Raw genomic sequence first — 214,888 nt, 5'->3', positions numbered from 1 at the left:
AAGAGAGAACTATTTTAAATGACAACAGTGTCTTTGTAGGCTTTCTTTCCGTTTATGTCTAAGACTCGCTAATTATACCTTAATGGATTTTTTTTCATGTTGAAATTCGTGTGTTGGGATCCCTGGGTGGCGCAGCGGTTTGGCGCCTGCCTTTGGCCCAGGGCGCGATCCTGGAGACCCGGGATCGAATCCCACATCGGGCTCCCGGTGCATGGAGCCTGCTTCTCCCTCTGCCTATGTCTCTGCCTCTCTCTCTTTCTCTCTCTGTGACTATCATAAATAAATAAAAATTTAAAAAAAAAAAAAAAAAAAAAGAAATTCGTGTGTTAAATGTTGAGGCTTCCATTGACATTAGGATTGGACTGAGTCTGTATCATGAGAACATATCTTACTCATTCAGTTAGTTCATTTAAAAATCCTGCATATTGTGTCGACATGATGTCAAGCAGCAGGTTTCACACCAACAGATACATCTTTTGGAAAGCTGAGATACATGCATTGCTTTAGGGAAATGAATAGTCTTTATCCCAATAGTCATTAGAGGCTACAGTCAGAAATCTAAAACTCTTTTTTTTTTTAATTAATAGACTTTATTTTTTAGACTAGTTTTAAGTTCACAGAAAAATGAGCAGAAAACAGAGTTCCCATATAACCCTGCCCATCCTGGCAGCTTCCACTGTTATTACATCTTACATTCCCGTGGTACATTTGTTATAAATGATGAGCCAGTATTGATACATTATTATTAACTAAAGCCATGGTTCACACCAGGGTTCATGCTTTGTGTTGTACATTCTACAGGTTTTGACAAATGTATAATGACATGTAGCCACGATTACAGTATCAGAATAATTCCACTGCCCTAAAAATCCCCTCCCCTTGCCTCCCTGGAAACCACTGATCTTTTCAATGTCTCCATAGTCTTGCCTATTCCAGAACATCACATAGTTGTAATCATAACAGCACACAGCCTTTTCATACCAGCTTCTTTCATTTATTAATATGCATTTAATGTTCCTTCATGCCTTCTTGTGGCTTGATAGCTCATTTATTTTTATCACTGAGTGATATTCCATTGTATGGATGTTCCACAGTTTGTTTATCCATTCTTTTCTTTTTAATTAAATACCACCATGTGCTCTACATTCTACTTAGTTCTATGAGGGATACAAAAAAACAAAACAAAACAACAACAAAAAAAAAACCTAAAATGGCTTTATTTTCCAGGTTTGTCTAATTATGAAGATAAGACATATGTTAGGAAAAATAATATAGAAGTATATTTTAGTGCATTTAAGTGCATAGTTGGCACCCAACTAACGTGATCTAGAAAAGCAATATTTTCAGGGGAATATACATCTCTTGAAATTAGACATGTATTTTTTGCATGCTCAGGGTCCAAGGTATTCATCAAATCTTCAAAGGGATAGAATCCACCTCCTCCCAATATCACGAACCACTGCAAAAATGGGGAGGGGGGCAAATCATCATCAGTTGCATGTATACAGCTGGAAAATAGCTCATGAATGTGGTAGGGCTTGATTTAGAAACTGAAGGATGGAAAAACAACTGAAGGACGGTGGTAGGACATGGTTTGCTGAAGCAAGGGATGAAGAGTAAAGCAGGCTAAGAAAGGGATGTCTTTCAAAGTCAAGGAGATATTTAAGTGGGGCTTATAAACTGCAGAATTTCTTGGTCACCCTCAATAGAAAATGTCCCATGCCAACTGTTAGTGGGCACACAGGTGCACACACATACATGATTTACAGAAGCAACCCTGCCCTTTGGTTCCCTTTGCCAGTTCTGTGTGGACTAAACCCCCCTCTAAAGGGGCTTTGGATTAGCAAGTCGGTACGAAACCATGAAGGCAGAGGGGAGAGGAGGGATGATTACCTCCGATCTGTCAGGTTGATCTCAGCAGTGGGCTCCGAAAAGCTTTGTTCATTTTCACCTCTGTAGCATGGATGAGAAAGTGCCATGCAAACTGTAAAGCACTTTGTGAAAGTTCCCATGATTATGCTGTGCCATCTCATGGGAAATATGTTTCCTTTTCTTTTCTGCTTTTCTCAACCAAATCCATCCTTAAGTGTCTGGCTCAAAATCCAAGATTTCTTCATTTGTTCATTTCTTCTGGTCTCTCTTTACTACAAGGCTGTGAGACAGAGCTGCTCGCTGATGGACACTAGACACTAAAATGATGTCTGACATGTAGTAGGTGTTCGATAAATACTTTTAAAATGTACTACTAATAGAACTCCTCCTGGGATGTTTTTTGTTGTTTTTCTTCCTTATAAACTTTTAATTTGTGCCATTCACATAGTAGATAATCATTCAGTTATGTGTCTAGAAACAAGATCTGGTTTGAGCATCTTACCTACCTCACCATGAATTAGGCAGGGTGCAGACAACCCATGTGGTCCTTCTTTGTATAGGTCAGATAATGTCACACCAAGTATTCATATTGTTCTTCTTTTCCTTTACCATTTGGACTTGTTTCCTATTGATGTTCTCTTGTCTCAGCCTCAAATGATACTAAATGATGTTTACAACTTTAAAAAAATGCATTTTCTGAAACAATTTCATGGGGGAGAGGAGTGAAAGAGACCCTTTCTTCCTCCCTCATTGAACCTCCACAGCAGAGCTGACTTAGCTAAAGCCTTGGGTGAGAGTAAACTTGAGTTCCTGCAATCATCTAAACCCATGAGGCCCCACATCCCCAGTGGCGAAGGGGACTGGCAGCCAATGACCCACCTTCACTTCACAGAGTTCCTGAAAAATAACCACCCATGTCTCTACCACTGTTTTGTTGATTTGTTGGTTTCATTGTCAATAGACTGTAGGCAGGTGCTAGGCCAACTTCTCTGATAAATTTGACTTAGAAGACAGGGTCTTCAACCTCTGGAAACTGCAGGGAGAATAGACAAGTGAGTGATAACACAGGTCGGAAACAAGCCACAAAAAGATCATGGGTGACACTGGTTGGGTCTTTCAGCCTCAGAGGGATTGTATCTCTGTGGCGTCTTCTGGAGCCAGCGGTCTGTGTCTCAGCCTTGCGGTTTTGGTAGTCCATTTTACCAGTTTACCCAAGAGTTATCAGGATCCAATGAGTTGATTCATTCTAACCAAACCACAGACTGGCTTTGTTTTCCCCCCCAATCACAGTATTAATTTAGAGTGAGAGATACATCTTTCCAGGGCCCAAAAATTTGGTGTCAGGGCACTTACCTTCTGATATACGTGAAACTGATAGCGTACATTTCTAAAGAGGGGAGAGCTTGCTAAGCATGGAATCAGAGTCTTGGGTTATACTTCTATGTGGAATAGTGCAGTCTAATATACACACCAGCCTTGCTCTGCTTTGGAAAAGATCTTCCCAGGGAAAAGAATACTACAGTGTGGAGACACATAGACACATTCTTCTTCTTCACTTTTTTCCTGCATTTCATGGGGATTACCACCCATTTACATATGTCATTATAAAATATCCTTTGTTTCGGTATTTTAAAATCATACTTAAAATTCTCTTAATTCTAAAGTATGTGATCATTGCAAGAAATTTTAAAAAATAAGATTTCTCAGATGTGTAAAGAAAAAGTTAATCCTCTCACATCTCTCCCATGATCTCCATTCCCAGCCCAGCAGTAATAGATGTGGACAGACTGGGTGTACACCCTCCTATACCTTTCACCGGGGCCATACTAAGATATACAGCATAATTTGTGGCTTGATAGCTCATTTATTTTTATCACTGAGTGATACATATTCCATTGTATGGATTTTTTTTAATTAGTAGACTTTATTTTTTAGACTAGTTTTTTTTTACCTTCTTTTATAAATATGGGATTATGTAATGCACTTGACTCTGAAACTTAACTCTTCTCACTTGATGCATCACAGTCACTCCCCCTAGGTCAATTGATAGAACTTAAACTCATTGCTTTTAATAATTATGTCATATTCCATGGAATGGGTACATGTACCCGGTGTTTTACTTCCAGTCAATTCTAGTCTTTAGCCACTATACAAATCATCAAGCTTGAAACACTCCTGTCAAAGTGGGTTAATGCCTTTTCAAAAGAAATGATAATTCCAGTTCTATAAGCTGTTTACACAAGTTACAGTGAATTTTATTGACTATTTCCTAATGATAGAAAGATAAGGACCTTATTCTTATCAGAAACATATATTTCCTAATACATGAAGGGGCTGTTAAACCCATGGCATGTGAATTCTTCTAAAACTTCAACCACAGTGGGAGAAGTCCTCTGATTTAACATTTTGCCCTTTTCATAGCAGGTGAGAATTTTTGAGCTGGCCTATCCCGGTGGGCACTTAATAAATACTCGTTGAGTGTTCAATACATGAAGGTCATCTGGTTCAAGTTTCTCATTTCACAGATGGGGAAATTGAAACCCAGAGGGTTAAATGAGGCACAATTAGGATGAGAGGGAAGAAAAAGTCTGAGTGATCTAAGTTGCAAAGCAATTTGGGAGCTCAGAGTAGGGAGGTGAGAATTTGGGCAGGTAGCTAGCTGCCATGTATACAGGATACACACATGCAGAGGCAGACAAGAGAAGAAGACTCGTGAAATTCATGCATTGAGAATATAATTCTTCTTTGAAGCTTCATTGGATGAGGCAGCTGAGGTTCACATTAAATTTCTCATCTTAATTGTTTTTAAGGCTGAACCTCTGTTTCTTTGAATGTGACCCAGTGCAGAAATTGGACTGTTCATGGTTTAGCTTTATGCCACAGGGGCAGGAATGGTGTGATGTTCACCAAAACATTCTTTTTCTCTTGGACACTCAACTAGACCCACTCTCCAACCTCCCTTGGTGGTTAGGTATAGCCACGTGACTGGGTTTTGCCCTTGGACTGTGGACCAAAGACAGGACACCACTCCCTGCCTGGCCCATAAAGAACTCCCATGAGGGCTCCTCTGTTCTCTCCACCTGTCTGTCTGCTGCCTGGAAGTGAAGGACCCCAGGGTCCCACACACAGATGGGGGAAGTTTGGGTCTCTGAGTCACCGTGTGGGAGGCTGACTACTGAACATCCACTCTGGACTGCTGTTAAGAGTGAGAAATCAATTTTCACTGTGTTAGGCTACTGTTAGCGTTTATCTGTTACAGCAGCTTGTGCTACTTAATTAACTACATTAGCGTTCCTGGGTTGTTGGTTTTTTTTTTTTTTTTTTTTTTTTAAGAATAACCAGATATAAAATCCAGAACCTGTATCAATCGGTATTACAGTTACTATTACACATTCTCTTGATATCCACTGATTCATACAAACATAATATGGAGTTCTAACCCACCTACCTTATCCATGAGAATGAATACATAAGGCAAGGGGGAAAAAAGCTCTCACATTAAAATTTTTCCTTATTCCCATGTAACTTATTTCGATTTGTTTTCTCCAAGAGTTTAAGGGATCATTTTTCTTTTGGTGCATTTTTTGTTAATTGTTCTTCCCTAAGCACTCACACTACGTACATTTCGTTGTCTTGAACGGTAGTAGAAAGTTTGTACACAATTATTTCAGTTTTTATTGCTTTAAAGGCAGGATGAAGGATGCATAAAGAACAGTGGGAGGAGTGAAAGAAAGGAGGATTAAAGGAAATTAGCAGGACCCAAATTGTTCCAGTTTCTCAAAGCCATCCCAATACTGTTAGTAGTAGTGGTAGGAGTGGGTAGCAGTAAAAGTTTGAATGTTTCATTCGGACATGAAACCCAAAGGATCCTCATGGTCCCTGCTGGTGTTTTAAATTAAAGCTAAACTGACTTTATAGCTAAGAGGAATTGTTTAGTGAACCTAAGATCTTGGTGCAGCAGTATGGGACAGAAGGATTGCCACTTGGTCCCAGATATGTGAGATAAAGGGATATCATTGTGGAAGAGCTGTGCATGCTTTATGGTGAGGAGGAAATAATGGAATGTATAACAGGTGACTTTGGCATGTCATCCGTGGGCCTCACTAACCATGTTGCTCAGATTACAAGGTTGTGCTCAGTGTGGATTGATGGAAAAGTTGACCTAGAAGTACGTGAAAAGACCTAAAAACAATCTAGAAAAAAGAATAGTACAGGATACCGTGGTTTGAAGACATGGTAAAAGGACCATCAAATCCTAGCCACTGGGTCACACATTTTACTAACAAAGAGATTAAACATACTAAAAGTACAGGCCTTTTCTATAATTTCTAAAATTATTACAAAGCAGTCAAAAAAGGTGAGTATGTGTGACTAGTGGGTGCTACAGTAGGTAGGGATGTTCACGCCAAGCACTCTCATTCAGCAAATAAGCAGGTGTCCCATGTACAGAACTCGAGAGAAAGGTTATATCTTTTTTTGATAAGTAATTTGTAAGGTGGATACTTACCTAGACTTAAAACCTTATAGGTTTTGGTTTCCAATCCTCTCTTCCTATTTCTCACTCTCCACCATATCCAACTCCTGCTCAGAAATATTCAGTACTTCTCCACTGCTTATAGAAATAGGTATCTCTGCTTGGTACTGAATGCCCTCTCCAATCCAGACCCATCTAACTCTACACATACTTTGTATCATCTGTTGCCTAACATCTGTCCCCTTTTGGGGACAGGGCCACCTCCATTCAGTGCACCATGATCACTCATTCATTCCCAGCCCTCTGCCTTTTCTCCTCCCCTGGCCTCCTCCCTCCACACGTCCAGTCCTCCGGTTCTCTGAGTGGAAGTTAGCATTCTGAGATCACAAAGGTCTCTGGCTCCCATCCCAAAAGTAGGGTGGCTTCATGGGCGCAGGTGCACAGGACCAGGACAATGTGCTTGGTTTGATACTCTGCTGTCTTGAAACTCTTCAATTCTGAAGAAGGGGCCCACATTTTCATTTTGTACTGGGCTCTCCAAATTAGGTCGTCAGGCCTGTAGGGCAGAACCATTCATGTGGGCAACTCCAAAGCATGGCCTTGTGTTTTTATTTAATTAAAATGAAGACAAAGCTGAACGTACCTAGAGCACTTTATGTGTGTGAAACGATTTTATGAGCATCGCCTCATCTAAACCACCCGGCCTGCCTTGGGGGCTGAGGATGCCGAATTCCAGCAAGAGCTGTGGGTCTTTAGGCATTTCTGAATTGATTGAAATCATTTTTGGGTTTTCCTTTTAATTTTTTGTTCCTATTGTTTATTCATCCCCAACTCTTCTTGCTCTGTCACGTTTAAAATAATAAGTTGAGCTTAGCCTGAATGTTCACCATACTGGCACGGTTTCCTTGAGCTACTATAACACAGTACCACACACTAAGTGGCTTAAACACCAGAAATTTATTGCCTCATTGTACTGAAGCCTAGAAGTCTGAAATCAAGGAGCCTGCAGAGCCACGCTCCCTCTGAAACCTGTAGAGGAATGCATCCTTGCCCCTTCCTAGCTTCGGGAGGTTCTCTGGCCATCTCTGGCCTTCCTTGGCTTGTAGACACTTCTTGCCAATTCTCTGTCTTCACGTGGCATTCTCCTTGTGTCTCTGTCTTCATGAGCTGTCTTCTTAGATGCTAGTTTTATGGGATTAGTGTCTACTCTACTCCAGCAAGGCTTCACCTTTTTTTTTTTTTAGAAATTATTTATTAGAGAGAGAGAGAGAGAGGAAGGGGAGGGTGGAGGAAGAGGGAGACAAATAGACACCGTACTGAGCATGGAGCCCAACGCGAGATTCAATCCCAGGACCCTGAGATCATGACCTGAGTTGGATGGTTAAATGACTGAGCACCCAAGTATACCTTCATCATAATTTAATGAATTACATCTACAATGGCCCAATTTCCAAATAAAGTTCTTTTGTAGTATGGGGGTTAGGATTTCAACATATCTCCTTTTGGGGGTGTGTGCACAATTTAACTCCTAACATCTCCTCCTCCTCCCCGCTCTGAAGAGTCATTAAATCCTGCAGATTCCAACTCTGGAATGTGTCAGAAAGACAGTCATTCTCCTAACTGTTGCCATCCCCATGCCCAGGTCTCCCTATCTCCCAGTCTTATGGCCTTCCAGCATATTTCCACTCGGTGGCCAACAGGAGCCTCTAAAACCTTGTGGTTTATACTCCACTTTCTTCAAGATGTCCACAATCCTGTGTGCTCCTCTGTCTGGGCAAAATTAGTGCAAAGGGAGTGTGCACAGCCCTGTCTCCTCTACTGTCTACCAAAGAGAATCCTGAAATAATCAGCCCTACCTGATATCCCTGCCCTACCCCTTGCTTCCACTCCAAAGGAAGGTAAGAATTTAAGTCAATCTGCAATGAAATTCTGGGGTGACTGGGAAAAGGAAATGAAGTCTGGGGTGGAATAAGGGAAGATTTAGTAATGCTTGCCATGTACTATGAACTTGAATTCCATTTCATGTTGTTTCATAAATGCAAATACCAATGGAATTTGTTTGAAATTAGGTGGAGCTCATGAACTGTCCTTGACTATGGCAGTGCACTATGGCCACATTTCATGGGGTTCGAGATATGAAGAGTTACCCTCTTCTAGCATTTGTCCCTTTGCCCATCAGAGCACTTGTCATACCACTGTGTGTTTTCTCATCTCTCACCCCGTTAGACCGCAAGGGCCTAGCACAAAGCCAGGCACATTGTAAACCCTCTAACAATCAATTGATGAGTGGCCAAATGGTGTAAAAGAACTAAGTAACAGAGAGGTTAAGAGATTTGCCCATGGCTGAACAGAGGCAGACACTGAACTTGGGTTGGTGTAACTCCAAAGGCCATGTTCTTAGCCATTGCCCAGTGGATGATGAGCTCTAGGAGCCTCAAGTCTGAGTCTCTCTTGTCACAATGTATTCTCGGGAAATCCTTGTCAAATCTTGTCAAAATCCTTGTCAAATTTCTTTCTTTCTTTCTTTCTTTCTTTCTTTCTTTCTTTCTTTCTTTCTTTCTTTCTTTCTTTCTTTCTTCTTTCTTTCTTTCTTTCTTTCTCTTTCTTTCTTTCTTCTTTCTTTCTTTCTTTCTTCTTTAATTAATTAATTAATTAATTAATTAATTTTGAGGAGGGACATAGGAAGAGGGAGAGAGAGAGGATCTCAAGCAGACTCAGTGCTGAGCACAGAGCCTGATGTTGGGGTCAGTCTCACAACTTTGAGATCATGACCTGAACCGAAATCAGGAGTCAGACGCTCGGGGCACCTGGGTGACTCAGTGGTTGAACACCTGCCTTTGGCTCAGGTCGTGATCCCAGAGTCCTGGGATCGAGTCCTACATTACGCTCCCCACAGGGAGCCTGCTTCTCCCTCTGCCTGTGTCTCTGCCTCTCTGTGTGTGTCTCTCATGAATAAATAAAATCTTTAAAAAAAAATTAGAGTCAGACGCTTAACTGACCGAGCCACCCAAGTGCCCCTTTGTTGAATGAATTACTTGAATGAGAGAGAAATGGAAAGAAGCTAATAAGAAAGGGAAGGAAAGAGAGATTACACAGGTGAGAGAAAGAGGATGGAAAACAGAGAAGGAAGAGAGGAGAAAGAGAAATGAGAGACAAGACAAGAGAACTCTCTGCCACCCTGCCCAGACTCAGATGTCAGTGCATTCTGGTCTTATTCATTGACCAGAATTTTATGAAGCTTCTGGTAAGTGTTGGGCACTATTTAAATACTTGGGACACATCAGTGAATAAAATAGACAAAGACTTCTGACTTCGTGGAAACTGCATTTTAATAGAATCAGACAATAAAAAGAAATGAACTTAAAAGATAAGTAAATAATATATGATGTTGAAAGATAAAAATATTATGCAAGAATAGCAGAACAGGAAAAGGACAGGGGTTCTATCCTAGAGCCCAAATCCACCAGGGGCCGGTGGATAGAATTGGGGGGGGGGGGTTCTGTGAACTTGAGTGGGAAAAAAAAAAGACTTTTCTATTCTCATTAACCTTAAACCTTTGAAATCTAACTGTAGGCAACCAAGCCACCTGAGGAAATGCGCAGCTATGATTTTGCTACCAGTGAAAGTCACAGGTATTTTTACATTATATTGACAGTCTTTACAGGTACCTTGAACTATTATTTATACTTATCACTACTCTGTAGCTATTGGACCTGCAGTTACATCTAGTTATTTAATGTATCAATAAAGAAACTTATTTGGTAACTGTATCTCCATGTCATTAGTTTCTTTGGTAACTTTTTGTATTTTTTAAATGCATTTAAGAACAGTGTTGCAGGAAGGGGTCCTCAGGCTCCCCCAGACTACTGAAGGAGTTTACAAACCAGAAAAGGTTAAGACCACCAGGCGAGGGGAAATGAGGTGCAGTGGAGGGCAGTGGGAGTTGGAGGATAGGTTCCCATACTAAATAGAGTGGGCAGGGTCAGTCTCTTACCTAATGCCCTGCTGAATCTCAGCCGTTCTCAGCGGACTTTGCCCTGAGCTCAGGCTCAGGCACCCAGCGATGCCAGCCTATTCGCTGATGAAAGGACTCTGGGCCTTCCCTGCTGCTCACCACCATCCTCTCTCAGTGGTTATTTCACATAGGATTTAACATTCAGAAGTTTGAAATCAACAAAATAATGTCAAAAGAGCACAAGGAAATTCAAAAATAAATATATTTAAATCTTTCTGCCTTCTATTTAAACATCCAACTCAACCAGACAAACTGGCTCAAATCAGCCAGGCACTATATGTCTCCTACAGAAAAGATAAGCAAATCAGCAGTTTCTGAATGTTGATTAAGTGTATCACCTAGGGCAAATGGAATGCGAGCTAAAGATACTGCCATATTTCTAGAGAAATTCTTTAAAAATTCAAATTCCTCTCACATGTACAGTGAAAATCCTCAGAATTGCATACCCAAGATCTTTTGTTTTGTTTGTTTGTTTTTTTTAATTACACTTTGAGGCTGTTGAAATATTTTTAAAAGATCTACACATGGACTATGATAAAACACTATCTGGAAATCACAGAATTAAATCCTTCCTCATATTAATTAAGATGCTGTTAGCTATAAGTAACAGTATGCCCAGCTAAAGGTGGCTTAATAAAGATCTTGCTTCTCTGACTTAACGAAAAGCCTGGGAGTCAGTGGCTCATCTCCAAGATGTCAGGATTCTGGGTTGGCACCTTTACCCCAGAGGAAACCACACAGCTCCTAAATGATTGGGTCTTTCTCTTCCAAGTTTTAGCCTTTTGCATCTTAACTTTTCACACCAGTGGGTGGTCCATACTGGTGGCTGTTGGATACCTCTGTTATAACTGTCTCCCCTAGAGAGTAAATTTCAAATGCAGATTTTCAGGCACCCCTACCAGAGATTCCTGAGTCAGTAGGACTGGGGTTCTTCTGCCTGAGGAATCCACATCTTTAGAGAGTCCCTTCAGGGTTTTGATGCAGGTGACCCAAAGACCACACTTTGAGAACTGACACCAAGTAACTTCTTCCTGTGTGATCTCCTCACTCCTATGGATTAGCCACCCGTGATATACTGATGACTCAAAAACATTTCTCTCTCTTATTAAAAACTCTTGGCTGAGCTCCAGCCTCCCACACTCACTTGGCAAATGAGCATCCCTATGTGAATATCTCATAGGAAGCTTAAACTCAACAGGTTCAAAACTGAACTCATTTTCTCCCCACACCTGGTGTATATAGAATAAAGTACAAGTTCCTTGTCTTGGCAACACAAGACTGCCTTTACTTCCAGCCACATTCCTGGTCACTGCCTGGACCTTGTTCTTGGTGGTTAGCAATATGCTGACTTCTTACAGATCCTGAACACACGTGGCTTTCTACACGCTTTCTCCTCACCAGAATTCATGCTCTTGGACACAGGCCAGCTCTTCCCACCCTGTAAACACCTCTTTTCCATTTGTTCCTCTGTGCTAGCTTTTGACTATGAACATCCTTTTACTGCTGCACCCACTATAATATATTATACTCTACCTGGTGGTTTTGAACTTGAGCTCCTTGAAAGCAGGGACTGTGGCTTACTCCCTTTTATACTCCCAGCTCCTGGGGCACCTGGGTGGCTCAACGGTTGAGCGTCTACCTTTGGCTTAGGTTGTGATCCTGGGGTCCTGGGATCAAGGCCCTCATCAGGCTTCTTGCAGGTAGCCTGCTTTTCCCTCTGCCTATGTCTCTGCCTTTCTGTGTCTCTCATGAGTAAATAAAAATAATAAATAAAAAATAATAAATAAAATCTCTATCTCTATCTCTATCTATCTATCTATCTATCTATTTATCTATCTATCTATCTATCTATTCCCAGCTCCTGCTCTAGAATCTGACACATAGTAAGCAGTCACTGAACATTTGATGATTTGAATTTCTTGGTGGAAAAAAAAAGAGAAAGAGAGAAGGAATGACTAGGGAAATTGAAAAGAAATTTTAAAAGTGCACTATTATGAGAAGTCAAGGGAGGGGATTGATTCAAGAAGGATGAAGGGATTAACAGTGTCTAACTAATGTTTGTTTAGAGATCAAGCAGGGGAGAGGCTGAGAAAGGGCACTGGATTTGGCATGGGAGAGGTCACTGGCAACCTCAGAGCACAGGCAGTCCTAACAGCCCGCTGCCATTATGGCCTTCCCCCCCTTCAGGGGTTGCCACATAAGGGCAAGCTCTTTCATGCCAGTGAGAGGGAACTTCACAATACAAAGTTGACACAGCACAGAAAATGCACGAGTCCACTGATTAATCAGTGAGTTAGGCTTAACTTGGCTTAACAGGATCCTCAGGCTTTTGAAAGAGCTCTCCTGCATCTACCTTCTTTTTTTTTTTTTTTTAAAGATTTTATTTATTTGAAAGAGACCAAGAGAGTGAGAGTAAGATAGAGCATGAGCTGGGGAAGGAGCGGATGGAGAGAGAGAGGCTGACTCCCTGCTGAGCAGAGAGCCTGATGCAGGGCTCGATCCCAGGACACTGAGATCATGACCTGAGCCAGTCAGATGCTTAACTGACTGAGCCACCCAGGTGCCCCTTCCCTCTTTTCTTTTCTTTTTTTAAAAGACTATTTACTTATTCATGAGAGACATAGAGAGAGGCAGAGACACAGGCAGAGGGAGAAGCAGGCTCCATGCAGGGAGCCCAATGTGGGACTCGATCCCAGGACCCCAGGATCATGACCTAAGCCAAAGACAGACGCTCAACCACTGAGCCACCCAGGCACCCCTCCCCTCTATTCTGTCTCCACTCAAGCTAGAGGCTTCTCTGGTGCCATTTCTGCCTAGTTTGTCCATGTTCAGCCTGGACTTGATATCAGGCAAACCGAGCTATTACGCATCTCTCATCATCACGGAAATTTCTCTGCAAGGCGGGATTGCTTCTCTGAACTGCTTCTCAGGTGCAAATCTGTCCTAATCTGCCATTTCTGAGACCTCCAACAGAATCACTCCATCTTCCGTGCTTCTTTTACATTCATAGGCTGATTGCATTTATTCTTCTGGCTGTAACTCCTTTCTGTTGAATGCCATTCGGGCCTCTCCTTGCCTTTCCTTGTATCCGTGATCGGATGTCTGATCATTTTTTCTTCTAGGAGCAGAAGCAGAAAATGAATGATGTTTCTGTATTCCCCTGATTTTGCCAGTGCGATTTCTCCAAGACTGCCATTTCCACAGCTTCCCTTCACCTTGCCAAGCCTTGCTCTATCTACCCTTTGCCCTTAAAGCTGTAGCTCCTATTGTTCCTAATTTGAATGCAAAGTCTACTCTTTCACATCCCCTGTCAGTGTCCCGTCCTGCCACTGAAGCCTTTGTTTGGGGAGTCCTGCAGTTATTAAACACCAGTCTCTTACAAAATGTGTCATTTAAGCCTATCAAAGGTTTAAGGCAGAAATATCAAGTAATTTTCTTTGGAATACCTAAAACAAGTGTAGGTTGATATTATGACTCGTTAGGACATGAATCACAAAAGAGAGGGAAGGAGAGAAAGAAGAAATCGTGTGTGGAAGAGATAGGAAGATGCGTAGGAAAAGAAAACGAGGCAGATACATTCTCGAGAGAGAGAAAAACGGACACACATAGAGCCAGACACCAGAAGAGACGAGGGTGTCAAAAGACAGATCCTGAGAAAGTGAACCGCCTCTCCCCAGGCATATCCTCCAAAGAAAAGACCAGAGGCTTCAACACAGAAAGAAGGACCAAGCAGGAAAATGAGAGCATTGCTCACCAAGTCCGGATAAGATACAACCTGCACAGATATCACTACAAACACCCATAGTGACAACAAGACACGAACGCCTGAATATAGATACCCCCCAAACAAATATCTCCGTCTTGTGGTCTTGGAGATATTGGGATGTTGTGCATTTTCACAACTATAGACATAAATAAGAAAAGGTGGTTTCTCATTTGCCCTATAAGCAAAATGAATTTGAAACCAGGTCAAAACTCCCCCACGTTTGGTCACTCCTGAGAAAGCTATTACTCATACCATTTGTAGAAAGAAAATTGAGAAGAGGTAACTGAGACAAATTGAGACGAGGTAACTGACACAGATGGCTACTAAATCCTCTCCAGTTCTCCTGTGTTGATTATGTTTCTCAAAAGACACTGAAGTTACATGGTCTTATGGCAACCTAGAGTCCCACGTAGTGCAAAAATTTTTTTAAAAGGATTTATTAAATGGTGAATATTTGCAAACTTGTTAGGACACTAAGTGCTAATGTGTTTATTAAGTAAGTGTAACATGGTGCACACTAACCTAGCCAAATGAGATGGCCCCTGGAGCCAGCTCCTTGTCTCACCCTGTGACTTCTTTGGTTGCACTGTCTCTACCCAGAATACTCTCTAGTGCCCTCTTCTGGAGTCTTGACAACCCTCCTCTTCTGGAGTCATCTCAACCCTCTTCATCCTCTCATCTCCTATCATAAACCCTGCACGTTCTATTTCAGGCTAAATTTAAGAACCCTACATTTCCCCCATAAGTAGTCTCCCCAGAGTCACCTTGTTGCTAAATCCAGTGGATGCCTCCCCACTTGTATCTCATGTGACCTCTCATGAGCACACAGCACTGCTGACCACAGCTCCCCTTGCAGTGGTCACTGCCCTACGATGTCAAGGTACCATTCTCTTCAAGTTGTCCTTCTCCTTCCCTGTCCTCTCCTCCAACAGGGAGTTCTTCTTCCTCTTCCCTTACTTCAAGTACTGGTGCTCCCTGGGCCTGTGTCTCAGATTCTGTCCCCTTCCCGCTCTCATGCTCTCCTTCCGTGGCAGTTCACAGTTAGGTTTATATCCTGCTTCCACGTGACTGTAGTCACAGGACGGAAGGGAGACAAATAGGCGTATCAATCTGCCAATTCATGAGAAAAAAACAATCTGAATTCATTTAAATAACACTTCCCCACCTACATGACACCAAGTGTGCTAGCTCAATCGAATGTTCTTTGCTGCAGTTGGGCATCACATAGGTACCGGTTTAGTCCTAGTGGTCTGAAGAGAAGGTGGCTCCATCTTGTTTTCCTTTCATAGGACTCACTTTCCGTGCCCAAGGTGGGCACATGGGAAAGGAGACCACCTTCAAGATGTTTTCAGGTGACACAAGTGACCTTTCTTCATTTTAATTCACCTTCCGTGAGGGTATCTTAGTTTCCTAGGGCTGTCATACCAAAGTACCACGGACCGTGTGCCTTTAACAACCAAAATTTATTTTTCTTGCAATCCTGGAGGATAGATGTCTGAGATTGAAGTGTCAGTGGGATTGGTTTCTTTGAAGGCCTCTGCCCTCGGCTTCCTGATGGCTGCCTTCTCCCCGTGTCTCACATGTCTGCATATTGGATTAGGGCCTACTCGAATGATCTCATTTTAACTGCATTACCTCTTTCAAGACCCTCTCTCTAAATACAGTCAAATTGTGAGGAACCAGGGGTTAGGACTTCAACATATGAATTTTGGGAAGACAGGGGATATTCCAAGGAGTACTACTGCCTAGTACTATCACTCATAGCTTGACACAACTGGGACAAAGTGAGAGGCAGTTACTAAATATGAATGAGGGACATCCAAACAAGTACGCCATGGACTTTGCCCCAAGATGCTCCCAGCCCAGTTGTGGAGACAGGCGACCTCCACAGGAGAGGGGAGTCAGACATCTAGGGTGGGGTACACCATATGACAGCACAGCGTGAGAGTCACTGTTCTGGAAGCCTGGAAGAAGAGATAAAAACCAGTTAGATTAGGGACCTGGGTGAGTCAGTCGGTTAAGCATCAGGCTCTTGATTTCAGCTCAGGTCATGATCTCAGGCGCCAAGGATCAAGCCCCTCACTGGGCTCTGTGCTGGGCTTGGAGCCTGCTTGGGATCCTCTTTTTCCCTCTCTCTCCGCCTCTCCCCCTCTTCCTCTCTAAAAACAAAACAAAACAAAACAAAAAACAACAATCAATTACATAGGTCACATGGAGTTTTTCATAGTAACAACAACCACCTTTTACTGAGCTTCTACTCTCTGCCAATACTCTGTACAAGCTCTATCTCCAATCTAATCCCACCTCAGGGGCTGTGGGGAGCCCCATACAAAATAACTCATACCGTGTTCTTAGTGTTGTGCTTGGTGCACACAATGAGCATACAACAAGTGGTGGCTATCATCACTCCATGGGTATTTGTGCAGTACCTACCCCGTACTCATCGCCGGGGATGTAATGTCAAGCAAGATCAACGTGATTTCTGCCCTTGTTGACCACGCAGCTTAGGGTTGCACCATCCAATATGGTAGCCACCAGCCACACGTGGCTGTGAAAATGAAAAATTCAGCTCCTCAGCCACATTAGTTGCGTTTCATGTGGTCAACAGCCACAAATGGTTACATTTCCATCACTGCAGCAAATTCTAGTAGGTGGCACTGGAGAGGGGAAGAGAGAGAGTACCTGTACAGCAAAGGTCATGAGAGACACAGATACAAGGGAAGAACAGCGTAATCATTGCTACCTCACTGTGATGCAGATGCAGAAACTGAAGCTCAGAGAGGTTAAGCAATTTGATTAAGTTCACACAGCTACGAAGTGGAAGAGCTGGGCTCTCAACCCAGGTCTAGCTTAATCTCACACTGCCTCTGGCTGTTTTGTGGAGGAACCAAGTCGGGCCCAGGTAGAAAATCTGGTTAAAGAGAAAAGATAGAGAAGGCACCCTTGGTGGTAAAGTAGCTGCTTGAGCAAAGGCTCAGATGGGCAAGGCTGGCGGAAGTCCACGGGTAAACCAGTCTCCCTGGAGAGGCAGTGACTTGCTGAACTCATGTACTGGGAATGGTAATTCAGGGCCTGCCTGCGTTGATTAAAAGCCAAGTAGAAAAAAAAAAAAAAAAAAAAAAAGCCAAGGAGCTAGGTACTTCAGCAGACACTGGCTCCTTGGAGCTTAGCACCATCAGAACTGTGTGTTATGGCGGTGATGGTACTTAGGGCTGACTGGACTGAGTCCACTTAAGGACAGCAGGTTAGATAGAAAGGAAGGGGAGACTGAATGGTGCGAAGCAAAGAACCCCAAAGTGGGAGCCACACACACGAAAAAAAATGCAACCTTAAGATTTAATGGTGTGCAATACTGGGCAATCGGCTTCGCTTCGATGGGCCTCACTTTTTCAGTTCTAAAAGGGAAGCTTGGCCCAGATGGCGTCTGAGGCCCTTTTTAGCAAGGGGTGGTCTAGGATTCTGCAAATGTGAATTAACATTAGGCTGGAGTCGGAGTAGGAAGCAGTAGCCCTGGATATAGGGGCGAGGAAGATGGCAGAGTCAAAGGTCACCCTCACAGGAGGGGGGGGGCGGGGAACTATGGGCCACTAACAAAACCAGGTGTGTTTCGAGAAGGGCTTGTCTTTTTTTAGGGGGCTGCGGGGAGTGGGGGGGGAGCGTCACGGGGGTATGGAGGTTGTGAAGGATATAAAGTAGTGAGAAAATCGTGACTTTGTTTTAAGAAAGTTCTACAGTGATCCGTTACTTTACCGCCCCCAAGGTATAGATTCTAAACTTTCTTTTTGACCTTTGACCCACAGTAGAAAATACAATTTACATCATGGTCTGTACGGTTGTCCAGTGTGTATATATATATATATATAACTGAAACAAAAGGATTCTGAAACCATAGTCACCCTCGCTGAGGACAATGGATCCTAATATTGTCTATTCCCTGACATTTCTTTCTTTCTTTCTTTTTTTTTTTTTAAGGTGGTCCCCATCCACTGAACTAATTCTATGCTCAGTTCCTGTGTCGCGACCCGCGGCTTCGAAACCACTGCCTGGGGGTGGACTGGAGTCTTCTTACGGTGGAGGCGACGGCAGGGCATGGGGGGGGTGAGCCGGGGGGGGGGGGGGGGGTGAGCCCGGGGGGGGGGGTGAACCCGAGGGGGGGTGAGCCCGGGGGGGGGGGGTGAGCCCGGGGGGGGGGGGGTGAGCCCGGAGGGGGGTGAGCCCGGGGATGGGGGGTGAACCCGAGGGGGGGGTGAACCCGGGGGGGGGGGGTGAGCCCGGGGGGCGGTGAGCCCGGGGGGGGGGTGAGCCCGGGGGGGGGGTGAGCCCGGGGGGGGTGAACCCGAGGGGGGGTGGACCCGGGGGGGGGTGGACCCGGGGGGGGGCTCCGGGCTGGGAGGCGGGGGAAGGAGAGTCCGGAGGCCGTCTGGTTGGAGCCCCGGGCGGGGCTGCGCGGCGAGAGCGCGGCGGCAGCGCAGGTTCCCGCAGGGCTCCGGCCCCCAGCGGCGCCGCACCTCCGACCTCAAGGGGTCTCCGAAGCTGCTCCGCGGAGGAGGCGGCGAGCGCCCGCTCGCCCCTCGGTTCACCGCACCCCTAGCTGCGGGCGAGGCGGCCGACCCTGCCCGCCGGCCGCGCCCCCCGCCCCGGCGCCCCGCCCGCCCCGCCCCGCCCGCGCGCGCACAAACTTCTGTCCGCGCCCCTGTCCGCGGCCGGGACGGCCCCGCGCGCACCTCGCCCGCGGGCCCCGCCCCCCCCGCCGCGCCTGCCCTGCGCTCGGCCTTCCCCGCCTCGCATCCGTGCCATCGGCGCTCGATTGCGCGCGGACTCCGCGCTCCGCGGCTCGCTCGCTCGCTCGCGCTCGGCCCGCCGCCCCCGCCCCCGCCCCCCGCCCCCGCCCCTCCTCCCGGCTCCGCCCGCCCCTCCTCCGCCTCCCGTGCAACTTTTGCCGAAGCCCCCGCGCACAGCCATGCTGAGCTGAGCTCCGGCCGGGCACTGGCCGCGCGCTGCCCGCCCCGGCTCCCGCCCCCCCGCGGACCCGCTCGGGGGCCGCGGCCGCCCGGCCCCTCGGCCTCGGCCGCTGCGCCCGCCCGGCCGCCCGGAGCCCCCGCGCAGGGCCCGACCGCGGCGGCGGCGGCGGCGGCGGCGGCGGCAGCGGCGGCGGCGGCGGCGGCGGCGGCGCCCGGCCCCCTCCCCCGGCGCCGGCCAAGTGAGGCGGTGATGCGGGCGCTGGCGGCCCCGGCTGCGCCGAGAGCGGAGACACAGGCTCAAGATGGCAGATTCCGACTGAGGCTGGGGGGGCCGAGCTCGCGCGCCGCGTTCCCTTCTCCGTTGCCATGAATCGCGGACACCCCGGCCCCGATGGCCCCCGTGTACGAAGGTAAGGGGCGCCCGGGCCGCCGACCCCGCTCGCCCAGCGCCGCCGGCCGCCGCGGCCCCCGCAGCTTTGTTCTGCCCGCGGCCCCTCGCCGGGCAGCCCCCGGCCCGCAGCCCCCCGGCGCCCCTCCCCGGGCTGCCCCCGGCCGCGGCCGCGGCCCCGGCCCCCGCCCGCCCCTCCCCTCCCCTCCCCTCCCCTCCCCTCCCCGCCGCCCCCGCCGCCCCCGCCGCTGCCCACGGCGCGGCCGCGAGCCGGAATCCGGCAGGATCTTATTTCCAGGCTGGAGGGGAGAGGCGGCGGTGGTGCAGGGGTGGGGGGCTCGAGGGTGGGCTGCTGCCCGAAGAAAAGAAACTGGGAGGGGGCGCCTGGGGGGGCACAGACCCGTGACGGTGCTTTTCATTTATTTGGCATAAATAAAGGTGATGCGGTTTAGCTCTGCTCCTGCTCCCCCTCCTCCCCCTCCTCCCCCTCCCCCCCCAGAAAATTCACCTTTAGGGTGATCCTTCTACCCTGTCCCCGGCTCCCCTCCGGTCCCTCCCCACGCTCCTTTATTCTCCGCGAGCCTCTGATTTTATTTATTTATTTATTTATTTATTTATTTATTTATTTATTTATTTATTTGGGGGTGTCTATGGAATCGGAATGTATGGGGCTAGGTGATGAGAGGAGGGTACGGAGGGAAAAGTCCATCTCAGACCCACAGGCAGAACAATGAAATTGGCTAAAATCTCCCCGCATTAGCGTGTGTAAGGGAAAATGTAGTTTAGGTTTTCGGGTCGGGTTGGGGGGGAGGGAGGGCGCGGGGGGGGGGGCGGCCGAGAGGTTCCCCTCGGTCGGCCTGGGCAGGACCTGCGTGTGGCACCTTCACCTGGCCTGGGGTCATTTTTCGGATCTGTCTTTAGGAAGAAAGAAAAAGAAGGGAGGGCAAAAGCCCTATATACACTTCCCCTTGCCCTCCTCTCTCTCTCTTTCTCTCTCTCTCTCTCTCTCTTTCGTTTCTCTTCAGTCAGTTCTTGTCAGCTTCCAGCCAGAAATCAAACCAGAATCAACTTAAGTTTTTTTTTTTTTTTTTTTTTTTTTTACACTTCGCTGTGTTTTTGTGTGCTTGTAGTAGGAGGAATCTTAAACCAAAGGGTGCCCGAGTTTTTCAGTCATTTCATCGTGAAAATGTTTTTCTTATGAAATCATTGAAAGAGCAGGCTTTACATACTTTTTAGCGTCGGTCCATCTGGCTTTTCTTTCGGTTTTGTTCAGATATTCTGTGGACGAAACAGCAAATGAGAGGGGAAAGGGTTTGTGTGGAGTAGAGAGGAGGGGCGGGGAGAGGAGGGTTTAATCCTTCTATAAATCCCGAGAACAGTGCTGGCGAGTGAGACAGGGAACGCATTAATACTTTTATCTCTGTTACAAGAGGCAGATTAAAAAAAAAAAACTTATCTGAAAAGAAAATCTGTTATTAGTTCCAGGGCTCCAAATGAATTTGGTTTCTGGATGGAATAAAGTTACCAGTCAGGCCCTGGATAATGAGGCTGTAAATAACCTATGGACTGTAAATATTTTTTTTCAGACTCTCTTAGAAACAAAGGGGCTGTTTAGAAGGCAACAGAGCGATGTTATTCCAGGGGCTTTCCTCTTTGATTCTGAAGAACACAAGGTCCATTTAACCATTCGACAAAACAAAACGCAATTTCTGATCACTCCACCACGCAGAATGGAACGAGCCGGTGGCTCTGTGAACCTGCTAGGAGAACCCATGTCGGGCATTCATTGTTCGTCTGTGTCTATGGGAGGGGGCTACAGTCAATGCTCCCACTGTCTATGGAGTGTTAAAATGAAACAATTTTCTCTTTATTAAGTACCTCCTTGAGACTCCCTCTGCTGGACACTCCGGGCGTGCATTAGGGAGGGAACTTGGCATTGAATTCAGAACTATAGTAGACGGCTGCTTTCTCTTTTGCAAGGGGCTGGCTGGGTCCGTGGGTTTGGGATGTGTTTTGTCAACTTTGTAGAAAGCCTGTCTCGGGAACTGTGTTGCTCACCTCCCATTCCTTTCGTTCTAAATCTATACAGAAGGTAGCCATACCCTGGAGGCTAAGACTTGGTTGGCACTCTCGTTCTGACTTCAGTGTTCTTTTAGTGCATTACAACAGATAAAGAATTGTGGGTGTGTAAGATGTTAAGGTTTAAGCATAATCGTGGATCTCAAAGGTCTCAGGAGCTCACTTATTTTTATTTGCAGGCTTCACTCCCTGTTCCAGCTGACCTACCTGGTCACCTCTTTCCACCCTGAGTTTCTCTCAGTCTTGTTTATGCGCTGTCTTAACTGTCCCTACACTTTGTACCCTTTGTCTCTGCTGGAGTTTCTGGGCCTCTTTATCCTTCTTTCCCGAGCACCCCCCCCTTCTCCCCAGCCTCACTGGGCACAAGCTCAGGCCTAGGTCTTTTTGAAGGAGCCTGTTGGTCATGCACTAAAACAGACAGGTGACCTCCATAAAGGATTGTACTCCTGGAACCTACATTCACTTAGCTTGATGAGTGCTTCTAAGACTCCGGTGACCTCCTTTTTCCCTTCTTGGCGATATCCACTGGATTCAGTGAGCCGGATTTTTACCACATCCCAGTCAGAATGCATGGGCCCCCTGTGTGTATCCTGAAGGAGCAGGGCTTTTCCTGGGGAATTTGCCAAGAAGATTTCTAATCGTTTCCAAGCTGCTAAAAAAAAAAAAAAAAAAAAAAAAAAATCGAACATGGGGTTCTTCTCAGGAGCAGTATAATGACAGGTGAGGCATTTCAGCTGGAATTCGGGCACGCGCTCATTCCTTTAAGTGGGGCGCAGTTGCCCCAGGTTAGGCTGTGGGGTGAAAGGCCTGAATGCAACAGTGAGGCATCTGAACTGCCAGCTGTTTAGAGAGAAATTCAGTCTTTGTAAAAGGGTATGTTTGATAATACAAATTAATGGGTAGCAAAGTGTTGGCAGTCTCCCGCTACTTGCTTTTAATGTTAGATTTATAAATAGCGCATTCGTTTTCAGGAACTTGGTACTGATTAAGTTAAACTTCTTTGAAAGGGTTTATTTTCTTTATAAAGTTAAACATTTGCCTTGCAATTGTGTTTACTCCATCAACTTGCTTAGTAAGGCTATTTTCAATATGTAGTGCAAAGGCCAGCGACATAGGTCTATATTGCCATGGGCTCTGAATTAGAGGGCCCTGAATTCCAAGTTAATTATGTTCCACCATCCCTGAGATGTGTCATGTCAATTAGTATTGGCTTACACAGACTTCCCAAAACTCTAATACTGAAATCTCTCATCAGATGGGTCTGAAGACACCTACCGAAATGCCTACCAAGAAATGGATTCTGAATCATCTTCCATTAAAAGAATTTGATGACACATGTTCTAAAATATCTTTTCCTGTGTTTGTGTTTTATATTTTTAAAATGAGTAAGTATAAATATTGTTTTCATTCTCACCGCTTTTGGGTAGTGAATCAAGGCTCATTAATTTTACCCTTGATTCCGGACAGTATGGTAGAATACTGGAATCAGAGAAACCTGGGTTCGACTCTAGCTGTGTGACTTTGGGTGTGTTACTTAACTTCTTGGAGCTTTGTTTCATCTTAAGCCTCACTGGACTGTGTGAGGATTCCATTAGAATTGAGTACGTGTACAGTGCCTGGCTGTAGCGGGCATTTTGTTAGTATGTTTTAAATCCCTCTGTTTTGGGGGGCTGCTTACAGGCATGATGACTCCAGGGAAGGAAGAGCCCGCAAATAGTTTAGAAAACCAATAATAGCAACATTTCAATTATTAATCTCCTGCTATTCCTCTTCCAGTTTGGCACCAGCAACAATAAACCCCCTATGGCCACAGAAGAAAGAGCCTTCTTAACCCCCTCTGTGACCTTTCTAGATGTCTATTCCCACTGAGTTGCTGCTGGTTTCAGGTAGAGAGTTTCTCACATTCTATGCCACTTTAAGAATGAAGAAACAAACCGTTAGAGCCAAGTTTCAGGGGCTGCAGCTGCCTCTGTGAAAGTATCCCGAAGTATGAAAGATAACCTTCACCCCTGACCAGGATACATCCCTACCCCAGGCAGGCCGGGGAAAGGTTGCTGCCAGAGGTGGCTCACCAAGGACCTCCTGGGGGAGGGGGGGGCGTGACGCCCGCTTCACCCCTGGCCAGGGTCTGGCTCATCATGCATTCAACATAGTTTTCCTACAAGAAGGCATTTGGTGCTTTATGCAAGTTACGGCTGCTTCTAGTCTTCACATTTAATTTTTTTAATGTTTCTTCATTTCTCTTCCTCCCATAGAGACTAATCTGGGGGAACTACCTTTGAGGTTTATATGAAACAAAGTCATGATGATCAAGAGGGTATGATATGTAGCCATTTTTTATTGTTCTCTGAACAATGTAATTTGCCAGTGCTTTCTGGTAGTCTTATGATGACAATTCAGGCACTTCGGGTTGCTATCAAAGACCAGATTCAGAATAATGCCAGCCAACTTCATGGAACCATCGATAGAGTGTGAACTTGAAAGGCCCAAACTCGTAATAGTTCCATTTCATACAGCAATCCTCTGTGGGGGGAGGAAAAAAAGGAAAAATGAACAAAAACTGAAAAGCTGGAGTATAGGGAGGTCTTTATTTTTCCTCTAAAAGAAACGGAGATGCCTGAAGTTCATTGGCGCTAAGCGTGACTTAGGTTCTACTTAGTCTGTGTGGTGCACTCCACTCACATGAAGTCACTCACTGTCCTTCCAGCCCCACCAGGGGGACGCTGTCACCCCGCTTTACAGACAGGGCACAGCTTTCATGAACTCATTAACAAGATCTAGGTAGGGTCCCTGTCCTCGAGGAGTCCGGGGGTATGGGAAGTGAAAGTCAGAAGTACACGTGGGCTCACTGGACCGTGGCCTGACTCAAGATAGAATGTGTATGTGTGAGTGTGTGTGCACACGCATGCACGCACCCTTGCAGTTTTTTAATTCTTAACTCACTGATCATTCTCATGGTATAAAGGGAAGACCCTATTTCCCTATTTTCTCTTGAAATATTTGTTTTTATTTGGATCAAACAAGTATTTCAGAATGTAGGAAATTCCTGTTACAAGTTTCCTTAGAAATTACCATCTCTAATTACCAACTCTTCCTCTTTCATTCCTTCTTTCATTACTTACATTTTGTATCCTTGTAAATGTAAATATGTTTTTAATTTGCACAGGTTGCTGGGAGATGTTAGTTTTTTTGTTTTTGTTTTTTTTTTTTTTTTGGTGTTTAGGGTTCTGGGTTCTGTTGTGAATGGACCCCCTGCATCATAGGTGGCTGGAGAATTAACTCCTGGCTTTGCCGCCTGCCTGAGTTCGCATATTCCAGGTGGTTTTGTGGTACCTATTCGTTGGGCTGTAGATGGGCTGGTCGCTCAGCAGATGACTCCAGGAGTCATAGAAGGAGAAAACCCAGCTCTGTCCCTCAGGGGGCTTGGAACCCAGGGCAGGAGAGGACCTTGGGAGATGTGTAGTTCATCCTCCTGTCTTCAGGAACATGAGTGTCCATAACTTGAAATCGTCAGTTCATCAAAACAATTTTTTTTTTTCCAGGAAAAGGCCACACTAGGAACCCCCTCAGTAACCAGTTCCAGGTTACCCGAATGCCAAGAAATTCCTGAGTCCACCTGAAATCTCACCTGCCTTCGTTCAAACCTGTTTTCTTTTGCTCCGTTCTTTTCTCTAAAACCTTCCATATATTTGAAGATAATAACTGGGTCTCTACAGCTCTTTCCTTATAGAGCCTGTTCTGTGTCCTCACCCTCCTCTGAACTCTCTCTAGTTTCTCCACATTAAAAAAAAAAAAAAAGATTGGTGGTGGTCGAAACCGAATACAGTTCTTTAATAATGGTCTCATTAGTACAGTGTACACAAGAAAAATGACTTCAAGGTTCTTGCATCATTGTGAACCCCTGGAGGGCAAGAACCAAATCTGATTCATCTCTGTATCCCCCACAGTAGCTGGGCAGTTCGTTAAACCTAGTAGGCACTTCATAAACAGTTGTTGAATTGACTCTTCCTTTAATATAGCTAAGTAATAACTTACATCACACCAGCCCTGGATTGGTAACTGATAGTTAGCTTGCTTTCACCTGGGTCCTGAGTCCTTATTTGCCTTCTGTGCATATCGAGCCATCCTTTACCCCAACTGTTCCACCTTCTGCTTGACTCTGAATCTGCTTGATCACTTTGAATTCACCCCTCTACTTCCAGCTCTTTAGAACTTTATCTTCCTACAGATCTGACAGACAGTATGCAGGGACCCAAGTGTATAAAGTTGAACTGCTCTTGAAAGAAGAGAAGAGAAGACACAGAAGAATCTGGATGATTCAGTGTAATATCAGTTCATCCAGGTTTAGAAAGGACAGTTTGTCAAATTCTTTACAGATTCTGAGTCAGCTAAAGCCATACCTGTTTTTCCAGGTTCTCTGTGAGGAGTAAGCTAAGTGTTCATGAGAGTGGCTACCAGTCAGCCTGGCAGCCGGGATTCCTTCCTGTCTTTGGTCTCAAGCCAACAGCAGAAAAGGCAAAAGATACTGATGGACAGGGCCATTCAACCTGTGACTTTCTGATGAGCGACTTTACCATTACAAAGTAAGCTAGTAAAATAGTTGCCAGTGAAGAAAGAAAAAAAAAAAGAGCAAACCTTGAAAACGGCAAAATAATTTTGTGGTTTTTATAGCCACTTATTTCTACACATGGCATTGAAGAGATTTGTAGTGTTTTGAAAGCGGTCTGTTTTAGCAATTCTTGCCTAACTTCTTTTGCTCTAGTAGGTTCTGATTAATTAAATGACACTGTGTTTAAGCAGAATTAAGATTGATTGACTCTTGCACGTGCTAATACTGTAGACTTTATAAAACCTTCACTGTCACAAAAAGAATGCAGCCTAATATGTGAGCAAAAGGAGCGTTTCCTCCCAGGTTGTGCTGCCCGTCCTCAGGGAAAGATCACAGCGGAAGCTGCCATAACATTGGGTAGAAAAGTGCGTTTGGTTCACGCAGTTACAGATTGCATCCTGATGCAATAAGGTTTGTTTCTGTATTTTTACCATTTTCCTTCATATCAGTATTCCCTCATTGAGTCAACCAATGGAGTTGCTATTCACAATATAAGACGATTTTTCCAAGAGCTTATCATAAGCAAAGTGATCCATCATGCCAGTTCTGTGTAGAACTTCTAGTTTCAAAAGGTATTAAAGAAAAAATTTTAATGGTATGTGTGCCTGCAGTCCTGTTAAAAGTCTTATGGCAAGGAAATTTGGAAAACCCTGGTTTATTGCTGGTTGTGGAAGTATATGCTCCCTCTCTCTCTCTTTCTCTCTCTCTAATGAAGAATTTATGGAGCACTGACAAAAACCAGCATGTAAATTCTTGAAATTGTGCAGAAAGGCAGCAAGTTACACTTTCCTGAGTTCTATGTGACTGCACCTACTCCCCAGAATCCAGGCTGATCGCAGCTTCTACAGGAAACTAAATTTCAGGGGAGCTCATTACAGTCAAGAGAGAGCAAGCACGCTTGCACATGCATTCAGCGTTATCCCCTGAACCATCTACACTCGCGGCTCCAGCACAGTATGATGACTGTTATTCATTAAGTATGACCTGCCCCATCAGGGAAAGATTAATCGATATTCATTATGTTCCGTTAACTGAGACTGGGAGGTTCTCTAATATATTACAGAAATGTTTCCTTTAGAAAACAGTTAAAATAAAGAAGCTCTCATTTCATTGTACCGTGACTTCAAAAACGGATTTAAGGCTGCCTAAAGGGTTAACTTTCTGGAAGATGGGTAGTTGATTTATGTTGATCAATTTTGTGGATCAGCTGATTTCAAGGATGTCGGATAAATGAGGTATTCCTATACGAAGAGATGACAAAAACAGCCAAAACTCTTGTGCTAGCTTAACAAGGTGAATAAGCAGAGTGCATAATGGAATTCATTTGCAAAGTAATTTTTGCTTGGCTACAGTGGTAAGCACAAAATAGACCAGCAGACGAGAACGGTAAGTGTTTAGGATCAGTTGTTGAAAGGTTTAAAAGGGGTTCTAATTCAAGAGACATTTTATGGTGTGGAGAAGGGGACCAATATAATCAAAATGATACTTGAACAAGGTAATTTTTTCTGGCCTGGATATAATAGTAGAATGAGGCAGCCAGAGGGTGAGCCATACTGGGAGGCCGTGTGCTGCAGGGGAAGGTGTGAGCACCGTGGAGATGCAACTGGGCCTTTTGTTGGGGTCACATAGGAGAACATGTGTAGAGCACTTATCAGCATGCCTGACCCAGGGGTTCAATACGTGTTCCCTTTCGCTTTCCTCCCCACACCTTATGGCCATCAGGAAGGCTTGCAGGGGTTGGCAATACCGTATTTATCCTGATTTTCTGAAGAATCTCTTCTTTATACGGGCTCTCTCACAGTGAGGTCGGTATCTCAAGGATCTTACCGGGCACAGTATAAACCCAGTGGGATCTGCACACAGTAGTATCAACCTTTGACAAGAGGAAACAGGCCGAGAGCAGTGAAGAGGCTGCCCTGGTGTCAACCTAGAGAGAAGGGAGGAGGCAGGGCTAGCGTGTGCACAGAAGGCTCAGAACCCCGAACCCCTGAGGCAGGGAGCTTCCCTGGGCTGCGCTAGCAGGTGGAGCTCCAGGGGTAGTGGTTGCAGCAAGGCTGTCAGAGCCACTAACCTCCCCCAGACCCACCTGTAAGGGAGCTGCTGAGTGGTGGTTCTCCTGGGTCCTGGCAGCCCACAGTGCCTCACTGAGCTCATTGGGAGGGAGTATCTCCCCCTTCCCCAAGGAAAGCAAGGTCCCATGCCTTCAGCTCCAGCGCTTAGTCTTCTCCTAGGAAGGTGTTCATCATGTTTCCCTGAGAAAGTTTGCAGCTTGTCATCATGAGCTACTTATTAACAAAAACAGAGAAGTCACAAAAGAGAAACCAGTACAACCATGGTGAGTTTCAGAGTACTGTCTAGCTATTAAGCAGCTTTTTTTTTTTTAATTCTAATCCTCCAGGTACAGTTCAGAGTCTGAGTCGTGTCGTGCCCCCCCCCCCCCCCGGCACTGACATGACCAGAACTTGCAGCCAGAGGCCCTGGGGAAGGCCTGGCTGGGACCCTTGGCATGAGGCCTCTCGGGCAGGGATTCCATGGGTCCCAGGGACCTGGAGGATGGTCAGAAGAGCATGGGGCCCAGCCCATGAGATGAGCACGATGCGTCCCTCCCCCTGTCTGCGGGCAGTGCCGATAAGGGGACTTCTTGCTGTAAAATCTGAGGCAACGAAAGCAACCTGAAATGTTTCCTGTTTATACAAGCCAGGGCTGGTGATTGCTTCATGGATATTTGGCTTTCCTTTTTCTCCCTCCTCAGCCTGGATCTTACATGCTGGTTGCTCCATAAAGCATAGTGGGTGAAACTGACCCATTTCCTGTTGCTTGCTAAGGTAGCTCAATAACCAGTATGTCCCTCCCACAGTGAAACTTGACAGAGAGCCTAGTAAATCCTACAGCTTTTCTGTTTCGTCTGTCTGAGCCCTTGAGGTGCACAGGCTCTCCTCTCCTTCCTTGATGTCATCTTACCTCTCTGCTTCCACCTACTTATTACTTCCCACTCATCTGTCCACAGCCAGGCTCCTTTACCTACCTACCTGTTTGTTCTTTGTGTACCTTGGCTATGCATTCGCCTTGATATACTTGTTGGTGCGAGGGTCTAAGTGGAGGGACATGTGGAACCCTCCTGGTCCACTTGTGTCGGGCACTGTTGGGAGAAGTGGCTCTCCGACTCTGGCATCCTCAGTCACCTGGAAGGCTTGTTAAAACTCATCAGTAGGCCCCACCCTCAGAGTTTCTGTTTCAGTAGGTCTGGGGTGGGGCTCGAGAATTTGCATTTCTAATTGAGAACCCCTGTTTTAGAATGAATGTATTCAGAATGAAAAATCAGGACCTGTTTAAAATAAGATGGTAGTTGTTTTGATGACAACTTCCCTTGAACAAGTGAGAGTCAGAGACCCGACATTAGCATTATTTTCAGTTCTACTGCTTTTTCGTGGCCGTAACTTCCTGAAGCCATAGGACAACGTACAGATCCAGTCCCTTGGCCTTCCTGCCTCTGACTGCAAGAGAAAAGAGGCCCCATTTTAAAACTCCAGGGTGTGACCTACTGTCTCTTCTTCTACAAGAGTTAGCCAGTCTGTAGTTCATCTAGTTTGGCCCTGGGGTCCCAGAGTAGACTGGGCAGGCGTCATTTGTGGGATGATAATATATTTCCATTCACTAACAGAGCTCTATGATCTTCTTTGTTTGTACAAGAGGACATTGAGGCTTAGAGATGTTAAATAATGTGTCTCAGGTCTCATAAGCAACTGGTAGAGCCAGGGCTTGCACTCCACCTGATAACTAGAGCATGCTCTTGTCTTGACCGGCAGCCCAGCCTGTGCCTCACAGGTGATTTGAAGTGGTCCATGCACCACACAACGAGATACACCACGAGGATCCCTGGAGAAGGGGTAGCCACAGTGGAAGCAGATGGTTCTAGAGTGTTAATGTCACACACACCTTCCCGAGGCTCTGCTGTCCCATTTGCCTCCTCTTCATCAACCAGGATCATGTTGACATGATGATCTAGTGTTTAGTCTGCTGGTTGGCCTATAGGATGGATATAATAAAAGGCAGCCAAGACATGAACCCCCTTTGAGCAGCAAAACAGATAAAACATCTGAGAACAATCTTACTGAGACCTCTAAGAAAAAAGTGTGATGAAAAGATGAAAACAACAGCTAATGCCTGTCAAGCCCTAGCTGTTGCTGGTTCTGTTGTAAGGTTTCACATGTGTTAACTCATTGAATCCTTGAAGCAGTGCTGTAGGGTAGGTTCTGCTGCCACTGTGATATTCAGAAGCACAGAAAGTTTCCATGGCTTGAGAGTCCCACAGCTGACCCTGACCCCAGGCACTGTGGACCCAGAGCTCACACCCCTCACCACAAGGCAGGAAGTCCTTCCCAACCCCTTCCTAGAAGAGGGAGTAAAATTTGGAAATACGGTCTTCTCTGGTTTTTCTCTAAATGTAGATGTTCTTTGTTTCACTCAAAAATCTACATATATGTCTTAAAATTTGAGAAACTGACTTCTACTGGTCTTGAAGGATGAGGTGGTAGGCACAGAGCAGTCAGGCCTGAAAGAGAAGAGGAGCAAAGGGACTAGCTCTCCCATGTGTTAAAACCATAAAGCATCAAATTTGGCACGAAATTTGACAGACCCATCAGTGGGGCAGAATGCATGAGCCAGATTTAAGGCCCTGTTGTCTGTGAACATTTAATAGATGATGAAGGAGGTGCCATGAAGCAGTGGGCGAAAGGAAACCTGATTTAACAAATGGGAGTGGGACCATATGATAGCAATTTGAAAAATCTCAACGGAGATTCTCACCTCACATCATTATACCAACATAAATTCTATGTGATTAAAATGTTAAATTCAACAAAAATCTGTTGAGCACGTTCAACATGCCAGGTACTGTTCTAGATGCTGCTGGGTGTACTGCAATGCAAAAACAGGCCAAAAACCCCTACCTGAAGCAGTGTGCATTTGAGCAAGTAAAGGGAAGTAATCCTTTTTGTTTGTTTGTTTTTGTTTTTTAAAGCTTGAAAGAGCTAGAAGCGGGTATTTATCAAACCTCTGAAGGAGTTGAAATTTCTAAGCTTAGAATGTGTGGAAGAAATTATAGAGGAAAACATCAATAGTTTTATCAGTGTAACATTCCCCAAATGTTAAGGTTATTTCTGGGTTTACTATCACAAGATACTAGAATTAGTAAGTCAAAGGGTATGAACATTTATTGGGCTCTAGATGATGTTCCTCCCAAAGTATTTATATATTAAATAAATCAAACCACCTAAAGCCTTAAGTTTACCTAGACCTTTTCATTCAGGAAGGAAATGTTCCTCACTGCTCTAGGGACTGGGTCCTCTCTCCTCATTTCCAAGGGCTTCGGTGCCATCTACATGTATCAGTAACTCCCAAACTTCTATCTCTACCTATAGTTATATTTTGAGTTCCAAAGTCGTAGAGCCAACAGTCTATTTGCCATCACTATTTGGATGTCCCACAGGTACCACATTTAACGTGTACAAAGAAAAACTCTTGGTCAACCCTCTGAAATACGTGCCTTTTCCACAATTCTTCATTTCCATAAATGGCATCATCTTCCACCCAGTAGTTTACACCAGAAACCTGGGAGTCATTCTTGACTTCATTTTACTTCACATTTAATCCATCACCAAGTTTTATTGATTTTTGCCTCCCAAATATAGCTATTCTTGTTTCTTGCCAGAGTTATGTTCTGTAAAGCTGCCACAAATACTGAATTAGCAAATACTGAACCAGTGCTCCTAAGTTAGCATCCCGCAAGCCTCTGGTCACTTTCGTCAGCCTATCAATACATAACCTTGTCTATGTGTGCTTCTCTAAAGACACCTTCTTTAGTATATATTGTTAATTTATTAACATTGAACTCACAGGGTAGAACATTATTTGCTCATGCTTGAACGAAGCTTACCAGCACAAATAGTTTCTCTGTAAGGTACATCACAGCCTTTTTGCATTAAAAAACCCTAGACAATCCTTTACCACTATGCTTGGGGGCCATTTTTAAATCTCCAATAAAAACCACAAAAAAATGCAAACAACATGGTACTAAAGGGTGAGTGGAAAGTGTACTTGTACAAGAACAGAACCCAGAAGGCAAGCATGGCCTCGTTTGACCTCAGCTGGGAACACATGCATCATGCATGTCTGGGAAAGACTGTGAGAGCACCCTCTGAGTACTGATTTTGGGATTACAAATAAATTCTAGTGAGTTGGTGAATTTGCAGATACGGAGTCCTTGGATAATGAAGAAGACCCACCTGTATATGGTAAACCTATCCATTTCTCCCTATACTGCCATCCCCTGGCCCATTGGTCAGCAAACTCATTCTGAAAAGGGCCAGATAGTAGGTACAGTTGACCCTCGAGCAACATGAGGTTAGGGACATTAAAACACAGAGTAGAAAATCCATGTATAGCTTTTGACTCCCCCCAAACTGTTAATACTTTGCTATTGACTGGAAGCTTACTTATAAACAGTTGATTAACATATTTTGTATATGTGTTATATGTTGTCTACTTACAATAGATAAGCTAGAGAAGAGAAAATTATTAAGATCATAAGGAAGAGGAAATACATTTTCCAGACAATGTAAAAAAACTCGCATACAAGTAAGTATGCGAGTAGGGTTCAAACCTGTGTTGCTCAAGGGTCAACTGTGTCTTAGGCTTTGCCGGCCAGATGGTCTGCATGACAGCTGCTCAGCTCTGCATTTGTGAAAGCAGCTGTAGACACATAAATGGGTGGGTGGGACTGTGTTCCAATAAAACTTTATTTACAAAACAGACTTTGGCTGGGTTGGCCCCCAGACCCTGCCAGCATCATCTAACCCACCACAGTGCCTTATCTGGACTGTCTTCCTGACCTGCCTATCCCCCATGGCCATTCTTGAACCTCTTGCCAATATCCATTTTATGTGTAAGTTGGATCTGATTCCTCTCCCACTTCAGATGTCCAAACACTTCCATCACACTTCAGATAAAATCCAGAATCTTGACTCTCATGGCTATACCAGGGTCCCTTGCTGATTCGCCCAATCTCATTTTATGCCAGGCTTCCCCACTCTGCCCTGTCCAGGCCTCTTCTGGGTCTGTGACTGTTTGCTGCTTGGAATCCTCTCCTGCCTCTTGCCTGACTAACTGCTCCTCACTCTGCAGTCATACCCAAAATGTTGCTTCCTCCTGTGTGAATTAGAGGGGTATCCCTCTTCTGATCTCAAGACACCCTGTTCTTTTCCTTCACAGAACTTAGAATTTTCGGGTACCTGTTTATTCAGGTTTGTCTTCCACCTGTTTCCCCCGTTGGACTGCAGTCTCTGTGAGGGTAAGAACACATCTTGGTGTGTCTGTTCTCTGCTCAAGGGCTCTTCACACCCATTGCACACACTTCCTAAGACTTGCTAAATCAATGAATGATTGTATGTATAGCACAGTTTCTGTTCACACAGACTTTTGTTGAAGCTACAATATAGAGACCTAAAAAAGTCACCCTTTTTAGAGCATACAGTATATCTTCTAAGATTGAGTGATGGTTGAAAAGTCACCCTGAGAAGTGGACTTGTAAATGGGTGTGAATGTGTCATTATTGTCCAAGGGTGTGTTCTGCCAACAGGTATATCCAGTCCCGTGTTTTCTCCCTGGGACTTGAGTGCTGTGTAAAGTCCTGCTGGGCTCCCTTTGCTCCTGGAGAATTTTTGAATTCTGCTGGTAATGTTTTCTCACAGGGAAGTGGGGATCAAGTGTGCTTGAGGAGGCATTTGGCACTTTTTTTAAAGACTGACTATGTGGTATTAGTCTGGGGAAGAAATCTTTGATTTGTCAGAGAATCATTTTAGCAATGAAATTCCGAATTAAAGATTGTTCCCCAGTCATTCCAGGAATCCTGCATGCTAGATAGAGATGGGCAGACAACATATTTTGGAAAGATAAATACATCATTTCTTAGATGGCCTTTTGTAGATTAGCGTGGTGAGATTTCAAGTCTATTTAACTTCTTTTTTTGTCTAAGATTTTATTTATTTGTTTGAGAGAGAGTGAGAGAGAGCGAGAGAAAGCACAAGCAGGGGGAGGGCAGAGGGAGAAGCAGATTCCCCACTGAAGCAGGGAGCGCGAGGCAGAGCTCGATCCCAGAACCCCAAGATCATGACCTGAGCTGAAGAGATGCCCAACTGCCGGAGTGACCCAGGCACCTGTAATTTTTTTTTTTTCAAATGTATTATAGAAATACTACTTGTGGAAAAAGAAAGTATAGGCAAGTAAAACACACACACTGAGATTACCACTGCTGTATCTTGCAGGTTTTTTCCTATGCATATACATGTACAAATACTTTTTTAGAAAAGCCAAGGTTAGTTATATTAACTATTTTTTTCAGTGAATAGTTTCCAGCCTTGTATTTCAGTTAAGTTCATTTTATTTAATTCCTTGTCCATATTCAGATGTCCTTAGCTGGCCCCCAAATGTCCTTTGAAGCTGGTTTGTTGAAATCAGTATCTAATTGGGGCCCATGCAGTATGTCTGGTTATAACTTCCTTTTGGTCTCTGAATCTGGCAAAGTCTCTCCTTGAAGAAATGGGCAGTTACCTTCTTACTTTTCCATCTGTGGGTTGCTGCTGCCTTTTTTTTTTTTTTTTTTAAGATTGATTTATTTGAGATCTCAAGAGAGGGCAGGAGCAGGAGGGCTAGAGGAAGAGAGAATCTAAAGCAGACTCCCCACTGAGCATAGAGCCTGACACAGGGCTCGATCTCACCACCCTGAGATCATGACCTCAGCCAAAACCAAGAGTCGGATGCTTAACCGACTGTGCCACCCAGGTACCCCTGTGGGCTTGTTTCTTTAGGACAGTGCTGGGCTTGCTTCTCCATCTCCCGTATTTGCTTTATCTAAAGGTTTCATGGGTTCAGGTTCACCATTTTATGCTAGAATCCCTGAAGGTGATTCTGTGCACTTTATTTACCTTCCACTGAACTACTATTAGTGAAGCTAAGATTGGCCCCCAGGGTTAGGTTTGTGATAACCCCAAACCCTTCACTGTCCAGTTCCATTTTTCCTTTTGATGCCAAAAGTGATCTGTGGTGTAACTTTGGTATAGAGACTATTTACCAAATGGTTGTAGTACTTGTAGTACCATATGAGTCTTGCCATCATCATACATTCATTAGGTTTTGTGAAATGATGTCTTTGTAGAGCTCTCATCTTTGGGGGCTGTCTGGTTACCCTGAAATAATAGTTCTAATAGGAAAGGCAGGATCTTTGCTAATCTTCTTTCCTTAATTTTCAAGGAAAGGAGTTGTGTAGTAGCTTTTTCAAATGGTGAAGAAATTAGGTTTTTTTTTTTTTTTTCTGTCTTTATCATTGTACAGGCATGGGTTTTTATTGATTTGGTTGTTTTAATTGTTAATCTTTTTGTTATATCTTCAAGCAGTGAGGCCCCTTCTGGTAGCTACTATGTTTTGACAGGCCCTTCATAAGCCTGAAAAGCTTTCTTACTAAATGCAAGATGCCCCAGGCTCATCTTGGACTTTTCAGTGGTCTCAGACAGTGGTTTTAGAGACCACAGTTCAAGCATTAGGAGTGGTATTGCTATAGAGGTGACTTATTTTGAAAATTTAGTTTCAGAAACTAGATTTTTTGGTTTCACAGAACTAAAAGATACATATTGTTAAAAGTTTTGATGGACATTTGCCTGTGCTTTCACTCAATTTTGTCATTGTAAATCCTTTTTGTTCTACAGAAAAATCTTTATTTCTTGTTTACCTTATAAGAATAAAGTTCGGAATACCAATGCCTATATTATTACAAACACCAGAAACTACAAAGGAGAATTTAACACATCTTTGTCATTTTTGTTGTCCTTAGAATGTGTCCACCTAAGGATGTGCAATTAAAAACTGTGTTCTAAAGTACCTAAAAATAAATTCTTCCTCGGGGTGATTGTGTCTTCAGTTTGACATATGTTAGATTCATTTCTTCTCATATCTTTTTGGTTTAAGAAATTTTTTAATTTAGCTTTTTTGGGATAGGGAATGCATTTATATGACTCAGAGGTCAAAACTCTGTAGATATTAAATCTAGATGAAAGGTATATAGGGATTTATTATTTTCTCTATATTTCTTATGTTTGTAAGTTAAAATAATTAAACTACAGTAGTCTCCCCATATCTGCAGGTGATATGTTCCCAGTCCCCCAGTGGATGCCTGAAACTATAAATAGTGCTAAACCCTATATGTGCTACATTTTATGATATATCCCTATCGTAAAGCTTAATTCATAAATTAAGCACAGCAAAAGAGTAACAGCAGTTATGACAGTTATAACAATGTACTGTAATAAAAGTTATGTGAATGTGGTCTCTCTTTCCCAAAATATCTTATGTACTGTACTCACCTTGTGATGTGAGATGATAAAATGCCTGGGTGATGCGATGAAGGTGAGGTAAGTGACGTAGGCATGGCTACATAGCGTCAGGCTGTTTTTGACCTTCTGACATTACGTCAAAAGGAAGATTATCTGCTGCTTTACTGCAGTTGACCTTGGGTAACTAAAACCAGGGAAAGTGAAATCATGGATGGGGGAAGGAGGGGACAACTGTATATAGAAAGATATGCACAGTGAGCCCTTGCTTTGTTCCCTCATATAACCATCGTTGTCAATGTCTTGTTAATTAAGTCTTTCATTTTGTAGATTCAAATTATGTGTGTGTATACATATTCTTATTCTCCTTTGTTTATGCAAAAGGTGATGTACCTTATATATTCTACATCTTAACTTTTTTCTTTTAATAATGTATTCTAGCTTTCTCTCCCTATTAGTATGCAGAGATTATCTTCAGTCTTTTTTATGGTTACAAAGTACTCCATTTTATTGACATACTGTGGTTTATGGAATATTAACATAATCTTGGATTGTAACCACTCCTCTGCTATTGTAATGGATAAGCTTATATATGTGTCATTTGATATTCCTGTAGGTGTATCTCTGGCATATAATCCTATAAGTGGGATTGGATGGCCAACGGGGGAGTATGTCTTGTAATTTTTTTAGAGATATTGATAAATTCCTCCTGTTAAGATTAGTACTATATTTCACTCAAATAAACAATAAAAGAATGTGCCTTTTTCCCTAGAGTTTTTCCTACAGAATCTGTTGTCAGACTTTTGTGGATTTTTGCTGATAGGTGAGAAATGATATTTTGATGTAGTTTTAATTTACATTTCTTTTATAAGTAAGGTGGAGCATTTTTTTCATTTATGTAAATGTCATCATATATATGTTATTTTGAACTGTGTTTTGAACTTTATCCATTTTCCTACTGTGTTGCTCATCTTCTTTATTTCTAAGAGCTCTTTGTATATTATATTGCCTGTGATATGAGTTGCAAATATTTTTTTCCAGTTGGCTGTGTGTGTTTTGATTCCTTATGGTGGTGACTTTACCCTTCAAAAGTCTGTTTAATTTTATGAAATGAAATTTATGTTTTTGTTTACAGCTTTTGTATTTTGAGTCAGAATCAGAAAGACATTTCCTATTTTAGGTTGTTAAGTTCCTTCTGGCACTTTTGTCATTTCATCTTTTCCACTTACATCTTGGTTCATGTTCTCTTTAAAAACTAGAGTATGTTCTGAGGTTTGGAGCCAACTTTGTTTTTTAATACTCAGTTATCCCAATACCATTTACTGAAAAGCTTGTGTTTTTCCCATAGTACCCATAGTATTAAATTCCTGTAGGCATGGGGTCTGTTTCTAGACTATACTTTTCCATTGGTTGGTCTGTTGTCCATTATTGAGGTGTATGCTTTTATTTAATATCTGAAGGATATGGAAGTTCTTCCCCATTACTCTTCCTTTTCAGAATTTTCCTGGCTCTCCTCCCTGATTTCTTTTTTCTTTTTTTTTTTTTCCATATGAATTTGAGAAATCCACAGGTCTTGATTTCAGAAAAACCTGTTGGCATTTCTGTATGGGATCACATACAGATAAATTATAAGATCGAGTCTTCTCATCTAAGATCGGGTTTTCTTTCCATGTGTTCTTTTTGTTTGTACTTTCATAATTTTTTTTTAAAGATTTTATTTATTCATGAGAGACACAGAGAGAGAGAGGCAGAGACATAGGCAGTGGGAGAAGCAGGCTCCCTGCAGGGAGCCCAATGTGGGACTCAATCCCGGGACTCCAGGATCATGCTCTGGGCTGAAGGCAGATGCCACACCACTGAGCCATCCAGGGATCCTCTGTACTTTCATAATGTTTAAAGTTCTTTGTGTAGAGCTTATGTAGAGATCTCAAATTTATACTTATAAACAAAGTCATTGTCTTCTAACTGGTCGTTTGCATCTATGAGGACTGTTGATTTCCATGCATATTTTTAAAGCAGCTTTATTGAGGTATAATTCACTCATTTAAAGGGTAAAATTCAGTAGCTTTTAGGACTTTAACAGAATTGTACAGTCCAACTGTACAGTCCTCCCCACTATCCAATTTTATTTTTTATTTTTATGTTTTTTAAAGATTTCATTTATTCATGATTTCATTTATTCATTTCACAGAGAGAGAAAGGCAGAGAGACATAGGCAGAGGGAGAAGCAGGCTCCATGCAGGGAGCCCAATGTGGGACTCGATCCCAGGACTCCAGGATCCCAGGACTCCAGATGCTGAGCCACCCAGGCATCCCCCCACTATCCAATTTTATAACATTTTCACAACCCAGATGGAAATCCTGCACCCACTGATAATCATTCCCCTGTCCTACCTTCTCTTCATTCCCTGGAAACCACTAATCTCCTTTCTATTCTACAATTTCCTATAAATGGCGTCATGCAACATGTGGTTATTTACAATTGGCAGCTTTTACTTATCGTAATGTTTTCAAGGTTCATCCAGGTTGTGGCAGGTGTCTGTCTTTCTAATCATAGCCCTTCCTTGTGGATGTGAAGCAGTATCTTGTTGTGGCTCTGATTTGCTGGTTTCTTTTCTTTTTTTTTTGCTGGTTTCTTTATATATTTAGTTTCCTTTTGCCAACACCACCCTCCCTTCCCCCACCAGTGAGACATCATGAGGACAGGGAGTAGTAGGCTTTCACTACTAAATCCCCAGTGTCTACCATAATGCCTGGCAAATATTTGAAATTTAGTAAAGTCTTATTTAATGAATGATTGGCTCTATTATATTTCTGGGCCACTTCTACTTTTTAAAGTTAAAATGTGATTTAGCACATATAAATTAAATTTTATTTTACCGTGGGCAAAATATAATTAGAGGGTGGTTTTCCCCCCTCTGGGAAAGTCATGTGTTAATCCAACAGCCCAGTAAAGACAGTTTTGTATGATACATGGTTTGTGATGATGAGCATTAATTTTTCTTGCATTAGAATGAATGAGAGTTGCTGGTACATATGTCTAAGAGGCTCATTATCTTTTCAGGAGGATGATTTTAAGCTGTAGATTCTGTTGTTATTGGAGACTATTTAGCAACATATAAAAAATGAAGATAAGAACTTAGGTAAAGGTGTTCTGGGCCTGGGAACAGGGTATTTTGAATGAGACCAATCAGTTCACATATATTTGAGAAGTCCTAAGTTTACCAAGAGCTGTGTTTTAGAATTTCCTTTAGAAGGTGGCTACATAGACACAGATCACATTTAACAATAGAAAAAAGTGATATTGATTAAGATTAAGGTCTCAAGCTAGCCTTAGAGAATATTTAGCAGCATAGGAACTCTGGGGTAGCTCAGGCTGTTGCGCATCCATCTGACTCCTGGTTTCAGCTCAGGTCATGATCTCAGGGTTTTGGGATCAAGCTCTGCCTTGGGCGCCTCAGTCAGCAGGGAGTCTGCTGGAGATTCTTTCCCTCTTCATCTGCCCATCCCTCCCCTCTCTCAAAATGAATCTTTTAAAAAAAAATAAATACTTAACAGCATAGCTGATGAATGTGTAGGGTAAGGGGTATAAGGGAAATCTCTGTACCTTCTCATTTTTGCTGTGAACCTAATGCCTATATTAAATTTTTTTTAAAAGAGAAGATAACCAAAATAAGTATTTTTTTTACAGGAAAAGGGAAATAATTAAATGACAGAAAAATAATCTTGAATAAGAAATGATTATTTTTTCCTTAATGTCAGTGCGTGAAGAAAGATATTTTAATTATAAAAATAGGTGTGAGAGAGAGTGTGTGTGTGTGTGTGTATGCATATGTGTGTTTGCTGGAGACTTGGGGAGGCTGACAGTCCTGAATTTTTATATCACCATGATTTTGTTCAAAATATGTGACTTTGAGCATGATTGTTACCCTTAAATTAGGCATGTTTGGGTTGGGGGTAAGAGGGAGAGACAGATGGACTAATTCACTGAATCATTCCCTCATTCATTGACTGGGACAGATTGATTTTCCTCAAGTGTCTGGGCCTGAGATGGGGAAGGTAGAACAGGGGTCAGAAGCATGTGCATTTGCTGTAAGGAAACATTTGTCTGAAAGGAACTGAGAATTGAACTGTATGAGACAGAAGCAATATCTGAAGGGCAGATGGATTAAGAAAAAAAAAAAAAAAGGAGCTGTGGATCCAACTTGAACCAGTGATTTGAAAGCCACAGGGAGTAGATTTAATCAGACTGTAAAGAACAACATTATAATGCTGAAATCTCCCCACAAATGGCCAGTACTGGAGAACAGTGATTCCTTGGGAGGAATTCAAGATGAGCATCTCTTGCTGGGCCTGCTGGAGAGTAGGGTCCAGGATAAAATGGATGATTGATGAGATGACCTTTAAAATTCCTTCTGACAGAGAACATGGTTGTCCTGATGGGATAGAATGTGACTGAAGGATGTGGTCCCAGCTCTGTTCCTCATGACCTCCATGCAGAAGGATCTGATACACCCAGTTCTGTGTTCTAGCGATGCAAAATGAAGCTTCAGTCCAGGTGTTTCATTTACCCAAAACCAGATGACAGCATTTCTTGAGCACCTAGAATCTGTGCTCCCTGTATGGTGGGAGAGACTTAGGTAAAAGAACTATTGTTGAAATGGTTCTGAAATTAATAGACCAGGGCCTGATGGGCCCTCTCTTCTCCCAGCCCTTCAGTTGGGGCCTGAGTGTTGAGCAGCTTTTCCCCCCACTTCCTAAGGGTGCCACCCAGGGACAGGCCAGTTCAGATGATGGGCCTCGGAGCTCACTTGGAACAGGTCACAGCCTGAGGCCTGGGCCCGTCCCCTCTTCCCATTTCTGCCTCTGGCTCCCGTCTTTGAAGTCAGGTTGCAGCCCAACGGGCAGTGCTGTCGCCCTCCTGCTCCTTGGTTATTCAGTGCAACCTTTAGTCTAGGAAGAGTGCCAATCTTCATTTCCAAGAATCATATCTCCCTAAATGGGGCAATCTGCTTTAAATGCCTTCTCCACTGGCGCCTTCCCCATCTCACGATTGGCATCATTAAAGGAACAGGCTCACCCTTTAACTGCTTGTACCTTGCTGGATCGGGGCGGGGGCCGGGGCCCGTGTTGGGTGTGTGCATGCACACATGCACAAATACCCCGTCCTTTGGTCCTCCAAGTGATCGTTTGCAGAAGCGCTAGGAGTCATAGACAGGAGTGCCTGGCTGGCTCCGTCAGTAAGACACATGACTCTTGATCTCAGGGTTGTGATTTTGAGCCCCACGTTGGGTGTAGAGATAACTTAAAAATAAAATCTTAAAACAGACATAAGTTTTACTTTTACAACTTTCCCTGTTGTGCTCAACCAGAAAAAAAATGTTTTTTAAAGCAGGCTTGCTACTATATGCACAAGGCTTTTGGTATCTTGCAGGAACAGATGCATGGTGAGCCAAGAGCTCCTCTCTGTGTGTTGCCCCAAGTCGGAATGTGCTTTAGCACTCACGACATTTGGTATCTTTCTCCACTGGTCCTTCCCCTTTTCCTCTCGCACGTCCCAGCCTCAGGTGAGTGCCACGGCTGGGCTCCGAGAACAGTGTGAGATGTGGCAAGTCTGCCCGAAATGGAGTAGAAAACATGACCATGCCCCTGGGTCACTGTAAAGGCGAGCAGAAGATCCCTGAGACACATGCCCCCCTGGGCCCTCCTGCGCGTAGGTAGAGATGCCCCCTTGTGGGACGCGCCCTTGGAGTTAGTTTCCAGGTTGTGAGGACACACCTGTGCTCCTGTCTGCCTCATCTGTCACCCAGGCCCCCTTCGGGACAGAATCCGAGGTGCCGAAGTGCAGGCTTCAAGGGTGGTGTCAGACTAATTGGAAGTGGGGACGTTTGCAGTCCGGCTGGAGGGTTGGCGAGGGGATCCCCCCCATACGTCAGCAGAGCAGGTGCAGCCGCTCCTCCACGCGCGTGGGCACAGTTGGTTGTTTTTGTTTCTGCTGCGAGGACATAGAGGTCAGTGAGAAACAGGCTTTGCTTTATAGGAGGTGACTTTGGAGAATGCTGTCCTCAAAAGCAAAAGAAGCCTACAGATGTGAGGACTGAGGGAATATTGAGTGTAGGGGTCCTAACCTCAAGAAATTAGCTTTGGGTGCTAAATCGGGAAGATTTGGGGTTTTCAGCAGTTCAGAAGTGAGGTGGACGTGATCTGGTGCAGAAGGGAGAGAGGTGAGCGTGGAAGCAAGAGAGCACATGTGCAGAGACCCCGAGGAACGAGGGGGCGCACTGGGAGGCCATGCAGAGCCAGGCCGTCGAGTTACTAGAGGATGAGAGAACATCCTTGTATTTTGCCATGTGCGAGATTTTTCAGAGAGTGGAGGAGAGCTGTGTGAGGGGTTACATTTCAGGTGTCTCCGGGATACCTCGGTGGGTGTCCTGGAGACGGCGAGGGGACCAAGGCTTGCGCGGGACACTGCTGACCTCCGGGTGCAGTGGCAGCAGGGAGGCAGCGAGCAAAGAGACGGAACAGCACTTGGACTTATTCCACCAGAAGAAGATGCGTCCGTGGCGGGGAGGGGGCGGCTGAGCAGGTGGGTCGGAGAACATCTCGAATAGTTTCCATGCGTGTGGGCAGGCCCACGTGTGTCTGGTGTCTCTAAGAGAAAAAGCAGATTGTTGGTGACCCGAGCACGGTTGCATTTTAATGTAGAAGCACCATTACCTGGTCCGGAGAAGACGCAAATGTCCTTTGAAACAGACTAGCAAGCCTTCTTGGGCTTCCTCCTCGCCTCCTTCCCTCGCTCCTCCTTTCTTCTTTTGAGGAAGAACAGGAGCTAGGCCTATGTAGTGGTGGAGAATTTGGTATTTATGGGGAGTCTCTCAAAGCATTTATCTGACATTAACCTCCTGGCCTTCCTGAGGTTCAGGGGAGCCCCTGGAGAGCTGCACTTGGAGGAGCCTTTCGAGGAGTGTTGTTCTTACGGCATCTACCTCCTCCAGCCCTTTGTCATTTCTCGTTTATCCGTGGACCTCCCAAAGTGTGCGGTTTAGTACCTAGCACTTAATGATAGTAAAAATTGGTGTGGTTGGCCCTGCAGAAATCCATGTTTGTCCATCCGTCCATCCTTCCGTCCATCCAGCCATGCAAATAACCCACTCATCAAACAAGGAAGCCTTCCCTAAAGGCCCCCAGCTGTCTCTTCTCCCTTCTCTTGGGTAAAACTGCTAACAGCCCAGCCCAGATCAGTGCCTCTCAGTCACAGGAGTGCTTAAGCTTAGACCAATCAAGATGGGATCTTGAGCCACTAAGGGGGAAGATGGGAGGTGGTTGGCGGTGGCGGTGGTGGGGCTGGGGGTGACATTTGAATCTAATCAGCATTCTGCCAGAGGAGAAAGCAGGAATGGATGTTAGGAAGGCAACTTACAATGTCAGCTTCAACATATTAATAATTTTCCCTGATTGTATCATATTTTTAAACTATGGGCATTCTCTAAATTTGGGTCTATTTGCTATGGTAATTATTTTCATTGAGTTCTATCCAACTAAGTATTTATACCTCACCTTAGTCTATAAATTATGCTTTATTTTATAGTATAAACACATAAAATAACCATTACACTATAAAAAAGGATTTAAGAACAGGAACAGGAAAAATACAAACATGAAAGTTCAAAAGCAGGAGGAAAAAGTATCAGATATTTAGACAGTGAGAGACCTCTACCTTGCTCTAGCTTAGCCTCATGTCTCTGAGCTTCACTGGGTCAAAGAGAAGGAGAAAATGTGGTCAGTTCAGTAATTCTTGCTGCCAGACAAGGAAGACATCCTGAAACTTTAAGAGAAACAAAGCGTGTTTGTTTATTAACTGTCCTTGTACTATGGGGCTCAAACTCATGACTATGAGATCAAGAGTCTTCTCTACCAACTGAGCCAACCAGGAGCACCCCACTACCACTTTTTTTTTTTTTTTTTTTTTTTTTTTGAGAGAGAAAGAGAGAGAATCTTAAGTAGGCTTCATGCCCAGTACAGAGCCCGGCATGGGAGCTCAGTCCCACAACCCTGAGATCATGACCTGAGCTGAAATCAAGAGTGATTTCAAGAAATCAAGAGTGAAATCAAGAGCTGAAATCAAGCATGATCTACCCACGGAGCTACCCAGGTGCCCTAGAGGCACCCCATTTTTAACCTAAATTTTGCATATAGACTTTTTTCATCTAGGAAGAACCAAGTGATATCATGAACAGGGTGTAACATTCCCATAGCAGAGGAACAGCTGGGTTCTTAGAGCTCTTTCTCACAGTTGTCCTGATTGGAAGCTCAAGGCAGAACATCAAAATGCATCCTGGCAAAAGGAATTCTAGCCTCCAAAGGGTGCAGTTTGACGCAATGCTAGAACCCAAAACACCCGGCAGAGCTGCTCGTCTCCATATCCATCAGACAGTCTTCATAAGCGTTATTTCAGGTGTGTGTATATGAATGGATATATGTGTGTATCTGTATATGCTCTCATAATTCTCTCTCTCTATATATATATATATATTTATTTATTTATACTTATATATATGTATATATGTATGTTCAGTGTTATATTCCATTGCTGACCATGCTGTATTCTTTCTTGCTCACTGATTGAGGCTTTAGGAATCGACCTGGTAAGGTTGACATCTTCTGTAGAAATTAAGGACTCTATTTGAAACATTCACAGAGGAGAGTTCTATTTTTGTAAATAGGATAATTGGGTGGAAAACTGTGCTAATATCTATCTTTATTTAACCACTCCCAGGGACAAAGCCTAACTGTTAAAACCATGAGTCCATAACCAAGAAACCACCATCTACCCAGGGACAGTGTCCTCTGTATACAGGCTACCAGTTAAAAAGAGGAGGGGAGTCAAAAGCCAGACCATTCCATTGCATATTATTGTCTCAAGTGTATAAACAGAGAATGAGAATGAGAAGGTAGACTGAGGCAGGGCAGTAGGGAAGAGGGGAGTGTAGTAAGTGACACCACCGACCGCTAGGAATGGTATGTAGTAAAAAGGGTATGAAAGAGGGTTTGGGGAAGTGTCACACGAGACAATAATTGTGTCCTGATAGAGGTGATAATTATTCCAAGTGACTTGTGATGATCTTGTGTCCTTGTGCAGATTTGAATGGCAGTACAACATGCATTGTTACACACTGTGCACGATGCCAGCGAAAGGGGTAGGTGGGAAGCAGAGAGAATGAGCATTTATAGAGCTCTTACTATGTACCAGGCATATCATAAAATGGTTAGGAGTGTGGCTTTGCAATTACGGGATCCAGCTCAGCTCTGGGCTCTAAGACCAAGTTCCTTTATTCAAAAAAATTGGGGCAGATTGTGCTTTACCTCACCGACTGGATTGGGAGGGGTCATGAATACATCACCAACACTCAGTAAAGGTTAGTTATTAGAAGGATGGCCACCACTAGATCTTTCTTTACATAGTAATGTGAGGTGGACCTCATGCTCCCCGTTTTACAGATGGGCAAACAGGCTTAAGGATGCTAGTTAACTACCTCGTCCAAGATTTGTCATCTAGTAAGTGTCAAAGCTAGGATTCAAATCAGGTTTTCTAGCCCTGGAACGTGTTGGTTTTTTTCTCTGTTCCTTGCTACCAGCATAGGTAGCTCTCATATCTCACCCTGAGATGTTTGGGCAGTGAACTCTGGCACATTTCTGGGTGCGCTGTGCTGATGCATGCCTTCCTGCTCTTTATGCTCACGTCTGACCAGCTTGGGCAGGGGTTTTTGTGATGACTATGACGACCAAGCGCTCTGTTAAGGAGTCTGCCTCAGGAGACATTCTCCCACGTGTGTTTGCCGTGCCACCTGGAAAACGTCCTGTATGGTGAGGTAGTGCAGCCAGACGAACACGGCAGAGGTTATTTTGTGACCATGACAGTTGTCATACTTTTCCTTTTGCACTTCTGCCAAAAATCTGTGTTTTTGTCCTTGTGTTTTGGACCTCGTTAAATCGAGTACAGTGGGCTTGAGCTGACTTTATGTATAATGGAAATAGCCTCATGCAGTATAAGCCTCTGCCTGGGGTCACCACCTGCTCCCACCAAGCTGAGTAGCGAGGAACTTCTTATGGATCTTTTCATATTAATAGAATAATGGAAAACAGATGGTGTGCCAGGAGGAGTGCTTTTTCTTGGAGGCTTTGAAGGCCTGTTATGGGTTGAATTGTGTCCCCCATCCCCTCCCCCACCCAAATTTATATTTGAAGTCCTAACCCCCCAGTATCGCAGAATGTGAGCTTATTTGGATATAGGGTCATTGCAGATGTAACTAGTTAGAGATGACTTCATACAGGAATGAACTAATCCTATATGACTGGTATCCTTAGAAACAAAGGGGAGATTTGGACACAGACACACTCATGAGAGCTGCATGAGAGCACAAAGGCAGAGATTGGGGTGATGCCTCTACAATCCAAGGGACACTGAAGATTGCCAGAAACCAGCAGGAGCTAGGGAAGAGGCCCGGAACAGATTCTCCCCCCACAGCCTCAGAAGGAACCAGCCGTGCCGATGTCTTGATCTTGAACTTCTAGCCTGCAGAGCTGTAAGAGACAGATAAACTAGTGTTGGTTAAGCCAGTCAGTCTCTGGTTCTGGGTCCCAGCAGCCCTGGCAAATGAACACAGGGCCAGCCCATGAAGAGGTGGTGACTTCCTGACTCCGGAGAGAAACGAGAGTCACTCACATGCTTTGGTTATACTTTCCATAGGAGTGTGGAGTCAGATGGAAGGCAGAGAGGAAGTAGAAAGAAGACAAGCAGTACAGACAAGCAGACCAATGTCTGAAGAATGTGAGTGCTTGTTATACGAAGGACATTGCTCTGAGGTGAGCTTTTACCTCATGGGGTGTTTTAGATAAAGCAGTTTGCCCATTGGGGTTGGAAATATATTTTCTTCCAGACTACAAGGTGACAGTTTTTTTGAAAACTGCCAGCCTACAAGTGTAAATGTCACTGTCTAGAACAGTTTTGTCTAATAGAAAACTTTCTGCACCGATGATAATGTTCTAGATCCATACTCACTAAAATGGTAGCCATTTGCCACATGTGGCTGTTAAATGCTTGAGACGTGGCTGGTGTGGCTGAGGAACTAAGTTTTAAATTCTATTTAATTTTAATCTAAATTGCCACAGTGACTGGGGCCCCTGTATTGGACAGTGTGGCTCTAGAGCAGAGGCATATATTGGGATAGGACCCAGAGAAGAAAACATTGTTGCCTGGATTTTCACGAGGCTCATAGATCACCTTCACATCCTCAGCTAAAGGGGCTTTGGTGTGAGTGAAAGTGAAGAACACAGGAGAATCTTCTAGAGATTTTACTGAAAGATGCTTAATACAGGGTTGTATTTCACTTCTCAGAACCCAAATTGTCTTACGCTATTTAGTGCTCAGGAGAGAAGCAGGGCAGAGTGAGGAATATGAGGAGGACGTGGGGAAGCTGGGTCTGTGGTCCAGGTCTGTTTTCAGGCTGTGTGTGCTGGCTCTGATGTACCTCGTGGGACCGGTGGTCCAGTGCTAGGACTGCAGAGATGTCCAGATTAGACTACCTTCTCTGAAGGCAGAAGGTTCTCCCTTGGAGTCTTTGGTATTAGGTTGGTTATATGCAGATGCCTGGTAAAGGGTACTGGGGCTCCCTTGCCCACCCTCCCCCCCTTCACTGGCACCATTGCATGTGACATATTCCCAGAGGATGCTGTTTTGGAGAGAGCAGACAAGGGATATTTCGGAATCTAAAACGGAACCCCAACCCCAGCATTATTAGATGAAAAAGAATGCACCCCTGTGAATGTTTTTGGCCAGCCCTGGACAAATGACTTGTCATTGTCTCACCACTGGCTTTGGCTCTGTGCCCAGTATAATTTAAAAATCCCTTCTTTTTCCAACTCTACTTCGTTATCATTTTGATTTCACAGAGAAGTAAAAGGTTTGTCAGTCTTAGGTTTTTCTAGCCCCTGAGACAAATAATAATGGGTGTCATGCGGAGACACTGTATGGAGGAATGATGCCTGCTTCTCCCCGAGCCCCCTTGCGTTCTGGCAGACTGGACTCGAAGCAGTGGAACGGGATCTTGTAGAAGGAAAGGGCAGCATGCTTGATCAAATGGTGAGCGGGTGGATGTTCAGCTGGACTCTCTGGGTCTTGGAGGGCAAGGGTTTCGCTTAAGAAGACGCTGAGAAAAAAGTGCTTGTCAGCCTTCAGCCTGTTTGGTAACTGGTGCCACTTGCCTGGGACCCGGGGGATGCCAGTAAGCAATGAAGGCAAATAGTACTAATGCTCATACAGTGCTACCCCATATTTGCCCACTTGACCACCAGCTCTCTCTTTTCCAAGAACTTCTAAACGCATTGCAGACGGGATTAAAGAAAGCAACTAAAGATACCAAGTGATGCAAGGTAATTTGTGATGAGCGCCATCAAGAGAAAACCCAGAGGGCCCCAAGTGACCAGAGATGCCTTATTTGATCTAGTTTTTGAAGGATGGCCTTGATTTGGATGGGCAGCCAGGCAGCCCGATGTTGCTGCAGGCACGGATGCCCAAGGCATGGCTGGGGGACAGCGAGTGTCAAACCTGGTACGACAGGCAAGTCACAGGTCACAGGTTTTTCCGTTTGAATGTCCTTATTTGACTGTGGTTGCCATCAGCAGATGGAGAGTTCAGAAGGACCACGCTAGAAATCATTAATAATTTGCAGATGCAGTCAGCGGCCCCGGTGTGCTGGTGTGCCGTTCCGTTCCAGCAGAATACATGCAAGGAGCAGCTCACGGCCCCATCTGCTCTGCTCTTCCTGGCTCTATCTTTTATTTAATAACCTCTCTGTGACCTGCTCATGTGAGGTCATCTATCTCTTCTTCTGTGTTTAAATAGTCTTGGCTGCTACTTGCTGTGAAGGACTTACCTAGTTAGTGGGCGGGATCGACCTCAGTGCAGGAAACATATGGCGCCTAGGACAGCGCTTGCCATGAGCGTGCACAGGAGGCAGACTCCAGCCCTGGAGCCCAAGAGGAGTCAGAGCGGGAAGAGGGGAAGGATGGGAAAGGCGAGCTAGGTATTTTGCCCAGGCCGCTGGGGGAACGTAAGGATAGTATAGTCGTGGGAGAAAGGGAAACGAGGGAGGGGTAGCTTTGTGGGATGAGCCTAGGGTAATGACCTTGATTTGGGACATTTTAAGTATGAGACAGGACATCCCCGTGGAGACATTTCGCAGGCATTAAAAACCCCCAGTTGGGGAGTACTCAGGGCCCCATAATACAGTGGGAGTTCATTTGGCTCCAGCTCTCCTCTCCTTTCCTTGGCAAGTGGTTCCCCATAGAGTCACTTCGGATTGGCGGGGGGAATGTTGCTCAAGTCTCCCGAGCCTTTATCCTCACACTTGAATGCTAAATCCAGAACTCCCCGTTCCTGCTAAGTAGTTCAAAAGCTCTGAGGGATCCTTGGAACAGTCGCACCCTGGTGGGACTTTTCAGAGCACTCCTGGGGTTGGGAGAGAAATTTCAGGGTAACTGCAGAATAATGTGAGCTATAACCGGCCTGAGTGATCTTCTAGCTGGGATCTGGATGTGAGACTGGCGTGTTTGAAGGTTGCTGAATACCTGTTGACCTGCATGCCCCAACTGGGTGAACTCCATCTACCTTTTGATTCCTAACTAATCGCAGTGAACAATACACCAGCTTGTCTTCTGTAAAACGAGAGGGGTGAACATTCCCACCAGCCTTGCCGCCTTGGTTGGACAGGTCAGTTGACTGCCTTGAAGCTCTGCTTATTCATCTGTAAATTGAAGGGATTTGGCGAGGTGCCCTTTAACACGACTTCCCACACTAGCATTTTATGTCGGTCAGTGATTCTTTGTCCAGGGAGTGCTATTTTTTCCATAGGAACCGTCCTGCAGTTGCTAGTTAGCTTATCACCTTGACGAGAAGCAGCATGGAGAGGTGGGCAGAACGTGGTCTTTGGTGTCAGTGACCCGAGCTTAAACCCCCTCGGTCTCATGGCGACCTGTGCGACTCTTGGTGATGAGCCATAGCTCACCGATCCTTGAGTTTCCTCACTTGTGAAAAGGGGATGTTAATACCCATTTTGGGTTCATCGGATGATACTATGCATCAAGCATCTTTGTTTGTGCCCTGTTTTAGACAGTTTTATTGAGATATTATTCATATACCATATGGTTACCCCTTTTGAAATGCCTTGATTTGTACCCTGAACTCATTCAGTTTTAGTATATTCTCAGAGTTGTGCGTTGATCACTACTATCTAATTCCAGAACATTCTCACCCCAAAAAGAAAGTCTACACCCATTAGCAGTCTCTCCCCACCCTTCCCCCTACCTAGTCCCTGGCAACCACTAACTACATCCCGTCTCTATAGATTTGCCTGTCCAGGACATATTTCATATAAGCAAAATCCTATAGTATGTGGTCTTTTACGTCTGGCTTCTTTTGCTTGGCATAATGTTTTGCCACTTGTTTCATGTTATCAGCACTTCACTCCTATTCATTGCCAAGTAATACTCCCCTGTATGGACGTACCACATTTTGTTTGTCCATTAGTCACTCGATGGACATTTGGATTGTTTGCACTTTCTGGCTATTATGAATTACGCCATGAACATTTGTGTGCAAGTTTTTGTGTGGGCATATGCTTTCAGTTCTCTTGGTATCTCATTGTAGTTTTGATTGGCATTTTTCTAATGGCTAATAATGAGATTTTTCATGTGCTTGCTGGTATATGTCTTTTGGAGAAAGGTCTATTCAAATTCTTTGCCCATTTCTTAAAAATGGGTATTTGTTTTTCCATTATTGAGTTCTAAGAGTTCTTAATATATTCTGGATACTGTGCCTGGCATGCAGTTTTAAATAGGCATGCAGTCATTGTGCCTTCCTCTCTCCAGGTTTCTCACAGAAGTCTATAGCCTATGAGGTGACATCTGGAACTAATTGCTCAGACGTTGAATCCCCAGTATCCTGAGTCCTAAACCATTATGTCTTGACCAGAGCTCTTCTTAGCACAGAGCCATTCTGATGAGGCACTCTGATCCTGGAACCCAAATCTGGAACCTGGAACAGCAGGGGATAGTTGGCCTGGAAATGAGCTCTGAATGAATCTATGGGGGCAGTAGCTAGTTCTATTTCTAAGTCTTGGGCTTTTTTTCTAGATGGAGAGGACTTAGGGGGTAATTGTGCTGTGTTTTTTGGGTTTTTTGCTGCTACCGCACCAGGGTATCCTCCATTGTATGCTGTGGGCATCTGGAAGTTGGGGCTGAGGACCACATAAGGATATATCTGAGAACATCAGCTTCTTTCTTCGGTACCACTCCCAAGATGAGTAGCATATTTTTCCAAGAGTGATCTGGCAATTTTAAGTCATATATAAAAATGTCCCAAGGAAAATCATGGGTCCGCTTTAAAAAGAAGGGAGTTTTATGGGAAACCTTTGAAGACCTGGAAATTATTCTCTGTTCTGAGAACTGTACTCTGTGTCCTGAGACATGTTTTATACTCTGCTACCCCTTTACCTTTGCCCCCATTATCTTCCTTCTCCATCCCTCCAGCCTGGCATGTATAACCATCCCTCAAGGCCCAGTGGGGTCTCTATAGTTAGGATCCTTTCTTCCTACACACGAGGGGGAAAAGGTGCCTGTGGAGCAGTGGAGGCCTGGGCTGCCCCTTGCAGAGAGCCGTCTCCACCAATTTGCCAAACTGCCAACCCACAGATTTGCCCTGAAGACTAGATGTAGCTTTGAAGGGTCATGGACAGACAATATTGATTCCTCCTCTTAAGTATGTCAGGACAGGTGGAAATCTCTTTAATGCCCAGGAAATTTGCTTTGGGGGAACAAAGCCAGCCCAGTTTGCATTTGGATGTTGCTGACTTATTGTAAAACTAAGGAAAGGATAGAAGGTACCTCTTGGTATGCTAGTCCTTTGTAGGGAACAACCGTCCACAGGGGAGCTATCTCTGGCTCCCTTTGCTCCTCTGAACATTCGGACCTGCCTCTCCCTGGCCATCCTCTCACTGTTTCACAGAGAAGCACACCCTGCCCTCAGAAAGTGTGCCATCTAGTCGGAAGGATAAGATGAATCATAAATTATTCATTGTTAGAGCTGGGAGGTTCCTTGGGGATTCTCCAATCCTGAATTTTCCAATCTCCTTTCTTGACCAAAAATATTTTGTGTGGAGGAGAAAAAAAAAGTTGTTCTCCTCTGGTAAAGAAATTTGGGTCAGAGTATGTTGTGTGACCCTCTTGGATACACACAGTGTTCATCAGTGGATTGAAGGCAAAAGAAGCTCACTTGGATGGGACCCAGCGTTTCTTCAACCATCTGAGTCTCACTTTTTCCCTCCTTTTTCCATAGTAAGTATTAATAGCTCACAGGACACTAAACATGCTTCGGGAAACATTGCATCCTTTACAGAGATGGAAACCTGTGCTCAGAAATACTAAGTGACTTGCTTAAAGTCAACAACAAAGAGTCAGACTTAAAATCAGGTTTTCTCACTCCCAATCCATTGTCCTTTCTACAAATAATAATCCTGTCACGCTTGAATGAGGGTGCGTGGCATTGAAAATGTTGTCATTTATGCTAGTAATGAAAACAACGCAGGTTCCGGAGTCCCGCCGCCGAGCGTGGGAACCCCGGTTCTGCCGTTTGACTGGCGCGTGCCCGTGGGCGGCTAAGCCTGTTCATGTCTCTGTCTCGCTGCTTCTGTAAAGTGAGGATGACAATAATGACCCCACGGGGAAGTCGTGAGAATTATTTGAGATAATATACATAAAGATCAAGTCCGTGTTTCTCTCCCTGTTCTCGTCACATCAGGCCCTGCTGCTTGCCTCGCCCCTGGCCCGCTCCCCCTCCCGCCCCCCGATCTAGGACTTTTGAAAGGCAGAGCGTATTAAAAACCAAGAAGTGAATATCAATAGCAGATTATAACTGCTATTTATTGAATGATGACAGAAAGAATGAATGAGCAGGAGTTAGGAGCAATTACCTGGGAACACTCAGAGCTATACTAAAGCGCTAAACATTCATGACATTGAGGAAGAGATGACAGAGGGATGGCTAGAAGGTGTAGATCGACTGGGGCCCAGGGGACAGGCCGTGGCCAAGGTAGTACACACTTGGCATCTCAGGCCAGCTTCCTTTCCTGCTGCATCCTCACAACATGAAACCGTGGTCGAGGTCTCTTTATTAAAGAAGCAGCAATTCACCTTTGGAATACAATTTATTTTAAAAGATTTTGGGGACGTCTGGGTGGCTCAGCGGTTGAGCATCTGCCTTTGACTCAGGGCATGATCCTGGAGTCCTGGGATCGAGTCCCATAGAGGGCTCCGTGCATGGAGCCTTCTTCCCCGTCTCTGCCTCTCTCTCTGGGTCTTTCTATGTGTCTCATGAATAAATAAATAAAATCTTTAAGATAAATAAATAAAATAAATAAAAGATTTTGGCAACAAGGTCGGTCCTGAGGCGGGAAAGGGGGCAGAAAGGTCGACCCCAGCAAGGGGGTGGGACGGTGCCAAGCATCTGGCTCCGAATGGCAGAGGGATCCCCAGGGGCTCCCCCAGTTGTCGGGGGAGCAGAGCAGAGAGCCGACCATCCCAGGACCTCTCTTTCCCTTCTCTGCCAAGGCCATCCCGCCTCCCAGCCCGTCGTCCAGCCTCAGGACTTGTGTAGCTCTGGAAGCCGCTCCTTCTTCCAAGGGGTCCAGTCCGGTGCCCTAACAGGGAGCCCGTGTGGCATCTGTTCGGCAGCAGCGGGGAGGGCCCGCGGCCCAGTAGGGATCACCAGTTGCATCGGGGCCGGGCTCTGCCCTCATTCGGGAACGTCTCAGGGCTAAGGGGCCACAGGCCCCGCAGGGCCGGCCTCGGCGACGTCTTCCTCGTCTGAGGCCCTCACGCCCTCCCTCCGGCTTTTCTCCTGCCGCTTTCTCGGCCGGCGTTTTCAGGAGCACGATCCGTGGGCCACAGTAAATAACTCTAGCCGAGGCTTTGACCAGTGGCACAGGCGGCTTTGCCACGGCGAGGGGACAGTCAGAGGGTGCCAGGCCGCGTCCTGCCGCAGCGGGGCCGCGCACACGCAGCCTCTTCATCCGGCAGCCGCGCGCGAGGCGCCAGGCCCCGTCTGCCATGCCAGGTGCTGGCTCGTTCTCCGGGACGATGCGAGGCTAAGCACGCTGCTGGCACCGAGCGAGTCACAGCTTCCCCTCATTTATTTACCTCGAGTCAAACAAACCCTGACTCCTGCTTTGAATGCAGGCTGCGGTAGTTCCCAGATGACAGAAGGGCAGCCGTCTCTGGAGAGTTGCCTTCTGCGGGTGCTCACGGGGACCGCTGTGTGGCACAGCTCCTGGGGACGCCAGGAGGCCACTTCAGAGCGCAGGGCAGCAGCTCCTCAGAAGGCTGACCCTGAGTGCCCTCGCGACCCAGCCCGAGAGAGGTGCAAACATTTGTCCACACGGGCTCGTGCACAGGTTCACAGCAGGGTTGTTCAAAACAGGCAGAGAGCAGAAACCGCCCAGACGTCCTTCAGCTCATGGAGGGACAAACTAATGTGCTCTGTCCATTCAGTGGACTATTATTTGGCAAGAAAAAGGAATGAAATGCCGACACAGGCTATGACACAGATGAACCTTGAAAAAATTATGTTAAGTGAGAGAAAGCCGACACCTAAGGCCACTTGTACAGGGCTGTTTGTGCAAAATGTCCCGGATAGGCAAATCCGTAGAGACAGGGAGCAGATTAGAGATTGCTGGGGGCTGAGGAAGGGGAGAACGGGGAGTGGCTGCTGATGGGTGGGGGGGGTTCATGATGAGAATGTTTTGGAATCAGGTAGTGATGGTCCCACAACTGAATGCACTTACAACCACTGAGCTGTGCGTTTTCACAGGGTGACTTTTATGATACGTGAATTATATGTCGGCAAAGCTATTAGGTAAAAACTGCCCTGAACTTGCCACTGTAGTCAAGTCCTCTGTGAACATACATAGGCTAAGGGAAAGAGGTAGGAAGGCCCACAGCAAGAGAGGAGCAGTATGGATCCTGCCTTTGGGAAGAAGCACCAAATGATGGGTTTGAATGAGCAATGCTTTGTGCTTTGTCCCAAATTTTCTGTGGGACCTATTGTGTTTGCTCAAAATTTTAGGATGCCTTGAACCTCCTGGCCCCAAACCCCTACCTAGAAGTAAGTTCCTGTTGGAACCTGTTAGAGTTCATTGATGAATGAATAAATGTTCACCCTCATACATTTAAAAAATATATTTTGTCTGGAAATAATTGTAAGCTTCCTGAAAATTTGCAAAAATAAAAGTAGCTTACAAAGGATAGCCCCATACCTTTTACCCAGATCGACCATTTTCATTTTACTCCATTTGCATGCTCGCAATGATGCACACTCACTTCCTCTTTGTTGTCACATGTGTGCTCACATGTGTATATACACACATATATATTAACATATACATGCACTTTCAGTGAATGATTTGAAGGTAAGTTATAGGTGTCATGGCCCTTTATTTCTGCACCATCAAATCCATGAGTCACAAACCCCACACGGCTACTTAAGTTAGAATGAAACCAAATGTAAAAGTGCGTTCCACAGTCGCACTGGCCACATTTTCCATTGCTCAGTAGCCCCCTGTGGCTAGTGGCTCCCATGCTGGTCCGCAGAGGTTAAAGAGCATTTCTAGTATCACATGGAGTTCAGGTGGACGGTGCTGCTTTGCCAAACCCAGCATGGTCTGTGTGCTTCCTGAGAGTAGGGTACCCGCCCCCCACCCCTGAATCACACAGCACGGTCACCAGCGTTAGAGAACATGACACCAATGCAACAGTTTTATCTGACAGTTCGCATCCCAGTTCTGTCAGTTGACCCAGTAATGTTCTCACTCCTTTTGGAATGAGGTCTTCAGTCTTGTGGTTGTCCCAAATGTGTGTGGTTTGCGCCCAGGGGAGGCGTTGGAGCTGAAGCTGTTGGTCAAGCTTTGATGCCAGGGTGTGCAGGGTCCTTTGCTCCTGCCCTTCTTTCCACCGCCTTGACTCGTGTGCTGGAGGCAGCTTGCATCTCCCCTGCTCAGAATTGTTTTGGTGTCTGTGTCACCAGCTAAAGCAAGGTGCAGTTCCCCTCTCCTCCTGCACTGACATTCGGTCTCTGAGCTGGTGGGGCTCTCTCTTTAATCAGCAGGAAAGGTTTCCTGTGAGTAAAAGGAAACCGGCCTACTAGCTAGCACAGTATTTTTCTTTGTTCTGATACCTTTTCCCAGATTTTAGCCTGCATCTAAAAAGAGGCTCGTCTTGGTCCTCATTTGTTTTCTGTTCTGTGGCTGAGTTGTGATCCCATAGCTCGGAGTCATTTCATGTAGCCCAGGACCCAGGAGCTTCCTGCCCCAAACTCCTCCTGCATGGAGGCCAGGTCTGTAGGCCCGGTGCTGTCCATCGCACATTCCTAAGTGCTCCCCCACCCCAGCCTTGGGCATCGCCGGCTCACTTTTTTCTGGCCTGAGAGAAAGGCTGACTCTTGATGATTTTCAGCTGCACTTTGGTTGAAGAGTGGGAGAAAAGAACAAATTGCAGTTGGTTTCTACTTTTGAACTGACTGGTATTAGAGCTTATCCTCTCAGGGCTTCCTTGCGATTTAATGGGATTCAGTGGCATGAATAAGCATGGAAAACAGGTTCCCAGGCTGCTGACTTCACTTCCATAGAGGTCCCCACATCCCCCCAGTAATTCCTAGCATTTTGTGGGAGTCAGAACTGGGGAACGAGACATCAACAGGTTTATTCTCTTACTTTCTTGTCTTTGCCCCTTAGAATATTCTCATACTCTCTCCCACCTTTTATTTGGATTCAGCATTTCTTAGAAGAAAAGAATACTTAGCAAGGTAAGAGTCACTGAAGAACACGGTGGGAATCCTATATGAGCCATATAGTTTGAGCCAAGAAAGAAAAGGGAAAAGGATTCATGCAGAGAGAGTGGAAATGGAGCTGATGGTTCATTTTCTGCTTAACTAAAAAAGAATGAAAAGGGCTTGGCTGGCAGGGTCAAGACCACAAGGCGAGCAGTTGAGAGCCATGTGGTGCAGGATGGCGGTGTAGTTTCGTCCTTCACCGCCTTTTGAGAACTGACATATGGAGGACTTTGAGCCCTGGGTCCACTTGGCTCCCTTGGTGGGGGACTCGGTGGAGTATATGTATTTGATGCTAGTGAAAGACCAGAGAGCTCTCGCTGCACCTGCCATCAGAAGGAACACAGAAATTTGGATGTTCTCCATTAATATCTTGTGTAACAAGAGGTACCCTCGTTGGCCAGATGGTTTTGATTGACCTGTGTGCTTTTAGAAGTGTTACTGAGTGTTTTCGCTAGAGAGTTGTAGGTCCCTGTCACTCCTGGACCCCTGGCGTAGGGATCATGGTTTCATGTTACCTTCGAGTGCCCTTCCAGCTGTGGCTGGAGAGCAGTGTCACGGGACAGTAACTCAGAGATGCAGTCCGAGAGCAGATTTCATTGTAGGTCAGCTCCGGCCTTAGAGACACGCTCACGGGGAATCTGGGAGGCTGGAGGGGTCATTGCCACAGCCGTACCCCTCATCTTGGGGATTCAGAGAACCCCCAGGCCTGGCCACGAACACCAGGGTGTGCCTCCTTCTGCCGCTCCAAGCCAGCAAGTGCCCCTGGTCTGTCACCTGTCCCCATGGCTCCCCAGTGTGCCGGATTCCTCCCCTGCTTCTCCCTTCCCCGCCAGTCACCATGCTTTAGATTGCTCTTTCCATCTCTTGTCTGTGGCCTTGCCTTACATTTCTACTAACACCTCCCTTTGTTCAGGATGTTACCCCCTCACAGATGCTCCTCCACGGCGGGCTGGGAGCCTCTCGGCCCTGATCACTCAAGGCCATGTTCCATTCAGCCGCCTGACTGGTCCTCTCCTCCCTTGCAAGCACCTCTCAAGGCTCCTCGCTGCCTCCAGGATAAAATTGAAACCACATCTGACTGCAGCTCATCTTTCCAAATGTATGTGCTGCTCCCTATGGGAGCCCTCCGCTACATACAGGCATTCTGATTCTTCCCGAGTTCCCCTCAGAGAGGGCTGTCCCTGTTGTATCTTATCTTATTTTTATATTGTATCTGCAAACTATTCCAGGTCCTGTGGGAAGTAGATGGCTTATAAATCTTAAATAAAAATGGGTTTAGTCTTATTCCCTAGCTGCAGTACATGTCTTCTGATGTGTAGGTCTGTGCACTTCTATACCCCCCTGCTCCCTTTTGGAGTGCTCTGCCCTGTGCTCTGCACACCGTCCTCCCTCCGAACCCTGCAGCACAGTTACAGCAGCCCTGGGTGGTCAGTTATTTGTTCTCATGGCACCTGTGTCTTCGTGTTGTTTTCACAGCCCTCGGGTTGGTGCTCGAACATAGTAGGCTCTCAACAGACATTTCCAGATGCTCACTGTGGCCTCTTGAATCCTCAGCCGGGCAGATCTAGAGATCTGACTCCATAAATTCATTAAGGATTATGAGGTTCTGAAGGTCTGACTTGTAGTAACTCATCTTCTAGAAGACTGATTGATTAATCTGGATCATTACAGAGAGAGGCTGGGCATGCCTAGGCATTTCCTCCTCAATTAGAGATGCCTTTCTGGAACCCCAGCAAGTTATCAGATTGCTTATTGAGCATAGAATTTGAGCAAAAGGTATTATGTGTTTTTGCAGGCAACTATAAATTATGAAAATGCTCTCTAGGGATATTTCTCCCCAAAGAACCTGAATCAGGCATCTAAAATCAAATACCCTCTCTCTCCCTTAACAATGAAAAATCTCAGACTTCACTAAGATCACTAAGATGACTGCCACTTATCACTGTAACATCATCCCTCCTTATTTTGATACATTCAGCATGTTACAGTTCCCAAGTTTGCAGATATTCTCCTTAATTACATTTTAGGATGATGGTGTTTGAGTCACTAACACGACAGCATCTTAAATCCTGGACTTGTAATTTCTGTCTTTGGGGATCTGTAGACCTCTGTTCATAAGTTGGTATAGCATAGCACCTCTACTAGGGTGGGGACAGATGCTGTGTATTAGTTCTAGGAGTCTTAGTCTAAAACTCCATGTAAGTAAGGAGTCCAGAATGGTGTTTGTTCATCCATTAATGAATCAGTGGTACCCTGGGTGTGGGAGCAAATGCTATTTTTAAACCCATTGCTGACTTAAGTGATAAAGAGGGTACAGAATGTGCCTTGCCAGGCTTGTGAGCTTATCGTGAGTAATACCCATGGTTATTATGATGTCAGAACTTGAGGATTCTTTACCAAGAACATAAGCATTGCATCATGCAACTGGGGCAGGGCGTGAAACGACTGTTTTTCCCAGGAAAACAGCCGCAGAGGGCATAAGCTGATGCTCCCGTTAGGCACACAGGCCTGAATGCAGCCATGCCAAACTCCCATGGTCAATTTGAAGAGCACCTTCCCATTTTAGCCACTAGGATGTCATTTGTCTCCAAGCTTCCAAGCCAAATAAGGCATGTGTGACGGAGGATCCTATACCATCCCCATGTTTTGAGACATTATTGGGTGGGGATTAGTGTGTGCACACCTGAAACCCCTAATGGCTCTGAGTATCATAGCTGTTCCATCATTTACACATTGATCTCACAAAGCTTTTTCACAGAGCACAGAAGTGATGCCTAAATGTGGAAGGTAGGGATTGAACCACTTAGAATTTTTAAAGTTGTCTCTAAAAATGTGTGCTCTGCTTTTGATGTGTGAGCATGATGAGCGTCAAAATATAATTACATTCAACCTCATTAATTCAGACTCATTTGGGAGCACGGCATTAAGGAAGATTATAGTGCTAGTGAGGATGGGCTGTTATATGGTGGGTGGCAACAAACAACCCTCACATCTCAGGGACTTCAAATAGCGATGGTTTGTTTCACCACCACGCTGCCTTTGCACCTTGTGGGGACTTAGCTAGGGTCTCTGCTCCTTGTTCTCCATGTTCAGTTCTCAGGCTATGGAGCCTCTGCCCCTGGATCGTCACTGGCAGGTGGATCAAATAGGCACATCACACAGTGGCTCTGCAGAGCTTCTGCCCAGAAACAACGCTTCACACTCAACTTTTTATTGGCTCAAGTTACCCATGTGGCCAAGGCTGACTCTTCAGTTACTTGGTTTGGGATATCTGAGTCATAGCAAGGGATTTCAAAGTGAAGGGCTCAGGACAATTTATGGGGATACAGAAGAAAACATTGGAAATTTGTTTTATCTCATCCTTTTAAATTTTCTATTGTGTTTTTGGTAAACATACTATGCTAGTAAAATAGAATGTATATAATTTATTAAAAACAAATATCACAGTATTAGAAATGTTTAGTTTAACCACATGCTTAATCAAAAAAAGATCATAGCTTATGTAATAGATACAAATCTGCAGTGAGTATGTTGTACTTAGAAACTGGGTTGTATCACCTCACACCTGTCTGAATGGCTAGTATAGTAATAAGTGCTGGCAGAGGATGTGGAGAAATGGTAACCCTTGTGCCCTGTTGGTGAGAATGTACATTTAGGTGTAGCCACTATGGAAACTGTATGGAGGTTCCTCAAAAAATAAAAAATATAGCCACCATATGATCCAGCATGGTGGGTATCTATCCAAAGAAAATGAACACTAATTTGAAAGAATATATGCACCCTGTATTCATTGCAGCATTATTTACAAGAGCCAAGATACGGAAACAACCCAAGTGTCCATCAAATGATTAATGGATTAAAAAAAAAAGATGTCACACATACACACACACACACACACACACTATGGAATACTACTCAGCCATAAAAAGGACAAATCTTGTCATTGTTACAAGATGAATGGACCTTGAAGGTATTATACTAAGTGAAATGAGCCAAACAGAGAAAGATAAATACCACATGAATTCACTTATATTTGGAATCGAAAAAACAAAAACCAACCAACCAAAACAAAACCCAGACTCACAGATAGAGAGAACAGATTGGCATTTGTCAGAGGGGAGGGGGATGAGGAGATTGGTGAAGGGGATTAAGAGCCACAAACTTCTGGTTATAAAACAAGTAAGTCATGGGGATATAATGTACGGCAGGGGCAAGATGGTCAGTACTATTGTATTAACTCTGTGAGGTGACAGATGGTAACTAGACTCACTGTGGTGATCATTTCACAGTGTATACAAATGTTGAGTCGCCACATTGTACACCAGACACTAATATAATACTGCATGTCAGTTATACCTCAATAAATTAAAAAAAGAAAAAGGAACTGGATCCTAGATATGACCAGGGTTGAACTTCTTTTTTTTCTTTTTAAGATTTTATTTATTTATTTGAAAGAGAGACAGTAAGCACAAGACAGTAAGCAAGGCAGAGGGAGAGGGAGAAGCAGACCTCTTGCCGAGCAGGGAGCCTGACACGGGGCTCGATCCCAGGACCTCGGGACCATGACTTGAGCCGAAGGCAGATACTTAACCGACGGAGCCCTCCAGGCACCCCAGGGTAGAACTTCTATAGAAAACATTCCAAGGAAAAGAATGCCTATGTTTTTTAGGTAAAATGGGTAAAATACAGGCTCTGTGTCTGAATCTTCTCAAGCTCTCGAAGTTTCCCAGGCATCCTCTCTGAGTCCTTGGAAGCTGCTTTCTTCTTGATCAAACCTGCCTTTCCTCACGGAATAGCATTTGAGATAAGTAACAAATGAGTCCTATTTCATTGTTCTTCTGTGTCCTTTGTCCATTGGAAGATAGCATACTGGACCCGTTGTATGTGGCAGGCATTGTGCGGAGTAGTGGGAGTGCGAGTGTCCCTGCAGAGAGCCAGTGTGTCGGGCATGCTGTGTGTTAGCCCTTGGCGAGCCAGCCGACCTCACCGTCCTCCCCTTGCACTGAACACATAGTTAGGGCCGACTTCCCACCAGGCACTGCTCTGAGTGCTTTCCAGGGGACCCCCAGGGAAACTAATATTATCTGCATTTTACAGATGAAGACACTGAGGCATAAAGAGGCCATGTAACCTGCTAAGACCACAACCCAGCAAGGGGCAGAGTCCACAATTGCCATGGAGGCAGAGCCGATCTGGAATGAGCTCTCAGAACGGACCATCCAGGGGCCTCCCTGTGTTATAAGGCAGGATGTAGGCACGCTCTCCTGCGTGTTAGCCCCACTGCAAGACCCGGTACAGTCAGAGCAGGCACCTTCCCTCAGTGCTGTATGCGGGTGGCCCAGCGCCGTGGGGTTGTTGGCTAATGACCACACCGGGACTGGTTTGATGACAGTGACTCATAGCATGAAAATGTCCTTGCGGCAGACCAAAGAGCCCACTTTAATCTGTACAGCTTAGAATTGGCTCCTTGCACTGCCAAGGGACCCTTTGACCAACTTTCACCCCCACAACATCCACACACAAATACCTGTTTGAATGTTGCAAAGAAGACAGCGTCGCATCCTTCTGGTGTGTCTATAGCGCACAGGGCACTTTGCCGCACTACTTTATTATTCCGAGTGTGCTTCTAGCACACTTTCACTTGCCAAGCATCTTCTCACTTTTCTCTCACCTTTTATTTTTCCTTTTCCTCCTCCCCTCCCTTCCTCCCAGCATCCCTTGCCTGCTTTCTACCCATTTCTCTGACTTTTCTTTCTTGCTGTCTCCCCACCTGCCTTCTTCTCTTCCCACCACGGGAGCAGCACTTTCTCTGCCTTTGCCAACGTGATCTCTAATTGAGTTTCGTGAGATGTCAGTTAAGGCAAAGGAGAGGAATGAAAAAACTTACTAGGGAACAAAGGCATGGGGACGTAGAGTTACTGTCGTGAACGGCAGTTGAGCCGTTTACATCAAGGAAGAGGGGTGTGTTCCTGTGCCCTAAGAGGAGGGTGGGATGGATCCTGGATTTGAAGAGACTCTAAGAGAGAGGCTTTTGTGCACTTAGCATCATAGGCATCGCTGTGTGACTTCTTTCACAAAGTTTTCTTTGCGTGTAGATGATAGCCTACAAGAGAAATGATCAAAGAAATACATAAACATGAGTCCAAGAGGCAGCAGACAGGTGTTGCAGTGGGAGCAGATTGCAGGGGGTGGGCCTTTGTCCTGGTTGCTTTGTATAACAGCAAAGAGTGGAGGCTTCTACAGGGCAGGCCCCGGACTCCGTCACCACTGAGCACAGAATGAACTTTTCGCAGGCTTTTGATCCACATTCTGTAATTTTAAAGTCAAACGTGGGTCATGATGGACAAACACATTTGCACGCAAAGAGATGTGTTGTACCCTGGCTGGTGAGAATGGTAAGCAAGACAAGGGAGTACAGCTGAGGATACTTCTAGTGCTTTTCAACCAGGAGGCAAAGACAGACTCTAAGGGCAGTCTGCCATTTGGCCAGCGTGACCCCGTGGTTGTGATAGTTACTTTATCACAGCTTGCACACACCCGTATTTTTTCACTGAAATACATCCCAAATTATATTAGAGTATATTAGTTTCCTAGCGCTACTGTCATATTAAAGTACCCTGAAGTGACTTCCTTGCCTCTTCCTAGCTTTGGGTGGCTCCCGGCAGTCCTCAACATGCCTCCGCTTATGGCCGCATCTCTCTGATCTTTGCCTCAGTCACTATGTGGAATTAATTCTCTGTGTGTCTGTGTCTTTCCTCCTCCTCTTGTAAGGACACCAGTCATACTGGATTAGGAGTCACTTAATGGCCTCGCCTTAACCTTGATCACATCCACGAAGACCCTATTTCTAAAGGTTATCCTCGTAGGCTTTGGGGGTTAGGACCCCAGCATATCTTTTGTGGGGACATATGGTAATAGAATTACATAGAGTAATTGAACTTACGTACTTTTTCGGTATAAAGGAGAGATGGCAGTGGCACAGTAGTAGAATACCAGGTGGGAAGGAGTAAAGTAGGTTTCCAGTTCCAATTCTGAGTGTGCCAAGCATTTCTGAAGGTGAACCTAATAAGCTCAAAAAGACAAATCAGTTGTGGGCTGGGCATGAAATGAGTGAGAGTCGAGTAAGGAAAACACTTGATTTTACTTTACAATATGGTACCAAACATTTAAGAATAATTAATTATTTTTTGTGTAAAAGAGTAAAGAACCTACCAGATTTTTAGTCTTGAATTAGAGTTTATAAGACATTTCTAAAAGATAGAGAAATTGATAGGGCACTGGGTGGGTCAGTCAGTTATGTATCCAACTTGGGCTCAGGTCATGATCTCAGAGTCCTTGGATCGAGCCCCAAGTCAGGCTCCATGCTCAGCAGGGAGTCTACTGTCTCTCCCTCTCCCTCTGGCCCCTCTACCCTGCTTGTGCTCTCTCTCTCTCTCCCCCCCCCCCAAATAAAATCTTTTTAAAAAAATATTCTATTTATTATTCATGAGAGACACAGGGAGAGGCAGAGACATAGGCAGAAAGAGAAGCAGGCTCCCTGCAAGGAGCCAGATGTGGGACTCAATCCCGGACCCTGGGATCACACCCTGAGCTAAAGGCAGATGCTCAACTGCTGAGCCACCCAGGCGTCCCATAAAATCTTAAAAAAAAAAATAAAAAATAAATAAAAAAAAATATTGAATCTAAGGCTTACATAGCATTGCCAGACATATACCTGGCCTCCCCAATACCTGTTCTAGTTCTGGTTCACTCATGTCTTGAGGTGGTCAGTCATGATTTTGGTACAGTGAAGGAAGGGGGATGCAGCTGAAAGATTCGGGGACAAGGCTTTTGCAAAGATTTGTGACACAAACACTTGGAAACTAGTACCATTGAAAGTTTAACTGTCTTATTTAGAACGTTTCAGGAGCAAAAGGAGGATCCTTCTAGAGCTTTGAAAAATGTGTATTTGAATGGAATTCATCTATGTTGAAACCAGAAGTATATATAGCTCATTGAGTTTTATGATTTGTGGATGTTTACCCTTTCCATGCTGCCAGGTTTGTTTAGAAGGATTATTTTCTGGTGATCATTGGTTGGAAGGAAAATACAAAGTTGGGAAATGTAATAATAGCCTCTACAGGCTTTGTAGGGAAAGGACAACGTGGGGGCACCTTGGTAGGGTAAGTGTCTAACTCTTGATTTCAGCTCAGGTCATGATCTCAGGATCCTGGGATCAGGCCCCACATTGGGCTCTGTGCTAATTGCAGAGTTTGCTGGTCATTCCCCCTTTGCCCTCCCCCGTGTGCTTGCTTGCGCCATTTATCTCTTTCTCTCTCAAATAAATAAATAAAATTCTTAAAGAAAAATAAAAGGACAGTAGGGATAGCAGAAGAGAATTAGCGCATGTGAGACAAGACTGACCCAAGGAGGAAGTGAAGAAGAAACTTCCATCCCCTGCCCAACCCACAAATGATTTCTCTTTTGTGCTTACTCATGTCCTACTTCAGAAATGTTGGATAAGCCCAGAATTAGAATTATAAACTTAGTTGACTCTGTCCCATTTTGGAGTTATTGATAAATCATTGCCAACTCTCCTTTATACCAAAGTTGACTACAGTTACTCCTCACTATGCATTACAGGTACGTCCCTGCATGGCCTTTCCCAGAAGTGCTGTAACATACACTTCTGCAGAATTTAATTTAAAGTAACCATATTGCTTGTGCTTGTTTCCATATGTAATATTTGACTAATTGAAATACCTTCATAGATTCTTTGAGGCAAGATATAGAGAAATCACAAAATGAGACGTCTTCTCTCCAAGGAGGGAAGAACAGGGAGAGTTCTTTTGGAATATCCTGACTCTATATCCTAGGAAAATTATACTCTACTAGAACGCTTTTGGTTGCTTTAAAACTATTGTTATGGTGGAACTGTGCCTCCTCCCCCCATGCCCAAAAAATTGTCTTATTCCTAACCCCCAGTACTTCAGAAAGTGGCCTTATTTGGAGATAGAATCTTTACAGAGCAAATCAAGTTAGAGTAAGGTCGTTAGGGTAGGTCCTAATCCAACATGATTGGTTTCCTTATAAAGGGGAAATTTGGATCCAGAGACATGCATAGAGAGAAGAGGGAGTGAAGACAGACACCTACAGACCTTGGAGAGCCTTGGTACAGATCCTGTGAACAAGTCCTCAGAGGGAACCAAACCTACCAACACCTTGATCTTGACTTCCAACCTCTAGAACTACAAGAGAACAAATTCTGTTGTGCAAGCCACCCAGTCTGTGGTCCTGTGTTATTGCAGCCCTGGGAAACTAATGACTCTTAGGAGTAGAAGTTTGGGGGTTTTTAAAAATAATTAAGAGTTGGAATTAATGCAACTATTGTTTTGAAAAGGAGTTATTTTGTTTTTCCTTTCATCGATTCTACCGGTTTCCTGGAAAAAGAAACTGAAAAGCATGTGTGTCTTCCCTTCAGCCCAGCAATTGCACTACTAGGTATTTATCCAAAGGATATAAAAATAAAAAAAAATAAAAAAATAAAAAAACAAAGGATATAAAAATAGTGATTTGAAGGGGCACCTGCACCCATGTCTATAGCAGCAATACCCACAATAGCCAAAATATGGAAAGAGCCCAGATGTCCATTGACAGATGAATGGATAAAGAAGATGTGATACACACACACACACACACACACACACACATATGCATGCGCACTCACACACACAAGCGCGCACACACACACACAGGAATATTACTCAGCCATGAAAAAATGAAATCTTGCCATTTGCAACAATATAGATGCAACTAGAGGGTATCATGCTAGGCAAAATAAGTCAGTCAGAGAAAAGACAAATACCATATGATTTCACTCATACGTGGAATTTAAGAAACAAAAGAGATGAACTTTGGGGAAGGGAAGGAAAAATAAAATAAGATAAAAATAAAGAAGGGAAACAAAGAAACTCGTAACTCCAGGGAACAACCTGAGGGTCACTGGAGGGAAGGTCAGTGGGGAGGATGGGGTAACTGGGTCATGGGCATTAGGGAGGGTACTTGATGGACTGAGCACTGGGTGTTATATGCAACTAACTGATGAATTACTAAATTCTGCCCCTGAAACTAATAATACAGTAGATGTTAACTAAATTGAAATTGAATTTAAAATAATTTTAAAAGTGGGATCCCTGGGTGACGCAGCGGTTTGGCGCCTGCCTTTGGACCAGGGCACGATCCTGGAGACCTGGGATCGAATCCCACATCAGGCTCCCGGTGCATGGAGCCTGCTTCTCCCTCTGCCTGTGTCTCTGCCTCTCTCTCTCTCTCTCTCTCTCTGTGACTATCATGAATAAATAAAATCTTAAAAAAAAATTTAAAAGCATGTATATCTTAGTAGTATCATTCTTTTTCTTCACAAGAATTATATTAGACTGGTGATTTTCAGATTGCCTGCCTGAGAAGAACTGGTAACATGGCCTCCATATAATCCATTTGCAGACTACATGTACTTAACCACTTCAGTGAAAGGCTGGTTCATCCATGATGGTTTATGGCTTAGTTCAGGCAATATGGCCAAACCACGGAAAGGTGAATTTGAGAGAGGCTCAAAGCTGTTATAGGTGAGGTTAGCAACTTTCAGAAAGAGTAGAAGAGTTGATATTGACACATAAGGAGCCAGTAGGTAGATAGATACATGGAGAATTTGCAAATGTTGGGAAAAGGGTGTTTTCTCAATTGAAGGATTCCAGCCTGTGGTAGATTTTGTAGATTCAAGGAAGAGAACAAAAGATTTTGAAAGTCGTGAAGAGAATCACATTTCTTGGAAAAGCAAGGAGATAACATGGTGCATTTGGTTCTCTTCCCAGGAGGGCACCCCTTCTTTCTCTCCTCTTGACCCTGTGGAAAAAGAGGACTATTGGCTTATTTCCAGGCAGGCCCAGTAGCTCTTTCTCTGTTTTCATTCTCCAGGATCAATCCTTTAATTGTGTTTATCATCATTTTATCCTTGACTTTTCCCTGTGACTCATACTTTCCTCCTCATACTATTTGACCATGTCTGTGCCCCCAAGGATTTCTTTATTTGCCATCTGCTCTACTTTCCACACCATTTCTCCTGGGAAACAGCTTTACCCACATGGATTCCATTTCCATCTAGGTGTTGATGACAGTCCTTAGGTCAGTATCTCCAGGCACGACCTCTCGTCCATTCTCCTGTCCCAGGTTTTTGGTGGGTCGTTCCCTGGTACATATAGAACATTTCCTCTATGTTGTTTTAAATGCCTACAATGAAATCTATCCAAAATAGATCTCTTCCAGCTGGACTCTCCTCTCAAAATTGGCAACACCATTGCTTTCTTAGTCTCTTTGGGATGTGAACTTTTGATTTCAGTCTTTTCCCCTTTTGGTATATTTGTCACTTTGTCCTGCTGCTCTTTGTTTAGCAATATTTTTGGCTATGTCCCTTTGTCTTTGGCATATGCATAAGCTGATTCAGGGTTACCCTTCCCTCTTCCTCTGATTAACCCTGTGCAAGGTTAGTGCACCCTACTGAAATCATTCTCTTTTCAAAATGGTTTATCCTCATTCAAGATTCAACTCAACAAATGGGAACTAGATGTCAGTGGCCCCTGACATGTTAACTTTGGTAAATTAAGCAATTTCTTGCCTCAGAGTTTCAGTATGAATAGTAGAACATTGAACATTTCAACTTGGATACCTTGTCAGTGCTTGTAATTCAACTTGTGGAAAACCTATTCTGTTATCCCATCACCCCAGATAGACAGCTTTGCTTCCATTTCCCATCTTTCCATCATGGAACCCCACTCCTTTGAGTCCCCCAGATGTATTTGATCCCTCTCTCTCCTTTGCCCTTACATCCCACCTGTCAGTCAGTGTGTCTTGCCTTCTCTTCTCTACCAAGTTTTATGTTTCTGCTCCTTCTTTTGTATTTTCTCAAGCAGTTCCTTAGTCCAGATCCTCACTGCCTCACCCCTGGACTGCTGTGACAGCCCAGATCATTCTTACTCCAGACCAGTGCTCTGTCCGCTGTACCACTGTGCATCGTCTAAGTGAAGTTTACCTCTTTAATGAGGTAAATTGATTTTATTTGCACAATTTTGGTCGTATTTCTTGAATGTCATCAGAAATAGATGATGCAGAAATGGTAGATGATGTAGGATCACTGTTGGGGGTGCCCATCATTTTAGCAGGTGGTGTGCAGTTGGGTGTGCCCCATACTTTACATCTGTTGCACCCCACATGTCAGCTTCTATTTCTCCTTGCCTATTGCTGTACCCTGTCTCCTTGTTTGGTGCTCCTAGTCCAAGAACATAAAAAATGAAGAAGAATGGTTAATAGCATAGATTTGAGAGTCAGGCAGAACTCAGTTCAAATCCCAGCCCTGCTCCTAGTAGCAAAGTGACCTTGGACAAAACTCCATTTACTCATCTGTAAAATAGAATGCACATCACCCTACAGTTGTGGTGTGTAAGCCTCTGGAGTCTGACACAGAGGGCAAAGTCAATGATAGTCCCTCTGCAGTGTGATTGTGTGTTAGAGAACAACCGGTAAGACCAGGTGAAGGCTGAAGGTTTGAAGCGAGTGGCAGCAGTAGTAGTATGGCTTCACCCCAGCTTTACTGAGTTTTCGAAACTTCTAGAAGATTGAAGTTATCAGAAGAGGATAATTCTGGGTAAGTAGGTTATTGGTGCACATGGTTGTTTATTGGTTTAGCATTTGTTCATGTTTTGCTACTGTGTAAAATGTTCTTACATTGTTGTCTCCAAACAAAGTCTAAACTTTCTGAAGGCGTAGACCATAGGGCTAGCTGATCCCTGCAATTTGCTTACACTGGTTAGCAGGATCTGGAACAGAGTCCTTCTGCTTTTCAAAAGATACCCCATTTTTCTAACCTCAGCTCAAGTCTTACTTAGCTCCTCTAAGCTCCTACCATGTTTACTTTGGCAAATTGCTTATGTTGGTTAGAATTGCCGGTTTGTTCTTTTTAATTCGCAATGAACTTGGCAACGCCCATGAGATTTTAACCTCCTTTAGGATGATGCCGATGTGTTAGATTTCTTTGTGTTTCCTTTTGTGCCCAAACCCAGTCTTTTTTATATAGAGAGCTCTTAATGCAATCAGTAGTATTGTTACCATCATTATTGATGGAAGAATTCTGTAGAGCTTTGGTTGATCCTAAACTGTGCTCTGATGGAATACACTATATATTTAACATTACACAACTAGTGGATAAACAGACTTTGATTGAAAACGATATAAAAGCCCCATAGACATTTAATATACACTGTTTTAGAAATGTATCATTGAAAATTGTCTAATCTGAAATTATCTTTGCACTACTTGTGAAATATAAACTTGATAAGCAGGATGACTATCATTAAAATTTTATGTATATAGTTTTGCATGTCCATGAAGATATTTTTTTCTAATACTTTTCAACCCCTGAGGCCTCAAATTACCGTGTTCTACAAGGTAGTCAAGAGGTTTTCAGATTAACTCTTTTCTAGATGTTTAAAAATGTCCATTCCAGTGCATATTCCTAACATTCGTATATTTTTGACATTCTTTTTGACTTATTCTATAACTTTGTAGTATCATATGTGAGTAATGTGATCCCTAAGACAGACACAGCATCCCGTTGGGTATGAGACTCATTCGAGTTCTGATTATTTCTATCAAATACTTATAATTCAGCAGAGGATTTGGGGAAGTAGGGAAGTTTGTACCTCCTACTCTGAGGTGCTCACAATTGTGTTCTCTTTAATAATATAACTAGATTCTGCATGGTAATCTGTTTTACATCTGCCAAACCACAATTAAACTTTATCCACTGCTGAAAATGGTGCCATTATTTTACTTATAATTCCTTCTCTCAAGCTTTGGTAGAATTCAGTGAAGTTGAGTTAAATATAATTTCTTTTTAAATCATAGTTGAACCCTCACTCATCCCCGTGGTTTCACCAGAGTCTGATCTTCCAGTAGATAATTTTGGGGTGGTGAAATGGAAAGGAAATGTACTCAGATGTGAAGCAACTTTTCAGTTCATCTAGTTGTGAAATATAAAATTATGAAAAAACTAAGCAAATAAGTGGGGGAAAAAAGAACTAAATGAGCCAATCCTTTAATAAATGACATCTTAAAAAAATCTTAGGAGTTAAGACTTCAGGAAAATCAAGAAGATTTTTAACTATTCTTATAAGTAACTATTCTTATAACTATTCTTTTAACTATTCTTATAAGATTTTTAACTATTCTTATAACTATTCTTATAATTCTTTTCAGGTGGAAAAAAAATTACCCTTAACCCTAGAAAACGAAATTTTTCGTTAAGCTGTTAAGACAGAGACAAAGAGGTATATAAAATTACCTTGATTTCAACTTCTAGAATCAAGGTCTTATTTTTCCATTTATCCTAGGAGCCTAAACCCATCAGCTGACTTCCTAACTTTCAAAATAGGATTCTTGCAAGATTGAATTGAAAAGGGTAACTCTGAACTGTCCTACAGAGTCTGGCTTGTGCTCACCCTTTCCATAAAACATCCAACTCAGAGCCTAGTACATGCTAGGTGCTCAAGGTTTTAAAATCTGGAGAATTGTGATAACCCTGAGGAATAGTGTTTGAGTCTGAGGCAGCAGGCGTGGTGAAGGGCATTTCTAGCCATGCACATCTCCTCTCTGATTCTGGGCATCCATCACCAGAGGTAGCCAGCGATGATTTCCACAATTTTATGACCCTTGGCTGTCATCCCAATAACAAATAAGTCATAAGCCATCCTCTTTCCGTCTGTAAAATTCCACTTCAGCACCCTGGCCATTCTACCAAAATGTTTTTGAAACAGTGAAAATAGAGAAAAGAGCCACTTCTCCTTTATGTAACATCAGCATATTTCCTCTGCTGCTACCCACTCTTTCCCTCCCCAAGTACTTGAGGATTGAGGAATGAGGAGTCAACTAGGTAGCAAAAGTCCAAGGAGATGCTTATTTGCTTTGCCCCCAGTGGTTAAGTTACTATAAGTCAAGGGATTGGTGATTTCTTTCTTTCTTTTTTTTTGTTGGTTTGGTGATTTCTATATTGTATACAACATCTAAAACAATATGAATATTTAATAATGATAACTACAGGTAAAAACAGTGTTACTACAGAATTTGGGGGAGGTTGCACAAAAAGCAGCTATAGGAAGAAATAGGTAAATTCTTTTTTTTAATTAATTAATTAATTTTTAAAAAGATTTTATTTATTTATTCATGAGAGGCACAAACAAACACACACAGAGGCAGAGACACAGGGAGAGGGAGAAGCAGGCTCCCCAATGGGGAGCCCGATGTGGGACTCGATCCCAGGACCCTGGGATCATGACCTGAGCCAAAGGCAGACACTCAACCACTGAGCCACCCAGGCGTCCCAAAAAAATAGGTAAATTCTGAATAAGCAAACCAAACAGTCTCATCGGGCAGAAGGATGTATATGGAGGTGTAGTCATTTTGCATAGGTAGGTATTGGGGTTTAAGATCCAAGCAAAAAAAAAAGATCCAAGCAAGAAGGCAAGCCTCTGTCAGGTCAATGGGATCCAGGTGAAGGTGGGGTTCAGAGCATGTGTTGAGTGTCAGGCTGAGGCTGCTTATAGGAAGGGCACATGCAGACTGATGTGCTCTTATAGGAAGACCACATCCAGACTGAAGTACAGACAGAATGGAAGCGCTGACACTAGGATAGGAGCTGCCTAGCCCCTGCCCTGTTTTGTTTTGTTTTAAGTCTTGGTTTTTGGTGGAAAAATATTAGCAGGTTTTTCTTTACTCTTCAGAAGAAGGCCAGGTTCCGTAGGTGCCTGTGACTGGTCATTGCTCTATAGCCAAAGAACTAAGCTCTCCAGGAGGCCTGGCCAGTTAGAGTGCTTTATTCCATTAACAGAGTGCCTACCATGGATAACAAACTTAGCTTAATATTGGGGAAAACACAAATATGAGTTATAAAACATATCTCTTGGACTCAGAATATAGCCTGGTTATGGAAACATGACCTAAATGTGTAAAAAGTGAAATAGCACAAAAGGTAAGTAATTCAGTTCAACAAGATGAAAGAGATTTTGCGAGTCAAAAGTGCAATTTGTAGCCAAATGGATAGTATATATGTAAGTGCCATAGGGAAAGAGCTGTGGGAATGATCACTGTGTTTTGGAGAGGTCTGGGAGGAGAAGGGATCTGAATTGTCTTGTCTATGAATACTTTGAGAGAAATTGTGAAGGTATGCCAGATGAGGGAATGGTGTAAGAGTGTGGAGGTAGGACCTGTAAGAGACATTCTAGAAACAGTGAGTAAAACAGCTTAATTCTGTTCTAGTTGAAGTTGGAGAACGGTTACTAGTTGGAGATGAAGCCAACAAGGTAATTGAAATCAAATGTGATGGTTTTAAATGAAAGAGCCCTCCACTTGATCACATAGACACTATAGGGGTCATTGAATGTTTTTGGACAGCTGTACCTGGGTGGTGCAGGTGGTTGAGTATTCAACTCTTGGTTTTGAATCAGGTCATGATCTCAGGGTGGAGAGATCAGTCCCCTCATCGGGCTCTGCACTCCCTGCAGAGTCTGCTTAAGATTCTCTCCCCTTTACTGTCTGTGCTCTGTCTCTGTCTCTCTAAAATAAATAAACCTTAAAAAAAATTTTTTTTTTTTTGGGCAGAGGAGTAACATGCTTAGATATATTCTAGGAAGATTAACCTGGTGGCTGAATATGGACAAATTAAAGGGTAAAAGACTGCTCAGGTAGCCCAGATGTCTATGTTTGGTCTAGTCCTACCAGAAGGTGAGAAATGTTTTAACTATGGAAGTGGCAGCAAGAACACAAATAAAGAGATGGATACAAAAAGACATTTTGACAAGACTTAGCACATTCTTGTGTATGGATAAAAGAAGAATCATCAAAGGTAAATCCACATTTTTGGAACCAAGAGACTAGAAGAGTATTCTGTGAACAGAAAGGGGGATGTTAGAAAGGGGTGTGAGATGGTTAAATTTTTAGGAGAAGATAGGGGAGTTCAGCTTTGGAAGATAGTCTTTGATGTAGCAGGAGGCAGAAATATATTAATGGAAGGAAAGAGGGAGAGCCTGCCCATGATAAAGGCAGGAGTTGCCTGCATAGACATGACAGCTCAAACTGTTTGAATGAATGTCTTCCAGAGAGAACAGAATCAAAATGTTGGAAATGCCAACATTTTGAAGGAGGAAGAGGAAAAGGAACCACTGAGGCACACAGTGTGCAATCACACATTGGAGGAGGAGATTACAGATTCTCATAAGCACAGATAAGAACATCAAGAAGGAAGTTGTGGTCAGCATATCAGATGTTGCAGGAAGGTCAAGGGGAATAGGGGCTGAAAAAGGCCCTTGGGTTAGGCAATTAGGAAGTCGTTTACCTTTAAGAACACAGAACTATAGTGTGTGGATGTGCAGGGGTGGGAGGGAGCATAGATTAAGGAATGAGCCTGAAAGGGAAAGGGAGCATGACCACTGATTATAGGTGAGAAGACGGAAAAAATTAAAGGGGAAGAGGATGGCTGTTACTCCTCTTGGCTTCTAAGTTGGGAGTGTGTGTGTGCACACACACATGAAGGCAGAAGAAAAAGATTAAGTCATTGATTCACTCGGCAAAACTTTATTAAGTACCTAGTCAGGACTGGGATCTAATTAACAGGCAGAAATTGAAAGCTGTAAGAGAAGGAGAGGACAGGGGAGGGAATCCAAAAGGAGGAATCATGAAAATGGGAGGATATCTTGGTGTTGGAAAGGAGAGACACAGCTTCCTCTGAGACCGGAGAGAAGGAAAAAAGGATGGGGGTGGATATAGATTCTGCAATGTTCTGAAATGAAGAGAATAAAGGTGGGAAGCAAGGTTGCTGACATTGGACTCCTGGACAAAGTGGAAGATGTCTGCTGGGAGAGGGAGGGTGGCCAGGGTGACAGGTGACAGAGTGGGAAGGAAAATGTTCAATGACCACTCCAGCTAATGCGAAGGAGTCAGAGACATGAACATAAGGGTGGCTAGATAGTAGTGGTGCTTGACGGAAACCCAGCTGTCCTTGTGCTTCTATGAGAAATGTTTATCAGCTGCAGTTAGATGATGAGCAGTGTTTGTCTTTACTTTCATCTCTAAGAACTTACCTTCCTCATTGTCTTATTTTTTCTTGGTAGTTTTCTTGACTTTTTTGTTGTTGTTGTTTCTAGAATCACCATAATTGTAAATCATACAACTATTCCAGAGTTATGGTTTTATAGATTTCTGAGGTTATCTCAATTGTGGCTGAGGTGTTGGTATGAAATAACAGTACTTTCTAGATAAACATATTAATAGATGAATTTAGCAGGAAAAGTTAGTGAGTGCCCGTGAATGGTGCTACTTACTCCTCCCCCAAAATAAATAAATATTTTAATGTTATAAAACATATAAAATAAATGATCAGATGTTTTGTTTAGGCCACCTAAATGAAAATATCAGACCAAAAAAAAATTAAAAAAAAAAAAATATCAGACCGACTGCTGATCTACTCAGCTCTACAGAATTCATTTAAGATATCTAAGATCCCAGGGGGTACTTATGGTTCATCCAGAAGCTAGCACATCTTGAGTGGCTCCATGATTAGACCTATGTGGGAAGATGTTTCTTCAAATGAGCTAACCTGACAGGGTGTGTGACAAGGCGTAGTAGACCATGCGGGACAACTTCGGATATAACAGTTACCTGGGTCACCTAATACAGTTGGTTTTAGTAGGATTGCAGCCCAGTGAGAATTGAGGAAGAATCTGTTTCTATCATGAACAATATTTATAAAAAGATAAGTAATGAACAAAGTCCTGATACTCTAATTCTGTATCTGAATCTTGATTGTATTCCTGAGTGATTCCACAATTCCCCCATCCCCCTAATTGTGGCAAGGCTGAACACCAGAACTCCTTGGCCCCACCCAAACTTGAGTGGCCAGAATGAGCTTGGCGGAGAGGGGGAATAGATTCTCTTTCCCAACCTTGCTTTGAAGTAGAGTGAAAGTATTCTGTAGGACCCAAGCCATTGGCCAGAACTGAGACAAATCGCTGAATCCATTCATTCAATGGTGACTAAAATATTGATTTTTCCCTTTCTTTTTCTTGTAGGTATGGCCTCACATGTGCAAGTCTTCTCCCCTCACACCCTTCAATCAAGTGCCTTCTGTAGTGTGAAGAAACTGAAAGTAGAGCCGAGTTCCACCTGGGACATGACTGGGTACGGCTCCCACAGCAAAGTGTATAGCCAGAGCAAGAACGTACCACCTTCTCAGCCAGCCACCACAACCGTCAGCACCTCCTTGCCGATCCCAAACCCAAGCCTACCTTACGAGCAGACCATCATCTTCCCAGGAAGCACCGGGCACATAGTTGTAACATCAGCAAGTAGCACTTCTGTCACTGGGCAAGTCCTCGGCGGACCACATAACCTAATGCGTCGAAGCACTGTGAGCCTTCTTGATACCTACCAAAAATGTGGACTCAAGCGTAAGAGTGAGGAGATTGAGAACACAAGCAGCGTGCAGATCATTGAAGAGCATCCACCCATGATTCAGAATAATGCAAGTGGGGCCACCGTAGCCACTGCCACCACATCGACTGCCACCTCCAAAAACAGTGGCTCTAACAGCGAAGGTGATTACCAGCTGGTTCAGCATGAGGTGCTGTGCTCCATGACCAACACTTACGAAGTTTTAGAATTCCTGGGCCGAGGGACATTTGGGCAAGTGGTCAAGTGCTGGAAACGGGGCACCAACGAAATCGTGGCCATCAAGATCCTGAAGAACCACCCGTCATATGCCCGGCAAGGTCAGATCGAGGTGAGCATCCTGGCCCGCTTGAGCACGGAGAGCGCCGACGACTACAACTTTGTCCGCGCCTATGAATGCTTCCAGCACAAGAACCACACGTGCTTGGTCTTTGAGATGTTGGAGCAGAACCTCTATGACTTTCTGAAGCAGAACAAGTTTAGCCCCTTGCCCCTCAAATACATTCGCCCAGTCCTCCAGCAGGTAGCCACAGCCCTGATGAAACTGAAGAGCCTAGGTCTCATCCATGCCGACCTCAAACCAGAAAACATCATGCTGGTAGATCCTTCCCGACAGCCCTACAGAGTAAAGGTCATCGACTTCGGTTCGGCCAGTCATGTGTCCAAGGCTGTGTGTTCCACCTACCTGCAGTCCAGATACTACAGGTAAGAGCGCTTGCTCAGGGACAGGAGATGCCGAGGGCCCACTGGCACTGCGTGGTGGTTGCTGGGGGGTGGGGGGATGTGAATGACACTTCTCCAGGATTGCCCTCAAGGCATCATCATTTAGTCAGACAATTAGGACATGTATATGGAAATGATGGTTAGAAGCCACGTAAGAAGGAAGCCAGTGTGCTCCTTGGCATAGATGTTCAGAGTCCAAAGGGATGCCTAGAGGCCAGGGTGCAGGGCTTGGCAGGGGGGGTTAGGTCCCCCGACACATAGGGAGGATCCAGACCTGGGCAGGCTGGGCCAGAGGGGCATGCATTACTGAAATCACTGCTGTAGGAACACCCAAGACTCTCATGGAAGACAAGGAGGACACCTGCCCCCCGTTAGGCCACAGCAGGGAATCTGTGGGTAGTGGCTGATAGGATTGAAAGAGTAGCTTGGAGCAGGGTGTCGGGGGGATCTTAAATATCACACTAAGGGGTTGCAACCATGGAGCACGCACTGAGGTGCCAGAACAGGTAGCAGGGTGAAAGTGATGCTGGGAAGATGGCTTTTATGTCCCTGGGGAGGCAGGAGGGCGAGCAGAGGCCCAGAGGCCAGTCAGCCCCCGCCTGCAGTAGAGAGCTCCCGATTTGGATTTGGTCAGGACAGAGGGAGGCCTGTGGCCGCCCAGGCAGGGAGTGCAAAACTTACGCTCCTCACTCACTCAGCAAGAACTCCAGCATGTGCTGGGCACCAGCATGCGGCACAACAGCCCCGGCCAGGCCCTCACCATCCTGGAGTCTCCAGTGGACTGGTTCCCCATCTCGGCTGTGCGTCGGATGGGGGATGGGGTGGGGTGAGGGATGGTGTTGAAAACTAACCTGGCTTGGGTCCTAATCCCCACAAACTGAATCAGCCCTTCTGGGTGTGGGGTCCTGCATGGGTGCTTTCTAACAGCTTTTCTGGGGATCCCAGTGCGCAGCTGGGGTTGGGAGCAGCAGCTCTGTGGGGACCCAGATGAGAGAACACTGGCTTTAGAGTCCGAGAGACCCAAGGCTGGCCTGAATCCCCACACTCAGTAAGCTGTGTGGTGTAGCCTTGTTGCCTTGTTTCTCTGTGCCTTCACTTCCTCACCCATAAGCTGGGGAAGTCCGGTCACCAGCCTCAGGGTTGCTGGGACAGTGGACCGCAGTGACGCGGCCGGAGTGCTTTCCTCACTGGCCAGCTCGTGGTCAGTGCGTGAGGAGTGGAGAGAAATGGGAAGCAGAAGAGTCTGTTCTGGGGAGACATTGATGGGCTGTGCTTGAGGGGATGTCGAGCAGTCCAGTGATTGTGGAGGTTAGCAGGAAACATCCTAAAACTCCTGTGAGAAGATAGCACTGGCACGCATTTAAGAGATTGCCACATAGCCATAAAACCAGAGTCCCAAGACTCATGTGCCTGAGCCCCTGTGCCCTGACACTCTGATCGTAGGTGTGCTTTCTCCACCCTTCCCTCTAGGCCACAGAGAAACGCTGCAAAATGGGCTACGTCACGTGGGCCCAGCTGACTGGTCACCTGTCCCCATAGCTGACCCCTTTACCCATCCTCAGCCTGTGAGTCTCGGTGGATAACCTCACGCCCCCTTTCCTGAGAGATCTGAGCCACAGGTCGTGTCCCCCCATCCACGGGGACCCTGTTGTGGCTCTGTGCTGCCTCCCCTCCCAACCCCTACCCCTGCCATCTCCTGAGCTGCAGTGACCCTTCTAGGCTCTACTCCCATCCTTCCCCAGTGTTCCTTTCCCACTTTGTCCACCAGCCGCACCATCACCCCACCCCAGCTGAGGAGGAGCCTCTGCCGGCCTCTGCCTCCCAGCCTCCCTGCCTCCCTACCAGCTCCAGGAGGGAAGGCTCTACTGCTCACCGTTGCTGTCTGTCTCTCAGCTCTGGAAGCACATGGAGAGGGAAGCCAGGAGCCCGGTGCTGTGGCCACAGTGGGGTTGGGGGGAAGGCTTGGACATTGCAGGAGAGGTCCCTGTGTGAACCCTGGGGGAAGGGTTGAAGGAGGAGGATGTGCAGGGGTGAGACAGCCGGCACATGTTCTCTTTAGAAAGTGCCTTTCTTTGAAAGGTAGCTCTGGGCTGCAGCAGCACGGGACATCTTCGTGGGTCACCAGCCCGGCTGCAGAGTAGCTGGTGCTCTGGCTTTTATTACTCAGTTACCCACGGTTGCCATTTAGCAAACAGATACCAGTTTTATTCATCTCTACTAGAAACTAAGCATGGCAACTTGTAAAGAGACTTTCAAAAACTCTTTAAAAGGCAATGCACACTGAGGGCAAAACTTGATGTAAGTTGACTTTGGGAGTCTTTCTGTCCTCGCATCCTCATCTTGTGCCCCAGTGATACTTCCCACCCTTCTCCCCCCAGATGGTCTCTGCCCCTGTGCCTGGGACCCAGCCTTAGGGAGTCCGGTGGGTGTGGAAGGCTTGTTTGCAGATGGTCTCAGGGCACTCCTTAGCTCTCCTCTCCCTGTCTTCTACCTCTGGCCCCTGTACCCCCATTTCCCTCAAAGACCCTCCCTTTGGGTATGATGTCACCTCCTTCTTTAGATGACTGTTGCCTAAAATTCCGGGCAGGCTAACCTCTTCCTCCTCGTGGTCACCTTGGCCAAAAAAAAGAGTGTCCTTTGGATCCCTATGATGGGCCTCCATGCCCAGCTCTGGTCTCAAGGACATGGTCAACATGAACGCCACATTCTGTACCCTCCCCAGGCCTCATCTGAACCCCGGAGCAGTGTGCTACCATAGCAAGCAAGACAGGTGCTTGAGGACGGTCATCAGCTCTGTCTGTGCCAGTCCTAGCTGTCTCTGAGGGACAGCCAACTCCAGAACATGTTTATCATGTTGATTTTCCCAATTGCTTTGCCTCATATGCGGGCAGGGGACAGGACAGGAGAAAACCCTCCAACTGTCCATCGTTTATCTGAGAAGGAAGACATTTTTCAGCCACAACTTGAGACACTGTGCCTGTGTTTGAGCTGCCTGGGGTAGGGAAGTGAACACTCTGTGGATCTAGCTTTCCATGGGGCCTGGCATCCCCAGGGACCCCCTATATCTGTACTGGATGCATCATCCACTGAGGCCTCTCACATTCAAAGGGGAGGAAACTTACATGTCCCTCATTGTAAGTGGGACAGTATTAAATGTCTTACCATGCTCTCTTCCCCAACAAGTGACATGGAAACGGTATGACAGAGAAACGTTCCTGTCCTTGATCTGAGGTACGTGGGAAAAAAGGTGGTGTCACAGGGAGGGAACTCCAGCATTTGGTTGGCCAAGATTGGGGGCATATGCCTATAGACGCAAGCCTGTGTTTTTCAGGAAACAGAGGCTCCTTTTTTTAGTTTTTTACATATGATGCATGAGTATCCTCTTCCTACTTGACCTTCCAATCTGAAGGTCTTTTATGTAGTTAACAGCCAAATCGTGCCATTTCTCAAACTGTATCGTGCATGAGAATCACCAGGAGGGCTTGTTAAGAACACATTTCCACCAAGATCTTGCCCCAGACCCACCAAATCAGAATTTCCAGAAGAGTGCCCCCAGAGAAAGTCTCCACCCTGTGTGTGTACACGTGCACACGCCCACAGAGTTCAACGCAAGGAACTGGAAGTGAGCTTGTGCAGGTGGTCTTAGGCCCTTTCTGAGAAACACTGCTGGGGAGAAAGAGATTTCCTTAATGGTGTCACCTTTCACGTGCTCACACCCCCAGAAATGGAGTTGTAGGTAATCCTTGGTACTCCCGTTACCTCACCTTGGAAGTCCCTGCCATTTCCCTACGTGAGTCTACACTGATGCCAGTTTTTGTGGGGTTTTCTGTTGGTTTTTTTTTCTTTCTTTCTGTTTCGGTGGAGGGACAGCAAGCAATAAATTGATGTGGGGGGTATTTCCACTATTGGCGTGACCAGGAAACTAAAAACAAGACCAAATATTAAGCTCTACTCTCCGAGAAAACAAACAAAAAGACACACCATTCAGGCAAAGGATAGTCAGTGATTAAAATGTGTAGATTTTCTTGTTTCTGCTCTGGACTGTTCAAAATACCCTATCTAGACTTAATTTAGAACACTTAAGACCATTACTGAGACCTCAAAAAAATGGGCATAAGATTTAGAACATCATAAATGTCCACTAGTCTCCATCTTCAGAATACTCTAACCTATTTTTGTCTGATTCTTTTGGTTGCAGAGATTATTTTCAGATTGGATACATGGTTGCTCGAGGGAGAGTGGAGATCTGTTTTAATCCAATTCATTAGTCATTCACTGGGGCCTACTGTGTGTCCTGTGGTATATGTGCTATTCACTGGCACCTACTGTGTGTCCTGTGGTAGATCTGCTAATGGGAAGGAAGTAAAGGAAGATCTCTAATCTTGAGTTTATGGTCTCTCTGAAGTGATCGAGGACACAAACAAATCCCCTAGAGTATAATTCTCATGCTATGATATTGCAAATGTTTGATCACTCTGTAGATATTCATTGAGCCTGTAGGGGACAAATCATGAGAAAAACCAGTTAGAGAAATTCAAAGTCAATGAAAAGACTTTGCCAGAGGGTTAATAGGGAAGATTTATTGAAGGAATCTTGAGGTGGGTCTTACAGGCAGTGAGAGACAGTGGTGAGGGAGCCTGGGAGCCCCCAGGATTGACACAAATAAGGGAAGATGGTGATATCTGGAAAGAGTTGAAGTCTTGGGTCAGAAAGTAAGGGTTAGGGGAGTGAGGTCTAATAGGGGAGAATATTAATATAGGTGTTGGCTTGGATCTAACAAGAGTAATTAAATGAAGTTAAGGATGTTAAGGAAGTTTAAGCAAATGGAATGGGAAAAAAAAACAAGTTGGGGGAACCTAGAGGCTAGGAGACAATAGTAGTTCAGGAATAAAAGGCAGAGGCCTTGGATTATAATGCCCATCCCAACAGTATAAATGTGAACACTTTCAGTGCTTTGAACTTTCCAGGTACTGTGACTGCGTAATTGGCCCAGAGGGGATAGTTTTCTGTGTTTGTTTTGCTCTCTTTTTTTTATTGACTTTGCTTTCTCTAAAGCACAATTCGGAAGCTCTGATCTCTTTGGAACCTGGTGTCAAATTCCACCCCTGCTACTGAGTGATAGGTTCCAGAGGGGGAGTCGGGAGGCTCCACCCCAGTGCTCCCCCTGTGTGTCCCCAGCTGACTGTGTTCCACTGAGTCATTGGTGAACGTCAGAGTGAGCCATCCACACTCCTGCATCTGGACCCCATTATGACCAAGGCCTGTGTTGGGACATATGGTTGGTCAGAGTTGATGGTTTGCCCTGTGGTCACGGGACTGTTTTTTCTCCTATGGGTTTAGCTTGGCCTCCTCAGCCCAAACTGGGAGCCCTCCATAATCTCCTCCCTATCAGTTGGGGACAAGGGGCATGGCACATGCCAAAATGCCATACTCTCACTTCAGAAAAGGGACACAGCTTCATAAAGCCATAAACATCAGTAGTTTCAAAAATTGTGTAACTTGTGCAGATAATAAAGTATAAAGGGAAGGGTGCCTGACTAGAAGATAGGTTTGATTGAAAAAAAGAACCCTGTAAGCAATCGCATTGCAGGCGTTAGCTTTTTCAATTAATTTACTTTTATTGCTAGCTGATAATAACAGGAAAAGGCTCTAGTTTACACTTTGAGGATATTCGGTGAAATATTCAACCCACTGACAATCTCATCCACCCAGGGAGACGGTGATAAACATGTGAAAACTTTTCGGTTGCAGCTTTGCTTTTCCGAGAAGAAGTAACCAGTAAGTCATCTGGCTGTTAGATTATCTTCAGTTTCCCTTTACTTGTCTCTAGGACCTTGAACTGTAAGGTGAAATAATTTGAAATTAAAATTTTCTTTAGCGAGAAGCTAGAGTGGGAAGCTTTGCATGTACTTGAGTATATCTGCCCAGGTGCCCCCTTCCCTCCTGCACACACATGCATGCTCACACCCATATGCAAGTACTCACACTCACAAACACAGTAGCACAGCATAAGCCCATGTATGGCATACGCAGATGTGAGTGTCCACCACAGCATCACATGGAAGGAGACATACAGACATGCAGCAGACATGCGTGTACGTGCAAGGACACACACACACCTTCCATTCAGAGACACGGAAGTAACCTGCACCCTCACAAACCATGTGAGCACACCTGAGCAACCTCACAGAAGCTGTCTCCATGCCCCAGAAAGTTGGCCCAGTTTCCTGCCTTGCAGCAAGGATACCTGCTATACGTCCAGGACACTGGGCAGTGAGCCCAAGGTATAAACCAGTTGTTTCCAAAGTGTAATCCAAGGATCCTCCTACTACAGAACCACGCAGGTACTTCTCAAAAATGCAGAGTCCTTGGTTGCAAAACAAATCTAATGAGGCTCTCTGGCAGTGGGGCCAGGTGCCATGCATTTAAACAAACTCTACGGCTACCTCTGCTATTAAAACTACTGAGGTACGATTGGCATACAGAAGGCTGTAGTGTAGGTAATGTGTGCAACTTGATGGGTTTGAAGATAAGTATATACCATGAAACTATCACTACAGTCTATGCCATAAACCGATCCAGCAACTCCACAAGTTTCTCCCCCCCCTTTTTATCCAACATCATTATCATCATCATCATGATTTTATCCTTTTAGAACTGTGGCTCTAGATGGTGGGGCTTGCAGAATCTGTCACCTTTCCGCCCCTTGGCAGGTGTACCATGTTCCCTGTCGAGATGGGAGAAGCAGAGCCTCCAGTGACACCTGGCTTTGAACCATGGATCATTCACCTGAGTGGCTGACAACCCCTCTCTGGGGCACAGTTGGTACATTGCTTGCAGTCAGACCCCTTTATGCCCCAGCAGTGGTGACAGTGAAGATCCCAAAATAGTTGGTAAGATAGGAGAGGGTGTGTGTGTTGGTGAACTGGGAAGCAGGTGGTTAGGAAGAGGTGGGCTGCTTGGGTGGGGGGAGATAGCAGATGAGCAGCAGAGATGACAACGTATGTCACTCTTTGGGTGATTTCCAGTAGACATAGCACTTACTGCCGGGTGGCAACCAGGCTCTCCCTGTAGCCACAGCTGGGTTTGGAGCTATAATCCCCATTTATGCATCGAACAAGTAATTTTTTGAATTCCGAAGATGTGCCAGACACTGTGCTTTGTGCTGAGGTTTGAAGAAATGAGTAGGAGTGCCTTCAACTATGCAGTTCTGCCCCCAAATCTGTAATGGAATGAGCTGTCCTAGGGGAGTCAGTGGTTGGGTGTGCCAGGCTCTGCTGTCCTTGCCCGCCCAGTGTAGACATCTCTCATTAAACCAAGAGGGGAGAGGGTACAATATAAGCCTGGAGTCTCCTTTCTCCTTTCACCTTCAGCCCTTTGGGCTGCTGGCTGATCTTAAAGCTAGATGGAGGGTCGGGGCTCTTGGTCTTGGGTATTGGCCTGTGACCCTCATTCCCAGGCAGAGACAGAGATGGTGGCTTTGTGGTAATGAAAGTCTTAGGTTGGGGATCCCCAAAGCCAAGATAGAGACAGAGCTTGGGTACAGAGAGTCCTTTCCGGAGAAGATCTCAGAAAACAGGAGCAAGAGAATGGGGAAGTGATACCATAATTAGGGGGCTGCCCCGTTCTACCTCCAAGGAGCCCACTGAAGGCCTTTGGGATTGGGCCCCAGAGGGTAAGAGGCTGGGGCTCTGGTCCCCGAGAGGTTGAGGTCTGTGAACCTTTGTGCGGGCCAAGCTGGTGTGAGGACTGGGTGGGCTAGGGCAGACTGAGAGGAGGCTGAAGCAGAAAAGCAAGGTGACGTGGTACATGACGGCGGCTGAAATCAGAGGGAACGCAATACACGCCCTGGGAGGGCCCAAGGTGTGTGCTGCAGCACTCTGCCCAGACCTCCGGGTCCTCCCCACCAATTACATGTGACCTGTTTTTAAATGGAAAGAGAATAAAAGGGAATACCTTTTCAAGCAAATTTAAGGAATATATAGGCCAAGAATTCAGAGTTGAACTCTAAACTTTGGTTGCTTGGAAGTTGAAGATCTGATAAAAGCTAATTTTTTTTTAAACTAAAATTAATGAATCTTGCCAGCACCCCACCCATTTGTAGCTAGTGAAGTGCCAGCTGGAGATGGAAGATGGGTTGGGCTCTGGAAAAGAATATCCGGGGGCCGGGGCTTGAGGACCTTGACATGGGAGCTTGTCAGAAGCAGGGGAGGGAGGTGGCAGGAGCTGCTTCTCCCTGTGTTCTGCACTCACGGGCAGTAGGTGTGCTGGCACCATTCCCTATGGCTCCTTTGTTGAATGAGTGAATGGCACCAGTGTCCCCGTGTGTCTTAGCCCAGCTCACACTGCCACACGGCAGATGCCCTCATTTGCCCGATTTCTTGCGGTCTTTCACTGGTCACCTAAAACCCGGGCCCCTGGCATCCGGGAGCTCCGAACCCTGGACCATACGGGACCCCAGTAGCAGCCCCCTGGGAGTGTATACATCTCACCAGAAACATTCATTCCCATCTTGCCTTTCCACCTGTGAGATTTCAATTTAAAACCTGAAGACAGCTGACTCGGCTTTTAACAGATTAGTTCCCTGAAATCAGCCAACATCTGTCATGTCCCATTATACCTTTGCAGAAAATTAGAAGTGACTCCCCTAGCATGGAGCAGGGGCTGAGCACAGCACGATCCGACTGGAGAGCCTTGAGGGTGTGAAGATGGTGCCATCCTCTGGGCCTCTAACCTCTTATCAGCCTCTCCATCTGGGGGACTTTACACCCATGCTAGACAGGACTCCCTTAACTTAGTCATCCTACCTGTGAGCTCGTGAACAAAGATTTCCTGCGGAAAACGGGGCTGCTCGTACACTGCTCCACATGTGCTCAGCACATGCGAAGCTCTCAGTAAATGTTAGCGGCTAATATTTTTACTGCTACTACTGTTATCATTGTCATTATTCTTCTCATCGTTACCATATGTGGCAACAGGCCTGGCTTTGAATTCCAGCTCTGCTACATTATAGCTGTGTGACTTTAGGCAAGTTTCCATGCCTCTCTGAGCCTCATTCTCTTCTCCAATAAGGGAAGAATCACAATGGCTGCAGAAGCTGTTATGGAGACTCGATGAGGGAGCAGTCTGTGTCTGACGCACCTGTGTGTACCTTGCCACCCGGCCTGGGGCGCTTCTCATGACCATCATGCTTTCCCCCTTGGGCTCCCTTCACAACGTGCGTCAGGTGTAGCATCTGTTTCATTTGGTCAGTGTGTCTCTAGTGAGCAGCATCCCCAGTATTCCCAAGCTTCCTGGGATCACGCACAATTTCTTTTTCATCTCTGTAGATGTGGAGGCCAAGCACATGCTTTACTTTCAGTCGGTGCCAAATTGAAGGAGGGCCTGCGTGCTGGAGCATGGTTGGTGGGTTTCCTCCAGTGTCAGGAAGGGTCAGTATCCAACTCAACAGTGAAGGGGTCAGCATTTGAGGAGAGGAGTGACATCTCCCCCTCTGAGTTGGGAAGGACAGGTGACAGAACTGTTTTGGCTTGGCAAGAAAGGCGGGGGCACTGTTCCTGACTTGAGGGCACGGGCTGTTGCCATCCTGCTGCCGCCACTGGTGAACATGAGAACAGCCCTAAGGTCCTGCACTCTTCAGGCTGGACACAGAAGCCCCAGAGTGGGGAACGGCACGCTGGAAGCCTCATAAAGTTAGATTGCATCTGACACCTGCTGTGACTTCCTGCATCCTACTCCCCATCTCTGCCCACACCACGAGGGTCAGGGAGCCAAGAATGGAGTGATGTTGAGAGACTGTTCAGAGACCCCCTGCAGGTGTGTGTGTATGTGTGTGTATTGGTATGTATGTACATGTGTTGGATGTAAGTAGTTTTGGTGTGAGTGTTGGATTTGTGAGTGTATGTTGGTGTGTGTTGAATGTGTGTCTAATGTGTGTGCGTTGGATGTGTGTGTGTGTTGAATGTGTGTTTGGTATTGTGAGTACTGGTATCGGTGTTGGTGTGTTGGTATGTATAACTGTATTGTATGTGTCTTACATATGTGTGTGTGGTGTGCTTGTGTGTGGATACTGGATGTGTGAGTGTGTTGCTGTGGGTTTATTGTGTATTGAGTGTGTTTGGTGTATGTATTATATGAGTATTGGTGTGGTGTATGTTGGTGTGGATATGTGTTACTATGAGTGGGGATGTGTATGTGTGTTAGATGTGTGAGCTTGTGTTGGTAGTGGGTATATGTGGGTATTGGATATGTGAGTGTGTTGGTGTGGGTGTTGGGTGTATGAGTATGTTGGTGTGGGTGTGTGTTGTATTGGTGTGGGTATGTGTTGGCCTGTATGAGTATGTGTTGTGTGTGTTGGATGTGTGTGTGTATTGGTGTGTGTGTGTGTGTTCGATGTTTTGGAGTGTGTGCATTGGATATATGAGTATTGATGTGGGTATATATTGGTACAGGTGTGTGTTGGCATGTATGAGTGTGTGTTGGGTGTGTTGGATATGTGAGTGTGTGTTGGGTATGTGTGTGTGTTGGATGTGTGAGTATTGGCATGAGTGTGTGTTGATGTGGGTATGTGTTGGCCTGTATGAGTGTGTGTTGGGTGTCCCTATGTTGGATATGTGAGTGTGTGTGTTGGATGTGTATTGGCATGTGTGTTGGTAGAGGTGCGTGGGGGGTGTGTGCTCAGTGGCAGCAGATAGACTGGTCCGTGGGATCCCCCATATGTGGCGCCCCTTCTGGTCCTGTTCCTTGTGACTGGGGACGTGTACTCTTTAGTCTCACACAACTTCATTTATGTAAACGTGGACCGTAAAATAAAAGTTCTGTGGCCAGAACACCAGGGACGTTGTTCGTCCTCCATTGACCTCCAGTGAAGGAGTTCTAGCTCTCTTTTTTGTCAATTAGAACTTCTATTGGCAAATAAAAATGCACCAAGTAGTGACCCCCTAGAATATAAATAGACTTGGCTCTGAGCTCAGATGTCCTCTCTTGTGGAAGTGGACTATCCACGCTGAACAGCAGCAGGATGGTCTCGAGGCGATGGGAGAGCTCTGTGTCCTGCTCGTGGCAGTGGAGCCGCAAATCCACATGAGGACTAAGAACTCAGGCTACTTACATCAAAAAATTAAATTAAAATGTTAGAAATAAAACCTTTAAATCTGTTTACCCTTCAAGACCTCTTAAGGAAATTGTTGATGCCATTAAACCCTTAAACCTTATCTTGCCTGGTTTTTCTTCCTGTTTTTGTTGTGTTGTGTTGCGTTGGGGCAAAAGAGATAAATTTGTTCATCCTGTCACAGGATGGCCAGCAGGGTAACAGTCATTTCTGGCAATGGCCGGATGGGGGAACCCATGGAAACAGCTCCGGGGAATAAACAGCTGCCGGGGCCGGAAGCACTTCTATCAGGCTGTCTCTTTATTCTGTGCATTGCTTCGTGTATAGGTCATAGACTTGTCCTCTAAAACTTCAGGACAGTGACCGCCAGGAACAGAGAAGTGACACACTGTTCCTTCTGAAGTGTCAAGAGTCCAGAAAGAAGATTAAGTCTCTGTGGAGAGCGGTCATCCAGCTTTATTATGCCTACAGGGTCCTGCCTTTGGCTGTTCCATTATTGTGGCCACGACCAGCACACCCATGTGTGAACCAACCTGATTGTCCCCAAACCAGCTTTTCCGTGTGGTGGGCCTCCTGTTGTGAGGAGATGTTCATGCTTATTACAGGGTAGTAGCTGGTTTTGCAAGGATTTTCTTGTGTCCCCCACAGAGAGGGCGTGCCTGCATGCCATCTTGGATGCAGAGGGTTGTCTCGCCTGTGTCTGAGTGTCAGACCTTGGAGAGGGGCCCCTGTCCCCAGCAGTCATCCCAGGCATGACAAGGCCAGTTCTGGCAGCAGGACCCAGGTCATGCACCCCAATAACTGGGCCATGGCCCAAGGCCACATGCTGGGCACAGAGCCACGTTCCTTCTTCTCCCTCCCCACTGACAAGAGCTTTTCACTTGCTCCTTTGGAAGAAACGAGAGGGTCACCAGCATGTGAACATCGTGTCACTGTGTCCTCTGCAACTCTGGGCGGCCAGTTTAAGACACAGGTCTTCTGCTGTGGCTCTCCTGGCAGTGAGAGGTCCGCTGGTTTGCAGATTTGAGCTCGCGGCCGCACTGCCCCTGTTTGCCTCGTCCCTGTTACACTGCTCAGGCTGCTCTCTCTGCATTAGGTCCAAGGAGCAATGGGCTAGCCTTCCTTGCTCTTGAACATTCTCTTTTAAGATGCTCCCCACATCTCCTTCCGTAATTCCCTGCCCTTCTTCCATTCCCTGCTCTGGCTCCCATGTCCCGGGTCCTAACCTGGAATTCAAAGCCCTGAGTCCCAGGACCCCAACCCTCCCCTCACCCCATGTGGCCTCAGTGTCTGCCAGGCACCTACACTGCCACCTTTGCTTAGACTTTTCCCCTGCCCTCCACGCTACCCGGAGCCCCAAGCCCAGCCCTTGTGAAACTGCCGTGACCGGAAGTGATCTCTCCCCTCCTCAAAACATTTGGATTTAGTGTAATCTGTCTTGTTAGTCATCCGTCCATCTGATCTTCAAGGAAATTGTACACTTCCTGGGGCTAGGGTCTGGCTCTTCAACCCCGTGGAAGAATCAGGGCTGATGTTATCAACTGGTTTTATGGTGAGCTAACACCACTAGCCACCTCTGGCTCAATCTAGGGAGATGACAGGGGGATAGACCTGGGTCCCAGCATCCCACCAAATGCAGAACACAGGGTGAGTCTCTTAGCCATTTCCTCGGCTTCTGGATCCCATGATGTTCTGTGAAGGCGTTGGAACCCATGAAGGTCTCTGTATGTGTGCGGTACTGTGTCGAAGCTTCACACAGCTCCCCTGAGGCTTGTGTGTGTAGGTTATTAATTCTGATGTTCCTGGCTCTTCCTTTTTCTTCTCTTCCCTCTATGTGTGTTCTCCCAAGCTAATCCAAGTGGACATACCAGCAGTGATGGAAGTCTTAGATACCATGTAGGGCGAGAGCGGGGGGAGGACACAGCTAAGCAAGAGCCCAGCTTTCTGAGTGTTGTCCATTGATTGCTTTTCTGTCCTGTGCCAGAGCTGCCCCTATAAGAAACGTCTCCATGGGTGACTCTCGACTTGGGGCCATGCAGATCCAAACAAGGTTTCTGCTGGTGCTAACCAGCTGTGAGATTGAAGATAGATTTTCTTTGAGAAATGGGCCATTTAAAGTTTTTTTTCCCCAACTTTTCATGTTTATATTCCGTGTCATGGTTCAAATGGAAAGGCACCCATTTTCATCTCATTGCTTTTCTTTATAAGCTCCATTCAGCAAGTAATATGGAACACGGACTGCGTGCAAAATACAGTGGACACCAAGGGGACACTGCGCTTGGATCTGGGGAGGGTGCTGTGGCATCCTTGGAAAGAACATCTCTTCTGACCATACACATTTAAATGACAGCCTCAGAAATGGAAGGCACCAAAGAAATTAGCCCAAGGGCCAAGTGGACCAGACTCTCTCTGGGACAGGAAAGTGACAATCTGTATTTGCCCAGGCCTATGGGTATGATGGTCATTCATGTTTTGAGTATTCCAGGAATGTGGCTTTGTGTGACCATTATCCTAACTCTGAAGGTGGTTCAGACAGCATGAGCATCCTTGTCTCACCGTGGGGTCAGTGCCTTGTCTGGGGCCACACGTGTGTTGGTGACCAACCCACAAGTGCAGCCTATGTCCCACTCCATCCAGATAATTCCCCACTGAGGACCTCCAAGCTTGCATCTGGAACGCCGAGGGATGCAGAGGGACAGCCTCTAGCTGCTGTAGGCAGGCCGGGGCTTCTGGGTAGGCTGAGAAATGCTCTTACTGTGAGCAGTCTCCTGTCTATCGTCCTGCCCTCCCCACCCTCCTACAGACAGGCGTCCCGTCCTCTAGAGAGTGCCGAGGAGCCACAATTCCTTGTCATGTTGGGAGTCCCGAGCAGAATGTGCGCTCTGCGTGGACACTGTGGATTTACATACCGCTTGGTGTTCTTTGTTGCTCCCTCCCTGTCCTAGTGGTAGTGAAACGTGGTGTCCTTGACCCTGGACAGGACGATGTCCGCACCCACTGTGAAATGAACACGCTCAGGTCAGAGGCCAGATGGCACGGGCACACAGCCACCACGCACATGCGCACCCGATCTGCCAGGGCATGCCACACATCTGCGCATTACCCCACAGTGGACACGGGCATCGAGTCAGCCTTGGCCCCAAGAGCCTACCCTAAATCTGAGGACAGGATGAGTGCGGCTAACCATGATGCTAAAGTTCAGGCCCTGCAGGCTCCTGCACTGGGAGGGACCACCCTGCACAGGACAGAGGGACCCGCACTTCCCCACTCGGGGCCCGCCCTGCCCGCTGACAGCAGGGTGTGCTGAGCCTCACACCCCCTGCTTTCCCATAAACCTTCTCCCTGCACCAGATCTGACTTCTCGCTATGGAAGGCAGACACATACGGCTTAAGCGTGGTCGTGTTCTCCAGGTACCAAAGAGGAAGCAGGAGAGACTGTACATATTCACGGTATCCCTCTTTCCATCTAGCAGGCAAGACTCACCACCCTTAAATACTTTCAATTTTGCCTGCACAGCATGTAAATTGCTGGGTTTGTTTTGCCACGGAAATTGAACATTTCTAACGAAACATGACAACACTATCTTTCCTAGCAGGTAGGAGGGGAGCGCTTCTGCAGGAGATGTGCTCCCCACCGCCCTTGGGAAATGAGATGGTGCCCGGCGCTGGTGAAGGGAAGTGGAGGACTCCCAGCTCTCCGGTGTCTCCTAAACAGGCTGCTGGCCACTCCAGCTACCTTGCCTTAACGGACTGGACGCCCCCGTCCATGAGACAGGCCATTGGAGCAGATCGAGGAGGGCTGTGGTGCTGAGTGCTACGTGCAGTTATTGTTTTTCTTATTAATTATAACCGTCCTTCAAGGACTTAGGCTTCATTTCCCTATTCACCTTTCCCTGGCCACTCCGCTCTCCATGCATCTCTCCCTCGTCTGTTGTAAATTCTCTCTGCATTTAAAATCCGTATGTTATGCCTTCTTGCATTTGAGAGAACTTTTGGACTTACATTTGTTTTATAATTTGTCCTGGGTGTTAGTCTTGGGCAACCAGCTAGACTGTAAATGTCCTGGGTGTCCGTTCTGGTGATTAACATATTCTCCATACTTGATCGGGGGAGTTGAGGATTAGAGATTTCACAAGGCCGGTTAAAGGAAAGCTGTTCTATAAATCCCCTAAGCCTTTCATGAGCTGCAAAGGTCAGCAGTAATGAAAATCATTTCAGGAATTTTTTTTTTAATAATTTAGGTGTGTTTAAAAGAGCTTTTTCAGGAACCTTCATACCTTGCTAGTGGGAATGCAAAACAGTGCAGCCACTGTGGAAAACAACTTGGTGCTTCCTCAGAAAAGTAGAATTTCTATACAGTCCCCACAATTCCACTTCCTAGGTCTGCACCTGAGAGGATTGAAAGCAGGGACTCAAACAAATAACTTATATGTTATGTTCGTAGCAGCATTATTCAATAGACAAAAGGTGGAAACAGCCCAGTTATCCATCAGTGGGCGTATGTAGGAACAAAATGTCCATCTAGGGACACCTGGTGGCTCAGTGGTTGAGTGTCTGCCTTCGGCTCAGGGCGTGGTCCTGGAGTCCTGGGATTGAGTCCCACATCGGGCTCCTTGTGGGGAACCTGCTTCTCCCTCTGCCTGTGTCTTTGCCTCTCTCTCTGTGTCTCTCATGAATAAATAAATAAATAAAATCTTTAAAAAAAAAAGTCCATCTATACAACGGAGTATCATTCAGCCATAAAAAGGAGTACAGTTGACCATTTGAACAATGTGGAGTTAGAGGCACTGACCACCCCCTCAGTCAAATCCACATATAACTTTCAGCTCCCCCCAAAACTAAACTACCAAAAGCCTACTGTTGGGGCACCTGGGTGGCTCAGCCAGTTAAGCATCCTACTCCTGATTTGTTGGCTCAGCTCTTGATCTCAGAGATCAAGCCCTAGGTCGGGCTTCATGCTGGGTATGGAGTCTGCTTGGGACTCCTTCTCTTTCCCTCTGCCCCCTGCCCCAAAGCCCACTGTTGACCGAAGCCTTGCCAATAATATAAACAGTCAACACGTTTTGTATGGTACATGTATTATGTACTATATTCTCATGGTAAAGTAAACTAGAGAAAAGAAAATGTCATTAAGCAAATCATAAAAAAGAGAAAATACATGTATAGTGCTACACTTTATAAAAAAACAAAAACAAAAAAAATCCACACGTAAATGGAGCCATACAGTTCAAACCTGTGTTGTTCAAGCCTGGGCTGTACTAATACATGCTACATGTGGACAAACTTCCAAACTGGGCCGAAGAAGCCAGACACAACACATGTTGTTGATTCCCTTTATATGAAATGTCCAGAACAGATGAATTTATGCAGACAGAATGCAGATTGCTGGTTGCCAGGGCCTGAGGGATGAGGGGGAACCACTGCTGGTGGAGAAGGGGTTTTACTTCTGAGCGGTAGGAATGTTCCAGAACTAGAGAGAGGTGATGGTTGCCTCGTGTTGTGAGGTTACTAGATGCCACCGAATGGCTTGCTGTAAAATGGTTCATTTTATGTTCTGTGGATTTCACTTCAATAAGTTAAATATTTAAAAAGAAGAAAGAACTTTTGTAGGCTGAGGATTTGGAATAGGATGGGATTTTACTGTGAACCGAGATTGAAGCCCTTTTGGATTTATTTGTACATTGGACCTAGAATTGTTTAAAAAAAAAAAAAATGCCAGCTAGAATAAGAGTGGTTTTGAGAGCTGTATTCGTGCACCAGCTATAGGAATGGATTGAAAAACCCTTACAAAAGCAGAATTTTGAGGATGATTTATACTTCTCTGGTGCTAGACTGAAACACTAGAGTAAATTGGGGGTTTCTTTTTTCATTGTCTTGGGAAGAAAAGAAACAGCTTTATCCTAGCTGTCTTTGTGGCCTCCAGGCACCCTGGCGTATGAAAGTGGAGGTTAGTGGTGCCCTGATGAACGCGAGATTACCTGAAGGCCGGGCGCCATCTGCACAGTGAGCCAGGAATTCCCAGCGTCTCTGTGTGTGTGTGTGTGTGTGTGTGTGTGTGTGTGTGTGTCCTTTTCTCTCCCTCTGTCCATTTCTCTCTCTCTCTCTCTCTCTCTCTCTGACTCTCATTCTCCCTCTGTCTTCTAAAGAGAACTAATCCTGGTCTGGGGAAAAAAAAGACCTTTGTTTATGATATTTTAGTATTCCCAAAGTATACGGTAGAGCTGATTTTAGAGTTGGCAACCCTGAAATAAAGCTCCAGTCCTGCCCCTTCCTGACTCTGCATTCGTGGGCAGGTTACAAAGCCATCCTGTGCCTAAGCTCTGTGGGTCCCTATGCTAGGGAGACTGACGCCCTCGTACGGACGTGAGGACCAAGTGAAGCACCCACGCAGGGCCTATGGAAGCACCCGGAAAACATAGCCTCCGAAGCAGGTGTCACCTGTGGAGTGCTGACTCCAGGGGGTCCCTTCAGTCTGGTGTCTGGTCCCCGGTGTCACATACTTCCTTTGCCCTGCCACATTGGGAAGGTGCAGAGTACCTGGGTCTTGTTGGGTCTCTCATCAGCTGTCTTCCCCGGCCGATAAAGACTCCGGCCTTTCCACCTTCCCCAGCCCTGGGTTCCACAGAGATAGTGCTATTTTATTCTCCTGGGCCTTTAGATGAGAAAGAAATTGGCGTATTACCACATGTGGATCTGCATATTGTGTTCTTTCTCTGCTGCTATCGAGAAAACCAACCAAAGTTCAACAAACGTGACATTGTCAGTGGCTTCCCGGGCACCGTCTCCTTGCCTCAGCTGTTACTCTGCAGTACGCTGTCCCCTTCTGGCCGGTTCGCCCACGTCTTAACCAGTCACACGTCCACCCTTCTCCAGATCTTGATTTGTTGTTCCTTCTCCTTCCCCCTTCATCGGGAGGCAGTTCCTGGACACCCACTGTAGCAGGGCGGCGCGCTGTAATGAGCACGAGGAGGCCCTTTCCCTCGAGGACAGTGAGAAATCACTGTGATCACAGAAAAGCTCTATTAAGGGGGCTAAGATTTCATTAAACTCTGTTTCAGTAGCCATTTTTCCCCCAGTCTCGCTTCCCCATAATTTTGGGTAATTTGTCCAAAACATCTTTCACAGGGTGTATTTTGTGTCTATTTGTAAATCTCCCGTCCCTAAGTTTTTCTCTGGAGTGTGTGTGCCTTCTCTTCCTGGAAATCTGTACTGGTTGTACCAAACAGCTCCACTTTATTCTGGTGCCTCGCCTTCTTCTGGCCTCCTGGAAAACTTTTTTAATGTCCCCCAGCTCAGACATATCCCTTTCTGTTTCATGGATACAGAACTTCCCTCCCTTGTGGCACAGATGTCACGTAATTGGGTTGGCATTATCAGCGCCATCGCACGGGTAGGTGGCCCCAGGAGGTGGTGTGGAGAATCCCCAGAGGCCGCCCAGCCAGCCGGCGATGAAAGGTAGCCCTGGACCTCTCAGTGGTCGTGCACTTATATTTAGGCCTTTCTCTCCGATTTGGGGCTGCCCACTGTGCTGGTCACTTTGATGACAAGGACTGCTGTTCACTGGAAACCAGGCTACAAGCAGCCTCCTCCTTAATGACCGAACACATGTGGCTGCTGGCAGTGGGAGACAGTATGAATATTAATAAACTATATTTCACTTTTATTGCTTTTTTATTAGGTTTTCATGGAGATGGTGTTTGTGAGTGAAGTCCAGGCGCTGAGCTAGAGACAGGCGTTTTGTTTTCTTGACAAAATGGCGAACCCCGCAGCCAGAGGCAAGAGTGTGCTAGGAGCAGCCAGGTAGGAGAAATGCCGGTCACATGGCAGGCCATATAGAAAGGGAGGAGCCTGTGAATTTTTATACTGTAACTGTCGTCTGAGGCAGATAAGTACCACCGTTCAGCGGGTCTGCAGGGGATTTCTCACGTGGCTCCAGCTGCTCCCCTCCCCATAAGTGACTCTGACACCCGCCTCCCCTGGGGTTGTCATGGGAGTGTCCCCTCCACTGGACCCCACGGCCCTCATCCAACCACCCTCCCTCTGCTCACCTGACACCTTTCTGCCAAACCAGAGCAGTCACAACATCCCCAATCTCTCACGGCCTACCATCCATCTCTATTCTTGTGTGACCATGGCTGCGCTGGCCAGCAGGGAATGAGAGACCTGTCCCGACCCCTGAATCCAGGCTGGTGGCCCTTCGAGACCCAGGTAGAGCAGGACAGCGTTCCGGTGTGGCTCCAGAGACAGGAGGTGGTCCTGTGCTGGGACAAGAGCCATCCCTCGGCACGTGCCTTCAATCTTGCCCTGCAGGAGGACACTCTCCAGAGCTCTGACCTGAGTGTGGCTGGGATGTGTCACTGTCAGGCCACATCATCTTTGTGGTGGAGATGGGGATATTCCTCCTTGGGCCGGGTGACATACCTTGAGTCTGGGTCAGCTTGTGAGTGCGTGTCTCTCAAGCGGGGACCATGACTGGGAGAGCTACGGGGGACAGTTGAGTGAACATACTTATTTCGTGAGTCAGGAAGATCAGATGCATTTCTGCTAACTTGAAATCAAATAGTCTGCTTCACCCAAAGTGCTGAGTAATGGAGAACACTTAGGTTTAACCGTTCTTGATTACTTATTGAATGGGGGGCTGGGAAGTATGTTCCTGCTTTTTCCATTGCAGACTCCATCTCCATTTAGAATTAATTACTCCCTAGAAAGACTGTACCCTTTGTGCACACAGAAGTTGCTTGTTTTTAGAATCGAGTTATTACGCCTTGCATGTCTTTAACTTGCAGCACCATTTATTGAGTGCCTACTGCATGCTGAATACTGTATTTTAATACTCTGATGAATGCAGGTATTTTTGGAAATGTTCACACAAGTCACAGGATTGGAGAGTAAAGAATGTCCAATGTGTATATGTTTTCCAAGTGATTGAAAACCATTTCAACACCATACTTAAAATGGTCTCACTTTTCTAGACAGAAATCTAAGCAAAAGACACCATAGCACCCATTGCCTTCTGATACAGAGTAGAGGACGAAGAGAGAACGGCACTGACATTTAGCAATCACCTGCTAAAGGCCACAGGCCTACATTTAATCCTCGTGACAATCATTATCAGCCCCACTTAGTAGATGGAAAATTGAATCTCAAGAAACCAATTGCCAAGTGGCACAAGGCTAGTAGTAAGTAGCTGCTGGGATTTGAACCAGATGTGTCTGATTCCCACATACATGCTCCTTCTACCAAGGGGCTTTCTCTCTCCCATTGAGCCTTTTCCTAATCCCGCAGGGTTATCATTATGATGAGTGTGATAGATGTGCTCATCTATAGAGATGCACTTCGGCATTCTATTTAGATATTTAATTCTCTTTGCTCCAAAGTTAAAAGGCTCTTGTTATCTCTGTTCAGTGAATTCTTAAAATAATAACTAGAGCTGCCGTTTATTAAGTGCCTATCATGTGCCAGGAACTTTATATATATATGCACATCATCTCTATTCTACATGACTCTTGCAGCTAAATATTTTGCCTGTTTCATCAATGGGGAGACAGACTCAGAGAAGTTAACGAAATTGCCCACGATCACATAACCACTAAGTGATAGAGCTGGGTCTTTCTGCCTCCAGACCTGTCATGTTTTCCCAGAGCAGTCGGTCTCTGGTCTTCTCAGGCCTTAGCCGCCTCTGCTCACTGCTGTCAGTATGCCAACCCCTTACCCCCCTCCCAATGTGATGTTCTAACCTGCTCATGACTGCAGAACAAGTCACCAAACTTGTTAGAGGTAATGAAAAAATAGTGCATAAGAGCCAGAGGATTTGGATCCTAGCTTCAGGCTGGACCTGTGACCTTGAACAAGTCATTAACTCCTGGAAGTTTTAGAAGTGTAAACCCCTAGTCCCTGCTTCCCTGCCTAGGCATTTACCGCACATGTAGGAGCATTTCTGTATGCTTCATCCACATAATGTGTGTAGGCTGAATTGTGTTTAGTACATATGCACACAGCTTTCTTTTCTGATGCATATAGATGCTATTTTGATTAATATATTGAAAAACATTCTGTGGGTGCCACAGCTTTTTTGGCATTTTATATTTTCTGTTGGAACAAAATAAAAGTACAGTTGTTATCATGTGGCTTTGACTGCCCCCACACACACACCCCTGATTTTAGAGATGAGGATGGGCTTCCACTTGATATCCAGGGTTGTAGTCCCCACCACAGAGAGAGCACCTGCCCTGCACACTGTAATAGGATTGCTGTGCATGTCCAGGATGTGGCAACACCATGCAGGGGGCACAGAGCCAGATCCATGGCTCCGCCCTCTCAGAGTGGTGTTTGTATGAAGCAGGCTTCTGGAGGAGGCCTCTCCATGGCCATCGTGCATGAGCTTTGTGCATGGACTTTAGGATACCTGTTTGTGGTACTCAAAGGCCTTTTGGAGTTTACTTCCAGGTTCTGGTTTATGTTCTTATAGTTGTTGATGCCAAATAAATGAGCTCCAACCATTACTAAATTTATATATAATCTCTACTAAAAAGAGACTACTGTGTCAGATACTTTGTAGTTAGAAATTATACCAGATTGGTCAGTTCTCTGAATACTGGTTTACTGAAACTTTGAAAACAACAACAGAGGCACCTGGTTGGCTCAGTGGGTTGAGTCATGATCTTGGGGTCGTGAGATCGAGCCCTGTGTTGGGCTCTGTGCTCAGCAAGGAGTAGGCTTGGGATTCTTTCGTACTTTGCCCCTCCCTCTGTATGCATGAATGCTCACTCTCTCTAATAAATAAACTCTTCAAAAAATAAATAATTAAAAGAATCAGGGTGCCTGGGTGGCTCAGTGGGTGAGCGCCTGCCTTTAGCTCAGGTCATGTTCCCGGGGTCCCAGGATCGAGTCCCACATCGGGCTCCCTGCAGGGAGCCTGCTTCTCCCTTTGCCTATGCCTCTGCCTCTCTCTGTGTGTCTCTCATGAGTAAATAAATGTTTAAAATCTTAAAAAAAAAAATTAAAAGACAACTGTCTATATGTACAATGCATGTTGGTGCATTAAAATCCATTCACCTTTCATAAATTTTATTTGGGAAGATAGGAATTTTTTCCCCTTTTTATACGAGCTGGGTGTGATAGATTCAATAGCTTCCCTGAAAGGAGAAATAAGTGTATCTCATAGTACATTTCCATTCCAAAAAATATCTGGGTTCGTTTCATTAAGACACAGTTTTTAATTCATTATTTGTTTTTAATACCTAATTTGATACTTTACAGAGTACAATCATGTCTACTACTTCATTTAATCATCAGAGCCCACTCCATTTCATCCCCACTTACACGTGTGGAAACTGAGAAGCTGCTTTGCTGCAGGACACAGAGCCAGGTGGGAGTCACGCCAGCCCGGCCCCAGCCCCAGCCAGCTCTCCTGACACCGGGCTTCCAGTTTAGTCCAGTTCCTCATGCATACATTGTGTTCCATACAGAAGTGCCAGGTCCGAGTTCAAATGATTCTAAACAACATAATACTGGTACGGAGGAAAAAAAACACAAAACCTCAGAAGAGCAAGCCTCAATGACATCGTCTCTCTCCTGTGCAGCCTTATTGTATAAAAAGAGAACATGAATTCATTGGCCTCCCCTCCACAGGCATGGATGCTGAAGTTTATTAACTAGAATGGTAAAGGGCTCGTCTGAGTCTGAATTACCAGCAACTGCCACATTATTGGATGCTGGGTTTGTCAGCAACAGTGCCAGGTGTTTGCACAATAGAAACTATCGGACTATAGGGACGTGCAAGCCAGGCTCTGCAGCTAACCACATATGTAGCCAGTCCAGGGCTGGGATAACAAGGAGGGGAGCTTTCCTTTTGTTTCAGGAGGACGGTTCTCACAGAACCCCAGCATCAGGGCACCAAAGCCATCTTGACAGTGACCTAATCCCCCCACCTCCTTCAAGCCGATCCTGTTCGACACCCTTATGTGGAACACATACTAGGTCTAAGCCCTTGGCCAGGTGCTAAGGAAAAGGCCAGGTCCTCAGCAAAAGCGGACCAAAGGCCTGTGAGACAGACTGGCCAGATTCAGACACCTGACTGGTAGGGGGCCTGCTGTGTGCCCCTCCCCTGTCCATTGGGCAGGACCAGCTCCAGGACTTTGGCCCAGTTCCCTGACTCCCTGTCTAGTGCTCATGACACCAAACATAGGCAGATGTGCTCTACAAGGGGACCACGGGCTGGTGTGGGCTGACGTGGTCTCTGTTCCTTCATGCCAGCTAACAGGTGCTCTGCAGTGCTCCAGAGGAACTTGCCCTGCCGTCCCTTTAAAATCTATCGTCTCTGCTGCTCCCTGTTTTTTGAGTACCTGGCATTGGGCCTCCCTGTGCCCCTGGGCCATCTCGGTCCCGGTCCTTGTCCCTGTCAGGGATGCTCTGTCTCCCAGAGTTACTAACTCATTTCTCTGGACTCTGTCCTTTTCCTGCTCCTTTTTTTTCCTTTTTTTCTTTTTTTTTCCTCTTTTTCTAATTTCAGAGTTAGAAATCTCTAGACCCCAATTAGTCCTGACTCTTGTCTGGCAACATTCAAGCCGTAATTCTGGAGTTCTGAGCCACAAAACTAAGCATGAGGTCAAATATTACCCTCGGGCCAGTGGGAAGCCAGTGACGGGCAGAGGTGGGCAGGTGTGTGCAGGAGAGGAGTCCCATCAGGGCTCCGTAGGTGAGAGTCACCTCTGAGCAGCTCCCCTGTAACAGGCAGAGCACCAGGCACCTCCACCAGTTTCACTAATACGCATAAACAATGTGTGAAAATAATTCTGGGCTTTTCACGTGAAATATTTATTTTCATTCCAAATTGGGGAGCAAGCTGATTCTTTCTCATAAGAGAGTGTATAACATAAATAACTTCAATATGATGCTCTTAAACTAGCAAAATCTTAATGCTGAGAACTTCAGGGTTCTCTTTTGCCCATGAACTTTATTGTGGTGGCTGGATTAGGCTGTCCCATTAACACCAGCGTAATGCAAACCACTTGTGTCTGATGGCGCGTGTCCTGCTTGGTAAGTGTGTCCGCCACCCCCCCCCCTCGCCCTCCAGCAGAGCCTCCCTGACAGCTCTTGGGGAGGAGACCACAGGGCTCATAGCACTCACCGGGCACCTCCAAGCTGTAACGAGATTAATCTTTAGCTATTGCTCTGGGTCACCAGCTGGCAATTAGGAACATTCTCATTTTGAGAATTTCTCTTCCCATGCTTTGGGAATATTAGGGTTTGACTTGCGGTGATACCATAAGACACGAGCTCTTAATTAAACTGAAAATAAAATTGTGATATATTTTAGTATACATAAGCTCCTGAAAGTACCCCAAAGTCTTCTGAGTTAATGATCCTTTTCACAGACTTTTTTTTTCAGGTTCTGTGCTGGTAACATTAAATATACACATAGGCTGAATTCTCCTTGTAATGAACGTTAGTATTTTTAAGTTTGCTGTCTGGGTGTTGGTTGAGTGGGAGGTGGGAAGAGGGAAAGTAATTTTACATGGGAATTCATCTCTGATGTTAAAAATAGTAGTCACCAGAGACGTACGATAGATACACAAATATTATCCCGTACCATGTTATGCAGGGAAGCATTTGATGCTAAAATTGGAGGCCATAGTTGAAAATAAATAGGAGACCAGCCCTCTGAGATATTTACCTATAACTGGGATCAGACCCCTTCCCCCGCCACCCCAGGAAAGCCCTTGGAAGAGAACCAGACAGGAGCCATCAGCTTCTCCTTCTACCCTTCACATCTGACCCAGACTCTAGAGGTGAGAGTAAGAAGCCACTGCTTTCAGACCTTTCTGTGTCTTCCAGTCTGTGTTTGCCACTCGGCTGCTTCTGACATTCAGAGGCCAAGTTATCATTTACTTGACAGTCATTCCCAGTTAGAGGTAGTTATGAGGACAGGAGCTGGGAAGGATGGGTGTTGTAGAGAAGCGCAAGGAGCCTGCGAAACAAGAGAATGCAAAGGGGGAGCATCTTGATCATGAGAGAGTCATTAGTGCCAGACTCACGTGGCCAAGGAGCAAGACTTCACTAGGCTGGGTCTGGCCAGACTTCTGGGGCAGTGAGAGGGGCAAGTGTGTGTGTGTGTGTGTGTGTGTGTGTGTGTGTGTGTGTGTACACGCGTGCATGCACACTTGCACATGGTGGCCCACTGGATTCATCCTTCCAGGCCTCATAGGCCATCTGTGTTTGCTGACCTGACCTTGGCAGCACCTCACAGTAGGTTGGGGGTGCTTAGGTATAAGGGTAGACTTTACCCCCTGGATGTGCTCAAACTCCACTTCCCAGAGCTTGGCTGAGAAGGACACTAGACCTGGTTCTCCCCAGAGATCTTTGCCCTCTCTGTGGGAAATTTTGTTTCATCTCATATCTAGATTATTTTTGTGCTCCCTCAGCCATCCACCAGCTCCAGAACTGTTATTAAGCACAAAGGTGAATGGTTTTAGCCAGAATTTCATTCAGTTTAGGGCAAGAGGTGCTAATTATTAGAACCACCCTTACTCCTTGAGGTCTGCAAGTTTAAGGGTCCAGGGGACTAGTATTTCCTCCAGGTGCTGGTAAGGGGTGCCTGGCGATGGACAAGACACATGGATGGGGGAGTGAGACAGAATGGAGATGATTTACTACTCATAACCTTTGTTAAAATTAAAACCAGGGGCAGCCCGGGTGGCTCAGCGGTTTAGTTCCACCTTCAGCCCAAGACCTGGTCCTGGAGACCTCGGATCGAGTCCCACGTCAGGCTCCTTGCAGGGAGCCTGCTTCTCCCTCTGCCTGTGTCTCTGCCTCTCTCTGTGTGTATGTGTCTCTCATGAATGGATAAATAAAATCTTTAAAAATAAATACATAAATAAATAAATAAATAAAAATTAAAACTGGAATTCTTAAGTAACATTAAGTGTTCTATGTTCAGCACATTGGCTATTGACTCTGATTCTAAGATTTACCATTAGGTGCATTCAAATCAATAATTAACGTGCACAGAGCACTTGCTGTGTACAAGCCACTGTGCCATTAGCGACAGAGAGCACAAAGCTGAGCAAAAACACTGTTCCTGATCTCAAGGACTATTAATTCTTGTGGGGGCCATCGTGGAGCATATTCATTGCTGCCGTGCCCACCCGAAGGACCCAGAAGAGGGGGCCAGGCAAGTATACAGCTGGGGGTGACTAAGGAAAGCTTCCCACAGGCGATGGCTGAGCCCCGGTGGAGGTAGAATCGACATCTCCCTCTTTGGTGCCCCAACCTTTATTCTGACCGTTTATTGCACATGTATGTTTATAGGTCTGGCCACCTCTACCCCTAGTTAGAGCCTCTGGTGCCAAGAACAGTGCTTGACTCACTGTAAGTCCTCAGGGGATGCTCCTGAATGAGTGGATGAATGAATGAAAGAACCTATGGTGGTGATGGCTTAGCCTGGGGAGGTAAGTTGGACTGAATTACAAAGGTCTAGAATACCGTGAATGTTACAGCTCATTGGCAGTAAGGGCATTTTTCTTCCAGTGCGGAAGCAATATGGCCTGGAGTCTACACCATATAAAGGGTGGAAGCTGGGGCATAGCCGATTTGGTCCCTGCCTCTGAGCCGAGCCCCAGCATGGCTTGGGATCTGTACCAAAGTGGGCTACTCACAGAGGTGGCAAACTAAGGGAGGAACCAGACTCGAAGAATGCCATTATGATTCTTGGGCTAGAAAGAGCAGGGCCCACTCAGGCCAAGCCACTGTGACCTGGGGCATTTCCAGGTCCCAGGAGAGATTGTCCTGGAAGCAGGGCCCCGGGTCACAGACAAAGAAATACAGGGATATACCAGCTCCGAGAACTTGTGGCCTTCTACTCCTTGGAGTGGTGGTGGCTGTAGTGCAGAGTCCAGGCTGCCTTCCGAGAACCGTTTCTTCTTGGAGTACCAGGGCTGGTACACAAGGATCTTTAGATGGGCTCCTGGTGGTTGCCACACATTCTTCATTGTCCTGTAAAGCAAACCAACTTAATTTAGATTCACAGAAAATGAGCCTTTTTTTCATACATGGTATTTAGCAGCCATTGGAGATAATCCTTCACAGTCACCTCTTGCTTGTCCACACTAAGGCTGGGTGCAATGGAAAGGTGGATGGAGCACCAGCCTCAGTATGTAAAACAGCAGGTAATCCAGAAATCTTTCAGCTGTGGAAGTGGATATGTGCTTCTGTTTATTTATAGAGGTGTCTGGCGTTCTGAAAATTCACCATCAAGTTTTGAGATCAGCTTTTAATAAAGACGACTGAATAGCAGGACTGCTTACCACCTCCTGCCCCATCCACCTCCAACCCATCCCCAGTCCTCATTTGGGATGGCAGCATGCTTCTAGTACAAAAGCAAGCCAAGGAAGAGAAGGCTTAAAAGCTAAAGCCAGAGAGAAACTTTGCAAATTTCCTTTTTCAAATTGGTTGTGTGTTATAGTGGTGAAGGCATTGACCCAATTGAAACTTCTAGGGCTCCATCAGAGAGCTGCATTTAATGCCTCACCTGTACATTTATATTAGGAAAGGTGTGTTACCAGCTCCCCCAAAGTGCAAAGTCTACCCAAAATAGAGACTGAAGAGTGGCTTTATCATATAGTGAGTCAGCTCAGCTTTATCATCTAGTGAGTCAACATCAGCCAAGAGGAAGGATGAATATAGCATCATGATATTCTGCACGGGAAATTCACGGGCAGGCACACTGGGGGTGGGGGGTGCCGTGTAAGGCAGTGGCTGTGTGGTCCAACTGGGGCCCCGGGCCCCGTAACACACCGAGACACAGCCTGTGGAAGCAAGCTTCAGAAGATACACAGGGCCACCGTCAGGCTGCCCGCTGAGCTTTGTCAGGTGGCTGTGTTCCAAAACAGAAGGGCTGTGCCCTTCCGTCATGGTTGGGAAGTTCAGGAAGCACGTTTAAACATACACGTGCCCACAGACATGAAAAGGATTCCATCTTCTGAAGACTCTTGGCTTGATCTTAACGTGAAGTTAAAAATGGGTTGCCACGTTGGAGGCATTTCTTCAAGCCAGTTTTGGATAGAGTCCCTGATTATTCTGTTCCTGGGGACATTCAAGATACCCATGCGTGTCGTGGTCTGTCCTTTAAGAACCATCTCTTGCCCCATAAAAGCCCTCAGGGACAGCTTCCCCTCAACACCCGAGGCACCTTGTGGGGCAGCGTTCAAGTGAGCGACATAAGTTCAATATTGGGTACCTGATGTCAGAGTTTGCGGGTCCTCAGGAAGAGGCAGTGCGGATCCCCCTGGAATCCAGCAGAATGGCCCTCCTTCCCAGAGTGATTTGGAATGACTGCCGCCAAACGCTGCTTCAGGAGTCTTTGGGGTGAGGGTGGAGCGTTCTTGGGAGATGGGCTCCCCCTTGCTTTCCCACCTTCTCATACCCACCCACACTCTTCTTTGTCATCATCTGCAGAAAGCTTTGCCTCCCGCCCTTTCTGCCTTTGGGGATGAGAGAGCCTAGGGTCCGTGTCGAAATGATTCTTGATAAAGGCGTCCTTGGTGCTAAATATTTATTTTAAGGTAAACCATCCTACTTCTGAGAGGTCATGCAGAGCCTTTTACTAGTCAATGCGTGAGTGTCTTTGGGCTTTTTTATTCAGCTCTGCAGCGGCCACCTAACAAACTGGAATCCTGAGATGAGCTGACAAGGATGCAGAAATGAAGAAATAAACAAAAAGCCATGTTAATTTCAAGCTTCAGTAGGAACACAAAAAGAAATATTAACACTCGCTGAATGACAAATAATGAAACGGCTAGGATTTGTTAATGCTTCTAGAGAGTCCTAAGCTCTCCTAGGATTCCCTGCCCATCAGGTGGAGCCCATTTATAACTAGCAGTGCCCCGTGAAGGTGGTTCGGTAGGTGGTTTAATTTAAAGATTAGTACCTGAAAACATATGGTGTTCCTAAGACGGTTCCAGGGTTCCATTTACTCCTTTCTGATCTCCTCGGGGCAGTCCCATCTCCTTAGTGTAATCTTCATAATTGCGGTCCCCTGAGTAAAAAGTCACTTCACCCGGCAAGGATGATCACAGAGTTGTTGTTGTATTGTTGTTGAATGTGTTTGTAAAAAAAAGAAAGAAAGAAAGAAAGAAGAGAGAGAGAAGAAAGAAAGAAAGAAAGAGAAAGAAAGAAGAAAGAAAGAAAGAAAGAAAGAAAGAAAGAAAGAAAGAAAGAAAGAAAGAAAGAAAGAAAAGAGAAAGAAAGAAAAGAAAGAGGGAAAGAAGAAAGAGAAAGAAAGAAAGAAAGAAAGAAAAGAAAGAAGAAGAAAGAAAGAAAGAAAGAAAGAAAGAAAGAAAGAAAGAAAGAAAGAAAAAGAAGGAAAGAAAGAAGGGAGGGAGGGAGGGAAGGAAGGAAAGAAAAGAAAGAAAGAGAAAGAAAAGAAAGAAAGAAAGAAAGAAAGAAAGAAAAGAAAGAAGAAAAGAAAAGAAAGAAAAGAAAAGGAAAGAAAGAAAGAAAGAAAAAGAGGGAGAGGAGAGGAGAGGAGAGGAGAGGAGAGGAGAGGAGAGGAGAGGAGATCAGTCCAGTCTCTGGCTCCTGTTCGTTTCCTGTTTCTTCGACATCCACGTTCTTTAGAAGTCTGTCCTCTCACCTTGACACAGTATTTTTACACACTGAGAAATATTAAGGTTCTAAAATTTGTGCTCGTGTGTCAGGTGGATGGAAGGCGCTGTCAATTTCAACCTACTTTAATTCAGTTTCGTAAGTGTTTTTGGAGTACCTCCTGTGTGCACGGATCCGTGTGAGGTGGGGTGTATGCACAGAGAGGCACGTGGTGTTTCACTGTGGACCCAAGGTGGTACGGCAAGTCAGGGGACGGGAAACTTCGTCTGACTTCTTCATTCTGTTGACATCATCTACTGCCTGTCCCTGCCTCTACTAGATTATAATGCTCACCCACAGCAGCCTGCCATTCACTTTGTATACTCAGCACTTAGCAAGGGTTTGGCACACAGTGGGCAGCCGACAAATGTCCGATGAAGGAGCTGATTGGGACAGCAAGAAAGGAAAGGTGTCACGAGGCAGGGGCCTGTGAGGTGAACAGAAGACCGTGTCGGACCTTGACCTTGACAGGGAGTGTAAGACTGCTCCAGGGAAGGAGACCAGGCTTTAGCCTCGACAGCCTGGAATGGGAACAGCCTAGAGTTCAGCATGGTTGAACCTTGGGATTCCTACAGAGTGGTCAGCAAACTATGGCCCGAGGGCCGGCCTCATCTGCTGTTCACCAGGTGTCTGCAGTGACTTTTGTGCTATGTCAGCAGAAATGAGTACAGTTGATCTTTGGATAATGCAAGCATTAGGAGCACCAACCCTATGCATGGTTGAAAATCTGTATATTACTTTTGACTCCCTGAAAAACTTACCTACTAATAGTCCACTGTTGGCTGGAGGCCTTACCAGTAAATAAATAGTCATTTAACACATATTGTGTACGTCATATATATTACATACTGTATTCTTACACTGAAATCAGCTAGAAAAAAGAAAATGTTGTTAAGAAAATCATAAGGAAGGGGCACCTGGATGCCTCAGCGGTTGAGCATCTGCCTTTGGCTCAGGTCATGATCCCGGAGTCCTGGGATTGAGTCCCACATGGGGCTCCCCACAGGGAGCCGCTTCTCCCTCTGCCTATGTCTCTTCCTCTGTGTGTGTGTGTGTGTCTCATGAATAAATAAATAAAGTCTTTTAAAAAAAGAAAATCATAAGTAAGAGAAATACATTTACAGTGCTGTATTAGAAAAAAATCCACGTAGGGGGCACCTGGGTGACTCAGTCAAGCGGCCAACTCTTGGTTTCAGCTCAGGTCATGCTTTCAGAGTCCTGAGATCAAGCCCCAAATTGGGCTCCACGCTCAGTGTGAGTCTCTTTGTCCCTTTCCCTCTCCTCCCTGCTCCTCTCCTGTCCTCTCCTCTCCCCACCCCTAGCTCCCTTTCTCCCTCTGTCTCTCCCCTATAAACTCTTAATAAGTAAATAAACTCTTTTAATAAATAAATAAAAGTTAAGAATCCATGTGTAAGTGGACTGGTGCAGTTCTAACCCGTGCTGTTTAAGGGTGAACTGTAGTTGCCATATATAGTCTGCTAAGCCAAAAATATTTGTTATCTGTCCTTTACAGAAAGAATTTGCTGACCTCTGCTCTAGAGGAATAAATAACGAAGGGCACAGTTGCAGGGGGACCATTGTAAAGTGACAGTGTGTACGTGGCTGTCTCTGACATGGTCAGAGGTGTAGTTTAGGAAAGTTAATATGGGAATGCTTCAGTGGGGTGGAGCTTCAGAGACGGTACTGCGTGCAGAAAAAACAGGAGGATAATACAGTAGCCATCTGTTCAGGTATCGTCGAAGAAAGGCATGGTTTGGAGTCTTACCTGAAAGTTGGCTTGCCACACTTTGTCCCCTGGACTAGAAACCTTCACCCTTTTCCCTGTTCCTGTCACTAGTTTGGGGTCTGACCCTGAAGCTCCTTCCAGAAAACTTAAGTCAACCCCACCTAACTGGTCACACTCTCACCTTTAGCGTTGCTTGTGTGTAGTTGTGTGTCCCATCTCACAACCTGTCCGTACCCTGAGGCCAGAGGCCTTGGCCACGCCTCTCTCAGTGATTAGCGAATATTTTGAACATAACTAGACCTTTCTAGATGTTTGTTGATGATACTGTCATTGAACAGGATGTGTTTTTGGAGGAAATATACCCTATCTCATTCCATAAATTAGAATCCAGCAGGCCAATAATTGTAAGAGCAAGCATCTGTCTGATGCACCAACATCCATCAGATAAAAGCAGTTAAACCCACGTCAGTCATTTTGGTACAATGAAACTAAAATTAGACGCAGCATCAAGACAGTCAAGATGATAGCGTTTATCCCAGTGTTCGTTTTAAGATTGATAGAGACAGAATGCTAAAGCATCTGGACTTTAGGGCAAGTTCAGTGAGATGGCTCCTACAGGGAGGAGCCTGGGGGATGAAGAGAAGGTGACGGCGGGTCTGGAACCTCAAAGTCACCCCATCGTGACCCTAAGCCCTATCGAGGGTATGAAATGCAAAATTTTTGGAAATACAAATCGGGTTCTACTTAGTAATACCCATTAATGATCTAAATCAAGGGAGACTCTCCTACTTAACGAAGTAACTAATTCGCTCTGGGAATTGATGTTGGAAACAGGAGACTAATTGATTAATATGATCACTGTGTTCATTTTTCTTCCTTCTGTGGAAAGGAGCCAGTATTTGGCCCAAGCCAGATTTGGTGCTTGGGGCTAGACTGGATCATTCTGCCTGGAGTCAGTTTTGCTTTTTCCGCGTAGCTGGCCTAATCCCCATCTCTGTGCTTTGGTTCCTGGTCCCTCCACAAAGGAAGGCCATGTCTCTAGCACTTTCTCTCTAAATCCTCATGTATTCAGGCTCAGCCCACAGCTCATCCTTTGGGTGGATTCAGGCTGTCTTGCCCTTACAGACTTTCTTTAAGTCATCATTTTACCTAACCAATACCATACAGTTTAGCATTTAATTTTTCTTATTACTTTATGTATGGGATAATGGAAAGAGATTAACAGATTCAAAACAAAAATCCCCCCTTCCATTTTACATGATGTGAAATCTGACCTCACTGAGCTGATGAGCAGACCTCATCTGGGCTCTCAGGATCAGACGAGACAGTGGAAGGGAACCTCTATAGACCAGGAAGTGTTGTGCACATTCTGGCTACTGGCGTCATTACGATCGTTGGCTACGAATATCTCAGCTTCTCTACTACACTGATCTGATCTTCAGATCTCCAAACCAGAAATCAACAAGCTTTTAAACACCCTTTATGAGGGATCCCTGGGTGGCGCAGTGGTTTAGTGCCTGCCTTTGGCCCAGGGCGCGATCCTGGAGACCCGGGATCGAATCCCATATCGGGCTCCTGGTGCATGGAGCCTGCTTCTCCCTCTGCCTATGTCTCTGCGCCTCTCTCTCTCTCTGTGTGTGTGACTATCATAAATAAAAAAAATAAATAAATAAATAAACACCCTTTATGAATGAGCTTTACCCTGGGCCAGTTTGCTGGCAATAAAAATATTTTTTTTAAGGATTTTATTTATTTACTTGGGAGAGAGAGAGAACGAGCAGGGGGCAAGGGGTAGAGGGAGAGGGAGAAGCAGACTCTCCATAGGGATCCCTACGTGGGGCTCGATCCCAGGACCCCGGGATCATGATCTGAGCTGGAGACAGATGCTTCACCCACAGAGCCACCCAGGCACCCCATGGCAATAAAAATTATTTAAGCAGACTTCCTCAGGATGTCTCCTGCCACTATAAGTAGGAGGCCAGAGAAGACCCACCGGGAACAACCACGGGAGCTCAGAGGGCAAACCCTACCCCCCTCCCCGGGGTCTGTCCAGGCGGATCTCCCTCCCTACGAGCATCAGCGAGGACCTCAGACCCCAGCCCCCGGGAGCCCTCACGCAGATGGCCTGCTAGACCTCAGTCCCCGGGGGCTCCCCAGCCCTTGTCCTCCTGCATTTAGTCCTACGATGAAAAGCAGAAGATGTCAGCGCTGCAGCTCAGAGACGGGGGGATCTGGCCGACCAGACTGACTGCTCCTCTGAGGGAGGGAGAGAAACTTGACAGTATGAATGAGAACAAGGGTGCACCCCTGTCAAGGTCAGACGCCTGCACTACTGTCTTCATTTGTTGCTAGCCAGCACCCTCCTTCTGTTCGTTTCCCCTGGCAGTCTTAGGTCCCCCCACCACGGGCCCCAGAGCAAGGGGGGCCTCCGTAGGTTTCAGATACTCTTGAGTGGCCATCCCCTCCCCAACCCCCCCTCCTTTTATTTCTTCTCCATAAAAAAAATGTTCTAACCACTGCTTTTGTAATCACCACTGTTCTAACCACTAGGACTTTCTGTTCTGGACAGATTTATTGCTATTAAAATATTTGTCTTAATTGTTGCAGGTGGTAAATTCTGCCTTATGGGATTTGCTCCAACTTGCATTTTTTTTTTTTTTTTTTTTTGCAAGGAGGATACTGAATAGATTGTAAAAATATGAAGCCATGCCCTGAGAGGAGTAAAAGTGTAAATTCTTTATAAATAATAATAGGAGTTAAAGATGAGGTAGGCATGTAACAGCCCACAATGATGAAATAAACTGTGATTCTGGGCTAATGATCTTAATTAATTCCCAAGATTAATAAAAATGTTACTTTTCATTATTGTTTTTGAAGTCCCCAGGTTGTGAAGTTGGGGCATGAGCTGACCTTTTTACAGCAATTAATGGTTAGTTGATAAGACATATTTAGAACTTTCTTAGCTGTTCTTGTAAACTTGACTGGGCTTCCCACGTCAACGATATGTTATCATTTTTTACCAACTTAAAGAAATGTAACATTTCATTTTCACATCACTAAGTCAGAGGCTGATCGATGCTGTTAAGCATTTCACCTGTTCTGAGGAAGAATGTCCATTCCATGAGGGCAGGGATGTCTGGCGGGAGGAGTCTCTTTTATCCACTGTGTTCTCTCTAGTTTCTAAAACAGTGCCAACATACACCGTGGTCACTGGATAAATATTGAATGAGTGAGTGTATACGTGAAACTAAATCAATAAACATCTCTTTATAAAAATACAGAACAGTATATTACAATGTTAAAATCTGAACATGTACTTTTAAACAAGAACCATAAATACAGAACAAGTGGGAATGATCAAAAATTCTTTGCCCCTCTGAACTACAGGGTTCCATGCCTAGAGTCTGGCAATGCCCGTTTCTAATAAATGCATTGAAGTCACTTCATTAAAACTTTACTCCCAACTGAAAGTACTATCAGAGAGTCTAATCCACTTTGGCACACAGATCATATAAATAGTTCTTAATCGGCTTTAATTTTCTGATCCACATTCAACAGTGTTTATAGAGACTGGCGTCAGGATAGGTGCAGAGCAATGACAATATTAGAGAAAATGTCACGTTAGCAGTTCTTTTCAAGTAAGTCTATGAATACAAAGTTCACCAGTGTTGTTTTCTATAAACCTGTCTTTGGTATAATTACTATTTCTTTTCATTATTCTACCTTTTACTTGTATAATCTTCTATTATTGTTTGAGGTGCCAGTTTCACTCTACTGAATTCCAGATGTAATACTTTGTTTTTAAAGTATTATAAAAATATCTTAATGTTCTTTCTGTGGCAAATTATTCTTTTGGTTCCTTGTTTCAAATTGTGGGTTTTGGAAGTGTTATTTTTTCAAGTTGTAATCAAAACTAGGGGAGATTTCAACTTGGCTGCAAGAAATCCAAGGGGGGGCAGGGGGAAGGGAGAGAAAAAGAACCCCTTGTGACCATCAGGAAAACAGAGGTGCAGCTCGACCCTCTTCCTTTGCTGCCGGCAACAGGCATGATCAATAATTACATGATGTTGCTCCTGCCACGTAAAGAGCTGGGCAGGGCATCCAGAATTTTAATCGGGTGCAGACCTGTGGAGACCCTTTGACTCTGAACCCCTCCACAAGCCCCACGTTCACTTCTGGAAGAACAGCCTCCTTGTATGATTTCTGAACCTTCTCTGGCCAGCCTCTCAAACCAGTAACAAGTTGAAAATGTTTAGTTTTTATTGTATCAGTTCTCACTTGCCAAATGTCTGAAAGCAATTTGAGAATAATTTAAACCAAATTTTTTATTTTAGTAAATCCAGTGAAAATAAATTTAACCTATTAATTGTGCTGTGTTTTGCTGCGTCTTGGCATTCCCACAAATAGAAGGTTAAAATAATGGGCATTGCATGAAGTAAATAAAGCTTAATTATCCCAGTTTAAAATCCAGCCGGGGGCATGTCTGTGCCTGGCTGCAGTGTTGACCTCATTGCCATATGACTGCCATCAATAGCTCTTTATCCTTAATCCATTTCCTCTAAAAGCCATACTAACACATTTACAATGTTTGTGGTCCTTTTCTCCCCCCATCATAATTGATGTAGTTTAGTATTATTGAAGTTTTCATGAGATATACTCTATTTGGTTATACTAGGCTTTAGCACCTTTGTGTGTGTGGCTGTGGTAGTGTTGCTAATGCAACGTTCAGTGAGACCAAGGAATTTCCCACTGCATGTGTGTGGCCTCATGGTCATCTCTCCATTTCCCAAATTTGTCTGTATAAGAACCATTCTCAACAGATAATTTTTGGAGAACCTATTACAGTCTTTTCTCCTTCACAAATGTCTCTCAAAAGGCTGATTTTAAAGAGACAATTTTAAGATCTTTCTCTGAGTCTACAAAAGAACAAAATGGACTTATTAACATTCCCTCCATCTCAACTTATGAGTATAGCTATCTCCCCTCTTGAGTTTTATCTCCCCTACTACATCACCAGCTCCTCCAAGTGAGAGCTCATGGCTCCTGTTTGTGGCTTATCCTTTTAAAGGACTTAAAATCAGGTTGAGTGCACAGTAACGTTGTGGCCTGCTGGGTGGGAGGAAAACACCATGATTCTTCTGAAAAGGTCACTCTCTACCCAGGATGATAAGCCCTCAGTTTTTTTGACACAGTTGTTAGCTAAAGGGATTGACCCAAAGCAAGGGATTCTAAGGCCGTGTCCTTGGTTTTGTTGTTTTTGATAAGAAAATTGAATTGGGCTTTCTGTAAATTCACTACCTTATATAAGAAGGCACAGGTTGATCCTGCCACTTGAATCCTTCTATGGTTATTTGATTATTTTCAAAATATCTTGACATTTGAAAGGCATATAGACAAAAGCCAATCAATGTAAATAGTTACATTTCAAGGAAAAAAAGACAGACATCAGCCCTTTTACACATCACTATTTTTAACCTCTTGGGTTCAGAGCTGGATTTTGTCTCAGCTAAATAGAACAGCTACTATTCAATCTAATGTGCAATTTTAACATTAACCCAGACCATCCCAGAAAATCTGAATAACGTTTGTAACTTTTTTTTTTTTTTAAGATTTTATTTATTTACTCATGAGAGACAGAGAGAGAGAGGCAGAGACATAGGCAGAAGGAGAAGCAGGCTCCACGCAGGGAGCCTGACATGGGACTCCATCCTGGGTCTCCAGGATCACACCCTGGGCTGAAAGCAACGTTAAACATCTGAGCCGCCCGGGTTGCCCACGTTTGTAACTTTTAATCACAAACTTAATAGCTTTACATTCTTAACAGAATTGATTTCATTTGCTAATTTCTTCTAGTCAGTCTAGAAGAAATAAATGTAATAAAGTACATTTAGCAGTGCTTTAAATGAGAGAGGTATTACCAGACACCCACAACAAAAGTAATTCATGTCTTTCCCAACATTTAACATTAATCAGACTTACTTGGTTAATACTAAGGTTATCTCACTATTATTCCTTAAAGTATTATTGATTAACTGATGTGCATCATATGCACATACATGCAGTCTTCCCTCCTACCTAAAAGATAACCCAAAGTAAAGTAGAATTATATTCATTACTTACTACTTACTACATATGAAACCAGATTGTTCTAAAGTGCAAAAGAAATTATGCTTTGTATATTATACAAATGTACAGATGTTTTCCTGAGAATGTGGCAATTTTTTTAAAGAGCTCATTCTTTCCCGTTGTTTCCCTATTATAAAAGCCAACAAGTCAGTGCCATTTGTGAAATGGCAGTCACTATTTTAGGATCCTGCAGCAGTGACTCAGCATAAGAGGTAGATCAAAAATTATAAAATTGAATTTAAAATTATATATTTATGTAGCCCTGCTACATAAGCAAATCCCACCAGCAGCCATAAATATTTTTATATTCTTTCACCTGATAACCTCATTTCTTAAAATTATAAGTAGTCAATTCTTAAAAAACTGTATGTGTATGTATGATTATCTAACTGGTATTTATAAAAATTGAATATTAGAGACAACCAAAATCAGCAAATGAGCAATGAAAAATCAAAATTTGAAAAACTGGAGTATTAATAGTTGGTGGACTCTGGATTATAAGTATAAAGACTAGAAATATGCAAGAGTAATTATAAACCAGCAAGTGACAAAAGAACAAAAAAATGTATGTGCACTATGATTACAACTGGATATAAAAATTTAAATGAAACCCTATGGTGTTAGAGCAGGAATACAGATTTTTTATTTAGTTATCTTTCTTTTTTTTTTTTTTTTTTTAAGTAGGCTCCACACCCAGTGTGGCATCCCCTACGGGGCTTGAACTCATGGCTCTGAGATTATGACCTGAACTGAGCTCAGAAGGCAGATACTTAAGTGACCGAGTCACCAGGAACCCCTGATTTAGCTTTTTTAATTTTGTTACAAAGTGGCTTAATGCATTTCTTAATGTGTTTCCATCATAGAGCCACTCACCATGAGGCAGAACCGAACAGATCAGCCAATACTTGCATGTCGCGTCGGCAAAAATAAGGTGCCTCGTGGCATGACGGTGCCAATTAACACATCCACTCCTGCCATCCTGAAAGAGCAGCTGCATTTTCTGACAGTTGTTACCAACTCCCAGAAAGTCATTTACACACTGGGAGAATACTGGTGTGGTGTCTTGTCTGTCCGTTTAAACCCTCCAGGAAGAAGATGGTATTTGTCAGGGCGTAAACTGACATTTGGCCTCCTGACCTCTGACATTTTAAGAAGGTGCCAGACAGAGGGTGCCTCGCGGTTCCATGGGCCTCGGGTTCTCCGTGTGGCCACGGGGACAGTCCCTCCTGTGGAGGACACACCATGGCCAGCCCCCTTCTCTGCCAATCTCAGAACGCCTGAACCCACGATCATTCGGTCACAGGCTAAAGAGCAGCTTGGCATTCACACCCCATTTTAAAACTCTGATTTAATGAGTGTTCTTCTTGTCCTTCTAATTAAAGGACGAAGGGCCCAAACAGGTAAAATACTTGCTCTTCATGTACACCAATAAATTATTTTGAAATACTGTGGTCTCCACAAACAGGCTTACGGTGTCCTCTCCATCCCTTTTTTTGATGTGTTTTGGATGGCATGTTATGCCAGCCCTTACAGAGACTAGCTTCTGGCTCCCGACAGTCACTGCCCATCAGCGCGGCCTATTGAGTAATTGCTATATTGAAGGCACCATCTGGGCAGCTCGCTGTTTGAAAAAGTAGATCTGCTTACTGATTGTAAAGAGCTTACAGTCTAGTTGAAAACAGAATAACTAGAGAACGTTCTCAAAGTTCAAGAAGAACAGGTCACATCTCAAGCATTTGCTGAACCGAAAGCTGGGTGATCTTGAACAAATGAGCAGCAGAGTCAGATTAGCTAAGCAGATGGCGCTGGGTGTCCCAGGCGGAGTGCGCACGCATGTCAGAGAAAGTTAAGTACCAGGTGCTAATTTAAAGCAGATGAGTTTGGTGATGTGACGAGAATAAAGAGCAGTTGTAGATGTTTGATAAGTGGGTAATGGAATAAAAATTGTGACTAAGTGATGGGCTGATTGATTAATGTGGCCAAGAGGCTGAAAACAGGAGGCCCCGTCAGGAGAACACGGCCGGAGCCTGCCCGGCTTGAACACCTGCTAGGAGAATGGGAAGACACAGCAAAGTCACACCTTTTACAGGAAAAAAAATCTGCTTAGCTTCATAGAGCATCAAATGTGGCATTAAGGAAGAAGAACGGGGGACTATAAGGGATAGAGCCAAAAGGAATTTTAAGCCCCCAGAAACTTTTGTTACATTGGTGTGGATGACAAGCTGGGGACAGGGGACCGGCGATGACATCAGAGGAGGGATTCTGAGCTATTTCAGTAGGTTGTAAATATCCAGTATCCATAGGATGTTCATGCGGACGATTAAGGTTTAGAATTGAGGAGCAGTTAGGGCCAGAGATTGATTTGTCAGTCTTCTGTGTTTTGGATAAGTTAATATGCAGAAGGGGAAAGTAGTTGGAAGTCAAGGGGAGGAGTAGGTTAGTGGTGGAAGGGGGAAGGGATGGCACAGAACTCTAGGGCCGCAGCGTGGCCTCAGGCTCACTTCACTGGGGACGCAGATTGGAGCAGAGGCGATGCCCAGTGTCCTCACAGGGGGACGTGGTAACACGGCAGGGAGGACAGAACCCACACTGTAGGAATGGAGAGGGTTGGGGAGAAAAGGCTTATCGGAGCAGTTGGGAAAGGAGAATAGGCAAAGCCACTGAGAGAGAAAAAGATGGAAGATGATTAAGGTGAGGACTTTTCTCAGTTGAAGGGGAGTCCGAGTGGCTGGCCATGAAGGAGGGACAGTGACCAAAAGAAGCCAGTGACCAAATGTGAGGAGGGTGGATCTTCAGGGAGCAAGGCCACCTGGAGGCCCTCGCACCACTTCCCCACCCCCACCCCACCCCCGCCTGCCTGCCACCTCTACTGGAGTGAGAACCCCAAAAAGCAGTCCTGAGCACTCGTGAAACAAGATACTGGGCTTCAGTGGGCTTGCGAGGACCTGGAAGGAGAATTGAGGAGGTTTCTGGGCTAGCTGCTTCTTACCAGTTACTGAGTCTCTAGGCTTCAAAGGTTCAGCACGTGGAGAATACTAATCGGAGTTAAATTTTACCCCAAAGCCTACTTGAATTTAACTTCTGCATGGTGTTTGTACATGGTGTTGTATCCAGCACCTCATGAACCCAGTTTTACCAGAAACTGTTATTTGAAGTTTGCTTATTTGGTCCCAACTGCATATAAATAGCGTTAGGATCAACCCTGCCTTAAAGCCCCCTCTTCACTCATCACTCACTCTGTGGTTTCTATCCTCTAGCCAAGGCGTCCTAGTAATACTACCAGTAGCCTACAGCTGTGTGGCTCCTCTCAGTTCCTAAAGAGCTTTGATTATAGTCTCTGCATCTGAACCTGAGGCATGGAGGAGCCCATGATGTTGTCCAGCTCCTGAGCGGCAGAGCTGTCTTTCAGACCTGGGCCCTGTGGCTCTGCAGGTGCCCCTTGCTGCCACCTCTCTGGATGTAAAAAAAAAAAGAGAGAGAGAGAGAGCTCAACTTGGTGACCCCCACCCCAGTCTGGTATTGGAGGTTGCAAAGGCCACTATTCTGTGCATATATGACTGGAAGCATTTACATGAATACTGGATAAAGAAGTCAGAGCAGCCCAGGTGGCTCAGTGGTTTAGCACCACCTTCGGCCCGGGGCATGATCCTGGAGTCCCAGGATCAAGTCCCACATCGGGCTTCCTGCATGGAGCCTGCTTCTCCCTCTGCCTGTGTCTCTGCCTCTGTGTGTGTGTGTGTGTGTGTGTGTGTGTGTGTGTGTGTGTCATTAAAAAATAAAGTCTTTTAAAAAAAAAAAGAAGTCAGAGGTCACTAGGCACCAGATTTGAGGGGGAGATGCTTCATGGAGGAAGAGGCTTGCAGTGTACCTTGAAGACAGGGTAGGAATTAGCAAGGCAGAAGGCAGGGGGAGAGTGTACGGGCTGAGGCAGGTGTAAGCAGAAATGTGCATCTCTAGTAGTGGTCACAAAGGAAGCTGTCAGAGATAGAGCCAAAGGAGTGTGGTGCGGCCAGATGACAGAGGGCCCTGAGAGTTGAGTCGGGGAGCACACTTAGGACCGCATAGAGGAGAGGGAGCTAGAGAAAGCCTTGCAGGAACGTAGGCAGGCACCTGAGTGGTAAGCTTGTCATTGATTCCCAGGAAGATCTAATAGGGATTATTTGGAAAGTGGTTTATAAGAAACTATGGAGCAATCATAAGATGCCCATGTGACTTCCCTGAGAAAAAAGCATGCAAAATGAAACCCATTTATTTTCTGCACAGCATTCTTGGAGGGATAGGTCTGCGGGGGGAGGGGCGGACAGTAGGAAAATCCTTACCTTTATGTGGTTCTTTCCTGGTAAAAGTACATTCTGAATTTCATCTTAGCACTTGAGAAGCGTTTGAGAATCTGTGAGCAGAGTGGACAAATACAGACTGGACAGGGGAAGAGTTGGGTGGCTTTTAGCTGGCAGGCCCTCAGTCGAAGAGCACGGATTAAAGATTTGTTTCACTCAGAGGAAAGTCTCCTAAAGCCACAGAATTCTGTCCATGTGAGTGAACTGAATGAAGACAGAAGAGGCTTGTTTGTCAAGTTTGTGGGTAACACAAACTTTGGAAGAACTCCTAAGTTCCTGAATGATAAAATCAAAATTGAAAAAGATCTCAATAAGACAGAAGCATGAGTCAAGTTAACCATATAACATGTAGTAAGACTCGTTTAGTCTTAGCATGTTTTTTTTAAAATCAATTAATGGGGGAAACCTGAATTAATGGTAGAACATATTAAAAGATTTGGGGATGGGAAAGGCTCGGGGGGAGACAGTTATGAGGGTGGGCGATCAGTATCCAATGGCTGTCCCGAGGGGCGATGTGGTCTTTGGACAGAGTAAGAAAGACAGTATTTAGAACAAGGGAAGCAATCGTCTTGTTTTATCATATTTTGATCACACTCTTATCAGGAGTGGGAGCAGTTTTACTTTCGATGTGAAGGGTGGTGGTAAAGGAATCTGGGGCGTTTAACATGAAGGAGCAACACCTCGGGGTTCATGACAACGAGCTCCCAATATGCAGACCATTGCCGTGTTGGCAACCCCACCGACCGGGAGACTTGTCGCGCACTGGTCAGCGGTGGACGCAGGGAATTCCAGGGTGGGCAGATTCCGATTCGGCGAGCAGCTCATCAGTGCAGGATTAGACAGAGGTTTGCTGAGTAGTTGTCAGGGATTCTGGAGAAGAGAGTTTTCATGTGGGTCTAAGGCTGTACTCCCATGGTTTCTAGCGTATGTCACCCAGCCGTGTGCTGGAGCTGGCTTGTGCCGGCTTGCAGGAGCTGACTGTTAAATAATCAGGAATGTTGCAAGCTAGCAGTGAAACTGTTGGCAGCTTGAAGTCAGCCATGGGGGCAGCCTTTATGCCAAAGAAGTCCACAAATGTTATGGATCTGCCCCCACCCCCCACCCCCAGCAGCAGTGTACCAGCACCCCACCCCACCGATACAGCCCAGAATAAAGAGTGTCTGTTAGAAGCCGTGATCCCCTGGAATGTGAAAGAGCAGATCGGGGAAGGGAACGTTCGTGTTCATGTCCTTTGGACTTTTCCAGATTCTGTTTCTCTTCATTGTACGCCGCTCCCCTTGTTGGTTCCCAAACCGTTGCCTATCTTCTGCCGAGATCTGGGGCCTGTGAGTTTCTCTGTCACCAGATCTGCCGGGGAAACTCGAATGTCTCCTGTTTCTTGGCATAATTCTTTCCTTGTTATATAGCTAGACTGGCTAGCCCTATGCAAGAGGTGGTTCCCAGCCCATTCTCAGCCACTAGCCAAAAGGACTGAATCACAGAGGAATTCAGCCATTGAAATAAGATTCGGAAACACCTGGACTGTCGAGAACACGTGATTACAGGTACAAGGTCCAACTCATGGATGTAACAGAGCCCTGCAAGCCATATGGCAGTACCTGTCCAGATGATAGGGCTGTGTGGGTTGACCTCAGATCAGCCCCGGGCCCCCTGGCAGAGAGCAAATAGTGATTTTAATTCTATTGTTTATTTCTCATTTCTTTTTAAAGAAAAGATTTGAATAAAGTCTGAATCATCATGTAAAAGGAAAAAGCAAATGTCCTGTGGTAGACGTGCTAGGCAAATCATCCGTCGTCATGCAAATTCTGTTTGAGCTTATTGAGGCTCTAAGTTTAAAAAAAAAAATTGTTCTTACTTTTCTGATATGTCTACTATGTACTATTTCAAACCCCAGAGACTTTTCTGTTTTCCCCCATAATGCCTTGTCTCCGCTCCCTCCCCTTTTTGGTTTCCCAGGAGACAGACAATAGCACCCAGGAATGGTTGGGCCACAACCAGATATGAGCTTCTATAACTGTGAGAGGCCTTTCCAGCAAAGTTCATATTTGCAGCCAGGGAAGCTGTTTGTATTTGATAAGCGTTTCTCTTGCCAAAATTACCCGTCCAGAGGTGATTTTAGAACCAGGGGAGCAAGCAACTCTGAATCTCAGTGTTCAAGTTATGAATAAGAGAGTGGAGGCATAGGTGTTGCTGTTAACGAGCAGTCAAGTATTGTAGAGCTGTGCCTACAGCCAAACCAAGTAAAGACGAGCCAGCTAGCCAGCTCCCTGTATGATGATGGGGGGTGAAGAGGGGTCAGGGAGAGCCGAATAAAAGAATGAGGACAAGGCAGGAAGAAAGGGAAGAAAAGAAAGGAGTTTACAGGCTGCAGACACGCCCTTAGAAAGACTTCTGTGGTTCAGGCCACGGACAGGGAATAAAGAGGAACGGCATTCCTACAGCAGAAGCTCTAGAATGACAGGAGGTGACATGACTATCACGCTAACCAGAGGCCTGACCTGGATGGCCAGGAACCCAGGGAAGAATCCCACTTCAGATGTAAAAAAAAAAAAAAAAAAAGCTACAGCCGCAGCCTGGGATTGGAATTGGGTTTACCAACCAGAGTTCTGACCCCTGCGGGGGCTCAGGGCCTGGAGAATCTAGCAACAGGATGGACTTGAGAAAGGCGGCTTATGACTTGAAAGAGTACAGAAGGAATTGAATGCCATTAAATTCAGCTGCATGAGCTGCGTACCTGGGCACACTCATGGAGCAGAGGGTTTGGTTTGAATGGCTTAATTGTGACATGCGGCAGGGAAGAGGTTAGGAAAAGAGATACTCCCAGGAAAGAAGTAGGGCAGTGAGGAACTGTGGACACCAGGGACATAGAAAAGCCGCTGAGCTCAGGAAGGTGTAGTGCTTTTCAGCCAAGAACGTCCCTCCCGACCCCTTTGCCCTTGGTGGCCACAGAGAAACAGGGGCCCTATTGTTTTGGATCAGCCACGTGCTGTTGGCCTGAGTGAGAAATATGTCCACCAGTCAGCATCTTGCCTTCCCTGGCCAGGCTTCCAGGGGAGAGTTAAGTCCTCCTGCCCTGAGGAATCCATTGTGTGTACTGAATCCACTTCTCTCCCAGACTCCTGATGCTGCATTAGAAGGTGATAGTTACTCAGATGATTCTCCGTGTTGACGGTTCAGATGAAGAACCCTCCTTGACAAAGACTGGCAATGCCATGACCCAAGACGGGCTTTCCAGTGTAAAATCAGCAAACGTGTTAGCAACCTACTGGGGTTCTATCCGATGAAGATGGCAGGTAGAAGCTGTGATAGTGGACCCTTGGAATTAGGCCTGTGCGAAACAAGATCTTATCCCACCTTTGAAGCGCCTGCAGAATTTGCTCTGTCACAACTCTGTCTCCTGTCTCTACCCGGGATTAAATCTTTTCATTAATAAACCAAATCTGTGCTTCCAAAGGCTTTCCCATGTTGAAACTTCCAGGAGAGTTGGCATTAACTTTCATTTCTATGAAGAAAATTTGGTTTCGCTTTCCCATTTCTCATGGATATTATTCCATGAAAATAATTTCGTGGAATTGAAAATGCTTGGCTCATTATCCCTTAATAGCCTGGTCATTTCTATAGCGTACATGGAATGATTGAGTGAATTAAGCTTATAATTAAATCTTTCTTATATATTGACACTCAGTTGATCTTTACCCCAATGTATGAAGTGATCAGTAAGAATTATTCTCACCATCTTAAGTTCAGTAAACATAGGTAATAACAGTTAAGAGACTCAACCAGAAATGCGAGGTAGGTAGGTGGCAAAGTCTTATATAGAACCCAGGTCTCGGGACGCCTGGGTGGCTCAGTGGTTGAGTGTCTGCCTTTGGCTCAGGTCATGATCCTGGGATCCAGGATCAAGTCCCACATCGGGCTTCCTGTGGGGAGCCTGCTTCTCCCTCTGCCTATGTCTCTGCCTCTCTCTCTCAGTCTATGTCTCTCATGAATAAATAAATAAATCTTAAAAAAAAAAAAAAAAAAAAAGAACCCAGGTCTCATACTTGATCTAGAAATCTTTTTTTTTTTTTTTTAAGATTTTATTTATTTGAGAGGGCGGGGTGGAGAACGGGCAGAGGGAGGGGGCAGAGAAAGAGGAAAAAGCAAGGAGCCTGATGTAGGGCTCGATCCCAGGACTCTGGGATCACAGCCTGAGCCAAAGGCAGATGTTTAACTAACAGAGCCACCCAGGCACCCCCTGATCAAGAACTCTCAAAGGGCATCTAGAAGAATGGTGGCTAGTCACATGGTGTGAGAGGAAATAACTCAAGTACTCGTGTTTTGGTGAGCACATATCATATAATCACACTGTGTTCAGTGATGTGGATGCCTAAGAAAAGAAGATGCCATAGTTTTGCATGGGGAAGCTTACAGCTAAATTGGAGAGACCGAACTGCTCTACCTACAAACAATTATATTTAATGGAAGGTGAGTGAAGGAAAAGAGAGTTCTGGGCTCTCTGCACTCAGAAAGTTCCTGGGGGAAGAATTGAAAGTGAATCTTGAGCAGAAATAGGCATGCATAACCAGACAGAGGCCAAGAAGAGTGCTGGTCTAGCAACCAGGGGGTTGTGGCCAGGGATCATCTGCTCAAAGGCAGAAGGTACAGGTCCTGTCTATGTGTCGAGATGTGTAGAGATGAAAACGCCGAAGGTGAGATCTGAAAGCTCAGTATAGGTAAGGCCTGAGGATTAGGACCAGTAAAGTGAAAAATCAAATAGACAAGGTCTAAAAGGACATTTGGGTCATCTTGAGCCATTCTAACAGCACATTCTAACAGTGACCTGCAATGCCAAGGCAAACACTGTCCCACGGAAGACTCTGGGCTGGTGTGAAGCAGTAGCAGACAAGGTCAGGGGCTCTTGGTTACGGCGGAAGCCTGGGTAAGCCTGGAAGGACAGCTCGTAGACGTGGCAGTCGAAGTGAGCTCTTAGGATAGGAGAGGGAACAGGCGAACGAGAAGAGAAGTTAGGACTCGTACATAGAAACCCGGTGGGAGGGATCCCTGGGTGGCGCAGCGGTTTGGCGCCTGCCTTTGGCCCAGGGCGCGATCCTGGAGACCCGGGATCGAATCCCACATCGGGCTCCCAGTGCATGGAGCCTGCTTCTCCCTCTGCCTGAGTCTCTGCCTCTCTCTCTCTCTCTCTCTGTGACTATCATAAATAAATAAAAATTAAAAAAAAAAAAAAAAAAGGAAACCCGGTGGGATAAAGAGATAGAAATGGCTGTTCTGCAGCCTGGGAAACCATTAGAATTTGGGTTTCACATGATAAGCAAATTGGTTCTTGAGGAAGGGAGTGAGCTCCTGAGGGCCTTGTTTTGGAGATGAAGGAAAAGTGGTTCTGTCTCGATAAATGGGGTGGCTTAGAAAGGAACCCTGTTTTGGAGGAGGGGAGGTGATAGATCAATCTGAGGCATCCAAATAGGGACTAAGGCTTTGAGATTACAGACGAAGAGCCCAAGGAGAAAGTGGGGCGGGCGTTCAGCTGGCTGGCTGTTGACACCTGGCAGTGAACGGGTTCCAGATGGGGGCGGGGGGGGGCCAGGGTAAGGGAGCAAGACAAGGCAGAGGACCAGAGCCAGCACCGGGAAGAGGAAGAGGGGAGAAATCATTTGAGGTCCAGGAAAACACATAGACCAAAGGGGATTTTGACAGTGGTTGGAGATCATCAGGGTCCGTCATCAAAGGGAGAGGAGGAAGCACAGGATGGGAACTGAGGAAGAAGAAGAAGAGGAGGAGGAGAAGGAAGAGGAGGAGGAGGCCAGGGGAGCCACTCGGTGGGAGGGCAGGTGCAGTGCATGAAAGCGGTTCCTCTCCTTCCCTTAGCGTGGGCCTCCTTGTCCGGGGAGCACCCCTTCTTTAGGATCATAATCAGTTACCAGTTGTGTTTCTAAAATCCAAGTCTAAAGTACCTTTAGATTGGATTTGTGAGTTGCTTTGGAACTGAAGGAAGGGTGTGTAGACTGTCGGGACAAGCGTCTGTCTGTGGGAAAGGAGAGAGCCGTAAGGAAGGGAAGGTGGGGTGGGCAGTGCCATTTAAGAAGGAAAGAGGGGCAGCCCGGGTGGCTCAGCGGTTTAGCGCCTGCCTTCAGCCCAAGGCGTGATCCTGGAGACCCAGGATCAAGTCCCACGTTGGGCTCCCTACATGGAGCCTGCTTCTCCCTCTGCCTGTGTCTCTGCCTCTCATGAATAAATCTTTTTAAATCTTAAAAAAAAAAAAAAAAAAAGGAAGGAGAAAAGGAGGAGGAGGGCAGGACTCCCCTGCAGTGTGGGTAAGACCTCCGCCCCGCGTCTTCAGCGCCCGGAGCACTGAAAGCTCTCCAGCAGAGAGCTCTCACTTGGGGTCTCCCCACAACGTCCCCAGGAACCTCCTTTGCACTGCACTTATGGCTTAATCATTCCAAAGGAGAGGCCAAGATCGGTTTATGTATCATAAATTGCTTTGTTTGCTCGTGATTTGTTTCCCTTCTCAGTAGTTCCCTCCGAGTTCCCTGGTTTGCATCTCTCGTAGCTCCCTTAGCTACGCCTGGTTAGTGCCATTCCCTGTGGCCCCGTGGGCCCTTGGACTCGCCCCTACGCACCTCGGTTCCAGGCTTAGGACCCTCGTTCCTGCAGGCACGTCTTTATCCAAGGGACTTCCTCCCTGGTCATGGCATCCCTTATGCAGATGAATTCGTTTCCATTGCTCTTTGTTGCCTGTGAATCCGCGATTGCCTGGGATCAGAGGAAAACATTGCTAGAATCCTAGAATCACGGTGTTGGCAAGGACTTCAGAAATCACCCTATTCAGCCGCCCACTCACAGGAATTCCCTTCAACAGCTTTTGTTTAACTTATTAATAGCTTTTTTTCCTTGATTTAAGCTGTTCCCCAAAATAAATATCGGGTGGGTGATCTCGGGAGTGGTTGGAGAGTTGATATTACCAGGAACATCAGAAGGAGCAGGCTTTTTTTTAAAACCAGTCTTTTGCTGGCCTTGTAAGGATCGGCGGCGGCGGCGGCCTGGTCCTTCCTGCGTGGGCTCTCCGCCCTCGCCCATCACTCCCTCCTCCGGGAAGACGGCGCTGGGTGCTGTCACAGGGCAGGCTCGGGGACCTGGCGACGGGCTCAGTGAAGCCTCGACTGCTGCAGAGGTGCGGCGAGGACGCCTCTGCTTCCTAAATGCAAAGGCCGTTCCAAAGATATGTTTTTAATGTTGGACCTGGAGCACCTCATTTGTGCAGCAGCGTGTGTGTCCCGTGCTATTAAACACGTATGATTGTGGGCCCACTGGGTCCCTGCACCATCGGGACCCCGTTTTACTTTTTTTTGCCATTCAACACACCAGGCGGCACATAGATAAAACTGTCTCTGTGTTAATAAAGATGCGGTGTTGGGGGCTGGGAGGCGTGGTTTGCTTCCCACCTGCCTTTGGAAAGGATGAAACATTGTACAGGTGGGGAGGCTTTGCTGAGGCAGCAGAGAAGTTGGAGACCCTGGGTCAGAGGTCCCGGACTGTGCTTCTTGAAGCTCTGGAAGCTTCTGTCCTTTGCTCGCCTGTCAGCTCCCAGTGGCCCATCTCCAGCAGGGGCCTCCCTCCCCTAGGTCTGTGTGTGGCGATGGGGAGGTGTGACTCGTCCCATAAAATCCCTAAACCCACTGACCATGTCACAGCACTTAACAGTTCCTAGCATTGCATTTTCCAGTTACTCATATTGAGAGACAAATGCCCTTGTGTCTGCACTTTCTGAGCGAAAGAATCAAAGAATAGCTCATTGTCTTACCTCCAGGCCAGGGCACGGGAAGTACAGTAGTAGTATTTTCTGCCCTGGTGGCCTCTGCCCCTTACTCATACAGGCTAAGCCTGTCATGTCCTTTTCTTGTTCTCTTGAACATTCCTGGTGTTCTGTCTCTGTGCCTTTCCTTACACTGTTCCCCCGGCCTGCAGGCCCTGGCACTTCTCAGGACTCGCTAAAGTCTGCGTATCCCCGATGACCTTCTGAAGGCCTGCCTCCTGGAATTCTCCCCCTGTGGCGTGGAGTCCACCACAGTCCACTAGAGTTTAAGCTCCAGGGGCGCATGGGTGGCCCAGTCGGTGAAGCATCCGACTCTGGGTTTTGGCTCAGGTCATGATCGAAGGGTCATGAGATAGAGCCCTGCGTCAGGCTCCCCACTGGACATGGAGCCTGCTTAGGATGCTCTCTCCCTCTGCTCCTCTCCCCCTTTCTCTCTCCCTCTCTCTACCTCCCTCCCTCTTTAAAAAAAAAAAAAGAAAAGAAACAGAGTTTAAGCTCTGTGAGGACAGAAACTGTCTTTTTTGTTAATAACCAAATACCAAGCAACCAGCATATAGTAGATGCTCAGTAAATATTTGTTGACAGAAAGGCAGCGATTGCTGTCCTGTGTTACTTCCATCTGCACTCCTCTTCTATACGCCAACACCAGATGCTGAGCTTCTTGAGAACAGAAGCAATGGCTTTGTATCACCCTCTAGCAGAGTCTTGGACACACTAGGAGCTCAGTAAATACTGGGGATTAAGTTTATTACATAATCACTCAGTAATGGTCCCTGAGTGCTGGGTGGGGGTGAGGAAGCAGGCAGAGTGTCTTGCCCCTGCTCTCTCATCTGAAACCACCCAGGGCAGCATTTTTAGCAAGGAGAAGGGCCCCCCATCCTCCTCCCAACCAGCACTTGACTATTTAGGGAGGATATCAGGAACACGATGCTGTTAACATTACATTCCTCTTCTAAAAATTTGCAAAGGACCATATAGAATTGTTCAAGAAGCCGTTATCCAGTGGTTGGCTAGTTAATTCCTGAGTAAGCCACTTTGAAAACTGATTATAATCCTGTTTCAAATGCAGAGTTGGGAGAAGGCCAAAAAGGGTATATTATTGTATCTTGTAGGAGGGGAGAATCCGGCAGATATTCACTGAGTTACGGCGCCAGAGCCTTCCTTTCTTCTGTTATTGTAAATTATTGTGAGAGTGGAAAGCCAGATCAGCAAAGTGGGACTCCAGCATTGCACTTCCTCTCCGCTGAAGTCTTCCATAATGAAGACCTTCATAAACAAACATTGCACAAACTTAATGTGGGATCTCTCCTATTAAAGTTCATGCTGTTTAATGTAAAGCAGAATTGTTTCACAGTCCTCACAAGTTCTAAGGTGTCCCTTGCTTCTGGGGTAGTTTAATAAGAGAAAACTAGTTTTTTTTATCCCACAGAAGCCCCTAGGACACAGCTCAAACAGTAATTTTTGCTCCTCCACTTGTCTTCCTGCCTCTGCCTCTCTATTGGGCTCTCAAAATCAGGGGCCCATAGAGCCAGGAAGGTACCGGCAGTGAGCTGGCGAGGGGGTGGCAGGGGCAGCACTGGTCAGCCTGTGCAAATTGTTGCCAAGCACAAATGCGGAGCACAGAGTTCACCAGGGCTTTGGATTTTCAGGAGAAGCTGAGAATCCAGGCTTTTAGGAAACGTCACCTGATTTCTAAATGTTAATAACTAATTCAGAAAAAATGTTAAATCTTTTTCGGGCCAAACAGCTTCCAGCTCTCTGTTGGATACTTTTCCGTGGGAGGGTCGTTTGGAAGCTTGGTCCCATCCCTTCCAGCCTTGCTGCCTGTGGGTACTTGAAAACCCCCCTCTCACATCACTTCTGTTATGCCACCAACCGTTTTAGGGGCCGTTTAATTAATTCCCATCCAGAGCCTCTGCTGCTGCAGGGAAGGGACCAAAGAGAGTATCTGCTACAATGTTGGGGGCCGGGCAGATGCTCAAGTAAGGCTTGAGGAGAGAATGAGTCCCCAACTTCCTTTCTGTGCCCTGTCCTCCCTTAGAGGTGCACCCACACTTGGGCATCACCTGTGGCTGTGCAACAAATGACCTCGAAACTCAGTGGCTTCACACAATAGACATGTATTCCTTCACGGTTTCTATGGGCCAGGAACTCGGCAGCAACTTGGCTGTACAGTTCTGTTGAAGTTCTCCTGGGAGACGGTGGTTCACGCTCATGGCTCGCAGGCCGCGCTGGTGGCTGCCAGGAGGCCTCCGTTCCTTGCCATGTGGGCATCTGCATGGGAGTGCTTGAGTGAGTGTCCTCACAGCATGGCACTGGCTTCACCCAGAGCCAGTGATCCGAGAGAGAGCAGGGTGTGCACAGCCGCCGCGTCCTTTATGACCTCATCTCACATGTCGCATGTCATCATTTCTGCAAACTCCTTTTCAGTGTTGGAGGAGACCACAGGAGGACGGTGAAAATGCCAGGGGGTGAGCATCACTGGGAGCCATCGTGGAGGCTGGCTCCATAGACTCTCCCCCCAGTAGATCCTTTTTAAACAAATGATCCAACACTGAGAGTAGTTTTTCAGAAAACATAGGGGAATAACAATTATATCATAGTGATCCATACCTCATAGTCATCCCATTCACTATCGTGTTCTTGAAATCAGCCTCAGAAATTAAATATCCTTTAAAAAAAAAAAAGGATTTTATTTATTTGAGAGTGCACGTTCTCGCCCAAGAGAGCATGAGCAGGGAGGATGGAGGAGGGACAGAGGGAGAGGGAGAAGCAGGCTCCCCCCCTGAGCAGGGAGCCGGATGCGGGGTTCTATCTGAGGACCCTGGGATCATGACCTGAGCCCATGGAAGACATTGAACCGACTGAGCTGTCCAGGGGCCCCTAAATATCCTATTTTTATAGCCCATCTTAGAATTGTCTTCTCTAAATATGTGATATCATTTTTTAAAAAATAATTTTCAAAACCTACCTGTATCACCTCTTAGAGTGATAGATTCAGGTGTACCAGCTGCTTTTCAAGGAAACCCTTTCAATTATTGCTTACCTCTGTCTGCTTCACGGGGTATTCCTTGTTCTCATATTCTCTCGGTTGCCTGAGATGACACTTCTCTACTGAACCTAATGTTTTTTAAGGATTTGAAAGGAAAATCCCCAAGAAGTAACATCCTGAATAAAGAGTAGGACCCCTTTGATATATTAATAGCACTTGTGAAGACAAATAGCCCCCAGGGATTCCCCGGGGCCCTCTGAATTAGTAGGAGGGGGCGCCAGTTAATCAGAAGCTGCAGACAGAGAGAGGGGTTACTCCAGTTCCTGTCGGGGGATCTATTTCTGGCACCTCCTTTCCAGCCTCCCACCCCAACTCAAACAGCAGGACTGAGTGGGCGCTGCTGGGACTTGCACACGTGCACACACACACACACACACACACACACACACACACCAGGCTGCACGTTACCTTTGCCTTCTTCAAGAACCACCCTTAATATTCATTGTAACCAGATTTCACCTGAATGAAAATGTTATGGGGAAGGAAAGGTGCCCTGACATGATTTCCCCGAGGAAAATCCCCACTGGTAGCTAGTGCTTATTTGTTCAATAAACAAAACCTGAGGCTGGGAATTGAAGGTCAACACAGGCAAATCCAGGAGCATGCCTGGGGGCTGCAGGGCTGTGCGGCATTGGCGTGTGCACCTGGGGAGGGGTCTGGCATCACCGGCCCCCCCAAGCCCCACCCACTTCGCCTTGACAGTGGTCACCGAGTCGGGGAGTTGGCAAATGGAAATGAAATGTATAATTCATAAGGCCGAGGTGGTGTGCGATCTGCGCAAGGGGGGTAGTAATTACAGAATTGAGCAATGAGGCTGCAGCGTGCTAAGTAACCTTTCTAGGTTAGAGGCTGCCGTGATAGATGGCCGGCATTGTTCTCTTTCTGACCTTTTTCTGAACTTCCCCTTAGAAGAACAGAGGAAATACAGTTCTGCCTTTTTCCCATATTGTTTTTGAATAATACCTTCAGATGCCAGCTTTTGGCATTTCTGTTCTTCCGTTTGGAGCTTTGCTTCCCCCCACCCCCATGCTTTGCTGCTTCCCAAAGAATAGCTGCTAATTACTTTGTCCCAGTATTAATGGTAAACACAGAGGCTACACAAATATTTGTCCATATTGAACACAGTGTGTACAGGGAAGGAAAATCGTCCTGCAGCATCCTTTCGCTCCCTCTGCCCCCACCCCTCCCTGGCCAAGCAGGACGCTCCTGAGAATGGTCTTTGGTAATGGTGCAAGTGGACTGGCAAGTGTGCAGCACATGGCTGTTTGGTAGGAAGATGACAGAGCCAGCGACGGACCGCAGGCTCCCACTTGCAGAATCGTCATTTTAACCAGATGTCAGCGAGCATGCAGGAATGATGCTCATTCGCATTTCAGCCATCAGTGCAATCCTAGGAGAAAAGGAATACCGGGCCTGGGGAATGTGTCGTGCGTCCTTTTTTTCCTCTTTGCAGCCTGAAACCCTCGGCGTTGTGCCCTCCTCCCTTCCCTCTACCACCATCGATTTCCTGGTCTGAACTCTGAGTCCCGGTGATGTCCCGTAACTTTGGGCTCTAGGTTCAGCTGAACTCTGTCAGCCTCTGTGAAGTCAGGGAACCCCAGAAGAGAGAAAGAAGGACGATTTCTGTTTGATTTTCACACAAATAAGCATCGTTAAAGAGGCAGCAGAAGAGTTTCACTTAGCCTTGCACTTGAATTCTAGACTTGAATGTTTGGGGTATTTGCGGTTGTTTTGTTTCTTGAAAAAACAAATCTTTTGAGGCCAAATGAAAAGGAACTAGACAGTTCTGTGTCAGAGCCTTTCAAACTGAGGACAGAATTTGGTTAGGTCCGTTTAGTTGGTTAATGCTGATTGCACACCTGCTGTGTGCAGAGGCACCACCCGCCTAAGGAGGCAAATATAGGTTCTTTCTCCTCAAGGAACTTCTGATCTCATGGGGGAATCCAGGGCAGGCCTAAATGCATACACACCTAGACCTACTTACAGAGCTGACGCTCCACAGAGGCGAGCATGACAAGCAGGCACTCGGTGACTGTAAGTGATAGTTCAGAACTTCTGTTCTTCAGCAAAAAAGAAACTGCACTCTTCATCACTGCCATTCTTTTCAAACATCCACTTAATTGCCCGTGGGCTTTTTTAGTTGAATATTTAAAAAAATCTCCCTAGCTGCCCCCGTTCTTCCCATTTTCTCTGGTTATTTCTTTCTTTGTCTCCAAATAGATAAATAGAGGATCCCTGGGTGGTGCAGCGGTTTGGCGCCTGCCTTTGGCCCACGGCGCGATCCTGGAGACCCGGGATCGAATCCCACATCGGGCTCCCGGTACATGGAGCTTACTTCTCCCTCTGCCTCTCTCTCTCTCTGTGACTATCATAAATAAATAAAAATTTTTTTTTAAAAATCAGATAGATAAATAGTTTCTCCTTTTCACCCACCACTCCTCCGCTTGTATGTATTTTAAAGATCCAAAACTTCCTATGCCAGGCTTCTCCCGTTAAAAACCAATAGAGCTTTATCGGTTTCTGTTCAGGTTTCCCCCACGGAAATCCCAGTTGTCAGAGAAGACCTCAAAAAAGCTGCTTGCTCCCTACCCCTTCTCCTACCTTAAAGCCCATACGTACATGAACGAACAGGCAAAGAGTAAGCAATCCCTGTTTTCATTTCTGCCTCATATAATCAGTCCAGGTCAGCAAGCATCGCGTATTGAGCATTTACTTTGTTCTCACCTCGTGCTTGGCAGTAGGGGGAAAAAGCACGAAGCCACAACATTTCCAGCTCCTGAGTGTAAAGCAAGACAGCCAGGACTCTGCTGGGTGCTGAGAGGCCCACAGAGATCAATAACGCATCCGCTGCTTCAGGATGCTTCCAGTCAAGCTTCCTTCCAGCTTGAGAAGCTGGTTTTACAAAATCCCAGCAGTCGTGCAAGCTCGGGGTGGAAGAGCTGAACTGAACGGGCACCGGGGTGTGCCGTGGGAAGACAGAGCAGGAAGGCTCCTGGAGGAGGCACATTCCAGCCGAGAGCCTGGAAGGCTTCCGAGGGTAGCCAGAACAGGTGCTTTCCAAAGAGGCAAAGTGGGAGCACCGGGGTGCGGGGGGGCCCCATCCTGACCCCTCTGATGCGTCTGGGTGGTTCTACCTTAGCCCTTCCCTCCCTCCCTCCTTCCTTTCTTTTCACTCTGCGCCCTGAGTTCTACTTGCTCGCTCGGCATCTCCCCAATTCCAGACGCTGGTTAGCCCATTTGGCTGGAGTAGTGTTTGGTGCGCAAGAGAGCAAAATGAACGTTTTAATCTCTTTGATTGAAGGGTGCTCCATTTCCCAGGCATGTAGGAGAGTCCCAGCTCAGGGGATTACAAAGAGGCCCCATTGTTAGGGTGAGAAGAGCAGTTTATGGGAAGATAGGGCAGTGCTGTCTTGGTCTGGGGGGATGCTCACTCCCCTTCCACTGACAGGAACATCTTCTGTACTCCACTCTACAGCTGGCTGTGCATTTCTGTGAGGTCCAGGGCCCACCCCGGGGGTGGGGGGTTGAGTGGGTTCCATCCCTACAGGGCCCCTGGGGTTGAAGGTTCCCCTGCCTTTCAGAGCATGTGTCTGCTGCACTTCAGCGGCCCCTAGTGTGAGCTGGAGCGAGCCAAACACCAGAAAGCAAACTTGAGCTTTGTTTGGTTGGTTTTGTTTCAAAACCTCCGTGACCAAACACCAGAAAGCAAACTTGAGCTTTGTTTGGTTGGTTTTGTTTCAGCTCAGCTCCCTTAGGAAAAGTTGAGTGTTGGAAGGTTTTTGCCCTTGGCTGGAGACCTAAAATTTATGCCCATTTCTGTTTGGCAAAAATCCTGCTGGAACAACCAGCCAGCCTCCGTGGGAGCTCCCTCCCTTGTCCCAACAGTGGCAGGTCCTAACAGGCTGTGGTTAAGTCCACTGGTGTTTCCTGCCCTAGAATTAGGTGAAAGCTTCACCTCTGTCCTCCTCTGTGGGTTTGGTCTCCTGGCAAGGCGCTTCCCCGGGGAGCAAGGCCTGCCTCCTCCACCTGGCCCCTCTGGCCCCGCTCACACCTGCGTGCTTGCGGACAGGACACGTCCTGTACTCCCTGGGTCGGAACCTGCTGCATAGGCCAGAACGGCTCCTGCCCTTGTATGAAAACTGGCTTAGGCCAGCTGCATTAGCAGGTGTCAGCTCCTCTTTCTCGGTAATCCTCTCCCCAAAGTGCCGCACCGGGAAGGAGGCCTCTTCTGACGTTATAGGAGTATCCCTGTTGGCATGGTGGAAATTGTCCCTCCAGGATGTGTTTGGCATCTTTACGCAGTGGATTCTCTTTCATATCTCAGGTCTCCAGCTTCTGCTCTCTGAATTGCTGTGTCTCAGTCGGTGACACTGAACACATCTCCCTTTCAAAGAAGGAGCAGGTCTCCCTCTCAGTCCCTGTGTCTTCTCCTCGGCCATTAGCTGTAAAGAATGCCTTGTGATTTAGCCCCACGTGCCACATGATCACATGGTGCCGTAAGGAAAGGAAATGTGCTAAGGATGAGCCTTGTCCTTGTTACATGCAGTTCACTCGCTAAGAGTTGTGAACCCCTGGGTCTCTCTCATCCAGGCCCAGAAACCCCCTAGCAGGAAAGTACCAGGATTCTTCAGGCCCGTGTGGGTTCATTTGTTCATCCAATAAACATCTTGGAGGACTCACTATGAACCAGCTGAAGCTAAATATTAACCAAATGTTTTCCTGACATTTAAATCAGTAAAGTTGCACATAAGTAAGCAATATTACCTTCTTTGTATGCTTTTATCTGGGGTAGAGGGAGAGCCTTGAATTGATTGATTAGTGTGAACGAGGCCAGCCTTTTACCCCCTGGCCTGACATCCTCGTTCTCACTCCACTGGTGGGTAACGTATCACCTCTCTGAATTAAGTGAAGGTGCTGCATTTACAATTGATCCACAGAAGTTGAAATTCCAAATTCCCTCCCAGTGCAGAGAAAAGAGGAGCAGCTTCCGGATGCTGAAAGGTGGCAGCAGGTGGCAGCGGGACTGGAGTATGGGCAGGCTCCCCAGGGAAGCTCTAAATGCACAGTGCAGCCCTCAGTTTTAGTCAACAGACTAGCAACAAAGCAGAAGAAAAACAATCAACAAAAGGAACTCTAAAGACCGTCTGAGGCTTTGTCTCCTTTCTCTCTGAGTCAGCTCTGTCATCTTCCCAGCTCTGGGTCTTTGTGCTGAGCCCTGGGAGCCTGAGCTGGAACTCCCCCTAGCCGTTTGGGCACCAGCATCCTGAGGCCTGGGGGCCACGCTGCCCACCGATGCAGGGGCAGCATGGGGCCAGTGCAGGCGGAGAGGGGATGGCGCATGGGAGGGAGTACGCAGGGGCTTTGCAATGCTGACCGTGCTCTGTGACTTCACCTGGCTGGTAGGGACACTAGTCATTGCTGTCTGATAAGTCGGTGAGCTATATGTTTTTGCCTTGTGCACTCCTTTGTATGTATGTGTCTTATCTTACACAATAAAAAATAATTTAATAAAAAAGACTTGAAAAAAGAACCCAGAGCAGTGTACGAGTGAAAAGATCGTTATATGTAGATACATGCAGAAACCTCTGATTCTCTTTCCCTGGCTGAGGGGCACTTACACAGACATTTACTGACCATATACTTTGGCAAAAAGGGAAAGCATAAAACCTGATGAAGTTATAGTCCTGTAGGGTGTGGGATGCAAGACCAGGCCTCGTCCAGCGACCCTTGGCTTCACAGTCAAGGCACTACAGACCAGACTGGGGGTTACGGGCAAAAGAGACACAACGCCTGTCAGCAGGGTAAGGAATTACAAGGCAGTGTGAGTATCTTTGAAATGACCCATGGTGGGGTCCAAGCTGATTTCTTCCTAGTAACATTTCTCATTGAAATTTAGAAGGGGGATCCCTGGGTGGCGCAGCGGTTTAGCGCCTGCCTTTGGCCCAGGGCGCGATCCTGGAGACCCGGGATCGAGTCCCACGTCGGGCTCCCGGTGCATGGAGCCTGCTTGTCCCTCTGCCTATGTCTCAGCCTCTCTCTCTCTTTCTCTCTGTGTGACTACCATAAATAAATTTTTAAAAAAATAAAAAAAAAAAGAAAAGAAATTTAGAAGGAATTTAGAGGCTGCCTTCAGAATATACTACAGGGATCCCTGGGTGGCGCAGCGGTTTGGCGCCTGCCTTTGGCCCAGGGCGCGATCCTGGAGACCCGGGATCAAATCCCACGTTGGGCTCCCGGTGCATGGAGCCTGCTTCTCCCTCTGCCTGTGTATCTGCCTTTCTCTCTCTCTCTCTCTCTCTCTCTCTCTCTCTCTGTGACTATCATAAATAAATAAAAATTTTTTAAAAAAATTAAAAAAAAAAGAATATACTACAGACATCTGAGAACTGGTTTCGAATTTATTCCAACATCATTAGAAGCCTTTGGGGATTAAGTTCCAGATCCAACCTTTTCTTCTAGTATGTAAGCAAGAAAGTTAGATTTTGGTGCTGCACTTTGCAGGGATGAAGCAGTACCAGGACACAAGGATCAGTGTGGGGGGTAGAATGGGGTAGAGAACATAGTTGACCCTTGAATAACATGGGTTTCTACTGCATGGTCCTCTCATATGCAGGCTTTGGTTTTCACTTTGTTTTGCTTTTTAATAAATACAATACAGTACTGTGAATATATTTGCTTCTTCCTTATAATTTTCTTAATAACATTTTCTTTTCTCTAGCTTATTTTATTGTAAAAATACAGTATATACACATAACATACAAATGTTATCAACTCTGTGTTATAAGGCTTCAGTCAACAATAGACTCTTAGTAGTTAAGTTTTGGGGGAGTCCAGTTATATGTGGATTTTCAACTGCTTGATGGAGCGGGAGTTGGTGCCCCGACCCCATTTTTTTCAAGGGTCACCTGTATATGTATGTATTTAGTGTACATCAGGAAAATCTCATTCCAAGCCAAGATGTTCATTGCCCGTACAGATCAAAAAACCATCACTCTGATTCTAACATTACACTAGAAATGGTCAGTTGAATCAAAGAAGCCAGCTTCCTTTGGGAGATTGTCCAAGTGTGGCATGAGAATGATGACAACATCTAGACCAAACCATGGTTATTACAGTCAGCCTTCCATATGGATGTGATGAATCGTTCTAATGTCTTGAGCATTTCTATTGATGATAGCTGGAGACATTCAATCAGAACAGAATCACTGGTGAGGGTCTTGAAATGATCTCCATCAGAACACAATGTTATGGACATCAGCAGTTTCGCCTGAGGTCGAACTTCTAGAACGTCTGTGTAGTGATTTTGCCGCATGTGTATCATTGAGCTGGAAGTGCCCACAGGCATGATTGGGGCGTCTTTCCTAGCTCTCCTTTTAGAGTGAGAACCTTGCTCCCTCGGCAGCCCTCCACCACAGTGCCGTCCTCAGCTTATTACAGGTGCAGAACTACTTCTGTGGAGTGTGTCTAGAAATCTTAAGGTCCCCTGTGTTTGGTCGGGCCACCACGAGGACAGAGTCCTCATCACCTTGGCTGAGTACAAGCTAACTCAACAGGTGAGCTTCTGGTCATCCTCACCCTGTGGCTCATCCCTGAAGCACCTTCCCTCAGTCCCTTTGTCCTTCTCACCCACCAGCACCCCAGTCAAAGACAAAGCTCTATCTTTCACATGTCCTATTCACCAAGGAAGCTGTATCTTTCTCAAAATCAAATCCCAGCTTGGCCCTAGATTCGCCAGGCCTCGATCACCAGTTAGCTCTCCACTGGACTTTCCTGGGTCCCCTGGGGACTGGTATGAAAGCATCTTTCAGGGGTGCTGCTCCCCATTTTCCTAGCGACCCACTGGTGACCAGAGGATATAATCTCCCTCCATCTGGCTGCCCTCACGTGCTCCCCTGCACTCACCGTGTTGGCTCTCTTGTGTGCAGATCCCTCGAGCTTTGTGGTTCAATTTCTGTAAAATAGCCTTCTTCCAGTCCTCAGATTTCTGCTATTTCTCTGGTCCTGTGTTGCTTTGATGTGACCCCTTGCCTCCCACCTCGGGTCACCAGCACAAAATAGTGGCTCAGAGCTCATGTCAGCATTTCCGAGTCCCCTTATATTTGCAGTGGAAACATAAGATTGAACAACCCATCTGAAATACAATTTTACATTTTGATTGCTTCTGCCCCAGCCATACTGAGGTTACTTTCAATCTACATATATTTGTGGGAATGGGCTTTTTCACTGCAGTTCAATTCAAGTACACCTTATAATATCAGTGATTATAAAATACCATGGACTAATAGAGTGTCCTGGTTCCAAGGAGTTCAAACTGCTTTATAATTCTACCGACCATCATTTATCTTCATACGCTGCTGTAGAGACATGAGAGGAAAAAAAAAGAGATTAATAATCACATTTTATAGATGGTGAAATAAAAACTCTGAGAAATTGAGTAACATTTTTCCAGAAATGCACAGTTCTTTCTGTGCTCTCTGATTAGCATTGCAGATTTATTGCCCAAGTTGGGAGTGGCCGTGAACCTTGCACTTGTTTTCCTGGTGCAGCGTGAAAATGATCGAGACATCAACTCTGGTCATCCAGTTGGCCAGAGAGGCCAGGTGAGCGAGAGATTATACCGTGAAGGGGAATGAAGGCTTAGGAGAGCATCTCCCCATGCCAAGGGGAAGCAAGAAGCTTGTGGATAGGCAGTTTTCTTCCTAAAGCTAGGTGGTAGGTTTTTGGCTGTTGCTTGTATTAATCTTTGTCCTTTTATAGAAATAAATGAAACGAGAATATTTAATATATGTGCTTTAATATATTTAAACAGTTTTCCTAATATTTCACTTATAAGGAAGAAAGTGGGCTTTATTTTTTTTTTTAAGATTTTATTTATTCATGAGAGACACAGAGAGAGGCAGAGACACAGGCAGAGGGAGAAGCAGGCTCCATGCAGGGAGCCTGATGCAGGACTCGATCTTGCAACTCCAGGATCACGCCCTGCACCAAAGGCAGACGCAGAACCTCTGAGCCACCCCGGCATCCCAAAAGTGGGCTTTAAAAATGAGGGGAAAGGGCAGCCCGGGTGGCTCAGCGGTTTAGTGCTGCCTTCGGCCCAGGACCTGATCCTGGAGACCCGGGATCGAGTCCCACGTCGGGCTCCCTGCATGGGGCCTGCTTCTCCCTCTGCCTGTGTCTCTGCCTCTCTCTCTGTGTATGTGTATCTCATGAATAAATAAATAAAATCTTTTTTAAAAATTAAAATGAGGGAAAAGGATGCTCTTTATTCAATTGCTAAGACACAGACTTATCACAGAGAAGTGATTTAATGTCTTGATTGCCTGCTCTATGCCAGGCCCTCTGCTAGATGTGTCCCTTCTGGTGCTTTGTTTAATTTCAGCCTTCTACCAGCTTCAGGAAGTCGAGGCACACAGCTAGAACCCCCGGCACTGGACTTCCACTTGCAAGTGGGTGTCATTTCCCACTTAACTTGTGTGATCTCCACACCTCTGTTGGGGGTTACTTCCCTCACCGGGTCCCATGGTCTGGACGTGATCTGGGAATACCCTATCAGCTCGCTGTGCTATTAGAAAAGCTAATGGAGCGAAATACCAAAGCTTCAATAATTGATTTGTTGAAAATGACAGTTGTTTATTCTCTTTCTATAGAAAAATAGAATTTTCTGTGTCTTGCCATGGGAATGTTGGAAAGGAACAATCTCCCTCTTTCTTAGGTGCAAATTTTGTCTGACACTTTGTGTATGTTTAAAGTATTTTTGATATCCCAAAATAGCAATGAGGAGACTGTGTAAGATGATTCCGTGGGGTGGCAAACGAAGGATGAGTCAGTAACAGAACCTGGGTGATTTGGAGCCCAATGGGAAAGGCCCAGTTCCCAAGCCAGCAGTCTTACCTGCTATGGAACTGAAAACAGAAACAGTCCCCATGGAAGACACCAGAATGGGGGTTTTTTGTTGTTTTTAAGTATGTAAATTTTGAAAGGCCAAGTAGTGTGCCTCTTGTCATAGGGCATGTTGCCAAGGAGATGGTGCCAGCTTCACGGGAAACTGCTGCCCACTAAGGGTGTGGGGTTGAAACAGAAAGGTTCCTTCCAAACGTGTAGGGAGCACCTACCACGCTCAGGCACTATGCTCAGTGCTGCAGACACAGCGGTGACATGGGGACGGGGTGGAGATGGGGCATGCACTCACCTGCCCTGTGCCCCGGAGACCCCCACCCCCACCCCACCAGTCCACACTTACCAAGACTCAGCTCAGACTTCTCCCAAGAAGCCCTCCCTACTTTGCCTCTCCACCCCCTGGCCATCCCCCTTTCATGCACTGGGCATGCACTCGGCACGTTGTATGTTAGCCGTTGGCATGCTCTCACCTGCAGCTAGACAGTGAACTCCTGGAGGAGCCATGGGGTCTGGTTTATTTATTTCTCCATCTTCAGCACAGTGCATGATACATAGTGGACACTTAGGAAATGGCAGTTTGGATCTTCGAGTAAGTGAGTGAATGAGTGGAGCTGGAGCCAACTTCTCGCTCAGACTAACCACTGGTGAGAATGATTTTCACTTCAGTCAGGAGTAAATGAGCCTGAGCAATTGTCAGATGTGCCTCAGATGTGCTGAACAAAAAGAAACAGATTTTAGGCTTGACTTTAAACTTGTCTGGGCTCAGAGCCTTATGGACCAGCAGAACAGGGAACAAGGCAGGTGCAAGATCACAGCAGAAGGGTCTTCAGTCCGCCGAGGATTACTAGAGCTGGGTAGGAAAGCACATTCCTTACCCGAGGGCTCATGGCCTGGGTGTCGAGCAGGCATTTATGGGGCACGTAAGACACAGATGAGACCCTGTCCCCCAGAAGGCTTAATGGGGGCAGGTATGCAAACATGTGTTTAGAACAGTAGTTGCTTGGCTCATCTGTATTGGGATCAGGCTGGTTATTGGTGTTCATGAGTTCATCCCCTGATGTGGCCAGGACAGGAGAAGGTGGGTAGCGTGTCTTTGAGGGGGAAGGAGGCCAGGAGGGGACAGGCAATTGCAGAGATGGGATCAGGGTATCACGTGTGCAGGAGAATTCAGAAAGAGGGAGAGTTTGGGGGTCGTTTGGGAAAAGGTTGGAACCAAGGACAAGTATGGTGTTAGAGTAGAGACCTGAGTTGAAGAGGCACAAGTTTGCTGGGATCCCTGGTTGCTGAGGGCAGTGCCAGCTTCCAAGAGAGTTAAGAAGAGATGGGCTTGGAAGACTTTGCAGCCCCTTCAGGACCCTGGGCCCCCCTGCAAACCCCGGCCCTGGGGCCAGTCCTGCCGCCGGCACCCCACACACATGAGCCCTCTCCAGGCCCCCCACTCCCACGCTTCCTGCTTTCCTTGGGTGGGATCCTGCCCCTTGGGCCAAGCTTCCATTCCCTCACAAAGATTTACCCCTTCTGCTCTCCTTGCTTTGGGCCACCTTAGAACTTTCCGCCTGACTCACATATTTTAACACTTTCTTATATTTAATAAAGGTTTATTCAATCACCAAATCCTGATTGATGCCAGGCACTGTGCTGCCCTGTGGATGTAGCAGGGGAGACAGACAGTAAGCAGGTTATTGGGAAGTGCTGTAAAGTGACATTTATGGCACTGGAGATAGAGACTAACTGGTGTCAAGGGAGGCCTGTCTGTGGCGGTGACAATTAAGCTGGGGTTTGAAGGATGAGAGGGAGGCAGCCATTTGAGCACCAGCGGAGGGAGCATTCAAGGCAGAAGCACAACATGGCATGGAGGCTCTAGGTCCAGAAGGAGCTGGGGTCTTCTAGAAGTTGTCACTGAAATGACAGTGGAGAGCAGGGCAAGGTCCCGATCGCAGTGGCTCCGGGGGCCATGGAAGGAATTAGGTCTCACTCTGAGTGCAGCAGGGAGCCTCTGCAGGCCTGAGAGCAAAGGTAGAGAGAGGTGGCCCGGCCATGCTGGCAGCCGTGCAGAGAGCGGCCAGGAGGAAGGGAAGACCCGAGAGGGGCTCCGGGTGAGACGGGGGTGGGGGGGGGGTGTGGTCAGGGCCAGCGTGGTGGCACCAGAGGTGGGGAATCAAGGACCAGTCTGCGAGATACTCGGGGGCGGCCCCATGGATGGACGGGTGGTGGGGATGAAGGGACAGAAGGGAACCAGAGAGTGTCCCGGGTTCCAGCACAAGCAGCGGGCCATAGGGGCCATGAGTCGGTTCAGTGACACGAGCTGGACAGAGGGAGGAGCGCACTGGGAAGGGGAGGCTGACGAGAAGAGGCCCCTTGTAAACATACAAGTTTGAGGCGACCGTGGGTCATTCCCACAGAGGTGCTGGGCCATCAGCATGTAAACCTGGAACCGAGGCGAGGCAAACGTGGAGAGGGCCGTTTGGAAATCTGAATGGAGTCTAGACCTGTGGCAGCAGACACGATTGCTGTCGGCTTCCTAGGGCAGCGGGAACCACCCCGCAGATCGCAGGACTCAGAACAGTAGCTATTGACTCTCCCACGGGCCTGGTGACTAGAAGTCTAACATCGAGGTGTCAGCAGGGACACGCTCCTTCTGGAGCCATTCGGGGAGGATCCTTCCATGCCTCTTCCAGCTTCCGTGGCCCCGAGCACTCCTTGGCTGGTGGCAGCATCACTGCCCCCTCTGCCTCTGTCCCCACATGGCCGTCCTCCCGCTGCTGCGTCTGTGTCCCCATTTCCCTCTTGTAAGGACACCTGTCCTGTTGGCTTCAGGGCTCACCCTACTTCAGCGTGACATAATCTTCACCGATTACATCTGCAGTAACCCCATCCCCAAACAGCGTCACACTCTCAGGTATCAGGGATTAGGACTTCAGCATGTCTGTTCTGGCATTTGACACCCTTCACCCCGTAACAGTTACCTAGAACAAGGGTGCAAAGAGAGGAGGCAAGGGGTCCTGGGCTTTGCCATCAGAGAGCAGTTGGCTGGAGGAGGACAGGCCAGCAGAAGAAACGGAGAGGCGGGACAGATGCGGGAGCATGTGGTGTCATAAAAAGCTCAGCCTTATATCTCAGAGTGGGGACAGGATCGGAGGGTCACCAGTGGTCAAGATGTGTGGCTCTTGGGTCACAGAGCTGAGAAGTTGACCAGTGGCTGTGACGTGACCACGTGGCCGTGCTGGTCTGGAGAGGCACTGCCCTTGAGTGGGGCAGAGGGTGGGAGGAGGGCGAGAAGATGGGGGGCCAAGCGGAGGAACTGCAGGAGACAGCCCTGGAGATTGGGGGGTGCAGAGAAACAAGGCAACAGCCGCGGGGACGCAAAGGGATGGAGGAAGGGTTTGGTTTTGTGTTCGGTTTGCTTTGTTCTGGTCTTCTGTTTTGTTTTTAAATGAGAAAATCCAGAGCCTGTCTGTGCTTGAATGAGCTGTTTCTGTGTCTGCGTGTTTGTGTTGCACACCCCTGTAGCGTCCAGCCTTCCTTGCTGCCGTCCCAGCACTGGGGCCCCTCGGGGACAGGACTGTGCCTCCTGTTCTTTGGTCCCCCGACCATCTAGCCTGATTCTTGAGCATTCTTCATTGTGGCCACCCCTAGAAAAATATTCTGCCGTGTATATCCTGGTGCCATGAACGGCTGCCGCTTCATTTTCTGATAGAAAACGGACCGAGAGCAGCCTTCACAGGCCCTATGTGTGTAACATCAGTTGACGAAACCCACGTCTGGTGTTTCTCGCCAGAGAATGTCACTGAAGTGCCCTCTGCACCTGTCTTGTGTGCCTCAGGGAACAGATTCTGGGAGTGGGTTTCCAGACTCCTCACGACCTTTAGGAAGGTCACCCCATGGTCAAGTCCAGAGATGATCCCATGAGACCACCCCTGCATGTTCCTAAGACCCAACCTGGAAGCTATGAGGGGCAAAAGCCCAGGTCGCAGGAGTATGGAGACGGGCGGAGATGCTGGATCCTGCAGCTGCAGCCTGCTGGGGGGAGCTTCGCAGGAACCAGGACAGGAGCTCATCCCCCGAGGACAGACCTGAGTCTGCCCATGAGACACTCTGGAACAGAGAAGACAGAAAGGCAGGCAGGCTCTGACCCCATTGCTAGAGGCAACCTGCAGTAATCTCATCAGTTTACGGCATCCCTCATTGCAACGCAGATGACTGGCAGGGGACTTCTGTATGACTCTGGAAAGCCCTGGTGTGTGGCGCCCTGGTGTGTGGAGGCAACCCTAGACACAGTGACCCAGGCTGCTGTGGGATTGAAGGCCCCATGGCACAGGACAGTCCAGCAGGGACAGATCCTAAAAGAACCTCTGGCATCCCCAGTGCACCAGCGCCAGAGGGCAAGAGCAGCGTCCCATGTCAGCAAAACCTACGAGAGGCTGAAATGCCAGGCACAACCCTGGCAGCTGAAGATGCCAGCAGGGAGGGGACAGGGAAGACCATTTAAGTAGGGCCAATGGCAGCTTGCCCCCCCAACACACACACACACACACACACACACACACACACACATTAACTCCCTCCTACCACGCCTGGGAAGACCCACCCAGCCTTGGACTCTGGCAAAAGAATGTAGTGAGTGCAGACTGAGGACTGTGGCACTCTAGAAGCACCTGGCAGCAGTGCGGAGGAATCTCCAGCTCTAAGAAGTGAGGAGACTCCTTTTTACTTCTGAAAAATCAAGACTTTGTTACAAAACATGTTGGGTTTTGTTTGTTTGTTTGTTTTTCAGTGCTCTTACCTGGAGGAAAAAAGATTAGCCATGAGAGCAAATTTAAAAGAGCAAAGTGGGGAGATGCTTTTTAAGTGGGGAGAATCCAGCTCGAAGCTCCGCGACAAGTGGAGATGTTTTGACCACACTCTCGCTCCCTCCTCCCGTGCTAGCTGGGTGAAGATAACCCAGACGGTGCAGTTGCCCAGCTCCCACTGCTCCCACTCCAGGCTCCGGAAAGGGGAGGAGAGTGGCGTCCTCTGGCATTGCTTAATCAAGTGGGAAATTTACAGAGAAAACAGAAGCTGGGCTAATGCATTTCATTATCAGCAGAGCGCCTTGAGCCACAGTTTTTAAAGCTGTGTTCATACCTCATACTTTGAACCTGGTTTTCTCCAAAATGTACCCCTCCTTAATCATGACACATTCTCAGAAAAGAAAATGCACTCTGTGGTCTCCTTGGTTTTCATTACTAACTACATGTGAAAATTTCTCTTTGAATTTAGGTGGTTTCCTTCCGAAGTTCCGGCATATAACCCTGCCTATCATTTGAAGGGACATAGTCCTGCAGTTGGAAATGGGTTTAGAATGGAGTTCTGACTGGTATCCAGACTGGATTCATGAACAGGGTTCTATAATAACAATATTAGAGGACTTTTTAGGAGCCCAACTTTTTAGAAGCTGATGATAAAAAAAAAAAAATAGCGTTTCCTTATAAAAGTGTGATTCAGACTCCTTAGAGGACGGATCATTGGCTTAATGGGTATTGGATTGATCCCCTTGTTCTGGGTAGAGGCAACTTGTCTTCTGTATTACTGAAAGTAGAACATCTGCATTTCAGAATTCCTTTGTAAAAACCAGGCACTCTCTAAAGATGGGTTTTCTGGCTTTTCAGTTACAAAAGATAACTCCTGGGTCTCTCTAAAGTGGTTATTAGCTCATCTGGTTGGAGCGTAATGGTAATGAAGTTGATGGATGTGACTCCCTGTTCTAGATCCACCCTTTATCTCAGCCGGCCGTCTGACCACACTCCCTGCCGATGGGGAGCACCAGGCCCAAGACTGGGGGGAATCACTCCCACACAGTGCAAGAACCATAGGTCCTCTAGAGGGAAACAGTAATGGCACCCTGGATTTGAAAGACAGGATTTTATGTAGAGTTCATATAGAAGTAGCTGTCTGCCCCTCCAAATTGCTAATGATTTCTCCCATTCTTCCTTTTCAGGGCTCCTGAGATCATCCTTGGTTTACCATTTTGCGAGGCAATTGATATGTGGTCCCTGGGCTGTGTCATTGCTGAGCTGTTCCTGGGCTGGCCGCTCTATCCAGGAGCTTCTGAGTACGATCAGGTGGGTCCAGGTAGCTCAGGCATTCACAAGAAGCACTTCCTTTATAACATGACACGTGGATGGGGTAATAGGGTGTTTCCTTGTCTCTCAAACCTTGCTTCTCGTAACAGTGCTTTTCTTATTCCTCTCTTTCCCCTTTTTCTTCTTTCTTTCCCCTTTTTCTTCTCTTACTTCTGTCTTTCCCTATAAAGTTGTCATTTTTTCTAAAAGGCGCCAGAGCCGTTAGTACACCATATGTACAGTGACAGGAAACACCCTGACCTCATTCTCATCTTTTCTTGCAGATTCGGTATATTTCACAAACACAGGGTTTGCCAGCTGAATATTTATTAAGCGCAGGGACAAAGACAACTAGGTTTTTCAACCGTGACACAGACTCACCGTATCCCTTGTGGAGGCTGAAGGTAGGAAGAACATCCCCTGCATTCCTCACCAACACCCGACACTTAGGGAGGAAGGGCACCGTCTGATTAATGGGGAGCTATTGCCATCAGCACGTGGATCCTGGATTTCGCATTGATTCAGCCAGCATGGGAGAGGGGGTGATCGTTTTGATACATGGGATGGATGAATTTGAATGTTCAAAAGCCCCACTTTGTTTGGCCTGCTGCCCATGAAGCTCAAATCCCAAGTTCTGGTGGCTAAACTCCTGGGATTTAATCACAGTAAAAACCATGATGACTTCTTGGGTTTGTGCTGGAGAGAGAAATGAACCACCACCACCCCCCTTTAAGGAGCTCCTAATCCAAATTAAGCCTGGACGCATGTGGTGAGCCCAAGTTCTCCCCCCAACCCACTCATTCCCACCTACCCCCTGCTGTCACAAGTTCCCGCATTCCTGGTAGGACAGAATGTGGGGCCTTGAATATTGCCTGTGGCAGAGGGTCAGGGAGGAACATTTGAGCTGGACCCTAAAGGATGAAGAGGGTCTTCCAAGCAAAGAAAACAGCCTCAACCACATGGCTCTAGGGAGGGATCTGTTTGTCCCAGCCGACAGGTGGTATAGCGCACCACTGCACACCGTAAATTCTTGGGTGGTTTTACTTTAACGGAAACATATTTTGCTTTCACTTTGATCTGTGCCTAATAATTAAAATCAATGTATTTTCCTGGGAAGGAGAAAATAATGCAAGTCTTAAGTTTGTTTATGTTCATTTTAGGTGTTTCTTTTTTTGCAAGAGAGTGGGTGGGGTTTGTTTGTTGGGATTTTTTTTGTTTTTGTTTTGTTTTGCTTTGTTTTTTACATAAACCACAGATATGATTTAAAGATAAAGTGTGGCGAGTAGTTGCAGATCTAGAAAAGAGATTTGAGAGCTAAGCAAGCACTCCAAGGCTATTGAGAGGGCTGGCATTTGGCAACTATGAGAGTGAGCAGCTCTAGGTCAGGCCCAGTAAAAAGAGTTCTGGGGTGGTAGAGGGTGAGACCAGGCAGGGATAGGGTTCATTTTTATGACATAGGTGGTTCATGTTTACTTAGTTTATGCCTACTTGTCCAGCATTTCCTGGGATAGCAGAGCCTGGAGACTAGTGACTCCAGGTATGCCATCCTTGAGTGAGATTTTGAGGATTAATTACCTGTGATCCGTGGGTGCGTCTAGAAACCTTGTAGTAATTGGAGATAGCAGCTTCCTAGACCAAGACCACCAAATGTACATGCCTCGGCCCCAGGCAGACACTGGGGCCAGCTGCTGCTCCCTGGTCATGCAGCCTTGACAAACTCCTTAAGCTCGCCATTCCTCTTTCTCCCTCTAGGATATGCATTGGTCATCATCCAACCTAGAATGGTTGTGAAGTATAGTGAATGAGCTCATGTGCTTTAGAATAGTGCCTGGCATGCAGTGAGAGCCATCTGCATGAGAGTTTGAGAAATAAAATAAAATTTAAATTTATAAAACCATGCAGAAAAGGCCTCTGCTTAAACTCAGGGAGAATGAAGGCTTATCAGGATGTGGCCTATCTTGTGGGAACTCTGGATCTGATTGAGAGTGGGCCTCTGACAGGTGTTTGTGGGAAGGAAAGAAGAGAGATGAGTTAGTGTGAAGGATGAACAAAGAAAGTAATTAAGGAGCAGGTCACTTTAAGAGGAATCAAAGTGTCTTCTGAAAGGTGGGGAAAGGACCCTTCATGAGAAGCAAAAGCTCCAGGGTTTTAGTCACAGTGACAAGGAAATGATTCACATGATCAATCAATCAGCTTTTGCCTCTTTTGACCAGACACCAGATGACCATGAAGCAGAGACAGGGATTAAGTCGAAAGAAGCAAGAAAGTACATATTCAACTGTTTAGATGACATGGCCCAGGTAAGCCCCATGGGTGAGTATGCAATGTTAGCCCTTTACAAACCAAGCACAGCAAGACTTCCTGATGGCAGGTAGAAATTCACATCACTCAATTGTGGTGTTTGACCTTGACCTTGAACAATGCTATGGACTCTTAGTAAGAATACCATTGGGTTGGTGGAACATTTTCAAAACTTTACACCAGCTCTTTCAAAATAGCTTCAGTTTATTGGTTCCCATTTGTTTTTAAAAAAAAAAAAAAAGGTACTGGCCAATCTTAGCGATGTTTTCATAAGAATTCAAACTCATTAGCACACTTGAGTCTCATGCCCATGACTCAGTGTATTAATTCCCTCTGGCTGCTGTAACAAACACTACAAACTGGGTGGCTTAAGACAGCATCTATTCTCTCACAGTTCAAGAAGCTAGAAGTTCGACATTCAAGTACCCTGGGCCATACTCCCTCTGAAGGCTCTAGAGAGAAACTGGCCCAGCCCCAGCCCCAGTGTCTGCTGGCCCCTGCCATCATGGGTGTTCCCCGACATGTAGCTCCATCACCCTGACCTCTTTATCCTTCTTCATGTGGCCTTTATCCCTGAGTTTCATCCTATCTGGGCACCAAATCTCTCCTCTTTCTCTTATAAAGACACCAGTCATTGGTTTGGGACCAGCTCTGCTCCAGTATGGCCTCATTTCCACTTGATTGACATCTGCAAAGGCCCTGTTTCCAAATAAGGTCACATTCACAGGTACCAAGGATTAGCACTTAAACGTATCTTTTGCTGCCACACTGTTCAACCCACTTCAGTCAGTCTCTCTCAGCTCACTGGAGGGACCACAGGCTTTCACCTTTGTGCCCAGAGAACATTCTAGAACTTTAGCTATTTTTAGTGTAAAGACTAGTCTAAAATCAGGGCAACCCAAAGAGAGTTTTTCTTAAAAGCGATGCGAAGTAAAGCTCTCGACTCAGCACACTTCTTACTGAAGGCGAGTGTAACCAAAAGTCATGATTCTGAGTAAAGGATACTTGTCAGTTGATTAGAAGCTTAGATTCTCTGAGAAAACTGAAATTGCTTTCCAGAGCATGCCTGGGAAAATAATAGAAAGCACCACAAAACAAGTCTTTCAAAAGCTGTCATAGGCTTGCTCTTGGAAGAAATATCCTGTGTTCAGATACTCAGCTTGTCTTGGCCAGAGGGTAAGCCCAGTGACACGGGGCCTAAATTAATTCTGGCCCTTACTCGGGCACCGCCAGAGGACACATACACTGTGCATGTACAAAGAGGCCACATAGGCCTCTGCAGGTTAAATAAATAACCCTCTTGGCATTTCAGTTTTTACTACTTGGGTGTAGTTACTGTTTTTTGATTGTGGCAACATACGCATAGCATAAAACTGACCATTTTAACCATTCTTAAGTATCTAATTCAGCAGCTATCAAGTCCATTCACATTGTTATGCAACCAGGGTGAAGAAGTCTTTCCATCCTTGTGATTATTTTCAATGACGTGTGATGTGAGGTACATTTCAACTTAGCTGATCGAAGCAGGAGCAGTGCACATCCTGTTACTTCTCTGTATTTGCAAGTGTCATCAGTGGCCCGCTGCCTTCCCCACGCATGGCCTCCCTCTGCCTTTCCTGGGGAGGGAGCAGACACAGGCTGTAGGCAGTGACAGCCCACAGCAGTGGCTGCAGCAGGGCACCCACAGCCTGCTGGGGATGGGGAAGGGGCAACTGAGAGATAGGGACAGAGTCCTGGGCAGAGATAAGGGAAGTCTGGGGAGGGGGGCACAGCAGGGGTTTTGGTAACCTGTCCGGATTTCCCTCCAGGTGAACATGACAACAGATCTGGAAGGGAGTGACATGTTGGTGGAGAAGGCAGACCGGCGGGAGTTCATCGACCTGTTAAAGAAGATGCTGACCATAGATGCTGATAAGAGAATCACTCCCATCGAAACCCTGAACCACCCCTTTGTCACCATGACACACCTCCTCGATTTTCCCCACAGTACACAGTAGGTGTCTTGCTCAGTGCTTTTTACCAGAGTCAGCAAACTTCTTTAAAATATCAGATAGTAAATATCTTAGGCTTTTTGGCCTGTATGTGGCCATACAGCAGTCTCTGTCACAACCACTCAGCTCTGCCGTTAGAGCTGAAAAAAGCCGTAGACCATAAGAAACCAGTGAGTGGGACTGCATTTCAATAAAACATTATTTGTAAAAACAGGTGGCAGTCAGCTTGAGTGGCCCTGGGCTGCACTGTGCTTTACACCAAAAGGGAGGGAATGCTGGAGCCTGGGAGAGCACGAGGCGGGCTGAACCAGCCCCTGGGACCTGAGCATGAAAGGAGTGCCATCCATAGACAGCAGCGTCGATGAGGCAAAGCCCTTCCAGTGCCAGAGGTCACTCCCAGAACCATTCTGGAGTGGACTCAGTCTAGTTTGGATTTGGGTTTGTGCATTCAGCCAGCCAGCCAGTGGACTGCGAGCTGTGCCACATGCGGGTACCTTGTGGGGCAGAGCAGACGGGGCCGCTGCCCATTGGAGTTTCCAGCCTGTAGGTGAGAGAAAGGCACCTAACAGGTGATCTGCAGAGAAGCAGAGTTTTCCCAGGGAAAGTAGGCTGCAATCACGGCAGGGCAGCCAGTCCCTGACAAATGACTGCCAGAAAACGAGCAATAGGTAACCAGTGGAAAGGCCAGCAAAGGCAAGAAGGCCACTGCCAGGTGGGGACCCCCAAACATGAGCAGCAGAGGGGCTGGGGTCCCAGGGAAAGAGGAAATGGACAGGGCGCCCTGTTCATGGTTTGGGTGTTTATCCTAAGAGCAGTGGAAGTCACAGAGGACTTCTAAGCAGGGGATACGTTTAACAAAGACCTACCTGGTGCTTCATCAAGTCAGAGGAGCTTGGAGACCACGTGCCCGTCGAGGTGGGCAATGTCAAAGTTGTGGGCGGCCTGAAAGCTGTTTGAGGGGAAGCAGCAGCCAGCGTGGCAGGTTGCCGAGCTCAGGGTGGGTAGAGAGAGAACTGGGAGGGCCTAGAGGGGCCCAGGGGGCGTTCTTCTGATACAAAGAGACTGGAACAGGTCAAGGTGCTGGCAGGAAGTGTCTGCGGCAAGTGAAGGATTGCAGAGAAGGGCACAGAAGTTCCCTGAGACGCCGGGAGGGGCCAGGATTGCAAGGCCATTGTTGCCAGAAGGGGTACATGGATGTCAGCAGGCATGCCGCTGGACAAGGGGGGTCGAGGGTGTTCTTTAGGCAGCTCCTGTCTTTTGTTGAGAGCAAAATGGCTGGGGGGCTGAAGAAGTGTAGGGAAAGCCTGGGTAGTCAGGACAGGAAATGGAAGAGCAAACCCAACAGAGCAATATGGGGCAGCGGAGCATGAAGGTTGGACGTGAATAGTGTAGAGGGTAACCGGACCCCGCAGGTGAGGGCCTGGAGACGACAGACAGTTAGCTGGGGTCATCCAGGTGGGAGCTTTGCCAGGCTGCTAAGAGGAGGAGACAAACTGACAGACTTAGGACGTTGGCACTAGAGTGCTGTAATCTAAATGGTGGCTGTGGGAGGCTTAGCTGTGACAGGGAGAGGAAGCAAAGATGAAGGGGCCAGACGGGCTGAACGGTCTGATCACCTCAAAGATTGGTGGTTTTAGCAACAGCCAAAAGATCCAGAGGGGCCAAAGCGTGGCCGGGAGATAGGTGCTTGAATCTGCAGTGTGGGGAAGTGTAGTGGTTGCGGTTGCCCGGGAATGGGTGGCTGGAATCGACAGCAGGCCACTGGGATGAGAAGTAGCCGAGAGGCCAGAGCACCTGACCTCTGAAGCCTCCGCCACCGAGCAGGGCATGGGGCACCGCAGAGGACCGAGGTGGAGGACCGAGGTGCCCCAGGCTTCAGTGACTGACAGGGAGCGGTGGTGCCAGAACGGGAGGAGCGTTGGTTTGCAGGGGCTGTGGTAACAAAGCACACGGAGGGGCTGACGGGCTTAAACAGCAGTTTATTTTCTCACCATTCTAGAAGACCAAGACCAAACACCAAGATCAAGGTGTTTGACGGCACTGGTTTTTTCTCAGGCTGCTCTGCTTGGCCTGTGAATGGCCATCCCCTCCCTATGGCCTCACGGGGTCCTTCTGTTTGCATCTGTGTCCTAATTTCCTCCTCCTCCTAGGGAATTGGATTAGGGCCCAACCTGCTGGCCTCATTTTACCCCTTTCAAGATCCCCTCTCCTGATGCAGTCACATTCTGAAGTCCTGGGGCCTGAGAACTTCATGGTGTGAATTTGGGGGCACAGTCCAGCCTGTAACAGAGGGTAACAAGGGATCTCACCTTAGCCTCTCCACCTCCAGGGACCTAGGATGTGAAAGTAGCCCCCTCCCTGGATGTCTGCAGGGAGGCGCTGTGTGCTCAAGGGAGCGCCAGGTTTTAGTTAGGGTTAGGAGAACACAGGGATGCATGATGGGGCTGAGGATAAGAGACATTTGCACGTCCTGGCCGGGCCTGCCATAGCCAAACTCCGATGGAGCCGAGTCTCAAGGCTGGACTTGACCTTATCCGAAGCTGCAAGAAATGAGTGGTGCCCTCATTACCTCCTCTGATTTCAATGCTGGTCCTTATCAGTTGATGCTGAGTAAGTGAGATCATATTGCAGCAACCACATGGTGCATCTTTAAATTAAAACCATGTTTGAAACAACTGATCTCCAGTACAAAGAAGGAACTCAGACCCCTCCCTGGCAAGCCCTCTTTATAGGATATGTCCTGTTTCTGGGGTGGCATGGGTAAATCAAGGAGTCAGTCTGCACAACAGAAGGAAGGTATACTTGGTGATTTACTGAATAGGATTCCCGTGAGATCGGTCTTTTTATATTCAGGGGCCAAGTAAGACATTTGTGAAAAGGCATGGTAGGAGATGGAGTGGTGCTCTGTAGAGGGCTCCCGTTAGCCATCTGCATAGTCGATGAGACAGTCACCCACATAAAGTCAGGAGCGTAGTTGAATGACCTCAGAGCCCTGTCACATCTGGGTTCTGTTAAGGAAGCAGCAATTGAATGCTTCACTGTCCTTGGTGAAGACCAAGCGTGGAGACCATAGGCATCAGTTTCAAATTCAGAATTTGGTGTAGATCCAGGAGGATCATTAACAATTTAGAATTCAGAAAATGGGCCCCAGAAGGAAAGACAGGTCTCTGAGCACACCTAGGCTTACCTGAGAGTAGGCCTAACCTATAAGGGTCCCTAGAACTGGCTGGGAAGACTGTGAGAATTACAGGGCAAGGAGAAACCTCCAGCCCACACTGCTGAAGATCCTTGGGGCTGGGTCAGAGCTGCCCCAACATCTAGATTACCAGGTGAAAGAGACCCCACCCATTTCTCCATACCAGGGTTCTAGAGCACAAATTCCTTAAAAACCATTCTCACAGAATTAACCCAAAGTGCAAGTTGCTTGCCTGTCTTCCTGAAACTCAAAACTCAGACCATTTCAATTAGAAAATTCTGAGTCTAAAAGCTTTGGGTTGAATTGTCACAAAACCATATAATGCTTTAAAAACATTCCAATAAGAATACAAAATCCATCATTTTATTCTTTCAGCTTCCATGTGAAAGCACTTAGCAGTTTGCTTGGTACTTGGTAGATGCTCAAAACATGTTGGCATTACCAGCATTATTAGTAGTATTTTTAGCTCTTAGTTACCATAGAATAGGTTTTACTTTCTCTCCAGGGTCACAGTCGGTAAGTGTTTATTTTGTGTGCATTGTGTGGCCATTCTAAGTAGTCATTAACTCAGAAAGAAAGGCTTCTCTGAGCATGTCTGAGTTCGGAACATCTTTCATGGAAAGGATGTTTAGGGATAGCCCACAAGCACCTGCTTGGCCCAAAATATAGATTACCCATAGTATACATTTGTAATCCTTTATTTTCTTAATTTAAAGATTTTTATTTGGGATCCCTGGGTGGCACAGCGGTTTGGCGCCTGCTTTTGGCCAAGGGTGCGATCCTGGAGACCCGGGATCGAATCCCACATCGGGCTCCCGGTGCCTGGAGCCTGCTTCTCCCTCTGCCTGTGTCTCTGCCTCTCTCTCTTTCTCTCTCTGTGACTATCATAAATAAAAAATAAATAAATAAAAATAAAAAATAAATAAAGATTTTTATTTGCAAGAGAAAGAGCACACAAGCAGGGGGAGAGACAGAGGGAGAAGCAAATTCCCCACTGAGCAGAAAGCCCGATGTAGGACTCGATCCCAGGACCCTGGGATCAGGACCTGAGCCAAAGGCAGATGCTCAACCAACTGAGTCACCCAGGCACCTCTACATTTGTAATCCTAAGTAGCAGAAAATTAATATTTTATTTATATTCACTTATTATATTATTTATAATTAAAGTAAGTAGTGAGAATTGAAGTTTAAATGCTGTTTCACTATCCTGAATATTATTAGCATTTAGGAAAAGTCAGTTTAATGAGAAGACAAGTGAATGAGAAACAATGTACAAATCCCAAAGGACACTCTGTGGTGGATTTTCAAGAACTCAGTGGTTGAGGCCACTGTGGTTTTCTTTTCCTTGAGGCCAGTGGCAGCAACATTTTTATACTTTACTTTCCTAACTAGGAAATCCTAATTTTGATTCACAAGTGCAATGAAGGAAGAAAAAGAGGGAGATAAATTTTATTTCATGTAACTGGGCAAGAATGAGAAAAGCAAAAGGGAGGATGAATCAGGAGGCAAAAGAGGATGTATATGCACATGTGAAGAAACTGCTAGTAATTAACTCTTCAACTGGCTGATGACCTCTCTATCCTCTCTCAAACGTCATCCTTACTCATAAGATAGGGGCAACAATCCTCTCCCCCTCTTGTGGTTGTTGTAGGACTGAGTGAAAGGGTGCCTGCAAACACCTGCCACGGTTCTCAATAGATGGGAACCACTATTATTATTACTAGTATCACGCGCAATTCCAGTGCGGACGGACCAAGAGTGGCAACAGGGACTTGGTAGTGGGTTGGCTGATTCCTTGGCCATCCCCTAGATGGCGCCAGTGCCCCAGAAGCACAAGGAGTTGTCTTAGGTAAGATCGAGGCTGGTCAGAAGCTACTGTTTCCTGTTCCCCCATCCGAGAAACCACCCTGAAAGCTGGGAAGGAACAGTGAGGTTGGCTCAGCAGATCAGGGATCTGAGGAAGAGACGGCGAGGGCCGACAAGTCCCATCAAGTCAAGTCCATTGTGCGATGGAGAACCTCCACCCATCCTGGATGGGGAAAGGGGGAGGAAGACAGCAGGGGAAATTCATCTGCATAACCTTAACTCTTGGAAATGCAGACTTTGCGTGAGAAATCCAGGAAGTTTAGACCTAAAGTTAAGTTTCCCTGGTTGTCTTGTTTATTACATTAACTGTTCTCTCCTTTTTCTCTCCATTTTCTCCCCTTTATCCCATGTATCCTCTTCTCTTTCCCCCACGCCTCTGCCTGTTGCATGAACAGCGTCAAATCATGTTTCCAGAACATGGAGATTTGCAAGCGTCGGGTGAATATGTATGACACGGTGAACCAGAGCAAAACCCCTTTCATTACACATGTGGCCCCCAGCACATCCACCAACCTGACCATGACCTTCAACAACCAGCTGAATACTGTCCACAACCAGGTAAATACAGAGCAGAGGGGGAAGGTGGGCAAGGGTGCCAGCGAGCATCAAGAATTGTATTTTCCCTGCGAACCTAGTCAGGAGTCCAGAATTCTCCGATACCATATACAAGAGACAGTGTCATACACAAGGTTCCTCTACAGTCATATTTAACGATGTAAGCAAGTGTTTCCTTCCAAGCTTATTTCTTTGGAGAGACCTACACTCTGGATGGACTGCTGGTCCCACGGAGATGGCACCTCTTACTGTTTCCCTCTATCCCGATGTGAGAGTGATGTAAAGCCTCCTCCTGTCATGCTTTTATGTCTGACATATGTGCCTGGGGAAGAATTCTAGCACTTGAGGGGACACTGGCAATCATGCAGTTTCAGACCCCTCCCCCTTGTCCCTGCACACATGGTCTCCTCTTGGGACAGATAAAACCTGTCCTTTCTCCAAGTTACAGGGAAAACCAATTCATTAGTCTGCCACTAGAACCCCAGCAGCTGGAACCAGAGGGGACCCGGAAAGTGAGGTTTTCTTCTCACAGATTTCCAACTTCTTGCAAAAAAAAAAAAAAAAAAAAGCAGAACCCCACACCTAACAAACTGTTTAAAATATGAATTATAGGGGACCCCTGGGTGGCTTAGCGGCTTAGCACCTGCCTTCAGCCTAGGGCGTGAGCCTGGAGACCCAGGATCAAGTCCCACATCGGGCTCCCTGCATGGAGCCTGCTTCTCCCTCTGCCTGTGTCTCTGCCTCTCTTCCTCTCTGTGTCTCTCATGAATAAATTAAAAAAAAAAAACTTTAAAAAATATATGAATTATAGCCAGGAAATATTTACGGAGTGAATAACCTCCAAATCCTAGTCCAGGCTGCCTCCCTCTGACATCTAAGAGACTTTCACTTTTATTCCCAAATTCTAGTCTTAACCACTTCCCCAAAAGACTGTCCCTAGATTTTTTTCAGCCTTACTATCAGTCTGCAATGGCCTCAACATTCCTGTGTGTGTGTGTGTGTGTGTGTGTGTACACATGCACGTGCGCACACACCCCTGCGGAGGAAGGGAGTGTATATGTTCTAATCCTGAAATATGAATACCTCTGCCTGGCCCTCCACTCTCCACTCTCTTCTGACAGGTCCCCTACTGTCACTGTAGAGGCACTGACCCCAGCCTCCAGCACCACCGCATCTCCTCCTCCCCTCCCCTATTTCCAGGCCAGTCCTGCAGCACCCCGAGTTGCTGAGACCAAGCTTTTCCTCCATGGCCTCTCTCCCCCTGCCTATATCCAGGAGAGGCCACCTGGAATCTGCCCCCACCCACCCCCACCCCCCACTGGGGCCATTGGTATTCTTAAAACTCCCATTACGGGGAAGAGCTAATGCTCTCTAAGACCCAGAGTCCAGAGGAACAAACGGTCTCTCCCAGTGCCTGGCCCAGCACTCAGGCTAAGGTGTCCGTGGCCAGGTCTATGAGCTCCTTGACCAAATACCACCATGGTTTTGTCCTTCATCACCAGAACACCATTACATCAGCAGGCAGAAGGGTTTGTTTTGTTGTTTTGTTTTGTTTTTTTATTTATTTGAGAGAGAGGAGAATAGGGAGAGGGACAGGCCGACTCCATGCTGAGAGTGGACCCTGACGCGAGGCTCCATTTCACGATCCTAAGATCACAACCTGAGCCAAAATCCAGAGTCAGACACTTAACTGACTGAGCCACCCAAGCACCCCCAGATGGGTTAATATAACAGAGAAGTTCATTTAAATTGATAGTGTCAGGGAGAATTTCAGTGTGGGGCACATGGGACCCAGGCGAGACCCTGAAGCACAGAGGCCTGGAGAGAATGCTGTGGGCCGGAGGGCTTGTGTGAGTCAGCAGGAACTGCACTCATGCTCTGCGAACAGTGAGTTGACTCTGGCTGGTGCCAGGAGCACAGAGTGCAGAAGGAGATAAATTTGGAAGGGAGGTTTGGCCAAACCATGGGAAAGGAGTGCCAGAGCAAAGTGCATTTATAGTGTTTATTAGACAGTAATTGGAGATTTGGGGGCAGAGGTGGTGACATGCTCAAAGTAGTCTTTTGGAAAGAATGTTCTAGCCTCATTCCCCAAGAAGAATCGAAGGGAAAAAGTGGAGGCCAGGACTTCACTAAACAGAGTCCAGGCACCAGGGGAGAGACTTTCAGCTAAGGAAGTAGCAATTGAAGAGTGAGATTCCAGGGACAGTTCGGAGGAGGCAGCTGCAGGAGGTGGAACAGTCAAGTACCCATGTGGGAACCTGGAAGATACCAGTCCCCAAGGAGAGAAGCCCAAGGGACGGTGGGAAATGTGTGGTGGGGAGCCTCCAGGACAAGTGGGGCTGCTGGGAGGACAGAGAGGAAACATCATCAGTAACAAAACACACACCCCGCACATGTCACACGTGCATTCTCAGTCACACTACCTGGAGCCCCAGAAGAGCCACTTACTGTGACACTATGTATTTTAAAATACAAGCACGTGTGTTACCTAACGGAGTGATTACTTCCAAACAAACCAATTTACTTTGCACTAAAAATCAGTGTAAAGTCTAAGTATTAGTAAAAAAATGTAAAATGAGACTTTATCCCTTTTATCAAATTTGACATATAGACATACCCTTCCTAAAATTCTATTTCTGCATGTATCCAGGATACCCTTGCGGCTCTTTCCCCCCATAGCCTTCAGTCCGGGTAACCTCTAATAGCAAGACTTGTAGTAAACTGTTGAATTCGAAGATACTGGTGACCTCCGCCTATCTTGCTGCAGGATCAGTGTGAAGAGGCTAAGATGGGGCAAAGCCAGAGAATTCCCAATTCAGAACTGAGATTCCTTGCTTCCCGTGGAAGTTCATTCCCAAATGTCTCTTTCCAAGAGAGATAGGAGAGAGGACATAATTTCAGAGTTTATTTAACTCCTCTCCAGTTAAATTCTCCTGACCCTCCAGCATCTCTCCTTTCTGGCCTTCAGACTTTGTAGCTGAACACCAGCATAAGAACGCACCAAACTCAAACAAGAAACCCCAGGCTCAGTGGGTCCCTCTCCCTGGTGCTCTATTTCTATGGTGTGTTAATTTTCAGTAATGTGCTCTGTGGCCATCTGAGGGTATCTGTAAACAGTACTCCCCCTTAGACCTGAGCAGGAGAGCCCCTTCCAAGGCCTGTCTCAGGCTTCCTCTATGTGTATATGCTTCCATGCCAAGCTCTGGGGACCTGGGCCCCTGGGCCTACAGAGGCCTCTTCCTGGGGTCATCCTCCCAAGTACAGACTGCACCAGCAGGCCCAATGGAAGAGGAGCATGAACAGAGCTTGCACATGCAGGCTGGCAGGTCCAAATATGTGCCCCCAAAGCCCCCAATCTGTGGGACAGAGCTGGGGCAGGAGAAGGAAAGCAGGAGGTCACCTCTCACCACCACCAGCCCCCGCCCACCCCCCCCCACCCCCCGCCCATCACCACGTTCCAGTGTAGGACCCAAGGAATCCAAGAGTCCTCAACTCAAACCTGGCCTTCCAGGTTGCTTGCTGTCTTTAGAAGGACATTATGCAAGCTTCCAACTGCACTCCTGTCCAGGCCCCACAAATGTGAAGAACTGGCCTGGGTAGGAGCACCAGCGGTGACTCTATTGTGGCTGCAGGTGCCTGCTTTTCCCTGAGACTTCAGCTGTGTCTCCACTCCCCTCTGTCTTTGCTTTTTTGCTCTTGGTTTTTATTCATTTGCTCTTTTTTGAGTTCATTTATTTTAGACTCGTGTCTCCCAACATACCACCTCCCTCATTTTTTATTTTTGTTTATTTTTGTTTAATCCCCATCATTCCTTTAGGCTCCCACCTCCACCAGTGCCACTATTTCCTTAGCCAATCCCGAAGTCTCCATACTAAACTACCAATCTGCACTCTACCAGCCTTCAGCGGCGTCCATGGCTGCAGTGGCTCAGCGGAGCATGCCCCTGCAGACGGGAACAGCCCAGATCTGTGCCCGGCCTGACCCCTTCCAGCAAGCTCTCATCGTGTGTCCGCCCGGCTTCCAAGGTAAGGCTGAGCAGACACAGCCCCTCACCTGCTTCTTACCGGGGGACCTCTGGGGCACCGGTCCCCGCAGTGACGTCCCTGGACTAAAGGCTTCCTCACTCTCCTGAGAGCACTGGCATCACTGAACTGAAGGGCCCGCCTCCTGCTCTGGCCAGCCTAGAAACAATAGGACTTATGCTTCTGCACCAAGTTGTTTTTCTCCCCACCTGCTGGTGCTTTTGTCCCAGGCCCAGCTATCTGTAAATAAGCGTGCTGTTTGTGCTTTTACTGTTACGCTGATGTCAGCTTACATTTCCTCCAGTGAGCTGTCCTCTGGACGGGTTATCTATAGAGAATTGCCACTCTGGACAGCCAGCCTCGCCTCGTTCTCATGAAAAATATCAATCTGTCTGAAAAGTATCTCCCAGGCCTGTCCCCCAGATGATTCTTTAGCCATGCACCCCAACACTCTTCTCTTGAAAGTTCTAAGAAGCAGGAGTTGACTGGGTATGAAGTTACAGTGTATACAGAAAGCTCGAGTAGTTGTTTCTGCAAAGCAAACCCTACTGGTATAAGCCTGTGTGGTTGCTCAGGTTTCGAATCCGTGCCTTTCCAGTGGATTCAGGCGCTCTTCCCAACAGCCCTGGCTTTGACCTACCACAAGTGTATTTTCATGTCAGCAGCCATTTTTCTGCTGTAATTTGCCAGCAGAGCTGTTCCACTTTTGGTTTTCACAGACTCCCTAATTTGATCCTCTAGTCTTTGAAAACATTCAAAGTTGTTTTCTTGTGGCTTTTAAAATTTTAAGTTAGAAACTAAAGGGGAGATGAGACCTGCCCAGCTGGCTAGGAAGGTTCTCTGCATCCAGTGGTCTCTGACCACTCAACAACCCCTCTTCTCTCCCTTACCCGGGTCTGGAATAGGGTTGCAGGCCTCGCCCTCTAAGCACGCTGGCTATTCCGTGAGAATGGAGAATGCGGTGCCCATCGTCACTCAAGCCCCGGGAGCACAGCCTCTTCAGATCCAACCAGGTCTGCTTGCCCAGGTAATTCTTTCCTTATTATTACTGGTATTGCCATTATCCATGTTAATGTTGTTCTCAAAAGAGATAGATCTCTGCTAATTCCCTCCTCGGTGATGAGTTAGGTGCTTCAACTCATTAGAATATATCAGTAATATTCTGAATGATCCCCAGGTGAATCACCTTCCTGGGTATCTTGCTTATAATTCCAAGAAGAAATTTAGACACAGGGAGAGTCTGGGGAAATTATTATTACTATTGTAGCTTTATAATGTAAATTAATATGGGAGACACAGGTTTTAATCCTAACTCTGCTAATAACTTTGTGACCTAAGGCAAGTCAGTTAATGTTTCTTTGCCTCAAATTTCTTTCTTATAAAATAGAAATGATTTTTTTAGTGCCAAAAGGAGCCTTAGAGATTATCTCCTTATTTCATAGGAGTCAAAAAACCAGGATCACAGAAGCTGTGAGCGGGAACCTTCCTTATCCGTTCACATAGGTACTCCAGTGGTAGAATGAGAACACAGAGGTGAAATTGGTTGAAAATGTGTCAAGTGTTGTGGAAACTTAAGGTGACAGAGTGACACAATGATAATAGTAATCAATCCTTAATGGCACTCGAACAAATACATCATCATTATGCCAGACACTTTATAGTTGTTAATTGATTTAATCCCCACAACAGCAAGATAAGTAAGGTATTTGTTTCCAGTTGACAAACAGGGGAAATGTGCACAATCCCTGGCTCAGAGTCCCACGACAGTCAGGTGACAGAACCAGGACACCAACCCTGGAGTCTGATGCTGGCATCTGTGTTCAACCACCAGGCTATACTGTTTCTACATAATCATTTCCATCACTGGGCAGCAAGGACAGCTTAACCTAAATGTTGTTAGTTTGAAGGCACACTTATTTTAAAACAAGGTAGGTTCCCAAAGCCTTTTCTCAAAGTGTTCCTACAGACACTTTATTTATGGTATCTTATGTTGAACCAGAAGTTTGGGGTTTTAATTTTTTTTAAATATTTTATTTATTTATTCATGAAAGACACAGGTAGAGAGAGAGGCAGAGACACAGGCAGAGGGAGAAGCAGGCTCCATGCAGGGAGCCTGACGTGGGACTCGATCCTGGGTCTCCAGGATCACACCCTGGGCTGAAGGCGGCACTAAACCGCTGAGCCACCAGGGCTGCCCAGGGGTTTTAATTTTAATAATGGAATTGCATAGGTCTGTCTGGGCTCTCTATTCCATTGGTCTTTCTAATGTCTTGCTGTCTTAACTATTACAACTAACACATGTTTTGTGGTCTGGTAGGGAAAGTCCTATTCCCACTTCATTCTTCAAAATTTCCCTGCTATCCTTGTCTCTTCATTTCCATATGAATTTAACCATCACTTTTTTTTTTTAAGATTTTATTAGAGAATGGGGGAGGAGGAGGGGCAGAGGGAAAGGAAGAAGCAGACTCCTCACTGAGCAAGGAGCCCAATGAGGGACTCGATCCTAGGACTCTGAGATCATGACTGAGCTGAAGGCAGACGCTTAACCAACTGAGCCACCCAGGCGCCTCTAACCGTCACTCTTACAAACAAAACAAGCACTGGCTCAGAATCACACAGCAGTTAGCAACTGTCTTCAAAACAAAAAGCCCTGATGTGTATTTGCCGGGCTTGGGATAAATTTATATTTACTTGAGGAAAAGCTGACATCCTTACAGTATTCAGTAATTTCATGCATGAACACAGCATAACTATATTTATCTTGTACTCTTTTCATTAAAGGTTTCTTTTGTTGGAATAGCTGTGAAATATTTTACAGGTTTTGTTGCTATTAATAATTTTATTAATTTTATTTTCCAATTATCTGTTTTTGGTTTCTAGGATGAAACCTGACCTTGGCCTATTGAGTTTGTTATCTAGTAGTCCTTTTACGGTTTTATTTAGGGGTGTGTCTGTGGCTCAGTTGGTTAGGCATCTGCCTACAGCTCAGTCCTGATCTCTAGGTCCTGGGATCAAGCCCTGCATCTGGCTCGCTGCTCAGCCGGGAGCCTGCTTTTCCCTCTCCTTTTGCCCCTCCCCTTCTCAAATAAATATTTTTAAAAATAAAATACTTTGAGAGAGAGAGCACGAGCAGCAGGGAGGGGCAACAAAACAGGGAGACTTCCTGCTGAGCAGGAGTTCCCCACCTGGGGCATGAACTGAGTTGTATCACATGCTCTTTTTGCATCTGTTAAAATACTCATGTGGTTTTTTTGTTAATTCATCTGCTAATGTGAAAAGTTACATTAACAGGTTTTTTTAAAATACCTTATTTTGTGAGATTTTATTTATTTCCTCATGAGAGGCACACAGAGAGAGGCTAAGACACAGGCAGAGGGAGAAGCAGGCTCCCTCCTGGGAGCCCGATGTGGGACTCGATCCTAGGACCCCTGGATCACGCCCTGAGCCGAAGACGCTCAACCACTGAGCCACCCAGGTGCCCCCATTAACAGATTTTTAATGTTAAACTATCCTTACATTTCTGAGATGAGCTTTATTTGATCATATTTGTTTGTTAGGCTTTTATGCTTTTCAATACTGGATTGTTGGTAAATACCACGGTTAGTGTTTTTGCGTCTGTTCGGAAGTGAGAAATGGCATATAATTTCTCTCTCTTATAGAATCCTTATCTAATTTGAACATCGAGGTCACCCCCGTCTCATAAAATATGTTGGATATTCTTACCCTCTCCTTCTATGTTCTGGAACAGCTTGTTAAAAGTGGATATTAACTATTCTTCATCTCTGTTCTTAAGTCAAGAATGACACTCCAGTGACCACTGACACCAGCTTCTGATGGCACACAAAGTTGTGTTGCTGAAAGTTTATACATAGAACCTTCTGTATTTAACGCAGACCCTCTACTTCTACCTCTCCCACTGGTCCTCATAGCTTCCTTTTGCTCACACAGTTTGGTAGTAGGGAGGTTGGAAAAAGCCAAGAAGGACCAAGAGAAAGAACTGCAAGCTCACTTCAGGGGCCAAGGAGCTTGTTCCTATTTTCTCTGAGTGGCAGAAATCCAGATGAGCCTCCCAGTGCTCCTCCTCTGTGAGCCAGAACCTATAGAATTCACACATACTTACAGATCTTTTTTGTTTGCCCACTTAACCCTGGCAGGCCAGAAATCAGTTCTGAAAGAAACAGTAATTAACATTCTTCTTAGTTATCTAGACATTCTTCATTATTCAGTTTGGTGAAAACCAGTAGGCTCAGCATTTCTGAATTTGTTTATCCTTTATTCATAGCAGGAAAGAGCTGTACCTTTTTGCCTACTTGAAAAAGAGTCCCTAGAGTGCTGTAAATCTCCCGAGTGGATTTAATCTAAAGGTGTAATTGGGAGAGGGAACAAAAAAATACTTGTACAAAGAGTTTAGTCACTACAGTGTTTCTAACAGGGACCTACTAGAAGCAATTTGAATGTTCATCAGCAGGAGATTTGTTAGATAAATTGATGTGTGTGCATAAAATGGAACACTGTGTAGCTATTAAAAAGGGCATGGTAGACCAATGTGGCTTGACATGCAAAGATTTCTTATATTGGGTTAAAAGAACTTCCTGTGCTATCCAGTATCAACATGTGTCTTTCTGTCCATCGGTTGCTTTTTCGTTCTCTGTCACTTAATCTATGCCAGGATGTTAACCTAGAAGGGTGCAGCTCTCTCCTAGGTATTTTTAAGTGGTCCCTTCAAAGGACGAAAGTAAGCTAACTTCAATAACTAAACATTTAAACTAGTGCCTTCATTTTTCTCTGGGTAAATTTCTAGGTATCAGGCAAAGGCACTCCAAATATTATTAAGTATATCCAAAAAGTGGGTATCATTCTTTTTACTAAAATTTAAAGTTCTCCAAGGATTTTACTTGTGAAACTTTAGAGTCGGAGTCTTTTGAATCCATTCCTTGTGTTCATTTTATTTGCTTTGCCTTTTCCTCCCCACCTTCGAGCAGCATCCCACATCCTTCAAAGGGAAACCATCTCTCTGGGGTGCCCCAAGGATGTGTGCATGTAAAGCTGGAGTGAAATCACACCCTCTTGTTTCAGTGATCTGGAAGTGAGCGTCACAGACTGTCCTTACGAGTACAGCCTTGTCGGTACTGTCACCCCTGTCCTCCCAAGCCTCGAGCCAGAGCTTGCATATTGACCACCATCAGGAATTGTGAATGAGTGGGTAAAGGTAGAGAGGTGGGAAATCCAGTTCTTGAATGAGACAATATTGAATTTATCTCATTTTCCAAATGCCAGGATCCAAAACCCCCTTTGAATACTAGAAAGGCTGGAACAAAAATTCTGAGTGCCCTCCCACCTCCCAAAACGTGGAGACTCCTGTTTGCCATATCCTTGTAGACTGTAGCCTTCCACAATGGTTTTTGCCCTCTCCTAGCCAGTCCAGTCATAGCACCTGAATCCCTTTAAACATTTCCCTAAGGACAAACATTTGGCTGGAACTTCTTAAACTGTCCAAATTACAAACTTCAATGCTTCTCATTCAAAACCTCCTCTGGTAACATTTTCAGCAACCAGTCTGTCCAACCATTCTGTCTTGCTGTCTGCTTCTGTCTTGCATGCTGCTTGAATTGTTACTGAATAAAGACTTTTCCATGCTACTTTTATGCATTTACCACAAGTCCCTGGCCCTCAACAGAGCCATCATTTCTGTGTATCCTCTCCATAAAGAGAGGCAGTATGCTAGCTGAGAGCATGGACTCTAGAATTTGATTGCCTACAAGTCAGAGGCCAGTCCCACCACCTACCAGCTATAGGACTTTTGAATTTATCCAAAAGGAAGTTATTTTTTAATTCAATTTTTCTTTCAAAATAATATATATACCTGATTTTTAAAGTTACATGAGTCCACAAATTTACTAGAAAATAGTAGCTCTTGCTCTATCCCATTCCCACTTCCCAATCCCCCAAAATAACTTTTTAACTGTTTTGTTTTGTTATTTAACTCCCAAGTTTCTAAATAACATGCTGACACTAATTTTTACTACTATTTCCATTTTGGGTATCAGTTGTCTTCCTGCTGTGGAAGATGAAGACTTAGCCCACCCCATCCTCACAGTACCCACCTAGTCATGCACTCTGTCTCTCACTCTCTCTTCCTTTCTCCCATTCCTCCCATAGAAGTTTCTTATTCAACCATTTTGCATTATTTACATAATTATTATCATTAGTATATAATATTATTCTCAGCTGAGCCTCATAACATATTAGGATTCTGTTCCTTTCCTATGCTTCTTGTTTTTTCTGGAGTTAATGGTGGTTTCATTTTTTCATTGGGTTAAGACTCTTAAGACTCTCCTATGGTGGTCTGAAATTTCATGACTATATGCTTCCTCATGGGTCTTTTTTCACACATTGTCTTGGACACTGCCCTTTTAGTCTAGAAGTTTTTCTTTCTCTTTACTTTTAATTTTTTCCCTTCTACTTTCTCTGTTTCTCCTCCTTTTTTTCAATAAGGAATGCTTCATGAATTTGTGTGTCATCCTTTTGCAGGGGCCATGCTTATTTTCTCCGTATTGTTCCAATTTTAGTATATGTGCTGCCCAAGCCAGCACTTTCTGTTTCCTCTATGTGGTAATTAATTGGGTGTTGGTACTTCTGAATTAATCTAATGATTTAAAAAAAAAAAAAATCTAATGATTTTCATCTTTTTTCCCATTTCTCTCTCTGTTCTATCTGCTGTTCTTTCCAAGACATTTTCTCAACTTTTTTAAAAATACCTTCTATGGAGGGATGCCTGGGTGACTCAGTGGTTGAGTATCTGCATTTGGCTCACATCGTAATCCTGGGGTCCTGAGATCGAGTCCCACATCAGGCTCCCCACAAGGAGGAGCTTCTCCCTCTGCCTATGTCTCTGCCTCTCTCTATCTCTCATGAATAAATAAGATCTTTAAAAAATTTTTAATTTACAAAAATTAAAACCTTCTATGGAATTAACTTGTTCTCATTTCTAAGAATTCTTATTCTCTGAATATAGATATGGAGATATAGATATATATTCCTGTATATGATGTTTCATCTGTATGTATACACACACACACTTTTTTTTTTTTTTTTGACTCTGTAAGGACAGTTTAAGTTTTTGCAAAAATTTTTTTTAAGAATTTTTATTTATTTATTCATGAGAGACAGAGAGAGAGAGGCAGAGACACAGGCAGAGGGAGAAGCAAGCCCCATGCCGGGAGCCCAATGTGGGACTTGATCCAAGGTCTCCAGGATCACACCCTGGGCTGAAGGCAGTGCTAAACCGCTGAGCCACCGGGGCTGCCCAGTTTTTGGAAATTTTCTTCTGATTTCTACACTGTTTTTGTTTTCTCTGAGTTTCTTTTTTTGTTTTAGACTCTTCCATGTTAGAAGCTACCTTTAATATCTGGTTATCCTTGGCTATTCATTCATTTCTAAGACTGAAGCACAAAAAACTAATTTGAAAGCTACAGGAGGGAAAGGACTATTGAATGAGGGCTTCTCTCTAGTCTGAAAAGGAATGAGCCCTGCATTTTCCTTTTTTTTTTTTTTTTTTAGATTTTATCTATTTATTCATAAGACACACACAGGGAGGGGCAGAGGCACAGGCAGGGGGAGAAGCAGGCTCCCTGTGGAGAGCCCGACCCCAGGACCCCAGGATCACAACCTGTGCCAAAGGCAGATGCTAACTGCTGAGCCACCCGGGTGCCCCGAGCCCAGCATTTTCATTGGCAAATTTCCTGATCCTCCAACGTATCCATAGTTTTTTCTCTTGGACTCTCAGTTTTCCTAGAGAGAATCCTCCACCCACCAGGGTCTGCAAACTGAGGAGTAAAGGAATGTCATGGTTTAATGTGCAGACTTGCCTGTAGATTTCCTAGTCTTCTAACTCAGTAATTGCCCTTCTGTTTTCCAGCTTCCAGGATTTTGTTAACTGTTATTGTCTTTGTCCTTATGGATCTCTGTATTGTTTTATTCCTTTGCTATCATTTCAGTTGCTACAAAGAGCAATAAATATTTAATTTACTATATTTCTGGGAAGGTTATTTAGCCTCTCTGCTGTTCAGTTTACCCATCTAACAAATGGGGAGAAAAACAGCCCTTACCTCACAGAACTGGTGTTAAGATGAAGTCAGAGGGCAGCCCAGGTGGCTCAGTGGTTTAGCGCCGCCTCCAGCCCAGGGTGTGATCCTGGAGTCCCTAGATCAAGTCCCACGTCGGGCTCCCTGCATGGAGCCTGCTTCTCCCTCTGCCTGTGTCTCTGCCTCTCTCTGTGTGTCTCTCATGAATAAATAAATAGAATCCTAAAAAAAAGAGATGAAGTCAGAAACTTGGGGTACCTGTGTGGCTCCATTGGTTGAGCGTCCGACTCTTGATTTTGGCTCAGGTTATGATCTCAGGGTATGGGATTGAGCCCCGCATCAGGCTCCCTGGAGCCTGCTTCTCCCTCTCCCTCTGCCTCTCCCCTGCTTGTGCTTCTCTCTCTCTCTTTCTCTCAAATGAATAAATAGAATCTTTTAAAAAATGTATTGGCTCTAATCTTATCTAAAGTAGTAATAAATTATAAGTTTACATAAGTGTGTACAAGTAATTACACAAGTGTGAAGTATCATCTCACCTGAGTCGAACCTGTCATTCACTGAGAGGGTCAAAAATTAAAACAGCCTTTACACTTCTCTCTCTCTGAGGTAAAATGTTATCCATTTTAAGGAAGTAGAGGGAAAAAATGATGTCCTTGGCTTAATATCAAGATTTATTTTTTTAAAGTATAACAGTCAGAACACATGCTTTTCATGAAAGCTGAAGTGAGTCTCAAAGTCAGTATAAATCTTATGCCAATGAAATTGTCACTCATTTAACTTTTTGAGCGCATAAACTGTTTTAATCAGTTATTTTTCTGCTGTATCTGAATTCAGTAAACTTGAAATATAGTTAACTGTAATTAATTGCCTTGGTCAAATTGCTTCTTTCATTTTATCAACAAATATTTATTAATTAAGCACTTACTATATAAACTGGTCCCTGAGCTTTTTGCCTGTATCAAAACACACCAATATGCAAACAGGAAAAAAAAAAAAAAAGCAAACAGGCAATGTGAAAAAGGTATAAGAGATCTCACGGGGTCTCATCTGCCCCCTGAGAGGGCTGGACCAGGTGAACCCGCCACTCAGATCTAAAATGTCGTTGTATCATTTTATACACATCACTGTTTGTTAAGCTCTGACTCAAGTTTGTGATTCATTTCCAGAAGTGCTTGTTAGTACATATGAGCCAAAACACACATATTAAAGATGCAGTTTGTGGAGCACTATATTAAATAAATTATCCAAGGTTAGTGATACCCAGCCCAATGCAAAGAACAAGTAACTGGATCTTTAAATTCTTGACCCGCCCAAGAAGTATTTTACCACAGTGGTATTCCTTTAAGTGTCCAAGTTTGGACAGCTGTGTTCAGTCTGAATCATCGAATAAACCAGAGGCAAGCAGAAAAGTGACTGAAGATATAGAAAGCTTGGTACCCCAAACACCCTCCTGCCCCCAGTGACTCTATTCAAGGAAAAAAAATAAGTAAAGTTCATTTTAGAGTTCTTAGAAAAAGCTTAACATTTATGAAGAATCAATCTGACTTTCTAACTACATCTCATTTTTGCTTTGATGGATCAAGGTAATTCTCAATTAAGCTTAGGGTCCCAGCTAAGAATTTTACTTGATGCTTGCTCTCTGATGTGGGTAAGTATCTGGTGATCTCAGAATTATGTTACTTTATTTTTTTAAACTTTTATTTATTTATTTGACAGAGAGTACAAGCAGAGGGAGAGGGAGAAGCAGGCTCCCCTCCGAGCAAGGTGCCCAATGTAGGGCTTGATCCGAGGACCCTGGGATCATGACCTGAGCTGAAGGCAGACGCTTAACTGACTGAGCCACCCAGGCGCCCCAGAATTATGTTACTTTAGATTCAGATCACACAAGTTGGAGGTCTAGATTCTAATTAATAAAAAGGCAAAATATAAATAAAGGATATTAGATGGAAAATTTCTTGAGGGCAAAAAGTTACCTTTGTGTGGCCCAATATAAGTGAACTTTTGGAAACTTTGAGTATTGTTCTTAAAGCAAATTTATAAACAAATCATTCTTCCACACAAATAAGTCCCTTCCATACGACTCTTTGCTCATGTACTACTTTTTATCTTCTATGTAGGTAGGTCACAGATGTTAATTTTATCTCCCCGTAACTTAATTTTTGCAACCAGGTCTCCATTTTCACACTCATTACAGGGTCTACCACAACCCTGGGCACACAATAAGGACTTGACTCAGGCAGACAGATTATGTGATTAACACACATATTGATGGCACACATCCTCTGCTCTACAGCAGGCCTGGCCAAGTGGGACCCAGCAAATCCTGCTTCCCCCGGCATGGCAGCAGTTGACCGGAGTGGCCACCCACACATCCGTGCAGCACGCAACTGTGATTCCCGAGACCATGGCAGGCACCCAGCAGTTGGCTGACTGGAGGTAAGCAGCAAAGTAGGTATGTCTGGGATGGGAGGCATGTCCGCTGCTCATCCAGAGAGCTGCCGGGCTAGCCTGTACTGTGAATTCTGTGGTTTGTTGAGAACTTTTTAAATTAAAAAGATTATGTGGAATATGACTGCAGTGTAATGGGAGTTAATTTTTAAATAAATGTACCAGGATATTAAGAAAATCAGCATCATTACTTTATGGTCAGTTGCCATTTTCAACCATAAATTCAGTTACATCGTTTGATCACCAGTGTAATTCATGGACTTGCCTCTGGATGATTTTTGGTTTGTGTCTCAGAATTAAATTCCACTCCCAAAAAAACAAAGATGTGTCAGCAGTTAAAGACTGCAGACGGGAGTTCCTGAGGCTCCTAAGCAATTCTAGAAGGTGTTCTCAAAGTGTTTTGAGACATGGGCACACTGGAATTGTATCTGACCTGTCAGGGGAAAGCTTGACAGAATGGGGCTTACTTGGAAGGGTAAACTATCACATGTTTGCTGCATGTGTCTCTTCGGTGAATAGTCGTATCTGAGAGCTCAAAGTCCTTTTTCCACAGACCCCAGAGGCCTGCGGCTGACAGCTACCAGTACACCACACCCCCTGTATCTGTTTCCAGCACCCCACCGTCCTACTCACTGACTTTCTCACCAACACCTTGCACCTTTGTTTCTATGGCCACTTTGCACTTTTCCTTGTTCTCTCCACCATACCATTCCAGCACCATCACTGTGCCTCCTTCACCAGCTTCCCATGACCCTCCAGGCTCTCTCCATACAAACATCAGGGCATCCCCCCATCTTTTGACAGTCTCCATACCCAACCACGGAGCCTCCCTGAAGTTCTTTTTTTGTCTAGAAGGCTATTGTGAATGAAGAGCTCTCTGTAAAAACGAAGGGGGGGTGGAGAGAGAAGCCTTCCCAGTCAGGCTTCAAATGCAGCTCCCTCTAGTCCTCCATTTAATCTCCTGACACAGGCTCTCTCCTGCAGCACCACTCACTTCCCACTGACAACACCCACCACGTCCACCCCCACTCATTGGAAGCTCTTTCAAAGAAGGTAAAACCGGGTTCAATTCTGGCTCTGTATGACCTGGGTCAAGTTGCTTAACCTCTATGAATCTCAGTATCTCCCTCAGTAAAGTGGGGAGAATCCTATCTCACGGAATTGCTGGGAAGTTTAAATAAAGATAGAATACAAAGCAGGTGACCTGTATCTCACCTGTATTATATTGGCACCTGGTACATGACGGGCAATAAATCATCAGTTCTCTTCCCTTCCCCCATTCACATGGGCTCATGCTGGGTGAGGCTGCCTTTCCTCCCCAGCTCACTAGGAACAGCAACCAAGTGGATACCGATCCAACCACTGTTTTTCTCACCCCCTTTTCTCCTAAAAGACCACACATACATCCTATGCTACTTTTTCCCCTTGTCTTTCAACATTTATATAGCTCACTTAATTCCAGCAAAACTCACCTACTCACACAGATTTTCCTATTCCTCCTCCCTCCTTAGCTCTTACCTGGTTACCACAGGAGAAACGCTTAAAGCCAACTTTCTTTGCAGTCTCTTCTCCATTTCATGCATGGGCCAAAGAACATCCATAATCATGGCTAATAAACAAAAGAGAAGTACTGATGCTAGACTTACATCAAAAGAATGCCATGTCTGGAGAAGAAACAGCAACTGCAAAGCAGCTGTAACAACAGTTTCTAAATGCTAATGTCCAAAAGACAGTATCAAAATCTTGACAAAAGTGGCTACCTACTTTTTTTTTTCCTTTCATCTTTCCCTCAACTTGCAATGATGAATTTCATAATATTTTCTAAATGCAAAGAAATTCTCCTTTAACTTTTTAATTTTATTATGAGCTCAGTGGGCTCTCATGGCCAAGTCTCTGAATTAATCGATTACCACTTTTAATATTTCTGTGGGAAAACAAGCCTTTGAGCTCCACCACAACCCAGATCCTAAAACTTGGAAAGAGAACCCACTTTGAGGATAATGGCTGCCAGTAGGACTTCTATCACCATGCGTCTGACTCTTTATTAATTTTGACTTAGTACCAAATTCTATACACGTCTAGTCAACCTTCAGGTTAATCTGTCCATCCAGCAAGCATGTAATTAACTGATCAGCTGCTACATGCCTGAGCCTCGTGCGAGCCACGGAAAGAATTCAAAAGAATGTCAACATTTCCAAACAGCAGAAACATTACAACGCCTAGATTTCAAGGGTTTGTTTTTTTTTTGTTTTAAACATAAGCTATGAATTTCTCACTTACAAAATGGCATTGCCACAGACACCCTACGTCACAGAGCGCAAGAACCCATTAAAGGCACTTGTAGGTTTAAAATAAAATGCACAGGTCACCTGGTTGGGGACCTTGAAAGGTGGAGGGAGGAGTATTTGTCTCCTCTCCCCAGAACGTAAGCTGAACTCGCAGCTTGCATTCTTCCCAGTTGCAGTGCCCTCCTCCTCACTCACCGACTGTGCTCCTGCGAACTCCTTCAGAGCAGCCCCTAAACCACCTGACGAGCTCATCTCTTCAACCCCATGAGCTCGTGAGGACCGGCTTTTTTTTTTTTTAATGGCTTTTAATTGGGGAGGGGGGGGACTTTCATCTTTTAAAAAAGCCGCATATGTTTCAAACCAATAAAAGAGCCTTGTTTTCCCGCCTCCCACTCAGGAACACGCACGCTCACGGCAGCCATTACAATCCCATCATGCAGCAGCCCGCGCTGTTGACTGGTCATGTGACCCTCCCCGCCGCCCAGCCCTTGAATGTGGGCGTGGCCCACGTGATGCGGCAGCAGCCAACCAGCACCACCTCCTCCCGGAAGAGCAAGCAGCACCAGTCCTCTGCCAGGTGGGTGGTGAGCGGCGGCCTCCTCTGGGGCGCGAAGCCCCGGCGCTCGGGAGCCTCCGCACGGCCGCTGCGTCCCAGGCACGAGACAGGCAGCGGCCCGCAGAATGTGCCCGGCCGCCGCCGACGGGCTGGGGCTCGAAGGAGGCCCTCACCTCTCTCGGCTGCCCTGCCCTGCCCTGCCCTGCCGCACCACCGGGGAGGGCCGGGACTGCGGGCTCAGCGACTGGCTCTGAAGCCGTTCCTGCCTTTTCTTTTCTTTCTTTCTTTTTTTTTTTTTTTTAAGATTTGTATTTATTTATTCATGAGACACACAGAGAGAGAGAGAGGCAGACACAGGCCGAGGGAGAAGCAGGCTCCACGCAGGGAGCCCGACGTGGGACTCGATCCTGGGTCTCCAGGATCACGCCCTGGGCTGAAGGTGGCGCTAAACCGCTGAGCCACCTGGGCCGCCCGTTCGTGTCGTTTCACTTCTGTAAGAAAAAAAAAAAAAAAAAAAAAAAACAGACTCGCCTCTGAAGTTGCACTTTGGAAATCATAATAATGTTATTTTTTAAAACGGGAGAGAAATAGGCTTTCTTTGAATTCGAAGGTCAGAAATATGACTCATTTAGCTGCTGCTTCAAGTAGACGCAATAATTGCGGTTAATCCAAGACATTACCTCCAGAATAATCTCTCTGGTTCCATTTCAATCCAGTCTCATCACAATGAACTCTTAAAAATCAAGACCGAGGGAGGCCTTGTGGGGCTCAGCAGGTGAGCGGCTGCCTTCGGCCCAGGGCGTGATCCCCAGTGTCCCGGGATCGAGTCCCACGTCGGGCTCCCCACAGGGACCCTGCTTCTCCTTCTGCCTGTGTCTCTGCCTCTCTCTCTCTGTGTCTTTCATGAATAAATAAATAAAATCTTTTTTTAAAAAATCAAGACAAGAAAAAGGCCACATACTGCATGAGCCCATTTATATGGCATTTTGGAAAAGGCAAGACTAGATCAGGAGTTGCCAGGGACTACGGGGGTGGGGGGGAAACAGTGGAAGGGAAGGAGCATCAGGGATCTCTCAGGGTGATGACAAAGTTCTCTGGATTGGCAGGAGCTACAAGTACATTTGTCAAAGCTCATCAAACATTTCCAAAGGGCGACTTTTATTATGTGTGAATTATACCTCAATAAGCTTGATTATTACAAAAAACAAGAGAGCTCCAAATTAAAAAAAAAAAAAAAATTGTGATCAAGATTGCGTAGCTGCAGAATTGCTCCTCTGTTTTTCTCCAGAGTCACTGACCTGGAAGCACTTAATTGCTTATTTGGAATAGGTTAATCAAAGTAAAAAAGTCCAGGATATAAACTGTCTAGTGATTTTTGGTTTCCTACTTCCTCATCCAACCCGGTGCCAAAAACAAGGCTTGCCCTTTTTTTTTTTTTTTTTTTTTCATTCTCTTTTGAAGATTAACCCAAGAGTTGACTTCCTTTGAGTTGTCATTCTTCTTCAAGATTCTTTATTTGGGTGTTTCTGACAACTCAGGGAAATTCATCTCAGATCTGTGGCAGCCCTGTGACAACACACCCATGTCATTATTAGATTGGGTGGCAACAGAGGCCACCATCTTAACCCTTTGCTCTGTCCTGGCCAACTGTGTGGGTGATCACACAATACCAGTCTGACCCTGGGCTGAGTTTCGGCATCCTCATGGCTCACTTTGTCAAGTAGGGGCAGTAAGAACGCTTAGCCTCCCAACCTGTTGACAAGTCCTTCCCTCTTGCCTGCTCACCCCCCCCCCCCCAGCTGGCTTTATGAAGGCTTATTGCCAGTGCATTTCAAGATCAACATAATTATACAGAAAGTTTTGTATTTGCCTATTTTTAAGACCAATGCCTTAAGGAAAACAGAAGGTTCTCCCTTGTTGGGTGGTGCACCCAGGCACACTTTGCTTCAACAACAGCAAGTGGAGATACTTTAACTGCTGAAGTGGTGAAAACATCATCTCAAAGTTGCAACATGGTAACAATAATAAATTTACAGGTTTATGCTAAGTGCAAACAGTGGAACAATCTTATCAGTAAAACTTATTGTGGGGTGCCTTGGTGGCCCAGTTGTGTGGGGCATCTGCCTTGGGCTCGGGTGGTTGTCCTGAGGTCCTGAGATCGAGCCCCACATTGGGCTCCCTGCTCAATGGGGAGCCTGCTCCTTCCTCTCACTTGTGCTCTCTCTCGTTCTTTCTCTCTCTCTCTCTTAAATGAATAAATAAAATCTTAAGAAAAAAATCTTGCCAGCCCCCAGAAAGGCACAAGCAACATACCTGACACCAGCTAGATAGAGAATTAAATAAAGCTACAGAATTATTCTCATCTTCCTGCTTTCTTTTTAGCTAGAAAGTGCTAGAATCTCCAAGGACACATAAGAGTCTTAAAAGTTTTGTTAGGCTCTCATGGTACAGATACAACCAAGGTCAGCAAGAGTTGGTGGGGAGGGAGAAAGGTAGGTATTTTTTTCCCTTAAATTACCAGAAACTACGCTTACTAATTTGATAAGGGGTCTCGAGTCGATCAAAATCAAGATTAAAAGTTCCCTGTTTACGCCTTTTCCTTTTGCATTTTGCCCACTTTTTCCGTTACAGTTCAGACAGACTGGTAAACTTCCTATGAGGCTCAGATGTCAAAGACATGAGTGTTGTAGTTTCATAAGTGGCAGAACAGCCATCAGCAAGGAAACCAAAGCTTTATGTGGCAAATAACGCTTCCTTCTTTCAAGTCCCTTCAAAACAAGACCCATGTACTTTTGGAGAATGACAGGGCAGAGCTCAGGAAGTCAGACCTTGACCCTGAGATGGGGGGGGGCGGGGCGGCAACCCTGAGACCCTGTGCACTGCACCTGCTCCCACAGCCCGATCCTGGATACATGCCCTCTCCCTCTCCCGAGACCCCTGGCTGCTCCCTTTCTCCTGCTGGGAATAGGCACATGGCACTAGACCAGAGGCCAGGGGAAGCCAGGTCGCTGTCGCCATCTGTGTAGCAAGTAGCTGAAAGAAAGAGCTCAAGAGGCAGCCATTTCTGCAGTTACAGAAAACATCTGAATGTTCTGAACTTCTTTTTTTAAGATTTTATTTATTTGAGAGACAGCACAAGAGAGAAAGCACACAAGCAGGTGGAGGGGCAAAGGGAGAGGGAGAAGCAGACTCCCCTCCCCCCCAGCAGAGAGCCCAAAGCAGGGCTGCATCCCAGTTCCCCAGGATCATGACCTGAGCCAAAGGCAGACGCTGAACCTACCAAGCCCCCCCACCAGGCACCCCCTGAACTTCTAACTTTTTAATGGAGATTTGGCAAAGCTGGTGTTTCTAGACAGTTGGGCTCCTTGGGAGGAGGTGCGGGGCCTCCACAAGCGTGTGTGCCTGTGTCGTTACAGAAACGTCTCCACCTGTGAGGTGTCCTCCTCACAGGCCATCAGCTCCCCTCAGCGGTCCAAGCGCGTCAAGGAGAACACGCCTCCCCGCTGCGCCCTGGTGCACAGCAGCCCGGCCTGCAGCTCCTCCGTCACGTGCGGGTGGGGCGACGGGGCCTCCAGCACCACCAGGGAGCGGCAGCGGCAGACGATTGTCATTCCTGACACCCCCAGCCCCACGGTCAGCGTCATCACCATCAGCAGCGACACGGACGAGGAGGAGGAACAGAAGCATGCCCCCACCAGGTGAGGCCGTGCCACCTTGAGACTGCAGGAAGGGGCAGGACAGGGGGGCACACTGTGCCGCTGGCTTACACACACAGTGCTCCATGGATCTGGACACAACGATCTCTCTCCCTCTCTCCTGGCCTCTACTTTATGGTTTTGCCATGTCGTAGAGTCCTAGAGTGATTTCAAGAGAATATCAGACCGATTTTCCATAATTGTTCAATGCCAAAATAATTTTGAATCACTTTGGTTTTGAAAAACACTTATAGTCTCTATACATTTGGGGGATGAGACCAGTTGTATGCAGTGCCAATGTATCTCAACTCCTGTAAGCTTAAAAATCTCTGCCGTGGGCTGTTGAATTTTTTCCCAGTTGGTCAGGATATTTCTCTAGCATTGCCTTGGCTCTCAGAATTCGAAATAATTGTCCAATTAATCAGAAATTTCTCTGTGTCTGATTAACCCAATCTTTCAAACTGCCAGTTGGCTCTTCACTCAGAGAGCATTACTGTTTATTCCAAAGTAGCAAGAACTCATTTTACGCTGTGTATGCTTCCTGGGAAGAGGAAAGGAATATTTATTGTATTTGCAAGACTATTAACCCTGGCACCAAAGCCTGTTGTCCTGCATTTCCCAGCCAGACCTGAATAGAGTGCGGTTTGTACTTGGGCTGCCTGATGAGCCCCTGGACCATGCCCTTCTGGAACAGTCAGTCCCCTGGCCTTCTGCACCCCGAGGGGCCCTGGGGCCTTGTAGATCCCAAAGCCTCAGAACCCCATCTCCAGCCTGCTGGCCTCTCCGACTGGGACCAAGAGTCAGGGAAGGTGGGGGAGGCCCACCACTGCTGAGCCCAGCGCTAGCGGCCTGCACACAGACCGCGACTAGGCATAGCTTTATCATTCACAATTAGGCCTCAATGATTAATTCCTGATTGGATACAATGTCACTAATTAGTAATCACAAATCTTCTTGATTAAATAATAAATTCTTACACTTGAAATCATTACTCAATGTACAGATAGGCTAATTAAAACACTTTCCCTATAGCTATTCCTGCCTGGGCTATCCCCTCCCCATCTTTATAATGAACTCAGTATTTTGCTTATTTTCCATGAGAGAACTAGTATATGTCTCATTCCAGTGTCCCCTGTCCTTGTTTGATGTCTCAGCCCTGGTCCTCAGTGCATCTCAGAAGAGGATGTTTTAGAGCCATTCTGGTCCTGCCATCATTCATGCCAGAGGGGCCATGGCACTGGGGACACCAGACACAGTTCCTCACTCCCCACCTACCTGTGCTGGGACTGGCATCTCCCTATTTTTGATAACAACCCCAAGTTGAGTGAATACTCCATCCTCACCATCACGCCATGCTCCCCAGCCCAGGAATATTGTGGGCTCGGGTGGTCCCATCCCAAAGAGAAAGGCTTCTCTAAGCCCAGAGCAGCCGGTCCACATGTTTGTAACACTAGCCATAAAACAGGCCAGGCAGCCCCACACAGCCCTTTGCTACAGCTGGGGAAAAGAAAAAGCAATTTAAAAATCTGACAATCAACTAGATTGGCCCTAGCGTTTTTTAAGTATGAGATTTGAATTGACACAGAACCTCAACATATGTGCTCAGAAGAGAACTGAATACTGTGTCTGAGGAAGAAGAAAGAGGATGAGAGAGTGATCTCTCCACCAGGCACACGGCTGCCAGGGCCGAACACACACTGTTTCTGCGGCCATCCCCACAGCCCCAGAGAGAAACCAAACTGAAATTCTTAGCAGCAGGGGAGGGCAGGGAGCAAGTCAAGGGGCAGGTGCACATTGAGGAACCACCACCAATAGTGACACGGGCTGCTGAGGACCAGAGCTTCATAAGATGAAAAATGCAGAGGCCCACCTGAGATGTTACACCGAACAGGAGAACTGTAAATTGAAGCCAGAGAGTAATCATGAAGGGCTCCAGCTGTCTGGTTGTGACAGGAAACTCACAGAGAGAGATGGTCACGTTTTCTGGAGAGACCGAATGACTGTTGCCTTAAAAAATGTTTTAAGATCCAAGAAGACAGGAAAGCGTACTTGAGTCTGAGCAGGATAAAACAGAACCCCGTAGCTGTTTTATTTGTAGAGAAACCACTGTATAATGTGATCATGTTATCGTGACTACATTTTGGAGAGAAAAACGGGGAGGAAATATAATTACTTGTTCTTAAAAATCAGAATTATCATAAAATTCAACACAGTAAATATTTACTGGACCTGCGAGTGTGAGATAGGATGCTAGGAATGCAAGTGTTACATAAATAAGGTAGACAGTCTCCGTCCTTGGGAGGTTTGCAGGGTAGTAAGTGAGATACGACACATACAAATCATCACCCAAAATGGAATATCAGCCCCGTAATAACTAGCAGAGTACTGTGGATTTTCAAAGGGAAAGTAGCTTAAGGAAAGAGAAGGGAAGAAGGGATTTTCTAAGGTCAAAGGGCCAAAGGGTGTAGATAAGTAAGCAAGGGGGTGAAACTGCCAATTCCAGTGAGGCAGGTGGTGGAGCGGAGCCTCAGAGGTAGGCTGGTAGGACCAGGAGCACAGATGGGCAGCTGATCAAAGTGAGAGTGGGAGGCAAGGCTGACAGGGATTCCAGAATAGAAAGAGGATCTGAGGGTCTCCCCTTCAGTGCAGGTGGTCAGCTTCAGGAGATACTGAGGAGCTCACAGGAAAGCATCCATCCTGGGAAAACAAGGATGTACCCCCAAGTGCAGCCTATCGGGGAGCCGCTGGACCTCCATCCAGCTGGAAGCTTTTCTAGCCTGTCAGTGTTCCCATTTGAACAAGCAAGACTTCCCTGCTTGTCCCAAACCTGATTTCTCCTGCACTGTGTCCATCTTGATTCTGATCTGCTGTGTTCCCAACCTCATTTCCTATTTGCTGTTCACCTCAGGACTAGCACCCTGACTCTGTCGAAAATGCTGACTGTTTGCCCTAACATGAGGCAGCCTTAGCACAGCAAGTCAAGAGTGAAGGGGGCGATGACACTACAGGGATAGTGATCGTGGCATCACATAGCAGTGCCTGCATGCCAATGTCTTTTAGAGCCACCGTGAGATAAATTATGGCATCCTCACAATGTTAGACCTGATTGAGGGTGTCACTAAATCTCTGGGACCAGATGACAGTGCCTAGAATTTTTAGACAAATGCCAAAGCAAAATTATTTCTCTTGACCCCCAATACTTGGCACCGTTAGTTGCCAGAGCAGAAGGATGGTCAGCAGTTCCTACTTACGAGGAAGACCCCAAAGCAAGAGAGGCCAGGCTGGGAGAGAGCAGATGAAAGGGGACCCCTCCCCTTTAGAACACTAAGTGTTCTCATTTGCACTGTCCCATGCATCATTTGATGGGATGTACAAGGCAAGTGGTTCCACTCCCATTTGATAGGTGAGGAAGCTAAGACCCAGGAAAGGTGAGTGACTCGCCCTAATTGATGAAGATTCTAAATAGGAGAATCGGGAATCCGCTCCCATGCTGTTGAAAACACAGCAGTCTCGATTATTAGCAAAAACAACTGATTTCTCTTCAGTCATTAATTCGACAGATGTAAACTGTGGCCTGCCCCCTCCTCCAACCACCTCCATGTTCCCCCACGGTCACGCCCACTGTGTGCAGGGCACCAGGCCAAGGCTGTGGGGAATCCACAGTATGTTCACGAGTCCTGACCAGGTGCCATGCGTTGGTCAGAGTGCCGAAGCTCTAGCAGCAAGAAGGGCAGAGGTCAGCTCTTCTGATTCTTCGAGAAAGTATTTTAAAATGAGGAGGCCAACACAGCCCAGCAACTTGCTTTTTCTCAGTGAGTTGCTGTTGGAATAGGGGACCCTGTGGCTATGGTTAGAGAATTTATCTAAAGATAGAAAACCCAAACTGGTATTTTTCTGGGTCCCCCAGGATGAAGTAGTAGAACCAGTCTGATTTTAAACATTTATAAATGATTTTGATGAGAGCAGCATCCGACTGTCTATATGTGCTGAATAAGCCATCTTCTCTCCCTTGAAATCTCTGTGGACAAAGTTTATTGGTGCATGTCTTATTCAGACCCTCTGCTAACCTTGCCTTGGTCTGAAACTGTCCTTTCAAGGCCGTACCACACAACCTCCGGTCATGAGGGTAATTTTTAAAGTGTGTCGCTAAAGTGGCTCACTTCAGCCAATCAACTAGAAACTATTTCGTCCAGTCTCCTTATTCGCTCATTTGTTCATTCATTTAATTATCTGGATATTTCTGGTAGCCAGGTTTTCTTTTCCTGTGGTCATCGGGGCACTGTTCCTTTCAGCATCACTTTGTGTGTGTGAGCAGCGGCTCCAGAGTACGACAACCAATGTTACCAAGACAAAAACTTGAAGAAAGTTGATGCATTTGCATCCCCCAGTATTTTGAAGAAGGATCATTCTTAAAATAGTTTTATAAAAACTAGTTGACCCAAAATGTTGTTCTTTATACTAAATTGAACATCTAGAGCAATTACTCTATTTAAAAGGCACAGTCGGGAAACTGATAAACTGCTCCACAAAAGGCTTTGGCCTGGAAAACTAACATCTGCTTAACAGAGAGCAACACACACACTCATTTATTTATTTTTTTTTTATTTTTATTTTTTTTATTTATTTGTGATAGTCACAGAGAGAGAGAGAGAGAGAATGAGGCAGAGACACAGGCAGAGGAAGAAGCAGGCTCCATGCACCGGGAGCCTGATGTGGGATTCGATCCCGGGTCTCCAGGATCGCGCCCTGGGCCAAAGGCAGGCGCCAAACCGCTGCGCCACCCAGGGATCCCCACACACACTCATTTATTATTACACAGGCAGAGTCAACTCAAAGCGGACCCCGTGTCCATGGCCACCTGCAACCCACTGCATCACTCCTTTCCTCCTCCTCCTGCTTCATAAGCGGGAGTGAAGAAACAGGAACCCAACACACAGTATCATTTGAAGGGCTTTGTAGTTTTGCAGTGTTGACTTGTCAGATATCCCAAGGTTGAAGGAGAGAGTTCAATCATCTGACTCCTCTCAGGAGATGGGAGGATGTTTTGTCAAAGTGGACTTCACCGCATCCTCTTCATCTCCTTTTGTTCCTTCAAAACACCCCTGCAGGTTGAGTAGTGTGGTTAAGGGCCGCATTTTACGAAAGGGCTGCATTTTGAAGAAGCAACACCACACCTGACTATCCCCAGCAGCCTGTCCTGACACTTCAGCACATTACAGAGCCCTCACTGACAAGTCACAACTTCCCTAGGGCAGGGGGAGGAGGCGGAGCGCAAATGGCTAGCTACCACAGGTCAGAGCCATGCTCAGTGGCCAGATCACTGAAGGAAGTGGAAGGACATTGAATACCTACTCCTGCTGTGTGTAGGGGACTGGGCCCATGGCTCCTTCCACTCCTTGCTTCTGATTTCTCTAGAAGATGGTCATGTGCGAAAATCTTCCCAGTGATATGTACATGTGTGCATGTGCATTGAGAGAGGCATACACATAGATATCAATGTGTGGATAATATAACTTGAATGTATGCACCAAATTTAAATTGTAGATTTTTTTTGTTCTCCCTAATGACTCTAAATTGAGAGCTGTGTGATACATGGGAAGGAGCACATTGGCCTGGAGACATTGGCTTCTGGCCCCTCTGCTCACAAAGTGCACTCAGCCAAGTATCTCTAATTGGGTGGAGGGGGATGGGAACAGGACAGCAACCCATACACATCCCCTTGAAGGTGGCCGGGTCAGCAGCTCTCATCTCCATCAGCTGAGATAGTTGCCCCTGCGAACAGCCCCGTGCCCCATGCTTAGAAAAGACCACTGTCATTGGGACCAGAGGAGGAGCACAGTTGATTTACATTTTCAGTGCTTGTGAGTAGGAGGGGGGAGGATAAAAGATAAAGTATGCATAGTGACTAAGTGAGTGCAAGCCCAGGTTAATTTAACAGCAAAAAACCTAATAACCTGACTACAAAGTGGGCTAAGGACCTAAATAGATATTTCTTAAAAGAAGACTCTAAGTGGCCAACAGCTATATGAAAAAATGCTCAGCATCACTAATGATCGGGGAAACAAATAAAAACCACAATATCCCCTTACACCTGTCAGAATGGCTGTTAGCAAAAGAACAAAAGAAGGTGTGGATGAGAATACAGGGAAGGTCAAGTCCTTGCACACTCTTGGTGGAAATGAAATGCAAACTGGTGCAGCTACTCTGGGAAACAGTATGGAGTTTCCTCAGAAAAATTAACTATAGAGCTATCATTGATCTAGCAATTCACTTCTGAGAATTTATCCAAAAGACCAAAATCAGGACCTCGAGGCGATAACTATACATCCATGTTCATCACAGCATTATTCACAATAGCCAAGATGTGGAAACAACCTACGTGTCCATCAAATGAGTGCACAGACAAATGGGTAAAGAAAATGCAGCATGTACACACGGTGGAATTCTAGTCAGCCTTAAAAAAAAGAGGGAAATTCTGCAATATGCAAAAAAAAAAAACCTCTTAACAAGAGGCTTCTAAAATAGTCAAGTTCATAGAATCAAGCAGTGGGATCTCTCTTGCCGTCCGCTTGAATTAGGCAACACTTAGAGCCTAGTCAACAGCACTGTATTGTATGCTGAAAATTTTAAGAGGGTAGATCTCCAGTTAAGTACTCATGCAGTCAGTATATTACAACATTCTTTACAGTCTTGCAGTGGGGAGCAGGGGGACAGTGCAGAGCCCTTCGACCAGTAGTCGTACATCCAACAAATGTTACCTGCGGTTATTAATCAGTGTTTGCAGCAAGAGAAGAGTGGTGTTTCTCATGCACAGCATTGACTGGAAATCAGGGCAGTGAAGTAAGTCATGTAAAGTTTATTGGTAGAGATGAGTTTTGACCCCGGTCTCGAAGGTTGAAGCTGACTGAGATTGACAACTAGAAATCAGCGACACATTCCAGGTAGGGCCCCACAGGGCAGGAGTCACAGGCTGGTGTCCGCTCCTCCGGCAGGGCTTCCTCCACTGGGGCTGATTTCTCTACTTCCAAGCTCCTTATTTCTTTCCATCATTTTAAAATGATGAAAATCAGCTATCGCCAGGACAACACAAAGCAATTTGTGAACTCTGGAAGCTTTGTTCTTTATTCAGAAGTGATGTTCTGGCCGAGGACACTTGAGGAAATATTTCTCATTCTGCTCCTCTCTCTCAGTTCCATTAACCAATTATTAATGAGATTGATAAACTATCAATAATAATTAGACACTGTAGTGGAATGAATCCCAGTAGAATCAGTACATATGAGCCTAAAGAACCCAGAGCGGTAATGTCAAATGTATGCTCATTTTCAAAGTGACTCATTTAACAGCTTCCCATTTGTTCTCGAATCTGCATAGTATATTCGGGTAGAGCACAGAGATGTTTTTAACAGCAGAAGAGATTAAAAACAGAGCTATCAGATTAATTCACCTTTTCCAAGCCTGTCACGAGCAAATCCAAAGAGGTAGGTAAATTAGCCCTGGACTATGTTATACCTATTTGCTCATTAGGCATAATGAGCTCTGAAAACAAAGGAATGGGACCCATGAGCTGTTTTATAGAGATTTTATCCCACACTCGTTGATAGATATTAAGATACTGACATGCAGGATCCTCAGCCTCTGTAGAAAGGCTCACTACCTGTTGGGTTTCCAGCAGGAGATGGCCCTAAATTCTCACAGGTCATCCAGACTAAACTATCAACTCTTGAAAGATTCTTGCCAACAAGCCATCCTTTGGTGACAAGAAGCTCACTGGTTCATGAAGCGGCCCCATTGTGTGTTTAAATTCTTACTCCTACTGAGCTGAAGCTTCTCCACAATTTCCAAATTTGAATTTTATTACAGCTTGGCTATGTGTCCATGTGTCTGTTTAATTTGCTCATTTTTGAAACAACTTGGAACACAAGGAAGATCTGGCCAGCAGGAATTGGCCAGGTCTGGGTCTACATGTAAGGCACACTTACTATAGACATCTATTTCCTCTCCAAATTAGGAGTAAACCAAATCTTATTTTAAATGTCTTTAATAGTGAGTCTTTAGGGGACCCTCGCAGTGGATCCTTTCATGCCACTCTTCCCCAATAGATGTCAGAGCAGGTTGGAAGTGGAGGGACGTTTAGGGTCACACTAATATCTAGGCCACTGGCCAGGGTCACACCAGTGAATGGACAGTAGAGCCAGGACCAGAACACCAGCTCCCAGGACTGGGGTTGGAAGCCAGCCTCTGTTCTTCATGCGCGCCTGCAGCAGAACACACCTGTGTTTGGTAAGATGACCTGCTAAGCCACTGTGTATGTGGGTTAATTATGCAGACCTGGCTATGACCTATGACAGAAGCCGAGAGTGAAGGACAGGCATCACATCTCCCTGCAGCCCCTACAGAACTGGACGCCGTACAGAGTTACAGCCTCCAGGGCCTTTTCCCCAGGTCCTGGGACCACTTTGATGGTGTATGCATGGAGGGAGAAGGGGCCCTCGGTAGCATATTTTTTTTTTTAATTTTTATTTATTTATGATAGTCACACACACACACACAGAGAGAGAGAGGCAGAGACATAGGTGGAGGGAGAAGCAGGCTCCATGCACCGGGAGCCCGATGTGGGATTCGATCCCGGGTCTCCAAGATCGCGCCCTGGGCCAAAGGCAGGCGCCAAACCGCTGCGCCACCCAGGGATCCCCCTCGGTAGCATCTTAGTACACAGCAGACATACACAAAGAAGTCGGTTCTGTCATCCAGCCCCATCACCCCAGAAAGCGGCCCCACATCCTCCTGCCACAGCTTTCCACATCCTCTTGCTTCTCTTGGACTCCTCCTCCCTACTTTCCAGGCTCAGGGACTTTCTCCTTGTGCCCCATGTCCTAGTTCTTATGCCAGATCTCCATGCCCCCCACCCACTTCCACCCCCCACAAATCCCATCTGCTTTTCTGATTCTCAAGTATACGTTTCAGTGACATGAAGTACGCTCACAACATGTACAACCATCACCACTTATTTCCAGAAGTTTGTCATCACTCCAAACAGGGACTCTGTACCCATTAAGTAATCGCTCCCCATGCCCCACCCTCCCCAGCTCCTGGTAATCTTGAATCTACCTTCTCTAAGAGGTTGGTTATTCTAGATACCTTATGTAAGTAGAATCACACAGTGTTTGTCCTTTTTGTGTCTGGCTTCTTTTACTTAGCGCGTTTTCAAGGTATATCCATGCTGTAGCACATATCAGAACTCTATTCGTTTTTATGGCTAAAATTCCATTGTGTGGATAGACCACATTTTTCTTACGCATTTGTCTGTTGATGGACACCTAGGTTAATTCCACCTTTACACTCTTATGCATGATGTAGCTGTGAACACTGGCATACAAGGATCTGATTGGGTCCTTGCTTTCCCCTCCTCTGCATGAATACCTCCAGTGGCATTGCTGGGTCATATGGTAATTATGTGGCTTTTTGAGAAACAAGCATATGGGGATTTTTTGCATTCCAACTGTTATAAGTGGGAAGCATAGGTCTTTACTAATTAAAATGTATCTGTTTTATCGAAGTTAATATGAAGAGCTGTAAATATATGCAGTCACTTCATTCCTCATCTGCCTTTGAGTTCCTAGCAATTGTCACCGGTACAACTCATTTGACAGTTCATCACAGAAGGCTTTGTGACATCCATTATTCTCTTTAACCGATTATTTTAAAGCTTCTACTGTTTAACTTGTCATGTTTTTATACAGTCCCCCAATGAAATTTTAATCACCTCCAGGGCAGAGGCATGTATTATAGCTCTTTGTACAGGAATCCCCTGTGGCACCTACCACAGATCTCCAAGATATCTAACTAATGAGTTTTCATTTCTTTCATATCAATCTTCTGGTTTATTCATAGACTAAAAACTTCTCCATCCAATCCATGCCTTGATAGAATCCCCTTTGCCTGGATCTATTTTTGCAATCCTGTTTTCACATGTTAAATGAGGTAGCACAACCAGTAACAGTGATAATAGCCACAAACTTTCATATGTACACTATTCAGAGCACTTCCCTGTATGTTCTCACTTCTCAAAATAAGCCTATATACGTAGGTAGTGTCATTATCCACGTTTGATCATGAGACAGACAATCACTCAGAGGTTGCATAGCTAGCTGCCCAAGGCCATACAACCAGCAACTGCGAAGTAGTTGCTGCAGGGCCTGTGTTCTGACCCACGGACACAGTTAGGAAGGGACTCTTCTACCTTGAACCAGGAAGGACAAAATGTGCAGCCACTGGAAGAATATTTCAGCCCAGATGTCAGTAGTGCCAGGCTTCAGGGAGCAGGGGCTCAGACCTTCTGTGGGTTCACCTCCCAGCCCCTCTAGCCTTTAGCAGCCTGGATGACCTTCCACTTACCTTCTGCCCGGCTGCCTGGGGCTCTCGAGTTTGCCCATTTCTCTGCTGCCCTTAGGGTGGCAGAGATCTATCTTGGAAAGAGTCTGGCCTGTGACTGGCCACATGACCTTGGGCAAGACACCTGGAGGTGGGGGTGGTGGTTCCATTAGGCCCTCCATAAATAGCAGCTGCTTCTCTTAGCAAATTATTTGGAAACTGACCCTGTCTTACCTAGGCAATCAATATTTCTTAAAAATAGATGATCAATATATAAAAATAGATGTAGATCTTGTTTTAAAACCCTCACAATAAGCAACAAATTCCGTATCCATCATCCCACCCACCTGCCCTGGAGGCAGCCAGAATGGGTTCCTAAAGTAGCCACACCAACATAAATATCTCAAGAAAGAAAATGTGCTGGCCAGGAGCCATCCAAAGCTGGTTCCTCCCTATCAGCATAGAACGAAGTTTCCGATACAGGAGGAAAACCACAGCTGCTGAGCAACACTCTCATAGGCGTCATCCCCAAGGGAGCCCTTCTGACCTCACCTACACACTGTGCTGTCCCCTCCCTGATCCTGGGCTCCTGCTCTAGGGAGGCTGCAGAGGGGCTAGGCCTCCCCCTCAAGAAGGGGACCCTCAGATGTCCTGGCAGCCTGCACCACCCACTCATTCCACATGACGTCCCAGCAAAGAGGTGGCAAAGGGTGTGGTGTCCAGCTCCCAGTTTTTCTCTCCCAGTGTCTCTGAACTGTGTTGTGTGTGGTCAGCCTCCTGAGACCCCGCTCTTCATGCACGCCTCTCTCTGCATCCTGCTTCCCCTTGGACATTTCGCTCCCTCGCACCCAAGTTCAGCGGATCTCCCAGGCCCTGAACCTAAGCTGATGATGGCTCTCCTCTCAGAGGTGTCCTTCTGCAAACCGGGGCCTTAGGTTGCCAAGGTCTTCTTGGGCTTTCTCTACATGCTAGGATGTCCCCTTGTGGTGGCTCAGAAGGTGCTGCCACACAGCTGTGGGCTATAGGCACCTCCCCTGCAGTTCTCCTGCTGGGGGAGAACCCAGGGCCATCTGGAAGCTTCTCCCGTTTCCAGAAGTGCCGGGGACCCAGCTCCAGCCCTTCTCGTGTCTTCACACATCCCCCTGCTGGTTGGATGGGCAACACTGTGTCCCTAGTCTCCACATTAGGGTCCGGAGAGCAGATGTCACGTTCCTACACACACACACGCGCGCGCGCGCGTGTCCCAGAGCACCAAGGGGCTTCTCACATGGCTGGTTCTGGAATGCTGGTTGGTGTCTCACCTCACAGCTGCCTCACAATCCTGATTTCTCCCTTTCCGTTTTCAGCACTGTCTCCAAGCAGAGGAAAAACGTCATCAGCTGTGTCACAGTCCACGACTCTCCGTACTCCGACTCCTCCAGCAACACCAGCCCCTACTCCGTGCAGCACCGCGCTGGGCACCACGGCAACGCCTGTGACGCCAAGGGGAGCCTGGAGAACCACTGCACTGGGAACCCCCGAACTATCATCGTGCCCCCCCTGAAAACCCAGGCCAGCGAAGTGCTGGTGGAATGTGATAGCCTGGTGCCAGGTAACTTGGGGCCGGGGCAGGCCAGGAGCACCTGTCTGCAGGCCGGTGTTTTTGGGTTCTGCCAACAAGTGGCCGTGTTGTGGGAGAACTAGTGAGCCCCAGGTTACTGTAGCTCCTTACCCAAGGATTACACTCAAGCAGCCAGGGTAGGGTTCTGTTTACTGTCACCTTATAGAAGCGGAGTTTTCACTTTTTTATTCTATAATTAATCCCTCGCTGCCTTTACGGTGGATCTCACACTGATTAGGTGCATAAATATGAAATAAAAGCCACCCAGCTCCCTCCTGGCTTAGGCTGCTCCTGACCGACTGAACATGAAGAAGCCCTAGTGGTAGAGCAGCTTCCTGTGTGGGAAGAATCTTCTCTGAGTCCTGCGGGTGAGGGTGACACATAGGCCCACTTTGGTATCCCCTCAGAGTTCGCTGTTGGGAGGACAGGTCGTAGTGACAAGTGTGCTTATCTCCTGACACGCTGCTTGAGTAAAAGGAGCCCTTCTATCCCACGAAGGCCTGAAAATTGGACTAGAATAAAGGCTGAGAGCGTAACCTTCCAAATAAGATTAGTGGCTCCCCTCAGCTTTGGTAGTATCTCACCAGTGGAAGAATTTAGGGAATAAACTAGAAGCCATCTGCTTTTCTGCCATGAACTGTCATCAGGCCATTCAAGGCAGGCAGCACCTTCACAATAGCACTCTTTAGAAGGAAAGAGGTATGACCGGGCAAAAAAGATTTTGTTTAGATTCAGGGAACTAGTCATCAGGAAGGACCCCCGTCTATGTCACCTCAGATCCTTCTTGGGGTGGTCACCACCATGTAAGACCCGCTGGGCATGGGCCATTCAGGTTCTGCCACTGAGAGTGACGTGAAAGTGAAGAGCAGAATTCAGGATGGGGTCTTTCTCGGGGCTTTTCCAGCCCAGTACCATAGGCCAGTCCACATAGTGCGGGACACATGGACATCTCTTTCCAGAACCCTCTATCTCTACCCAGGCAAGGGTTTTAGTAGAAACCTTGGCAGGAAGAACACTCTCTAGAACCAAAGGAATCTGTAAGGCAAACAAAGTTGTTCACCCAGGAGACAGGACTCCTTAGAGCAGTGGCCCTCAGACTTTTCTACTCATTTATCCCTGAAATAATTGTTTCAAACTATATACGTCGCACATTTTTAAGTTTCGATATGGCAAAGGATATCATTTCCGTCATATGTTGTGTCACTGTTGAAGTATTAAATATGTTTGTCAAAACCTCGGAGCTACAGATTCAACTTACCCAATATAGGGGGACACAGCCCTGTTGCCTTAGAAGCAGCCACTCCTTGTCATCAGCCAGATGGCTACACTGATTCACCCCTGTCAGAAGTGGCTTCCCTCTGACAGCCACATCACCTCTGAATTTTGTTTCATGAATGGATAAATAGAGTAGAGAGTTTCCAAAGAGCCTGTAGCCTGAATAAAATGAGACTGGACTGTCTTCAGTGTTTCTTACCAAAGACGGCTTGACTTTGCTAAAAAGGGACTGTCCGTCCCTCAGGAGCTGGTCAGGGTTTTCACACCTGGAGGCAGTACACCGTAGTAACTTCCCAGAGAGAGAAGCAATGGGAGACACGTGGATGTGAGGGAGAAGGTAGGAAAGGAAAACCAATGGATGTTAGTGCTGGCGAATCAGTTGAGGAAAAGATAACATTTGCTAACTCAAAATATGGAAATTGACCCTTTAAGTCTTTATTACCAAATACCCTCGAGTCCTCAAGAAGCCCTACATGTGCTGGCTTATCATTGTAGCCCTCGAGGGGCCATCTGGCCGGCTCACTTAGAAGACTGTATGACTCTTGATCTCAGGGTTGTGAGTTCGAGCCCCACGCTGGGTGTAGAGATTACTTAAAAAAAATAAAATCTTAAAAAAAAAATTAGATTGCAACCTGCAATGCATACAGCTTGGTGTGAAGGGCTCTCCTACTTCATTAACAGTAAACATCTCAAGACCATGTTGTAGGAAGCCTGACCCTTTTATTGAGCAGAAAGAGGATATAGTCCTTCTTCATCTGCCATCCGAAAACCAGGGCACCTGGGTGGCTCAGTAGGTTAAGTTTAAGCATCTGCCTTCAGTTCAGGTCATGATCCCTTGGGGCTCCCTACTTAGTGGGCAGCCTGCTTTTCCCTCTGCCCCTCCCCTTACTCCTGTATTCGCTCACTCAAATAAATAATTTTTTTAAGTTTAAAAAAAACCTCTCCAAAAAACAAATTTTAAGTTTATAGCAAACTCATTAGTGGTGAAGCCCAACTCAGATTAGCAAGGAGCTGTTCACAGTCTCTTCCTCATAGTCATTTGTGCCGCTTAGTAAAATATCCCTGGGTTTTGGAGCAGAAACCTTCCTGTCTTTGATTACAGGGCGGTGCCCAAGACTCTGTGGGGCATAACCTAATATATTGAACCTTTCTAAAATCTGAAATTCTGAATTTCAAAAATGTGTGACCTCAGGGATTTTAGATCACAGATTGAGACCTACAGCACAAGTCTGTGAGTTTTGTTCCATTGAGAATGCCCCTGTTCTGAGACACCTTGGGGGAACTGTAACGTTCCCTTTAAAATATGGGTAATGGTTTATAAGAATTGGCTCAAGATAGATCTTCTTGAGGTCATCTACAAATTAATTGTTTTTAAGGGTGGCTGGTGCTAAATGTTTCTTGGCCTCTTAAATCAGCATGAGAGAGTGGCCAGATTTCCACACGTTAGAAATCCTCCAGCTTGGAGCTTTGTCCGCCTTTGGTCCTGGTGCCATTCTGTGGAAGGTGACACAATTCTGAGGAGAGTTACTGAAACTTTTAGACCACCTCATCCAATCCCTAGTGAAGACAGGTGATGAGACTGAGGACCGGCTGGCTTTGTCAGCATCACAGCAGTTTTGTGTCTGGAAACCACAAAGGCAGGAGAAGACAGCTTTGTGGAGCTCACATTTCACGCCTTTCAAGTTACATTAACCACTTCCATCATCAGCCCACTGCTCGTGGGCAGGGGGCGGCTCTGAACGCTTACCCCCACTGCCTTTCCACAAGAACTGCGTGATATCTGAACAGCTGAGAGTCTCGGAGGGATGTTTCTGACCAAAAAAGAATAAAGGGTGTGTGTGTGGGGGGGGGTTATTCCCTGTGGTAAGGCTACTGATTCTAAAGCAGCCAGTGCTGCTGTCTCTGGGGAGCCCCATGGTATAACTTTCCCTGTAAAGAGAGATTTCTTTTCCCCTGTGAAGACATGCTGCACAGTCCTTCTGGTGACAAGTAAAAAGCAGGAACTTCATGCTGGTGCCTACTCGTCCCCAGCCTGTGGTGTTTCTCAACACAAATATATACCGTTCATTACAAAGTCATCCAAGGCTCAGAACCATCAGGAAAGCAGCCTTCCTCAGCATCACAGTGCCCAGTTGGCCCAGAGAGGTCCCAGTGTGACCAGGTCATAGCCCCTCCTATCCCCCCACCACCACAACTGGAGCTCCCAGGTGTTGCCTGGGTTCAAGTCAGGACAAATGCTGTGCAGGCAAGTTTTCTCCCAGAACTCACCCCTCCTTTGGGAGCTTGGGAAGGAGCCTTGGGGATTGCTCACATAACCTTCTTGGGTCCCTTAGGTGAGTTGAGGTTCTTTTAGAAGGCAACAGAATGAACTCTGTGCTGCCTTAAGACACATAATTCATTGGAAGGAATCAAGAAGGCTGAAGGAAATTTCAACAACCACATCCCAGGCTGAGCAGGACCCAGAATTCCCAGGACCTAGACCACTGGAAGCCACACACCTGCTTTCTGGAGCACCACTTCACCCTGACCCAGAGATTCCCAGGCTCCCAGTTTCCCAGTTCCAGGAGACAGGATTTGGTTGCCTCAGCTTGGAGTGGACATCTGTTCCTTGAGCACCAGCTTTAGCCAGGAAACAGGGCTCAATAATCAAGATGTTAACAATAGCTGACACAGGTAACGCTTTTAAGAGCTCAACATGTGACAGATAACTAGGCAATCCGTAATCATTAATTGACATAAACCTCATGACGACCCTGTTTGTAGTTACCATTATTCTCCCAGTTTCCCAGATGTGACAATGGAAGTACAGAGGTTAACTCGATCAAGACCATGTGGCTGGACCTCACAGGCATCTGGCTCCCCAGCCCACCCATACTCCGAAGCACCCTCCCACTCACCTAGCACAGACAGGACCACTAGAACTGTTTCCAGGGTGGCGGATCTTTGAGAGCAGCTGGGCAAGACTGACCAGAGTTCTGTAATGTCCCTCATGGCTGCAAGCCGTACCTCAGGAGATTGACCATCAGCACCTGTCTTCTGCCACACTTGTCACTTTATTCATCTCAGCAGGAGGAAATGATTCTTTTAATGTCTTGGTCCCCTGCAGGACCCCGTCCCTTATTTGGGGTTTCACTGCTCTGACCTGGTCCCCATTCCCTGTTCCCGCAATGGTGGTAGCAGGCACGTGCCCAGCTCTGTCACGCCATTTCACCTAAAACTCCTCTAAGCTCTTCACTTCCAGACTCAAGCTGTGGATACCTGGAGCTCAGGCTTTCTCCCTCACAATAATTACCACAGAATGCCCAGAGAGCTGAACTAGGAGCAGAGAGGCAGCATCCGCAGCTAGGGCCCAGGCACAGTTTGTGACCTGCTACAGAACAGCAAGTACTCTGACTCCAGCAAGGTGGCACCGTGGCTGAGTGAAGAGGAGACACCAAAGCTCTGCTGCTAGCCAGCATTCGCAGCTCTCCAGCTCTTACCGGGCAGGGAATCCCCCAAACCACCACCCCCTCCCCATCCTCCAGGCTTTGGAGGGCCTTTGAGAGTCTAACTGGGTTTGGGTTTTTTTTTTTTAAAGATTTTATTTATTTGAAAGAGAGAGAATGCGTGCAGGAGTGGGGAAGGGGCAGAGGGAGAGGGAGAGGGAGAGGGAGGCTCCCTGCTGAGCAGGGAGCCCAACAGGTGCCTCGATTCCAGGACCCTGAGATCATGACCTGAGCTGAAGGCAGACACCTAACCGACTGAGCCACCCAGACCCTCTACAGGTTTGGCTTTTGCACAGCTCCGTACACCAGGGCCTGGCTGGTTCCTCTCATGGGGCATGTGTTGCTAATTCAGGTCCCCAAGCACCCCCCGCCATGGGGTTCTAATTTAGTGGGTGGGATGGGAGGACCCTCAAGTGCCAATGCACGGTCAGATTGGGGTCTCTGTTAGGACTCACTGCCTCCATCCCCAGTGGGGCAGCTCTCTCTTTCCTACAGCTGCTGCCTGTAGGGCAGGGAGGTTTCTCTTGGGCTTCAGTGTGCACCCCAATCTCCCATCCCCTCCCCAAGTTTCTGGTTTCCCAAACTTTTGCTCTTCATGTTTCTCTCCCTGAGCAATTAATCGGTGTTCTCTCTGACTGGCCCCAGCCATCTCCTCTTTGACTTTGATTTCATCATCCTGGGATTTGTAATGGAATTGATCCAACACAGTTACATCAAGGGCCTGCTCATTGTGATGTATGCCTCATTCATACTTAGCATCCTCTACCCCAGCCTTGCCCGTTTTACACTTGCAGCCATGGGTGATTTTTTTCCTCAGGACATGTGTGGTTCTTTTTCTGAGGCCCCATTATCCATACTCTGCTTATGTGTCACTGTGTCTCTGGATCGCAGCAGACAACCCCACTGCAGCTCTGGATGGGGCACGAAGAGCTACAGAGAGAGACCTTTCCTCCTTTCCTCCGTTAGCGCCTCCTTGTGCTTTTCAGTGTCACCAGACAGGAATTCTAAGTCCAACAAGCTGGGACTTGCTCCCAATCAGTGAGACAAGCCAAAGCCCAGTGGCCAGTCCAGAGTCAGAGCCGACTCTTAGCTGGATCTGGGGAGACGAGGCTAATTTGATTGGCTGGTCTTGGGAACACACTCCTTCCTAGGAGACCACTGTTGTTTCCCCTAGGGGCAGGGTCTTCTGGGCAGCAGGGGGACCTCTGAGCCATCTGTGACCCCTTATTCTTTCCCACACAGTCAACGCCAGTCAGCACTCGTCCTACAAGTCCAAGTCCTCCAGCAACGTGACCTCCACCAGCGGTCACTCTTCAGGGAGCTCGTCCGGAGCCATCGCCTACCGGCAGCAGCGGCCAGGACCGCATTTCCAGCAGCAGCAGCCTCTCAATCTCAGCCAGGTGAGTGCCGCCTGACCTGGCCTCAGCGGCCTGCAAACCACGCACATCACCGAGGCCCCTCCGTGCCTCCACTTCCCAGCGGGTGGCTGTAGGTGGGCCCACACCCACCCCGGCTCACAGGGCCGGGGACCTCTGAGTTCTTCCCACTGTGGGTAAAACACTGTGTCCTGGCCCCGTCAGACCAGGACACCAGCAGAGTACTGGCAGGCTGACAGAGTTGGGCTAGTGGGTCTTTGTGATGAGGGAGGCCAGGTCACACACGGGGAACCCCAAACCCAGGGCAAGCGAGGATTTGGAGCAGGTGGGTGGCCTTTCGGTAGAATTATAAATGAAGGCAGAGTCTCCTCGGTAGAGCTGGCCTGTGTGTAAAGGGTCTACGTCAGGTCCGAATTGCAGAGTGGACTCAGGGGCCTGTTTCCTCAGAAGCCATAGAGGGGACGTCAGTGGGGGAGCTTATGTTCAGAAACCCCTCGTCTGAAGTGGTGCACTTGGTAAACTGAGACCGCATCTCTGTGTCGTCACAACTCTGGTTCTCGGGAAGAGAGGGCTCTTTCATTTGTACCAATATAACTTCAAACAGCAAAGTGTCCAAGAGCCTAGGACTTTAGAGAACAAGATCTCACAGTGAGGGAGAAAGCAGTTGTCACTCAAAGAGTGGCTCCTCTGACACTTCATAGCTGCAGTAGGCCGTTTGGAGACATCCTGTTACCTCCTCAAACTGGCTTAATCTGTGTGTCATCCAGCTGGGGGCTCGGGACAGGGTTCCTTCTTCAGTCCAGGCTAATGTTGCTTTCCCAGCCTATAGGGGAGGCATCTTCCCTCACTCCTGTGGCTTCTGGCCTCCTCCTCTCCTCCCCTCCCCCTCCTCCCCCTCCTCCCCCCCCTCCTCCCCCTCCTTCCCACTCCCCTGGCCCTCCTCCCCCCACCCCCAACCCCACCTTCCTCTCTTACCCCTTCTCACTTCTCTCTTTCCCTCCTCCCCCTCCTCCCTCCTACCCCTTACCCCCTCACTGTCCTCCCCCTCCTTACTTCTCTCTCTTCTCCTCCTCTCCCTCCTCCCTCACCCTTCTCCCTCCTTCCTCACCTCTCCTCTTCCTCCCTTTCCTCCCCTCCCACGTGTCTGGCCCCCAATGCAGCCCTCTCCTGGTGCTTCTCCTTCTCCAGGCTCAGCAGCACATCACCGCAGAGCGCGCCGGGAGCCACCGCCGGCAGCAGGCCTACATCACTCCCACGATGGCTCAGGCCCCGTACTCCTTCCCGCACAACAGCCCCAGCCACGGCACTGTGCACCCCCACCTGGCCGCCGCTGCTGCAGCAGCCCACCTCCCTGCCCAGCCCCACCTCTACACCTACACGGCGCCCGCGGCCTTGGGCTCCACCGGCACCGTGGCCCACCTGGTGGCCTCCCAAGGCTCAGCGCGTCACACCGTGCAGCACACTGCCTACCCGGCCAGCATCGTCCACCAGGTCCCCGTGAGCATGGGCCCCCGGGTCCTGCCCTCACCCACCATCCACCCGAGTCAGTATCCAGCCCAGTTTGCCCACCAGACCTACATCAGCGCCTCTCCAGCCTCCACCGTCTACACTGGATACCCACTGAGCCCCGCCAAGGTCAACCAGTACCCTTACATATAAACACTGGAAGGGGAGGGGAGGGGAGGGGAGGGAGGAGGGGCAGCAGGGAGGAGGGTGGAGGGGTGAGGTGGGAGCCGAGCTTTTTATACTGAAGACGCGGCACACAAACAATGCAATGGGGCAGGGTGGGCAGGGAGCAAGGGGCAGGGACGGACACCAAGAAAACTTGAACCAGGAGGTGGGGGGACCTTAGAGCAGAGAAGACATTTTAAAAAAGAAGGGATTGAGGAGGGGGAAATCTATGCTTTTTATTTTAAAAAAGAAAAAGGAAAAAAAAAGAAAACGTCGGTAAACAAAAAACACAGCTCACGAACCCATTCTGCACCAAACTGGAAAGGAGAAGAAGAGAGCGACAGAAGATTCCTGGAAGTTGGGGGGTGGGGCCCCAGTTTTTGAAGAACTTTATCTATGAACTTCTCAAAGATTATTTTCATATGGCGGCAAGTGACATTTAAGAATTTGCTGTCGGGGACACCTGATGTGGAAATCCAATAGATTTTTAATTATGGAACATATTAGGGATTTTTCCAGAACTCTAAAGGGTCAGCAGCCCTCTAGAAGGTCAGGCCGTGGCCTGAGGAGGCTGATATTTGGGGGTTGGTATGGGGTTGGCCAAACCCAGTTCTGGCTCACGTGTCAGGAGGGGAGTGGCCAGGCTGAAGGAAGCCCCTGCCAGCAGAGGGCACAGCTTCTCTTCCTGAGCACTCTGGAGAAATCCCTACAAAGCAATGTCACTCCTCCAGTGTCATTAATAATGTGTGTTGCAAACTTTAGGTTTTTTTTTTTTCCTTTCCTGAAGATTTCTTTTCTCTTTGAATCAATCCCTAGTCACGTAGCATAGGGCTAGCGGTCGTCACCGACATCCTAGTAGAATGTAGCGGTCAGCACCCCTGTTTTCTACTTTGTGTTCAACTCCAATGATACCAATAGACTATTCCTCAATGTAATTGCACAAAAAAAAAAAAAAAAAAAAAGGCGATAGAACATAGGCATGTAACCAGTGTGGTGGTCCAGGTGTGCGAGCGTGAACGAGTGTGTGTGGGTGTGAGCGCGGATGCCACCCTCCCTGCGTGTCCCTCGGCGCCGCCATCCCGGCTCTCGCATCCTTGATTTTACACCGGTCCCTCCTAGTGCCTTACCGACCAACAGACGCGGTGTGAGGGTTTACTTCCATGGTACTCCAAGAAGCTGACTGAGGCGAGTCACATCATCTCAGCTCTTCTTTTGTGCTGTTGTGACATTTTACTCTGGTCTTTCCTTGTTTCCTTTTTTTTTTTATTTGAATTTGAATTTGATTTTAATACCTGTTGTCTTTTTTGAGCTGTCTGCCAACAAAGGGGCATCAGGGAGCTGGCAGGAGCAGGGTGGGGGGAGCCCATGGATCTTGAGAGAGAAGTAGCAGAGGGATGACTCTGAGAGCAAGAGGGACTCCCCACGCTGCACCCTCACCCCACTCTGCATCCAGTTCTGCCTGATGGGGGGGCGGGGGGGCTGGCTCTACCATTTGTGAGAGCAGAGGTCCCATCTGTGTTGTGGGGAGAGGAGACCACCTGCAGCCTCCAGGCCTGGCACAGCCTTCCTTCTGTCCCCAAGGTGGGGAGGAGGCCTGGGACACAGCACCAGGCCCTCACACCCACCCCACACTCACGCACAGCCCCGCCCATGTCTCTCGTTCCACCTCTGTATGTTGCTCTCAGTTTTGCCAGATCCTTCCCTCTATAGACAACCATCCACCTTTGCTACTGCATCTTTCTTCACATTACCAGGCCAACCCAAGACTCGACTTCGTTTTTGGTTTTAGAGGGGTCTGGTGGGCAGAAGGTCGGAGGGACATTGATGAGGGTAACCAGGGGGTCTTAACACTGCACTTTGGAACACTCCCTTGGGCACTTAACGTTTCCAAAGAAATTTGCCCTTCGCCCGCTTTGCCCCATTGATCCATTCTGGAAGTTTTCTCAGGCTTTGAACACTGCTGGGGGTGGAGTGGACTAGGGATATCTCCATTCATAGCAGAATTACTCTTAAATACATGAATGTTAGGAGACTATCTGGTCATAGATGAGGCTTAGAAGGGGGGTCCTAATCGCTTGATTCTCATTGCTGAGCCTGAGCTGATCCCAAAGCCAAGTTTCCAAGGTGCAGAGAGATGGCTCCCAGTCTTGGCAGTTTGTCCTCATGCCCCTCACCCCCCTGTAGTTTCCCTTAACCATCTACTGTGAACAGTGGTGGTATAGTGATATCCCACCTAACTCAGTAACGAAGCCAAGCCGTTACCTTAGCTGTTAGCTGTGAAATGTGAAAATAACTCTGGACATCCCCCTCCCCAACCATCAGTTCTACTCATCTTACAGAGAAATAGGTCCCCAAACTGGAACCAGCTTAGTCCAGGCCTGAGGCTGGAAGGAAGGACACCATGACCCACTAGAGGCACACACTCAGGCAGCCAGCCCATGGGTCCCCAGCAGGTGACTTTTGAGAGGTTCACTCTGCTTGTGAAGCCACCAACTGATCGATTGATCGATACTCTTTTTCCCAGGACAAGGGGAGGTGCCACCTCTCCGAGACCACGGGAAAATGGCCAGTCCAGAGAGAGTGGGGGAGAAAAGCCTTTGGAGGACATGTGAGCCAGAGCCCTCTCAGAGCCATGCCAGCCAGGAAAATCCACCTGTTCCTGACTTGGCAGCGCCAGATGGCAGCAGAGCCCCATCACATCTCCTGACCAGTGACCGAAGTCTTGGCTGTAAATGAGACCGCATTGGCCCTGCATCCCAATCCCCTTGCACAGTTGACTCCCAGCCCTTCCTAGATCTGCTGTCCTATGGGAAAAGACAACATAGCCTTCCATTTATAAAAAAATCACTTTGTCTACTTAAGTTGGAAGTCTCTTATTCTTTCACCTGATGTTTTCTTTATTTTCTTCCAGATCAGGAATGAAAGTTCATGCTGCTCATAAAAATAATATTATTGTACTAATTATTTTGGTTCTTATCATTGTAATTATTATCATCTTCATCATGTTGATATTTTAGCTGGGGTTTTAAATGCACATTTCTTCCCAGTATCTTTGTGTTTTCTCTTTAATATTTAAACTTATTTTATTATATCTGTGAGTCTCTGAGTAGGCAGGAAGGACATGCAGATGTCCAGTTTTGTTAGACAAAAAGAAAAAAAAGGAAAGACCCAGGAATTAGAAAAATTCTTTCTACTATCTCTAGTCCACAAAGAACCGTCAAGAAAGATCCACCACAGACCAAAAGCTTGAAGAAAAATCCAGGCCTTTTCTGTTTGCAGGCCAGATTAGACTCTTGATGACATGGTCATCATCAGTATTGTATTTTCCTAGATTCTCAGTGGCCTGGGAAGAGTTCTGAGGTGGCAATCCCGGGGCCCAACCCTTAGCTGTGGTTCTTTCCCACAATCCCTGTGCTCTCCTGTGCTTCTGGAATCTGCTAACTAGATTCTCGGCCTGCCTCCCGTCTGATACTTACCTGTCATGGAAAAAGAAAGCCCTTCTGCCCAGAGCTGACCCAGATGTCCATCCTTTTCCCATAACTGCACCAGGAGTGTGGCTTATCTTCTTCAGTGCAGAGACGGATGTCCCCTCCTGGAAGCCACTGGGTGGCATGAACTGACCTAAGGGTCCTTGATAGGTGGTACCACCCCCTGGGAAACTTCAGCTTCAGTTCCCCTTCTTCTACTCACTAACAACACTGCTCACTTATCCAGTCTCTCCCTATTCCACCCTCCCCCCCCAACAAGTACCTCTTCTCACCATAGAATTCTAGGGACAGAACTAGGAGCCAAAAGAAGGTAGAGGGGGATGGTAAGAGGCCAGAGGAACACTGACAAGGTCAAGCAGCTCCTCCAACCTTGCAGGCAGGGTCCCCCCTGAAAGCACTGGCCAACAGAAGAGCACAGCAGGGCCTCGAAGCCATCCCCTCAGTGTACTCTGCCTTATGCATGATGGGCTTCTTGAAATCGGCTTGAGGTGCCCACGTGCTGCCTGCCAAACCTAGAAACTATGGGCCTTAGGTTGAAAAGGTGGTTTTGCTGAAGCCTACCAAGAGCAATGTCAGGTAGTGCTCAGCCCCGGTGGTGCTCAGCAAACATGAGTGCATCCTCCCTTCGTCCCCACCTGCCTTCCTTTTCTAGTCCCTGGCACAGAGCTGCAAGATCAGAAGACCCCAGTGGGAGAGGAGAGGCCAGGCTCCTTGTGCACTCCTCAGCACTTGCCCAGATCTCCCATCTCTTCCTCCGGCTCTGAGTCACCCTGGCAAACCGGATGAATCAAAGCCTACCCATCCCCAGGACCAAGCTCTCAAGTAGAGGGATGCCAGCCTTGTCTTTGTTTAGACCACAAATAACCTAGAGCATCCTCTGTTCTTTACCTGCCTCTAGACGCAGAAGTATAGCAGAGTTGAGGAGGGGAGGATTTCCAAGGACAGGTCAAGGAGAACCATATACTTGTAGCCTCAGGAAGTCTGGGTGGAGGTGCTTCTGCTCAGTGGGTTCTTCCTGGACCCATCTGGCTGTGCACACCCATGTCTCTGCACTTAGTACCTCGTTCAGGACGTTTTGGCTGTTTCCAAGGGAAGGGGTGAGCAGGCCAACGGGTGGGAGAGTCTGAGGCTCGGTGCCGATTAATACTGTGAAGTGGTGCATGTGGCTGATCGAGTTCGGAGGGCAGGGAAGGGTTGAGGCAAACGGACGGTTGTCTCCTGGACTGTATTTGCATTCTGGCCTTACTGGCGGTGAGTGGCTTGCAGGCTGGGGGAGCCAGCTGGCCTTGCCCTCTTCACCCTGGAAGACTCAACCCGCCCAAACACCAGATTGTCGGATGTAAGGAAGGGAAGGTGAGATTAGCACAGCTGCTAACAGGCTGATTTCTCTTGACCAGATCTCTGGAAGTGCAAACACTCATTTTTGAACAAGCTTGTGGTGGAGGATTTGGGTTGTGTGAGTGTGTGTGAGTGAGCGGAGCAGACTTTCTTGGAAACTGGAGAAAGGAGATGAGGAGGCTTAAGGAGCTACTGCTGACAGGCTGTGGTTGGTGAATCGAGGTGTGTCGGTGAGCTGGTCCCAGCTCTCACCCCATGCCCTCTCTGGTGCGGAGGCCGGGGTGGGGGCCGGGGCCCCTGCTGGCCTGCCCGGGAGCTGCTAGGACAGAACACAGAAGATAACGAGGTGCCCTCACGGAGCAGAGGGAATTCAGCAGGGAGGCGAGGACTCTTTCCGCAGGCCTGGCCTGGGATCTCACGATGCCTGGCCTGAGCCATTTTGCCAGGAAACATTCCAGCCCCGGAAGCACTTTTGCATGCTGCTGTCGTTCTGACGTGTCTCGCAGATTTCAGACGGGGAGGCCTCAACACTGAGCAGGCCGGAGACGTCCTTACCAAATTGGAAAGGAAGCTGTTAACTGTTCCTTTCTTTAGCCAAAGAACCCTTCTCAAAGACACCTCCAGATAGGGACAAGATGGCGTTCCTTCCTCTCTTTCCTTTCCGGGCAATAATGACATCGTGAGCGATGCATTTCTGTTGGTCTCTCTCTTTCCTCCCTCCTGGCATGCATATATATATATATATTTTTTTTAGTATTATTGTTCTTGTGTTGATTTCGAGCTGTATTCATCTTTCAAGAGGCGTGGAGATTAGGACCCCTAAGCGCTGCTGCTGTTAGGAAGCTGGAGGCACCGCACCAACGCTGGGCTTAACTGAGCTCAGGGCCCGCGGGCGCTGACCGGAAGCTGACCGGAAGCTGACCGGAAGCGGCCCCTCCGCCCGGAAGTTCAACTGCGTGGGGGGCGGGGGCGGCGCACGCGGGGGCGAGGCCCTAGGACTCGCTCGTAGTCTCCACAGACCGCCCCGGTCAGACCCCGGTCGGGCTCCCGGAGACTTGAAGGTAGTGAAAGACCTGGAAACGCCGTAGAAGGTTCTGGGCGCCCTTGCGCACTGGAGTGGCCCAGGTTAGGAGAAGTCTCCCCCGTGTTTCCCGCGCCTCCCAGAAGCTCAGGAGAGCCCGCTCCGCGCCCCCTGCTCCTTGCAGACGCCCGGGAAGGGAGGGGCCCTGCTGCAGAGCTCGCTTCCTCAGAGATGTCCTCGGCCCCCAGCTCGACGCCCGCAAGTAAGTCCTTGAGGGCCGGGCCCAGCCCGCTGCGTCAGAGCAGCACGTTGACCGCGGCCCATCTGTTAGACCCTCCCCCCGAGGAAGCAAGAGGCAGCGTTTGCTGCTCGCTTGCCCCCGCCGAGCCCGTGCGGGCCCATCTCGCGGGGCCCTCGTCGCCGCCGACTCGCCCGCAGGAGAGCACGAGGGAGAGGGAAGGAAAGGCAGTGGTGCGCCCAAATCTCCCGATTCCGGTGAGCTTGTGGTGAATCAGGACTTCACCGAGATAACCAGGTCGTCTCGCTTTTATTAATTAACAGCAAAGAGTGGCTTCACGTTTTCTAACAAACCATCTAAAGATCCTTGTGTTTACTATGTGCCAAACACTGTGCTAAAAGTTACGCCTTGGTTATCTCGTTTCACGTAGTCATAACAGCCGTAACAACCCTGTTGAAGCCCCCCCCCCCCCCCCCCCCCCCCCCCCCCCCCGCTCGTCCCTTTCCAGATGAGGCAGCGGGCTCTGGAAGCTCGGTGACGTGCCCAGGGTCACACGGCTAGCGAGGGAGCCGGGTCTTGAACCTGGGTCTGCCCAGCTGCAGAACCGAGCTCGCAGCCTCCAGCCTCAGCCACCTTCTGTGTTTGTGTGCAAAGAACAGCCCTGACGGAACGGCCCCCCCCCCCGCGCCATCCCAGCCCCTGGCGTGCAACCCAGCAGAAGGTCTGAATGAAGAGGGAGCCCTCAATTGGATGCAAGCAAAAGGGGCAGAATTCGTTTGACTTCTAGAGCGAACCTTAGGGGAGTTTCTTTTGATTCATAGTAGAATTCATTTCAGATTCCTTTCCAGTGTACCAACTAGCTTTAGTAGTGCTGCTACAACAAACTTTCGAGTGAAGAAAAAGAGTGTTCTTTTCTTCTTTTAAAAAAGAAAAATGAATTTTTTCTTGCTTATAGTTAATTCTAGAAAGGCAATACTAAAGGTATATATTTTTTTTAAGATGCTATTTTTTACTGCACTGATAAATATCATGACAACTCTGGTCTCTATAATCGATCCACTCTTCAGCTCTGGGTAGAACCAGATGCGAGATTCACACCAAATTTGTAAATACCGTGTGTGGGTCTGGTGTCCAGGAACTTTTTTCTTTGTGTATTTAAAAAAAAAAAAAAAAAAAAGGAAAAGGAGAAAAAAACAAGATGACTCTTAGAGGAACGAAATAAGGGTTTGGTTTTGTTCTGAGATAGTTTTCTCAAAGAAATGGAAAGAACGGTTGTATAAACAGAAAAATCGGCCAACTTTTAGGGTATAAGGAAGGAGAGTCTCTTGCCGCAGTTTGAGATTAATAGAAATACAGGAGCATTTTTAATTTGGTTGAAAGGTGACAAGAATTTACCAATGCTTTAGGATGAGATTTTTAATTTTTTAGAAAACTATTATCATGTGTTATGAAACATCTCCTCAGTTGTTTTGGGTGGGTTTTTTGGTTTCTTTTTTATTTTAAAAAAAAAGCAAAAAAAAAAAAAGCTTCTTTATTGACTGGCTCCAGGCTTGTTTGCCTAAATTCTTAGGTAGTTTACACGAGTTCTAGAACCTTCTAGAACTTTAACTCCATTGGAAGCAAACCCAACTAATCAGAATTTGAGATCCTGGTTGGTTTCAATAGGTATTCTGGAATTCTAACAGAATGCCTAAAGATTTTTTTAAAGAAGGTTTTAGATACATTATCTTACACAAACTGTGACCTAAAGGCAATAATTACCTCAAATGTGGGCATTCATCCTGGTTTTAGCCTTTTTTGAAATCATGTAGCCAGCTTAATCTTGGGATTTAAAAGACTATGAACTCTGTGTGGGCTAAAAATAATGATTAATGCACACCCTGGTCATTGTTGCTTAAGTGAATTCTGAAAATAGTTGATCTTTACAACAAAAACTAAACCAAGGAAGAGATTATTCTTTGTGTGTTGTAATGAAATGTGATATTCAAATGCACATGTTAAGTATATATGTTTTTAGCTACTGTAAAATGCTGTTAGCCTTCTAAGATACCGAGAGAGCCACATTTTAAATGCGTAATCTAAGCGATTGACTGTGGATACTTAAGCATATTTCTGGCTACATTTTATAGTTAAAGTGTTTTATAGTTTACATTTAAACTGGTACTTTTTAAAGAAAATTTCTGTTTATAACTGACACCTTCAAACCCCAGCAATTGCCTCTTTAGTTGGAGGCCACCCCCCCTCCAAGCCAGGTGTTTTCCACCACACTGTTGTGTAGCCCAACACGAGCATTTCCCTCCATGTTACTGGTCTCCATGTGAACACGAGAGAATGTGAAAGGATTTCTGGATTGAATGGGAAGGGGTGAGTCCATAGCCTGGGCCAGATGTGAAGACTTTATGCCATGTTGTATCAACACTCATCTCCAAAGAGGCCTTCTCTTTGAGATCCTGGAAGAGGCAGAGAGAACAGATACCTGGTTCATTGATTTTATCTTGATTTGAATGTTTAATTTCTATCAATCCACTGACTTCTGGTCACCAGGCAGTAGAAGACACTGGGATTCAGGTGGTCCTGAACATACAGCTGCTATTCTGGGCCCCCGGCAATATTCTGATTGGTGTTTGGCAATGGGGAGTCATATACCCCGTGCACCCATATTCATTGGCTGGGTTTTCCATATATCTGCTGTCACTAATTCCTATTCTCCTTCAAAACAAAATAAATGCAAAAGGATATGTTTACTCTCTATTCTTTGTCAAACTTAGATTTGAATCCTAGGTGGGTGGAAAGGGGGACAGCTAGATTCCTTCCTAGAAATTGTAAGTGCTGCTGAGCGGGAATGGGGCTGGGGAACCTAGGGACAGCTGGGAGAGGGGCATGGGGCATCGAGAACCTCTCAAAGTACAGATGGGCGCTGTAACGCTGTAGAGAGTGGGCCCCACTGTCTTGCAGGAACAGGCTAGAAAAAGCTGGTTCCCCTACAAGTTTTGGTTGGTTTCTTGTTTTCTCTTGTGCCACAACCGAAGCCCAGAGGATCTGCTGTGATAAAGGGCTTTCCGTTTGCAGATAAGACTTTGCAGACTGCAGAACACCTGGGACCAGGAACTGCTTGCATGTGTTCCTTCTAATGCATTCACCTTTTCCCTGTGACCTCTGTGGACAGTATGTCCTCATTACAGGTTCTTGGAAGAAACATTAGGGTAAACTATTTTTTATCTTGCCCTTCCTAATAATAGTACTCCAGTTTTCCTCTGTTTGGACTTTTCCGCAGCTTTAAACTAACCAAATTAATTTTATGTCATTGTCTTCGGGGCTTAACCATACTTTGAAAAACTGGAAGCATAGAAATTAGCTTCAAAAAAAGTGAATACTCTATATCTGAAACTCAGCCTCCTCAGTTTCCTTTCAACCGCTCCACACAGAACTCTATTTGCGCGGCCTCCCCACTTGTCCAAGTCAGTGTCTCTGTGGCCACCTCCGCCTCCCCTCACTGCCACCACAGCCCCATACACAGGCAACTGGGACTCCCAGAATGCTCTCCAGAACCAGGAAGAAGGACCCATGTGGCCTTGTGAGCAGTGGTCTTGCCTCCCCATTAGATACTCACCTGCTTGGTTGAAGAGGCAATGGATTTATCATTATTATTATCATTATTATTATTATTAATTATTATTATTATTATTTTAATAGTTTTTGGCTCAGGTTATAAGGAAGAACTTGGGAAGTGGAAAGTGACTTGACCATGCCCATCCTTTGTAGCTTTCTGTGACTTCTGAATGGAACATGAAGCGTCCCCCACCCCACTTGCCTCTCCTCACTTCCAAGCAGACCACCCCAGTGGGCGTTGCCTCTGCCTCGGGGTCCCCCCACGCCCCCTTTCATGCTTCCTCTCTCCCTCTTGCTTTTGTGTTACTGCTCATTTTGAAGCTGTCTTCCGTGGCTTTTCCAGGGCACAATCATTTCTGGCCCCCAAAGCATCTCCTCATCCTCTTTGTGTGCATTTTTTAACCAAATGAAGTAGACCAGGAAGTCCTACTTTGGGGCAGCAGACTTTCTAGTTGAGTAGAATCACTGTATAGATATAGATGTTGATATATATGTTAGTGTATATATATATCAAACCAAATTTCTGATAGGAAAAGTATAGCTTTACGGTTGAGGAGGAAGAGGAGCTTTGAGAAGTCAGGCAGTGTTGGCGTCGTAGCCGAGCCCGGGCCGGCTCCAGGGCTGCACCTTCTCCGTGCAGGCCTGAGGCTTGGCGCTGGGTTCTTGTCACCACCTCACCACAGTGGAGGCAGGTGGCCCGGAGAGGGGGCCGCCGCTCTCTCTGGGTCCCCAGCCTCCAGGGCATAGATGAGTGAGGGGGGCAGCAAATCAGAATGACTGAAATTTTCCATCCCATTTTGCTTTGACCACATGTATTGAGCTGCAGCCTCTGATACTATATCACATTTCCAAAACTGGGATCCATTAGGATGGAAAGAGAACAGATCTGTAGAAATGTTTACCTTTCAACTGCCCATGAATTCCGGACATTGGATAGAAAGACTCACTCCCCAGAATGAGAGCCGGGAGAGGAGGAGACTGATGATTGGTCACCAGTCCAAGGAACATGGCTCCCTCCCCAAGGTCACCTTGCCCACATCTTCCTCCACCAGGTCATCTCAGCTCAATAGCCCTATGAAAGCCCCGGTCTGTTGTGTTCCTTCACTGTACGGTTTCTGTAATGAAAAGTGTTAATCCATGTTAATCCTTGTGAAAATTATTGCGTGCAACAGTATTTTCTCGTGTACCTCTTTTTCCTATGTGAATTGTCCCTCTTTTCTTTTTTATTTATAAATGTCTACTTTTTTTAAAAAAACAAACCAATGTGTTGTAGACCTATATGTAACCTATTCCTTAGTCTCATATTATAGGTATGTTATAAGAATGGATATTTTACTTGGCTTTAGAATGTTTTACAAGAAAAATAATTCTTAACTGATCAAGTCCTTGCTACTAAAATGCTTGTGTTTTTCATCATGATGTCGTGTGCTTCTAAATTAATAATCATTTTCGTTGTAGAAAAATGGAGTGAATTTATATTAGTCTTGGAAACTAATAATAGCATTGTAAATTTATGAGATGATTTTAACAGAAAAAAATTATAGAAGAATATAGTTATTTTAATTGTAATATTACTAACTGTAGGGTGAGAAAGGGGGGTCCCGTTGTGGTGAACTATGTTATAGCTTGTTACTCACAGTTTCTTTTTGATCATTTTTTCGGTCTCTGAGGTGAAACGAGTTATTAATTAAAATTTGTAAACTCACATATGCATATTGTATATGTGTAGAAATGTAATCACACTTTGTCTTGGAATTACATTAAACTGTTTGGAATCACTGTACCCTTGGCCTGCCATGCTTATTTCTTCTAGAACCAGACTAGTCATAAGACTAAAGAGGTTACTGCTACAAGTAACACCCTTGAGGAGTTATCTGACCCTTCAGAAATCGTTTAATGCCTCCGAATGCTTTCATAACCCATCACCACGCCTACAGTCTACTGAGATGACCGTGAATGGCTGTAGAGGGAAGGCCTTGAGCCCTTTCCGCCTCGTGTGTTGAGCAGTCCTCATCACCAGCTATTTCTAGAACTTTCATCACCTCAAACAGAAGCTCTGTACCAGTTAAACGATAATTCCCAGTTCTCCGTCCCAGCCCTTGACACCCACCCTTCTCTTTTCTGTCTCTAGATATCTCATGGAAGTGGAATCCTACAATATTTGCCCTTTACTTGTTTTGGCTTATTTCATGTTAACAGTGTTCTCAAAGGTCATCTATGTTATAGCAGATGATGTCAGAATCTCCTTCCTTTTAAGACTGAATGACATCCCATTATATGTAAATACCACATTTTGTTTATCCATTCATCTGCTGTCTCCATCTTTTGGATTTTGTGAATAATGCTGTCATGGACCTTGGTACATAAATATGAATCCCTGCTTTCAGTTCTTTTGGATACATACCTAGGAATGGAATTGCTGCGTTATCTGGAAATTCCTAACTTTGTAAGGAACCGCCAAAGGAATCCACAGTGATCACACCATTTCATGTTCCCACCAGCAATGCGCTGGGACCCAGTGTCCTCACCTGGCACTCTTAGCCTGTCTTCCATTGCCAGGGTTCTGGGTATTCAGGACTGACCGGCTTCTCACCCTCCTGTTATCTGCACGTCCTGGTTTCACAAACTCACAACCAGCCGAAACTGCACCCACCTTACCTGTACCCAAAGCTTTCTGCCACACCTACTTGCTGTGGCCCATCCACCCACCCATGCCTCTGCTCCCACACCCACCCAAGCTCCTGAGCTGCCGGAGAAGACCCCCTAGCCCTAGAGACCTTGGCCAGCCTTCTGTGCTCATCAGCTCCCTCTGTGGCTAATTGGAAACTTCTCATTCTCCCTGTGCCCTTGACTACGGGGACCCTCTACTGGGCAGAGTAACCCAAAGAAATCCAGGTCTACAGAGCCCTTCAACCCCACCTCTCCCACAATCCCATCTGCCTCCATCTCCATGATTTCTCCCTGTGCAGAGCTCTTTCCTGCCAAGCATCCCTGGTTTGGATCTTCATGCTTTCCACACGGGTTGCCAAACCCTTATGTGTAGTTCTCATCATGCTGTACTGTCAACATGTCTTTCCTGATGTCCCTTCCCACAAAACCACAAAACCCTTGCAGGTAAGGCTACCTTTCATCTCTGTTCCTAGGGCATCTATTACAATGCCAGGCACAGAGTGGGTCATCAAATATTTGGCTAAATCAGCAAATTAGCCCAGTTTCTCACCCCCCATTTACCTACCCTTCCTTGGGATTCCGGGTCTCCCAGACTTCAGATAATACCAACAAACCCCTAAATGCAGCCAACGGGTGAACTTGGTTCGGTTCAACTCAGCCAAAATTCAAATTATATAAAAAATCCATGCAAAAGGGACACCTGTGTGGCTCAGGGGTTGAGCATCTGCCTTTGGCTCAGGATGTGATCCAGGAGTTTGGGATCAAGTCCCACATCGGGCTCCTTGCAGGGAGCCTGCTTCTCCCTCTTCCTGTGTCTCTGCCTCTCTCTCTCTCTTATGAATAAATAAATAAAATCTTTTTAAAAATCCCTGCAAAAGATTTTGACAATTTGAGAACTCCTCCAGCATATCTATTTCTTAAATTATAAATGCACTACCAGGGGTCACAGCCCATGGAGGTCATGCCCAGGAGCCTGTTCCAAACAACCAGGTATTTGTGGGGTTTTTTGTGAGTCTGGCTTACATATTTCCTAACTATTTCCTAGAATATTTAAGCCTAAGCAAATATTAAATATGTGTAAAAGAGAATACACTAAAAGCAAAGTATAATGACCTCATGTCCTCTGAACTTATCTATTCATTTCCTCCTTTCTGTTAGTACTGAGCTTTAAAGCAGGCTCCTAGGATCCTCCATCCCCTACCTTGCACCTTGTCCCATGTGGGCCACGCAAAGCTTCTCTTGGGAGATCTGTCTCCTCCAGCAGATCTCCCTTAGAAGATCTAATTCCATTACCCAGATGGTACTGCTTGAAGATAGAAAAAACCCACTGCCCAGCAACAACCCTGATCCCCGCTCCATAGGGAAGAAACAGCTAGGAGCTAGACATTCTGTATTGTGAGACCATCTAATTCCAGTTTTTAACAGTTCTACACATGCCGATCTATAGGAGGTATACAATCCTTTATCCTAAGACCCTTGGCATTTGACAGTGCCTCTAAAACAACACTGGAGTATAGGGATCTTGTAAAGAAACTACTTGACATTGACTTTTATGTCTTTTTATATTTTCTTTAAATGTCTTCTGTTTTATTGCAGTGGCTCTCAGGATCCTTAGGCATTTCAGACTAAGCCTGTGGACGGGGCTGCTTGTGAAAGCACGAAGTACCCACTGATAGATCAAAGGCCAGAGCCAGAAGAAAAACACGTGAATGTTTGGAGGAAGCCCTGCTAGGAGAGAAAAAAACATCACAGGTCTTAAGATAGCAAGGCCTTGAGCTCTGGATGTTGTATGTAAGTGATGCATTACTAAATTCTACACCTGAAACTAATATTACACTGTACATTAACTAACTGGAACTTAAATAAAAACTTGAGGAAAAATAAAACTAATAACTTTTTTATGATTTTATTTATTTATTCATGAGAGAGAGAGAAAGGCAGAGGGAGAAGCAGGCTCCCTGCAAAGTAGTGAGCCCAGTGTGGAGCTCAATCCCAGGACTCTGGGATCATGACCTGAGCTGATGTTTAACCGACTGAGGCACCCAGGCATCCCAATAATAATATTTTTTAAAAGGGAAAAAAAAAAAGAAAGCTAGCACAAGTGCCAGGGCAGGAAGCAATAAGAGAAAAAAGGTAGCATAGTGATTCAGAGCACATCTTGAGAGGCTGCCATATTTGAGGTCAGTTCTAGGCACTGTTGTTCATGACCTTAGCTGGGAAGACGGGACGCTTGGGTGGCTCAGCGGTTGAGCATCTGCCTTCGGCTCAGGGCGTGATCCCAGAGTTCTGGGATCAAGTCCCACACAGGGCTCCCCATGAGGAGCCTGCTTTTCCCTCTGCCTATGTCTCTGCCTCTCTCTGTGTGTCTCTCATGAATAAATAAATAAAATCTTCAAAAAAAAAAAAGCTAGAAAGTCACTTAATCTCTCGAGCCTCAGCTTTCTTATCAGTACAATGGGGATGATAACTACATGTGGCAAAGACTGGCCGCATATTCATTTCCTCCTCTTGTTGAGCACACAGCTAGATTATATGTCCTAGGTTGCTTTGTAGATAAATATGACCAGAATGGGGCCCTAAAAAACTCACACATTTATCCACACTCTCTTCCCTCAATTTCTGGCCAGATGTGGAAGATCCAGTGAAGGACTTTGAGGGCTTAGAGTACAATGGGCCCACCAGACAGAAGAAGCCCAGAACACTGAATCACTTGGTGGCCTCCTAATAAAACCACACTGGACAAAACCACAAGAGAGCAAGAAATAAGTATTTTTGTTATATATATTTTATATGGTCTTATAGAGTTATTTTTCTTCTTTTATTTAAATTCAAGTTGATTAACATATATTATTAGTTTGGGGGTAGAATTTAGTGATCAGTTGCGTATAATACTCAGTGCTCATTCCATGACATGCCCTCTTTCACACCCATCACCCAGTTACCCCATCCCCCCATCCCTTCTCCTCTAGCAAATCTCAGTTTGTTCCCTAGAGTTAAGAGTATTATTATTATATTTGAGTCTCTGAAATTTTAGGGTTGTTTACTATAGCAATTAAGTTATTCTGACTAATACAGACATTGGTTTCTGAAAGTGAGGTACTGCTGTAACAAACATCTAAACTAGCAGCTGGACAGAGAAATATGAAAATTGACTTCAGGAGTTGGAAAGATGATGGCCTGTGTAATGCTTTGAGAAAATATGCCATAATCATGCAGTTAAAAACCCTAAGCAGTCTACAAAAACATCTACTCAAGGTAACAAGTCAATCTGGCAAGATTGTAGGATAAAAGGTCAATATGCAAAAACTGATTCTACTTCTTTATACTAGCAACAAACAGTTGGAATATGAAATTTAAAAAAAATTGTAGGAGCACAAAAATAAATATTTGAGGATAAATGGGTTTTTCTTTTTTGATTGGGAAAATAACTTTATTTTCTTTGGGGGTATAGGCAGACATCTAGCCTCAGAACTTCTAGAATTGCTGCTTTGTGCCAGCAGCCTTCGTGACTTTGGGCACATTGAAACACACAGCCTTGCTCAAGAGCTGGCACTCGCCCACTGCGATGAGGTTGCCAGTCCGGACATCCCTGCAGCAGGGGGCAGACAGATGCATGGACATGTTCTTATGGCACTTCTTAAAGAAGTTGTACTCTCAACATAGTGGAAGTAGTCTCCAAGGATGGCAGTGCATCTTCATCTCAGTCACCACGTCAGATAGAATCCACCCTCAGATGGACCCATTACCAGTAAACAGGTCATCTCTTATCAGTACAGGTGCCCTCAATGGCCTCCTTGGGCATCTTGAAGCCCAAGCCAATGTCTTTATAGTATCATGGGAACTTGTCCTTGCCAGTTTCTCCAAGCGGGACCCTCTTCTTATTTTGAAAGCTGGTTGGCTGCCCTTTATAGGCAGGTTCAGGCTGAATGTCCACCATCTTCTGGCCACCTGAAAAATCTTGAGGATAATTTTTTTTTAATACGGGCAAAAACTCTACCCTTAAAACTTGTAACAAGTTGCAGAAATTTTCAAAAACTTTTTAAAAATGGAGAGAGCTACATTGTTGAATGGAATAGTCAAATTATTAAAATGGCATGGCTCTTCACATTGACTTACAGATCCAATGCAATCCCAAAATCCCAGTAGACTTTTTTTTGTACGATGGACAAAAACAAACAAAAACTAGAACATTAGAGACCTGTGTGATAATATCAAACAGCCTTCACTGGAGTCCTGGGTGGAGAGAAGAAAAGAAGGGTGAGGCAGGAGATTTATTTAAAGAGATAAAAGTGAAGAATTTTCCAGACTTGATCAATGACATCAATGCATAGAATCAAGAATCTCAGTGCATACAGGCATACAACCAGACTACACTTCTCAGGCATCCACGACTGTCCTGGCCAGTGGTCTGTGGGCTGAGTGCAGGCCACCTCTAGGCTGGCCCCTTCTATACGCTATGATCACCACAAATCTCAGAGGCTTGATTTCTCACATAGGTTGCTGCACAGCCAGACAAGTGTCCAGGAAACCTGTCCCCTACATAGCAACTTAGCATTCCAGGATGTCTCAGCTTTATGAAACTTCCAAACCAACAAATCACAGTTGGGGAGAGGAGGGAATATATGAAGAAGTGTGCTTGGCTCTTAAATGCTTCTACCTAGAAATGACATGTGTCTTTTTTTTTTTTTTTTTTTTTTTTTTTTTGGTTAAAGCAAGTCACTAGCTTCAAAAAGCCTGAGAAATATGATCTTTCCATGCACCCAGAAGGGAAGTGAAAAGGCTTGCACGGCAGTCACGTCTACCACATCTTCTGAAACACATCCTTTATGAACAGCTACATCCAAAGGCCCTGGATGGAGCAAAGCTGTTCCTTTCCCTGACCTGCTTAGTCTATGGTATGAGCAAAGAAAAAAAAGATCTTTACTTTGTTAGCCTCTGAAATTTGGGCATTACTGCTGAAGCTAGCATACTCTAGTGTACTACTCAACTTACATTATAATTTAAAATGATAGTATACCTTTTTTTTTTTAAGTGGCCTCGATGCCCAGTGGGGAGCCCAACACAGGGCCCGAACTCATGACTCTGGATCAAGACCCTGAGATCAAGATCCAAGCCAAGATAGGAGTTCAAGGCTTAATTGAGCCACCCATGGGCCCCAATAACGTCTTTTTTTAAGCACTTACCTTGAGCCTGGTACTTCATGTGTAAA

General features: G+C 46.2%; 1 protein-coding gene, 3 long non-coding RNA genes, 1 other non-coding gene and 1 pseudogene across 22 annotated transcripts; 1 reads left to right on the top strand and 5 right to left on the bottom strand.

The window, feature by feature from the left end:
- Positions 1–15,502: 15,502 nt before the first annotated feature.
- On the bottom strand, positions 15,503–18,753 carry LOC140604435 (uncharacterized). 2 transcript variants are annotated; one of them, XR_012007325.1, is made up of 3 exons: positions 18,636–18,753; positions 16,561–16,784; positions 15,503–16,286 (listed from the first exon to the last, which is right to left on the bottom strand). It is a non-coding gene; the product is annotated as an uncharacterized lncRNA (long non-coding RNA). The 2 variants fall into 2 exon arrangements; XR_012007324.1 differs by lacking the exon at positions 18,636–18,753 and adding an exon at positions 16,871–18,182 and having other exon boundaries at positions 15,504–16,286.
- A 547-nt stretch (positions 18,754–19,300) lies between these two features.
- Positions 19,301–212,458, top strand: HIPK2 (homeodomain interacting protein kinase 2). Of its 17 annotated transcripts, none has more exons than XM_072777403.1 (17): positions 19,301–19,498; positions 22,811–22,940; positions 76,627–77,710; positions 146,409–146,532; positions 146,817–146,936; positions 148,746–148,832; positions 150,642–150,826; positions 156,282–156,444; positions 160,340–160,466; positions 161,369–161,490; positions 170,844–170,983; positions 173,681–173,860; positions 177,256–177,537; positions 189,255–189,499; positions 195,511–195,668; positions 196,833–197,279; positions 199,840–208,792. In XM_072777403.1, the coding sequence occupies exons 2-17, from the start codon at positions 22,811–22,813 to the stop codon at positions 200,020–200,022; spliced, it is 3,777 nt and encodes a 1,258-aa protein (XP_072633504.1). In that variant the 5' UTR covers positions 19,301–19,498; the 3' UTR covers positions 200,023–208,792. The 17 variants fall into 17 exon arrangements, 16 of the variants coding, with proteins under 16 accessions (XP_072633504.1, XP_072633502.1, XP_072633517.1 ...); XM_072777401.1 differs by having other exon boundaries at positions 160,259–160,466; XR_012007922.1 differs by lacking the exons at positions 196,833–197,279; positions 199,840–208,792 and adding exons at positions 211,276–211,470; positions 212,307–212,458 and having other exon boundaries at positions 19,302–19,498; positions 160,259–160,466; positions 170,841–170,983.
- LOC140605213 (uncharacterized) lies at positions 23,876–28,429 on the bottom strand. The gene is made up of 3 exons (XR_012007924.1): positions 28,251–28,429; positions 27,912–28,091; positions 23,876–24,078 (listed from the first exon to the last, which is right to left on the bottom strand). It is a non-coding gene; the product is annotated as an uncharacterized lncRNA (long non-coding RNA).
- On the bottom strand, positions 109,239–130,141 carry LOC140605212 (uncharacterized). The gene is made up of 3 exons (XR_012007923.1): positions 129,549–130,141; positions 126,290–126,422; positions 109,239–120,539 (listed from the first exon to the last, which is right to left on the bottom strand). It is a non-coding gene; the product is annotated as an uncharacterized lncRNA (long non-coding RNA).
- On the bottom strand, positions 166,950–167,056 carry LOC140605560 (U6 spliceosomal RNA). The gene has a single exon (XR_012008201.1). It is a non-coding gene; the product is annotated as a U6 spliceosomal RNA (small nuclear RNA).
- A 623-nt stretch (positions 212,459–213,081) lies between the features above and the next one.
- LOC140605211 (small ribosomal subunit protein uS17-like) lies at positions 213,082–214,324 on the bottom strand (annotated as a pseudogene).
- Between the last annotated feature and the right edge of the window lie 564 nt (positions 214,325–214,888).

The sequence above is a fragment of the Canis lupus genome, chromosome 15 (genome assembly GCF_048164855.1).
Source record: "Canis lupus baileyi chromosome 15, mCanLup2.hap1, whole genome shotgun sequence".
Classification (NCBI taxonomy): domain Eukaryota; kingdom Metazoa; phylum Chordata; class Mammalia; order Carnivora; family Canidae; genus Canis; species Canis lupus.
Note: the sequence above shows the minus strand (reverse complement) of the source record. Positions and strands in the feature narration are given on the sequence as shown.

Bases quoted from the DNA above. Each gene is read 5' to 3' on its own strand.
- HIPK2 (XM_072777400.1), top strand. From the start codon at position 22,811: ATGGGTCTGAAGACACCTACCGAAATGCCTACCAAGAAATGGATTCTG. The intron at 146,937-148,745 runs GTAGGAAGAACA...TCTTTTGACCAG, and splicing joins ATCCCTTGTGGAGGCTGAAG to ACACCAGATGACCATGAAGC. The intron at 156,445-160,258 runs GTAAATACAGAG...TCATTCCTTTAG, and splicing joins TGAATACTGTCCACAACCAG to GCTCCCACCTCCACCAGTGC.